Source organism: Lepidochelys olivacea (assembly GCF_965140295.1).
Source record: "Lepidochelys olivacea isolate rLepOli2 genome assembly, chromosome: 8".
NCBI lineage: Eukaryota > Metazoa > Chordata > Testudines > Cheloniidae > Lepidochelys > Lepidochelys olivacea.
This window is the reverse complement of record NC_140418.1, coordinates 43,953,853-44,197,645: the sequence shown is the minus strand read 5'-3', so window position 1 is coordinate 44,197,645 and position 243,793 is coordinate 43,953,853. Positions and strand designations below refer to the sequence as shown.

General features: G+C 44.7%; 1 protein-coding gene and 2 long non-coding RNA genes across 6 annotated transcripts; 2 read left to right on the top strand and 1 right to left on the bottom strand.

Annotated features, from left to right (window-relative positions):
* Positions 1–1,014: 1,014 nt before the first annotated feature.
* Positions 1,015–19,696, bottom strand: LOC311525534. Of its 2 annotated transcripts, XR_014712802.1 has the most exons (5): positions 19,594–19,696; positions 18,082–18,263; positions 17,658–17,754; positions 4,597–4,810; positions 1,015–2,598 (listed from the first exon to the last, which is right to left on the bottom strand). It is a non-coding gene; the product is annotated as an uncharacterized lncRNA (long non-coding RNA). The 2 variants fall into 2 exon arrangements; XR_014712803.1 differs by lacking the exon at positions 17,658–17,754.
* MTA1 (metastasis associated 1) lies at positions 19,525–165,788 on the top strand. Of its 3 annotated transcripts, XM_084637748.1 has the most exons (20): positions 19,525–19,667; positions 55,729–55,796; positions 63,834–63,927; positions 75,198–75,324; positions 75,495–75,558; positions 82,103–82,220; positions 84,479–84,581; positions 88,093–88,192; positions 93,880–94,068; positions 94,437–94,511; positions 97,321–97,379; positions 123,076–123,191; positions 124,239–124,390; positions 125,418–125,607; positions 126,022–126,111; positions 129,976–130,128; positions 131,294–131,329; positions 158,309–158,340; positions 161,535–161,686; positions 164,110–165,788. In XM_084637748.1, exons 1-20 carry the CDS (start codon positions 19,640–19,642, stop codon positions 164,246–164,248), a joined length of 2,085 nt encoding a protein of 694 aa, XP_084493874.1. In that variant the 5' UTR covers positions 19,525–19,639; the 3' UTR covers positions 164,249–165,788. The 3 variants fall into 3 exon arrangements, with proteins under 3 accessions (XP_084493874.1, XP_084493875.1, XP_084493876.1); XM_084637749.1 differs by lacking the exon at positions 158,309–158,340 and having other exon boundaries at positions 164,110–164,244; XM_084637750.1 differs by lacking the exons at positions 126,022–126,111; positions 129,976–130,128; positions 131,294–131,329; ... (1 more) ...; positions 161,535–161,686; positions 164,110–165,788 and having other exon boundaries at positions 19,549–19,667; positions 124,286–124,390; positions 125,418–125,557.
* On the top strand, positions 55,956–59,165 carry LOC311525535. Its single transcript, XR_014712804.1, has 2 exons — positions 55,956–57,572; positions 58,508–59,165. It is a non-coding gene; the product is annotated as an uncharacterized lncRNA (long non-coding RNA).
* Positions 165,789–243,793: the final 78,005 nt, after the last annotated feature.

Below are 243,793 nucleotides of genomic sequence, written 5' to 3'. Positions count from 1 at the left end.
ACTGGAGTGCTCCCTTGGCTCATGGTACTGAGTCTGGAGGCTACAGCCGGTCAGTTCTGGTCCCACTCCAGTGAACTGGGAAGCCATAATCACTTTTGTTGTTGGGGTGGGGAAGAGTAGCAGCTGTAACCTACACCAGGGAAGGGCAATGCAGAACTGGCAGCTTCCCCCTCTCAGCTGTGTTTATTGAGTGCAGCTGAGAATCGCACCCCCTTGTGAAATGGACAGTGTGTGTGCCCAATCCCAACAAAATGCAGAACCCGCAGTCAGAGACCCATATTGGAAATGTTGGCTCCAGAATTCCCATTGACCACGGGGTATGCTGAGTAGGTTGTAAGATGGAGGAGGGGAGAAAGAAGAAACAACCGGGAGAGCAAACACCCCAGAACATAACAGGAAATGTTGTATGTAAATGAGAAACAGGAAGCCATGAGTCACTGGAATCAGCGGGCTCCCAGGCAATAACATAAGCAAGTAAGGGAGATGAGGACTCTGCTAAGATGTTAATGGACTTCTCTGCATCAACCTTTGCTACAGAGGCTGTTGGGGAGATGCTCGGCCTAGAGCTCCTGTTTTCAGGTGTCTGACTGAGGTGTCAGAATAAGAGGTGATGGACTAAATACAGGGCCTGAGCCTCAGCTGCTGTTTATTGGCATAGTTCTGCGTCAGGCAATGTACTATTCTGATTTGTACCAGCGGAGGTTCTGGCCCCGGATCGAAAAAACAATGTGAATGGTGTTCGGCAAGAGCTAGTTTCAACTGTGCAATGAATAGCCAATCAGACTGGTTTAGTCTATTTCTCTGTGTGCAAGGTACCCACAAAATGTGTCTGTAATAATTATGACTTGTGGCTATGAACAAATACTTGCCTATGGATTCCTCTGCAATGTCTGCTGGTGTTTGCCCTCCATAATTCTGGCTAAGTGATTGGTCTTCTAAGTCACATGGTATTGTTTCTGTTACCTGAAATTGGGCCAGCTAGTAAGCTTAGGGAGGACTAATGACCCACCAGAGTTTGGCAGAAAGCGGCACATTTATTATACTGATAGCTAAGCTCAGAAGAAGGGGGTGGGGGTCACACTCACATACTCACGCTCCCAGGTCAGGTACAGCACTGGAGATGTCAGGATTCTTCAAGGCAAGTGTCCCACAGCGCAATGATGGATGGTGTGATGAAGGTAAGTCTTCCTGAGGCACGATGGAATGCAACGCCGTGAACCATTGGCCAGGCGGTCCAGGTGAAGGGCCTTCATGGGAGGTACAAGCTTGTGAGCACACTCCTGAGCGCATGGCCCCTTCCCCTTTAAAGGACCTGCTCCTCGTGGCCTGCAACTAGAGATGACTTGGCTGCGTCTGGTTGGTCACATTCCACCTTGGCCAGTGCCCGTGCAGTGTCCGTGCATTAGGTGTGAGAGTACTGCCTAATTAGAGTCCAGACACCTTGTGTACCTGGGAGCTCTTCTGATCTTCCTGCTGTTCAAGCAGCCCATTCATCCCACAAGCATTCCAGGGGGGAGGGGGAAAGCCACTTCACAGATATTCAAAGAGGGAGAGGAGACAAAAGGGCGGGGGAAGGTGTAACAGACCTTTTGAACATACAGGTTATACATAGCATACAGATAGCTGCTGCTGCTGCTACAACAGTTTCTTTTGTCTGATTGGAAGAACTAGAGTTCCTGGATGGGAATGGTGACTAAACAAAGCTCAGACAGTGTGATGTTGCTCAGGGAGAGGTGGTGGCTCATGCCGCACGTACATTGGACAGTGCGTGTTGAATGAGGCAGCTGGTCAATATTGATGTGACCGGGATCCTAGTGGGGGGCCAGATATGGTCACTCAATTAGGGTGAACTGCAAAGAATGGGGCAGACAATCCCCATAAAGCTGGTGGATATTCCAGTACTTAGATTTACCAAGCCAGCATAAAACAGCTTCTTTACTACCTTACTGGTTACTCAGAAGTCCAAACAACACTGTTCCCTTAAAGTGATCCAGCCTCAGGCCTCCATCCAGGTACCCACATCAAATATGATGAAAATTTCTGTAAATTTTGTTTCATCATATAGAAGAGAAGGTTCTACTAATCCCAAAGGATTGGACACGTTCTCCCCCCCAAGTTATTGAATATTCCAGATATTACCCAAATTCACGTTAAAGCCAATTCTTATTACATAAACTAAACTTTTTCCAAACCCTCTCACTTTTCTTTTTTAATAAAGATCAATATACATACGGACATGAGTTCAATTCATTGAAGTTCAGATTCATAGCAGAGAGGGTGAGCTTTGTAGTTGCAATGAGTTCTTTCAGAAATAGTTCACAGGTTATAGTCCAATGTCCAAATATCTTATTCAGGGTGTACCAGTATAACTGGGACCTCAGTTTTGTGACTCAAACTCCCCCTGATGAAGCCGAAGCAGATCTGAGATGACAGAATCAGGACCCAAGGATCTTTTATACAATTTCATGTCTTTTGACAAGTTGAGAGTTCAAAAGGTAATTAGCATGACTTTGAAGGGGGTCTGTCACCGGTACTTAGCTGTAGAATTAACATAAGGCAATTTGCTTGTTCTTCCACCATTCAGGTTATTTGCCATACCTTTCAAAGAGATGAATACAGAGATATCCTGTGTTTACAATTCATTCAAATGATAGGATGTTCTTTTGACCTTTGAATTATCAGAATATATAGAATCCTAGCATATCAGGGTTGGAAGGGACCTCAGGAGGTCATCTAGTCCAACCCCCTGCTCAAAGCAGGACCAATCCCCAGCTAAATCATCCCAGCCAGAGCTTTGTCAAGCCTGACCTTAAAAACTTCTTAGGAAGGAGATTCCTCCACCTCCCTAGGTAACCCATTGAAGTGTTTCACCACCCTCCTAGTGAAAAACTTTCCTAATATCCAACCTAAACCACCCCCACTGCAACTTGAGACCATGACTCCTCGTTCTGTCATCTGCTGCCACTGAGAACAGTTTAGATCCATCCTCTTTGGAACCCCCTTTCAGGTAGTTCAAAGCAGCTATCCAATCCCCCCTTGGTCTTCTCTTCCGCAGACTAAACAATCCCAGTTCCCTCAGCCTCTCCTCATAAGTCATGTGTTCTAGTCCCCTAATCCATTTTTATTGCCCTCTGCTGGACGCTTTCCAATTTTTCCCCATCCTTCTTGTAGTGTGGGGCCCAAAACTGGACACAGTACTCCAGATGAGGCCTCACCAGTGTCGAATAGAGGGGAACAATCACATCCCTCGATCTGCTGGCAATGCCCCTACTTATACATCCCAAAATGCCATTGGCCTTCTTGGCAACAAGAGCACACTGTTGACTCATATCCAGCTTCTCGTCCACTGTAGCCCCTAGGTCCTTTTCTGCAGAACTGCTGCCTAGCCATTTGGTCCCTAGTCTGTAGCGGTGCATAGACGGGGATTGTTAATTACATTGTTGACCCTCCTCATACATATGTAAATACACAAAAACACAAACATCATCTCCCCACGTCTTTTGAGGGTTATTTATTTTGCAGGATGTTTAGCCATTTCTAGCCATGTGTCAATTGGTGGTTTTTTTTTTTTTTTTTTTGATCCTCATTGTTTAGTAAGTTATTCTGTATCATCCAATTTGCATATTGAGTGAATCGGGGACAGGAGCTGCATGGGTCACCTTAACACTAGCGATTTGACTATGAGTACTTCACTCTGCAGCCTTAATGTCCCTCTATAATGGGTTGTTTTTGTGATGGAATAAAACACATTAAATACCATGGAGTATTTGTGTTGCAATAAAGCCCATCTAGTCTGGATGCTTAAGGCACTGCACCTGCTGTTCTCATTGTGCTGGACTAGAGAGCCATGTCTGACAAAGTTTGACATTTACTGGGGATGGAGGAGGATGCTTGACCCTCCCTGTCCAGGCAGAGGAGGATGCACGTTTTAGGCCAGGTTCCTTGGCACCCAGAATTACCTGAAAGGGTTTTTCCCTTCCCTTCTGTTAGGACTTTGTCTCCTCTAGGAGGAGTAGGCTACTTTATGTTGACTCAGGTGTCAAAGGGAGGATATGACATACTGGGGTAAAATTCAGACCACGGAGGGCTGCATCACCCCTGTCCTGCAACCTTGGGCGCCTTACAATGGCTTGCTGAAGTAGTTCCCACCTGGGCCACTCACAAACAGCCTTCCCATATGCAAGCCACACACTGTCTGTGTGTAACTGCAGCCTGCCAGCTACACCCTGGCTCTCACCAGCCTTGGTTATACTACAGGGTGACCCCAACGCAGCCCCAGTCCTGGATCTTCTGTCAGAAATGTATGTCCTATACTGCCCAGCCATCTCCTAGAGAGGACAAATATTTTAAGTTCATTATTCCTTTAAGGGAATAATATATCTGCTTATTACTTTAAATGGAGTTACCCAGACACTTCAACTTAAGCACACTGAATTAGATAAGACAGTAAAACAAAGTTGTTAACTACAAAGAGAGAGAGATTGTGAGTACAAGTAAAAGAGGCATAGAAGACAGAAATGGTTACAAGAAAAATAGATAAAACACTTTCTAGTGCTAACTTAGCAAACTATATGAGATTCAAGAAAAATTTCTCACCATATGCTTCCAGCAAGGTTACTGACCAAACTCTTCAGGTCAAGATCCCTCCGCCCCAGAATCCAATGGTGGTTCTCCTTCGTCATCTTCGGTGCAATGCCAAAGGCAGACAGGGAGAGAGAGAGAGGTGCCTTGGAGTGGTGGTCCTCCGTTTTATAGTTTCAGTTACCTTCTTGTAAAATATTTCCATCAGAGCACCAGGAGACAAACCATCCTGATGTGTAGAAAGAATAGTAAATATGGCAGGTGACCAGCTTGGCTCAACAGTGAAATCCTTGCTGATCTTAAACACGAAAAAGAAGCTTACAAGAAGTGGAAGATTGGACAAATGACCAGGGAGGAGTATAGAAGTATTGCTCAGGCATGCAGGAGTGAAATCAGGAAGGCTAAATCACACTTGGACTTGCAGCAAGCAAGGGATGTTAAGAGTAACAAGAAGGGTTTCTACAGGTATGTTAGCAACAAGAAGAAGGTCAAGGAAAGTGTGGGCCCCTTAGTGAATGAGGGAGGCAACCTAGTGACAGAGGATGTGGAAAAAGCTAATGTACTCAATGCTTTTTTTGCCTCTGTCTTCACGAACAAGGTCAGCTGCCAGACTGCTGCAGTGGGAAGCACAGTATGGGGAGGAGGTGACCAGCCCTCTGTGGAGAAAGAAGTGGTTCGGGATTATTTAGAAAAGCTGGATGAGCACAAGTCCATGGGGCCAGATGCACTGCATCCGAGGGTGCTAAAGGAGTTGGCAGATGTGATTGCAGAGCCATTGGCTATTATCTTTGAAAATTCATGGCGATCTGGGGAGGTCCCGGATATCTGGGGAGGTCCCGGATGACTGGGAAACAGGCTAATGTGGTGCTCATCTTTAAAAAAAGGGAAGGAGGAGCATCTGGGGAACTACAGGCCAGTCAGCCTCACCTCAGTCCCTGGAAAAATCATGGAGCAGGTCCTCAAGGAATCAATTCTGAAGCACTTAGAGGAAAGTGATCAGGAACAGTCAGCATGGATTCACCAAGGACAAGTCATGCCTGACTAATCTAATTGACTTCTATGATGAGATAACTGGCTCTGTGGATGAGGGGAAAGAAGAGGATGTGTTATTCCTTGACTTTAGCAAAGCTTTTGATACAATCTCCCCCAGTATTCTTGCCAGCAAGTTAAAGTATGGGCTGGATGAATGGACTATAAGATGGATAGAAAGTTGGCTAGATTGTCGGGCTCAACGGGTAGTGATCAATGGCTCCATGTCTAGTTGGCAGCTGGTATCAAGTGGAGTGCCCCAAGGGTCGGTCCTGGGGCCAGTTTTGTTCAATATCTTCATTAATGATCTGGAGGCTGGCGTGGATTGCACCCTCTGCAAGTTTGCAGATGACAGTAAACTGGGAGGAGAGGTAGATACGCTGGAGGGTAGGGATAGTATACAGAGGGCCCTAGACAAATTAGAGGATTGGGCCAAAAGAAATCTGAAGAGGTTCAACAAGGACAAGTGCAGAGTCCTGCACTTAGGATGGAAGAATCCCATGCACCGCTACAGACTAGGGACCGAGTGGCTAGGCAGCAGTTCTGCAGAAAAGGACCTGGGGTTACAGTGGATGAGAAGCCGGATATGAGTCAACAGTGTGCCCTTGTTGCCAAGAATGCCAATGGCATTTTGGGCTATTTAAGTAGGAGCATTGCCAGCAGACCGAGGGACATGATCGTTCCCCTTTATTCGCCACTGGTGAGGCCTCATCTGAAGTACTGTGTCCAGTTTTGGGCCCCGCACTACAAGGAGGATGGGGAAAAATTGGAAAGCGTCCAGCGGAGGGCAACAAAAATAATTAGGGGGCTGGAGCACATGACTTATGAGGATAGGCTGAGGGAATTGGGATTGTTTAGTCTGCGGAAGAGAAGAATGAGGGGGCATTGGATAGCTACTTTCAACTACCTGAAAGGGGGTTCCAAAGAGGATGGATCTAGACTGTTCTCAGTGGTAGCAGATGACAGAACGAGGAGTCCTGGTCTCAAGTTGCAGTGGGGGTGGTTTAGGTTGGATATTAGGAAAAAGTTTTTCACTAGGAGGATGGTGAAACACTGCAATGGGTTACCTAGGGAGGTGATGGAATCTGCTTCCTTAAAGGTTTTTAAGGTCAGGCTTGACAAAGCCCTGGCTGGGATGATTTAGTTGGGGTTGGTCCTGCTTTGAGCAGAGGGTTGGACTAGATGACCACCTGAGGTCCCTTCCAACCATGATATTCTACAATTCTATGTTCCGTGCTGACTTTTTTCACCTGTTAGAGCTTTCTTTGTTTTTCTTTACTGCTCGATGACTCTGTTTACTACCCAAATGCAAATTAAGGCAAGCACATAATCCTTCCTTTGTTTAGGACAGACCTGACTTCTGCCTGGGCAGGGCTGTAGGGTTTGGAACATGGGTTAATAACATCATACAGGGGAATCTTTTAATTTAACATATAGTGTTGCTACACACATTTTATCAGGACAATACCAACCAGCAAATTGAGTTTTCAGATGATACCTTACAAAGTCTACCTTGTACAAAGAGTATTACACTACTATGCAAGGTGTGAATACAGAGGTGTATTCAGTCACAGAAGGGGTCATGGCCGTTTTCTGAATGGTGCTGCTGACAGAGCCAATGATATCGGCTGTAGAAAACTCACTCACCTTTGCTTCCTGGCATGAGGTGAGAGGAAGGAGAAATTGCTAGCTACAAGGTATAGGAAATGAATATGGAGGTCTGTCAAGCATTGACTGACATGGAGGGGAGCAAAAGTACAGCTAGGTGTGTGTGTGTGATGGGGGAAATCCTGGATTTTCTGAATGAAAAATGAACTGAAGTCCTCTTGGCAGTCTGCATTGAAGATTCTTCACAAGGAAATGGTCTAGATTGCTTGCTTTGTTTTTTAGGGTTTCACCTGGACAGCTTCTAAAGTCTCCAGGATGCTCATGGAGTGCTGAGAATTGGGGAAAATATATAAACCCCTTCGAAGAGTAATTCCCGAAACACTGCAAAACATTGTAAAAGACACCAGACCTCATGGAGGACACCACTTTCCAAGCTGTTTCCAAGGTACAATATTCCCATGACAACAAAAAATGAAGAAGTTTTCAAAATGTTGAAATCACTTGGCTTTCTCAGATGTACAAATCAAGAATATGTTGTCCAACAAGCCTCACACTTGCAAAAGCAAATTTTAAAACTTCTCCAGCAGAGGTGTATGACCAAAATTTCAGGTGGATGGAGTTAGTTCTGGTACTGTTCAAGTGGAATCAAAATAGGACTTATAACAAAGGAACCTCCACCTTGGCTACTCACAGGTGAAAGTGATGTTCGTTTTCTCTAATTATCTCCAGTTTACTTACAAGATTGTAGGCAGTGTGTAATTCACTGAAGCTACACAAGGCCAAAGGTTGCTGCTGCCGAAGCTAACTGAGGAGCACACATAGCCAGTATTGAACGTATGCAGTTGAAAAACGGGTCTCATTCTTTTGAGAGGGAGCAACTTGTGTCAGGGGTCCTTGGTTGCCAGGGGTCCTGAGATTAAATCTTGGGCAAACCATCTGAGATGGAGAAGGTGGTACCTTTTAAATCATATAAAATATTTCTTCAGACTAACTTATAAAATCCTTCACATGGGGGTCATAGGCTCCAACACAATGTCTTGTTGATAAAGCAGTCTGTCTAAACATTTAAGTTAAAACTATGCAACTTTCCCAGGTTTTAAAACAGATTTAGTTAAATTTGTATAAACCCCTGTGTGACCTAGGAAATAGAGCACTGGACTGGGATTCAGGAGACCTGATTCTATTCCCTGCTGTCACTGGACTGTTGGGTGATCTTTGGCAAGCCACTTAACTGCTCTGTGCCTCAGTTTCGCCATCTGTAAAATGAGGATGATGATATTGATCTCCTTTGTAAAGTGTGTTGAGACCTACTGATCAAAAATGCTAGACAACAGCTATCTAGGCTACTATTTTTTCAGTATAAGAATGTTGTTGTTTTTTTTTTCCAGTTTAGCTTAAGTCATACGGAACAAACTATGGCACAGCAGATTTAGATTAAATCTCAGGATAAACTTCCTAACTGTAAGAACAGTAGGACAATGGAAGAGACTACCTAGGGAGGTTGTGAAAACTCCTTCATGGGAGGTTTTCAAAAGGAGGCTGGATCACCATCTGTCTAGGATAGTTTAGATACAAGTCCTGCATCTTGGCAGGGGATTAGACCCTTGCGGTCCCTTCTAACCCTATGGTTCTATGAAATTTCAGCTTAACTGCAACAAGACTTTCTAAAACCAAAATAAGTATCCATACACACAGGGTTTCCACCAACTTAACTAAATCAGGTTAAATTCACACCTTATGTTAAACTGGGGCATCTTCCTCAAGTAGACAAGACCTTAAATTCAGGTCTGGGGTTCAAATTCTCAACATTGCCTGTAAGAGTGTGAAAGCTGTAGTCCCTTGAAATTTGATGACTGGCTCAAGCCTAAATCATGTGAGCAGAGATTTTCAAAGGAGCATAAGGGATTTAGGCACCAAAACACATTAAAATTCAGTGGGAGTTGGGTTTCCTGAAAATGCCAGCCATGATTCTTCCCTGGATGTACACCATATATGGAGTCCAAATCAGAGTTCTGGCTTTTTGGTCCAGTTCTCTGTCTCACTTTGGATATAGTGTAAGTGATGAAGAGTTCAGTGCCTATTGGCTTAGACATTTAAAAATATCCTGAACTGAAGTGTGCCTGGTCCTCTCCCTTCTGGTGGCCAGGCCTTTCATAGAATCATAGAAGATAAGAGTTGGAAGAGATCTCAGGAAGTCATCCAGTCCAAACTCCCACCCAAAGCAGGACCAACACCAATTAAAGCCTTAACTGGGATGATTTCTCAAGCCGGGCCTTAAAAACCTCTAAGGGTGGAGATTCCACCACCTCCCTAGGTAACTCATTCACCACCCTCCTAGTGAAGTAGTGTTTTCTAATATCCAACATAGATGTCCCCCACTGCAACTTGAGATCATTGCTCTTTGTTCTGTCATCTGCCACCACTGAGAACTGCCGAGCGCCAACCTCTTGGGAACCCCCCATTCAGGTAGTTGAAGGCTGCTATCAAATCCCCCCCCCCACTCTTCTCTTCTGCAGACTAAACAAACCCAATTCCCTCAGCCTCTCCTCGTAAGTCATGTGCCCAGCCCCTGATCAATTTTGTTGCCCTCCGTTTTCCATCCAAAAGTCAGTACACACTCGCTCTCTGCTGCTGTAGTCCAGACATTCAGCATGAAATGATATGTGCCTTAGAACAATGAATGGACAACTGTCGTGGGGGTAGTGAGAAGGAACAGGGATGGGGTCAGGAGGGAGGGCATGTACTGCAGAGACCATAAGCTTGGTTCTGCCTGAGGGGTGGGATGGAAGGAGGGATATGGAGGCCAATGCAGAACAAAGGTGCTGCCGTTAATTGGCCAGAGTCAATGTATCTGAAAGCTTTCTCCACACAAAACACCTTGTTGTGCATGCACGGTTTTCCCTGTGGAAAGGTTTCAGGTCTAGAGTTCACTCTGGAAAGGGCTCTCAGAGAGAAGGTATTTTTTTGTCTAATGCTTATCCACAAAGTAGTCCTTCCCCAGGAGGTGCAGATGTTCATTTTCTCTATGAAAGAGGCCAGATGCAAAGGTTTTTTCCTTTCAAAAGATTCACACACATGAGACTCCATATGCAAGGTCTCAACAGAATGTTTTCTGTCAACAGAGCTTTAATGACAAATACTGGGCCAGGCCCTTTGCCCTGTCCCACAGCCGAGCAGGGGAATCCTCTAGCCCAAGAACAGCCTTCCCTTCCATTGATAAGCACAGGGACCAGCTCCTCTCATTTGCAATTGTATAACATCCTTGTGATAACTGCACTTATTGTTTTACATGGAAAATATCAGGAAAGTATTTCATGCTTTTTTTGGGAGGGTGGGGTGCCCTGTATTTTAAAGCAATTCAGCATCTGGAAAGGAGGAGGAGCCAGCACCATGTGACCTGCTACCTCTTCATTTCCTGCTAGCAAGTGCCCAGTGACCACTGTTTTGAGAATCTTTGGGAGGATTTTTCTGTGTCCTATGGAAACAAACGATCAGTTCCACCAGCAGCCTGAGAGAAGCAACCTAACCGCCTGATGCATGTTCAGATACAATATGAATTGTGATGTCATTTAATGAGACAAGGTTTTGTTAGCAAAAACAAAACGATCCTGAAGATGGACATTGAGCATGCGCCGAAGTGATTTTTTTCGATCACATGTAACTTACTATCTAACCATTTTTTTTCTGTGTTCTTTACAGGTCAGATTTAATTTAGAAATGGCTGAGCAGTGGCACTTTATCTAGATGGAACACAAGGTAGTCAGATTTTAAGACAGCCCCTTCTCCCCCAATAATCAATCACCTTTGGGCACATATCAAGTATGGAAAACATGAGCACCATAGCTAATTGTATTAGAAAACTATGCAAACAGGTATTTAGACTGCATGCTATTATGCAGCCTTATCTACTGGTATGACAAGTGATCATGTGCTTGCTAAAAAGTATTAACCACTTCTTGTCATGCCAGCTAGGAGTTTTATTGCAGAATTTTAACAAATAGCTGACATAAAACTGCCCAAAATGAACACTGCTCTCACCCACTGCTACTGCTTACAGGAGTTGTACTAGGTGTACAGTACCAGCAGTAGGTTAAGTGGATATTAGCAACAATACTATTACTTTTCCAGGAGCAAATGTCCAATGCAGGGGTAGGCAACCTATCACATGTGTGCCAAAGGTGGCACGCAAGGAAGGCCGGTGCAACCACTAGGCAAACTAGGCAGTCGCCTAGGGTGCCAAGTGGTTGGGGGTGCCAAAAAGCAGTGCCCTGGCTCGGCAGGGAGGAGCCGCCTTCCGGAGGCACCAGAGAGCCACAGCGTTGGCTTGCGGGGGCGGCGAGCCCCAACCATAGAGGAGCCGCCACAGTTCAGGGGGGCAGCAGCCCTGCAAAGACAGTGGTGCTGCCAGGGGGGCGCACCCCTCGGGGGCTCCTGCAGGCCGCAGCAGATGCATGCGGGCGGCGGCCCCTGTGTGTCCCCTGGCTCCACCCTCGCCACGCTCGGGCTCTGCAGCTCCCGGGCATGTGAGCCGCTGATGAGGCACGGGGCCCTGAGCCCGCTCCTGGAGGGGCAGCGGCGGCTCACACGCCCGGGAGCTGCAGAGCCCGAGCACGGCCAGGGGGGAGCTGGGAGGTGCATGGGGGCTGCAGCCTGAGCAGGCGCACCCCTTGGTCTGACAGGCATGGGTATAGTAAGGGAAATCCTGGCCGGGGGGCAGTCAGGGAGCAGGGGGAGGGTTGGATGGGTCAGGAGTTCTGGGGGGGCTGTCAGGGGGTAGGGAGTGGTTGGATGGGGCGTGGGAGTAACGGGGGTCTGTCTGGAGGCGGGGGTGTAGATAAGGATTGGGGCAGTCAGGGGACAGATAGCGGGGGGAAGTTAGGGTGGGGGGGGCTCAGGAGGGGGCAGTTAGGGGACAAGGAACAGGGAGGCTTAGGTAGGGGGTGGGGTTCTGGGTGGCAGTTAGGGGAAAAGAGGCAGGGTTGAGGGTACTGAGGGGGGCAGTCAGGGGGTGGGAAGTGGGAGGGAGTGGATGGGGGCAGGGCTAGGGTGGGGCTCTCCCCGTCCTCTTTTTTGCTTGTTGAAATATGGTAATCCTAGGCAAGAGGGAAGCTGGGGGGCGCATGGGGGCCGTCGCCCGCATGCATCGGCTGTAGCCTGCAGGAGCCCCTGGGGGGGTTGCCGGGTCGCAGCCTGGGCAGGAGGGGCACGGCTGCCCCCTCTAGCAGCGCCACCACCTTTGGAGGGTTTCTGCCCCCCTGCTCTGCGCTGGCTCCTCCATGGCTGGGGCTCGCTGCTGCCGCAAGCAGGACGCTCTGGCTCTCTGGTGCCTCCGGAAGACGGCTCCTCCCTGCCAAGCTGCTGCAGTGGCCCAAGCTTGGCAAAGCCAGTGAGTGGACTCGGGGTGGGGGCTGCCGGGGTGGGGTGGGGAGGGAGGGTTCATGGGGGAGGGGGATGGGGGGCTGTGCAGCCTCCACAGGAGTCAGGGGGTGGGGAGGGTGGAACCTGGTCTGGGGACCAGCCCCTGGGCACAGCTGGCCCCTGGGGTCTCTAAAGCCTCATTGGGATTTGCCCCTCAATGAACCAGTGTGCGGCGTGGGCTACAAGGTGGAAGTTTCGCCTAGGGCGCAAAATATCCTTGCACCGGCCCGTGGCAAGCTGATTTTCAGTGGCACTCACACTGCCCGGGTCCTGGCCACCGGTCTAGGGGGCTCTGCATTTTAATTTAATTTTAAATGAAGCTTCTTAAACATTTTAAAAACCTTATTTACTTTTACCTACAACAATAGTTTAGTTATATATTATATACTTCTAGAAAGAGAACTTTTAAAAACAGTAAAATGTATTACTGACACTCGAAACCTTAAATTAGAGTGAGTGAATAAATGAAGACTCACCACACCACTTCTGAAAGGTTGCCGACCCCTGGTCCAATGTATGGTAACAAAACTCATATAAAAACTAAACCAAATAACTTTATCTTGCATTTTACTGAAAGCTCAGGTTCTTTCAGATAAGCAAGTTCAGCTCTGGGAACTTATGGTGACAACATCTCCACTGATTTTAACTGCCATGGTGGAGTGTGGAGTATGGAGTGAGAGGCACCTCTCAGATAACAAGACCCCCCCCACTGAGCTGCAGCTGGAAGCAAGAAAGCCAGGGCAGAGACTTGAGTATAGGTGTTATCTATCCATGTTGCCTGTGACTCTCTGGAGATGGGCAGCTGTGTCCTCTATTCGAAGGAACTCCCAAGTGGACTTTAGAAGTAGTCACAAGTAGAGCACACTGCAGCAGTCCAAGATGGAGCTGACATGATGTAGATGAGAGTTGTTCTATCTTCACTGGAGGGGAATGGATGTAGGGCTCTGTCCAGAGCCCGATAGTGAAAGGGAATATGATCCACAGATGGTGTTTGTCAAGGATTAGAAATCAGCCAGGAAGTAGGAATCGAAGAGTAGTAACAAAAATCATTTGCAACTTGAAAAGAGGTTAATGGGTGCCCACAAGCATCTGTACCAGGAGGACTGGTGGTGTTAAATAGCTTAATGATTGGGGAAAGGGGAGGAACAGTGAAGTATCAGTTTGTGATGGACATGCAATTATTGGGTAGATTGCCCAAGCACTGTGATTGGTGATGCTGATTTCCTGGGATCTGTATCCAAATACAGCACTTATAAACAGAGTGGTGCTGTTAAAGTCGAGAGCTGCACTAGTGTTAAATTAAAAACTAATTCAGGGGTGGAGATGAGTTGTAAGGATTTATAAGATCGTTACAGTTAAGTTAGAGCAACTCAGGGTCCTGTTCGTTAGTGCGGGGAGACATAAGTTGTCTGGGCAATTTAAAGCCAATACTAGCTACAACAGCAAGGTGTCTGTGTGAGTGTGTGTAGGGGGACCACTTTTGTTATAGGGCCCATTGCCCATACCCACCTAGACTAAGCCACATCTGTTCAGAAAGGCCCAACACAAATGCACAGAAGAAATCCCACTGTTTCTCAGAATGAGCAATAGGAGAGAATACTGTGATCGTGCATTACTGAGACAACAGAGTGCTGTGCAGCTAGAGTGCCTATTATGAAAAGATAGGGGCATACCTTTATTTGTACAGACGAAGCTAAATAAAACTGGGGATGAGGGGAGAGGTATATTCTTCTCATTTGATACAGGACCAGGGAGGGTGAGAAGTTGGGGAGAAAGGTGGCTTAAGTTTTCATCACCTTTGCAGCCTCTTTCTTGTGGAGTTGGCTCAGGGCCACTTTAGTTCCTGGTGCAACATACAGCAGTCTAAGTTGGTGTCAACGACACCCTGCTGCTTATAACCCCAAGAAGTTGTTCCAACATCTGGGGATTGCCCAAATGCGCCTACACTGGAACGTTGGGTAGGAGGGAAATGGGGGAGTCTGTGTAGAGTCATTGCCCTAGCGCTGTGTCACCTGGGGGATTCCCAGGTAGATGGTTAAGCCTGCTTTCTGGCTGTGTTGTGCCACCAGAGCAACACAAAATAGCTGTACTGAAGAGGAGAATTAGGGGCTTCCTTTCTAAATGATCAGATGCAATACTATTCTTCTCACTAGATACAGCTAGAGGAGTCTGGCAAGTACGGCTCTTTCCTGGCAGTGACAAGCCGACAATTGTATCGCTGCTTGGCAGATATGGCTTTCACTGCCTCCTGTTCAGCATTCCAAATATCTCAGAAATCATCCAAAGAGAAACGAGATTCGATGCAGCCAGCAGGGAATGAAGATTTATGTGGATGACATCATAGGTAAGGGAAGTCTGTGGAACAACTTAACCTAAGGCTAAAGCAAGTTCTGAAGGCTACGGAGAATGTGGGAATAAAATTATAAAGATATATGTGACGACAAACCGGCTATGGTTCTGAGGACATAGGATTGATAAAGAAGGGATGAGGTTAGCAATCGAAACAAAGCCATAGCTGAAAAGTCGCCTCCTACAACGTATCAGAACTGGGGCAGTTCCTCTATATGGCTGAATGCTGGAGAATCTTCATACTTAATCATTCTCAAAAGGCCAAGTCCTTTATGAATTGCTTAAAACTGTGTGTGTGAATCTGGAATAAAGCACAGAGGCACACTTGTGGGGTTTTAAAATATCTGCTGACCACATTCCCAATATTGGTATTTTATGATCTACAGTTCTTTCTGCAGATGCTGGTAGCTATGGTATTGATGGGTTGTTACTCTAGTTACAGAGATCGGTGGAAATTGAGCAATTAGAATATGATTTAGAAAAATACTGGTTTGAAATTTTCCAAGTCAACTAGAAGACTTAGTCCCAGAGCATTTGTAGGGCTAAATAACCTAGAGGGCTTTGCAAATCTTGACCTATTATGCATTCAGATTCCAAGAGCAGGTGTGCTCAAAGAGAGAGAATGTTTAGCAGGCATGTGGCCATGTAAGAGAGTCACAGGCCACTTGCGTGAACTTAATAATGTCATGTTGGTGACAGACCACAAAGTGCTTGTATTTTTAATAAACAGTATAGACCTAAACAAGATACATATTAAATACCAGAGATTGCTCATGTGTTTTGAGATATAAATGTATTGCAGAATAGGCACATAGGTGACTGTCCACCTTGTTAGAAAGACGAGAGAGGTGACTGAGACTGCACTGAGGAGCCCTAGTAATCACCCAGCTTCTCCAGAGGTGTGGGATGATGTAGACGCCCACATATGTGCTACTTAGCATATCCAGTCACTCTCACTACAGAACTAATTCAAATAGCTGCTTGCGCTGATGCACCACCAGAAACCACGGTTATGGTTGGCTTAGTTACTTATCAGAGGTTTAGCATCCAGTCTATGATTTTTACATAATGAGAGGTGAACTTTCTGAAGACGAAGGTCTGATTACGTACAGCATTTGTAGTGTGTTCTTACAGTCTTTGTAAAGGATACATAAGGAATATTAGGCCCTCAGAAATGCTGGAAGGAGCCCTAATGTCCGTGTGATGGCCCACTGTAGGGTGAAAACATGAATCTTGCAGAATGACCCGACAAAGACAACTCAAAGAACTTCCCATTGCTACAGGGCTACCTGATAGGCTTTGGAAAAGAAAACTAGATGTGTGTGAAGAGGAGACATGCCTGTTTGGTAACCACTGTTTTTCTAGATTTGTAAGAAGTCTACTTCTTGATAGACTGGGGGTGGGCAAACTTTTTGGCCTGAGGACCACATCTGGATGGGGAAATTGCATGCACGACCATGAACTAGGGTTGGGGTGCAGGAAGGGGTGTGGGAGGGGGTGCAATGTGCAGGAAGGGGCTCAGGGTAAGGGGTTGAAGTGCAGGAGGGGTGTGGCAGGGGGCTCAGGGCAGAGATTGGGGTGCAGGCTGGGTTCAGGGTGCAGGCTCTGGCCCGGCAGCCGGGCTAAGGTAGACTCCCTACCTGCCCTGGCCCTGCACTGCTCCTGGAAGTGGCTGGCACCATGTGTGGTGCTCCATGGGTGGAGGGCAGAGGGCTCCGTGTGCTGCCCTTGCCTGCAGGCAGCACCCCCTGCAGCTCCCAGCCCCAGGGAACAGCGGCCAATGGGAGGTTCGGGGGAGGTATCCTCAGGATTCAGCCCGCAGGTTGCTCATCCCTGTGCTAGACCCACTGGTCAACAGGGCTTAGCAAAGTTAAAAAGATCTTTTCTCAATTTGACATCTGGAAATAGTTTCTGACAATGGACCATAAATTGCCAGTTCTGAATTCCAACTTTGGGGGATATAGTGCATCAAGGACATTAACTCCAGACTTCACCACCCACAAAGGAATGCAGTGGCAGAGAAAACAGTACATATTAGCGAATTCTACAACAAAAAGACCCCATACTCGCTCTGTTGAGCTGTAGGGCAAACCTCCATGTTAGTCATCAGAGTTAACTCAGGGCAGCTGTTCGTGGGTTGACAGCTAAGAACAACATTGCTATTCTCAGAGGTAAATTTTAGGTCTGAGTGGCCCTGGTCAAAGGATGTGAAGCTGAGAGGTGCCAAATCTAAAAGGTGTTTTGGCTTTCTTCTTTAACTGTCAGAATGCTGACTGGAGCTTACTCAAAAGTAAACTAGGAAACTCAGTCCTGAAAAAAATTCGATGAGAAGTACTGAACACCACCAGCTCCTAACAGTGAAACAAGCCGCACACAGCGATTCTATGTGGTCAAAACTAATTAAGGAATTCGGTACAGAGGAAGTATATTCAGCTGGTTCCAAGCCCAGCAGGACTGACATGACCCTATCTGCAATGGTACTATCACCACTGCCGTAGTGAAAGCAGGTAATCCTGTTGAATCCTACTGAACAGCACTTTCCCTTTCTCGTATTTGAAAATTCAAGTGACTCAACTGGACAAAACCCTCCTCAAGGTCAGAAGACAAGACCTAACTGTAGGTGAAGCTGGGGTCTTTAATTTTTTTTTTTTTTTTTTTACATTTTTTGTTACCTTGTTTACACTGTGGGGAAAATGTGAGGATATGTTTCCTTAAATCTGTAGCAGAAAGCCAGGCAGGGGGAGGCTGAGGACAGTTGTAGGAGAAGCACTATAGGGAAACGGAGAGAGAACAACTTTAGGAATAATTCTGTTTTCTTTAGTTTAATACAGTTCTGTGTTAGAAGAAAGTAACTTTTTCTGTGGGGGCATGATGCTAACTGCTTGGGTTTAGGAACTTTTTCATGGTCACATGACACTAACTGCTTGAGTTTAGGAAGGAACTCTACTTGCATGGTCATAATATTCCTTAATTGGTTCATTGGAGTTTTACTCTATTTCAAGCACCTAGTCCGGTACCCAGCTGGTGGCAAGACAGATACAGAGATATAGATTATATAGAAAATAAATAAAAAATCTAATAATAGGCTAGGATCACCTGTCGACCCAGTAGGCCCATGAAGCAGCAGTACATTTTGGCAAAGGTCAGGCATACTCCTTCAATTGATGGTTCAGCTCAAGCCTCCATTCATACATCTTGATGTTTTCCTTTTGCTTCCATCTCATCTGGATCGTGATGTAGTCAGTTCTCCTTCAGCTAGAGGCTTATCTTGGTCAGGCCTTGGGAAAATAATGATGTTGTATAATACAACTGCATGGACAAAAGCCTTAGTGCTTAGTATCATCACCATATTGTTTCTACTGCAGCCCTTGCCCCCTTCAGGGATCTCTTGGGTGCCTCTCCTCATTGCCAACTCTGTGCTCCCTCATGCAGGGGTTCCCTTTCCCCAGCCCAGCTGACCAGAATTGCTGCCTCCCTCAGGAGGAACGTCCTCACACAGGGGCAGAGACCTGTTCTTGCTTTAACTCTGAGCACTGCTCACTGTCTGCTGCAGGGCGTGGAGCAGGTGTGATCTGACCGACAGCAGCGGATGGCAGCTGGTGCCCTTTGAGTGGATGAGTAGGCCTAAGGCTACCACTATTGCCTCTACTCCTTTGCTCCATTCTCCTGCCTCCTTTTCCTTGCTCTTCTTACCCCATCCCCCAATTCCCTCTGATATCCCACTCTGCCCCCCGCTGCCTCTTCCCCTCAACTCCTTCTCCCCACTCTGGCTCCCACATACTCCCACTTAGCTCCTACCTTCTCTCCCCCACATTCTGGCCCTTGCCCTCCCAATTCTGCCCACTACCCCCCATAGCTCTAATCTGCCCCCCACTCCTCGCATTGCCCCCCCATTCCCCCCTCGGCTCTAATCCGCCCCCACTCCTCGCATTGCCCCCCCATTCTGCCCCTTGGCTCTAATCTGCCCCCCCACTCCTCGCATTGCCCCCCCATTCCGCCCCTCGGCTCTAATCTGCCCCCCTACTCCTCGCATTGCCCCCCCATTGCCCTCTCGGCTCTAATCTGCCCCCCCACTCCTCGCATTGCCCCCCCATTGCCCTCTCGGCTCTAATCTGCCCCCCCACTCCTCGCATTGCCCCCCCATTGCCCTCTCGGCTCTAATCTGCCCCCCCCACTCCTCGCATTGCCCCCCCATTGCCCTCTCGGCTCTAATCTGCCCCCCCACTCCTCGCATTGCCCCCCCATTGCCCTCTCGGCTCTAATCTGCCCCCCCACTCCTCGCATTGCCCCCCCATTGCCCTCTCGGCTCTAGTCCGCCCCCCACCCCTCGCATTGCCCCCCCTTCCGCCCCTCGGCTCTAATCCGCCCCCCACTCCTCGCATTCCGCCCCTCGGCTCTTATCTGCCCCCGTTTCCCCCCTCGGCCCGAATCTGCTCCTCACGCTCCGCCCGCACAGTCCCCGCCCCCCCGGCTCTGATCTGCCCCTGACCCGCACCGCCTCAGTCCAGCCGCCCGCTCCCTGGCCGGCGCGGCCCCTTTAATTCCCTCGCTCCCTTCCCCCTCCCCCTCCCAGCCGCTCCAGCCTCCATTTTCCAGCGGATCCGGCACCTGGAGGCAGCGGCGGCGGGAGCGGCCCAGACCCCTCTGCCCGGGCATGGCTGCCAACATGTACCGGGTCGGAGGTAAGAGCCCCCCCACTCCAGGGGCCCGGGTCCCCCTCCCGCCGGCCGCTCCTCCCCGTGGGCGAGCGGCGCGTCACGGGCCCCCCCACCCCGCCGGGAGCAGGGGGAGCCCGGGCAGGGGGCCGGCGGGGGCAGAGTTGGGGGCTGGCAGGGGACGGGTGCTGTGGGGTCAGGGGGCTGTAGGGGTGCGAGTAGAATCTGGGGTGGATGTGGGGCGGGGCTGGGTGGGTTTGGGGGTTGTAGAGCTGGGGGTAGAGTTGGCGGCTGGCAGGGGACGGGGGGTGGTGGGGGTGGGACTGGGTGGGTTTGGGGATTGTAGGGCTGGGGGTAGAGATGGGGGGTGGTGGGGGTAGATTCTGGGGTGGGACTGGGTGGGTTTGGGAGTTGTAGGGCTGGGGGTAGAGATGGGGGGTGGTGGGGGTAGATTCTGGGGTGGGACTGGGTGGGTTTGGGAGTTGTAGGGCTGGGGGTAGAGATGGGGGGTGGTGGGGGTAGATTCTGGGGTGGGACTGGGTGGGTTTGGGAGTTGTAGGGCTGGGGGCGGAGTTGTAGGGCTGGCCGGGGATGGGTGCTGTGGGGTCGGGAGGGTTGTAGAGGTGGGAGTAGAATGTGGGGGGGCAGAGTTGGGGTAGATTTGGGGCTACAATTGAGGGGGGGGGCTGAGTGTTTGGGTGCGGTGGGGGTGGAGCTGGGGGGATGGCAGAGGATGGGTTCTCTGGGGCCAGGGATTGTAGGTGTGGAGGTAGAATTTGGGGCTGGGGTTAAGGGGACTGTGGGGGCTGGGTATGTTTAGTGATTGTAGAATGGTGGCTGGCATGGGATGGGAAGAGGGTTGTAGGGATGATGTGGGGAGGGTTAGTGTGTGTGGAGTTGGGGGAGAGGGGGTGGGTGGGGTTTGGGGATCTGGTGCTGGTAGGGGGTGGGTGTCATGGGGCTGGGAGGGTATTAGGGCTGGGGAGTTGGAGGGGGAAGGTTGGCTGGGGTGTGTGTGTGGGATGAGGGCTTGGGAGGGGGTAGGGTTGGATGTGGTTCAGTGCTGGGGGTTGTGGAACTGGGGAGATGTGTGGGGGCAGAGTTGGGGGTGGGGGAGCATGTGGAGCAGAGTTGCAGGCTGAGTGTTGGGAATGAGCTTTCAGAGTAGAGTTGTGGGTTGATAGGTATGTAGGGGATGTAGGAGTGAGGAGGTGCTTGTGTGTCTTTGCATGGGCTGAGGTGGAGGACAAGGAGAGGCCTTCTCAGTAGCTGGTACAGTGCGGGTGGGGCGTTGTGGGTACATGGAGAATGGAAGTTTGTGGAAATAGTTCTGCTGGTTTCTGTCTTCCTCTCTCTCCACCATTGTTTTATGGTGGCTTTTGCTTGACTCCTACCTCTTCCCTTCTAGGCATCCTGCTCAGAGTCCCACACTTCTGTCTGACCAATGTTTAACTCATGTGAGGAGAAAGAAGAGGATACAGGAGTATGGGGTTGAATTTTAGGGAATTTAAACTTTGAAAGGGTGGCCTGGTGTGGATTCATCCTTAACTGGTTTCCTGGATGAAAGCTGTGCTGTGGAGCTTTCTTATTCCTGGGAGTGAGGTGGGGAGGAATAGTACAAGGGGCTTTTGTTCTGTATCAGTCCCCTGCATCTAAGAATGCCCCATTTCTTTTGGCGTCCAGAGGCCATTATGGTTCTACCAATTCCAGGAAAAATGGATTAATGAAGAAGATATGGCAGGAGTGACAGGCAAAGCAGAGAGTGGCAGGAGACCAAGTCCCAGTCCTGGCTTCCAACTACTGTCCTTTTTGCTTATCTCGCTCCACTCACCTTGGCCTACCTTTTACTATTCCCTTGCTTTTGGCTTCCCATTAGGTACCTGTTACTTTGTCATATCTACCCACTCCTCTGATTATATTTGGCTTGGTGAGGGGGTATGATGTGGCTCCCCTCTGTTGTAACTTTGCCTCTTTGGCTTCAGAGAGTGCTGAGCATAACTGCTATGGATTGGGTTTACTGAGGGCAGGATTGTGAAGGAGATAAATTGTAGGGGTTTGTGACTCTTCATTCCTGTTGTGATTTATAAAACAGATTATTTCGCAGGGATTGACCATTTGTTTGGCATTTAATGTCAGTCTCACAGGTCTTGCTGGAAGCTCATCTCTGGAGCATTGAATGCCAGGAACCCTGTTGTATGGGTCATATTGTTTAGGGAAAGGCTGTTAACTAAAGCTACCACTCTCCATTATTTTACATATGGATGGGGCCTTGACTTGACACACATTACAAGCCCTATATGGATGATCCAGCAGTCACTAGATGACTATTACAAGACATTAGTTCAGTCTGAGCTAATGAAGTAGGTTGTGTTGCTTGTATCACCTTGAAAGGAGAGAACCTCCCATTTCATAATTGGCTATGTGTGCACATCTTGAAAGGGCCATCTTCATACATTTCTGATTCCCTGCTGAATACTTGTTTTTGGTCGTCCAGGCTTATTGTCAGGAGTTACTTTAGCATCCATGGGAATTACTCCTGGGGGAATTCTGCGCCACTGCGCGTATGCAGAAGTCATGTGCCACACAGAATTTTTTCCTCTGCAGAAAATATATTCTGCTGGAAAGGTGCTGCAGTTGTCTTTCACTCACTGGGAACTGCTGTGGCACGAGAACAGAGCGGCCGCTCTTGGGTGGGAACAGTCCCAGCTCAGATAGGTAGCCTCTTTCTCTTCCCTTTCTCACAGCGCCTAGTCCATGGGGCCAGGTCAGGAGGAACGAGATATGGGTGGGGGGATGGACAGTGTGGGGCACATGGGGCTTCTGGGGGGGGGTCACCGATGGGGGGGATAGATGGGTGGGGTGCAGGGCCACATGGGGATGGGAGGAGGGTAGCTGAGTGGGGGTGCAAGGACACATGGGGGTGAGGGAGTGCAAGGACACATGGGGCAAGTGTACCTGACTGAGTGAGAGACTAGGGGTCAGCCAGGGTCTCATGGTGGAGGCTCCCTAACAATCCCTACTCACCCCCCCCCAAAAAAAAAAACAAACAAAAACAACAACCCTGTTCCATACTCCTCCAACCCACACCCAACAACCCTCCCAAGTTCACACCCAGGCTCCTTCCCAGTAATGACTTCCTTTTCCCTCAGCTCCTCCATTACCCCTGACTCCCCCAAGCCTCTGCGCTGCTTCTGTAGGATGCGGTAAATACATTTCTGTATTGTAGTTTAAATGAATTATTATTCCGAGTTGTGTATTAATGTGCCTAGTAAGGAATCTGTTTGTCAAAAAACATTTCCTGAATCTTTTTTGTTGTCTGTAACAATACAGGCATTGTTGCTGAAAGGTATTTTGAAATAAATTAGCAAAATAATTGAGACTTGCATGATTATATTATTATTTTGACAAATAAAATATGCAGAATTTTAAAATATTGTGTGCAGAATTTTTTGGTGCGGAATTCCCCCTGGTGTAGGGAATGATGACCCTGGTATATTGACTCACGATCCAATGGCTGCCATAATCATAATGGGTCTGTACTAGATAGATGGCAATACTTTCTAAACTTACTTTGATGATGGGATTGGCAGAAGTCATAGTGAAGATTACTTTATTATGGTCTTGTCATAAACTTGTGCAAACTGTTTTCAGGGCTCACCTTTGCTGCAGCAGATGTGTGGAACCTATTTTATTTCTGTCCTTGGAAACTAACAGCATTTTCTAATATAGACTACAATGCACCTAGTGGACCACTCTGTCATCCGATGAAGTGAGCTGTAGCTCACGAAAGCTTATGCTCAAATAAATTGGTTAGTCTCTAAGGTGCCACTAGTACTCCTTTTCTTTTTGTCTTTATGTGAAGCTTTCCATGGTGTTCTAGGATTTTGTACTCTCCAGATTGGATTACTGCAATGTGCTTTAGTTTTAGGTCACACCTGAAGGCTTCTAGAAACTTCTGCTGGTTCTGGATATGTTGCCATCTTAGTGGTGTTTGTTGGATTGGCCATATTAGTACACTTGTGTCAATACATTCCACAGACTTTAAATATCTTCCTGTGTATCACTTAAAATATTAATTTTCTTTGAATCCTTTATGGTTTGGTCCTGATCACTTTGTAGATATGTCCTTTTACACCAGGGGTGGGCAAACTTTTTGGCCTGAGGGACACAGCGGGGTTCCAAAACTGTATGGAGGGCCGGGCAGGGAAGGCTGCGCCTCCCCAGTCAGCCTGGCCCCTGCCCCCTATCTTCCCCTCTCCCCCACTTCCCACCCCCTGACTGCCCCCCTCAGAACCCATGACCCATCCAACCCCCCCTGTTCCTTGTCCCCGGACAGCCCCTTCCTGGGATGCCCCCCCCAACCGCCTGCCTGGGACCCCACCCCCTATCCAACCCCCCCGCTCCCTGTCTCCTGACTGCCTCGTCCCCTGACAGGCCCCCTGGGACTCCCATGCTTATGCAACCCCCCTGTCCCCTGACCGCCCTCTGCCCCATCCAGCTTGATTGCCCCCCGGAACCCCCTGCCCCTTATCCAACTCCCCACCCCCCCACTCCCTTACCATGCTGCTCAGAGCAGTAGGACTGACAGCTGTGCTGCCTGGCAGGAGCTCGCAGCCCCGCCATCCAGAGTGCTGGCGCCAAGGTGAGCTGAGGCTGCGGGGGAGGAGGGATGGCAGGGGAAGGGCTGGGGGCTAGCCTCCCCAGCTGGAGCTCAAGGACCAGACAGGATGGTCCCGCAGGCCGGATGTGGCCCACGGGCTGTAGTTTGCCCACCTCTGTTTTACACTATCATGAGAGTTGAGATCAGTTAGGAAGCAATTTACTGATAGCTCCAGACTTGTATGTGAATGGGGCTGGGTACAGAGCATTCAAGGTGGGGCACTTTAAATCTAGACTTCACTTCTTTTGTTCTACAGAGCCTGAGTTACTGGCCTTCAAGGTATATTGCAACACCTCTTGATTCGGGCTCTTTTGTTCGTGGTCGTCGGCGGGGGGCTGGGGAGGAGGTGTAAGGTGGCTAGGATGTTTTTTTTTTAATGGCTTAGGTGACATGTCTAAAGTTTTCTGGAACTGACATTGCAAATATAACTTGTTCATCTGCCTGAGGGGTGGGCGGTGTCACAAATAGGGTTTATGCATTTATAGCCATCCTCAGAAGGGGACACCATCAACTTAGTCACTTATTTCTGAAAATGTTGAACCTGTTACTGATGTTGATATCACATAAGATTATTATAACTGAAAGAGGTTAGATAACTTTTCTCTTTCACCAGTTTGATTAGTTGTGTACACTTGGCAGCACTTTGAGTCCAGTCAGTTCCACAAGAAGTAAGAACATAAGAATGGCCATATTGGGTCAGACCAGTGGATATCTAGCTAGTGCCAGATGCCTCAGAGGGAATGAACAGCGCAGGTCAATGTATTGAGTGATCTATCCCCCGTTGCCAGTCTCTACTTCTGGCAGTCAGAGGTTTAGGGACTTCCAGACTATGGGGTTGCATCCCTGATCATCTTGGTTAATAGCCTTTGATGGACCTATCCTCCATGAAACTCTCTAATTCTTTTTCGAACACGGTTATAGTTTTGGCGTTCACAACATCCCCTGGCAATGAGTTCCCCTGATTGACTGTGTGAAGAAGTACTTCCGCATGTTTGTTTTAAATTAAGTAATTTCAGATGAGTCTCTGGGTCTTGTTTAATATTAAGGAGTAAATAATAGTTCCCTATTGACTTTCTCCATACCATTCAGGATTTTATAGACTTCTATCAAATCTCCCCTAAGTCACCTCTTTTCTAAGATGAACAGTCCCAGTCTTTTTAGTCTCTCCTCATATAGAAGCTGTTCCATACGCCTAATCATTTTTATTGCCCTTTTCTATACATTTTCCAGTTCTAATGTATCTTTTTTGAGATGGGGCAACCAGAACTTCAAGCAATAGGTGTGGTTGTACCATCAATTTATACAGTGGCATTGATATTTTCATCTTAATAGCTATCCCTTTGCTAATGGTTCATAACGTTTTGTTAGCTTTTTTTTTTACTGCTGCTGCACATTGAGCAGATGTTTTCAGAGAACTATCCACAACGACTCCAAGACCTTTCTTGAGTGGTGACAGTTAATTTAGACCATATCATTTTGTATGTATAGTCGGGATTATGTTTTCCAGTGTGCTTTACTTTGCATTTATCAACATGGAATTTCATCTGCCATTTTGTTGCCCAGTCACCTAGTTTTCTAAGATCCCTTTCAAAAAAGAAAAGGAATACTTGTGGTACCTTAGAGACTAACAAATTTATATGCTCAAATAAATCTTAGTCTCTAAGGTGCCACAAGTACTCCTTTTCTTTTTTGCGAATACAGACTAACACGGCTGCTACTCTGAAACCTAAGATCCCTTTATAACTCTTCACAGTCAGCTTTGGGACTTAACTAAATTACTCAAGATAGTTTTTTCTGCAAACTTTGCCACCTTACCATTTACCTCTTTTTCCAGTTCATTTATGAATATGTTGAACAGCACTAGTCCCAGTACAGATCCTCAGGGGAACCTGCTATTTATCTCTCTCCATAGTGAAAACTGACAATGTATTCTTACCCTTTGTTTCCTGTCTTTTACCCAGTTACTGATCCATGATAGGACCTTCCCTCTTACCCATTACAGCTTACTTTTCTTAAGAGCTGTTGGTGTGGGACTTTGTCAGGGACTTTCTGAAAGTCCAAGTACACTGGATCACCCTTCTCCACATGTTTGTTGACATCCTCAAAGAATTCTAACAGTGTGAGGTGTGATTTCCCTGTACTAAAGCTGTATTGACTTTCCCCCAAAACATTGTGTTCATTTATGTGTCTGATAATTCTGTTCTTAGTTTCAACCAATTTTCTTTATACTGAAGTTAGGCTTATTGGACTGTAATTGCCAGGATCACCTCTGGATCCTTTTTTAAAAATCGGTGTTATGTTAACTATTCTCCAGTCATCGGGTACTAAGGCTGATTTGAGTGATAGGTCACATACCACAGCTGGTAGTTCTGTGGTTTCATATTTGAGTTCCTTCAGAACTCTTGGATGAATACCATCTTGTCCTGGTGACTTATTACTGTTTGTTTAATCAGTTTGTTCCAAAAACTTCCTTAACTGACACCTTAATGTGGGACAGTTCCTCGGATTTGTCACCTAAAAAGAATTATTCAGGTGTGGGAATCTCCTTCAGATCCTCTGCAGTGAAGACCAATGCAAATAATTTGTTTAGCTTTTCTGCAATGGCCTTATCTTCCTTGAGTGTTCCTTTTAGCATCTTGATCTTTCATCCTTTCACAGCTTGTAGGCCTGTATTGTATATCAAAAAGGGTGAAAGAAAAACACTTAATTACCGTGGGTTTACAATTTTTATTATAGTACCTGATAAAACTTTTAAGGCTTTGTCTACACTAGCACTTTTGTTGGTAAAACTTTTGTCGGTCTGGGTGTGAAAAAAAACACTCTGACCGACATAAGTTTAACCAACAAAAGTGCTGACGTAGATAGCACTGCGTCAGCAGGAGAGGCTCTCCTGCTGACACAGGTAATGCCGCTTGTTGGTTTTTTTAAATTATGCTGGCAGGAGAGCTGTAGCGGTACAGCTGCTGCTGTAAGGTCCGTAGTGTAGACGTAGCCTAACTCTCTCTCCTGTTTTTTAAATTGACTAGATATTAAGTTGAGTATCCCTCTTTGTAAGGTTGCCTAAGCATTTCCATTCCAATTGGTCCTTTTCAGTTGTGTACATTTGTCATTCTTTTTTCAGCCAGAAATTTTCCATTTGTGTCCTCTTACAAAGTGGGGGTGTCTGTGTGTGTGTGTGTGAGAGTGAGAGAGAGAGAAATTTCAAAACCGATTTTTAGATGACAAAAGCAGCGTAAAATACGTTTACAATTATTAATCAAAAGAAAAATAAAGCATATTTTAAACACTTCAGTAGTTTAGGGTAGGAATTTGAAATTTGATACTGTGTATTCCTGGGTAGGACTTCAGCCTTTTTTTAAAATAGTTTAGTGTCTGCTTTTATTTGCAGAGATCTAATAATCTTTTGACAATAATGTGGTTGTGATGTCATAAAAGATAAAAGATTAGTTAACACCGTGTCAAATGGGGGAGGGGGTTTGATACATTGGACTCTCACTATTTTATTCTTCTCTAACTTACAAACTTGATTCTTAAAAAATTCAGCCTTTTCTGTTTTTCTAGTGAAGTTTTAGTAAGAGTCTTGAGTATCATGAGGTCTCATAGTACTAAGGCTCCATTACTTTACAAAATTAACTACAGTAGATCTCGAATACCATGAAGTATTTTTGAAACATCATTGCCTTGTAAAACTTTGTGTTCTCACTAATCCGTAATTGGCCTGTTGGACTGTCCATCATTACAGTAGAACCTCCTTAATTCTTACTAATTACCAAACAATTAGGAAAATCGTGTGAGAAGTTTAACGCTGAAACCCTTTTTTCAGTAAGAAAGTCCCTTTTTGAAGTAATTTTGATTACTCTAATTAAAGTTTCATACTTTAAAATCGTGCTTAGATGAGTGATTTCCATTAGCAGATAGCAAGTTTCTCTTGCTGGAAGTAGAAAGAAAGCTTTTTAACAAATACCCAGTAGTTGTGATAGAAGCTAATGATAAATTGGTGTTCAGTATTCAAATCTGAGCAAATGTAAGCCTTGAATATTTCTAATAAACCTTTTCTCATCTACTTTTAGTAACATCATAATTTTGTGGTAAAGCCTAAATTGAACTTAATATGAAGAAAAAGTGTTGCTCACCCTTTCTCAAAAGCTACAAGAAATGTATCTCTCTTTTTTCAGGAGAATTATTAGAGCAGACTAGGATTATTTAAGATGCATTTTTTGACTATTTTTCTTTCTTGAAATTTAAAATACAACCTACAAAGAAATTCGCCCACTGTTCTGTTTATATATACTTTCCTAGTTGCAAAAGTTAAAGTTGCAACTTTCACTCACTCACTCATAAACTTCTCAAACTAGACTTAGTCCCAGTTGGTTGAAAATATTCCTCTATTCAGAGCTTTTGAATCTTTCCACATATTGCTCTTTTTGACTTTCATCTTGGGCAGATCTTTTCTAACACAGGGACTTTGCAAGGCCCCCAGTAGCCTGTTTGCTGTTAGAATGAGCAGTCATATTTGAAACAGACTATGGAAACCACATGATCAAAAAATTCAATCCTGCAAAACAAAATAAGTCTCTTATAGAGTCTGGAGCATCTTCAGGGCATTGAGCAAAAGTATATACCTGACTATTTTTGGGGTATGTCTATACTTTGTCTATAACTGTGCCAGCATAGCCCCATAGTGTAGATGGAGGCTGTGCTGACAGAAAGGGTTTTTCTGTTGGTATAAGAACACCATCTTGATGAAAACCCTCTCTTGTCAAAATAACTTCAGGATAGATATAGCTATGTCAGCATAGCTGCGTGAATTGGGGCGTGGTATTTTCATACCCTTGGCTGACGTAGCTATGCTGATATAACTTTTCAGTGTAGACTGTAGACCTTGTTAGAGCCTAGGCATGGCAAAGAGCGTGAACCAAAGGAGGCCTTGTCAGAATAGTAACATCTCGGTATCAACTAACCAAGTAAGCACTTCCTGACTAGAGAGGATGGTCAAGATTACACCGACCCCTGCTAAAGATAAGGAGGGGTTGACAGGATAATGGTTGAGGATGTTTTGTTTCAACTAGCAGGTACAAGGTGTAAGGATGGTAACAATATCAGACGTGTAATAGGTAACATGTTTGTTTCAGTGTATGAAAAGCAGAAATCATAGGAGGGGCAACTTTGTATTGGCCTATAAGACAGCATTTTGTTATGTTGATTGCACTGATACCTTGTTGCAGGCAGGCATACATGTTGGTGTAACTGTAGAGCCAGGGCACTAGGACTGTGTCCTGTTGCTAAACCTGGCCAGAAACCTTGGTCATTGAACCGAGCCTGTGGTCTTGTCTTTATAAGTGACAGAGGTCCGCTGAATCAGCAAGCTGCACTCTCTGCTGGTGCAGCTAGCATCTGAGCTCCACAAACAGTATAAATGCACCAGCACACCCAACAGCGTTAACAGTGGTGACCCTAACTGTTGATGTGGTGAGCTGACCACTCTGAGGGTCACAACCTGAGATGGCAGAAAACTTGAAGCTAGAAAATCCCCACAGACAGCATAGGAGCAATGCACCAGCACACCCAATAGCACTAACAATATGGGTAGAGGTTTGAGCTCTGTCACTTATGGCAAAATAATTTACTTTGTGTGCACTTCCCTGGATGTCGTCAGGCACTTCAGTTTAGCAGAGAAGCTGGAACATAGGGTCCAGTCTCTTATACTCTTTGGCCTTGTCTTCACTATGAAAAAGAATGCGTCCTTACCTTGAGTTAAATAACAGGAGGTAAAAGACAAGTGAAGACAAGGCAGTTTGTAACTCACACATGAGTTAACAGGCTGCAATAAACTCAAGGCTTCTCCATAGTCTTTAACTCAATCTGATACCTTGTGTGAAAACTACAAACTGCCTTCTCTTCACTTAAGACATTAGTTAACTTGAGTCAAGAAACACCTTTTTGGTGCTTTAATATGGTACTAAATAACCTCAGGGGCTCTCCTTCTGTAGCCTTTGGAAAAAAACCTTTTTCTTAATGGCCATCTTAGTTATCTAGAGGGTCCTGTATTTTAGGCTCTTTAGAAAGGAAGCTCATGCTCAGAAATGAATTCTTCTCTTTGTCCTTAACAGCTGGTGTTAAGGTTCCTTCCCCACTCTGAACTCTAGGGTACAAATGTGGGGACCTGCATTAAAGACCCCTAAGCTTATTCTTACCAGCTTAGGTTAAAAACTTCTCCAAGGTACAAACATTGTCTTGTCCTTGAACCATATGCTGCCACCACCAAGCGTTTTAAACAAAGAACAGAGAAAGAGCCCACTTGGAGACGTCTTCCCCCAAGCCGTACACCCCCTTTCCTGGGGAAGGCTTGATAAGAATCCTCACCAATTGGTACAGGTGAACACAGACCCAAACCCTTAGATCTTAAGAAAAATGAAAAAGCAATCAGGTTCTTAAAAGAAGAATTTTAATTAAAGAAAAGGTAAAAGAATCACCTCTGAAAAATCAGGATAGTAAATACCTTACAGGGTAATCAGATTCAAAACATAGAGAATTCCTCTATGCAAAACCTTAAGTTACAAAAAGACACAAAAACAGGAATATACATTCCATCCAGCACAGCTTATTTTACCAGCCATTAAACAAAAGGAAATCTAACACATTTCTAGCTAGATTACTTCCTAACTTTACAGGAGTTGGAAGGCTGCATTCCTGACCTGTTCCTGGCAAAAGCCATCACACAGACAGATGAACCCTTTGTTCTCCCCGCCCCCTCCAGATTTGAAAGCGTCTTGTCCCCTCATTGGTCATTTTGGGTCAGGTGCCAGTGAGGTTATCTTAGCTTTGTAACTCTTTACAGGTGAAAGGGTTTTGCTTCTGGCCAGGAGGGATTTTACAGCACTGTATACAAAAGGTGGTTACCCTTCCCTTTATATTTATGACAGTTGGCCCACCATAAAAAAGGGAAAACTTGATAAGAATAGCAAGGGTCACAAAAAAGCAGGCACTCAACACACTTTTCAGGCAACAAGGATATTTGCCTTGGAGGCTGAGGTAGCTGAAGAGGGAACTTAGGAAAGGTTGTTGTCCAAATAGTTTCAAAATGGCTGTTGTGAATCTTAGATATACCACGAAAGCTTATGCCCAAATAAATTTGTTAGTCTCTAAGGTGCCACAAGGACTCCTTGTTGTTTTTACTGGGAACAGCACATTCTCAAGAGAGCAAAGCTTAGCAGAAGGGCACTAAATCCAATATAAAGGGTTTTATATCTGCCTCCAAAAAGAAATTAAGTATATCCGTCCTCTTGTTGCCAGACAGTAATCAAGTATTAATGGAAAAGCCACTGCAAGCATAAGACATTAATTAAATAAGCTCCAAAGTTTGATGAAAGACCAAGGCCCACTAAGAAGCTCTATTGTGTGTCAACATGTCTTGGTTCTAAAACCTGATTATGATGGCATCCTATTCACCTTTGCATCTTCTCCTCTGAGATACTAGATGGATATTTCCTGGGTAACTTGGACATTGAAGGGAGGTCATTGAAAAGGATAGTTTTCTGTCATCATACCTCTTGTTTTCAAGAAAAACTTTTCAGTTTGAAAAATATATGAGCATGTAATACAAACTGAATACCTGGTATAAAACAAAGGACATAATAAAAACCCAATCTGCCAATATACCTGATATATTAGGTTCCCTACAGGGTGTTGTGTCTTAGCGAGCCTGAAGTTAAAATGCCTTATACAAACATGCTTCAGCTGTCTCTAGGACACTGGGAATGGGTTAACGGGGATTGATTTCCTGACCACAGCATATGAATGATTTTGGAGAGCAAAAGTGCTTCTTAATTCTCCAGGTAGTGCTTAATCTTGTTGTTAGTGTCCTTATAGAGTCCTCTTTCAAAACCCTACTAACACTCAGTGTCTCTATCTTACCTTCAAGTTAGAATTCCTAGTAGCAATTATACCATTTCACAGCTAAGAACCTTACTTATGGAATCTCACTAATATACCTGTCTACCACGCAGGGTGGACCAATGTTATTGTAACTGCTATTTGTCATCAGTATGGAGAGGATGTGCTTGTTTCCTTATTTCCCCTGCCTGGTGCACCCAGCGGGGGTGGGTGGGGGAAATGAGATTGACTGGATGGAAGAAGGGCATTTAGAGCACTGCTAGGATAGGAAAAGGTTTTTGCAAAAATACACAGATCTGCTCGTTCTCTATTATCTGGCAGTCAAAGAGGGGTGGGGGGAACCCTTCAAATTCTTCCAGTGCTACATTGTTAAAGCTGTGTATTAAAAAGCTTATAAATTCAAAGCTATTAAACCTCCTGGAAAAACTGTGGTCTAGATTAGTGTGTCTATTTTTGCAGCAGAAAGTTCTGATTTTTCCAATGAGGAGATTTAAAAGGTGGCTGTGGGTTTCTGGTCATACATTTTTCTAGACATTTATAAACTAGATATACAGTCTTTGCTGAATGCTACCTTTTCAAGGGAGGTACGGATTTCAGCAATCCCACTTAAGACAAAATAAAGTTGTTGGGTTTTTTTTGTTTTCCTCTCTCTTCAGCTGTGTACTACTTTTGAGTAAAAGACATTGTCACAGAGTGCCTCTGCTGTTTAAAATCCTAGTTTAGGGAGTGGTGACCTAGGCTATTGCTAGACAGATTTAAAACTGACTCACCTTGTTTTCCTTCTCTCAATGGTCAGATTAATTAGGCCATTCCACCCTAGGTGTAAATTTTCCTCATTCTGAAGAAAGTGGAATGGGGATATGTGATGATTAATTTGGAATTTAGATGCACAATCTTAGATTCATTAAGGGGAGAAGCTAGACTGATAGTGGCATCTCCCTGGTTATTGATGTGGCCCTGCCTCCAGCTCTGCAGAGCAGAGGGGAAATCCCTTATTGGAAATAGTGAGCCTAACCACTGAGAGAATAAATTGCTCTTTCAGGAACCAACCATGTATGCATAAATATGCTGACTTTAAATCTGTCCTCATGTTTCAAAGATGGTCATGTCTTTGCAAATTTCTACTCAGTTTTCCTCCACGCACCCCTTATGGAGATCTGGCCTTCTCAAATGCATGGGTCCTTCCCTCGTGCACGTACATACTCCAGTTTTTGTCGTCTGATTTAACTATTTTTCCCCTCTCCTGGGTATGTGTCTCATATCAAATGTCATCATGTGGGTTTACGCTATTGTAATTGCGAATAGAATTTGGCCTAAGATAATGCACATCTCCGCTACACTCCTGCCATGTTTAGTGTGCATAGGGAGCCACTACTCTTGCAGTACATAGTCTCTAACCGGGTGTTCTCTGCGTGTGTGTGATTATGTTTATAAAGACTGTATTTTAGGGTATTTGTATAAGGAAAGAGCCAAAACTAGGGGTATTCCTGTAGTCCATGACACTTCTTGACTTGTGAATGTTTGTTTGCATATTTAGCTTTCTTTTAAAGTAATGGAGGTTTTACGGGGTGGAGATATTGAATTTATTGTATATAATTATATATACACACTCATCCTAGTTTTACAGGTTTCAGAGATACTTCCTATACTTAAAATGGGGACTACTGCTACCTGCTGAAGTGAAGAAACAGATTGACAGAGCCAGAAGAGTACCCAGAAGTCACCTACTACAGGACAGGCCCAACAAAGAAAATAACAGAACGCCAGTAGCCGTCACCCTCAGCCCCAAACTAAAACCTCTCCAGCGCATCATCAAGGATCTACAACCTATCCTGAAGGACGACCCATCACTCTCACAGATCTTGGGAGACAGGCCAGTCCTTGCTTACAGACAGCCCCCAACCTGAAGCAAATACTCACCAGCAACCACACAACAGAACCACTAACCCAGGAACCTATCCTTGCAACAAAGCCCGTTGCGAACTGTGCCCACATATCTATTCAGGGGACACCATGATAGGGCCTAATCACATCAGCCACACTATCAGAGGCTCGTTCACCTGCACATCCACCAATGTGATATATGCCATCATGTGCCAGCAATGCCTCTCTGCCATGTACATTGGGCAAACTGGACAGTTTCTACATAAAAGAATAAATGGACACAAATCAGACATCAAGAATTATAACATTCAAAAACCAGTCGGAGAACACTTCAGTCTCTTTGGTCACTCGATTACAGACCTAAAAGTTACAATTCTTCAAAAAAAACCTTCAAAAACTGACTCCGAGAGACTGCTGCATTGGAATTAATTTGCAAACTGGATACAATTAACTTAGGCTTGAATAGAGAGTGGGAGTGGGTGGGTCATCACACAAAGTAAAACTATTCCCTCCACCCTCCCACCCCCACTGTTCCTCAGATGTTCTTGTCAACTGCTGGAAATGGCCCACCTTGATCATCACTACAAAAGGTCCCGTTCCTCCTCTCCCCCCCCCCCCCCCCCCGGCTGGGAATAGCTCATCTTAAGTGATCTTGAGATCTTAAGTGATCTCATTAGAGTGTGTATGGTAACACCCATTGTTTCATGTTCTCTATGTATATGAATCTCCCCACTGTATTTTCCACTGAATGCATCCAATGAAGTGAGCTGTAGCTCACGAAAGCTCATGCTCAAATAAATTGGTTAGTCTCTAAGGTGCCACAAGTACTCCTTTTCTTTTTGCGGATACAGACTAACACGGCTGCTACTCTGAAAACTGCTAGAACTGATATTATTGCAGAACCAAAACTTATTCTAACTCTCTTTGTGTGCGTGCATGCACATAGAAGTCCTTAGCATCTAGGTGGTATGATAATGTTGCCTTACCTGGATTCCAGCAAGCAGAGTGTTGGCTTCCTGCATAGTCCTGTATGCTTGTGTAAGGTCTAAAGGTTGAAGGCTCATTGGGCTCTTCGAAGAAGTATGAGAAACTAAAAATGCCGATTCATTAATTGGAAGAAAAGGTATTTGTGAAAGTGTTGCATGTGCTGCATTTTGTTTATGTAAAATGGCTGCTGTTTCTCTTATAACTACTTGTCTATTCATGAAATTATATCTGAATTATTCTGTGTGGACACACACATTCTCGAGTAAGGCTATTCTAAGCTAAAAACTTTGATGCAATTTACACTGGCTTAAAGCTTGCTGCAGTTAGTATATCGCGTGTGCATGCTCAGTAGGCGTGCTTGTGTTGTTGCACAGTGCAGAGCACCATGAGTAGGTATCCGTGTGCAACTTGCCATCCAGCACACTGTCCTTTGGGAAGTTTTGACAGTTCAAGGTGGGGCAGAAATGAGCCAGGAAGGGGTGACTGGGAGCAAGGGTTCAAATTCCCAGAGTGCAGCTGTTTACATCACATAATGTCACCTATATTCCAAAATTTCTGGGCCTTTTTAAAAAAAAAAAAATCCCACAAACCTGCTCAGCCTTCGTTGCTGTTCACCATCTCTGACACAAAGCATGGCGCCTGCATGGCTCTGCACTAATTGTCGTAAGTGTTCCAAGCACAGGATGCACGATCCTCTGGTATTTGCAGAACTGTAAGAAGAATCGAATCAGCAAGGAACATGGTGATTTCTTTGAGGAGAGATTGCTGCGGGACATAGCGAGAACCAGTTCAAGGTTATTGGTGGGATTCACAGAGCAGCTGCAGATGGTGAAGTGCTGCTTCTGGGAAATGAGCACTCACTGGTGGGATTGCATCATAATGCAGGCTTGGTATGATGAGCAATGGCTGCAGAATCTTCCCCACCTCCTCTTCCTTTTTGTTCATGCTAGGGGTCTGTGATTCGGGCTTCTCGGCAGTATCCATGGTGGTCTTCAAGTTGGTAGCAGGGTTTCTAAAAAGTATGTCATGCAGTTCTTTGTGAAAGTGGCAGGTCTGAGGCTTGGCACCAGATTGACTGTTGGCATCCCTGGCCTTCTGATATGCCTTGAGCAGTTCCTTTGCTTTCACGTGGCACTACTACTGGTCCCTGTCATACCCCTTCTCCTGCATTCCCCGTGCAACCTGCTCTTACATGCCCACATTACTATGGGTGGTCCGTTGCTGTGTGTGCACAGCCTGTCCTCCGCACAAGCCCAGGAGATCCAACATCATCTGTCTACTTTAAGCAGGAGTGCGTTTGGAGTGTGTAGTCAGCATGGTCAGCTGGTCGGCTGCATGTAACAGTGGAGAGTTGCTAGGTGTGCTTGCCAAGCTGAAAAATTAGGAAAAGACCTTTCAAAAGTTCTCAAGGCTTAAAAGTGGGGATGGGCTTCTGGTCTCCATGATCTCTGGGCAGTGAAGTTCATAATTTTGACCAGAACCGTCTGTGTGGAGCTTTGTGGTACAGTGGCAGGAGGACTGTTAGGGTTGACACAAGTATGTTCACTCATGCTGCGTTGGCCTCAGTACATTGATTGTGGCTCAACACCCCATGGGGAAGTGGTGTTACTGCATCGCTGTAATGGGGCACTTACATTGGTGGAAGACAAATTTAGGTGTAGACACATGCACGGCTAAGTCAATGCAAGGTGGCTCATGTTGACCTAACTTTGTAATGTAGACCAGGGCCTCAGAATGTCCACACACACAGTTAAGCCCTTACGTATTCCAAAACCTGGAGGTAGAAAACCGAGATTTCCTCCAGCAGCTTACAGCTGGTCTCTGGATTCTGAGGCTTCAGAACTCCAAGTGGAGTCTCTGTAAATTAACACAGTGGAGTGTGGGATGTTAGTCATTGGCAGAGGTGCTGCAACTTACGCAGCAGTAATAACATGCTGTGACTGAGTAGCAGCAACCCATACTGGAGCTAAGATATTGGATGGGGCAGACTGTACTAGTAATAGGGAATTTGTTAATGACCCAGAGGCATTCCCTGAGATGTTTGAATGACTGTCAGGAGACCACTGTTGTTTGTTGGCCTGATGGCAGCACCAGCAGGCATGTGGCACACATTTGACAACATCAGTGGAACCTGAGGTATCTGGTGATTAGTCGTACTACTTGTACCTGGTACTCATGGACCTCATCATTTGTGAGGTATTCATATACTACATACACTAATGAAAATATCTTCAACTGTCCTGTGAGGCAGGAAAATATTATTTAATTTCCATCTTCACAGCTGGATATCAGGCATAGAGAGGTTAAATGACTTGTCTAAGGTACCACCTGAAGTCTGGCAGAACTGGAACTGAACCCAGGTGTCAGGAGTCATGTTCCTGTGCCTTACCCACAAAACCCACCTCTGTGTGGCATGAGGATATCTTTGGTTGCTAAGCCAGTTCCATCACAATCCACAGTTGGAAAAAGACTTCTAAATTTGTCCAATACAGTTGTAGTAGGCACACCTAGTGTTCTTGTTTTTCACTCCTCAACATCCTTTAGAGCAGGGTTCGGCAACCTATGGCATGTGTGCCAAAGACGGCACGCGAGCCAATTTTTAATGCCATTAAAAATTCTGCCTGGCCCGCTGTTCTCCGCCCCCCGCTCTCTCTCTTTGCAGGGCAGACAAGCTTCCCTCTCCCCCCACCTCTTCCCCCAGCGTGCTGGGTTCCTGCTCCTCCTTCTCTCCCTCCCTCCCTGCAGCCGATCAGCTGACGGCCCTTGCTACAGAAGGGGAGAGGGAAAAGTGGAGCCGCAGTGCGCTCTCTGCTCCGGGGACCTTGGGGAAGGAGGTGGAATTGGCATATCCCCTCCAGCCCCCTGCTGTGAGCCACTCAGGGCAGGGGGATGGGAGCACCCCCACGACTCCAGCCCTCTGCCCTGAACCCTCCCACAACCCCAGCCCTGACTCCTGCACCCTCCTTACACATCCCCACCCCTACCCAGAGCACCAAATGTGAGCTCCTGCACGTGCGCACGCACATAGACAGACAGACACACACACACACACACACACACACTCCCACCTGCACCCCTCACACCAAATGGGAGCTGCCCAGGTAAGCGCTCCACACTCAAACCTCCTGCCCCAACCCTGAGCCCCCTCCCTCATTCTAGCTCCTGGCCAGACCCTGCACCCGAACCTTCAGCCTGCTCCTTCATCTCCAGCCCTGTGCTCAGCTCACTCCCACCCTCATTTCAGTGCAGAGAGAGAGGAAGAGAGTGGCTAGAACCAAGGAGAAGGTAGGTATCTACTCTATGTGGGCAGGGCTGGGACCCCAGACCGGCAGCAGGCTGAGCGGGGCCAGCAGCCAGGACCTTGGCTGGTAGGAGTTGGCGGACGGAACCCTGAGCGGTAGTGGGCTCAACCACTCAGCCCACTGCTGGTCTGGGGTCCCAGCCACCGGCCCCGCTCAGCCCGCTGCTGGCCTGGGGTGAACGGCCCAGGCTGGCAGTGGGCTGAGCGGGCCGGCGGTGTAAGATCAGCATTTTAATTTAATTTTAAATGAAGCTTCTTAAACATTTTGAAAACAATAGTTATATAATATATAGACTTATAGAGAGAGACCTTCTAAAAAACGTTAAAATGTATTACTGGCATGCAAAACCTTAAATTAAAGTGAATAAATGAAGACTCGGCACACCACTTCTAAAAGGTTGCCAACCCCTGCTTTAGAGAGAGAAACCCATAAGCTTTGTGTGAATGTTCTGGAAATAAAATGTGAGTCTGAATACTCTTTAAGACCTTCAGAGCACTTCTCGTCCAAGCTAAGGCAGACACTGAAGTATCTACACTTCGTATACAAGCAGAGAGGAATAGAATCGCACCACTTTGTGTGGGGAGCCCTATGGAGTGGGACCCGGCAGTATCCCAGAGGACATTTCTTTTTTTGTTGTGTAGGCAGAAAACATAACCTGAGCTGGACTGTTAGGATGTGATACCTTTTACTAGCCTCATGAAAAGTCTTTGGTTTAGGAGATGGTCGACCCAACCTTTTTTGAGTTGGGCATTCTGGAGATAGTTGCACTCATAATGTCTGGGTATTCGTAGTATTTTATAGCACCCCCCAAGGTGTGCTAGGTAGTTCACAGAAGACTTTGTAAATAGTGGTCCCTGGCCTGAAGTGTTTCTCATCTAAAATTCTGAAGTGACTGAAAGTGATGGTGAGGCAGTAGGGAGAGAGGGACAAGGGTTGGAGCAGTAGGCCCACATGGATATTGGCCATCTTAGCTGTGTAGTGTGCGTGAGGGTATATAGGTGAGTCAATAATTATGGCAATTGTAGAAGTATTTTCTGTGGACACTGAGCTTACTGGCATTCTGCTTACAGTACGAATAGACTACTCTGTCAGGGACAATTACTCTATCCCCTAGGGAAATTGATATATGCCTTCCCACAGTTACCTTCTGGCTACAAAAGTCTTGATCCAGCTTGTGGCCCAGATGTCAAAGTGAACAAACATTTTCTGTGTTCAGTTTTGTAAATGCGACTCACAATTAGCATCTTCAGGAGGGAGGGTGTTTTCTCTTGCTCTTTCTTTGTTGACAGTAGATTATTGGTTAGGATTCAGGTGCAGAGTGTGGGTAGTGAAGAGGAAAATCACATAGAAATCTCCAGCTGTGGTCCGATTGTTTTACCCCGGGGCAGCTATAAAGGTGGAGGGATGTAGAAGGTCCAGCTTACTTCTTTTGAAAATCGTTATCCACAGATTCTATAGTCAATGGAATATCTAGCAGAGATACCGCTAATTGCATTATGTATGCCTGTTAATTAGGTAGAAGAGGTACTTTCCAGAGAGAGACTTTTTACAGTAGACCTCTAATTAAAATAGAAACTAGACTTCAGTCATCTGGTTACAAATAGCTGTACAAATCAGCATGTAATATGCTTCATGCTTCTACTTACTTTTATAGAATATATTCTAAATAATGGAAACTAGAATAACTACAGAGAAATGTGAGAAGGAGGAGGTTTTGAGAAGATGACTGAGATGTTTAAGTTGGATATTGATTAACATCAGAAGAAAATGAGAACTTAAATTCTTAAGATACTGTGGGCCTTTTATGTCTTGACTGTAGATTAAATGACCCATTGAGCCAATGTCAGGATGTTCTCTTCACCATCTTTTGCTGATGACTTCATTTCTAGTGTAGTCTTCCTAGAGTTCTGACATCCATGAACTAAAGGCTGGCCCACCTTACACAGTATCCATAAAAAGAAGGTGGTGTTACATCCAGTACCCCAAATTTTTATCAAAGATGGTCTTTGGGGTGAAAAGTCAATCAATCCATCAGCCTGCCTTATTCTTCAATGCCTTATTCCCAGAGAAGAGCAGGCTGTGGTACTTATATCGGTATATAAGCATCTGTAATTGTTACTTTTCCGCAGAGTAATACAGTTTATCTCAGCAGTTAACACAATTTCTCTCCCAAAAGATTTCAGTTATTGGGCAGACTGCATTATATAGACCAGAAATTTATTTATATTAGACAGACAGAATTCCAGAGTCTTGTGTGCTTAACTGAAACACTCATCCTTCTGTGGTCTCCAGACTGCAATGTTCCAGCCCAAACTATTCTATGTAGACTCATCACTCAGTATCTGAGTACCTTCCACTAGTGCATTAAGTGACCTGATAACAGCTGTCACGTGGTATTTGTTCTTTCATCCTCCCTCAGGGGGAAAGGTGTGGGCAGTGGAGTGGTTTTTGTTTTACTTTTTTTTAATATATGCACACACATGCTGTCCTCCATTTGCTGCTCTGTTTACCCATACTGTAGAAAGCTACATTGTGCCTGAGGAGGGAAGTTATCAATCAGTCTTCATCAGTCATTAGGTGCTCTCTTAGGTAACTTAAGACCAGGTCATTGAACATCTTGAAGACTGAATCCTTGAACTCTGACACAGAATTCTGCGAGAAGCCAGTGTAGAGAGTGGAGGACAGGTTTGATGTGTGTGAATCTGAGGAACTGTTGCAGATTGAGGTGTCTTTAGAGGAGGCTGTGACGTTGCACTCCATACGTTTTATGAAAATATGCTTATGAATGTGAATATAATGTAACTGGAATATGCTTTATGCAAAAGATCTCTTATAAGGTATCATAACAAATGTTATAACCTACTGAATATATTCCTCCTCTTTGTATGTATGTATGATTCTTGTCTGAAGCTAGAAATATGAAGTATAACTCTGAGGTCCAATTGTAATTATGCAAAGTGTGGGCCATTAATGGTGGCTTAGAATCTTGATGGCTTCCATTGACTAGGACAATTGATTGTGCAAGCCTTCCTGTGTACCTGTGGGCCAGCCCATGGATAATGAAGAATGAGATCTCACAGGACATGTGACCATTTCACATGATACTGGAATCCATCTTAAATCTGGTACTTTTCCATTTAGAAGGGGGGGGTGGGAACCCAGAGAGACACAAAATTCCTGCCTTGTGCCAAAGCAGGGGGTTGGACTAGATGACCTCGTGAAGTCCCTTCCAACCTTTTTTTTTTTTGGGGGGGGGGGGGAGAGGGGGAAGATAGCTCAGTGATTTGAGCATTGGTCTGCTAAACCCAGGGTTGTGAGTTCAGTCCTTGAGGGGGGCCATTTAGGGATCTGGGACCAAAAAAAAAATTGGGCATTGGTTCTGCTTTGAGCAGGGAGTTGGAATAGATCTCCTGAGGTCCCTTCCAACTCTGATATTCTATGATTCTATAAAAGGGAATGGAACAGAACAAAGGAAAGCCAGTGATGAGAGAGCCCCTGTTTTCCACCTAAGATGTCTGCTGGAACTAACAAGGACTGTACCAGGGGAAAGGGGGGGAAAGGAGTCCAGGAGAGCTGGCTGTATTTCAAAGAATCCCTATTGAGGTTACAGGGATAAACCATCCCAATGTGTCGAAAGAATAGTAAATATGGCAGGCGACCAGCTTGGCTTAACAGTGAAATCCTTGCGGATCTTAAACATAAAAAAGAAGCTTACAAGAAGTGGAAGATTGGACAAATGACCAGGGAAGAGTATACAAATGCTGCTCGGGCATGTAGGAATGAAATCAGGAGGGCCAAATCGCACCTGGAGCTGCAGCTAGCAAGAGATGTTAAGAGTAACAAGAAGGGTTTCTTCAGGTATGTTGGCAACAAGAAGAAAGCCAAGGAAAGTGTGGGCCCCTTACTGAATAAGGGAGGCAACCTAATGACAGAGGATGTAGAAAAAGCTAATGTACTCAATGCTTTTTTTGCCTCTGTCTTCACGATCAAGGTCAGCTCCCCGACTGCTGCGCTGGGCAACACAGCATGGGGAGGAGGTGGCCAGCCCTCTGTGAAGAAAGAAGTGGTTCGGGACTATTTAGAAAAGCTGGACGTGCACAAATCCATGGGGCCGGATGCGTTGCATTTGAGAGTGCTAAAGGAGTTGGCGGCTGTGATTGCAGAGCCATTGGCCATTATCTTTGAAAACTCATGGCGATTGGGGGAAGTCCCGGATGACTGGAAAAAGGCTAATGTAGTGCCAATCTTTAAAAAAGGGAAGAAGGAGGATCCTGAGAACTAGGGGCCAGTCAGTCTCACCTCCGTCCCCGGAAAAATCATGGAGCAGGTCCTCAAGGAATCTATCCTGAAGCACTTACACGAGAGGAAAGTGGTCGGGAACAGTCAGCATGGATTCACCAAGGGAAGGCCATGCCTGACTAATCTAATTGCCTTCTATGATTACTGGCTCTGTGGATGAAGGGAAAGCAGTGGATGTATTGTTTCTTGACTTTAACAAAGCTTTTGACACTGTCTCTCACAGTATTCTTGTCAGTAAGTTAAAGAAGTATGGGCTGGATGAATGCACTACAAGGTGGGTAGAAAGTTGGCTAGATTGTCGGGCTCAACGGGTAGTGATCAATGGCTCCATATCTAGTTGGCAGCCGGTATCAAGTGGAGTGCCCCAAGGGTCGGTCCTGGGGCCGGTTTTGTTCAATATCTTCATAAATGATCTGGAGGATGGTGTGGATTGCACTCTCAGGAAATTTACCGATGATACTAAGCTAGGAGGAGTGGTAGATACAGTGGCAGGTAGGGATAGGATACAGAGGGACCTAGACAAATTGGAGGATTGAGCCAAAAGAAATCTGATGAAGTTCAATAAGGATAAGTGCAGGGTCCTGCACTTAGGACGGAAGAATCCAATGCACCACTACAGACTAGGGACCGAAGGGCTAGGCAGCAGTTCTGTGGAAACGGACCTAGGGGTGACAGTGGACGAGAAGCTGGATATGAGTCAACGGTGTGCCCTTGTTGCCAAGAAGGCCAATGGCCTTTTTGGGATGTATAGGGGCATAGCCAGCAGATCGAGGGACGTGATCGTTCCCCTCTATTCAACATTGGTGAGGCCTCATCTGGAGTACTGTGTCCAGTTTTGGGCCCCACACCACAAGAAGGATGTGGAAAAATTGGAGAGAGTCCAGCGAAGGGCAACAAAAATGATTAGGGGTCTGGAACACATGACTTATGAGGAGAGGCTGAGGGAACTGGGATTATTTAGTCTGCAGAAGAAAAGAATGAGGGGGATTTGATAGCTGCTTTTAACTACCTGAGAGGTGGATCCAAAGAGGATGGTTCTAGACTATTCTCAGTGGTAGAAGATGACAGGACAAGGAGTAATGGTCTCAAGTTGCAGTGGGGGAGATTTAGGTTGGATATTAGGAAAAACTTTTTCACTAGGAGAGTGGTGAAACACTGGAATGTGTTTCCGAGGGAGGTGGTAGAATCTCCTTCCTTAGAAGTTTTTAAGGTCAGGCTTGACAAAGCCCTGGCTGGGATGATTTAATTGGGGATTGGTCCTGCTTTGAGCAGGGGGTTGGACTAGATGACCTCTTGAGGTCCCTTCCAACCCTGATATTCTATGATTCTTTGAAAGGATTGGGCCCAGACTGGGAAGGAGTCTAGTCTGTGAAAGAAGCTTATTGGAACATCTCTGAGGGTGAGATTTTACCTGTAATCACTTTCTTAATGTATTAGGTTTAGACTTGTGTTATTTTGCTTGGTGACTTACTTTGTTCTATCTGTTATCACTTGAAACCACTTAAATCCTTATACTTAATAACATCACTTTTGTTTATTAATTAGCCCAGAATAAGTGATTAATACCTCGGTCAGCAAACAGCTGTGCATATCTCTATCAGTGTTATAGAGGGTGGACAATTTGAGTTTACCCTGTATAAGCTTTATACAGAGTAAGATGGATTTATTTGGGGTTTGGATCCCATCGGGAACTGGGTGTCTGGGTGCTGGAATTAGGTGACCTTCTGAGCCGTTTTTGGTTAAAGTCTGCACTTTGGGTGTGTGTGGTAGGGGGCTTATTCCTTCACCCACTTACTTCCCTGGTCCTTCTCTCATGAACAGAGAGCAACAATACCCGAAGTCCAAAGGTGCAAACAATTCAAAGTTTATTGGGGTGAACTTCGAGCAAGCGTGATTCCAGTTTCCTTCTTTAGTGTCCCCCTTCCCAGCTCTGACACCACAGAGGCTTACCTGTGTCCCTGTTCCCATTTCCCCCTTTAGTTAAACATGGTTCCCATTTCCCCCACCCACTTCCTGATTGACTGCAGACCATATAGTAAAACTTGAGTTCTGCTTAGCTATACCTTAACCAATCATTTTACTGAAATTTAACTAACCAATCCAAACATATTGTAACATGATTATTTAACCAATTATATCCCACCACCTTAAGTAGCTTACACCCAGCAAAATTAATTGTACAGCAGACAGAAACAATCACAGAACCAGACAGAGGTTATACAGACAAACAATAACAAAGTGGGAACTATAATTACAAAACAATACAGAAGTGAGGATTTCACATCCCAGCTATTGATAAGTGAGTTCTTGCCAGACAGGATGCTATCAAACTAAGTTTCCTTTTATGTTTTCTAGGCACTTCCCTTTCTCTGGAGGCGATAGGCACTATCAGGACAGGATTGTGTTCCTAACAGTCCAGTAGCACCATGTTTCAATGTGACTAGTTTGGAATGTGAGGATGTGACCGGTCGCTTCCCAGCTTATGGCTGCCTCTGTTGCTTAGCCTAAGAACAGGGCCTCAGACTGTCACAGTAAGAGAAGGCCCTTACACCGGCAGACAGTGGTTTTGATTCTTTCTTTTATACCTCTATAATTAGCCAAGTGATAAGAATACACCTAAATTCTTAGAGCATAGGCCTTTACAGACAGTCCTGAATATCTATATCCTAACAATGTGGACCAGACCTGGATCTGTGTTGCAGCAGGCTAGCATGTCTGGCTCAACAAGGCAGGGTTCTGGAGTCCCAAGCTGGCAGGGAAAACGGGTTCAGAGGTAACTTCAGCATGTCAGGTGACAGTCCCAAGGGGGTCTCTGTGACCGAATTCATCACAGAGGTTTTGGAACAAATGGATAAACTAAACAGTAATAAGTCACCAAGACCAGATGATGTTCACCCAAGAGTTCTGAAGGCACTCAAATGTAAAATTGCAGAACTACTAACTGTAGTTTGTAACCTATTATTTAAATCAGCTTCTGTACCAAATAACTGGAGGATAGCTAATGTGACACCAATTTTTAAAAAGGGCTCTGGAGGTGATCCTGGCAGTTACAGGCCAATAAGCCTGAGTTCCGTACCGGGCAAACTGGTTGAAACTATAGTAAAAAAACAAATTTGTCAGACAGATAGATGAACATAATTTGTTGGGGAAGAGTCAACATGTTTTTTTAAAGGGAAATCATGCCTCACCAGTCTACTAGAATTCTCTGAGGGGGTCAACAAGCATGTGGACAAGGGGGATCCAGTGGATATAGTGTACTTAGATTTTCAGAAAGGCTTTGACAAGGTCCCTCACCAAAGGCCCTTAAGCAAAGTAAGCTGTCATTGGATGAAGAGGGAAGGTCCTCTCGTGGATTGGTAACTGGTTAGAAGATAGGAAACAAAGGGTAGGAATAAATGGTAAGTTTTCAGAATGGAGAGCGGTAAATAGTGGTGTCCCCCAGGGGTCTGTACTGGGACCAGTCCTATTCAACATATTCATAAATGATCTGGAAAAAGGGGTAAACAGTGAGGCGACAAAATTTGCAGATGATACAAAACTACTTAAGATAGTTAAGTCTCAAGCAGACTGCAAAGAGCTACAAAAGGATTTCACAAAACTAGGCGACTGGGCAACAAAATGGCAGATGAAATTCAATGTTGATGAATGCAAAGTAATGCACATTGAAAAACATAATCCCAGCTATACGTATAAAATGATGGGATCCTTTTTAAACTCAGGTGCCCTGATTAGCCAGCCTGCCCTAACTGATTCTAGCAACTCCTTAATTGGCTCCAGGTGTCCTAATTAGCCTGCCTGCCTGAATTTGTTCCAGCAAGTTCCTTCTTGTTCTGGAACTGCCCCTGTTACCTTGCCCAGGGAAAATGGACCTGCTTAATCTGGGACTTCTAACACTCTCCTGTAGCTATCTGGCCTGACCCTGTCACGGCTCAAAATATTTAATAATGGACTCTTCAATCCAGGAGAGACTGATATAACATGCTCCCATGGCTGGAAGTTGAAGCCAGACAAAATTCAGACTGGAAAGAAGGTGTACCTATTTAACAGTGAGAGTATTATCCACTGGAAAAATTTACCAAGGGTCGTGGTGGATTCTCCATCTCTGGCCATTTTAAAATCCTGATTGGCTGCCTTCTAAAAAATCTGCTCTAGGAGTTATTGTGGGGCAGTTCCCTGGCTTGTGTTGTACAGGAGGTCAGACTAGAAGGGGCTGAGAAACAAGCTCTGTACTAGTGCTTCGTCCCCTCAATCCCCCTTTGTCAGACCAACTGATATTTTCCCAACTGTATCAGAACCTTTAGGCTCCCCATGTTCCATTGTCCATTTGTGAGCTTTAGCCCCTAGCTACAGATACAATTTTCTGAAAATGATGACAGTTGGGCAGGTGGTGGTAAGGAAATATTGCACCCCTTTGTGCAAATTTTGGTGAGGAAACCTACAATAGTCTTAGTAATCCTATAGCATTAAAGTTGTGGGAGATGAGTTATTGATGTGACCAGTTTAGTTTAGTTTTCAAACTTTTCTTTTTCTTTGTCAACCCCCTTTTCCTCCCAGTGTTCTGGAAGATGCATATAATTGATGGATAATGTGGTAAAGGAACTTTGTTTCCTAATCTCTCTCAATTCCTGAGAGAGGCTATGGGAACTAATCACATTATGTATGGGTAGTTTCTGATTCACCAGTGAGGGTAACTCATCTTTACAAGAGTCCCCCACCCTCTAAAGCACCATTTTAAGAGAGAACTCACTGAATTTTATGAGTTCACTGAAGTGTCTCTTTGTCAGAATATTTGTACTCTAGTTGGAATCTTAAGAGCTATTGAGAGAATGCGAATGCTGTTCCACCCTCTGCTCTTTGGACTTTTTTTTACTTGATTTGTAGTGCACATTCTAATAATTAATAAAAAAAAAGGCTAAAATAATATAAATATTTCCAACTAGCTTCAGTAATGTGAACTGGATAACAATTATCTTCACCTATTTAACCTGTGGTGGGCCGCTTAATGTGTGTGAGGCTGATTTGAAACATGTATGGTAAGTGTTCGGTGTGTATATAAATTAAAGTTGAAGTATAAGACCTATTGGCAAATAAAAGCTTTATGGTATCACTAATGTTTTGGTGCAATGGTTTAAACATACCCCCAGTGAGTATTTCATTGCAGAGAGTTTGCTACTGTTGATGCTTGGTGGCTGTCCACCACCTACCTTTCTGTAGCCACTCAAAAGGTCACACCTACCTATCTGTAGTCTGTTAGTGTGGGTGATGCTGAGATTTGGTTACAGATACTTATAATGGACTTGTAAATTGTGCTGTACTGTTCACTTCAAATCTAGTTTGTTGGGGTTAAAAAAGAAACAAACTAGAAATCCTGCATCTGGTATATTTGCAACCATAAATTGTAAGTGGCTGCTTTACGCTAGCTTTTGACAAGCCTATAATCTCTAATGATAAAACTGTTTTATTTACCCATGCCAGATTTTGTAATAAGATCTTGTATTAGATGCACATTATTAAAATTTTTCAACTAAGGTTGTCATTTTATTTTACATTCTATTGTTTGAGAAATAGTATGCAAAATGTAATTGAAGGTTTGTAATACCTACTTATACAGGGGTGGAGTTAAGGTTGTGTGTTCAGATGAAAACTTTGACGTTTATTTACTTTTGGGTTCTCAGATTTTCAATCTTACAGTTCATGAATGTAATTTCTTTGCACTTAGACCCAAATCCTCAGCCTCAAACTGAAAGTCTAACGTGTACCATATTAATTCTCTAAAGCCCTTTTAATCCAGAGAATTAAAGGTTTGTCAGTTTACAGCCCAGGGAGGAGATGATGCTGAGTGGCCTGAAGGTGTCCACTACGAAGGGAAAAGTGATGATGGCGTGGAAGAGGTGAACCTCTCCATGACCCTTGGGCATATGCAGCGACAGCAGATCAAGGAGCTGTGCGCTAGCTACGCGCCAACATTCTCAGCCACCCCAGGACTGACTCAACAGGCATACCACTCCATTGACGCAGGTAATGCTCGCCCAATTAGAGCCCAACCTTACCGGGTGTCTCCTCAAGCTAAAACTGCTATAGAATGGGAGATCCAGGATATGCTACAGATGGGTGTAATCCGCCCCTCTGGCAGTGCATGGGCATCTCCAGTGGTTCTAGTTCCCAAACCAGATGGGGTGATACGTTTTTGTGTGGACTGCTGTAAGCTAAATGCTGTAACTCACCCAAACAACTATCCAATGCCACGCACAGATGAACTATTAGAGAAACTGGGACGGGCCCAGTTCATCTCTACCTTGGACTTAACCAAGGGGTACTGGCAGGTACCGCTAGATGAATCCACCAAGGAAAGGTCAGCCTTCACCACACATGTCGGGCTGTATGAATTTAATGTGCTTTTGGGCTGCGGAACGCATCCACCACCTTCCAAAAACTTATAGATGGTCTCCTAGCGGGATTGGGAGAATATGCGGTTGCCTACCTTGACGATGTGGCCATATTTTTGGATTCCTGGGCAGAACACCTGGAACATCTACAAAAAGTCTTCGAGCGCATAAGAGAGGCAGGACTAACTGTTAAGGCTAAGAAATGTCAAATAGGCCTAAACAGAGTGACTTATCTTGGACACCAGGTGGGTGAAGGAATTATCAGCCCCCTACAGGCCAAAGTGGATGCTATCCAAAAGTGGCCTGTCCCAAAGTCAAAGAAACAGGTCCAATCCTTCTTACGCTTGGCCGGATATTACAGGCGATTTGTACTGCAATACAGCCAAATCGCCGCCCCACTGACAGACCTAACCAAAAAGAAACAGCCAAATGCCATTCAGTGGACCGAAGAGTGTCAGAAGGCCTTTAACCAGCTTAAAGCGACACTCATGTCTGACCCTGTGCTGAGGGCCCCAGACTTTGACAAACCATTCCTAGTAACCACAGGTGCGTCCGAGCGTGGTGTGGGAGCAGTTTTAATGCAGGAAGGACCGGATCAAGAATTCCATCCTGTCATGTTTCTTAGCAAGAAGCTGTCTGAGAGGGAAAGCAACTGGTCAATCAGTGAAAAGGAATGTTACGCCATTGTTTACACTTTGGAAAAGCTACACCCATATGTTTGGGGACGGCGTTTCCACCTGCAAATTGACCATGCTGCGCTACAGTGGCTTCATATCGCCAAGGGAAATAACAAAAAACTTCTTCAGTGGCGTTTAGCTCTCCAAGATTTTGATTTCGACATACAACACATTTCAGGAGCTTCTAACAAAGTGGCCGATGCATTCTCCTGTGAAAGTTTCCCAGAATCAACTGGTTAAAATCGTCCTTGAGATGTGGAAAATATTGTTAGTCTTTATACAGTTAGTAGTATATTTAGAGGTGCATGTCATAGAATCATAGAATATCAGGGTTGGAAGGGACCCCAGAAGGTCATCTAGTCCAACCCCCTGCTCAAAGCAGGACCAATTCCCAGTTAAATCATCCCAGCCAGGGCTTTGTCAAGCCTGACCTTAAAAACCTCTAAGGAAGGAGATTCTACCACCTCCCTAGGTAACGCATTCCAGTGTTTCACCACCCTCTTAGTGAAAAAGTTTTTCCTAATATCCAATCTAAACCTCCCCCACTGCAACTTGAGACCATTACTCCTTGTTCTGTCATCTGCTACCATTGAGAACAGCCTAGAGCCATCCTCTTTGGAACCCCCTTTCAGGTAGTTGAAAGCAGCTATCAAATCCCCCCTCATTCTTCTCTTCTGCAGGCTAAACAATCCCAGCTCCCTCAGCCTCTCCTCATAACTCATGTGTTCCAGTCCCCTAATCATTTTTGTTGCCCTTCGCTGGACTCTCTCCAATTTATCCACATCCTTCTTGAAGTGTGGGGCCCAAAACTGGACACAGTACTCCAGATGAGGCCTCACCAATGTTGAATAGAGGGGAATGATCACGTCCCTCGATCTGCTCGCTATGCCCCTACTTATACATCCCAAAATGCCATTGGCCTTCTTGGCAACAAGGGCACACTGCTGACTCATATCCAGCTTCTCGTCCACTGTCACCCCTAGGTCCTTTTCCGCAGAACTGCTGCCTAGCCATTCGGTCCCTAGTCTGTAGCTGTGCATTGGGTTCTTCCGTCCTAAGTGCAGGACCCTGCACTTATCCTTATTGAACCTCATCAGATTTCTTTTGGCCCAATCCTCCAATTTGTCTAGGTCTTTCTGTATCCTATCCCTCCCCTCCAGCGTATCTACCACTCCTCCCAGTTTAGTATCATCCGCAAATTTGCTGAGAGTGCAATCCACACCATCCTCCAGATCATTTATGAAGATATTGAACAAAACCGGCCCCAGGACCGACCCTTGGGGTACTCCACTTGATACCGGCTGCCAACTAGATATGGAGCCATTGATCACTACCCGTTGAGCCCGACAGTCTAGCCAGCTTTCTACCCACCTTGTAGTGCATTCATCCAGCCCATACTTCCTTAACTTGCTGACAAGAATACTGTGGGAGACCGTGTCAAAAGCTTTGCTAAAGTCAAGAAACAATACATCCACTGCTTTCCCTTCATCCACAGAACCAGTAATCTCATCATAAAAGGCGATTAGATTAGTCAGGCATGACCTTCCCTTGGTGAATCCATGCTGGCTGTTCCTGATCACTTTCCTCTCATGCAAGTGCTTCAGGATTGATTCTTTGAGGACCTGCTCCATGATTTTTCCAGGGACTGAAGTGAGGCTGACTGGCCTGTAGTTCCCAGGATCCTCCTTCTTCCCTTTTTTAAAGATTGGCACTACATTAGCCTTTTTCCAGTCATCCGGGACTTCCCCGGTTCGCTACGAGTTTTCAAAGATAATGGCCAATGGCTCTTATCTTATCAATGTGTCTTATTAACTGTTTTTTCCTGGAGCTCCAGGAAGAAATCACAGCCAGTGTTCCACCCTGTCTGTGATTTGGGGGGTCGTGTCATAAATAGAAAGGGGAGGGTAACCACCTTTTTGTATACAGTGCTATAAAATTCTTCCTGGCAGAGGCAAAACCCTTTCACCTGTAAAGGGTTAAGAAGCTAAGATAACTTCGCTTGCACCTGACCCAAAATGACCAATAAGGGAACAAAATACTTTCAAATGTGGAGGGCTGGGGGAACAAAGGGTTCATCTGTCTGTGTGATGCTTTTGCTGGGAACAGATCAGGAATGCAGCCTTCCAACTTCTGTAAAGTTAGTAAGTAATCTAGCTAGAAAATACGTTAGATTGTCTTCTGTTTTTTTGGCTTCTGAAATTTGCTGTCCTGGAGGCAATATGTATTTCTGTTTTGTGTCTTTTTGTAACTTAAGGTTTTGCATAGAGGGATTCTCTATGTCTTGAATCTGATTACCCTGTAAAGTATTTACCATCCTGATTTTACAGAGCTGATTCTTTTACCTTTTCTTTAAATAAAATTATTCTTTTAAGAACCTGATTGCTTTTTCATTGTTCTTAAGATCCAAGGGTTTTGGTCTGTGTTCACCTGTACTAATTGGTGAGGATATTATTATCAAGCCTTCCCCAGGAAAGGGGGTATAGGGCTTGGGGGGATATTTTGGGGGAAGATGTCTCCAAGTGGGCTCTTTCCCTGTTCTTTGTTTAAATCGCTTGTTGGTGGCAGCGTACCAGGTTTTTAACCTAAGCTGGTTCCCAAGGCAAGAAAGAAATCTGTGCCTTGGGGAAGTTTTAACCTAAGCTGGTAAGAATAAGCTTCAGGAGTCTTTCATGCAGGTCCCCACATCTGTACCCTAGAGTTCAGAGTGGGGAAGGAACCCTGACACATGATTTGAGTATTTTAGTAACTCAGCCAGAGATTAGGGGTTTAGGAGTGGATGAGGTTCTGTGGCCTGCAATGTGCAGGAGGTCAGACTAGATGATCACGATGGTCCGTTCTGACTTTCAAGTCTGAATCTATGAGAGCTGTGTGGCAGATACACACTCAGGTACATCGCCCACCACCACTCAGTGCATGCCCCCTCATAAGAAAATTCACTAGTTCTGCTGTGGGGGTGGTTTCCTCTAATTTAGTTATTGTTCCATTAATTCTTAATGTTTGTAAAGTGCTAAATATTGTTACTCCTTCAGACTGCCTGTTCTAGAATTTGTCACAGTGATTTTAACCCTTCGCTCCTACTTCATGTAATGTACCGGGCTGGTGTTTTCTTGTGATTAAAAAATGACACTTTGGGGTTCAGATAATACAGATAAGATTCAAACATTGGATCCTTTTCCAAACCAAATACAAATTCCAGACCTTTGAGGTTTGTCCATTGCTAACTCTTTAAATTTTGCATCTATTCAGAGTTTAAGAGGAAGTGGCTGTTGCAGAGTTAGGAAGAGGGTTCAGTCCTTGGTCCTTCATGCCAAGATAATGGTAGCCAACCTAAGGAGCTGGAGATACTCTTTCTGATTTCATGGAGTGCTGTTAGTGTAGTGTCCTTACACTTTATGATTTTTAATCATTTATGCAACACGAAGTATGTGTGTGTTGTGATAGTTGAGCCTTCCCACGCAACATTGTAACTCTTGTCATCACATAAATGCAACTCTGCATTGTCAAGGTGTCCTGCCCACATTTTGTATCTCTGTAACTTTACGTGAAAGATTAGACCCTGTTTTTTATTCTTAGTACTCTGGTGCATGCTTGCTGACTTCATTGGGGATGCACTGGTACACCGACTACAGAATACCACACTCTTGTCTAGCTGTTGAGAGGGGGTCCAGTCAACTCTGATTTATTAGCTCTGCACTCCCTACTGTTCTCCAGCACCTGTTGGTTGACAAGTGAATTGTTGCACTTATCAGTGCTCCATTCGCTCAGTTACACAACTTGCAGACCTGTGGACTCCAACATGCAGTGCCCTAAAAAGGCCGTATAATCAGCGGTTGAGTATCATTACTATGGGCAGTTAGACAGGAATGTTGTGGGACCAGGGTTCAGTTCAGTGAAGCCTGAGCATACTCTCCTATTCTTTTCTACCCTTGCTCCCATTGAATTCAGCCTGGATTACTCTTGCAGCAGGGAATTTCATCATATCATGGGTGTCTCACTCCAGAGGCAGAGAACCTCTGTTCTGTTCCCGTCCCCTTGAACAAGAGGGAAAAGAGAAGAATCTCTGGTATTACAGACCATTTTTATGAGAATTTAATATGGGGGCCAAAGTCGGGCTTATAATTGAAAACACTTCTCACCTCTAACTATGAAAGTGCCTTTGCCTCAACAAACATATAACCATGGCAGGTCCTGCCAGTGTGCTCAGGGCTGATTAAGACATGATTCCTGCCCTGAGGGGTTGTTGAGCTTAAAATCTAAATACAAGTGAGACACAACTTCCTTTTGGATCGCCCCCCCCATCTTCAATTTAGTAGATTATGATATCAAGAGCTACTTTAGTTGGACCTGGACAAGAAATCCATTAATGTTCAATAGACAGGGGGCCAGTATCACAGGATGGCTGGCCCTTTAAGGGGAGTTTGGCCCAACCCCATCTCTGACTAAGCACTGTCTCCCACAGAGGCTAGGGATCGTAATAGGTGGAAGATTACCTAGTCCTCATAAAAATGAGCAAGAGCTCAGTTGCTAAGGAAAAATGCAGGGAGGTAGTCTCTAGGTGGAGGAAAAGAACCCAATTTATAGGAGACTCTCTAAGGCAGAGGGCCTGAGTAGTGTAATCCTGTGGGGAGCAGACTCTGAAGGAGAAGGGAGCAGACAGTCTCACCTTGAGTCCAAGGCAGACAGCTTGTGGAGTGTAATGCTGTAGGAATTAGATAGGTCCGTGAGGAGACCAAGTCAGGGAAAAGAGCATGACTGAGATGAACATGTGCTGTGTGGTTTTATTTTGAAGAAATAAAATCAACACCCTGAAAAAATGGGGACTAGAATCCTAAAGCTGGTGAGTGTTCTTTGGTGTGTGGGCTGATGAGAGAGCTCACTGTCTTACAGGCCCTTAAAGTATATTTAAACTTAAAGTAGGAGCATATAACAATTAAGTATATTTGATTGTATCCCATTCCCCCACCTTTTATATATTTTGTCTTAAATTACAAGGTCTTCGAGACAGTCCGTGTCTTGAACTCTCTAAATGTACAGTGTCGAGAAGTTTTGCCTCAGGGACAGATCACTGGACTGGGACAAAGGAGACCTGTGCTCTGTTCCCAGCTCTGCCACTGGCCCACTGTCTGACCTTGGTCAGGTCACGGTCTCATTACGTGCCTCAGTTTCCCTATCTGTAAAATGGAGATAATACTAACCTCCTTTATTCAGTGATTTGAATCTACTGAGGAAAAGTGCTTTATAAGAGCTGGATATTATTACTCGATCTCAGAGTTAGGCGTTCCCATGCCGCCCTCCCATGGGGGATTAATATTAAGTCATATGCATGGTGATAGCACTTTTACTGACCTGGCTTACATTTATGGGGTTTACAGAAGAAACAAATTTTGGTGAGAGATTAGGAAGGGAGAGGGTGTCTGTGGATAAAGAGGCAGTTTCAGGCATAGAAATAAAGGTAAATAAGAATCAGATAAAGAGAACAAGAGAGAAATGAGGCATTATTCATAGGTGGAGCAAATGGGAGAGAAGACAGGCTGGGGGACAGAATTAAACCAAGTCTTGAAGACAAGGACAAGAAGCTAGAACTTGATATGGAAGGAGAGAGGAGGCAAGTAAAGGGACTTGTAGGTGGGGACATGGTCTATCACAGGGAGATATCTTAAACATTGCTTTCTGAATGCACAGGTGGCAAGAGAATTTCTTATGTAACTTACCCCATTTTGAGGGTGGGATTTTACAGCCTTCAAATGTCATCATTGCTGGTTTCTTATATTAAATGTTATGTGAAGTTAGACTGGATTATGATTATGCATCTCTTCACATCCTGTATAATCTTCAGTTACTGGATTTAGATGGGTCACTGGAATTGTGCTTGCTGCTAAAATGAAAGTAGTGCAGTGTCATTTTGTCATTTGGGGTTTTTTAAGCAATGCCATTTCAAGTGTTTATACTTTGAAGCAAAACATACTTCTTAACTTTTGTTTTCCTTCTGTATTTTTTCAGATTATGTCTACTTCGAAAATTCTTCAAGTAACCCTTACTTGATACGAAGAATAGAAGAACTCAATAAGGTAATGCAGTGCTAATGTTTTTTCCCAGGTGTCTGAAACTGTTGACTGTATTTTCTGATGTTGTTTGATTTGAAAATAACTTAATCTACTTTTACCTCCCTTTTTATCCGTTTGAAATAATTTGCAGTATTTTTTTTTAAGCTGCTAGCAACTACAAAATATTATACCACCTGATCATTGCCTGGAGTATCTGGGGGCAGTCACTCATTCAAGAAGTGCTTGTCATGTGCTGTCTGCAAAGGCCAGAGAACACCAACTAAAAGTTATCCTGATGGTGACCCTACCCTCCCACCTTGGCCTATCAGACAAGGTTTAGTCTGCAGTTCTTAAACTCTTGGTGCTGTGATTGTTTGATCCAAAGATGAAATATTAGTTGGCCTGGAGAGAGGATGAAGAGCCTTATGGTTTGAACTCCCTAGGAGCCTCTCTTATGAGGAAGAAGTAGACCAGATCCTCAAGTCAACCAGCTGAAATCTTTCTCTTCTCATGGTCCCTGGAGCTGGTGTATTGTTTTAGTGTTCTTAGTCCTCAGAACACTCTTCTTGCTTGGAGATGAAAAAGTAGCATGATAGGCACTGCCATTCCAGTAGAACAGATGAAAGGTTGTAAGGGGGCCGGGGAAAGGAATCTGAATCCTTTGGTACTGAGGATGAATTTCAGCACAGAGATCCTATTCTGAAGCCCTCGACTGCTGTCCGTACTATACAGTGTCATTTTAGATTTAACTCCGAGTAAAGTCTCCTGTGGAGGAAGTTTGTGTCCCCTCCATGGTGGACACAGTGATAACCTCCTCAGTATGTGCTAAATGTGGTTATCAAAGGCCTTGTCTACACTGTCAAATTTCTGCACAGTAAAGCAGCTTTCTGCATTGTAACTCCCGAGGTGTATGCACCGCCGAGCCACTTAGAGCACAGAAACTGTACAGTTGCAGCGCTGTAAAAAACCACCCTGATGAGAGACGTAGAGCTTTCTGCGCTGGGGCTACAGCGCTGCGGTGCCAGTGTAGACACCCTGATTGATTACAGCGCTGCAATTGGCCTCTGGGAGGTGTCCCACAATGCCTCTTCTTGCCTCTCTGGTCATCAGTTTGAACTCTACTGCCCTGCTCTCAGGTGACCAACTGTGAGCCCCATGCCTTAAATTCCTTGGGAATTTTGAAAGTCCCCTTCCTGTTTGCTTGGTGATGCATGCAGTGGTCTCAGCATATCTTTCCCGATGATCATGCCTGCTCCACGCACCAGGCTTGGAGCAAAGCTGAGCTGCTATACCTCATCAGCATTTGGGGAGAGGAGCCTGTCCAGTCGCAGCTGCTCTCCAACCCCAGCCACGCTCCAGCCATGGGAATTATGACACCTATGGACAGATTTCACCATGTATGACAGAAAGGGACCATGACCAGGACACACTGCAGTGCAGGGTCAAAGTGAAGGAGCTGCGGAATGACTACCATGAGGCGCGGGAGGCAAATCACCACTCCAGTGCTGCGCCCATGAGCTGCCAGTTCTACAAAGAGCTTGATGCGATACTCTGTGACCCCCACCTCTGCTGCGAAGGCCACTATGGATGCTTTGGTGGCTTGTGTGCTAGTCGAGAGTGGACTGAGCCAGGAGAAGGAAATCTTGGATGAAGATGTGGAGCAGGAGGGGGACCCAGAGGCAGAGAGAAACTCTGAGGTCAGATATGCATGCAGTCAGAAGCTCTTCTCTACCCCAGGGGAGGCTAGCCAGTCACAGCGGTCAGAGCTTGGTGAAGCGCAAACAGGAGAGGAGGCCCCTGGTAAGTTGCTTTGATTTTTAGGAATCGCTGAAGCAAGGAGTGGGGCAGGAGGGTTGCAGAAAGCAGGCTTGTCTGTATGATGCGTGTACCACCACATGCCTAGTCTGAGCAGCAGAACAGGGTATTGATTGACTTCCTCACTTCACGGGAATCTGCCTCAGATCTCCATGAAACTCTCATGGAGATAGTAGCAATCCACTGCTGCAGGTTCTTTGGCAGAGCTGCTTTGTTTCTTGCCCCATTAAAGTTAACTTTCCCAAACCATTCTGCTGTCATAGAATCATAGAATATCAGGGTTGGAAGGGACCTCAGGAAGTCATCTAGTCCAACCCCCTGCTCAAAGCAGGACCAATCTCCAACTAAATCATCCCAGCCAGGGCTTTGTCAAGCCTGACCTTAAAAATTCCTAAGGAAGGAGATTCCACCACCTCCCTAGGTAACGCATTCCAGTGTTTCACCGCCCTCCTAGTGAAAAAGTTTTTCCTAATATCCAACCTAAACCTCCCCCACTGTCACGGGAGGGTGCAGAGTTGGGGACCATTGCTGCACAAAGGAAAGCCACATAAGGGCCAGGGTGGAAGCCGTAGTCTTGGAGAAGACCCTCCCTTGATGCCCTGCTCACACTCAGCAGCAAGATTTCCTCCATAATGATCACAGCCTGTGGAAAATGTGGGGCAGTAATGATTATAAGGCCCCCCATACAGTGCTCACTCTCCCTAAGAGCCACATGCCCAGTGTACAGCAGGGTCCTGGAATACTGATTTGCCCCTGCGGTTACTCACCATTTTGGGGGTCTTGTGGCTCATGTATGCTTGCCTGGGGTGAGCCAATTAGTGACAGGTATGTGAATAGTGGCTGTGTTTTAAATCACTGAATCAGTGGTCTGTGTGTTGCAAACAATACTCCTGTAAAATGCTGCATTTTTGGCTTCACAGATATGACCTTAGGAGCCCAGCCTCCCTCCTTGTTGTTGCCGGCTGAATGGCTGTGCAGAATTAGAAAGTGGCCACGAAGAACTAAAGAGGACTTTCTGCGTGATGTCATGATACACTCCGTGGCCAAAAAATATAAATTGAAGGAGTGGCGGGACAGTGAGAAGAGGGACTGAATGGAGAACATGGTGTGTCAGAATGAAGCCCTGGAGTGGCTCCAGGTGCTACTAGCACTGCAAACCCAGCAGCTCTGCACCCGCCCTCCCCTGCAGCTGCTGTCACGAAACTCTTTCCATACGTCCCGCAGACACCGCCAACACGCTCTTATCAACCTCCTGGCTCCAGTCTGTACCTATGGCATTCCAGTCTTCCCCCATTACAGTCCAGCACTGCGGACTCCCAGTACCCACTGCACTCGACACCCATCCCTCTGCAGTTTAGCCCTGCTGAAGTACAATACCTGCCGTACTGTCCTCCAAAGGAGAAGGCTAGATATAATACCTGGACATATACAAATCTTTAACTGTCCTGGGACCCCACCTCCTCCTGGGACCCTCCCTTCCCCCATCCCCCTCAGTGCTGATGGTTTTTTTGTTCCTTTTTGTTTTATTGTGTCTCTTCTCCACTTGTTTTTCAATAAAAGAATTGTTTTGGTTTGAAAGCAATCTTTATTCCGTTAATTGAAAACAAACAGAGCCCTGTAAAGCAACAGGCAATTTTCTTAAACCTTCATAGTGCATCGTCTGCACCAATCACAATCCCGTCCTAGCATTACAAGCACTTCACTCCTGAGCATAGCAACAAATAATAGTGACTTTCAGCTTCAAATTGCTGCCTCAAAGCATCCCTGATTCTTGTGGCCCCATGCTGTGCCCCTCTAATTGCCTTGGTCTCTGGCTGTTCAAATTCAGCCTCCAGATGCTAAGCCCCTCCAGATGCTAAGCCCCACCAGTCCAGCCCTGAGTGAAACTTTCACCCTTCCCTTCATAAGTATTATGGAGCGTAAAGCACGAGGCTATAAGCATAGGAATATTGTCATCGGCCAGGTCCAGCCTCCCATATAGGCAGCACCAGCGGGCCTTTAAACGGCCAAAAGCACACTCAACAGTCATTCTGCACTTGCTCAGTCTGTTGTTGAACTGCTTCTTGCATGTCAAGGTGTCCTGTATATGGCTTCATAAGCCACGTCATTATGGGGTAGGCAAGGTCTCCCAGGATCACAGTGGGCATTTCTACTTCCCCTACAGTGATCTTCTGGTCTGGAAAGAAAGTCCCTGCTTGCAGCTTCTGAACAGGCCAGAAACACTCCTATGAACACTTCTAGTTCTTAGGAAAGTAAATGGTTCCAGACCAAGTGTGGTATTTGGACCTATTGGCAGTTTCATGGGAACCTTTCTCCCAGTCTTACAAAGAGGGTCAAATACTCAACCCAGATCTAGAAATCTGCCATTTTGTGTCTTGGTTTATGGGTCCTCACATTTTCAGAATAATCCAGAACTGTTAAATATTTGAGATAAACTTGGTCAAAGTCTTCAAGCCTTGCACCTGAGACCACTGTGCCTCTGATTGGAAACGTTTGTATGTGTGCACATAAGTGTTGCCTGATGTTTCTAATTCTAGATCATTTGATAAAATTAAAGATCTTGATCGTTGTCCTTCCACCATTGAGGTTTTAATAGCGACCTTATATATTGGACTTTTATTTCCTTGTGCATGGAATGTCACTCCTCATTCATCTTTGGTTTTCTGGGTGGGCTTTTACATCTCTGTTCCCCAAACTGCCAGTCTAAGCAACGTTGAGATTTAAATCTAGATCTTGCAGAACTCATCAGTGCACTGCTCTGGGATGCTGTAATTTTTTTGTTTTCATCATTCAGGCATTTTGGGGAGAAAAGTCTACAAGAGAATTCAGATCTGCTCAGAGTTCATGCAAATAGATAAAACTATGCGAGCAAGCCTATTTATTACGAACAGAAATACACAGTCCGCTCAAAAATTGTTAGGTTTATTACCTTATTTTAAGAAAAATGAGTCAAAAAATACAAAAGCTCACCCTTTTTCATATAGTTGTCATTGACAAAAATCTTGCTGTCTGTCACATTTTTATTGTTGCTCTTTTTGGAATTTCCCTTGAGCTACTTACTCTTCAGTTGGGAGAATCTTGCACATGTGGTATCAACTTGGCGGGTTCTTTCTAACCCTTCAAACTCTGAAGGGACAGAGGAGGGGAACCTTTTGGAATTGTTAGTTATCTTGCAACTTAAATATTTTTTATTATACTTTTTTGAGGCATTAACTTCTCAATAAGAAGAAAGGAGAGCAGCAGAATACAGACCCTGGACTTCAGAAAAGCAGACTTTGACTCCCTCAGGGAACTGATGGGCAGGATCCCCTGGGAGAATAACATGAGGGGGAAAGGAGTCCAGGAGAGCTGGCTGTATTTTAAAGAATCCTTATTGAGGTTACAGGGACAAACCATCCCGATGTGTAGAAAGAATAGTAAATATGGCAGGCGACCAGCTTGGCTTAACAGTGAAATTTTTGCTGATCTTAAACACAAAAAAGAAGCTCACACAAGAAGTGGAAGATTGGACAAATGACCAGGGAAGAGTATAAAAATATTGCACGGGCATGCAGGAGTGAAATCAGGAAGGCCAAATCACACCTGGAGTTGCAGCTAGCAAGAGATGTTAGGAGCAACAAGAAGGGTTTCTTCAGGTATGTTAGCAACAAGAAGAAAGTCAAGGTAAGTGTGGGCCCCTTGCTGAATGAGGGAGGCAACCTAGTGACAGAGGAGTGAAAAAGCTAATGTACTCAATGCTTTTTTTACCTCTGTCTTCACGAACAAGGTCAGCTCCCAGACTACTGCACTGGGCAGCACAGCATGGGGAGGAGGTGACCAGCTCTCTGTGAAGAAAGAAGTGGTTCGGGACTATTTAGAAAAGCTGGACGTGCACAAATCCATGGGGCCGGATGCGTTGCATGCGAGAGTGCTAAAGGAGTTGGCGGATGTGATTGCAGAGCCATTTGCCATTATCTTTGAAAACTCATGGCGATCGGGGGAAGTCCCGGACGGCTGGAAAAACGCTAATGTAGTGCCCATCTTTAAAAAAGGGAAGGAGGAGGATCCTGGGAACTTCAGGCCAGTCAGCCTCACCTCAGTCCCCGGAAAAATCATGGAGCAGGTCCTCAAGGAATCAATTCTGAAGCACTTAGAGGAGAAGAAAGTGATCAGGAACAGTCAGCATGGATTCACCAAGGGCAAGTCATGCCTGACTAATCTAATTTTCTTCTATGACGAGATAACTGGCTTTGTGGATGAGGGGAAAGTGGTGGAAGTGTTGTTCCTTGACTTTAGCAAAGCTTTTGACACGGTCTCCCACAGTATTCTTGCCAGCAAGTTAAAGAAGTATGGGCTGGATGAATGGACTATAAGGTGGATAGAAAGTTGGCTAGATTGTCGGGCTCAGCGGGTAGTGATCAATGGCTCCATGTCTAGTTGGCAGCCGGTATCAAGTGGCGTGTCCCAAGGGTCGGTCCTGGGGCCGGTTTTGTTCAATATCTTCATTAATGATCTGGAGGATGGTGTGGATTGCAGCCTCAACAAGTTTGCAGATGACAGTAAACTGGGAGGAGAGGTAGATACGCTGGAGGGTAGGGATAGGATACAGAGGGCCCTAGACAAATTAGAGGATTGGGCCAAAAGAAATCTGATGAGGTTCAACAAGGACAAGTGCAGAGTCCTGCACTTAGTACGGAAGAATCCCATGCACCACTACAGACTAGGGACCGAATGGCTAGGCAGCAGTTCTGCAGAAAAGGACGTAGGGGTTACAGTGGACGCAAAGCTGGATATGAGTCAACAGTGTGACGATGTTGCCAAGAAGGCCAATGGCATTTTGGGATGTGTAAGTAGGGGCATTGCCAGCAGATCGAGGGACGTGATCATTCCCCTCTATTCGACATTGGTGAGGCCTCATCTGGAGTACTGTGTCCAGTTTTGGGCCCCACACCACAAGAAGGATGTGGAAAAATTGGAAAGAGTCCAGCGGAGAGCAACAAAGATGATTAGGGGACTGGAACACATGACTTATGAGGAGAGGCTGAGGGAACTGGGATTGTTTGGTCTGCGGAAGAGAAGAATGAGGGGGATTTGATAGCTGTTTTCAGCTACCTGAAAGGGGGTTCCAAAGAGGATGGCTCTAGACTGTTCTCAGTGGTAGCAGATGACAGAACAAGGAGTCATGGTCTCAAGTTGCAGTGGGGGAGGTTTAGGTTGGATATTAGGAAAAACTTTTTCACTAGGAGGGTAGTGAAACACTGGAATGCGTTACCTCGGGAGGTGGTGGAATGTTCTTCCTTTGAGGTTTTTAAGGTCAGGCTTGACAAAGCCCTGGCTGGGATGATTTAGTTGGGGATTGGTCCTGCTCTGGGCAGGGGGTTGGACTAGATGACCTCCTGAGGTCCCTTCCAACCCTGATATTCTATGATTCTGTGAATTACTTGGATTCGCTAACTTTTTTTTGGGAAGGTTTTGGTCCCAACTAGATTACAAACGGACTGGAAAGTTGTAAGAGTGGTAAATTATTCTCTGAGGCAGTATGCAGTCCCCAGTGTGAGGCTGGTTTGCTCTCCTACTGAAACTGCTGCCCTGAGACCTAGGCATGACAATTCTGCGGGAGAAGCAGAATTACAAAGAAAAGACCAGATTCTGATCTCCTTACTCCTATTGAATAGTACCTGACAGCACCACTTGGATCAGTGTTTAGAGTAAATGGGACACTTGTGGAATAAGGTTCTACTATGTTCGAGATAGGATCAGAATCTGATCCTGTGTAGGTTTTTTTCTTCATTTCTGTATAAGGTCATCTGGTCCATTTGGTTAAATCCTTGCTTAATCTACAGATAAGGTTAATTAAAATTGCCTGCCTCAGGCAATCAAGATAAGTGGGTGTGAGGTCAGGAAGGTGTTTCCTGGTGACATCCTTTGTGTACAGCCCAGTCTAATTTCTCAGAAGCCTTGTGAGATCTTGTTTTTCTTCCTCTGTACCATCCAGTATAGACCATGACTGAGAACAAGAAATGGGATTTAGAACAATTGTCTGTTCTGGTATGATAACTTCTATTTTTCAGTATTGTAGATCTGCAGAACACTTGCTTAGTGTTTCATTTTCTATAGAAATGCATTCTATTCGTAGCAAGGTTCATGTGTTTGATTGGAGTACTTATGGCTAAAATTTCTAAATACTTCAATGGATTTCTAGTGTAGTAGTTTGAGATCCAGTTTTTTATTTATGCCCAAGAATAATTTTTCTACTCACTGTTACAGACGGCCAATGGAAATGTGGAAGCAAAGGTGGTGTGTTTCTACAGAAGAAGGGACATATCGAGTACGCTTATTGTACTGGCTGACAAACATGCAAGTAAGCTTGTTTATTTTAAAACATTGATTTTAATTTCTACATTTGGATGAAGTGGTGATACATGCATCTTTAAAATAGCATCTTGGAGCTAGGTTATTTTAAATTTATGATCCCCATCCTAAGCAACTAAGTAGCATCTCCAACAATTAGTTGTATCACTTGATTGACTGAGTTCTGACCTTTTCATTTAAGAAACAAAGGCCTGTTGAAAAGTCAATTGACTGGTGTGTCATTTGGTTGTCACAAGGGGGGTGTGTGTGTGTGTATAATATATATGTGAGAGAGCGCAACATCTATTATTAAACGTAACTGTCTCTCACTCTCCCATTGGGCTGAATAAAAGTGCCTGGCTCTGTCTATGTGAAGGTGAATTTCATAAAAACATTTGAGGAAAATTACACGAATTATTAAGTTGCTTGGGAAAGGAAAATATACGCCTTACATTTAAACAACAAAAACTGGTCATACTCTGTTTGCCAGTAACTCAAATCTTAGATCATTAAAACATGGCCTGTTAGTTTTCTATCAGAAATTGTTTCTTTGACAGGTTTAAAAATTAGTTAAAATTGTGAATATTGTCAAATTTGCCTTTGAGCATGTTTAGTAGAACTTCTAAAAGTTAGTGATCTGGGGACATCCCACCATTATGCGATGTCTTGAATTTATGGCCTCTGTTAGGAGGTTGTTAATTTCCCAGCTGGATGGAGGTCTGAAGAGAGCTAGTTGCTGCTTAGTGGTTTGAACACTGTAATAATTCTGTTTAAAAATAAATGAGAATTTTTAGTTTCATGATTAAGCATTGAAATGTTAGGAATGTAGCAAAGTTTTTTGTTCATGCAACCTTCACTTGGCCTCCCTTTTGTGTATGCCTTATGAAAATCTTTACTTGCATGCTCACAAACTATTCCTCAGTATGCTATGCCATAGTTTTTCTCTTTAGCCTTCTAACTACATGTATGTATCATCTTGTGGGACTGTATGCTCGTCTGTTTATAACAGAGTTTCATAGGAAGAATGCATGGCATATCTACTTACGTAGAGCGCAGTTAATTTAAAAAGAAAATAAGATACCCAGCGCAGCAATGGAGCTTAGTTAAATGTGTAGCTTCTTCTAGTATCATGTTACTCTGCATATTCCAGAGAGATGCTTCTTGTCATTTTTTATTTTAAAAAAAAAAGTAGTTAAACTGTTGCTGAAGTATTTAGAGTAATTGGGAGAAGCTTATACATAAGTTTTCCTTAAATTACAACTTAAAACCTTTAATATCTATGCCGGTTGTCACTATTATCTGTCTTTAAATATGCTACAACTGTTTTATACCATCAGATACTAAGTACTTTGAAATGTGCGTACATTTCAATGTCATTTTAGTGAGAAATTTTCACTTGTGCATATATTAACTATCAGATCAATAGAGTGCAAATTCGGTACACTTGTTAGCGAAACAGTTTAACAATATTTTAACATGCTTTTTTCCCAGTATATGATGTCTCATTTGAATTTCCCTAAAATAGAATAAATATAGATATGGAAATGACAGATTAGCTAGCCATCTACTTAAGTCCTCAGTCAAACAAGAAATAACAAAAATGTTCACTAGTAATAAGTCTGACTTCCTTCCAAAGCAGCTGAGATCATAGAATCATAGAATATCAGGATTGGAAGGGACCTCAGGAGGTCATCTAGTCCAACCCCTGTTCAAAGCAGGGCCAATCCCCAATTTTTCCCCCCGATCCCTAAATGGCCCCCTCAAGGATTGAACTCACAACTCTGGGTTTAGCAGGCCAATGCTCAAACCACTGAGCTATCCCTCCTCCCGATACTATAAAGATGTGGGTGCTTTTTAGGTCAATTTAAATTTTAGGACTATGACACAATACATTACTGTGAAGGGGTGCCTCTATCTATAAAGGAGGAAAAATAACCTGTTAAATGACATGAGTACTGATATCAAAGTATTAAAATACGTACCTTACAAATCCATCTTCTTCCTCGTAATGATGAAGCCAAAAATCTGAGTACTACACTTCTGAATACTGCCATCATGCCATTGGAAAGGCCCAGTAAAATTAGACCTGGGCATGCTCTCGGCCTTCCAAATAGCTTTTTTTCATATTGTTTGTAATAGGTTTGAACGTAATAGAATCTGTGGGCTGTACTCATGCAATTATATCTTGGTCTATGAATTCATATGGTACTGGTATGAGATTTGGTCACGTTTTAGGTGATTTTTTTGTGGTCACAATCCATAGTTTTACTGATTCTCTCTCTCGTGCCATAGCTGTTCCATTGCTTAGGAATGCTGAAGTTTAATACAAACCTCCCTGCAAACAAAGTAAATATGGTGACTTGTTAATGTGTGTCTCCGTTCAATAAGTTGGTAAAGGAAGTGAGAAGGAATTGTTGAAACTTTGAGGATGAAGATGAGAAATCTTGCTGTTAGCCACTGTTAGCCATTCTTTGAACCTGCAAGTACATATTTTTTTTTTTCTTTTTGAAATGAAATGAACAATTTTGATCCAAATGGAAACTAGATCATTGTTTCACTTTCATAGCTATTTGGAAGATTGTCAGGAAGATCCAACTATAGAGCAGTGCTATTAATGGAAACATCACAGAAACACAGACAATGTATGTCAGTTTAGATTTCCTTTTCTGCAGTTGTTCTGTGTTGTGTTATTTTGGTACAGGTACCAGTTCATTCCCCAAAAATAGATTTTTATTTTATTTTATTTTATTTTGAATGGTCCTTTTTGTGTGGCTTCAGTTGTTGCTTTTTAAAAGTAAAAACATGCATGTGGTTAGCAATCAATACTTTCTAAATATAATTTATAATCAAAATATTATGTTAAAAAGACTATAAATAGTCTGCATGTTGCAATTAAATTACTCCTAATTTCCTACAAAAATTCTAATACAAATACTTGATCAGAGAGAATTAACATTCTTACTGATTTCTGAGTTGATTGCATAATCCCTTTTCATAAAGTGTACTGCTGCTTCATTTTGTTGCATTTGCAGTAGACGTACGTATCTGCATCACTGATCTTTTAACTGCCTTTGTTCAGCTGATTAATGAAGCTGTGTGACTGCAGACCCTTCTGGATTAAATCAGTCTTGTAATTTCTAAGTGTTAGTCTGCTACTGATGCCTTTATAATTTTAGACCTACCAATGATAAAACTATGAAAAAGAAACTAATAATGGGCAAATATGTCCTACTCAAATGTTGTGCAATTTAGCAAAACTTTTATCTATTTCTCACTTTAAATAGAGGTATGGAGAGAAAAATGACACTGATATTCAAGTAAATAAAAGTAAAATAAATAGGAATAAAATAAAATTTTCAGTATAATCCATCAGATACTTGAAAATTAAAGAAAGATTCAGGGGTTTTATTTTGCAGCCATTTTCCAAGAGGAGAAGTGACTTGCCTTCTGCAGGGATGTTTATAAGTTTATACCTAACGTATGGAATATGATTCATATGTCTGAACTGCAAACTTAAGTTTTTTTTACCACCTGATGTGAAACTTGTCTGGGGTTATGGTTGAATAATGATGGTTGCTATACCTTTTCTCGCAATTTCCATTCTTTAGATTCCATAATCACTTAATAAATTATTCAAAGGAAATGCAGCTATCTCAGTGGTAGAACACAATTCCTATTTAACAGGTCTACAGCAAAACTGCACAACAGTTTGGGCAGAAGGTGGGGGCCCACAAGGACTCTAAAAATTGCCACTCAGATGTTGCCACTAGCTAATTAAACAACACGTGCACAAACCTCTTAAGACAGAAAAATCCAATTCTGTTCTTAAAGGTAAATTTTATTAATAAAAAATAAAGAAAATACATCTGGGAACTTAAGCATTTGCTAAATTAAAAAAAAATACCCAACAACCAAGGATTAAGCATCAAGAATAACTTTCTTGAGGTCCAGCTTCAAGGTTACAAGCAAAACAAAAGCACCTGGGGTTAGCACAGAGGAGTCCACAAGCCATAAAGAAATAAAGAGAGATAAACCTAATCACATCTTCTGAGACACTTCCTGATCTGCTTACATATCTGGGGTTTCAAATGAGTAGTTTCTAGGTATGATACCAATGATTTTTCATACCTGGCCCCAAGCTTTACAAGCATGGTTGTAGCCCTCTCTGCATGTCCCCAAAGAACAACCACAGGCAGAGAAAAGGGGATTTGTTTCAATTTTTAAAAGTTCCAGCCTTCCCATTGACTTTTGGGCAGGTGTCCACTCACTTCCTTTTTCCTATGCATAGTAGTGAGACTTTTTAACCTTTTACAGGTGAGCAATTAAAGAACAGCTACTAAGAGGGATTTTATAGCTACTGGCTGGCTGGGTGCCCATTAAAGGGAGCTACCCACTGTAACAAAGCGGCCTTTGGCAGGACACCACTGAGAGTATCAATTCAGGACAAATTGCTTAGAGCAGGGCATTTACAGCCCAAGGCTGGTGTTCCTTCACTACTGAGGCACACCAAACCAGCCAAACAGAGAGGACTTAAGTTTTACCCCACTGGCTAACCAAGAGTCATACAAGCAATTCCGTTAGACACCTCCAGTTGCCCAGTATCACCACCAGCGCCACTCCTTATGGGGATGAATGGTTATGAAAACCAATACTCCAGTAAAAGAAAAAGGGTTCTCCCCATCCCAATGGACCAAGCTCCAGACCCAGGTCAATATACAAGTCAGATCTTACCCACAAATCATGCTGTTGCCAATCCTTTAGAATCTAAAATCTAAAGGTTTATTCATAAAAAGAAAGAAATATAGATGAGAGCTAAAATTGGTTTAAATGGAATCAATTACATATGGTAATGGCAAAGTTCTTGGTTCAGGCTTGTAGCAGTGGTGGAATAAACTTCAGGTTCAAATCAAGTCTGTGGAGTACATCCACAGCTTGGATGGTCGGTCATTCAGTCCTTTGTTCAGAGCTTCAGTTTGTAGCAAAGTTCCCCTAGCGGTAAGAAGCAGGTTTGAAGACAAAATGGAGACGATGCAGCTGCCTTTTATAGTCTCTTGCCATGCGGCCTGTGCTGCTTTTATTCCAAACACAAGCTGCCCATCACATGGCTTGAAAGCCTTAGAGTCTTCTCCGTAGGCATGCCCCTGCATGCCTTGAGAGTCATAAGGTGTATCTGCCTTCTCTCAATAGATCATTTGTGTAGTTGGTGGTCCTTAATGGGCCATCAAGCAGGCCAGCCAGTGCTGATGCCAAAGTGTCTGGGGTGTTACCCAGAAGCATAGCACAAGTTTGAAATACAGACAGTATAGAGCCAATACTTATAACTTTAAATATAAAAATGATACCTGCATACAGATATCATAATCATAACCAGCAAATCATAACCTTTTTATAGGTTTCAGAGTAGCAGCCGTGTTAGTCTGTATCCATAAAAAGAAAAGGAGGACTTGTGGCACCTTAGAGACTAACAAATTTATTAGAGCATAAGCTTTCCTGAGCTACATCTCACTTCATCAGATGCATTCAGTGGAAAATACAGTGGGGAGATTTATATACACAGAGAACATGAAACAATGGGTGTTACCATACACACTGTAATGAGAGTGATCAGGTAAGGTGAGCTATTACCAGCAGGAGAACGGGGGCTGGAGGGACACCTTTTGTAGTGATGATCAAGGTGGGCCATTCCCAACAGTTGACAAGAACGTCTGAGGAACGGGGGGGATAAACATGGGGAAATAGTTTTACTTTGTGTAATGACCCATCCACTCCCAGTCTTTATTCAAACCTAAGTTAATTGTATCCAGTTTGCAAATTAATTCCAATTCAGCAGTCTTGACCTCCTTTGTACAAGATTTGGTGCCACTATAGGACCTTGGTTGCAACAATGATCTATACGGTCACAGTTCATGTCAATAACGTCACCCCCCGTTCATTTATCACATCATACCATGTCAGATCAGTAGTCCATCTGTTCCAATATCCGGTCTGTGATAGTGGCCAATACCAACTGCTTAAGAGGAGGTGCAAGAAACCCCATTATAGACCATTCTAAAATAACACGTTACCTGCCTGTAGGGGAAACGTCTTCCTAACCTTTGATGTACTGGGGCGTGTGTGTATGTATGTATCTATCGCTATATATAAATAAAAAGAATATACTACTTTTTTTTTCTTTTTCCTGGTGAGGGTTGTGTGGAGAGTAGGGAGGACCCAGACCTCCTTTTCCTCCACAACAGGTTCCAGCTCATCCTGGGGGATTCCCCAGCGTTCCCAGGACAGTCGGGAGATATTATCCCTCCAGCATGTCCTGGGTTGGTCTTTGCCCTGTGGGATGTGCTCACTGTAGTTCCAACGGAAGCCTGCCACGGGCATTCTTATCAGGTGCCCAAACCACCGCAGCTGGCTCCTCTCGATCCGGAGAAGTAGCGGTTCTACTCCCAAGGCTCTCCCGAATAGCTGAGCTCTTCGCCCTGTCTCAAAGAGTAAGCCCAGCCACCCTGTGTAGAAACCTCATTTCCGCTGCTTGTACCCACGATCTCGTCCTTTCGGTCATTACCCAAAGTTCATGATCCTAGATCAGGATCATGTAAATGTAAATCTTCCTGTAAATCGAGAGCTTCGTCTGAGTAGTCATAGAATCATAGAATATCAGGGTTGGAAGGGACCTCAGGAGGTCATCTAGTCCAACCCCCTGCTCGAAGCAGGACCAATTCCCAGTTAAATCATCCCAGCCAGGGCTTTGTCAAGCCTGACCTTAAAAACCTCTAAGGAAGGAGATTCTACCACCTCCCTAGGTAACGCATTCCAGTGTTTCACCACCCTCTTAGTGAAAAAGTTTTTCCTAATATCCAATCTAAACCTCCCCCACTGCAACTTGAGACCATTCTGTCATCTGCTACCATTGAGAACAGTCTAGAGCCATCCTCTTTGAAACGCCCTTTCAGGTAGTTGAAAGCAGCTATCAAATCCCCCCTCATTCTTCTCTTCTGCAGGCTAAACAATCCCAGCTCCCTCAGCCTCTCCTCATAACTCATGTGTTCCAGTCCCCTAATCATTTTTGTTGCCCTTCGCTGGACTCTCTCCAATTTATCCACATCCTTCTTGAAGTGTGGGGCCCAAAACTGGACACAGTACTCCAGATGAGGCCTCACCAATGTCGAATAGAGGGGAACGATCACGTCCCTCGATCTGCTCGCTATGCCCCTACTTATACATCCCAAAGTGCCATTGGCCTTCTTGGCAACAAGGGCACACTGCTGACTCATATCCAGCTTCTCGTCCACTGTCACCCCTAGGTCCTTTTCCGCAGAACTGCTGCCTAGCCATTCGGTCCCTACTCTGTAGCTGTGCATTGGGTTCTTCCGTCCTAAGTGCAGGACCCTGCACTTATCCTTATTGAACCTCATCAGATTTCTTTTGGCCCAATCCTCCAATTTGTCTAGGTCCTTCTGTATCCTATCCCTCCCCTCCAGCGTATCTACCACTCCTCCCAATTTAGTCAGCTCCTGCTTTACCACCGCGGATTGGTGCTGCCGCACATGTTGATCTCATGCTCCCACTTGTCATCACTCGTGAACAAGACCCCTAGATACTTGAACTCATCAACTAAGGGCTGCTGCTCTCTCTTCCTTCCTCCCCCCGCCCCCTCCCCACACACCTGGAGAGAGCAGTCCACTTTCTTCTGGGAGTGGACCTTGACATCTGATCTGGAGGTGCTGATTCTCATCCCAGCAGCTTCACATTTAGCAGCAAAACGTTCGAGTGCACATCAGACACTGCAGTCAGAAGAAGCAAAAAGGACAGCATCATCTGGAAACAGCAGAGATGTCACGTCTGAGTCACCATACCGGTTGCACTCCACAGCTCGGCTGCGCCTTGATATCCTATCCGTGAAAATCAGGAACAGAAGTGGGGACAGGACACACCCTTGGTGGAGTCCAACGCCCACCTTGAACGAACTCTGCTTAATGCCAAGAATACAAACACCATTCTATTCCAGAGAATAGAGGGACTGGATAGCATGCAAAAGCGCCACTGGCACCTCATGCTCCCACAGCGCTTCCCACAAGACATCTCAGGGAACATGGTCATATGCTTTCTCCAGATCTACAAACAAAGGTAGACCAGATTAGGAAACTCCCACGACCCCTTGAGTATCTGTGAGAGAGCAAAGAGCTGGTCCATTGTTCCATGGCCAGGATGGAATCCACATTGTTCCTCCTTGAATCTGAGGTTCAACTAATGGGCATAAGCTCCTTTCCAGTCTTCGGCCCAAAGTCCTCTGGTACCAAGTTCTTTTATGAGCAACTTTGTGTTCAAACATGGTATTCGTTATGGAGACTCCATGACTAGCACAGAAGTCCAATAACAACTCACCTCTTGGGTCCAGACCAGGGAGGCTGTTCCTCCCGGTATCTCCATCGTTCCCCACATGAACTTTGAAGTCCCCCAGTAGAATTATGCCTTTAAAAAAAAATCCTATGTAGTATAACTGTGGTGGTGATCTCAGTAGAGATTAAAAAACAAAACAACCACCTGCTTACATACCACTCAGGGTCCCGTGTGATTTTTTTAATAGGCTTATTAGACATGGAAAAGACCTATTGGATTATCTAGTCAATCGATGCACATGAAGCATTCTTCAGTATGTCATCTTAAGTTTTTGTACAGTCTTGTTATAAAAGTCACAAGTGATGGTGCTTCCACAACTACTTAGATGATTTTGTAGGTTAATAGCACTGATTTAAATAGCTTTTTCCAGATATTCAGCCTAAATATTTTTTCCTGTTTCATTGTTTTCTCATCCTATCGTTCTTACTTAAACTAAGAATATTATGCTAAATTCCTCTTCTCCAAATATTGTAGTCTCTCCTCCCTTTTTCTTATTGCTTAGCCAAGATGTATATATTAGCTCTTTTACTCTTCGAGTCCATTTTATGCTTGCTTTTGTATTTTTTCTGAGCTTTTTTCCAGTTGCTAATATTTTATAGTAATGTGATGCCTAGAATATAAAGGCACTTAGCCCTTCCTCCCTCTCTGATTACATATACTCCACCACGCATTGATCCGTATCGCATTGCAAGCTTGTCTCTCTCTCTCCTTTATAGTGACTATTACTATGTACATATGAAGATGGTTGATTACCTACTACCTCTAGGTCTCTCATAATTAGAATTGTTGCTTCTCGACTTTCTCCCTCCAATTGTATATCTGCATTTTCTAATTAATTTTCCCTACGTTTATTAGCTTTCACTCTTCCAAATTGATTGAGAACTTGGATAGAAGAAGTGACAATCTGCCTGTATCTCACCTTATTATTTCTTTGTTTTTACTAGTGTTCAAGTTTCCTTCCAACATAGTAACCACACACTTTTTTAATGCACTAGTAATGGTCCTTTTTCCAATTCATTAATACAGACGTTAAATAAAACTAGACCTAACACAGATCCCTGCAGAACCCCTTTTGGGCACCTCCCTACACTCGATATATTGCATGTTCCTGTTTGTGTAAAGCGTTTGTTTTTAGTTTTCAGTCTGAGTGTTCCAATCCTAGATAAAATCTTACTTGAAAATTAATTTCTTACGTAACGATGTATCAAATGCTTGTTAAAATCCAAGTATATTGTATCTACTGTGTTCTATAGTCACTTATTCTGTAACCACCATAAAAGCAGTCAAATTTGTCTGAGAAGATTTGTTCTTTAAAAGGCTATAATAGTGCCTTTTTCTCATTTGGTCACTCTGTAGGGTGGTAATCCACTGCATTTATGTAACATCTGAGTAATTGAGCTGTGTGAGGATGAAGCACACATAGGCTTCAAAGGTGAACTCTGCTTCCCAATCTGTGGCCAGGGACAGCCCCTAGTGCAGATGCTGAGTCTTTCTGCATGTGCAGGGTGTGCAAAGGTACCTTTGTGTGGTCACTGCACCATGGCCAACCCTGCACAACTTCAGTGTGGTGCTGAGGGCTTTGTGTTGGCCATTTGCTTATACTAGTACTAAATTCATCCTATGTTCTCTACACTTTTATTATGTATAAATTCATCAGATTCATGCTTTTCAGTATTAAAGGAGTCTCAGCAAGAGGGGCAAATATATTTGCATACAGCTTTTTTTATTCTTCAGAGTTCCTACCCACTTCTATTATCAAATGCTTTAGCAATTTTGTGTTGGGTTTTTCTTCACTGTTACCGTATAGGAAGTCTTTCTTTCAAGTGTACTGTATTGTGCCTTTTTATTTTGAAAGGTTGTGCACACCAGGGCGAGCGCAAAAGGAAATGTGTTGCTTCACAGCCTCCATGTTACATTTACAAAAATGAGCCAAACAAATAAAAGACTACTTGGATTAAGTTCTTGGTTGAAGATGAAAAAAATTGCAGTTTGAGATTAAATTTGTTTTTGCTAGGCTTCATTTTTGTGTGTTGTAGATTTAATTGACAAATAGTGATTAATACACATTTTTTTTAAAAAAAAGCGTGAGGTTTTCAAATACACTAGAGCAGTGGTTTTCAAACTTTTTTTTCTGGTGATCCAGCTGAATAAAATTGTTGATGCCCATAACCCAACGGAGCTGGGGACAAGGGTTGGGAGGGGCTTGGGACTGGGGCAGAGGGTTCAGATGTGGGGGTGAGGGCTGCGGGGTGGGGCTGAGAATGAGGTGTTCAGGGTGTGGGTGGGGGCTCTGGGCTGGGGCAAGGGGTTGGGGTGTGGGAGGGGGTCAGGGCTCTATCCTGCCAGTGCAGGCTCTGGGGTGGGGCTGGGGATGGGGGGGGGGAGCTCAAGTCTGGGTCAGGGGATCAGGGTGCAGGATTTGGGCATGGTCTTACCTCCGGTGGCTCCCGGTAGCGGTGCAGCTGGGGTGCAGAGGCAGGCTTCTGTCCTGGCACTGTGGACCGTGCTGTGCCCTGGAAGCGACCAGCAGCAGGTCTGGCTCCTAGGCAGAGGTGCGCAAATGGTTTTGCGTGGGGTAGCACTGCCTGCTGTTGGATATTAGTAGTGCCATTACAGTAGCTGGCAAGGTTGGCCCTAGGCATTTAGTTGGCATCACCAAACTTGTTCTGTGACTCTACTTAATGCTGTGGTTGGTGTGAGCTGCCTATTTCAATGGGCTGCAACTCTTGGCTACAGCAGTAAGAGACATAAAGGAAAATGACTTAGGTACCATGTATTGTGGTTATTTATGGTTTAATTATGGTCTTGTGAGAATGCATTCCAATTGGCCAAGCGGTACCATTTGCAATGTGTGTGATATTAAACTTTTTTTCCCCCTTGTGTAACTAGGGGAAATGGAAGAAGAGATGGAAAACCCAGAAATGGTTGATTTACCAGAGAAACAGAAACATCAACTAAGGCATAGAGAACTGTTTCTCTCACGACAGCTGGAATCTTTACCTGCCACACACATAAGGTAATGACTTAATTCTTCTAGCACTGTTTAGTCAAGAAGCAAACAGTGCAATGTTAGTCCAGTATTCTTCCTGTGTAAGAATAAACTTTATGCAAAAGTTAATAATACCATTGTATATATCCTAAGTGTAACGTATTTTTTTCATAAAATGTGATTTCTTTCTTTTTTAGAGGCAAATGCAGCGTTACTCTGTTAAATGAGACAGAATCCCTTAAATCATATCTGGAACGGGAGGTATGAATCCATTTTGCAAATTGCAAAGTTTCACCAGGTTATTTTGCCACAGTTTAGTATTGGTGGCTCTCTGCAAGTAGCCCAATTATGAGGTTTTCTTCTTTTCTCATTTCTGGGGTTTATTGGGTGTTGTCAGGGCCACTAAAAAACATTAAGGTCAATAAAATTGTCTGGTTCTGCAATTTTCATTTTGCTGTAAAAATTTTTGTGGCTCTAGCAGGCAAAAGCCCATTGTTTAAATATATATTTGTGACAACACTAAACCATTCCTCCTCTTATAAAAGAAACCATACTTATTTTGCCAGCCCAGTAGTCTGAAAGTTCAAAGATTAAGATTCACCTGTTGACAGGAATAAACTGAAATACATAATAAAAGTTGCTGTTAGCAACCATTATAGTTGAGACTGCAAAACAGTTTGCCCTATTTTTGCAAGGTCATTTTCTGAAACTACCTACTGAGGCTGAAATTTTGGTTGGTATCTCTTCAAAGTTAAATTATTTCTGGAAGGTTCAATCAAATCTATTCTTGAGTTATAGGAAAGTGTGTGTGTGGGGGAAATACCCCCTCTTTTTTTTGGGGGGGTATCTATTCATAAATTAATTTTTCTAACCAATCTATTTTTAATGCAACAACATAACTGCTAAAGCGTCAAACTTGAAGCTAGGATTAGACTTTCAGTGGTAGTGAGAGTCCTTCAGAATTTTTATTCATTCTTCTTAATGAGGAGCATGTGCTCTAGTAAGCCTGCGAAAGAGAAAACAAAGGTTTTAGACAATTACAATATTACTTGTGAACAAACTCAGTGGACATCTGCTGAAGTTTTAACAGAGGTCATTGAAGCCTCATCTCTTCTATGACGTTAGTGCACATACTCTCACTTTCTAGGCTGATGGATGCAAAGACAGTTTGTCATATTGTGCACACTGGAAAATTTTATATTATTTTTCTGATTAAATGCACCGCATACTATATTATTTGATGCTGTAGAATATATACATCATAGGATATAGAAGCTATTTAAATTGGCTGAATTAACATTATATTGGAACCCTAGGGCTACATTTTTGCTAGTGACTCAATTTTTGGTTATCCAGATTGCTTTTTAGGAAATGTCAAGCACCCACCCTCTGGATGTCGGGCCTATTAAAGTAGCTCTAGCTGAACACCTAAAAATTGGGGCATTCCAAACCACTAGTATCTGCTTAAGATTTAGGCCTTGGACCTTACTTTCTGATATTTTTGTGAATTTAAACTGTGCAGCCTTAATCTTATATTAACACATTTATGTGTGTTTAATTTTAGTTACAATTGACATCTCTGAGCTGCCCGCTGGTGTCAGCAATCTTATTGGAATTTGACCTGACTGTCTGGGAGCTTCGTTTCAGAGATTAGCAAGTTTTTTTTTTTTAATTTTATTTATATGGTGAGGTAAAAGGGAATTTTAGTATGAAAGTAGCATTACAAACATCTGCAAGGGTGTTGTCCTTTGAGCAGACTTAAATGTTACATAAGTATGAGAGACAGGAAAAATCTATTGATTGAAAACATTATGCCAACAGCTGTTAACTTGTTTAAAAAATGAAAACAGGTCTTGCACATTGTAAACTGGAATCTGTTCCTTGATCAAGCTTTCTTATAAACACATTTCTAACCTACTTTAATACTTGTTTAATAGTCAGAAAATTAATTGAATCTATTATTCATGTTTAAGATTTTTTTAAAGAAGTTACTTAATTGCTGAATATTCAGTTTTCTTTTCAGAATGTTAAACTAGAAACATGGCGAGTCTCGCCTAAGGCTGCCAAATGGACAGGTTGTTAAACAAGGCCCATTGAATTCAGAAAATGGTCACCAGCAGCAGGTAGCTGAGAAAATGCCAATTGAAAGCGCAAGTTTAGAAAGCCTAGTTAGTTTCATAATTCGATAATACTTAGTTGCTTAGTGCTCTTCATCCTACAGATCTTGAGATGCTTTTCAAAGGAAAGAAGTATATTTATCCCCACTGTAGAGATGGATAAACTGAGGCAGAGGGGAACTGACGTGCCCACGGTCATGCAGCAGTTTAGGTGCAGATCTGGGATGAGAACCCTGGTAACTTTCCCTTTGAACTGTCAGAATTCTGGGCTGAGTGATGTTGGCTATTTTTAAAACTGAGCAGGCACTTTGGGAAGAAACTTCACACAATAAGAGAGGTTTCATAAAGGTGTTCTGTTACCACAGCAAGGACCTGTTTCAGTGCTAACAAACTTAGTAGACATAGAAGATAGAGAGAAATGAAGAGTTTTAGAAAACATGTGGGTGTGGACAATGGAGAGAGCAATGAAAAGAAAGGGCTGAAGAGAGTGAGGAGAATAGGAGACAATTGCCCTCCCATAAATTCATAATAGGTGGTAAAAAGAAAAGGAGTACTTGTGGCACCTTAGAGACTAACCAATTTATTTGAGCATAAGCTTTCGTGAGCTACAGCTCACTTCATCGGATCCTTATGAAGTAAGCTGTAGCTCACGAAAGCTTATGCTCAAATAAATTGGTTAGTCTCTAAGGTGCCACAAGTACTCCTTTTCTTTTTGCGAATACAGACTAACACGGCTGCTACTCTGAAACCTGTCATTATAATAGGTGGTGTAATACCTGCCTATCCCTTTCAACCTCCTTACCTTTTCTCCCCCATCCCTGAAAACCTCACTTTCAATTTCAAATGTGGCTGCCACTGAAAAAGGAAAAACAGTGTCCTAGAGATCTGGAATCTGGCCCCCACATATGGTGTCCGCTCCCAGGGGAGAGGGAGTCAGACCTGGCACTGTGTATCCAGTAGTAAGTGAGACAAACAGGCTGAACTTCTGGGGGAGGTCATGGACAAAACAAAAGTGATCTTCATCTGGGTAGTGGAGATTTGCTTAGATACCCCTTCCAATGGAAGGTTTTGTTAAACTCCTTGGGACAGGCTAGCACTGATACCACTGCTGGTTCAGATTGCATTTGGAAGAGGGGAAGAATAAGGAGGAAGAGAAGCGTGGGGAGAATCTGAATTTACTGTCGTCGTTGATCGCAAAGAGGCTTGGGATGAGAACACAGAACCACTTACAAGGGTGGCAGAAGCACTTAAGCTAGTCTTTCCTCCTCCACTCCAGGCAATGTTTTATGTCCCCAAACTATTTCATTGCCTTGCAAGCATGCATCCAGCAGCCTGGGAGAACTTTGCGCCATGGGTGGTTGCCCAGGCTGCTCACTAGTCTGTGAATGGCCCTGAAAAGGAAAAATAAACTGTAGTATGTTTCAAATGTGTTTTAATTGAGCTGGCAAAATCTAATTAGCAAGACAGTTAACTAATTAGTGTTTCTGACCTTAGATTAGTTGTGTACGACCAACATCTCTTGATTTCTGTATCTTCCTTAAAGAGATGTGGGGGGGAAGGGGGAGAATATCTTTTTATTGGACCAACTTTTGCTACTGAAAGAGACATTCCTTCATGCTCTGTGCAAACTTGTGTCTTTCACCAGCTGGAGTTGGTCCAGTAAAAGATCCTCAGTCCAATACAGCCACAATAACACTGCAAACAACAAAATATTTTCCTGTCCATTTCAGCCATATTTTTTTCTGGCCATTTCCCTTTCCCTACTTTTCTGTAATTTCCTTTGGCTTTGGTCTTTGGCTAACATTACTGACAAACTAGGGAGGGGCCAGGGTCAGAAAGGGACATTCAGAACACATCTGCCACACCTCATTTTCTTCATAGTTCAATTCTAATTCCAGCAATCCATTTTGATTTTTTCTAAACATGTTGAGCATAAATGATATTTTATATATTTTTAATTTTCTCTTCTCTTCCTTTCAAGAATTGCTGTGAAAGAGGTATATACAGTTTTTACGGCTAAAATGAGCACAGACTTTGTGAAAGGACTGTACCATTTCTTGTGTAGGTTTGAATGTAACTTTTTCCAGCATTTTGACTCTTCTGAAAATGGTCTAATGTGACTTCCACTACCATGTGGTATAGAAGAGTCCATCTGGCCTTTTGAGATGACGGAACTCTCAGCTCCCCTGGAGTATGCTTTGCATTTGGATTCCAGTAGGAGTGAGACTACATTGGTACAAACTTAATTCCACAGGAGTAGGTTTTTGAAAAGCCTGTTAAACGAGCAGCATGCAGCTTGTGAGAAGAACTTGTGTTCTTCCCAGTGGTGTCTTGGAGGAAGATGGCAGGGGCTTTGTTCCATAGCTTGGGGCAACAGGCTCCCTTGCTCAGGGATCCCAGGTGTCCATCTTCCTTCTAATGGGTGAGAGGAGGACTGTAAGTCAAGGCAATTTTCAGTATTTTAGATCTTTATGTTGATGAATCTGCTACCAAACTTAAGAAAAACAGAACTTGGCATATTTCTTTTGGGAACAAGGATGAGAACAGTAGAGAGGGTTGGGTTTTTCTTCCTAAACAGAAATGGAAAATGTTAGTTTTGTTTTGTTTTTTTTTTAAATAGAAATGTGTTTGGGAGTTTCAGTAAGTAAATATCTACCTTCTCTAGCCAATGAAACGTACAGTAGCCAACTTACTGGCAGAGGGAAAGAAATGTAAAAGAGTTACAACAGGACACTAAAAATGCAAATCCCACATGACACACCATTTTTTCCAAGGCTAAAGTTTTTAAAAATGGATGCTAGGAGTTGGCTCCTGGATCAGATCTGATTTTCCAAAGTGTGGTGAGCACCCAAATGCTGCCAATAGAGGTCATGGGAGGCGATGGTTACAAGGCACTTTAGAAAATCTGTCTGTTTACTTAGGTGCTGAAATATACAGCTAGAAGCCTTTAGAATCCAATTTTTGAAAATCTTGACTGGAGAGACGTTACAAATCAGAACTGGGGTCTGTGTTGTAATAGCATGCTGCACGTACATTCTGCCTATGCCCTACTGCTGACATGTCCCTTCTTTCCCATATTGGCAGGGGTGGAGGGTAGATGTCAGAACTGGTGGCAGAACCATCTCACTGCTAGCAGAAAGTTCATCTTCACAAGCAGTATTCTTCTCTGGCCATTTTACTGCTTTAAGGAGTGGACTGGAGTATCTGGCCTCCTGAGCCTATAGCATGACATGCTACATTGCTTTGCTTGAGAATTTTCTGGGCAATCTGCCTGAAAATGATGACTGTTACACTAGAGATGGATACTTTTGGGGCTGAAACACAAATAAAACACTCACATTTGTAATACTGAGACATGCAGAACAAAAACTCCCTTTACTCTTGTTTGTGACAATACTGACTTAAATGTTTTATAACGGACAAGATGATGAGCCTAATCCTGATCAGCACTAAAGCTGCCTTGCACTGCTCTTGCATCAATTACATTTACACCCTCACTGAGGCCCCTTTGTACTGTCAGAGTGATGTAAAGCACCATTAGTGTGCATGAGTATTAGACCCAATATTCTCATTTAGATTCATATAGGCCCTGCTCCAATGACTATTCAAGTCCAAACGAATGCTCCCATTTTCATGAATGGGCTTAGGATCAGGGCTTTGTTAAGCACCAGCGTCATGCTCCATACTGTGCAAGACACAAAATAAGACTCTTAACAGGCTTGGAGAGTTCAGTCTAAAGTGGAAATAGGATGGGTGTTCCGTCTGCTGCTGGAGATCAGGATTGACTCTTTCCTTGCTATCGAGACTATTCAAAAGTTTAAAGTTCTTGGATTTGGTAACTGGATACCATGATTATTGGTGTAATAGAAATACAGCGAGATGGGGGAAACTTCATAGATCCTTTCTTATCAACCCTGGATGTGCGTGTGGTATGTGTTTGTGCATGCAAGTGGGGCTCAGGAAGCAGAAGTGACTTGCAGTTGTAAGCCTTCAGGCTACAGTAGTCTACCAAGTGTATGAATGTGCGTTGTGACCTAGCAACGGCTTCTTCCGTTCCTTGGGCTTGTACAACTTATTGTCCCCATTGAGGCTCAAAGTGAGCTGGAGTGCACAATACCGCCATTCTGCAGCACTGCTTTATTTTCTCTGCCCTCTACAGCTCCATGTATGGGCAGCAGGGAAAGTATGTTGTGAGAGGAGTCCACATACCGTCGCAGTGTAGGTAGTTGCCAAAGGGCTTATTGGTTGCTCTCTGGAATATTGCAAGGCACGGTCGCATTTTTAATTGCCTCAGCAGTGCCATATCGTGTAGTCTTCTGCGAGAGGAGGAGAATTCACTACCATCGCGTATTGATTTTAATGGTTTTGTTTCGATCCTTATACCGTGTATGTGTCACATTTTTCCGGGATGTTATTCATTGTGGTGCCAGACCCCCATTTGCATCACACAAGAGGAAATTGTGCTCATGTTAGCTGTAACAACTGTATATGTGTTCCTAAGTAAATGAAGCCATTTTGGAGGAGTATTGTTTTATTTTCACAAGAAAGTCATAGCATTTCATTTTGTTTTTTAAGACTGGTGTTTGGTTTATAGTTCATCCACCTGATTAAAAAAATATAGATTAAAAACTGACCACTAGCTACCAATAATGTTGCTTGCCTTTTGTCTTTTTTTGTTTTGTTTTTAGGATTTCTTCTTTTATTCACTAGTGTATGATCCACAACAAAAGACTCTCCTAGCTGATAAAGGAGAGATTCGAGTTGGAAACAGATACCAGGCAGATATAACAGACTTATTAAAAGAAGGTAATTTCCATGATTTTGTTAGAATTGTCAAGATACCTTGTTGAAAATGGCCTTGTTTTGTTTTATTTTTGGAATGGTCTGTTGGCTCATGGGTTATGGAATCTTTCACCTCAAGGTAACATGGTGGGTACTATGTCGTGGTTTCTTAGAGGCTAATGTGGTGTTACCAGCTGAAGGCAATTAGTTGGGTTTCAGTCCAAGCTCAAGTGGGCAGCTGTCCAGGTCATAAAAGCTGTTGAAACAAATTGGATTAATTGGTTCCCTCTGAGCCTATTCTTTTTTTTTTCTTTTTTTTTTAAATAAGATGTCTGAGAATTGCCAAATTTTCACCACGCCCATGAAAGGTGTTTTTGTGTTCTGAATCAACCCTCTCCTCACACCAATGGTCCTTTTCAACCCGTCGCCCATAAAATACTGTCTGCTCATTACTCCTGGGTGCCAACAGCCATCTAGCCACCCATCACTTTTGGCTGTGATGCTGGAACTCTCACTTATAGAGCAGGAGCGATTAAGGATTTGCTGGCATTCCAGGACAAAGGAAATTGTGGGGATTTACTGCCGTCTCCTGATGTATGTAAGGGAGAAGAACTGTAGGATTCATTGTCCCTTTTCTTGCATGCCCAAGGAAAGGGAGCTGGAGCTCTGGGGATGTTTGCTTTCAAACACTCCCAGGCCCTGAAGGAGGGGAAGCAAACAGATATTCCCTCTTATCCCCTCCGGTTTTCTGTCTCTCTCCTGGGGTGGGGGTGGGGGTGTTCTTTCCTTCCCTTCTCTGGGGGGGGGGGGGGCAGCTGTGAACCACAGTACAAGGATCTCCATCATATCTTCTGAATGTGCCATTCTTCTGGCCTGAGGTGTGAGGTAACATTGGTGCTTTGATCTGTGCTTGCTGACATTGTTTAGCTTAGTTTTAGACCAGGCAGAAGGGGTGGATCACAGATCAGCATTTGTTTGCTCTGCTTGGGAAACTGGTATGTTTCAGCTACAACTGGGCTAGCCTCCCAGCATGAGAGGAGGAAGAGTTAACCTTTATGAACAGTCCTCTCCACACATTGGGAAGACAGGGCTGAGGGAAGAAGGATCTTCTAGAGAACAAAAGGGAGGCCCATGTTTGCTGGGCTGGGAAGAGAAGAAACTATAGTGAGGGAAGATGGTCCAGGAAAAGATTTACCAAACTGTGTGCTGATGTCCTTCATACAGCTCCACTCCCCCACACAGCGCTGCTACCACCCCCCGCCCCCTCCCCCATCAGTTGATGAATGTGTATTGCGGGGACTGGAGAGAGTTTTTGTGATGAAGGGAGAGAAAAAGAATGGGAGGAAGAAAGGTAAAAAATGTAGGGGAACAATGGAGCAAATGACACAGGGAAGGTGAAAGTAAAAGGTTTGATAGAGGAAAAAGAGGTACACTAATATAGAGACTGTAAAATGTGGCAAGCCTTAAAGTGGAGGAGAAGTGAAGGAATAATAGCAATGAAAGTGTGCATTAAAAATTTATTTAATGGATAAATGAGTGTGATATGCATACTGTGTGGAAAGATCCCAAATTGTCAGCATTCTGTTATCATTGTCAATCACATGGTGTGTTTGAACTTTATGCTCCAGCATGAACTTCCTAGTATTTCTAGGGGTTGCTTGGGTCATTTTTAGAATGGAAAATACAGTGATATGTAAGAATACATTTTTGTTTAAAAAACATTAAAGTATGCAACATCTTTCTATAGACATAACACACCAAACATATAGGCCAACTTTTTCTGCATGACATGGTGAAAAAGTTGTCCAGACTGTCATTGTATTGCACTTTTGGCCCACATCCCATTATCACTGATCAGGTGACCATATTGTCTGGGCAGCAGTTACAAGTCCACTTCTCCATGTGCCACAAGACTTGAAAATGGACATTATTATGGGATAGCGTGGATATGAACAGACTTAAAAAAGTTTACCAGATATCCTGACTACTAGCGAAAGCTGATCCAGTGTAATCTAGGGACACAGCTATGGTGGGAACATAGCCTATATCTTGCAATAACCGTGGCAGAGCAGATAGCTGTGTAGCTGGGTTGCAGTTGCCACAGGCAAATGCGTGAAAGGCTTTCCAGCCATGGCGACACAAACAGCAAGATAAAGTGCTTTAATAGACCAAGGGCCTGGCAGTTGCATAATTTTGGGGTGAGATGAAATACGAAGAGAAAAAGCTTTTATTCTTTCTGAAAGCTGCTATGCCAAAACATTTCTAACTTGCATTTCAACCAGGTGAAGAAGATGGAAGAGATCAATCAAAACTTGAAACAAAGGTTTGGGAAGCATTTAATCCGCTAATAGACAAACAGATAGACCAGTTCTTGGTGGTAGCACGGTAAGAAAATTTGGCCTTTCCTTCGGGAAAAAAACTAAAGAATTTTTTTTTTTTTTTTTAATTTTGGTGGTGATTTCTTGTTTCACCTTCTCCTATCCCAAACCCAGTGTTCATGTTTGTTTCTCTGTCTTCTGGTATGAACTTTTTTGGTTGTTGGTTCACTTCTCCTTTCTGAAAAAGGTGTGTTTCGCTTGCCTAAATGGGGTATGAGACTGAATAGTTGTTCCCAATCTGAGACACAAAATGCAGATGAAATACAGGCATTATGGACAACCATATCCTGGGAGTTTACTGAAATACCTATTTTTAACATTTTGATGGGAGTGTGGTAAGTGTTTTCAAATAGCATTGCTAGATTATGTAGATACAATTTATTTTGGGGCAAAATCTTCAAAATCTGTACAGTTAATAGATGTTGAAAATGTACATTTTTCCAGCTCAAAACCCCACCCCAATCCATGATGATTTTATTTAAAAAAAAAAAAAATCTTGATCTCATTACTCTGAAATGTTTTCATGAACATAGCATGTATTTGAAAGTTTTTCACAGTAGACCCATTAGGCTCCAATTTAATTCTGTGAATGAAAACTTAATTCTAAAACATTAAATGAAATTGGTGAGACTATCAAATTTCTTCTTGTGCCTATCAGGTAAGTTTACAGAACTGTCTGAAAGCCTGGAAGGAAAGGGGAATGGGTGAAGTAATTGGAGAGAGGGGTGTGGTTAGTGAATGGAGTCAAATGTCATTGGATGTTGAAGGGAGGAGAATGGGTGGAGTTACGAATTGTTAGCGGAACTTGGGGTTTGTGAGAATCTAGGAACTTCTGCAAGTTATGCAGGGCATCTGATAACGTGGACCCTGATTCAGAAAACTGTCAGTTCTGTTGCTGATGTACATTGCTGTATAGGAATGATAAACTAAACATGTCCCTTTTAAGTGTTTTGCTGAATTGGGGTCATGGTTTTAAAAGATATTTAGCTTTCCTATTTTTCACTTGTAAGTGTTCGTTGTGTTGAATTCACGAGATGGTGGTACCCATTCTAGCACTGGTTCAGGAGAGCATTCCTAATTGAAGGCTAGCACTTAAGCATGTGCTCAAACTTTTCTGAAGGCTGTTGATGAATATTGCAAAAAAGTATTTAGCATTTACCAAACATCAGGGAACATCTTGTTTATCCTCGTCCTGGTACCCTCACAAGGAACGTACAGGTGGAGATACCTTGATGCATGTTGTTTGCAGATGATATCCTTCTATGCAGTGAGGGGAAATATAGTTTAGAAGAGGATCTTGATAAATGGAGAGATGTGTTGGAGAGACATGGATGCAAAATAAGCAGAGGAGGAAAAGAAAAGTATGTGGCATGTAATGTGAACGCTGAAGAATAATGGTTGAAACTAGGTGGGCAGACAATACCGAAAACGCAAAGTTTCAAGTATCTGGACTCCAGACTCTGGGGAAAGGGACGGTGAAATCAGAGCTTAGATAATAAATGCATGGCTCAAATGGAGAGAGATAGTGGTGTAATGTGTGACAGGAAGATACCAATAAGATTAAAAGGGAAAATCTATAGAATTGTGGTCTATCCAGTTTGAAAGTATGGCTGGGAGTATTGGGCAATAAAGAAGAAACATGAGCAAATGATCACTTCCACAGAAATGCGAATGTTGAGATGGATGAGCACTGTAAACAAGAGAGTCCACATGAGGAAGGAGTATGTTGGCAGCAAGATCAAAGTAACACTCAGAAATAGAAAAAGTGAGGGAGTGCAGGTTCACATGGTTTGGTTATGTAAAATGCAGTACTGACAACTATGTGGATAAGCATCTAACAGATCAAGATGGAAGGAAAAAGAGGCCAACCCAAGAAGAAATAGTGGAATGTCATAAAGGAACACGTTAGCATGTAGTGTGATAGAGGATACGGGACTGGAGGACTTGTAGAGTGAACACATTTGATGCAGTTAGCACAAGCGAGAAGAAAAAACCATCAGTGTAGGAGTTTAGCATGTTGAGTAAGATGCTGTTGAAGGGCATAGTAGGGAACAAACGAGTGAGTGAAGTGAAATAGTAAAGGGAAATAATTCTTCAAAATAAAATGCCAAATATTGTTAAGAAGCAAGATGGAAAGGGCTCATACTCATCTCAGTGTACACAAAATGGTTTATTTTCCTGATTCTCGAATGTGCTATTGAAGGGAACGTTCATCAATATTTTAAAAAATGACTAGCGATTTTTGCTTGTCCAGTTTGGGACAGCTTAAGGTGCTAGACTGAGTGCTCGGACCAACTGGGGAGCCAAGGGTTGACCTCGGTTGGCTAAATTGAAGTAAAAATATTAGCTTGTATCTATACTACAGAAAATGTCAGAGTTCGCTCGGGGTTAGCTAATGCTTGTTTGTCGTTTGCTAACACGTTTTTCCTTATCTAGATATACCCTTTCTTGTCCTGCATTGTGGCTGAGCTAAGATGAATTCACTGTGGAATTCATTGGCTTTAGTAAGTTTTGTGTTGATGCTCCCACAGCATTTCTGCTTTCTGTGAAGAGTGTGAGTAGAGAAGCAAAACTTACTAAAGCTAACCTCAGACACACCACAGTGGATTCTAGTGGAACAGTGAGAGGGAGGAAAATGGAGAACAGATAATTGGGGAGCAACAGCCAGTGGGAAATAAGGGGAAGCAAATGAGGGAAAAGGGGAGAACACACTTTTTTTTTTTTATTTATATAAATAATAGTATGCTTCTTGCCAAGACTCCCACCCGCTGATATATCTGAGAAATTTGGAAAGACCTGACAAGCTGGGTGTGACAAGTGGTGAATGTGGATATGGTAAAGGCTGGGAATGAGGAAGGTCATGTGAGTTTGGGGGCGTAATGAGTTTATATAATGGGCATTCCTGGAAAGGCTGGAAAGAAGAGTTGGATTGCTATCTCCCTCCCCCTCCACCGCCAACTATAAATGTAGGACATAGGTTGCAGAATGTGAAACTGTTTAAATGTGAATAGACTGTCTTCTGAAACTTTCTTAGAGGGATGATGATTGGATCACTGCTGTTCCTCCTTCCACCTGTTATCTTGGCAGCTATCTCTTCTCCTTCGTGCCTTCAGTTAATTAAAAACTGCTCTTATCTTCATGGAAAGGGTTTTGATGTGCCTGAAACTTGATGTAGATCAGGTTTCCAAGTTCCAGGCTGACCTAGCCATATCTCTTGCGGGGTGGGGAGACAAGGATACACTCCAATGTGATCCCCGAGAGTTTGTCTCTCTCCTTGTGCCTCCTGCTATGCATGAACGTAACTTAAGGCCTTGTGAGCTAAGCAGAATGAAGCATATGTAATAGCAAGCCACATGATGAAAAGGATCTCCGGCTCAGAGCCAGAACATAACTGTAAGTCCTGATACGACGAATGACAGCGCTGTTCACTGTGAGCCTGCTAGCCTCAGAAATTGTGTGTGTGGATTTTCCTGTATTCACTTTGCATGCAAGATTAATATTCTCTTAATCCTTTTCAGCTCCGTTGGTACATTTGCCCGGGCCCTAGACTGCAGTAGTTCTGTCAGACAGCCAAGTTTGCACATGAGTGCTGCTGCAGCTTCCAGGGACATCACACTGGTAAGATTAAGAGGATTTTGAGAGAAATGTAAAATATGCACCTCTGCTACAGCAATAGGCACATGTAAGGATGGACAGGTGGATTGTGATCGAGATTCAGCTACTGCTTTTGTAAAGGTACAGTTAGGTAAATGCTGCAATTAGATTACTGCCAACCATTTTTGAATTTTATTGCGATGTTTCCTGCCCAGTGCTTAGTCATCTCCTGTGGTACACATACTAAGAATCAAATGAAGTAAAAATCTTAAATGAATCCACATGTTCCATAGAATCTCTATGGGTAGTAATTCCATGCTCTAATAAGAATATAACAGTAGGGATCTATTATCGACCACCTGACCAGGACAGTGATAGTGACTATGAAATGCTAAGGGAGATTAGAGAGGCTATCAAAATAAAGAACTCCATAATAATGGGGGATTTCAATTATCCCCATATTGACTGGGTACATGTCACCTCCGGACGAAATGTAGAGACAAAATTTCTTGATACTTTAAATGACTGCGTCTTGGAGCAGCTGGTACAGGAACCCACAAGGGGAGAGGCAATTCTCGATTTAGTCCTGAATGGAGCACAGGATCTGGTCCAAGAGGTAACTGTAACAGGACCGCTTGGAAATAGTGACCATCATAATATAACATTTAACATTCCTGTGGTGGGAAGAACACCTCAGCAGCCCAACACTGTGGCATTTAATTTCAGAAAGGGGAACTGTGCAAAAATGAGGAGGTCAGTTAAACAGAAATGAAAAGGTACAGTGACGAGTAAAATCCCTGCAAGCTGCATGGACACTTTTCAAAGACACCATAATAGAGGCTCAACTTAAATGTATATCCCAAATTAAAAAACACAGTAAAAGAACTAAAGAAGAGCCACTGTGGCTTAACAACCATGTAAAAGAAGCAGTGAGAGATAAAAAGGCATCTTTCAAAAAATGGAAGTCAAATCCTAGTGAGATAAATAGAAAGGAGCATAAAAACTGCCAAATTAAGTGTAAAAATGTAAAAAGAGAAGCCAAAAAGGAGTTTGAAGAACAGCTAGTCAAAACCTCAAAAGGTAATAACAAAATGTTTAAGTACATCAGAAGTAGCAAGCCTGCCAAACAACCAATGGGGCCCCTAGACAATCGAGATACAAAAGGAGCACTTAAAGACAATAAAGTAATTGCAGAGAAACTAAATTAATTCTGTGCTTCAGTCTTCATGGCTGAGGATGTTAGGGAGATTCGCAAACCTGAGCTGTCCTTTTTAGGTAACAAATCTGAGGAATTGTCACAGATTGAAGTGTCATTAGAGGAGGTTTTGGAATTAATTGAGAAACTTAACAGTAACAAGTCACCAGGACCAGATGGCATTCACCCAAGAGTTCTGAAAGAACTCAAATGTGAAATTGTGGAACTATTAACTGTGGTTTGTAACCTGTCCTTTAAATCAGCTTCTGTACCCAGTGACTGGAAGATAGCTAATGTAACGCCAATATTTAAGAAGGGCTCTAGAGGTGATCCTAGCAATTAGACCGGTAAGTCTAACGTCAGTACTGGGCAAATTAGTTGAAACAATAGTTAAGAATAAAATTGTCAGACACATAGAAGAACATAAATTGTTGGGCAAAAGTCAACATGGTTTCTGTAAAGGGAAATCATGTCTTATTAATCTATTAGAGGTTTCAGAGTAACAGCTGTGTTAGTCTGTATTCGCAAAAAGAAAAGGAGTACTTGTGGCACCTTAGAGACTAACACATTTATTTGAGCATAAGCTTTCATGAGCTACAGCTCACTTCATTGGATGCATTCAGTGGAAAATACAGTGTGGAGATTTATATACATAGGGAACATGAAACAATGGGTGTTACCATAGACACTGAGACGAGAGTGATCACTTAAAGGTGAGCTATTACCAGCAAAAGAGCGGGGGGGGGGAGCATTTTGTAGTGATAATCAAGGTGGGCCGTTTCTAGCAGTTGACAAGAACTTCTGAGGAACAGTGGCGGGGGGGAGGGGAGGAATAAACAAGGGGAAATAGTTTTACTTTGTGTAATGACCCATCCACTCCTAGTCTCTATTCAAGCCTAAGTTAATTGTATCCAGTTTGCAACTTAATTCCAGTTCAGCAGTCTCTTGTTGGAGTTTTTTTGTTGAAGAATTTCAACAAAAAAACTTCAAAAAAAGACTTGTCAACTGGTAGAAATGGCCCACCTTGATTATCACTACTCTCCTGCTGCTTAAGTGATCACTCTCGTTACAGTGTGTATGGTAACACCCATTGTTTCATGTTCCCTATGTATATAAATCTCCACACTGTATTTTCCACTGAATGCATCCAATGAAGTGAGCTGTAGCTCACGAAAGCTTATGCTCAAATAAATGTGTTAGTCTCTAAGGTGCCACAAGTACTCCTTTTCTTTTTAATCTATTAGAGTTCATTGAAGGGGTCAACAAACATGTGGACAAGGGGGATCCAGTGGACATAGTGTACTTAGATTTCCAGAAAGCCTTTGACAAGGTCCCTCGCCAAAGGCTCCTATGTACATTAAGTTGTCATGGGATAAGAGGGAAGATCCTTTCATGGATTGAAAACTGGTTAAAAGATAGGGAACAAAGGGTAGGAGTAAAAGGTAAATTTTCAGAATGGAGAGGGTAACTAGTGGTGTTTCCCAAGGGTCAGTCCTAGGACCAATCCTATTCAATTTATGCATAAATAATCTGGAGAAAGGGGTAAACAGTGAGGTGGCAAAGTTTGCAGATGATACTAAACTGCTCAAGATAATTAAGTCCAAAGCAGACCGTGAAGAGCTTCAAAAAGATCTCACAAAATGAAGTTTTTGGGCAACAAAATGGCAAATGGAATTTAATGTGGATAAATGTAAAGTAATGCACATTAGAAAAAATAACCACAACTATACATACAATATGATGGGGATTAATTTAGCTACAACTAATCAGGAAAGAGATCTTGGAGTCATTGTGGATAGTTCTCTGACGACGTCCACGCAGTGTACAGCGGCAGTCAAAAAAGCAAACAGGATGTTAGGCATCATTTAAAAAGGGATGGCGAATATCTTATTGCCCTTATATAAATCCATGGTACGCCCACATCTTGAATACTGCATACAGATGTGGTCTCATCTCAAAAGAGAGATACTGGCATTAGGAAAGGTTCAGAGAAGGACAACTAAAATGATTAGGGGTTTGGAACGGGTCCCATATGAGGAGAGATTAGAGGCTAGGACTTTTCAGCTTGGAAAAGAGGAGACAAAGCGGGGATATGGTAGAGGTATATAAAATCGTGACTGGTGTGGAGAAGTGAATAAGGAAAAGTTATTTATTTGTTCCCATAATATAAGAACTAGGGGCCACCAAATGAAATTAATGGGCCGCAGGTTTAAAACAAATAAAAGGAAGTTCTTCACACAGTCAATCAGTGGAACTCCTTGCCTGAGGAAGTTGTGAAGGCTAGGACTATAACCAGGTTTAAAAGAGAACTAGATAAATTCATGGAGGTTAAGTCCATTAATGGCTATTAGTCAGGATGGGTAAGGAATGGAGTCCCTAGCCTCTGTTTGTCAGAGAGTTGAGCTGGATGGCAGGAGAGAGATCACTTGATCATTACCTGTTAGGTTCTCTCCCTCTGGGGCACCTGGTATTGGCCATTGTCAGCAGACAGGATACTGGGCTGGATGGACCTTTGGTCTGACCCAATATGGCCATCCTTATGTTCTTAAGTAACTGTCTTGAAAACAACAGATTAGTTGGCTGTGTGAAACACGATAACTTTGGAACACCTGCATCTGATCAATTCCAAAAAATCAGGGAATATTCTAGCTATCTATGGGTGAAAAAGATCAGAACAGAAAACTTGGCTATCAAATGTATTGTTCCCTAGTAGTATTTGCTCAATTTCAGTACAGACTGTTCCTTCTCTATTCTGAGTTATTTATAACTAGAGACCTACCAAATTTATGGCCGTAAAAAACACGTCACAGACAGTGAAATCTGGTCTTTTGTATACTTTTTCCCTATATTATACAGATTTCACAGGGGAGGCCAGCATTTCTCAAATTGGGGGTCCTGACCCAAAAGGGAGTTGCAGGGGGCTGGCAAGGTTATTTTAGGGGGGTCACAGTATTGCCACCCTTATTTCTGCGCTGCCTTCAGAGCTGGGCAACCGGAGAGCAGCGGCTGATGGCCAGATGCCCAGCTCTGAAACCCTTCCCCGTCAGCCGCAGCACAGAAGTAAGGGTGGCAATACCATACCATGCCACTCTTACTTCTGCGCTGCCGCCTTCAGAGCTGGGTGGCTGGAGAGTGCCGGCTGCTGACTGAGAGTCCAGCTCTGCAGGCAGCAGCGCGGAAGTAAAGGTGGCAATACCACACCAGGCCATCCTTTCTTCTGCGGTGCTGCTGGTGGCAGCTCTGCCTTCAGAGCTGGGCTCCCAGCTAGCAGCCACTGTTCTCCAGCTGACCAGCTCTGAAGGCAGCACCATTGCCAGCAGCAGCACAGAAGTAAAGGTAGCAGTACCACAACCCCTCCTTTGATAATCTTGAGACTTCTTTTTGGGGTTCTTTTTGGGTCAGGACACATACAATTATAACACCTGACATTTCAGATTTAAATGGCTGAAATCATGAAATTTATGATTTTTAAAATCCTGTGACCATGAAATTGACTAAAATGGGCTGTGAATTTAGTAGGGCTCTATTTATAATAAAGTTCACCAAGTGGTAGTATTGTGATATAAAGTAATGTTTTACAATCATTTGAATTTAATGAGACAAAAAGGAAAATTCAAGCTGTGTATCAACTTCCTGACAATGAGATGCATGAATTTGTTGAAGAGTCTCCAAAGGAAAGTATTGGAAGCCCCAGTGCTTGGGTCATTTCAACTGAACAGGACAAAGCACTGTAGAATAAATCCATAATGCACAAAACTGTAAGAACAGTCAAGGTTCCTAAGGGCGAATAACCTGTACCTTAAAACCACCAAAATTAGGAAATAGAGTAAGGCCTTCACCCTGTATCATCTCTCTCTCACTCATCACATCCCTACTCCAAGCAAATTATCCATTATCAACCACAGACAAGGTTAACTCTGCCCTAGTTGGTGTGGTTTTGATTGAGGTGTGTTTGCACTTTGGAACTTAAACTGTTTTTAAGGGATTTTTGGTTCTATATTAGGTTGTAGTTAGTAAGATGCATTGATACGGGTTTTTTTGTTTGTAATGTAATTGCTATTGATTATGAGTAAAAGAAGATGCACGATAAATTTGAGTTTGTGTGGCTTGCCCTCAAAGGCGCCCTCACCTCTGCTCCATCCATGGATGGAATCTAACAGGGCTTTCCCATTAGAGGTTTCTACGATTGTACCATTTCATTAGGTTTTTATATCTAGTGACTGAATCAGATTAGTGCTGGAGTAGATGAGTAGAAATTATGGATATGTGGGATCAACTTTTCCAAAAAAATGCCATTACTAGACGATCATTTCACCCATTTACTAGTAGTGAATGGTCAGTCTAGGACTGGGGAAGTTCTTACTAATGTATAGTAGTAGAATATTTTACCCCCCTAATTACAGCATGTGGGATATGTATAACACATCTGATTCTTGTCGCTAGCTTCATGTCTAAGCATTTTACTATTTGTATGCCCATCTTTTGTTAATTTTGTTTTTTTTAAACTTCTGTTTAGTTCCACGCTATGGATACTTTGCACAGAAATGTCTATGACATTTCCAAGGCGATCTCTGCCCTCGTGCCACAGGGTGGGCCAGTCCTGTGTAGGGATGAAATGGAAGAGTGGTCTGCTTCTGAGGCAAATCTCTTTGAGGAAGCATTGGAAAAATATGGAAAAGACTTCACTGACATTCAACAAGATTTTGTAAGTATAGATGGAGGCTGTGCAATTAAATTGTGCTCTGCTCTGGGACTTCATCTCAAACAGAGTCTGAGCTAGAGTGGCACTTGGCCTTTTGTTCCTTGAATGACCTGAAGTGGAACCAGCACAGCATGATTTTACCTACCCTCTGCCCCACTTCTGAAGTGAAGGCACTGTACTTGAATGGCATTTATTTTATATGGCCACCAAGAATGGTTGGTTCACCTAATAGGCACTGACTGGCTTCTCTGGTAGGAGGAATTATAGTCTATAAAACACTTAACTGAAAGGCTTCTGTCAAAAGATTCTTGTGAATTTCAGTGAGGCACTAGTTTCTTGTGATGACTGTGGCTTTTTCTTCATGTCCCTAGCTTCCATGGAAGTCCTTAACCAGCATAATAGAATATTACTACATGTGGAAAACTACAGATAGATATGTTCAGCAGGTAAGAGAAATTCAGCACAGTCCATTGAATTTTAAAAGGAGCTGCCTTTGTCTTTAAAGGAGGAGTATTGCTGCTTTGAACTTCCCCTTGGGAATCAGTCCAGCAGGTGGATTTCACAGTGCTCCAAAGCACTAGAAATACCTCCCTTGCCACAGAAGTCTTCAGCCATCCTATAGAAGTCTGAGAAATATGTGGGTTTGCCATGTGTGTTCCTATCACATATGCCCCTTAATTTCCTGTCTGTTAGAGAAGCTTTCAAATGACTGATTTGGAATTTGTCTCACAAGTGTGGGAAGGGGAACAAAACTAAAATCTTTTTATGTTTTTGTATTTAAGGTCAGCATTAATTTTAGCAGGAAGTTACCCAGGAATTTCTGTGTGAGAGGAGGATGCTGTGTAAAACAGCCCTCCCTTGGCTGTTCCTTACTTCTGCCTCCTCATGGCTCCCAGACTGGAGAACCAAGTGCATGCTGTTCATATGGAGTTGCTTCCCTGCAGTTGGAGTATTGTGGGAGGAGGTTGATGCCTGGCATTCCTTAACCCGCACACTTACCAGCCAGTTTTGGCCACTATTTGCACTCATTTCCTCCATGTTTGTCTAACTGTGAAGATAAGGTGATCCCTTAAATAGTCAGAATACAATACAGAAACATAAAAATGGGTTCTGTAGAAATCTGGTTACTGAAAACTAGCTGTAAGTGTTGGGTAAAGTGGCAGAAAGGTTAGTTGCAAAGGAAGATAAAATGTGGATCAGTGTAGGTATTTCTGATATACCCATCACCATAATATTTAGAAATACAATGAGGAGTCCGGTGGCACCTTAAAGACTAACAGATTTATTTGGGCATAAGCTTTCGTGGGTAAAAAACCCACTTAAGATGCATCTGAAGAAGTGGGTTTTTTACCCCTAAAATCTTATGCCCAAATAAATCGGTTAGTCTTTAAGGTGCTGCCGGACTCCTCGTTGTGTTTGTGGATACAGACTAACACAGCTACCCCTCTGATACTTGATGTAATATTCAGATCTAATACACTTACAACTGGATTGTAAAATGGAGTGCTTGAGAGAGAGAAAGTGTACGACAGTCATATTCTGCTAACTCCCTCCAATGGAGACTTTGCCTGAGGGTAAGGATATATGGCTGGGCCATGTGTATTTGGCCTGGATCAGACAGATTACATAATTCACTCACTCACTCACACACATTACACCCCCCCTCCCAAATGCTTTTCACATTGACATCCTCAGCTCGCCACTGACTGTCTAACTCTTTCTGTGAGGCAGACGTAGACTGATTCCCCCTCCCCTTCCAGCAAGATAAAGAGTTAAGCACTAGGAACATGGGACAATGAAAGAAGTTGGTGTGATGGGGATATGTTGACAGGAACCTATCCCTTTTCTTTCTCTCTCTCCACTGTGGGCACCTCTGACACAGTATCATAGAATCATAGAATATCAAGGTTGGAAGGGACCTCAGGAGGTCATCTAGTCCAACCCCTGCTCAAAGCAGGACCAATCCCCAATTTTTGCCCCAGATCCCTAAATGGCCCCCTCAAGGATTGAACTCACAACCCTGGGTTTAGCAGGCCAATGCTCAAACCACTGAGCTATCCCTCCCCCCCCAGTAGTTAGCTGCTTCTTCACTGCTATGTGTGGCTATCATTATGGGGTTAGATACTGGATAGGCACACTTTCCCAGTACTGCTGATAAGGAATCTGCTTGTCTCCCTCCTTTTGTAAGGTACTCCTTGATTATTCAATGAAAACTCAGCCCCCTTGAAGTGGGGGCAAGGTGGCTGTTCTCTGTGAGAAGTCTGTCAACCAATCAAAACTGTGCTGCTCACTGCCTAGTTTATTAGGGTCAAAATTGTATATCTGTCTGCTCTCTTGTGTATCCCTGGCCACTGACACTGCCCTGCACCACACACTGAACCAAACAGCTGAAATTAGATCAAAGTATCACAGCCCACAGCAGATTAGACTGTTATGTGCCACAGTCAGAGAATAGAAGGCACCAAGGTGCACCAGTGCCTGAGGTCCCCACAGTGTTGGGGAAATTCTTGTGAGATACAGCCAGACAATCCTGGCAACTGACCTGCAGCCATGTGTTGCAGGGCAAGGTGAAGAACCCCCAAGATCACTGCAAACCCTTGGGTCTAGCCCTTGACCTTAAAATCTCCAATATGTGTGTTTCTGCTTGATTTACAAACTGCAGACCTTTTGTTTACTAGATAAATGGTGTGATAACCCTATGCTACTAACTTATTTTGGGAAGGTCTCAAACACAATTTGTATATGTTATGGAAACAATGCATAGGATAGGTATAGCATCTCCTTTTTGAACAAAAATCTCTTCACATTCTCTGAAATGATGCAGCTGGTCAGGAGAGTGAGTGAATAAGATGTTGTACCAGTTCAGGTATATTCTGGTTGGGTATGAGCTAACAAGGAGGACAAGCCCAGAACACTTGAGATCTTTCTTTGAGCACACGCATTCCTGTTGGACTAAAAGAGGATGCAATGAGTGTCCTTTATGAGAAGTTGTCTGACTGTAGTTTTGGAAATGGATTGGTTGAATTCACAGAAGATGCTTTGGTTGACTCTTAATGCCAATGATTTTCAATGGATATTTCTGTGTCAGAAAGGGAATACATGACAGCCGCTAATGCCAGGAAGTGAATTTCATTACTGTTCATTAACAGACCTGTAGGTGCTAGGGGTTGAATCGCCAGACTCCCAGCTAAAATGGTGTGAACATTCGTCTTTTATTTTTTGTTTTTCACTTTAACTTTCTCTTTTGTATTTAAGAAACGATTGAAAGCAGCGGAAGCAGAAAGCAAGCTAAAACAAGTGTATATACCCAACTAGTAAGTATCTTTCCTTATTGATGAATTTCCCATTTCATTATGGATGTTTTATATAGTAGCATTCTCCTTTGCCTGGCAGTATGATGCACTGATTTTATTTGTAAAACTGAAATAGAGTAGCCATCAAATGTCCATGCCAGAACAATTAACAAACTGGATTATTAAATAGGTGAGTAAGGAGGAGTTCTGGTTTTGAAGAATAAATTAGCCATCAGTCTAATTTGGATATATGTTCATCACCTGGAATATGTACTCAATAACTCTACCATCTGTTGAGTCCAATGGAAGGCATTGTATTGTAACAGACTGACCAGAAAATGAGCATCTGTAGCTATTTTTATAGCCTACTGGCCAGAGGATTGAATGCACATGTAAATGTCGTCTCTGGCCTTTTAAGTGTCTCAGTTGTGTTTTTCTTACCAGACACACTGGGCAAAATGATGGCTGTTATTAGCCAGGGGAATGCATGGAGCTTAATGCCTCTTGTGCTCTGGGTGGAGCTGGCTAGGAGTGCGCAGCCACTGCTCTTCCTAGTGCCATTATACTGCTGCTTGCACATGCATGGAAGGCAAGGCCATGTTCCTGTCTTGCCAGACAACTTGGGCAAGGACTGCTTTAGACAATGCTGGTGGGCTTCCTCCTTGGACTCCCAAGGTTAAGATTGCCTCGTGCATGGGTGCACTGTGGGTGGAGGGACTCTTTGTGGTCTCTTCACCCCCATATAGCACAGTGACACAGGGCTGGCTATAACTTGGCCCTTAGAATTTTTGAGCCGTTTTAATAAATACAAAATCTTTCTTAGTCTTATTTTTCACATAAAATATGGATTGGTGATTTTGGTAGATCAGGAGTGTAATGGCCAAAAAGGGGTAGCTAATAGTTGCTGAATAATAATAGTTCTCTTCCTCCTCTAGATTTTGTTGGCTGGGAGATGACTCCTAGAAATGGTGTTTTCTGGTGCTTTGTTTGATTCAATTCTTAAAATCCAATGCAGTGGGACTTCTGCCACTTCCCTTTGGAGTCTGTTTCACAGCATAGTATAAATTACTCTTAGGAAGCTGCTTTTGGATGAGGAACTCAAATTAAGAAAGGGAAAATTTCTTCCCTTTACTCCTAGACATACTTCTATGTGTGCTACCCTAAATAATTCCTCTCCCTCCTACCCTTCAAATATTTAAGAACTCTTTTTTCATGTGTCCTTTCAGCCATAGCTAAATCAAAATTTATATATTGAGCTTGCAACTCGATCTCCAAATCCCTGATCATTTTTGTTACTCTCTTCTGAATTCCTTGCAACATGCCAATATCTATCTGGTAACAATGTCCAAAATGGAATGTAATATTCAGAATGAAGTTGAATACAATTTTTCTCCCATTATTATTCAGTGGTAATGTCCTTTATGGAAGCTGATACTATTCACGGTGACACAGGATATCAAATTAGACATAAATGCGTAATATGATAAGACAGCAAAACAAATGCCATTTTAGACTGAAGATACAAAGGATATTAACAAAAAAGACACATTATTCCCCCTCTCAGTTGCTTTGGTCACATAATAAATGAAATTGTTCATAGTTTTCTGTACGGGTTGGTTAATTTCCTCTATTTGTGTGAACGGTTTGCCTTTTTCCCCTTTTTCCCAACCTCAAACATACATGTGAAAGTATTCTGTTATTTGCAATGACACTGTCATACCGTGCAGGATACATCTGTAGGCTCCTTACTTATATGCTCTTCTTCTGATGTGCTAAGAATTTTAAATACCATGAGCCTCATTCATTAAAATCTGATTCTCTTGGTAAGGGCTGTAACCTCAGTGTGCAGGTGATGGGACTGCACACTTGAAGCCTGCCATCACAATTCTGCTTGCCCGAGTGGGGAGAAGCCTATTCTGCCCCATGCTGCTTGATGCATTGTTGAGGATAGTGGAGTTCATTGGGTAATCAGAGCTGGCTGAAAATTTTCCAACAGAATGCTTATCTGTTGGAAAATGCTGCTTAGGTGGAAGAAATGTTCCATGCAAATTGTGTCTTCCCACAGAAATGTAGCAGGTAAGCTGGTGAGAGCGTGACTGTCTACCTGTTTCCTGCCAGCCTGGGCTCCCTCAGCCCCTGGGCAGTCTGACTCCCAGGGAGCTGGGCAGCACAGAGAGCTGAGCTACCTGGAGAAAGCCAAAAAATTCTTCCAGTTCTCCTGAAATGGAACTTTTCAGAATGTTTCCTCCTGTAAAAGAATTCAAATTTTTTACTCTTTATCCCAATTTGTGGTAATGAATTTTCTCCCACAATCAAAATTTTTCATGAAATTTTACAGTCAGGTCTACCAGTTGGCTAATCTGGGGAAGGCTTTCACACCCCATTCCCTACTCTGCTTGTTACCCTCAGCACAAGCACTCATGCAGCATTCTGGTGAAGGGACAGACGATGGATGGAAGAGTCCAGTCTGCAAAGCAGGGACCTTCAGCTCTGCTTCGCAGATGCCTTTCACCTTCTCCCCTGCACACAATACTAAGGCATGAATGTACAGGTGACTTGAATGGTAGTGTACTATAATTTACATAGTAAGCCTTTAAGCAAGTGTAGCATACACTGTCCTCCACTTCTGACCTTCTCAGCATGTATCAGGAAAAGCTGCAATTCTGTGCACAGCCCTCTTCTCTCCCCCAAGGGCTATTACTGCCTGCCTGTCAAATTTCAGATCAAGACATGGAACTGAGACCACTCATGACATTGATGGATGGGTAGAGGTCATGTGCTTGTTCTGATGGATTTTTACTACATTTGGACACTGGTTCATTAGGTTATGGCAGGTGTGGGAGGAGTTGCATGGCTCCACTCATGCTGTAGTGATAAACATACTACAAGTACCTAAATGCATAGAAACACAACCTGGTGTGGCATTGGCTGGTTAAACTACTGTGCTCATTTGTGTTTGAAGATTTAACAATAATGATCCATGTTTGTCCTCTTAGGAATAAACGATTGTCACTTGCTCCAATGCTGACAAAGACCCACCTACAAGCAAGTAAAGCTGCTCAGTGTTTGCCCTAGAATTTGACTGCAAGGAGTGATCTAGAAAGCCCTTAGGGAATGTGTGCACTGCAAAACAACAAACACACACATACAAAAAACCGCTACAGCAATGAGTCTCAGACCCTGGTCAACTGACTTGGGCTCATGCTTCAGGGCTAAAAACAGTGTAGATCTTCCTGCTTGGGCTGGAGCCTGAGGTCTGAGACCTTCCCTTCCACCCCCTTGCTGGGTTTCAGAGCCTGGGCTTTGACCTGAGCAGGAACATCTGCAGTGCTACTTTTTAGCCCTGTAGTTCAAGCCCGAGTCAGCTGATCTGCGTTCTGAAACTTGCTGCCAGGGGTTTGTTTGTTTGCTTGTTTGCACTGAGTGCATGTACCCTAAGTTAATTCAGGACACTTTTCTCTCGGTCTCTGGGCACTTCATCTGATGGAACCCTAGTTTTCTCTTGTGCTGATAGAGGGAAAGGCACTTGAGAGTTGGTAGGAAGAGAAAATAGCGCCAAAGGTGTGGTGTGGTGTTAACTGTCTGTGGTTCTTGTATGGCCCCCATTACCAAAGTAATAGGCAGAGGTGCCTCTTAGTCTTTAATGTATTTATCCCCACAATGCCCTGTGGGGAAGGGCAGTGCTATTAACCCCATTGTACAGATGGGGAATTAAGTCACAGAGAGACTAAGTGACTTGCCTAAGGCTACCCAGAGACACTATGTGGAGCATCAAGTTGAACCTAGATCTTGAGTCCCAGAAAAAATGCCCCCTACCATTGGACCAGCCTTCCTCTCCTCTCAGACATGATTATGGGACAGACACCTACAGTAGATAAAGGTGAACCACCGTTTGTAATGCACAATAGTGCCTTTCACCCTGAAGGAATCAATGTTGTGTATCTAATATGTCTGTCTACTGCACTGCTACAGACTAGGGATCGAATGGCTAGGCAGCAATTCCACAGAAAAGGACCTGGTGGACGAGAAGCTGGATATGAGTCAACAGTATGCCCTTGTTGCCAAGAAGGCTAACGGCATTTTGGGCTGTATAAGTAGGAGCATTGCCAGCAGATCGAGGGACATGATCGTTCCCCTCTATTCGGCATTGGTGAGGCCTCATCTGGAGTAGTGTCCAGTTTTGGGCCCCCCACTACAAGAAGGATGTGGAAAAATTGGAGAGAGTTCAGCAGAGGGCAACAAAAATGACTAGGGGGCTGGAGCACATGACTTATGAGGAGAGGCTGAGGGAACTGGACTTGTTTAGTCTGCAGAAGAGAAGAATGAGTGGGGATTGGATAGCTGCTTTCAACTACCTGAAGCGGGAGAACAAGGAGTAATGGTCTCAAGTTGCAGTGGGGGAGGTTTAGGTTGGATATTAGGAAAAACTTTCACTAGGAGGGTAGTGAAGCACTGGAATTGGTTACCTAGGGAGGTGGTGGAGTCTCCTTCCTTTGAGGTTTTTAAGGTCAGGCTTGACAAAGCCCTCGCTGGAATGATTTAGTTGGGGATTAGGTCCTGCTTTGAGCAGGGGGTTGGACTAGATGACCTACTGAGGTCCCTTCCAACCCTGATATTCTATGATCCTATGATTCTAAGGAATACAAAAATAAATGGCAAAAGCAACAGCATTGAAAGAATATTTGAAAATGAAACTTGTATTTCACTGAGTTTGAGTCACGTGTGCTATAGAGTAATTCCTCCAGGAAATTTAGTAATGCCACGCTTCTTGTACTTTCATTATGCAAAAAGAAAAGGAGTACTTGTGGCACCTTAGAGACTAACCAATTTATTTGAGCATGAGTTTTCGTGAGCTACAGCTCACTTCATCGGATGCATATCGTGGAAACTGCAGTAGACATTATATACACACAGAGACCATGAAACAATACCCCCTCCCACCCCACTGTCCTGCTGGTAATAGCTTATCTAAAGTGATCATCAAGTTGGGCCATTTCCAGCACAAATCCAGGTTTTCTCACCCTCCGCCCCCCCCCAAACTTACTCTCCTGCTGGTAATAGCCCATCCAAAGTGACCACTCTCTAGATAAGCTATTACCAGCAGGACAGTGGGGTGGGAGGGGGTATTGTTTCATGGTCTCTGTGTGTATATAATGTCTACTGCAGTTTCCACGGTATGCATCCGATGAAGTGAGCTGTAGCTCACGAAAGCTCATGCTCAAATAAATTGGTTAGTCTCTAAGGTGCCACAAGTACTCCTTTTCTTTTTGCAAAGACAGACTAACACCTCTGAAACCTTTCATTATGCAGTCTGTTTTCCTGTGAGGTGCTGCATACTGGGACAGAGAAAACAAAAAGACAAGGCAGTTGTAGGCAACAGCTAGCAAATAATAGGAAGTTTTGATCCCTTATTTCTGTACATAATAAAGAGTTGTCTTGAAACTGGTCTTGCTCATCAGTAAGATACAACATCAGCAAGAACTATTCCCATTGGTATATGTATTCAATACATTTTGAAGAGATTCCATGTAGAGCTCTGCAATGGGACTAGGATCCTGCAGGTCACAGAGGAAATGCTGCCATAATAACAGGAGTGAGTAAAATGTACTTTGTTGCAGGTAGGGTTGGGTGGGCAAAAAAACCACTGCAGGACAACACTAAATGTCTCGCATGTTTGTCATAAATAACATTTCAGCAATGTAAAGCAAGTTTTTCCTTTCTCTCTCTCCTTTTTTTTTTTTTTTTGAATAAAGGTTTTAATACTTAACTTTAAGTGAGGGATAGAAAGAGATTTGTCGTCTATTCTAACAGGAGTTGAAGTATGTTTTTTACATAGTTTAAGCAAGATTTGTTCTTTTAGTAGTAAAAATTGTCTGAATTCAGTTTTTTTACTTTATATACCAACCTTTTTTGTGGGATTTAAGGTTTTTGCAGGTGGGAGCAAAATAGAAATGCAAGAAGCAATGCAGGAGCAGGTGGGAGTGCGTATTGCAGGACGGGAGTGGGATTAAAAGAATAGTCCCATGCAGAGCTCTAATTCCATCTTCCTATCCATTCCAATCTACCACCACCACTATCCATTAATAATCCTGTTGTAGAGAGAGATTTTGCAGAGATTGTGCTTAAGGTGAGATTGGAAGACTTAGGAAATCAACCAGGCATGAAGAAGTAGTGTGCTTGTTTCAGAGACTGCTGCTAACCATGAAGACACGGAAGGCAGTCTAATATTCAGATGCAGGGAATGAACCGGATAATAGAAAAACTGAGGGACGGGGGAAAGTCTATGGAGGAACTGAAAAGCAGGAATGACCTTTTTGTGCCAGATTTTTCAATAGAAAGGAAACCATTGTAGCTTCCTGTATCTTCAGTTGTGGGAGAAGAGATATGTAGTGAATATACAGAAAGTAAAAAATTAATATGCAAAATACAGAAAAGGGGAGATGTTTGTAACTCATAATAGTATTTAAATGCATAAATTCACTTTAAAAGTTACTTCCTTTGCAATTTCACTAAACTGGCAGTGCTTGTGGATCAGTATGGTAGCCGGATGCATATGACCTTATTGTTGCCACTTATATACAATGAGAGAAGACAATATTTGGTTTGCAAGCAGTGACTTAATTTAGTCTATATACTTGGACACTAATTGAACTTTGTTGTAACAGCCTTATTCTCAAGAATGACAACAAAGGTGCTACTATCAACTCATGCCATGTAGTTAATATTTCAAATATAATTGGATGGCTTTATTAATGTGAATTTGGTGTCTCTCCTTTCCTGGTTGGTCAGTATCTCTAGTGCAGATGTAGCATCTCTTTATTACAGAATTTAACCAAGCAGACTCTCCAGGATGCTGTGGAAGTCGTATCTCAGTCCTATTTGCTTTCTCCTGGGAGGGCATCACTTGCTCTAGCTTATGGTACCGATCTGGTGGTATTCTGGATATTTAGCAAGTTGTATCTGGGGGCAGGACTTCTGGAAATAGCACCATCAGGATAGGAAAATGGAATCTGGCATGGCTCCTCTGGTTCTTGCTTAAAGATCTGTATTACTTTATATTACAAAGGAAGGGCATGGAGAAAATCTAGTAAATGTCCCATGTAGTCCACAGTTTCCAAGAAGGATTTCAACCAATACTTTCTTTTCATTGATATTCTCAGATAGAAGGCGCTAAGTTCATTTACAAACACAACAAATTTTGGTTTACAAAACCTCCGTGAAAGAGGAAATTTCTCCTTGTCAGCATTCTAACAAGGGTAGTCGGGGCCAAGGGATTCAATGGGGGCAGCTGAGGCTGGGGGTAGTGGAGGTATTCGTAGTCAGGGTCCAGGCCAGGGTCGGTACTAAGGGTCAGAGTCCAAGTCACGTTTCAGGATTGCATCAGGAGGCAAAGTCCAAATGAAGTTGAGGTCAAAGCCAGGAATTTAGGAGCAGGAACAGTTGTGGCAGCCACAGGAGATCTGTACTGTTGCCAGGACACTTCCTGGAATGCCCTTGGGTTTATATGGGGCAGGGAGCCAATCAGGAGCCATGGGGCTGCTGTCTGTCAAACTCTTGAGGTGGAACTTGCCATGGTCTGGATCCGCAGTAGGTCACAGGAAGTGGAACGCAAGCTGGTTACTGCTACTGCTGGGTGGCAGCATGGAGATGTCAGCTGCCTGGATTCTAGATTCACAGGGTCTTACATTACCCAATCCAGGGGTGTCCCCTGCCAGCCCGGGTTTGTCAGGATGGGCCGCATGGAAAGCTGCCGTGAGGTTGCTAGGTGATGGGCACTCCAAGTGTGTCTGTTATCCGGGGGAGTTCCACATTTCCCAGAAATGTTCCTTCTGTTTGGCCCTTAAGTCCAGGGCTAGGAACAACATAGAGATAAAGCTCAGACTGTTAGCCATGGAATGCTCCTCCTTCCCCTGTACATCTCACCCCGGACAGATCCAGCACCATGTTGAGGCTTTGATCCCTAAGCCCTTTAGTACCCATCAACCCTTAACCTGGGGGCAAGGCTACTCAGGAAGACCAGGTCTTTAAAAAGCCCACTCTTAAGTGACCAGAGGAGCTAGCGAACAGGGGAGTTTGTGAGGGAGTTCAGTGGGGGAGTGGGAGGAGGGGCTAGATGCACTTAAAGCCAGAAACACCCCCAATAAAGACAAAACATCAACAAAGGAACAAGCTGCAGAGTTTAAAAAAAAAAAAGAATGCAGGCAGAAGTTCAGCGACAGAGTGGGGGCTAGTCCAGCAACAGGCTATCCAGTTTATTGCACCCAATGCAGCATGTATGGTTGCCTGTGTGTGCATTCGGTACAGGAAGCTCCTGGCCCTCAGAGACCATGTACAGGCTTTGGAGACCAGAGTTGCTGAACTGGAGGAGCTAAGGGAGACAAAGAGGTACGTAGACGAGACTTTCCGGGACATAGTAGAATGGTCCAACTCCCGGTCTGATAGTCTCTGTGCTGTTGAGAAGGATGAAAGTCTCAGGGATGGAGAACATCCAACTGGAGCAGAGGAGGACGATCCCATAGTTGAGACCCTCCTTCCAGATGATGATGTAGTATCCTCTTGCACTGAGGATACCTCTCCGGGGGTGGGGGGGGAACGGACTCCAGTTATTAGGAAGAGGCAGGTAATAGTTATGCGGGATTTGATCATTAGAAACATAGATAGCTGGTTTCAGAGTGGTAGCCATGTTCGTCTGTATCAGCAAAAACAATGAGGAGTACTTGTGGCACCTTAGAAACTAACAAATTTATTTGGGCATAAGCTCATGAAAGCTTATGCCCAAATAAATAAATAGCTGGGTTTGCGAGGACCGGGAGAACTGCATGATGACTTGCTTGCCTGATGTGAAGGTTGTGGATCTCTCGAGACATCTAGATAGACTTGTGTAGTGCTGGGGAGGAGCCGGTGGTCTAATACACATAGGTACCCATAAGCGCTGACTTTTATTTTTCCCAGTGGGTGCTCCACCCCCACTCTGCCCCAAGGCCCTGCCCCACTCCACCCCCTCCCTTGATGCCCTGCCCTCACCCTGCCTCTTTCTGTCCCTGCTCCACCCCCTCCCTCAAGGCCCCACCCTCACTCCTTCTCTTCCTGCCCCTGCTCCGCCCTCTCCCCTGAGGCCCCATGCCAGCTGCCAAACAGCTGAATGGCAGCGGCTGGTGGGTGTTGATCACCCCAGCTATTTTTTTTTCTATGGGTTCTTGAGCCCTGGAGCGCACATGGAGTTGTTGCCTATACCTGATTCTCTCCTCACTTGTAGCAGTTTAAATCAGGAGCAACCTCAGTGAAACCAGTGGAATTACACTGGTATAAAAGTAATGAACCACAGGTGGTTCACCGGCCTGGGAAGCAGTCTGAGTGGTGCTGTGGTTCGCCAGCAGATATAAACCAATCTGACAAGCCAGAGAAGGCACATCAGACTGGCAGTGCCAGCAGGAATCTGAAACACACTACTTGAGTTGAGGAAGGTACTAAGCAGGGGGCGTAGCTGGCATAGCTATACTGGCAAAGGCACTGTAGTGTAAAAAAGACCTGCATTAACCATGTTTTGGGGCTGTTAATTTCCCTTGTTCCTTGAGGAAGAGGTTTTCATGAGGGGGGCATGATTGGAGGGCATCAGTGGGAGGGGAATGATCTGCCACTTTAGCTACCAGTTCTGCCCTCCTCCTGGCCCCACCATACTCCTAGTAGGGCTGGAAGAGCCATGGGAAGAAATGAGGATGGTAATTGGTGGGCTGTGAGGAGGCTGGAGGCAGCAAGAGGAATAGCAGGTAGTCCCAGACTTTGTGTCTACTTGAGGAAGGAAGTGGCTCTGCACAGCCCTCTGCAGTACAGGAGTACTGTTCATGTGTGGAATGGGCCATTCACCTCAGTGGGGTGTGCTCAGATGAATTAGGATGCTCCAAAGAGATGAACAGTCTAACACAATAGCTCTGGGTGGTGTGAAATGACCCATTCATCTCAATGGGAGTTCCCCTCTATCTCAGTTTCAGTTGTGGAATTCCATTGTTCAAGGTAATCTCACTATGCATGTCAGTTTTATAGCAATTGGACTATTAACATTTTCTTCTTCTTGCGGGGAGACAGTGTCTGAGAAACACCTGAAGCAAACTCTGTGGCTATTTTCAAGACAAGATTATTTTGAGGGCCTCTTCCCCTAATCAGCTTTCTCTTACCCTAACCTATTTTGTTGTGCTCCCAGCAAACTATTCTGTATGTTTCAGAGTGGTAGCCTTGTTAGTCTGTATCAGTAAAAACAATGAGGAGCCCTTGTGGCACCTTAGGGCATGGCTACACTTGCAGATGTAGAGTGCTGTGAGTTTAAACCAGCCCTCAGAGAGCGCAGTAGGGAAAGTGTTGCAATGTGTTCACACTGTCAGCTGTAAGCGCACTGGCATGGCCACATGTGTGGCACTTGCAGTGGTGTTGGGAGTGGTGCATTATGTGCAGCTATCCCACAGAGCACCTCTTCCCATTCTGGCCCTGTGGCTTGTGGGAAGGGGGTGGAGGGGGGCGGGGCATTCTGGGCCCTGTCCCAACTTCCCTTGATGCATCGCTTCGCATAGCAGTCCCTGTGCTTCCGTCCACATTTGGTGCCACTTTCAACGTTTTTTGTATTGCACGCTCTGTCTTCCCTTTCAGTCTGCGGGAATGGATCCCGAAGTGCTGAGGAATATGCTGATGGGTCTTGCCAGCATATCACATTTGGCAGTCTACTTACTCCTTAAGATACAAACTGACAGTGAGGAGTATGATGATGTCGACCCGCATAACTCGTATGACACAAGATTGCTTGTGGCATTCATGGACATGCTCACCCCCATGGAACACCGCTTTTGGGCTCAGGGAAACAAGCATTGAGTGGTGGGATCACGTCGTCACACAAGTCTGGGATGAGGAGCAGTGGCTGCAGAACTTTTGGATGAGAAAAGCCACTTTCATGGGACTGTGTGATGAGTTCGCCCCCACCCTGCGACGCAAGGGCACGAGACTGAGAGCTGCCCTGCCGGTGGAGAAGCGTGTGGCTATTGCAGTCTGGAAGCTGGCAACTCCAGTCAGCTACCGATCGGTCGCTAACCAGTTTGGAGTGGGAAAGTCGACAGTTGTAATCGTGTTGATGCAAGTTTGCAGGGCCATTAATCAAATCCTGCTCAGAAGAACCGTGACTTTTGGTAACGTGCATGACATTGTGGCTGGCTTTGCACAAATTGGTTTCCCTAACTGCAGAGGGGCGATAGACGGCATGCATATTCCAATTCTGGCACCAGCCCACCTAGCCTCCAAGTACGTTAATTGGAAGGGGTGTTTCTCTATGGCTCTCCAGGCGCTTGTGGATCACCGTGGGCATTTCATTGACAGTAATGCAGGCTGGCCCAGAAAGATGCATGACACATGCATCTTTTGGAACACTGGCCTGTTCAGGAAGCTGCAAGCTGGGACTTTCTTCCCAGACTAGAAGATCACCGTAGGGGAAGTCGAAATGCCCCCTGTGATCCTTGGAGACCCCACTTACCCTTTAATGCTGTGTCTCATGAAAACCTACACAGGGAGTCTTGACAGCAGCAAGGAGTGGTTCAACAACAGGCTGAGTTGGTGCAGAATGACCGTGGAGTGTGCTTTTGGCTGTTTAAAGGGCTGCTGGCGCTGTCTGTATGGGAAGTTGGACCTGGCCGATGACAACATCCCCATGGTTATAGCCACGTGCTGTATTCTCCATAACATTTGTGAAGGGAAGGGTGAAAGATTCACTGAGGCATGGAACTCGGAGGTTCAACACCTGGAGGCTGAATTTGAACAGCCAGAGAGCAGGGCTATTAGAGGGGCCCAGTGCGGGGCTGCAAGGATTAGGGATGCCTTGAGGGAGCAATTTGAGACTGAAAGCCAACAGTAATGTTAGTTGCCCTGCATGGGACGGCAGAATGTTAGTAGGAATCTGTGTTAGCTACACTGACTTGCAGGGCCTGTTGCTTTCCTGGGCTAAGGTAACTTTTACTTAATACAATAATAAAGAATGTTTTCAAAGCCAAAAAATCCATGTATTGAAAAGAAACACAACTGCTTGGGAAACAGAAAGGGCAAGGGGATGGGGAGGGGAACGGTTCAATCACAGATTTGCGTATGTCCTGCTATCATACTCTGCCTTCCTGTCTGGAGTGCTGCATTTCAGGCTGGATAAAATGCATGGTGATGGGGGTTGAGTGCAGTGGGTAAGGGTCATAGTTTGCAGGGCTGGGTGGTGAAGCTACAGGTGTTAGAGGCTGCTGGTGGCAATAAGAAACCGGATGTGGGAGAAAGTGGGTTGGAGGTGACATGGGGGCACAAGGGAAAGAGTTTTGGGACAAGGGCTGCAGGGGAGATAGACGCGGTAGTGCTGCGCCTGCATGGCTACGAGTGCCTGTATCGAGTCTGCTTGGCGCTCCATGATGCGTAGCAGCCACTCCGTGCTTTGGTGCCGGTGATCCGCGTTCTGCTGGCGGGCCCTTCTTTCACTCTCCTGCCACTCCTGCACTTTTTGATTTTCATTAAGGGACTGCTGCCTTACTTCATGCAGCATGTCCTCTTTGCTTCTATGTGGCGTCTTCCTAATTCTTTGGAGTCTTTTGGCCGGTGATAACAAGGACGGCTGAGATCTCAGGTTTGCATCTGTAAAACCAAAATGCAACACTTGAAATGCAGCATTGTTCACACAAGACAGAGCAATGATTCGCCTATACTTAAAGACAAGCAGAGTCTACACAATATCAGAATTTGCCCATCCCAAAGCGAGCACACACAACCCACAGGAGCCCCAAAATGGTGAGTAAGTACAGGGGCGTGGGGGACTGATTGTTTCATGGCCGTACTGTCCTCTGGGGTTCTGTGCCTTGAGGAGAGCTAACAGCTGCAGGGGGCCCCTATACTGAACACTGTCACCACACTTTCCTCAGGAGTTCGTCCTGGAAGATACCTTGCTTCTGAGGGTGACCTGGGAAGCAAAGCAAGGGAGGGTCTTCTACTGGTCTTCGCATTATTCAATGCGGCTTCTGCCCTGGCCCATATGCAGCTTGCCTATGTGCAGCAATGGTCCCCCGCCCATCACGGCACGGTGGCGCGGACGTGTTAGCCTGACTGGGACAAGGAGCACAGTAGCTCTGCCAAGGAAACTGCGCAAGCGGATTGCCCAGCTTCTTCATGAGACTTTCGAAGAGAGCACTGAGGCCGATTGCCGCGATATGAGAGAGCACATCAACGCCCTATTCTGCATCGAGGCATTCGTTCAGCCCTGACCGTCCTCGGCCCAAGAGCTTGCACTGAACAACTTCCTTTCCAAAATAAAAGCCGCCTACCAGGCATCACCTCTGGTGTTTGTCCTTCCCCAAGCACCAGCCGCCGCAACTGGCTACCTTTCTCCTCACTTGAGAACAGCTCCTGGCTGCATGCATCTGGGGATGCTGGGGTGTCTTCCTCCTCCTCAGCATCCTCGCTCCCGCTTTCTTCCTCCTCCTCCTCCTCCTGCCTTGTTGAACTGGGCTCTGAAGTGTCCATGGTGGTCCTCGGAGTGGAGGTGGGGTCGCCCCCAAGTATTGTGTCCAGCTCTTTGTAGAAACGGCAGGTCGCAGAGGCAGCACCAGAGCAGCTGTTTGCCTCATGGGCTTTGTGGTAGACATTCTGCAGCTCTGTTACTTTAATCCTGCACTGCAGTGCGTCCCAGTCATGGCCCCTTTCCATCATGTCCCTTGATATCTGCCTTAAGGTATCATAATTCCTACGGATGGAGCGCACCTGGGACTGGACAGCTTCCTCCCCCCAACCACTGATGAGGTCCAGCACCTCGTCATTGCTCCATACTAGGGATCGCCTGGTGTGTGGAGGAATGGTCACCTGGAAAGATGCACTGAGAGCACCCAAAGCCTTGCTGAGCAAATAGGAAGGGGATTTTCAAAATTCCCAGAGAATGTAAAGGGTGGGTCTGACGGTTGGTCACCTGAGGGCAGGGCCGTAGAGTTCAAAGTGATGACCAGAGTGGCTAGAGCAGGACACTCCTGGAGGCCAATCAGAGCGCATGAATAGACCAGAGCATCCACACTGGCGCCATGGCGCTCCAGCCGGGGCACATCAAGTGTTATGCTTCTTATCGAGGTGGATTACCAGGAGCGCTCCAGCTGCAGAGTACGGGCGCTCTACGTGCTTTGCCAGTGTGGATGCGTCATGAGTTAGGGCACCCGGGGCTGCTTTAATGTGCTCTAACTCGCAAGTATAGCCATGCCCTTAGAGACTAACACATTTATTTGGGCATAGCCCACGAAAGCTTATGCCCAAATAAATGTGTTAGTCTCTAGGTGCCACAAGGACTCCTCATTGTTTTTTCTGTTCTATGTGTACATGCAGCGGTGGAAAGGAACAAATTTTCATACCCAGATCCAGTGTTTCAGCCGCACAAAGTCAGCAGTTACCCTGACTTTGGGAAACTAGGAACGTAAAGGATAATTTTATTTTTAAAGGTGATCTGTAAAGGGGCAATAACTTGAGACTGTGCCTTTGTTTGATTTTCTTCTGATGTATAAAGAAGGCATGAAGATTCGGGGTCTAGGTTTTTGTTTTGTCTGTATGTTTGTTTTTTGTTTTGGCAAGGGAAGACAGGTTTATGTTGCCTCCTTTTATATTAAAAATCCAGATCCTGTCTAGCCTGGGGGACTCATGCTTTGGCTTTGCTTAGACTAGAGTTGGTGGTCCTGTTACAATTTGAGCTAATTGGTCGTACATGCTAATTGTGTTGATAACTGAGGCTCTCCACAAATGTTTGTTCTGGTGCACATTATTTTGTGGTTTGCCTGAAGCTGAGCCACCACATCCTGATACTTTGTCAATTGCTTGTTAAGTGACTGTAAATGCTAATCTAGATGCAAACATTTGCAGTCAATTACAACAGGAGGACAAATGCTAGTCCAGACAAAGCCTATGATAACAGGAGAACTAGTGAAATGATAACATCACAAGAGTCAAGAGACAGTAAATTGAGCAATGGAGAGGGGAAGGGATTTTAAATCATATTTTGAAAATCTTGGTTTTGTCTGATTTTGTTAACACCTATTTAACTTCAGTGCCAAATGAGTATTTTGGATAAAGGATGCATGGGTACAAGGGAGGGATGAGACACAAATTTTCTCCCACATTTGTACTATCCTGGGGAGCCAGGACAGGCCCCCCCTTCTTCTTTCCCTTAATTTGCACCCCTGAGGGCAGATGCTTCCCCACCTACGCAGAGACGCTCGGTAGAAATGGGGGAAGGCAGTGGCAGTGACTCTGCATGTCCCACACCCCCAAACTGCACCCATGGTGGACTTCCCTCTCCATCTTCTGACATGGCAGCGCAGCCCCCCGCCCCACTCCTGCCAGGCTCCCTCTGCCTGAAACAGGACTTATCTAGTGCTGCCTGCAGTTGGAGCCCGCTGGGAGCTGGATCTTGCCCAGGAGATTTAGGTGGGAGGCGGGGTGACCCAGGTGAGCAGGGTCTTATTGCTGCTGACCAGGCTGGTCTTCTACAGAGCAGAGGGAGCCCTGCGCTCTCCCCCGTCACCCACCTCTAACCCTGGCTGGAGCAGTGGAGCAGTTACCTGAGGCTGCTGGAGGAGGGGCCAGAGGTCAGTCTCTGCCGCAGCAAGCCCAGAGGCTACAAAAGTTGAACAGCTCATAGGCAATTAACACAGCCCTCTACCAGCTGTTTGGTGTGGGTGTGGCTGCAGCACTATTGGCGGTGGGTGCTAAGCACCCACTAATTTTTTTCCCCTGGGTGCTTCAGCCCTGTAGCACCCACAGAGTAAGCACCTATAGGTACCAATGACATAGGGGGGATAGGAGACAGGTCCTGGAGGCCAAATTTAGGCTGCTAGGTAAGAGACTGAAGTCCAGGACCTCCATAGTAGCATTCTCTGAAATACTTCCAGTTCCACTTGCAGGGCCAGTTAGATAGCCAGAACCTCAATGTGGGAATGAGACGATGGTGTAGGGAGGAGGGGTTTAGGTTTATTAGGAACTGGGGACACTTTTGGGAAAGGGGGAGCCTATATAGGAAGGATGGGCTCCAGTGAAACCAAAGTGGAACCAGATTGCTAGCACTTAAAATTAATGAGGTCATGGAGCAGTTTTTAAACTAAGGGCTGGGGGAAAGCTGACTGGTGCAGGGGAGCACGTGGTTTGGACAGAGGCATCGTTTAGGGGAGATCCCTTAGGATCTGATGAAAAATAGTGAAATGAAAAAAAGTCCCATTCAATTACATCATGTAATGGCAGACAGCTAAAAAGTGGCAAGTTTTTAAGTGCTTATATACAAATGCTAGAAGTTTAAATAATATGGGTGAACTAGAGTGCCTCATATTAAATGAGGATATTGATATAATAGGCATCACAGAAACTTGGTGGAATGAGAATAAACAATGGGACACAGTAATACCAGGGTACAAAATATATTGGAAGGACAGAACAGGTCGTGCTGATGGGAGAGTGGGACTATGTGTGAAAAAAAGTGTAGAATCAAATGAAGTAAAGATCTTAAATGAACCAAACTATATCATGGAATCTCTATGGATTGTAATTCTGTGCTCTAATCATAAGAATATAGAAATAGGGATATATTACCGACCTCCTGACCAGGGTGGTGATAGTGACTGAAATGGTCAGGGAGATTAGAGAGGTTATAAAAAATAAAAAGTTCAGTAATAATAATGGGAGATGTCAACTTCCCCATATTGGCTGGGAACATGTCACCTCAGGATGGGATGCAGAAGTCAAGTTTCTTGATGCCTTTAAATGACTTCTTCTTGGAGCAGCTAGTCCTGGAACCCACAAGAGGAGAGGCAATTCTTGATTTAGTCCTTAATTTAGCACAGGCTCTGGTCCAAGAGATGAATATAGTTGGACCCCTTGGTAATAGTGACTGTGATGTAATTAAATGTAACATCCCTATGGCAGGGAAGACACCACAGCAGCCCAACGCTGTAGCATTTAATTTCAGAAAGGGGGGACGACACAAAAATGAGGAAGTTTAGTTAAACAGAAATTAAGAGTTACAGTGCCAAAAGTGAAATCTCTGCAAGCTGCACAGAAACTTATTAAAGACGCCATAATAGAAGCTCAACTTAAATGTATAACCCAAATTAAAATACATAGTAAGAGAACCAAAAAGGTGCCACTGTGGCTAAACAACGAAGTAAAAGAAGCAGTGAAAAGCAAAAAGGCATCCTTTAAAAAGTGAAAGTTAAATCCTAGTGAGGAAAATAGAAAGGAGCATAAACTCCGGCAAATTATATGTAAAAATATAATTAGGAGGGCCAAAAAAGAATTTGAAGAACAACTAACCAAGTCTAAATAAAATGGGTGAACTAAAGTGCTTCATATTAAATGAGGATATTGATATAGTAATAGCAAAAAAAATAACAAAAAACTGTTTAAAGTTCAGCAGAAGCAGGAAGCCTGCTAAACAACCAGCGGGGCCACTGGACGATCAAGGTGCTAAAGGAGCACTCAAGGATAATAAGGCCATTATGGAGAAATTAAATGAATTATTTGCATCAGTCTTCACAGCTGAGGATGTGAGGGAGATTCCCAAACCTGAGCCATTCTTTTTAGGTGGCAAATCTGAGGAACTGTCTCAGATTGAGATGTCATTAGAGGAGGTTTTGGAACAAATTTATAAACCCAACAGTAATAAGTCACCAGGACCAGATGGTATTCACCCAAGAGTTCTGAAGGAACTCAAATGTGAAATTGCAGAACTACTAACTGTAGTCTTTAACCTATCATTTAAATCAGCTTCTGTACTAAATGACTGGAGGACAGCTAATGTGACACCAATTTTTAAAAAGGGCTCTGGAGGTGATTATGGCAATTACAGGCCGGTAGGCCTGAGTTCAGTACTGAGCAAACTGGTTGAAACTATAGTAAAGAACAAAATTGTCAGATAGATGAACATAATTTGTTGGGGAAGAGTCAACATGGTTTTTTAAAGGGAAATCATGCCTCACCAATCTACTACAATTCTTTGAGGGCGTCAACAGGCATGTGGACAAGGGGGATCTAGTGGTTATAGTGTACTTAGATTTTCAGAAAGCCTTTGACAAGGTCCCTCATCAAAGGCTCTTAAGCAAAGTAAGCTGTCATGGGATCAAGAGGGAAGGTCCTCTCATGGATACGAAACAAAAGGTAGGTATAAGTGGTCAGTTTTCAGAATGGAGAGTGGTAAATAGTGGGGTCCCCCAGGAGTCTACACTGGGACCCGTCCTATTCAACATATTCATAAATTATCTGGAAAAAGGAGTAAATAGTAAAGTGGCAAAATTTGCAGATGATACAAAACTACTCAAGATAGTTAAGTTCCAAGCATGCTGCAAGGAGTTACTAAAGCAGGGGTAGGCAAACTTTTTGGCCCAAGGGCCACATCTGGGTATGAAAATTTTATGGCGGGCCATGAATGCTCACGAAATTGGGGGTTAGGGTGCGGGAGGGGGTGAGGGCTCTGGGTTGGAGCCAGAAATGAGGAGTTCAGGGTGTGGGAGGGGCCTCTGGACTAGGGCTGGAGGGTGGGGTCAGGGGTGCAGGCTCTGGGCGGTGCTCACTTCAAGCAGCTCCCAGAAGCAGCGGTATGTCTCCCCCTCTGGCTCCAATGGAGAGGCGTAGCCAGGCGGCTCTGCATGCTGCCCCGTCCGCAAGCGCCACCCCCACAGCTCCTGTTGGCCGCAGTTCCTGGTCAATGGGAGCTGCGGGGGTGGTGCTTGGGATGGGGGCAGCATGCAGAATCCCCTGGCTTCCCGTATGCGTAGGGCCGGGGGGGCGGGGCATGTCGCTGCTTCCAGGAGCTGCACGGAGCCACAGCATGCGCGGAGCAGGGCAAGCCCCAGACCCCACTCCCTGGCAAGAGCTCGAGGGCTGGATTACAATGTCTGAAGGGCTGGATGTGTCCCCCGGGCTATAGTTTGCCCACCCTTGTACTAAAGGATCTCTCAAAACTGGGTAACTGGGCAACAAAGTGGCAGATGAAATTCAATGTTGATAAATGCAAAGTAATGCACATTGGAAAACACAATCCCAATTATACATGTAAAACGATGGAGTCTAAATGTGCTGTTACCACTCAAGAAAGAGGTATTGGGGATATAGCTCTCTGAAAACATCCACTCAATGTGCAGTGGCAGCCAAAAACGGTGAACAGCATGTTGGGAATTGTTAAGAAAAGGGATAGATAATAAGACAGATAATATCATATTGCCTCTCTATAAATCCCTGGTATGCCCACATCTTGAATACTGCGTGCAGATGTGGTCGTCCCATCTCAAAAAAGATATATTGGAATTAGAAAAGGTTCAGAAAAGGGTGAGAAAAATGATTAGGGGTATCCATTTGAGGAGCGATTAAGAAGACTGGGAATTTTCATCTTGGAAAAGAAACGACTAATGGGGGGATATGATAGAGGGCTATAAAATCATGACTGGTATGGAGAAAGTAAATAAGGAAGTGTTATTTACTTCTCATAACACAAGGACTATGGCTCACCAAGTGAAATTAATAGGCAGCAGGAAGTACAAAATACAAAAGGAAGTATTTTTTCTCACAATGCACAGTCAACCTGTGGAACTCCCTGCCAGAGGATGTTTTGAAGGACAAGACCCTAACAGCGTTCAAAAATAATTAGATACATTCATGGAAGATAGGTCCATCAATGTTTATTAGTCAGGATGGGCAGGGATGGTGTCCCTAGCCTCTGCTTGCTAGGAGCCTCCACCACATTCTATGGCTGTCGACTTTAGGCAGTCTCAGGATTTCCTTAGAATGGAAGTAGACACCTTGCAGATCCCTGTGGAGGAGGCCAAAGATCAACAACATGAGCTGCTAGATATTTTGCACTCTGCAACACTCTCCAGAGTGATGCTACCTATTAATGAGGCTCTTCTGGATCTGGCGAAGACAATCTGGCAAATGCCTGCCACTATTCCATTAAGGTGTAAAAGGATTGTTAAGTATGATGTGCCCCTTAAGGATTCTAACTTTTTATTTTCCCATCCCCACCTAACTTCCTAGTAGTGGATGTGGTGAATGAAAGGGGTAGGCAGCAATTTTTGAGACCTACCCCATCTAACAAGGATCGAAGGTGGCTGGATTTCTTTGGACAAAAGTCTTACTCGGCAGGGTTGCAGAAGTTCTGGATTGCAAGATACCATACCAAGTATGGCCAGCATACAACTTTTACTAATTACAACAAGCACAGGGCTTTTATTGAGCAGCTGCCACATATCTGCAGGGAGCAGTTCCAGTCTGTCGTTGCCGAGGGTCAGCTGTTGGCCAGAACAGCTCTCTGAGCGTCTCTAGTTGCTGCAGATAGTGCTGCCACATCCATCTCTGTAGCAGTAGTTATGCATCGGGTATCATGGCTCCAACTTTTGGAGTTTCTAAAGAGGTTCAGAACACAGTAGAGGACCTCCTTTTGATGGTCATAAGCTTTTCTTGGAGACACAAATGATTCCCTGCACATGTTGAAGGGCTCTGGGGCTACCGTACATTCCTTGGGCATTTACACACCTACAAGCAAGAAAAGTTTTAGTAGGTCTCAGGCTGCCCAGAGGTCATGCCCTTCTCAGTTCTTGGGAGTACCATAAACCCCCAGAACCTCCCAGAAAGAGAGACAAGTTTCAGAGCAAGAGGGCTGCTCAGCCGCCCTCCAAGATCACCCAGGCGTCCTCTAAACAACAGTTTTGATGGATTGGTCTAGGGTTGGATGACGACAACTCTGGATTTACAGTTTGTGCGCTCTAGACCACCTCCCTGCCTTTGGGGACTGTCTTGTCCATTCTGACCAGGTTTGGGAGTGAATCACCATGGACTGATGGTTCTTGAAGGTCATAATATTGGGATATACTATCCAGTGTGTCACTCCTCCCTTTCACCCGCCTTCTTCACCCCTCTTCAGGGACCCCCCTCACAAGTTTATACTGAGGAAAGAAGTAGACTTTCTCCTACGACTAGGAATGATGGAACCAATCCCTTCCCCTCACAGGGTCAGGGGCTTCTACTCAAAATATTTCCTAGGGCCAAAGGAGGACAGAGGTTGGAGGTTGACCTTGGATCTGAGACTGATAACCAAATTTGTAAAGCCTCAAAAGTTCAGGATGGTGACTCTAGCAACTTTAATTCCTTTACTAGAGAATGGGGTTTGGCTTTTGTCCCTCAACCTACAAGATGCCTACTTTCAAATAACTATACACCCATCACACAGGAAATGCCAACGATTCATCATAGACTAAGATCATTTCAGTTTTGAGTGCTCCACTTCGGCCTATCCTCAGCTCCAAGAGTGTGTTCAAAGGTTCTAGTAGTAGTGGCAGCTTACCTTAGGCAGGAAGTGATACTGGTCTTCCTGTACTTCCACGACTGGCTACTCAAGAGCAACACCTTTGAGGCAGTGTTATCGCCACCCAGATGACCCTTGCTCTGTTCCAAGAGTTGGGCCTACAGTTGAATGTAAAGAAATCCATGCTGGTACATGTACAAAGTATACAGTTTATAGGGGTATACTCGTACCTCCCTTTGGACAGATTTGTGATCTTGTCTGGTCTGGTAGGGACAATTCAGGGAAGCCCTCTGATCACAATAAAGTACTGTCTTCAACTCTTGGGCTGTGTGGCAGCTTTTATCTTTGTGACCAGTCACACAAGGCTACACCTCTGCTGCTTCCAAGGTTGGCTAAAAGCTATCTATTCTCTGAACAGGATCACTTTGGACAGGGACACTTTGGATAGGCAGGTGACAGTCCCCTTGCACTTACAGAACTCCCTAGACTGGTGGAAGAAGCAACACAGCGTTTGTGCGAATATCCCTTACTGTCCCCCAACCCTAACAGTGACTAACCCTGATGCTTCGCTGTTAGCATGCGGGTCCCACCTCAACACCCTCGTGGTTCAAGGCAGATGGACAGCCCTCAAAACCAATCTCCACATCAAACTGCTGGAGCTAGAAATCTCTGATCAAGGGCTCAAGAGGTACATGCACACTTGAAGTAGAGCACCCATAAGGGGACACCTCTTGAAGAGCCATAGTCACAGCACAGGAAAAGTAACATTTATTTGTGGCATAGTTGAAAATAGACCCTCTGCCTCTTGACTCATCATTTTATGGCCTTAGCCCCAAGACCATTCTTCCTCCCATTTAGGTAGGACTATTTGGAGACTCCGTATAGACTAGAAAAATTTCCATGCATGATTATATTCTATCCCTCTTTTGTAGCTGTGTTTAAACGATAGTGATCTGTACTTTTAATGCTGGTGGAGAAGGATCTTACCAATACCTAAGGATACTTTAACAAACATTGGACTTTTTTTTTTTCTTTTTCCACAAGTGGGCACATGTTTTCAGATACACAAATTAATGGCCTGACAAATCTTTACATGCAGTAAGGGGAGAAGTGCCATTCTCTTTTAGCACGATGTTATATTCCAAAGTGCGTTTCTCATGACAGGACCAGAACATCTGGTTGTACGTACCTGGATGACTGAAACCATTCCAGTGGTGGTATTATACTCAGTCTTCTAAACAATAAAACCAGTTTAATCTTTAGCTACCACATGTCTTGGGCACACAAGTTTCTCCTTTCCAAAAAGTAAGACTTCAGTTCCTGCTCCCATGTTAATTTAGTGCTATCAACCAAGTGCATAAGGTCGATCACACATTGGAAAAATGTCAATGTTTTGTGAGCTGTTTGTCAATTCATGATCTAAGGGAAGCTGGGAGCCAACACTTCTTACAAGGATCTTGTCACTTTAATAGATTAAAATGTCAGAAGCGGCTATATTATGATCACCTGGTCTGATTTCCTGCATAACAGAGGCCAGAGAATTTCACCCAAGGATTCTTGCATCTAGTACACATACTCCAATTCAACCACAGATCTTTTAGAAAGGCATCCAGTTATGATTTAAAGACTCCTCCAAGTGTTGGGAAAGCTTACCATACTTGTTGGTAATCTGTGTAAAATGTGCATCTTATTTGCGGTTTGAACTTTGCTGACTTCATCTTCATTAAGTAACAAATAAATTGATTAACAAGTTAACTTAATTAGACTGTACCAGCCTTTGAAGAAATATAAGGGTTAAGTGCTTAAGGTAGAGTACTTAAGTCACAATTGATTTCATTATTCAGATGCCTGAGGTAGCATGCTTATGAAGAAAAAGTTATGTTATTTACCGTAAGTGGAGTTCAGAGAGAGACATTCAGATCATCCCCAGGTTTTTTCAGTATGTCAGTTTCACAAGACAACCAGGAGTGAAGGAGTTTGGCCATCGTTTCCCTTTCTAAATGTGATCTTAGCACTGTGGGACGCATATATCAAGGTGTGTCATCCTAGTTAATTGTATGTGGTTTCTGGAACTGTGCAGCATAGCATTCAACAATAGTAATAGTGATATAATATCACCAAGCTCTTATAGTGCTTTTCATCAGAAGATCTAAAAAGGCTTTAGAAAGGATCATATCATTTTATAGAGGGGGAAACCGAGGCACAGAGGTGAATGACTTGTCCAAGGTCACTCAGCAGGCCAGGTGGCAGAGCTGGGAATAGAAACCCAGGTTTCTTTGCCCTAGTCCAGTACTCTATCCACTAGGCAATACTGCCTGCCAGTAGTGTGACTCTGTAGAGATAATACTTTTCGAGAACCCCAGCTACCTTTAAATCTAGTTATATTTGCACAAAATGAATTTTTGGTGAAGCAGAAGCTACTTGGAGGTAATTTTTAATATGGCAGCAATCAACAAAATGCAGACTCATGCGAAGGTACCATATTCCATTCTTCTCCTTCACAAAATTGCCTTTGCGGGTCTCCCAGGGTTGGAGCGTCAAGCCGTGACTTACAAATCCCAGAACCATTTCAAATCCATTAATAATCAATCATTAGAGACATGAAAGTGCATCAGCTGAAGAAAAGAACAATTGAACCAAGATTTGAAGAAGGTCCCTGTTGTTAATTCTTCTTTTTCTGCCTTGCCTGGGGAGCCCTGCAGACCAGAAAAGTCCAGAATGTCTGTAGAACTCAGCAATACACAGACCTTCCCCCTCGCCCACACTTCTTCCTCTCAGTAAGCCCACTATGTTGTACAAAAGAGAATGTAACAGGTCAGTCTGAAGCTTCTCCTGCTCTTGGAAAAGGCTCCCCTGGTCACTTGTGGAGCCTTTATGGCCCTTGTGTGCCACTGTAGCAGAATCTGCATGTAACTGTTTATAAAAAAAAACAAAACCATTGTGTGTAGGCATTGTCTCTCAGTGACTCCCAATCACATGTAATTAGTTCCAAGTAAAAAGATTCTTTTTTCTAACAACCCTGGAAACACAGCGATTGGGGAGTTTTCTCTTTCCCTCGTATCACCACTTGTCTTATAATTTGGCCTAGAGAATCTTTCTTATTTATGCCTGCCCAACCCCATTGTCTCAAGAATAATTCCATATGCAATCTCATTGCCTTTGATTGGTTTATACAGGTATAACTGATTGGAATTTACTAACTCTTTATGTTGATGCTTCATCAGAAGGAATAGACTCTGGCTTTCTGCTGTGTTGGCTTTCACTTAGTGAAAAGTAGTAAACTGTGTCACTGAAGTCAGCAGATGAGATGCTGAATACACATACAGAGCAGTACTGCTTTGTAAAAAGGTATGCAGCCCAATGGTCTACACAGGCACATTAATGCACAGCACATGAGTGTGCTTTAGAAATCGCATCCCAGTAGAGTGTCTTCTACTATTTATGAAAGCCCTAAATGACTAGCCAAAAGTCACACAGGAAGTCTTGGAATTGAACCCAGATCCCCTGTGTTCCAGTCTGGTACCCGAACAAGTCTAATTCTGTTGTGGTTTTGTTGAAGGGAGTGGTAAAATAAGGTCTGTAAATGAATCTGATTCTACATGTTGGCTTGGAGCTCCATAATCTCTGTGCTAAATGGGATGGTATGGAGCTCTTGACCTTTTAAGATGCTTCCTTTCACATTTCTCTTAGGAAATTGCACAGGAAATACCTATGAATCAGATGGAGAAAACTGCTGTTTGTACAAGGTATTCCCATTTGGGTTATCTGAGGATTCAGTTTACACCTTTTACTCTGCAGTTCTTTTTAATACTGTAGTGGCAGTAGGTGCTTGTTTCAGGAGGGCAAACTTTGAGTCTGAATTAGTACTTCTGAGCTCTTGCCTGCAAGCTTGCCCGTCTACTACAGAGAGACAGGATTTGAAGAGGCAATTTTCTGAAGGAGAAAGAGAGGCTACTTTACCATGGAATTCTCTGAATCTATTGCCCTTGCAGATCCACCTTGACTTTCCCTCCTTCCTCACTTCTTTAGAGGCTTAAGCAGAATATTGTTCAGGCAGAGAGGAACAGAGGGATGTGTGTCGATATGGCCCTTTTGTCACCTAGATCAGAATGTTTTTGGATCAGTAATCAAGGTGTACTCATGACCAGAATGGTTAACTGTTTTTAAGTGGTTCTGAGACTCCTGAGAAATGGCATGAGACTTCTACAGTATGATCTGCAGAGGAAATGTATTCAGAGAACTCTAATTACTGGTAAGTAACGTTTGTTGTTTTGGAATTCATAAACATGTGAGAAATGCAAGTCTTCAGTTTTAAGCGTCTGGGCCATATTTTTTTGTCACATAGGAAAGTTACTTGTCACAATCAATTAATTTCCCCCCTTTTTTTTTGCTTTGTGTTTTAAGTAACAAGCCAAACCCCAACCAGATCAATGTAAATAATGTCAAACCAGGAGTGGTAAATGGTACAGGAGGACAGGCACAGAACACGGGAGCAGGACGGGCCTGTGAAAGCTGCTATAGTAAGTGATCTACAAATGTAGCAATTGTGCAAGAGCAGCAGAAGTACTCTAGCACTAAGACTAAAGTAAAGCTTTAATAAGTTAGCATGCAGGGTGGGGTGTGGGTGAAATAGGCAGGGTTTTTCTTCATGTGAATGTTTCTAAGTTTTTAGAGTGGGTAGATTTTTTTTGTAAATAACTGTAAGAGCTGATGTTTCCTGTGAAATAATAGATGGCTCCTGAGTGAAGACGAGTCTTTAATTCACTGGAGAGCCCTTGGTGATGTTTTCACAGCTTTATAATGGTAGTGGAAAGTCCAAAGAGCATGGTTCCATCCTTATATTCACTATGGTCTCATCTGCTAATATGTCTTATCCTAATAGGCTTCCCTGTCTTTTATGGAGAGCCTTTTAGATGTGCTAAAACGTAGGACTGTATGGAGAGTCAAAATGACTGACTCTTTCTCTTCCCTAAGTAAAGTTGGGGAGGGGATTTCTAAAATAGAGGGGGAAAAGTTACAGTGCCCCCTTCGGAGTTACAGCATAAAATATCTCAAAGGCATTACCAGGAAATTTCCACATCGTAATGACTTACTCATTTTACTGTTTCAAATGATATACTGAAGAGTATAACTACTTGAGCTAACGTAATTATAAGAGACAAGGTGGGGGAGGTAATATCTTTTATTGGACCAACTTCTGTTGCTGAGAGAGACAAGCTTCTGAATTTATACAGAGCTTTTCTTCTGTGTAGCTTGAAAGCTTCTCTCTCTCTCTCTCACCAACAGAAGTCGGTCCAGTAAAAAAAAATTACCTTGCTACCTTGTCTTTCTAATATTCTGGGATCACCATGGCTATAACAACACTGCAGAATGCCATTATAAAACATTTAATGATGATGAAATTTGCCTCATTTCTGATACAGCAAGCTTATGATCTAGTTTTGTTACCTTGTGAAGCTGAAAGGTCTTTTTCTCCTTTGAGATTTTAAAGATGGTTGTAAAGGCTATAAACTTTGAAAATCAATTCTGTTTAAGAATATATATATTTCCACCTTTATTATCCCTAGCCACACAGTCTTACCAGTGGTATTCTTGGGGTCCCCCTAACATGCAGTGTCGTCTCTGTGCATCCTGTTGGACTTACTGGAAGAAATATGGTGGCTTGAAAATGCCAACGCGATTAGATGGAGAGAGACCAGGACCAAACCGCAATAATATGGTATGTGTATCCAGTGTAAAATATTATGGTATGTACATCCATTGCAGGCGGCTCAGTACTTCAGGTTAGGGAACCAATGCTCATTCCAATCAACAGTAATGGAAAAAGTATCCCTTATTCCTGCCACACACAACCACATCAAATAATATACAGTAGAATCTCAGAGTTATGAACACCAGTTACAAACTGACTGGTCAGCCACATGCTTCATTTGGAACCGGAAGTATGCAATCAGGTAGCAGCAGAGACCAAAAAAAAGCAAATACAGTACTGTGTTAAATATAAACTACTAAAAAAGGGAATGTTTAAAAAAAAACAGACAAGGTAAGGAAACTGTTTCTGTGCTTGTTTCATTTAAATTAAGATGGTTAAAAGCAGCGTTTTATTTTCTGCATAGTAAAGTTTCAAAGTTGTATTAGGTCAATGTTCAGTTGTAAACTTTTGAAAACAACCATAATGTTTTGTTCAGAGTTACAAACAGCCTCCATTCTTGAGGTGTCCGTAGCTCTGAGGTTCTACTGTACAACTGTTTAAAGTCTAAACCAACAGAATTATTAGTCAGAACTTGGCTTTTATATGACATGGTAAGGATCTGGCCTGTGCAATAATTGGTACATCATCTTTGTCCATGTGTAGTTAAGTATGTACACCTTAGCCCAATGCCAACTTTCTAAGATATTGAATGCTTAAATTGGTCCACGTTAAAGTATAGGGCCAACGTTTTCAAAAATGAATAGTGGCTAGCGAAGAGCCACAGCAGTGAAGATGGGAGAAGGAGTGGAGGGTTGTGTTATGTTCTTAGCTTGTTGAGTCTTCCCTCCTAATCTCTGCCTCCCACTCTTGTCTTTAGCTCTATCTCTGTGGCTTTCCTTCAGTGTGTATCAACTCCAAGGGTGTAGGTGGAAATGACTTGTAGAATGGACTATGTATGTGGTGTTTACTGATGCTGGTTTCTGGTTTTCTGCAAATTTCTAATAAAAATCAGTTATGAACAATAAAAGTGCTTGTGCTTTTTCCCTTTTCCCAGAGTCTTCATGGTGTGCCAGTGCGAAACAGTGGGAGCCCCAAATTTGCCATGAAGACACGACAAGCCTTCTATCTGCATACAACAAAACTGACAAGGATTGCCAGACGCTTGTGTAGAGAGATCTTGCGTCCTTGGCATGCAGCAAGACATCCCCACCTGCCTATCAACAGTGCAGCAATCAAAGCAGAATGTGAGTATTTATCCAGACATCCAGCTACTTACTATGAAATTGGGAAACCAGAATTTGAGATTAATTCCTTTGGGAAAGCCTTGAGTTGGATCTTTCAAGGGTACTGTGGCTAAGCACAGATGACCTGCTGTTACTTATTTCCTTTACAGAAATAGCCTAACTCGTCACACTATTATCAAATAACACATTTGAAATTGCTCAGCTTTTTTTTACATGTCACTTGTTTGCCAGTATGTAGCACATTCCTTTGCCTGTGTGTACACTTGCCAAAACATGCACCTACTCTGTAAACATCCTTTTTTACTAAAAAGCGCTCCAAAGAAAAGTTGTTTTAGACTAAGTTAATGTCTAAGACTCCATTCATTTTTAATAAGAAAATAAATGTTTTCCCCAATCCCAATATTGTCTTCACAGGCACAGCACGCTTACCAGAAGCATCAGAAAATCCATTGTTGTTAAAGCAAGTTGTTCGAAAGCCTTTAGAAGCAGTACTCCGGTATTTAGGTAAATATGCTACAGGCTAATTCGCCTAACTGTTTGCATATTTTCATTGTTCTGGATCTAGAAACCAGGGCTGGGTAAACTGATCTGGAAAAATAGGATTCCCTTCCCACCCACCCCCAATTTTGCCCATCTCAGGAAATAAGGCAATAAACTTTGGTAAGGTCCTGAAATGTTCAGTTTATAGACTATTGTTTCCTCCTCTGGAACAGAGGAAAGTTCAAAATGGCCCCTACAGCCTTTCTCCTCTTCACACTACGTAGAGGTGTGATGGCTCAGCAGCCTACTATCCACCCTACCATATGTGAAACTCCTCTTTAGCAGTCATGAGGCAGCCTCTGGTGTCTGAGTGAGAGGCCTTCTGCTTACAATCCATAAATGTGATCGGCAGGATGCAGTTGGCTGGTCCACAATCCCACTCTGGTGCAGTCTTAATGTAACTCCTACAATGGGATCCACTGTGCAGCTTCTTCTCAAGTCTAAAAGGCCAAAGGGTACAGAACTTTTTCTATGAAGTTCTGATAATAAGTGCTATGCAGGAGTTATAGAAGGAGACTGCAGCTCTGCTGTGGGCCTCTCCTTAGCATCATAATCACTACACAGTAGGCAAACGTCTGATAAGGATGTCATCAGAGTTTAACAGAAAATGAGTTGGTATTTGCTTGCTTGACCTTTCATGCCTTTGAGGGTAAAGTTTCTGTAGTGGAAGAGGTTTAACTCGAGAAATTATGGTCAGTGAAAGATTAATAGATTTCAAGGCCAGCAGGGACCATTGTGATCATCTAGTCAGACCTCGTGCATAACACAGGCCACAGAACTTCCCCAAAATAATTACTAGATTGTTAGTTCTTGCATCCAACTACTGATCTCAACAAAACATGTAGGTGCCAGAGGTGGTTCAGTAGGTAGTCCTATTCCTCCCAAGTGAGTTTGAATCATGACCCCAGGGTGAAGTTAGTATCTATTGTGCTGCTGGAGGTTCTGTCTTTCAGACTGCACAAAAAAGGAAGGTCTGGATCACTTATGACCATTTTAAAGCAGTCAAACAAAACCCCAGACTGCTTTCCTCTTTTACAAAAGTAGGGGAATTAATTCGTGTCCTGTCCAAAAATTCCTTCTGCGGTTTTGTTTGGATACAGCATTCTTCTCCTCCTGTCCTAAATAGTTTAGCATTGTTTTGTGCTGTTAAACATCCATCACAGTCTTCCTTAAGAGTGGATGGCATGATTTCAGGTGTGTATAGTTTGCAATGTGAAAAGTGCTTTGGGATCTTTGAAACAAATGGCTATTTTATTAGCAACTTTTATCCAAGTAAAAAGAAAAGGAGTACTTGTGGCACCTTAGAGACTAACAAATTTATTTGAGCATAAGCTTTCGTGAGCTATAGCTCACTTCATCGGATGCATTCAGTGGGTAATACAGTGGGGAGATTTATATACACAGAGAACATGAAACAATGGGTGTTACCATACACACTATAACGAGAGTGATCAGGTAAGGTGAGCTATTACCAGCAGGAGAGCCGGGGGTAAAAAATCACTTTTGTAGTGATAATCAAGGTGGGCCATTTCCTGCAGTTGACAAGAACGTCTGAACAGGGCGGGGGTGAAATAAACATGGGGAAATAGTTTTACTTTATGTAATGACCCATCCATCCAAGTTTTTCAGTAAATAGAAGTGAAATTGTGCTTAATTTGATCTGTTGCTGTTTCGTATAAATATATTGCTCTCTGCAAATTATCATATAATCACACCTGAACCATACATTGCCTTAAAGAAAGATCCCATATCTGGGAATGCTGTCAAATTAATATTGCAGTAAGCCATGATATTTTGTTCATTAATTGGCTGTTGGTGCATGCATTGAGTGTGTTGTGGGGCAGAAGGGTGAAGGCCCTATGCTTTACCACAGCCCGTACTGGCATCAGAGTGGCTTATTAACTGTTTCTTTTGTATTTAAAAAAATTATGGTACTTAATGTATTGCACCCTTCTACTATTCAAAATATAAGGATAAGAGAAATAATAGGGGAAAAGGCTACAGAAGCCCTGCTTGTAATATTTTTGATGTAGATATTTTTAAATTAGTTGTTTTAACTTCCTTCTCTTCTCTCATTACTTAATGTTTGTTTTTGTAGGTAACTGAACTCCTTGGCCCCGCTACCCTCTCTAGTGTCCTATGACCTAGCTCTCTCTCCACTGCAGTTTGTGGCCAGACAGCCACTCTCAACTCACTTTCTGTTGAAGTTGAAATTTAAGACTCCCAATTTTTTAATTAAATAACCATTGAGTTTAAAGGGACCAGAGGCCACAAACTGCTCCTGAGGGCCTGGCAGGTGGCGCGGGTGGGGTCCCGGGGCAGTTGTAAAACTGTCATGCTTGTTCCTGGCCTCCTCCTCCTCCAACAGACGCTGCACAGCCTTTTTCCAACTAGCCTGGTTAGTTTAAATACTGAATTTGGGAGCCTTAAATGAGCACCCAGAACAGCGCTCTAACATGAAAAGCATCCTCTAGCCACTTGTCTAGTCTTCCTGAGTGGTATGGATGGGGAAGTGGCATTTTCCCTGTGGAGACTAGCTTTGGTATCTAGAGCACTGTTCAACTGTTTCTAAATTCCATAGAGTTGATTTGGGAGTTACTTTAAGGCTCCCATTTCAACAATTAAACTAATTATCTGTTAACTTTGATAGGAGGTTGTGAAGTCAGTTTTGTTTCTTTGAGTATTTTTATTTATAAAACATAAGCTTCTGTGCGTATATTGCGTTAATATTCATTAAATATGGTTTGTCTGCTTTTGTTCTAGATACAGAACTTAACAATGAAAATATTCTGTAATAATAAATATCCCAAAAAACTCCCCAAACTGTATACATGCAGCACAACCAAAATGTAGCCACTAAAGGGAGAGGAAATTTTGCTATGGAATCCTAGGAAAAAAGCCCACTCTTTATGAAGAGTACCATAGGATCTTTAATGCTCGCACAGGATAGGACCTTGGTTTTTAACGTTTCATCTGAAAGCAAATGCTTCAGTGGTGTGATAGATTTCAGTGTGGCTCTTAGACAGGAAGACAGAGCCATTCTCCTTTTGATGTAACTATCTTCAGGAGTGTTGTGCTGCTACTTGCTATTACAGAGTCAAAGCTGTGAATCCATAGTTAGGACTGAGAAAGAGCAACTCATTTTAAACCCCTGTTTTCAGTTGCTTGTAACTTTCTCAACATCTTTTCCTTTGGCATGCCATGCCTGATCTCTGCCTCAGCCAAAAGGTTAGATTTAAATTCTGTGCATGTTCTTGATAGTTTTGTTTTAAGTCGTCAATGGCTTGGCCAGTTTAGGAACTGCATTTATAGAATACTGATGAAATTGGCAAAGTTATAACTTCCGGGTAGCCTGTGGGTGTTGCATGACTTCTTGAAGATGGCTTCTAATATAGAGCAGCCTAGAAATTATCCAGAATTAGTGGAAAACATAGTTTTAGAAAAGGATACAAAACAGCCTTTTAGCACCTATTTTAGGATTATATTGCAGTGAATATTACAGCACAAGTTAAGCATCCTTAATGAAGTTTGAATTCATCAGTATATTTACAGTGCTTTATATAAGTAGCAATCTTCTGTTAGACTTGGGGCCAAATTCAGAAGTGATATATGTGGCAATTTGTGTTCAGACCTCTTTTCACTAATATAGATTCCTCTGCATATCAATAGAGTAGGCGTAAGTCAGTATAAGGCAGTTTGAATGTAAGGCTTTCTGTTAGCATAAGAGGGGTGTGCCTTACATTATCTCTGAACTTTTCCCTTTGTGTTTGGGTTTATAGTCTCCGTATATCTACTGATAAAAATAACACATTGCTGTTTTTATAACAGAATCTCATCCATGTCCTCCGAAACCAGACCCTGTAAAGAGTTTGTCCAGTTCTCTTAACAATCTGACTCCTGCCAAGTTCACACCTGTCATAAACAATGGATCCCCAACTATCCTGGGAAAAAGAAGCTATGAGCAACACAATGGGATGGATGGTAAATATTTTCTAGTACATGTACATTGTCATCTGTCGGATGTTTCTTGTGTCTTCAAGCAAAGTATTCCTGTTAATTATTTCCATTTCAGTATTTTGTAAAGAGTATGGCCAGATGGACAGCATCAGTCCTTATTCCATGGGAGATTGCTTTTTTTTTTTTTTTTTTTTAAATTTTAGGGGCCTTCATAGTTTTGAACGAGAAATGTTATGATTTATTTTTCTCTTCTTGCAAAGACTGATTTGATTTTGCTTGTGCAGGCATGGATGTGTATGATCTGAGTAGTACATTTATACAGAGCTGCTAGGCTAGTGGAACTCTGCCTACTTTGACCATGTCTTGATGTCAGGCTGATCTCAGCCTGGCAAACATGAGAGAATAAGACAGACCTCTTTTTTTATTACTATTACTACCATGGGAATTACTACAGAAAATTTCCCAGATAGTTTTTCCTCTTTCATTAAGAATTTACTCCTCCTTTCCTTGTTGGCCCTCTCATTGAGAGTCTCCTCTCATTATTGATGGGACTCACCCCTTCCTTCGCCCCAGTAAATAGCATGGGTTAAGGCAGCATGTGCTTGCAGCAGGAGATGGAGGTATGGTTCTCCTGGCATGGAGTCCAGGGCTCTGTCCTGAAGAGCTAGCCATCAGCTGAGGATCGCAAAGCAGGGAAAGTGCCACTGGCTCCTCAGTCAAGAATGAGAGGGCCTATTCAAATGGCCTTAACAGGAATAGGAAGGTGGGGAACGGCTCAATTAAAAGAAGGAGCAGCTGCAGTGTGGGACATAACAGTGATTGTGACAGGGTGAGAAGAAAAACGTAGTAGCTTCCAGCTTTCTCAGAAGTGAGCAAAACTGGCTGTCATGCCTTCAAAGACCTCCTTTGGGAGTGAGACCAGATTCTCTCCCATTCTGCTCCATCCCCAGAGCTTTCAAACAGCACAGTAAATTTATCTTGCCATTGCATTTCAATGCAGCCACACTGGGTTTTTTCCCCGTTCAAATTTATTCTTAGATTAAATTAGCATTTATATTGAAGGCAAATTACACAAGCAGCAATGGACATCTTACTGTTTGTTTTTAATATTTAACTTTTAAAAAAATGCTACTGTTCAGATTGCTGATTTGGTGTTTTTTCTCTTTTTTGTTCACTTGTGCTCTGTCAGGGAACGTGAAGAAGCGCCTATTGATGCCTAGCAGGGGTAAGACCTCAAAGCTGCGCTCAGCTTATGCTAGGAGAGTGTGATTTTTAGTTTCATCTGTTGGCTTCTCTAGTTTGCTTGTTCTGCTTTGTGGCTACTAATGCTCTGTGTAAATTGTGTGTTGGTGTCTAAGTGTTCTGTGAATAATCTCTGTACCCATGGTCTGCTAATTATTTTTCAGCCTTTTTTCACATGTGGGGCGAGTAATGGTACAACCATAGTTGTTGCATGGAAGTGGTAATGAAATCAAATACTCACTTTATGCTACTAAAAATCCCCAAATTATCCGACATTGTTCTAGCAGTTTTGTAAAAGCTATTGAAAGTTTAGGAATGTAACAACAGCTTGGGTGGGTTTTTGGTTTCACTATATAACCTTAGAAAATGTAGGCGTCAAATATTCTATATGAATTTAAATATCAAACACATACAGATCAAAAAAGAGGCAAAATCTAGTAGGATATACTCTGCGTTTTAGTCATGACCCTTCATAATGTCAGCGACACTGCTAGCTGTTTGATTGGCCAGTGCTGCTGTGTATCTCTATCTTTAGCAACCAAGTACCTGTAAGTATAATACTTTGCTTGTACGTAGCGCTTTTAATTCATAGATCTTCAAGTACTTACCAGGTTAGTAAGAATTATTCTTCTTCCAGTGCTGGTCCTATGCATATTCCATTCTGGATATGCATGAACTCCATGCACCTGGAGTCAGAATTCTTGCAAGCAGCATCCATTTATATTTGTGTGTACCCTTTTCCGCCTTGTGTTTCCAACTGTGGGCATAAAAGGGTGAAACGGACTGGCTGCCTCTCCAATTCCTTCTTACTGCTGCATGGCCTGGGTCCAAACCTCAGTGTCCAGAGATCTCCTTTGATTTCTTCGATCTGTAAATATTTCAAAGATTGCCTTTAGTGCATTTTGTATATAGTTATTTGTAATTAACTTATTTTAATTGTTTTTAGCAAAGATTTCTAGTTAGATATAGTCCCTGGCTTGGGGAAACCTCTTCCCCTGTACCTGTATCCTACCCCTGTTCCTCCTCTGTCAGTGACGACGATCAGCACTGCTCGTTCTGTTTCAGGGAGGCACACGATGCTCTTTCACTAGCCATATCCGGGAGGAGTGGGAACTTCGACTTAAAAAGCATCTCATGGAGTAGGTCGTGAGGCCACAGTTGGACCCAGGCTGAGGGATCTTGCCATACATTGGCCTGAATCGATACACAGTGCACCTCCCACCATGAGGTTCACGGGTACTTCTTCAGCACCAGGAAATGTACTTTCTAGTCCCCAAAAAAGAAGAGAAGCTGGAGACCTGTCCTCAATCTCCACAATCTCAACCACTTCATGTGAAATTTTAGCTTGCGAATAGTCACTCTGACATCAATAATCCCATCCCTGGAAAAGGATATTTAGTTTACAGCTCTTGATATGAAGGATGCTTACCTTCACTTGAATATTCACCCTGCCCACAAGTGTTTTCTCAGATTCATGGTGGGCACTGACGACTTCCAACACAGGGTGCTCCCATTTGACTGTGCCACTGTCCCCCTTGTCTTTAGCAAGGTCTTTCTGGTAGTAGCAGCTCTTTTCAGATGGAACAGCTACACCATCTTCTCCTATCTCAATGACTGGCTTCTTCTTGCCAGGATGTGTCAAGAAGCCTATAAGTTGACCTCATAGAATCACAGAATATCAGGGTTGGAAGGGACCTCAGGAGGTCATCTAGTCCAATCCCCAACTAAATCATCCCAGCCAGGGCTTTGTCAAGCCTGACCTTAAAAACCTCAAAGGAAGGAGACTCCACCACCTCCCTAGGTAACCCATTTCAGTGCTTCACCACCCTCCTAGTTAAAAAGTTTTTCCTAATATCCAACCTAAACCTCCTGCACTGCAACTTGAGACCATTACTCCTTGTTCTGTCATCTGCTACCACTGAGAACAGTCTAGAGCCATCCTCTTTGGAACCCCCTTTCAGGTAGTTGAAAGCAGCTATCAAATCCCCCCCTCATTCTTCTCTTCTGCAGACTAAACAATCCCAGTTCCCTCAGCCTCTCCTCATAAATCATGTGTTCCAGTCCCCTAATCATTTTTGTTGCCCTCTGCTGGATGCTTTCCAATTTTTTCCACATCCTTCTTGTAGTTTGAGGCCCAAAACTGGACACAGTATTCCACATGAGGCCTCACCAATGTCAAATAGAGGGGAACGATCACATCCCTCGGTCTGCTGGCAATGCCCCATTTTATGCAGCCCAAAATGCCGTTAGCCTTCTTGGCAACAAGGGCACATTGTTGACTCATATCGAGTTTCTCGTCCACTGTAACCCCTACGTCCTTTTCTGCAGAACTGCTGCCTAGCCATTTGGTCCCTAGTCTGTAGCGGTGCATGGGATTCTTCCGTCGTAAGTGCAGGACTCTGCGCTCATCCTTGTTGAACCTCATGAGATTTATTTTGGCCCAATCCTCCAATTTGTCTAGGTCCCTCAGTATCCTATCCCTACCTTCCAGCATATCTACCTCTCCTCCCAGTTTAGTGTCATCTGTAAACTTTTTGAGGGTGCAATCCACACCATCCTCCAGATCATTAATGAAGATATTGAACAAAACCGGCCCCAGGACCGACCCTTGGGGCACTCCACTTGATACTGGCTGCCAACTAGACATGGAGCCATTGATCACTACCCGTTGAGCCCGACGATCTAGCCAGCTTTCTATCCGCCTTGTAGTGCATCCATCCAGCCCATACTTCTTTAACTTGCTGGCAACAATACTGTGGGAGACTGTGTCAAAAGCCTTGCTAAAGTCAAGGAATAACACGTCCACTGCTTTCCCTTCATCCACAGAGCCAGTTATCTTGTCATAGAAGGCAATTAGATTAGTCAGGCATGACTTGCCCTTGGTGAATCCATGCTGACTGTTCCTGATCACTTTCCTCTCGTCTAAGTGCTTCAGGATTGATTCCTTGAGGACCTGCTCCATGATTTTTCCAGGGACTGAGGTGAGGCTGACTGGCCTGTAGTTCCCTGGATCCTCCTCCTTCCCTTCTTTAAAGATGGGCGGTACATTAGCCTTTTTCCAGTCATCCGGGACCTCCCCCGATCGCCATGAGTTTTCAAAGATAGTGGCCAACGGCTCTGCAATCACATCCACCAACTCCTTTATGACTTATGAGGAGAGGCTGAGGGAGCTGGGATTGTTTAGCCTGCAGAAGAGAAGAATGAGGGGGGATTTGATAGCTGCTTTCAACTACCTGAAAGGGGGTTCCAAAGAGGATGGCTCTAGACTGTTCTCAATGGTAGCAGATGACAGAACGAGGAGTAATGGTCTCAAGTTGCAGTGGGGGAGGTTTAGATTGGATATTAGGAAAAACTTTTTCACTAAGAGGGTGGTGAAACACTGGAATGCGTTACCTAGGGAGGTGGTAGAATCTCCTTCCTTAGAGGTTTTTAAGGTCAGGCTTGACAAAGCCCTGGCTGGGATGATTTAACTGGGAATTGGTCCTGCTTCGAGCAGGGGGTTGGACTAGATGACCTGGGGTCCCTTCCAACCCTGATATTCTATGATTCTTTAGCACTCTCAGATGCAGCGCATCTGGCCCCATGACCTTGTGCTCTTCCAGCTTTTCTAAATAGTCCCTAACCACTTCTTTCTCCACAGAGGGCTGGCCACCTCCTCCCCATGCTGTGCTGCCCAGTGCAGTAGTCTGGGAGCTGACCTTGTTCGTGAAGACAGAGGCAAAAAAAGCTTTGAGTACTTCAACTTTTTCCACATCCTCTGTCACTAGGTTGTCTCCCTCATTCGGTAAGGGGCCCACACTTTCCTTGACTTTCTTCTTGTTGCTAACATACCTGAAGAAACCGTTCTTGTTACTCTTAACATCTCATGCTAGCTGCAACTCCAAGTATGAATTGGCCTTCCTGATTTCACTCCTGCATGCCTGAGCAATATTTTTATATTCCTCCCTGGTCATTTGTCCAATCTTCCACTTCTTGTGTGAGCTTCTTTTTTGTGTTTAAGATCAGCAAGGATTTCACTGTTAAGCCAAGCTGGTCGCCTGCCATATTTACTATTCTTTCTACACATCGGGATTGTTTGTCCCTTTAACCTCAATAACGATTCTGTAAAATACAGCCAGCTCTTCTCCTTAATGCTTCAGCCACTTTTCTCTCTAGGAGTCACACTTTTCCAAGTTCAGAGAATCCTTGCTCCAATGCAGACTATAGACTTCATGGGGACCACTTCTAGATTCACTCACAGTGAGATATTATCTACCAAGGGACCGGTTTTGCACTATGAACAACTTGATAGACCAGGTTATGCGCAAATCTCAAGCTCCAGTGAGAACTTTTCTTTCCCTCTTGGGGCACATGGCTTCATGCACTTACATTACCCCATTCGCCAGAATCCACCTATGTTTCCTTCAGATGTGGCTCCATACAGTGTATTCACCAACCAAATGCAGCATAATTACACTGGTAACAATTCCTTCGAGTAACATGGTGGAAGATCCTCATCAGCAATGTGTGGGCATCCCCTTCCTACCATCCTTACCAGACAAGATGATCATTACACGCATCTCTCTCTTAGGCTGGGAAGCCCACATGGAAAGTCATATGGCACAGGGCACTTGTACACCAGGATGCACACCAACCGTCTGGAACTTTGAGCAGTCAGAGAAGCTTCGAAGGTTTTTCTGCAATTTATCCGGTCCCACCATGTCCTCGTAATGTCAGACAACATGACAACCACCTCTTACATCAATAAGCAGGGAAGGGTGAGATCCATCTCCCTGTGTTGAAGCAGTCACCTTAGGGAATTGGTGCATCAGGAATCGAATCACCCTGTCGGCAGCTTACCTTCCAGGAACTCAGAATGTGTTGGTAGACACTCTCAGTAGGCCTTTTGTGGTCAATCGTGTGGAGATTGCATAATTCAGTGGTTAACGGAATCTTTGCTCAATGGGGGACCCCAACCTAGGATCTCTTCTCTTCCCAAACAAACAGGGAATGCAACATCTGTTGTTCCAGAGGAGTTCTGGGTCTACACTTCTGGGGAAATGCTCTCCTTCCCTGGTCAGGACATCTGACCTATGTCTTTGCTCCCTTAGTACTCCTGCCTCAAGTCTTAAGGAAGATTTGACAGGACAGGGTACATGTCATCCTCATCAACTGCTATTGGCCGAGACAGTTTTGTTTCCCAAATCTCCTTCTAATGTCAACTCATCCTCTGATTAGCTTGCAGTCCTTTCCCAGTCTTTTGACCCATGAGAAGGGCAGAATCAAGCATTCTAGCCCTGAAGCACTCCATCTCATGGCTTGGTTTTCGGAAGGACATCAATACTAGAACATTCCTGCTGTGAAGACTTACAAATTAGCCTTAACAGCAGAAAAGATCATAGAATCATAGAATAGAATCATAGAATATTAGGGTTGGAAGAGACCTTAGCAGGTCATCTAGTCCAATCCCCTGCTCAAAACAGGACCAACACCCACTAAATCACCCCAGCCAGGCTTTGTCAAACTGGGCCTTAAAAACCTCTAAAGATGAAAATTCTACCACCTCCCTAGATAACCCATTCCAGTGCTTTGCCACCCTCTGAGTGAAATAGTGTTTCCTAGTATCCAAGCTAGACCTCCCCCACTGCAACTTGAGACCATTGCTTCTTGTTCTCTCATCTGCCACCACTGAGAACAACTTAGCTCCATCCTCTTTGGAACCCCCCTTCAGGTAGTTAAAGGCTGGTATCAAATCTCCCCCCACTCTTCTCTTCTGTAGACTAAATAACCCCAGTTTCCTCAGCCTCTCCTCGTAAGGCATGTGGCCCAGCCCCCTAATCATTTTGGTTGCCCTCCGCTGGACTCTCTCCAATTTGTCCACATCCCTTCTGTAGTGGGGGGACCAAAACTGGATGCAGTACTCCCGGTGTGGCCTCACCAGTGTCGAATAGAGGAGAATAATCACTTCCCTCGATCTGCTGGCAGTGCTCCTGCGAATACAGCCCAATATGCCATTGGCCGTCTTGGCAACAATGGCACACTGTTGACTCATATCCAGCTTCTCGTCCTCTGTAATCCACAGGTCTTTTTCTGCAGAATTGCTGCTTAGCCCGTCGGTCCCGAGCATATAGCGGTACATGGAATTCTTCCTTCCTAAGTGCAGGATTCTGCACTTGTCCTTGTTGAACCTCATCAGATTTCTTTTGGACCGACCCCTGGGGCACTCAGGTTGATACCGGCTGCCAACTAGACATTGAGCCATTGATCACTACACATTGAGCCTGACAATCTAGCCAGCTTTCTATCCACCTTATAGTCCATTCATCCAACCCATACTTTTTTAACTTGCTGGCAAGAAATGCTGTTTCACCAAGTGGAAGCATTTTCCCACCGGGACACAGCAGAAACACACATTTCCTGAGTCAGCAGATAGTCCCAAATAAGGGGACTGTCTTCTTTCCCTCAGTTCTGTATGAGTTCACATGGCAGCAATTGGTGCGTGGCATCCACCATTGGATGGTTTTTCAATAACCGATTGACTGGCAGATTCTTGAAGGGCCTAATCAGAACCTTCCCACTAGTAGAGAAACCTACTCCTCATTGAGGCTTAAACCTTGTACTTTTGGCCCTCTCAAAGCCTTCCTTCAAACCATAAGGTGAGACATGGAACGTGTAGGTATGAATGAAAGTTGCATTTGTTGTGGCCATCGCCACAGCCAGTAGGGTAGGTAAGCTGGGAGCTCTAATGACAGATTTGCCATACACTGTACTCTGAAAAGATAAAATCTCATTACATTTATATTGGAAATTCCTCTCCTCCAAAGTAGTTTAGAGTTTCACATAAACCAGTCAATCCACTTTTCTGGGTTTTTTCAAAAATGCACACATCTGAGGAGGAGAGGAAACTTCATTTCCCCCAGCTCTTACTTTCTACCCGCAAAAGACAAAACCAATCAGAAAATCACCTAGAGTGGTTCTCTCTATATCAGAACTAGTCCAAGGTCAAGCTATCCCAGAGATTCTCTAAATGGATCTTGGGCTGTATCCTGCTTGGTTACCAGTTGTTGCATCTTCCTCCCACTCATGGGGTGAGGGCTCATTCTGCAAGACTACAAGCAACTTCAGTGGCATCACTTCAGGAGGTACCATTACTTGACGTTTGCAGGGCAACTACATGGAGTTCCATCCACACGTTCGCAAGGCATTATGGTCTAGTGCAGAATATCTCCACTGACACATCTATTGGGACAGCAGTCCTCATGTTTGCACCCTCCTCCTACTTAAGTACTGCCAGTCAGTCATCCACACTGGAGTACACATAGGGATCAGCACTCGAAGGAGATGAAGTTACTTACCTTATACCACATGGAAGTTCTTCGTGATGTGTGGTCCATATCTGTATTCTATAACCCACCCTCCTTCCTCTCTGCTTTGAATCTTTACTGGATTCACAATAGAGCAGGAACTGGAGAGGCAATCAGTCCATTTGGCTGTTTATGCTCTCGGTTGGAAACATGAGGAGGGCAAGGATGCATGCATGGACCAACACATACTGCTTGCAAGAATACGCTGGTTCTGGGTGTGTGGAGAGCATGCGAATCCACAATGGAATACTGATAGGTACCATAAATCTCAAAGAACCTTCAGTTACTATAAGGTAAGTAACTTCTTGTCACAATTTTGCAAATGGAGAAACTGAGCCAAATTGGTCTTAAGTGATGTCCCTACACACCAAGAAAATGAAAGAGCTGGGAATAGAACCCAGGTATCCTGACTCCCAGGCCGTTGTCAATGCCATGACACCGCATTGCTCATGTAGACAACAAAATGTTCTACTGTGCATGTACAGAACATAATTTTCAAAGGATCTTGGCTATTAAATCATTTTTCCTACTAAGCAAAGATGCTTCTGTTCTAAAGACTGTCTGTGTCAAGTTTCACACTTCCATTTCTTACTGAAGCTGTTTTTTAAAAAGCATGGCAAGATTCTCATTTCCTCCCTGGTCATAGCAGATGGAAAATGTTTTCCCCCCATTAAAAATTGAGAAAAAACTCATCTCCTTTGGTGAGAAACCAACCATGGAGAGTTTTTTGTTCTGGAATAATTTGGAAAACTATATTTAGTAAGAGTGACTGGCATCTGCTGTCGACGGTGCAGTGAAACCAGGCTATTAATGCAAGTTTAGGTTGTGTTCAACACAAATCAGGCAATGTAAAAGTGACGGTTTGCACAATAAATATTAACTCAGCTGCACTGTACATCTCTTGAATATTAAGGTTACATTAGCAGCCTAGTTAGTAATTGAAAATATATACATGCAGTATGAGTACATTAGAGTTAGCATAAGAAGAATCTATTTTCTGATTCTTAACTGTGCATTAACATAGCTCTCAACGTCATTTTTAGTGTTCTTGTTTTTGAGGGTGAATTTCAGTAAAGTAATAAAGAAAACTCTCCCTGTTCACCCATTAAGTCTCCTCCTCCTGGGCCGCCGCCACTCACCATGCCAGAACAAAGGGATGTTCAGGGGAGCTCCAGCGTGCTGAATAGCTTGCTGACTTTCTGCAGCTCCTGTTGATAAGATGGTTGTGGTCATGATTTCCGCTTCCTGCTAAACAGCTGATCATCAGTGAGGGAACTGCTGAGTCACTCAGCAGCTGAAAATCTTCAGAAACCCTGACCAAGGTTGTCTGGCCTCAGGGTGGGAAGTGGAAGAAGAGAAAATCAATTCCTCCTCCTATAAGGTGCAGCCTCTGATAATGTTTTGCTATTAGAGGTGGAGAATCCCTGAGGTAGGGTTCCAAAGTGTCCACTTGTTGGTTTGAAGATTTTACTATGTGTATTTCAATGACACCTAAAATCTCTCTTTTGAAAATTACCCCAGACACAAAGTCCCTGGTCAGACTGGATCAAAAGAGTGTTGTGTGGTTCGTTCTTCCCCCCCTTGTGATGTCCACTGGGCTGTGTTGACATTAGATGCTATTAAAATTTTAGTAGATGTGCACCTTCCATACCCACAAGCCATCATTTAATTTCTTATCATTTTTTATCTGCAGCTTCTAAGTAGCTCAGTGGTTCGTTCCAGGAACCTGCCTGCTCCCTTTCTGCATTGTGTTAGCTTAGATATCTTGTGTCTAGTTTAAAAGTAGTATAGAGTTGTTGGTTTAGACTTAGTTTTTATAGGGAAAATATTTTGGAAACTTTCCAATTTATAAATTTTGAGTATTTTCTGATTTTTAGGACAATGGAAGCCTCAACCCCAGTAAGAAAACAGGGTCTAAATAATGTGGACCTGATCTGCTTGGCATAGGAGAGTGAGGGCTGGTGGCATCATGGAGCCATCTCTGGTTCCCTGATTCTGTGAGCTGGTCTGCGCTGGTCCCCGTGTAATTTAGAGCAGCCGGGGACTGGGATGGGCCCAAAGTTCAAAATGCAATCACTTTTACACTGAGACCACTCCCAAAAAGAAAACATTGGAAAAGGTTTTAGGAAAGTGAAGATAGGGTTACTGCAAATCCTGTGTTACCAGAAACAGACAGGCAGGATATCCCTTGTAAATAAAAAAAAATGCTGGAACTGTGAACATCTACTTACTATTGGGAATCCTTTTTTTTCTAATGGTCCATTATATAGATTGCTGGGCTGGCTCAGACGTTTTTGTCTTGGGTCTGTGCTAGAAAGAGGCACAAAAAGAAACAGTTGGCATTTTCAGATGCTGTTACACCAGTACTGAGGAGTAATGGGGCTAACATAAATAATATTTGCTTCCAAATTACCTATGGTATGTTGGTCTCTGGGTTAGGTGTATAGAGCCACCTACATTAGTGAAATCACCTATCTCTCCCCATCTAACATACTCTTTAAGGGGCCATTTGTGAAATGTATTTCCAGCCACTGTGGACAGGCAAAGCTGCTTCAGTTGGCTTGCTACATTGTAGCCCCTGGAAATGAATTTGCTCCCCCTGAAGGAGGGTGATATAACTAATGTCAATCAGTCCTGTTTTGAGCAGGGGGTTGGACTAGATGACCTCCTGAGGTCCCTTCCAACCCTGATATTCTATGATTCTATGAATGTGGGAATAGAAAAAATAGATCTTGTCAAACTAACTTGATTTATTTTAATGAGATTACGGGTTTGCTCGTTAAAGGTAACAGTGTAGATGTAATGTACTTAGGCTTCTATAAGGTATTTGACTTGGTACCACATGACTAAAGCTAAGATTACGTCATAGAGGTCATGTAAGTTATGGATTTTGTGACTTCCAGAGACCTCTGTGACATTTTCCACTTCAGTCTTGGAGCTGAATTTATTTAGCTTAACAAAGAGAAGTTTATGGGGTGACTTGATTCGTCTATAAGTACCTATGTGAGGAACAAATATTTGACACATAGCTTTTCAATCGAGCAGAGAACTGGTATAACACCAGTCAGGGCCCTCACTGGGGGTGTGTGGGCCTGGGACAGCCCAAGCCCCCACCGCACCTCTTCCTGCCCCCAGCCCAGCCCATCCCTTCCCACAAGTCCCAGCCTCACTTCTTTTTGGCTTCCACCCCCTCCCTTGAGCAATGCCAGGAGCTGGTGGAGTGGGGCGGGCTGGGGCTGGATCACTCACTACTGCCCACGCTAGGCCCCCCGCTAACCTCCCAGGCTACCCTGGACCCCGTGTCCTGAAGCGCGGGGCCCTCCAAAACATGGCACCCGCGATGGTTGCCCCATTCTGTCCTAAGGATGGCATGGCTCTGACTCCAGTGGCTGGAAGATGAATCTAGATAAATTCAGACTGGAAATATGGCATAACAGTGAGTAATTAATCACTGGAACAAGTGTCATGGTTGTTTCTCCATCACTAGTCATTTTAAAATCAAGATGGGATGTTTTTCTAAAAGATCTGCTCTAGGAATTATTGTGGGATAGTTCTCTGGCCTGTGTTATGTAGGAGGTCAGACTAATTGATCACAATGATACTTTTGGCCTTGGAATATATAAACCTGACAGTGGACAGCACCAAGGTGCCTTTGCTGAGTTTCTGTGCTAAGGCTCTTTGGTACTTGTGACGGGTGAGATCACAGAAACCCCTTTGAGACTCCCACCTGATGTGCCTAGACTGCCTCTGAGCCCATTTTCCCAGCTTGGGACTTTCCCATCAGCTTGCCTTGTTTGAGCCAGACATGCTGGCCTGCTGCAAACAAAGATCCAAGTCTGAACCACATCCTCCACAAGCTGCAGGCTTAACTGAAAGCAGCTTAAGAAGTGCTCCTGTCTCCAGCACTCAAATACCCAGCTCCCAATGGGTCCAAACCTCAAATAAATCTGTTTTACCCTGTATAAAGCTTGTACAGTCTAAACTCATAAATTGTCCACCCTCTAGAACATTGATAGAGAGATATGCACAGCTGTCCCCCTCCCCCCGGTATTAATATTTACTCTGGGTTAATTAATAAGTAAAAAGTGATTTTATTAAATACAAAAAGTAGGATTTAAGTGGTTCCAAGTAATAGACAGAACAAAATAAATTACCAAATAAAATAAAACACGCAAGTCTAAGCCTAATACAATAGGAAAGTAAATGCAGGTAAATCTCACCCTCAGAGATGCTTCAGTAAGCTTCTTTGACAGACTAGCCTCCTTCTAGTCTGGGTCCAGCAATCACTCACACCCCTGTAGTTATCGGCCTTTGTTCCAGTTTCTTTCAGGCATCTTTTGGGGTGAAGAGCTGGTGGCATCATGGAGCTATCTCTGGTTCCCTGATTCTGTGAGCTGGTCTGTGCTGGTCCCCTTGTAATTTAGAGCAGCCGGGGACTGGGATGGGCCCAAAGCTCGAAAAGCAATCACTTTTACACTGAGACCACTCCCAAAAAGGAAACATTGGAAAAGGTTTTAGGAAAGTTTTTGGGGGTCCAGGTTCTGGGGTTTTAGGTTTTAGGAAAGTTTAGGTTTTGGGGGTCCAGGTGCTGGGGGGATAGGCTAAAGCAGTCAGCTGAGAAACTATCAGCTGGACAGGTGTGCATGTGGCCAGGAAGTAATGCCACAGGTAGCCCTTTAATACAGTTAGGATGAAAGAGAGGATATCTTGTGGGAATTGGGGCCAGGATTTTCAAACATGGGTGCTTGAAGTCAGACACTTAAAATCATTATATAGGCACATACGTAAGTGACTTGCTTTTTAGAAGGTTCTAACACTTTTCGCTCCCTTTTACTTCATCTGGAATTGAGGCTGTTCAGCACCTCTGCAAATCAGGGCACATATTTAGGTGCCTAAAATATGGATTTAAATGCCTTACTTTATGCACCCTGATTAGAAGATTTTGGCCTCAGATTTCTCTCACCTTTAATGTCGGTAGTCAGAGGTCAGAAATGTAGGACTTGCTTGCAGTATCATAATTTGTAATACAGAAATGGAACACCCTAAATGCAATCTGATGCTTCTACACCAGGTAACACCTCTCTCAGAAAAATACAAGTTTAGAATGTTGTCTGTTCTTTGTGGTATGGATTTTAGGTCTTTATAATGATAAATGTTATGTTCCTTTATCTCTTCTGTTTATATTTTAATACTGTGAAAGATGTGGACAAAAATGCTACTGCCTTGTTATAACTCATAGTAACAAAATAACTGAGCCAAAATAATTCCAGCCCTATGGAAAAAGTAACATGAAGTAGCTGGTTTTATCCCTTCACGTAAATCTATATTAACCTCAACTAATAAATCCCTCATAGCATGAGGTGGTAGTAACACTTGGGATTTTTCAGGACCAGAATCCTTTCGATACGTTTATTGAAGGGTTAGGTCTACATTTAATAATATGATTGGTGGTAGCAACATCATTTCCACATCAGCAAATCCAATGTTGGGTTTACTTGCAATTAATTTAAATTGATATTCTTTTACTTTTATCTCAGCTCTGCCCCTCAAACCTGATGGGAGAATTTAACTCTAGACATTTAAGAATTAGAGATTCAACCTCGTAATACTGAAATTTCATCTGAGTTTTTAAATGGGGGGGAAAATGACATTTTTCTCTGCACCATTGCAGTCTAGCAATCTAGCCAGCATCTCTGTCTTCGTTACAGCCAAACTTTGTAAAGTTTGGAATATGGATTCATCTGGTTAAGCATCAAAAACTAGTTGCCGCTCAAATTATAGGAAACCTTCCAGAAGCACTACAAAGCAGTTCACTCCCCTTTCCCGCACAACACTCCCACTCTTCACCCACAGGCCCTGGCTAACCTGTTCTATTGCCACCTTCAATACTCTCAGCTTGTGGGAGAAGCTTAGTGGTTCTATTTCCAGGAGTGGTTTCTGAGAAACCTGTTCTCCCTCAGAAGCTAGTGGAGGCAATTTCTGAGCATAGGAGACCTTCCCAGCTCCCTGTTTGTCAGGAGAGTAAAACTCCCCACTGGGAAAGATGAGGGCCCCCTAACTACAGGCTGTTAGGGTACCTTAGACATATGTCCCTGATCATTATCTAGTGGGTCTACACGGAATTTGCTCTTACTGATACCCAAAAAGATGGAGGCCTTCTGCCCAGCCTGGATCTACGAGACTTTAGTATTTCGGGGTGGGGATCCTACCTCCCTTACAGGAAGAAAACTGACTTTGGGCTCTGTACCTTGCAGATGTTTGCTTCGCAGATTTCTAATAACGGAACAATACTGACAGTTCCCTAGATGGGGACTCTATTCCCCATGACCCCCAACTGTTTTTCAGAGTCATTGCTTCCTAGGATAATCAACTGAATGTGAGCTCCCAGTGCAGTGCTATGGCCAAAAGGGCTAATGTAATCCTGAGAGAGATAAATGGGAATATCAAGTAGGAGTAAGAAGTTATATTTCCTCTGTATTTGGTACTGGTGTGACTAATATGGGAATACTGTGTCCGTTTCTGGTGTCTACAATTCAAGAAGAATGTTGTTGAAAAATTGGAGAAAATTGAGAAAAAGTTGTGATAATTTAAAAATAGGAAAACATGTCTTAAAGTGAAAGACCCAAGAAGCTCAATCTGTTCGTTAAGCTAAAGAGAAGGTTGGTGAGGGACTTGCTTAGTCTATAAGTACCTACATGGGGAACAGAAATTTGATAATATAGGGGTGTTTGATCGGTCAAACAAAGGTATAACTAGATCCAATGGCTGGAAGTTGAAACAAAACAAATCAAGACTAGAAATAAGGCATAATTTTTTCACAGTGATAGTAATTAACCATTGGAACGATTTACCAAGGGTTACATCGGTTCTCCATCTCAGGATATCTTTCCATCGATGGATAATGGATATGCCATAGTTCAACATCAGCTGTGGGACTTGAAGCAGGAATTAATTCAGGGAAGTCCTTTGGCCTTTGTTATGCAGGAGGTCAGTGTAGATCTTAATCTTAGAGAAGAGTGAGGGGGGGATTTGATAGCAGTCTTCAACTACCTGAAGGTGGGGTTCCAAAGTCGATGGAGTTAGGCTGTTCTCAGTGGTGGCAGATAACAGAACAAAGAGCAATGGTCTCGAGTTGCAGTGGGGAAGGTCTAGGTTGGATATTAGAAAAAACTATTTCATCAAGAAGGTGGTGAAGCACTGGAATGGGTCACCTAGGGAGGTGGTGGAATCTATATCCTTAGAGGTTTTTAAGGCCCAGCTTGACAAAGCCCTGGCTGGGATGATTTAGTTGGTGTCAGTCCTGCTTTGAGCTGGGGGTTGGACTAGATGACCTCCTGAGGTCTCTTCCAACCCTGTTCTTCTATGATTAATGGTCCTTTCTGCTTCCCCCCCCCCCCCAAATCGGTGAACTCTATGTATTGCCTTTTGGGTTGGCTTTTGTGCCGCATATATCTTACAGAAAGTATAGTTGTGGCTATGTACTTATCTGGATCAAAGAGAGAAGTTTGGATGGGCAGTCAGCCGTCACCGGGCTGCCAAAATCACAATCATTTAAAATGAACTAGCAAAGTCTCAATTTGTCCACCCAGAAACAATTTAAATAAACCAGAGCCCTGATCTCCGCCACTTCATTCAAAACCTTCCTGCGGCCGGACAGGAGCCTGGTTGCAGTGGTCCTCCAAAGTTAGCAGATATCTTAGTGCAGATGTTGACCCAGATGGCCACAACAGCATTTGTGGTACACGATGGCATGCCTACATGAGAGAACCCTTAGTTGAAGCTGTCAGTGGTGTCAAACCACACAGAGAAGTAGAAAAAGATTCAGACCCCGAACAAAAGGAGGAAATGGCAGGTCTTGGAGACATACCTATATGCTAAGAATTAATTATTAAACAGATCTGACTCTGGTCAAGGACCTGGATTCAAAAATTCCTGCAGCAGTGGCTTATGGCCATGGACCCTAAAATCTCTGCAGTGTCCATAATGGTGAATATAGTTGCTGGCAAGCAAAATAAGTGCATGGAAAGGGTTGGTGGGGGACTGAATGGGGGGAAGGATAGCTCAGTGGTTTGAGCATTGGCCTGCTAAACCCAGGGTTGTGAGTTCAATCCTTGAGGGGGCCATTTAGGGATCTGGGGAAAAAATTGGGGATTGGTCCTGCTTCAAGCAGGGGGTTGGACTAGATGACCTCCTGAGGTCCCTTCCAACCCTAACCTTCTATGATTCTAAGACTTCTTTCTTTGAAGATGAATGTCTGTGAGCTCACAAGAGATTGCAGGAACTGGAAAGAAGATCAGAAGAAATAGGGAAAAGGCATTCAGATGCACGGAAGAGAAATGGAAGAAGTCCCCTCCGCACAGTGAGGCCTCCAAAAGACAAAGAAGGAAACTCCCTATTTTTTTTTAAACTGATAAGCTTGGCCTGATCTGTAGACACTGGGGGGCTGAATCTGGACTGGGTTCACTGTGTGCTAGTAATGAGCAGCCGTGGGCAGTCATTCTGCAGCTCAGTAATTCTGCAGATAAACTACAGATCTTGGAAACCCCACAAATATGCAATACTGTGGAAAGACTGAAAGGTAAGATTTAATTAGGATGGAAAATTAGTCGGGGGAAGGGATCAGTTGTATGGATGCGAGCGTTGAATCCTGTGAAAAGCTCACACGGTCAGTTAGAGAGATAATGGCTTGGTAAAAAGTCTGTTCAACTGCACAGAGCACAGTTTGAAATGAAGGTCAGGCAGATTCAAAAACATAAAGGAAGTCAGCATGCTGGGCTCCCCTCCCTCCACATAATGTTCTGCTCAGTGGAGATTCGTGAGCTGCCGTTGCACAGCAGGGCTGAGTCTGTGCAAGGGGAAATAGAAGGAAACATTTTCAACTATAGAAAAGAGCATGTTCTTTTTGGCCAAGTAGAAATAAAGCAAACATTGACGAGAGCAGAACAGTGTTTCAGGGCAAATTTCCCCAGCCTTGAAAATAAACTACTCAGCAAGTCTTGGTATTTAGATAGCAATGGAATACAAGTGTTCTCTGATTCTGGATTCCACTGGCATTCTCTCTTACTGAAATGCAGTTCTGAACTGTAGGAAATCTTTCAAAATGTAACTTCAGTATTATTGAGGAGATAGATTTACTTTTATCTATACATATGCTAACCAGACACAGCCAATATTGCTATAGTTACTTAAAATCATCTAAAAAGAAAAGGAGGACTTGTGGCACCTTAGAGACTAACAAATTTATTTGAGCATAAGCTTTCATGAGCTAATCATCTAATTATTCCCAAATAAGTATGAGGAATAGAGTTCATGACTGCTCTTAAGAATATTGGTAGATCTCATTTATTCGTTCTAGATCTGGTTTTTGAATGAACCCTGAAGACTATTATGCCCGAAGCAGAACTCTTACTCACTGACAGCTAGCTTGGGCTGTGCCCTTATATAGCCATTCTGGGGCATACGAGAAAGTAAGGGTCTAGCCACAATAGCAGCCTGTGTGCTCATGGGAGCACAAGGACTGCATCCAAGATGCTTCTCCCCAAGGAGCTACTGTGGGGAGAATGGGTGGAGCCATAGCTTCACCTGCTTGCATGTGGGTTAGTGGAACTGGCTGGATTCATGAGGACAAGTATTCTATACCCTTCTAAAGGGATGTAGTGAATCATTGCCACCAGCATGACTGGAGCGATCCAGGCAGCATTGTTCATGTTGCCTCCCAGTGCTTCCTGCTGGGATGGTGAGCCTATGCAACACCCCTGGCTGTGAATTGCATGCTAAAATCACTCTGTCCTTTAGAAGGCTCTTCTCCCCTCTGCACGCATGCACTTAGGAGATAAACCACTTTGTGAGAAGCATGTTGAACTGCATGTCCTCAAGGTACAATATTTATATTACAGTAGTGCACAGAGGCCCTGTGCTGGACTCTGCACAAAGTTAAGCCTGAGCCTTGTCCTGGAGAGCTTAGTCTAAAAAGATCAGGGGCAATGGAGACAAGTATATCATTTTTATATTTATAGCAAATGCTGAGATACATAGATAAATTTTTCCACCTGCCCTCAGCCTAACCATTGTACGCTGATTAGGTTTTTATTGGTAGTGTGGAAAATGTAGGTCTGGAGAGAGACTGCCACCTTCGCCTCCAAATTTCATGGATCTATTCCGGAAGGGCACTCCATCCATATAAGGGACAGCATGGAGAAAGGCACAGAGAGGTTTGTTTAGAGTGACCAGATAGCAAGTGTGAAAAATTGCGGGGGGGGGGGGGGGGGAAGGGTATAGTTGTCTATATAAAACAAAGTCTCTGTCAGGACGGTCCCGATAACATTGGGATGTCTGCTCACCGTAGGTTTGTTTGAAGAGAATCATAGGACTGGAAGGGACCTCGAGGTCATCTAGTCCAGTCCCCTCCACTCATGGCAGGACTAAGTATTCTCTACCATATCTAGAAGACCAGGGGCTGGCATCATTGACTCAATTAAGGAACAGGGTAGTGACAGTATAAGAGATGCGTGAATCTGTAGGGAAGGGACAAAGTTGTGAATTGCCTTGAAGATGACAACTGGTAGCTAGGACTCATATTTGTTATATAGGGTTCAATTTGTTTGTCCCAGGTTGGAGAGTAGCATGTAATTGAGCTGCTTTCAGTTTCTGTCATCCAGATTTGACAGCTCCTAAAGAAACAAGATTTTAAAGTGAACTTCTCTCTTCCTCCAGGACCTCACATCTAGGTAGAGTACAGTAACTCCTCTCTTAACGTTGTAATGTTCCTGAAAAATGCGACTTTAAGCGAAACGATGTTAAGCAAATCCAATTTCCCCATAAGAATTAATGTAAATGGGAGGGGGGGGGGTTTAGGTTCCAGGGAAATTTTTTTTTGCCAGACAAAAGACTACACACACAGTATAAGCTTTAAACAAACAATTTAATACTGTACACCGTGATGATGATTGTGAAGCTTGGTTGAGGTGGTGGAATCAGAGGGTGGGATATTTCCCAGGGAATGTCTGAGTGCTAAATGATGAACTAGCAATTGGCTGAGCCCTCAAGGGTTAACTCATTGTTCTTAATGTAGCCTCACACGCTACAGGGCAGCACGAATGGAGGGAGGGGGAGACAGCATGGCAGACAGAGACAGAGAGACACCCTGTGTGTGAGAGAGAGATGCACATTTCCCCTTTAAGTATGCTGACACCACTCTTAAGTACACTACCCTGTTAAGTTAATTAGCAAGCTGGGACAGCAGCAGCTGCTGGCAGAAAGTTCCCTCCGTCCTGAGCCCTGTTGTGTATGCCCCCCCCCATGGAGATGGGGTATGTGGGGTGCAGGAGCAGGGGGGAGGGGGACACCCTGACATTAGCCCCCTTCTCCTCTCCCCCCACTCCCCCCAGCAAGCAGGAGGCTTTGGAGAGCAGCTCCAAGGCAGAGGCCAGGAGCAGCACATGGCAGTGGGGGGAGGGACAGCTGAACTGCTGGCAATTGATAGCCTGCTGGGCAGCTGCCCTGCGGGGAGCTGATGGGGGGGCTGCCAGTCTACCCTCTTTCCAAGCCCCCACCAGCTAGCTCCAACGGGATGCTCTTCCTGCAAGCAGTGGACAAAGCAGGTGGCTGCCAAGACGTTATAAGGGAGCATTGCACAACTTTAAATGAGCATGTTCCCTAATTGATCAGCAACAAAACAAGGTTAACCAGGATGACTTTAAGTGAGGAGTTACTGTATAAGAATAGGTTTCAGAGTAGCAGCTATGTTAGTCTGTATCTGCAAAAAGAAAAGGAGGACTTGTGGCACCTTAGAGACTAACCAATTTATTTGAGCATAAGCTTTCGTGAGCTACAGCTCACTTCATCGGATGCTATTTTAGGGATGAAGCTGACTACTGCTGACCCATTATGGACTAAGCTCATCTAATCATTAGTGGCCTTTCTCATGTGGAATAGGACCTTACTTCACAAAGAGTTCCATCTGATTCAGTGGGACTACTTGTGAAGCAGGGTGCTACCCAGTCCGAGCGAGGGCATCGGAACATGACCATGTAGTGTGTTGGTAACAAACTGATTCAGTATAAACAGCTGTAGTACTGAGCATTTCAGGATCTACTGTACAAGACCAATAAATACATAATATGCAAGGATAGTGGATGGATGTGGGCAAAGAACAACTTTTTTTTATGTCCAGAGAATCCAATCTGGCCTTTGTTTTATCTCGTATTTGGAGAAAATTAATTTCTATTTTAATCTTGCCTCATTTTGTGTAATATCAAACATTCTAGAAACTCGGTCACTCTTGCTCTCCATTACCATCAAAATAGTTATTTTGTTTTTCTGCTTTTAGTTCATATAATCTTTCCTTTTTTAACTTTAAATCTTTTTTTTCCTTCTCCTTTGCCAATCTTGGTAGGAACTTATTTAGGTAAGTAACTTATAATTTTAACTTTGTACGCACAACAGATTTTTATAAGAAACCATTAGTCTAGCCTACATGCCATTCAGTATAGTCTACATACTGTTCTGCTAGTTGCATTTCTGTACTTACACTCCTGCAGGTTCACCCACTGCACTTTTAAGGTGATGGGCATATGACAATTTGTTCACAGCTCCAACAATGTACAATACTGGCACTATTTTCTCAGCAATTAAAGGAGTGGTCTATATAATTTCCATTATTTATTTATACACACCCCTTCTCTCCCCCCCCTTCACTATTTAAAGTTAAGCTTGAAACTCGTTTTGCAACTTGAAAATGAAGTCTGTTTCCTTATCAGAAAATGCTGACTCTGTCATGTGCACACACTGGTTTGTTATGGTTTGCTCAGGAATGTGGGACTGCTGCTGATTTTGTTGTTCTTGAGAAGAACAAGATCCCGGAAAAGGCATTGGTTTTTTTGGGTTTGGTTCTGTTTTTGGAGAGGGGCAGGAAGATGGAGAAAATGTGTGTAAAAATATTACATGGACTTTGAAAACAAATCTGTGTATTTTAAAAGGTAGCTTAGATTTTAAACTAACTAGTTTTGACAGTGTACCTTTCCGTTTTCTATGTACATGGCAGTTTATCACAGCTGCATTTCTGAATGAGTTTTCACACTGCATGTATTACATGACAGCTCTCTTCGCAAAGAGAAATAAATACGAAGATTAACTTCTTGCTGTGCTGATTGACAAAAAGAGGACTTGGGCCTATGCGAAGTGGATGTGCATTTTGGGGGAGCAAACTTTAGTGCATTGTGTACTTGGCCATGCCAAAGTGTATGGGAGTGAGTTAAAAGTTCTGTGTTATAAATTAGGCCATTCCAAGGCATGCCCTAAATGGTTTGGTGTTAGACTGTGGTTTTCCTTGGGACTAGGTCTGTGCTTCAGAGGTTGCTTGTGGGGAGCTGCATGCTATCTGCTGGTGGAGGAGAGGGATTTAGGCAAAGATTTTTGTGGTGCTGAGGTAAAGTTGATCTAAAATGAGGGTAAGAAAAGAGGAACAGAAAGGAGCTTAGAGATTTCTAGTTACATGAAATAGTGACTAGCAGAAGGAGAGGTGCTCACTTTCTATTCTGACAGGTTTCAGAGTAGCAGCCGTGTTAGTCTGTATTCGCAAAAAGAAAAGGAGGACTTGTGGCACCTTAGAGACTAACCAATTTATTAGAGCATAAGCTTTCGTGAGCTACAGCTCACTTCCTCAGATGCATATCGTGGAAACTGCAGCAGGCTTTATATATACACAGAGAATATGAAACAATACCTATTCCCACCCCACTGTCCTGCTGGTAATAGCTTATCTAAAGTGATTTCCAGCACAAATCCAGGTTTTCTCACCCTCCACCCCCCCACACAAATTCACTCTCCTGCTGGTGATAGCCCATCCAAAGTGACAACTTTGTGTAAAGAGTTGTCACTTTGGATGGGCTATCACCAGCAGGAGAGTGAATTTGTGTGGGGGGGTGGAGGGTGAGAAAACCTGGATTTGTGCTGGAAATCACTTTAGATAAGCTATTACCAGCAGGACAGTGGGGTGGGAATAGGTATTGTTTCATATTCTCTGTGTATATATAAAGCCTGCTGCAGTTTCCACGATATGCATCTGAGGAAGTGAGCTGTAGCTCACGAAAGCTTATGCTCTAATAAATTGGTTAGTCTCTAAGGTGCCACAAGTCCTCCTTTTCTTTTTACTTTCTATTCTGCCACTTCCTGACTTTTGCCTTAGTGATATGTTGGAAGGTTCTCCATTTGCTAGACGCCCAGGTGTGAATGAATACTTCACAGGTTAGATTCGGGGATTTGGCTCTCCCACCTTTTGGCAGTGACAGGAGTGCATTTTGTAGAGGTGCTGCGGAAGGAGTTTGCACTTCTGTAACTGGTAGGCAATTTGGGGGAGTGATGCCACCACTGTGGCACAGCGACGACTTGCTGGACTCCGTACAAATATGGATCGTGTCAAATAGAGCATGCACTTGTGTGCTCTTGCAGATTTCCTCAGGAAATCAGCTATGCTAGCAAGTTTCCTCTGTAGTATGACAGAAGCTAGACATCTCACTCTGATGCTGTGCAGTCAGGTGGGTGCAGTGGTGAGTGCTAACTGTTCCTTGGCCCCAGCAGCACTGCAGGAGATTCAGAGTTGACTGCTCCCAGGAGTATTGAACTCCCTCAGGTCAGGTATCTATTAGATTCATTAAAAAAGGAGGGGTAGGATTGGTGTACAGGGGGCAATGTTTCAGTATGATGGCTTTTTTTTTAAATTGAGATCTAATCTAGGCTTTAAATTTGCCTTTATCTCATTGGAGTAAATTAAATAGAAATGGAATTGAGCTGCAGTGAAATAGAAATTCATTGACTCCTGGATCATCTTGGGAGGAAATATATCCCCTTGCAACTCTGACACTCTAAGAAAGGCCAGTCATAAGATCATTATAACCTATTTTGTGACTACTCCCTGTGAAGCAAGCTGCCCTGCAGAATAGGTCTTATGCCAGAGAGCAAAGGTTTTGATGCCTGTGCACTATTCAAGAGCTGAGACATGCTTTGAGGGCTTCATGCACTGTCTGTAATATGGCTGCTAGTTCTATAGCCATTTCATATAACATTCCAGAATCATTTGTGGCTAAGGAGCTCTAGGTTACCTGCAGAGGTGCAGGCAAGTTCTTAACTTAATTTGACCTCTTGAAGTTCCTGTGGTGGTCATATTTATCTCACTCTGAGGCTTTAGGAAAATTGAAAGGCAGCAGACCACTCTCCAGGGCGATGAGTTTTTTTCTTATTGTTCTGTGGAAATAAATCCTAATCTTCGAGATTTCTGAAAGCATCTTAGTTTCTGTAGCCATCTACCTTGTAGCTTTCATCTCTAAAAAGAGGGAAAATCTGGTTAGTCAGGGGAAAACGTATGGTCATCAACAGCCTTCCTCCTCCGTTTTGGATTGTCACTGAATATCCCTTAGAAGCACACAGCTTGACAGTACGCCAGAGGAACTTGAAATAAATCCTGTGTTTTCCTAGGTTTCTCTGCTTTTGCGGGCAGTCAATGCCGTATTTTCAGGTTTCAGAGTAGCAGCCGTGTTAGTCTGTATCCACAAAAAGAAAAGGAGTACTTGTGGCACCTTAGAGACTAAAAATTTATTTGAGCATAAGCTTTCATGAGCTACAGCTCACTTCATGGAAGTCTATACCTTCAGACAGTTGGGTTTTAGAAAAGGGTTATCCCAGAGCCCCTTCCCAGGGATCCCTATAATGAGACACTGTTAAGAGAAAAAGTCTCCTTTTAAATATAGAGGGCTGTAGAAGGGGTGCCAGAGCCGTCTTCATTTTTGTCCCTAATATATATACTTAGGTCTAAGACTTCAGTTTGTGTGTCTCCCCCTCACTGCCTCATTGTGTGTGTTTGGGGGAGAAGGATGTCTGTGTTCCATTCTCAACCCCTGAAAAGTTGAACAGCAGCTCTGAGATTATATTTGGAATATGTTATAGCTATGGTACTGTATCTCTGCTACTGTGAAGCAATAACTATTGATAAAGGGTGCATTTTAAATGGCCAGCCATTATTTCTAATGTAATTTTCTGTCATAACACAATTAGTTTTTTAAATGGCTATTGCTGTATTTTTTCTTGTCTTCTACATTCCAGGTATATATAGATTTGTTGAAAGGGAGTTAAGTATTGGTGTGTTGCCTATAGATATCTTAACATCAAACATAGTGTAATAGCAAGGCTATAAAAATTGCTTTGAAAAATGTATCTATTTTATGTTGCTGATTACTGGATCAGCGAAATGATCAACTGTATAACATGGCTCACTTTTTCCTGGAAGGAACAGCTTACTTTTGAGGTTGTCCATAGGTTGGATGCTTAACAGGTTTTTTGGTTGTTGTTGTGTATGGACTTGAAGCACAAACTCTTGGAACCAGCAATGATTTCTGCCCGGCTTTCACCTCTGAGTCTTGCTTTTGTCACTCTCAACATGTGACATCTGTGTCTTCTCACCGTGGAGGATCTGAGTTACTACTGATCTTGGAACTTGGGAATAGACGTGCTACTGACTACTGCTTGTACACCAGCATCCTCCTTTGCCCCAGTAGCTACCTCTCCTCTCTGAATGGAAATCCTTTGACATAGCTGCCCCTATTGCCCTGTCTTCCTTGGCATCAAGTGTATTCAGCCCTGTGCCTTCCATCCACAGAGCTCAAAGGTATTCACAAACGTCAGCTGGTTAACCCTTTCAAATACCCCTGTGAGCAAGGACAGTATTCGCCTCTTTTTGTAGAAAGGGAAACTGAATTACGGGGTGACGACGTGACTTGCCCAAAATCACACAATGGATAAAATTGCGGAGCAGTCACTAGAACTCAATCTCCTGACTTCCGGTCCCACGTTGCAACCTAATGACTGTGCTCTTCCCAACAGCTCTGTCAAGCTCTTTGTCTACATCAGGGGCCTCAAACATGCAGAGGCCTGCGGGGTTATTTCTGGCAGCCTGCCGAGCTCCCTGTGCCCTCCCCTGCCCCTCTGGAGTTATTTGCTGTGGGCTGCCAAGGTCCCCTCCCCCCAGCACACTGTGTCCCCGCTCCTCTGCCTACCTCCAGGTGCTTCCCGTTTGGTGACGCTTAGCACTTTCCAGGGGGGAGGGGCGGGGAGGGGAGCCACACACTCAGGGGAGGAGGCAGAGAAGAGGTGGGGCAGGGGTGGGGATTTGGGGAAGGGGTTGGAATAGGGGAAGGGAGGGGGCAGAGTTGGGGTGGGGACTTTGGGGAAGGGGTTGGAATGGAGGTGGGGAAGGGGTGGAGAGGGGGCGGGGGGGTGTCAATGATGTGGCCCTCGGGCCAATGTACTAGTCCTCATATGGCCCTCCTGGTGATTGGAGTTTGAGATCCCTGGTCTACATCAACTGGCCATTCCTGCTACTGCCCTTTGAATGTGACTGCTGCTTATGTGGAGACTTACATTCCCTTCACCAACAGAACTCCTTCCTCATACTGGATGTATCACTGGTTTCAGAGTAGCAGCTGTGTTAGTCTGTGTTCGCAAAAAGAAAAGGAGGACTTGTGGCACCTTAGAGACTAACCAATTTATTTGAGCATAAGCTTTCATGAGCTACAGCTCACTTCAGCATCCGATGTAGTGAGCTGTAGCTCACGAAAGCTCATGCTCAAATAAATTGGTTAGTCTTTAAGGTGCCACAAGTCCTCCTTTTCTTTTTGTGGATGTATCATTGGTTGACATCTCCTTCATTAGAGAGACAAGGTGGATGAGGTAATATCTTTTATTAGACCAACTTCTGTTGGTGGAAGGTACACTCTTTCGAGCTAAACAGAGCTCTTTCAGGTTTGGGGTCATCTATCTTGTGTCTCTAATACCATGGGACCAACACAGCTGCAACAATGCTACAAACAATCATTAGGTGATCTCAAGCTCTGAAAGTGGATGCTTAAGCACTGAAGTGCCAGAAAATGAAGACGTGTGCATAGGTGCTGGAACTGGGAGTACTGCCCCACCTCCTGGTTTGAAGTGGGTTCCATCATCTACAGGGTTTATAGTTTGGGTTCAGTGGCTCTCAGCATCCCCTGATACAAATTGTTCCAGCACCCCTGCATGTGTGTGTTTGTCTTCATACGTTGGTAGTTACTTATATCTGCCCTTTTGCAGGAAGGTGCACTGTTACCATAAATGATGCAAACTACAGATTTTACTGCAATATTACAGTTAAGACCACCCAAGCACTCAAAAAAAGGAAGTCCAACAGTTGTATTTTTTTCCTGAAACATTAACTTGGCCTCGTTGTATATCCTATATGTTTTACTGGTGTTCTTACTAAGTATGTTAGGGTTTATGTTATATAAAGGAATCTTCAGATGTAGCTGGTTTTGACGTAGGCATCTATCTGAGGATTATGGTTAGAATCTTTTAAAACAGGAGCTGTGTGGTATGTGTGTGAGAGAGAATTGTTGCCGAATTCTCAAATAGCAGCAGGGACTTTGCTCAACCATATATTTTGAAATAAAAGTTCACTTTTGGTCAAAGACCAAACAAGGAAAATTTCAGGCTAAAGTCTGTGTGTAAGCAAGGTTATAATGGAAATCCATTTTTCAGCTAGTGCAGGCACTAGTAACTGCCACTTATAATACACATTCTCTTTGTGTCTAGAACAGTTCCTTTCTGAGCCAAAAAGGGGCCCAGTGATGCTCATGTGCATTGCAGTTGATGAAATGTGATTAAAGTTTTGGGAACGTGCATGCTGGCACAAATTAACTGGACATAGGTAATAATAAAAAAATCATTTGAACTGACCATAAAGTAGTAAAAATGTGGCATGGAAAAGATGCATTAGGTTACCTAGGCCATTCCCTGCCATACCTTTGCTACAGCTCTGTACCAGGACTTCATTCTCTTACATACTGATACTTGTGTGTGTCCAGTAATATTCCTGTTTGTTTAGAGCCCTGGTTCAGTTTACACACTTGCTCTGCACTTAAAACATGGACCTTTCGCAATGCGATGGAATATCTAATACTGTTACTAGACTACCATTTACTATATCAGATCATTGTGCCTGTAATATTTGTGTTGTTGGAGTATCACCTTGTGTGATGGAGAGATTGCTGAGTTCTATGACTGTCAGAACTAAGATATTGGAAGTCTTTACTTGTGACAGGTTCTTATGGACTGAGCAGTTCAGTAGATGAAATCTGATTGTACATCCAGGAGATAAAATAGCTCCTCGGATTTTCCCAGATGATGATAAAGATTTTGCTTTTTGCTCCCTTGATAGTGCAATACCATCCTTTTATCTTTAAATCGTAAAATCAGAAAACTGGAGATGTTCTCAAGCTATTAAGAAGGGGCTTCCAGATCTGAAAGAGGGGATTTGATTTTGGTGGTAGTTTCCCATGTATTGTCTAGTAAGGCATGAGTGAATGGAGAATAAAGTAGGTAGCATATTTAAACTTTTTGGCCTTGTTTTTTAGATTGCGTTGTTAGGGATGCTGTCTTCTCAGTTATCCCTCAAGGAGGGAAAAGATTAGGGTGGTAGAAAACGGCTACATCATAAAATCAACCCAAATGCAAACATAGTTGTGTTTGTTTGATTTTGTATTTTTTCTGTCTTGGAAAATCATTGCTGTCTTACGAGCTCTATTCTCTTTCCTGTTTGTTAGGTCTGCCTAACCACGGACAAACCAGACAAATGGTAAGAGAATGTTCATTTAAACCAAAAAGGGGGGTGGGGGAGGGGAAAGAAAAACCCAAACCATAACTCTCTAGATAGGCTTTAAAAGGGTGATCTAGTTTTTTCTGCTTTTACTATTCACAGTTATTCATACGTTATCCCTTTTTTTTTCTTCCAATTAGCCAGGATAGTTTTCTGTCTGAAAAACAGATCTGGGTGTTTAAATGAAAAAAGACACAGTGCAATCTGTATCAGTGAAATTCTGTTTTGAATGGAACGCTGTGTGTGTCCACTCATACAGCAGTCAAGAGAGTGGCTGTTTACAGCAAAGCCCTGAAATGTGTTTTAGGTGGAGTGTGTTTCATTGATGGAAGAAGGGATGACATGACGGAAGGGTTTTTGTTTGGCAAATGGTTTCTTATTTTTTAGACAGTTGGTGTGCAAGTTGTCTGCTGAGCATGTGTGTGTTTTTAAAAGTAAAAAATCATTTTAGCCTTTCATCCATTATGCTGAGAGCTTTATCAGGCGACGGAAGCAAATAGCCAGTCTAATTTATGGGTTTCTGGCAAAGTGCTTTTCATGGAGTGGTCCTGGGGTCCAATTCACCCCCTTTCAGAGGGCCAGCACAAGGGTGAAGTGCCACTTTAAGCCATCAAAATGGAATTTAATGGCACATAGTCCTTGTTCTAGGCCTCTTCAGTGGGAAGAATTTTGCACCCTGGAATTTTTGCCACAAAGCACCCTTTCATGGTATTACTATATTGGAATTTGCCCTGTTTGGTAAATTGCCACAATGTACTAGTGTGAATGGAGGCACTCAGAAATTAGTAAATCTGCAGCAGGTCTGAATGACAGTTATTGAATAATGATTGAGTATTATCAAATCTAATGCTTCTGTCTTGGGTAGAGTATAATATCTTATGGCCAGGATTTAATTTTGTCATGCTATTTTAGTTGTAATAAGGAAGCAGATCATTTTGTTTGTCACATTAGCATTTGATAAGTAGTGGTGAATTGTATTTTTAATTGAATTCAGTTTCACCTCTTACTGCAGAGGAGACTGGCTACTTGTTTGTGTCTGCTGTGTAAACAAACTCGCAGTGTAGTGGGAGAAAAATAAGAAATGGCCAAATCCCCGTCACCCGCAGGGATAAAAATGCTGCAATTTCTCACTGCTCTGCTTGTGTGATAAAATGTTCTACTGAAAATGAAAGGTCCGTGTTTCAGGATGTAACAGTTGAAGTGATTGCTCTGTTTGGGGAGAGAAAAGGTAGATTTCAAGCACAGTTCCTACTCTTGCCCAAGCATTTCCGAGAACTTTCACTGCCATCATTCTCCTGACACTTAACACAATGGAGAAAATAGTCTTCACACAGAAATGAAAAGGACTCTCCTTCAGAAATCTGGAAACACGATATTTCAAACATTGTTCCCCACAGCACAAAAGTAAAAGCTGAATTTCTGAAAGTATTTTGATGGCTTGTTTTGGTGCTGAAATTGTCTGAAATACAAAGGAGGCAGAAAAACGTTGAGAAAAAATAAATTGTCTATGCCATTTATGTAATATAAGTGTGGCAACTGCCTCCAGTTTTCAAGGAGTTAAGAAAGAAAAGGATTTAGCTCTTTTATAGACTTGTATTGTCTGAGGGAGAATAGGAAAATGCATCCAACTCTAAAGCAGCCAATGGCATTTATACTAGGGCTGCTACACTATATTGTCAAACTTTTTTGAGAGAGAAAATTGGGTTTTTGACTAAATGAAATTTTCACAAAGTATCTGATTTCTGCAGAAATTTTTAATTGTCAAAAAAAACCCTTAGATTCCTTCCCCTCACCCAATATTTCAACTTGGGTATGCTAGCAGAGTACCTCTCGGGAGTTGTAATTTAGGTGCTTCATGTTTTCATTCTGCTGTTACAGGGTGGGCTTCCCAGTCACACTGCATCTCCTATGGTGCACCATGGCCAGGAACTCCCATGATACACCACCTCCCCTCTCCAAGAGGGGTGATCATAATGCCTTATGGGAGATGTACTCTTCCATGAGGCACTGGGGCTGAATTTCCTAATCAGAATTTTTGGTTTTTGGCTACAATTTTTCAGGATTCCAATTTTTCCCCCCAAATCAAAATTTTCCATGGACATCTTAGTTTTCACAAACTTATTTTCACTTTCATCAAAATTTTCTTTACCACTATAAAAAAACTTTCTGGACAATTCTAATTTGCGCACCTCAAACTTTCAGTGCCTGATTCTGCAACTTCAGTCCGTTATGAGCGCTGTTAATTTCTGTGGGATTATTCTAAATAGTACTTACCGTGAGTACAGGTGGCACAACTGGATCCCAAGTGATTCAGGACAACTATACTTGAGTAGTTTAATTCCTTGCATGCCCACACCTGCATCTTTATAAAGCTAGAACTATAATTTTCAAAGGAGTGGCAAGGGCTAACTTCATAAAGTGAGTTCAGTATATGTGGGGGCATCAGAATAAGACCTATCACAGTGAGACCTTCTAATGATCACCTTAAGGTTTCAAGTATCGGGGTAGCTGTGTTAGTCTGTATCCACAAAAACAACAAGGAGTCCGGTGGCACCTTAAAGACTAACAGATTTATTTGTGCATAAGCTTTTGTGGGTAAAAAACCTCACTTCTTCAGATGCATGGAGTCATCTTAAGGTTTGTTGTTTTAGGTTTCCTAAAAGAATTTTTAACTATATGTTGCCCTACTTAAAAAGGAACATCCTTAAAGCAAAAGGGATGCAGGTGAGTGTGAGAGTTTGTCAGATTTTTAACCTTAGAGTCAGATTTTTAAATTTTACTAGGTGTAAATCCAGATTTCCTTCTGAAATTCAATGGAATTATTCCACATTTACAGTAGTGTGACTGAGAGCTGCATCTTGACTCAGTCTTCCAAACTCGATGTGATCCGTTTGTGTACAAATGTAGGTTAACTGGCCATACAGTTTTTCTCCTTTTTTTACCACAATCCTGTCCTATTGTAATTTTAAGAGGACCTCAATCTTTAGTACTAGTGGCCAGTTGCTTTTTCATGAAATTTACATTCACTCATGGGAAGGAGGGGGAGAACTTGCAATTAACTTTAATATCTGATTTGGCAGCTTTAAGTCCTTCTCTCCTCTTGTTTGATTGTTTATCACATGACACCATGGATTAGCTACAGTCCATAATTTTACTTCTTTATATATTGTTAGGGACCAAGCCGAAACTTGCTGCTCAATGGGAAATCATACCCAACAAAAGTCCGATTAATTCGTGGTGGATCCATGCCTCCAGTGAAAAGGAGGAGGATGAATTGGATTGATGCTCCGGATGATGTGTTTTATATGGCCACTGAGGAAACCAGGTAGGGAATATATGCCAATCAATTGATTCTCACTGGGGAGCCTGACAAACTCCTTTTGGTTTCTACTTTGCATTTATCATCCCTAGCACTATTCATGCACACTGATAACATGTGTATGACTGCTCAGAAAGTCTCTTCACCAGGCCTGGTGTTGCATTTTTAAAAACCCAAGCAGCTGCCTACGGTGTTTCAATAGAATGGATCCCTGGCCAACTGTGTGCCACCGCAGCACTCGACAGAAAGTGGATTCATAGGGACCTAGGACTGGAAGAGACCTCCTGGGTCATCAAGTCCAGTCCCTTGCTGTCACAGGCAACTCATTATATAATCCCGGTCATAAATTTATCAAGCTCCATCTCAAAACTAGTTGGGCTGTTTGCTGCTCCTACTGTTGGGAAGCTTTTTCAGAAGCTAACTCCTCTGATTGTTAGAAACCTTCTTCTCCCTGGAACTGAACACTGCTCCTATGAATGCTGTTGATTTGAATCGGAGCAGGTGTGGATTTCTCTGTTGACTTTGAGGCCCAATGAAGTGAAGAGTGTTATCGTTACTTGGATTGACTTGGTCACCTGCTGAGGTGATCTTCCCTGAATCAGCCAGTAGTTGAGGCAAGGGTTTACCTGGGTTCTCTGCCTCCTTTAAGGAACTGCTATGATCGCCAAGCTTTTGGTGAATATTCTTGGTGCTGTGGATAGAGCAAAGGGTGTAGGAGCCTGTACTGGGAGTGACATGTTCCTACCAGGAATCTGAGGAGTTTCCTGTGGACTGGCTAAATGGATACTTGTAAATAGGCATTTTGCAGGTAGAAAGCCACAAATCAGTCTTGAGGGTCTAGGGCAGGGGTTCTCAAACTGGGGGTTGGGACCCCTCAGGGGGTCGTGAGGTTATTAAATGGGAGGTCACGAGCAGTCAGCCTCCACCCCAAACCCCGCTTCGCCTCCGGGATTTATAATGGTGTTAAATGTATTAAAAAATCTTTTTAATTTATAAGAGGAGGTTGCACTCAGAGGCTTGCTATGTGAAAGGGGTCACCAGTACAAAAGTTTGAGAACCACTGGTCTAGGGGAATTGTGGAAGCTAGAATTACCATCCTGAGTTTGAAACAGTGGATGAATCTAAGATGTTGAAGACAGCCTTCTTTCTTCATTGGAATGAGAAAATAACTGGAATAAAATCCCCTGACCCTGAACTCTCTGGGCATCTCCTCCTCTGCTCTCAGGTGTTGAAGGTGTCACGGAGTGTGGGGGAGTCCGGGCCCTGCACCCCTCTTCCTGGGATTCACCGTGACTCTAAGCCAGCCAGTAAAACAGAAGGTTTATTGGACAATAGGAACACAGTCTAAAACAGAGCTTGTGGGTACAACCAGGACCACTCAGTCAAGTCCTTCTGGGGGGCAGGGAGCTTAGACCCCAGCCTTGGGGTTCCCTGCATTCGACCAGCCAGCACAAAACTGAAACAAAAAACTCCTCCAGCAGGCTCTCTCCTTTAACCTTCGTCCAGTTTCCCCGGCAGAGGTGTTACCTTCACCATCCCCCTCCTGGCTCAGGTTACAGGCTCTCAGGTATCCCATCCCCAGTGAAACTCCCCTGCCACATTCCCAGGTCAACACTCCCCCCTCCCTGCTGCATCACAGAAGGCAGTCCATTTCTTGCTTTAACAGTATCTTGTGAGGGTCCCTGAGAGAGAACAGGGAAGGTAGGAGGAGAAGGGGTACGAAGGGACTGGAACTGAATAGAATACTGCTTCTTCACAAGCACCAGGACCCAGTGGTCCAAGGTGATTACAGTTCAGGCTTCCTGAAAACATGAGGGTTTACCAAAGGGGAGGAGAGGTGGAAAGGAAAATATCCTTGGGTGGTTCTGTCAGGCTCTCCACATGGGCATCAAATCTGCTGCCTTGTGGAAGCACCTGATTGTGGGGGCAGCTGAGGCAGGGGGTCATCTTCAATGGAAGCTCTTTCTGTAAAATTCATGCAGAAGGGGAGAATGTGGAGAAAAACAAAAGTGAAACTTCAGAAATACAAGATTTTGAATACTAAATAAAAAATACTGATTTGGAATGAAAACTTCAATTTGAATATTTTAGGAAGAAAATGAGTGTTTGTGACCAACTTTATAAAAACATTTCTGTATGTAAAAATGTGGGAATCTCCTTTTTCCAATGGAATAAATTCCTTGGCTCCATAGCAGTCAATGGCAAAGCTTCTGTTGGAGTTGATCAGGTTTTCACCTCTTCTTTCTAGCTCTAGAAGAGCACAAGATACCAAATATCCAGGTAATGACATTTTTGCACATAGGAAAGCTGTTGCAAACACGGGATTGAATATTACCCATTCTTGGGCTTGGGCCTGTGTAATTTTGGCAAAGAAATGCCAGGATTTTCTACTTTTGTGACAAACTCCTTTTTATTTTCACTGTCTGTAGGAAAATTCGCAAGCTGCTTTCATCCTCTGAAGCGAAGCGAGCCGCCAGACGCCCTTACAAGCCCATTATCCTCCAGCCAGTCCAGGCAGTCCAGTTACGACAGCCCATGAATGATGAACCCATAATCATTGAGGATTAAAACAAACTGAGCAGCCCTCACAATGCCAGTGGGTCTGCCTGAAAGAATCTCTCTCCCGATACACACTTGAGGTTTTTATGGCTACTGTGTTGAATGAACTGCTGAAGACTGGAAAACTTTAAGGAACTGTTCTGCATCTTTTAAATCCCTAAAAGGAACTCAGCCCCATCTGAGCCCTGATGACCACAGACTGTGCGCTCAATCTCTTGCGCATGCTCTTTCCTCTCCTCTCCTCTCCTCTCCTCTCCTCTCCTCTCCCTTTTTTATTTTTGGTAGCCTATTTTCCCCTCTTGCTTGTAGATTACTCTGCCTTTTTGTAGACATGTGGGAAGGAAGGTCAGTTTAACTTATTAAGAGAACGTGGAATAGTAATTTTTAGCTTTGTTTCCTCTGACCTTTGAAGAGCTAGACTTCTTTGTTTTGTGACTGAGCTCTCATTGCTAACCATTTTTACAAGGCTGTGTTGTAAGATTTTTGTGTGTGTGTGTGTGGACGGTGCCATTTTTTTCTTTTTTGTTATTTCTTTTGTAGATAAAGTTCTGATCTGTAACTCAGATATTTGGAAATAGAGGATTTGAAAGCCAGCTACAGGTTCAGCTAGTTTTCTTGGTCCTGTCCCTTGTGTTTTTTGGATAATTTGGCATGGCCAATTTTGCTTGTCCTCAGGCACAAGACAGAAACAACTCAGGCTGAAAAAGGAGTGAGCTAAGAACTGAAGAATCTTGCAGAACATTACACTAACGCTGAAGAACTGAGGCCAGGTTACTGTAACTAGCTGTTTTATTCCAGTCAGTCCCAGGGAGATCTGGCCTGTGGCGTTTTTCACAGTAACCAGAATTTTGTGTGCTGCCTTCTGTCTGCTTCTGGAATCCTACGTGCTATTATAACAACAAGGACCAGCAGTAGGCCCTCTAGTGTAATGAATTGCTTTTCTCTGGCTCCAAGAGTCAAGTCCACTGATGCCCAGGGACATTTTGCTTTGAATTCTGAACCTATTTGTGCATCAGTGTTTTTTGAACACACCTCTCCACAGGAAGCCTGGTTTCTGTTAAATTACATTACTGTACATTTCCCATTTTGAAGGGAATTTCAAATTAAATTACAACTGGGTTTTAATTAGAACAGACTGTGTCTGAAATTGTTTTCCTCTTGACATTTTTGTGTTTGAGGTTTTTCTTTTTTTGCATCTCCTGAACTTATTGTGTATTAGCAAGTCTGTAATTTTTTTCGTATGTCTTCTCATGGCAGTGCATTTGCTTAATGCCCTGCTTTGTTTTGACAGGTTGTAAACTATCATTTGCAACTTGTGTTGATCTGTATATGTACCTGCCTCAAACAGACACAGCATGTAATAATGCCCAAGTCATTCCACATGTGTCAGCAGTGAGATGAGCCAAAGTTGTATTTGGGTTATCACAGTCCAGCCGTGATTCTGTGCAACACTGCTACCCCTTTGGGTGAGGTCAAAAGGAATCTCCGCAGAACAAAAACAGTTCAGTTAACTTTGCTTAATAAACCTGGAACCCGAGCTTTTGTGAAACTGCTGGTTTTTTGTCTATGTTCTGAAATGTTAACTGAAACTTGACCTTTGCCAAGGCACCATCTGCCTGTGGAATGTGGAGCTGCACCTGCTTCCTAGAAATTGCTTTGATTGAAAAGTGCTTGGATAACTCTGCTGCTGTGAACTAGAACTTCTTCACGTGATTGCTCTGTCAGTCTGTTATTTTGGGCAAGCCTAATTCATAGTTTGATCCCACCAATATACTTAGTGTATGTCTGTCTACGTTTTAAAATCTGCGGCAGCAACTCAGAGTCCAGCTCTTCAGACTTAGGGTTGCACTTCGGCACTAAAAACAGGTATGTAGACATTCTGGCCTCGGTTCTGAAACTCATCCCGCTCCCCAAGCTTCAGAGCCCGAGCCTGAATGTCTACATAGCTGTTTTTAGCGCTGTAGCATTAACCCAGGCTCTGAGACTCACTGCCAGGGATTTTAAAATGCAGCGTAAGCATAGTCTGAGATACTGCTAACCTTTTTGAGTCTGGAAGATTAAATTATTTTTAACTCCTGTACCATGGCTCTTTTAGGGTTGAGGGGACAGGACTCTGAAAACTGCCCTTCATGAAAACAATAGATTCGACAGTGAAGCTTTTGAATGATCCTATTGCATGTGTGACCTATATCCTCAAACTGAGCAGGGGTGTAAGTGTGACATGGCAGGATAGAATCCCAGTGGGTTAACTTCTGAATATGTGGCCATTTAAATATTTCTCTTCTGCATTAACTCACTACCAGGATGAGCAAAGTTAGTTCAGCTGCAGTGCTTTCGAGTGGGGACAACCTGATTCTTGTAGTTTGTACTATTTTTGCTGCCGCCACATACTTTATATTTTCCCTTCACTGCTGACCCCCAACTTCAAAAACCAGAGAGGACAGCCAGGGGTTGAAAGAAATGTCAGATGTGCAAGGCAGCCATGTCCAGTAGCATGGTGTGTCCTAGGCCATGGTGGAGTGTTGGTGTAGTAATACCGATTTGTGCCCGCAATACCACTTCCTGCACTAACAGTTTTAATTTGTTTGTCACGCACATGTGGCATAACTCTACCCTTTGCATGTGAGGTCTGATGAGCGACACTGCCTCAGGCTGTTCGCTATAGGAAGGCCTCAAGTCCAGTGGCATGTGACTTTCCTCTAGGAGGAGGAGAACAACCTGAAGTGACTACTCTGGAAATTGCAAAATTAAGTCCTTGTAGGCCACTCTGAAAAGACTCTTTATTTTTAACTTATCACTTCAAGATGGGATGCAGAGATAAAGTTTCTTGACACCTTAAATAACGGCTTCTTGGAGCAGCTAGTCCTGGAACCCACAAGGGGAGAGGCAGTTTTTGATTTAGTCCTAAGTAGAGCACAGGCTCTGGTTCAAGAGATTATATAGTTGGGCACCTTGGTAATAGTGACCATGATGTAATTAAATTTAACATCCTTGTGGCAGGGAAAACACCACAGCAGCCCAATACTGTAGCATTTAATTTCAGAAAGGGAGACTACACAAAAATGAGGAAGTTAGTTAAACAGAAATTTAAAAGGTACAACCCCAAAAGTGAAATCTCTGCAAGCTGCATGGAAACTTTTTGAAGACACCATAACAGAGGCTCAACTTACATGTATAACCCAAATTAAAAAACCTAGTAAGAGACCCAAAATAGTGCCACTGTGGCTTAACAATGAAGTAAAAGAAGCAATGAGAGGCAAAAAGGCATCCTTTAAAAAATCCTAGTGAGGAAAATAGAAAGGAGCATAAACTCTGGTAAATGAAGTGTAAAAATATAATTAGGAGGGTCAAAAAAGAATTTGAAGAATAGCTAGCCAAAGACTCAAAAATTAATATCAAATTTTTTTTTTACGAACGTCAGAAGCAGGAAGCCTGCTAAAAAAACAGTGGGGACGATTGAGATGTTAAAGGAGTACTCAAGGATGATAACTAAATGAATTCTTTGCATTGGCTTCACGCCTGAGGGTGTGAGGGAGATTTCCAAACCTGAGCCCTTCGTTTTAGGTGACAAATCTGAGGAACTGTCACAGACTGAGGTATCATTCAAGGAGGTTTTGGAACAAATTGATAAACTAAACAGCAATAAGTCACCAGGACTACATGGTATTCACCCAAGAGTACTGAAGGAACTCAAATGTGAAATTGCAGAACTACTAACTGTAGTTTGTAACCTATCATTTAAATCAGCTTCTGTACCAAATGACGAGCGTAGCTAATGTGACACCAATTTTTAAAAAGGGGCTCTAGAGGTGATCCTGGCAGTTACAGGCCAGTAAGCCTGAGTTCAGTACCGGGCAAACTGGTTGAAACTATAGTAAAGAACAAAACTGTCAGACAGATAGATGAACATAATTTGTTGGGGAAGAGTCAACATGTTTTTTTAAAGGGAAATCATGCCTCACCAATGTACTAGAATTCTTTGAAGGGGTGTACAAGCATGTGGACAAGAGGATCCAGTGGATATAGTGTTCCTAGATTTTCAGAAAGCCTCTGACAAGGTTCCTCACCAAAGGCTCTTAAGCAAAGTAAGCTGTCATGGGATAAGAGGGAAGGTCCCCTCATGGATGGGTAACTGGTTAAAAGACAGGAAACAAAAGGTAGGAATAAATAGTCAGTTTTCAGAATGGAAAGCGGTAAATAGTGGTGTCCCCCAGGGGTCTGTACTGGGATCAGTCCTTTTCAACATATTCATAAATGATCTGGAAAAAGGAGTAATAGTGAAGTGGCAAAATTTGCAGATGATACAAAACTACTCAAGATAGCTAAGTCCCAAGCAAACTGTAAGGAGCTACTAAAGGATCTCTCAAAACTGTGTGACTGGGCAACAAAATGGCAGACGAAATTCAGTGTTGATAAATGCAAAGTAATGCACATTGGAAAACATAATCCCAACTATACATATAAAATGATGGGGTCTAAATTAGCTGTTACAACTCAGAGATATTGGTGATATAGTTCTGTGAAAACATCCACTCAGTGTGCAGCGGCAGTCAAAAAGCAAACAAAATGTTGGGAATCGTTAAAAAGGGATAGATAATAAGACAGACAATATCATATTGCCCCTATATCAATCCATGGTTCACCCACATCTTGAATACTATGTGCAGATGTGGTCACCCTATCTCAAAAAAGATACATTGGAATTGGAAAAGGTTCAGAAAAGGGCAACAAAAATTATAAGGAGTATGGAACAGCTTCCATATGAGGAGAGATTAATAAGACTGGGAGTTTTCAGCTTGGAAAAGAGACTAAGGGGGGATATGACAGAGGTCTATAAAATCATGACTGGTGTGGAGAAAGTAAACAAGGAAGTGTTTACTCCTCATAACACAAGAACTAGGGGTCACCAAATGAAATTAATAAGCAGCAGGTTTAAAACAAAGACAAGGAAGTGTTTTTTTCATACAATGTGCAGTCAACCCATAGAACTCTTGGCTAGAGGATGTTGTGAAGGCCAAGACCACAACAAGTTTCAAAAAAGAGCTTGATAAATTCATGGAGGATAGGTCCATCAATGGCTATTAGCCAAGATGAGCAGGGATGGCATTCTTAGCTTCTGTTTGCCAGAAGCAGGGAAGGGGCAACAGGGGATGGATCACTCGATGATAGATTACCTGTTATGTTCATTCCCTCTGGAGCACCTGGTATTGACCACTGTCAGAAGACAGGATACTGGGCCAGATGGACCTTTGGTTTTACCCAGTATGACTGCCAAGCCCTCTCAGAGGTCTAGAGAGGCCTGGGCCACTTCCAGCTTTTGAGGCCCCAATCTATAATAAAAATAAAAAATGACGACACATGAAAACAAAATAAGGCACTAAAAAAAGTGAGACATAATTTGAATATTTTTTTATTTAACAAATACTTTTCTAGCCTTTTTCTGTGCAAATGCACTAATTATTCAGGAAAAAATCTAGCTTCCATGCAATATCACAGTTGATATTAAGCATGGTGAGCCCATTCAAATGCTCTTGTCCCATAGTTCAACAGTGATAGTTCTTTACCTTTTTCAACACGTTGAAGGTGCGTACAGCTGAAGTCACTGATACAGGCAAACTGACAAATGCGCAATGCAATTGTGATATTAAGAAACCCCAGAAAGTCCAAGTTCGAGTATTTCTTGAAGCAATTCCTTTGGCTTGCAATCCAATTTAAATTCCAATTCATGGAATATATTCGTTTGAGGAAGATGACCTCATTACTGAGATCTTTTGAGATTTCTTTGTGGTACTCTTTGCTGAAATTGTTCAGCTGCGGAAAGTAGATCTTCATTTCTCAGTCTGTTGAACTACCAAAGAAACCCCAAAAGGGTACAAATTAGTCACAGTGACTCAAATGACCTGTAAGACCTGAATGAATAGAGTCAATGATGACAAGGAAGACCTTGATCCTATAATGCTGCTTGGTATCAGATTCAGTAGGTCAGTTGCGATTGGAGAACTCAGATGAAATGTCAATTTCTGTGCTACTAATTTGGACTCAGGATCGCATTCCATTGTTCACGAATCTGTTGAATGTCATTGATAAGACTTTCAATGTTATCCCTCTCAACATCAGGTGTAGCATTGCGTGCTTCAATTACCAGATTAGTAGCTTCATCCACAAAGATGACATCAGAATGCATTCAAATTTGAACATGTGCTTCTGAATAGACTGAAGTTCAGTTCGAGCCTGTGCAGTGAGATTGAGAGATTCCAGCTCACTTAAAGCCTTTCTCATTGAATTTAAATGCTGTGCAACTGGTTGAACACCATCAATCTGTGCAGGCCATCTAGTTTTGGCCATCCCATGCAGTGAAACAGGAAGATATTGTTTCAGAATTTCCCACCTTTGTGGACTGCTACTGAAGGATTGAACATTTGCTAAACAGTTCCAAAGCAAGTAATTGCCTCCTTGACTGTGCTGAATCATGCAACACCTACAAGGTTTAGTGTGTGGTTTCTACAGTTGGAGAAAATAGTTCAAATTATGCTCAAGCAGAACTGCTTGTACACCTTTGTACTTCCCAGCCATATTAGATCCATTGTCATAGGCTTGACCAATGCAGACTTGAAAATCTATCTTAAAACCTTCTAGAATTGCTATACTCAAGCAGCAATTTCTTTTCCAGTTTTTCTCGTGAAATTATCAAACAAACCTTTCTTCAACTGAAAACTGAAAATTTTGAGCTGTCTACAATCTTAACATATCGAATAACCATAGTAGTCTGTTCCTTGTGAGAACAATCTGGAGTTGCGTCAACAATGTTTGAAAAATACTTGGCATTTTGAATTTCATCAAGAATTGTTGTTTGTATGAATGACCCACATAGCTCAATAAACTCATTTTGTATGCGTGTGGAGAGATAATGGATTTGTATACTCTTTTGACTCTCTTGCGATTCTTGAACACGTTTAACATGCTCTGATAAAAGTGGGTCATATTTTTCTGAGGAGCTCAACTATGTCTAGAAAGTTTCTATTTGCATGATCACCAGTACGTTGACTGGAACCAAAGAAAGCCAATCCCCACTCAGAAAGAAAAAGGATGATATTCAGGATGCACTCAAGAAGTTTTTTCCAGTTATTCGTTTCTGTAGAGTTCAGTCAAGAGTAAATTCTCAACTGAACTTTCAGCTGATGCTGCCCTACTGGCTGATTTCCATGCAACATAGATTTTTGTGTGACGAACTCTCATGTGATGGTATTCGGTCTTTCAACTTCCTCCAATCTCTGTTGATGCTCCATCCTGATTGATCAGAGAGAACTGATGCATTTGAAGCACTTTTGTTCAAAATGAAGCAGGGTGCACAGTACAGAGATTGTTTTTCCGTACTCTAGCATAACCAGTCTCTTGTACAGGTCTCACATTTGGAAGAGTTTTTGTCAGCAGACGAGTAGGGAAAGCATGATTATCAGCATCTTGTAGAATGTTACTTGGAATTGCAATCTTTTCTTAAAATTAGTTGTTTTGAATTTGGGCAGCATTGCTCTTTTCAATAATTCCAATGTCAGTCACAGTCAAACCTGTAATACTCATGGATTGCTCTTGCTGCGTAAGATCTACATCTTCCTGTTGCTGTTGAGTTTCTTGATTGTACATAGGATCTTCTGCTGCTGTTGGCACATCTCCTTCTTGAGGTATTGGCATTGAAATATCACCTGTTGCAGTTGCGGCGTTTTCATTATCTGTAGCATTGTTGGGTAAGGTGTTTTCCAGTGGTTTGAGAAATGAAGTTATTGGCTTTGAGCTCTTAGTTGCTGCTTCACTCAATTGTTTTCTACATCTCTTGCTTGCATCACTTTCAAATCTCCTCTTCATAGTGATCTATCTGGTCAATATGTAGCCTATCCACACTTGAAATATTCTGCTGTAAATAAGTAGCTTATCTACACTTGAAATCTTCTACTGTAAACATGTACACAAATACTGAACGGTACCCAAATGCTGAAAAAACTTAAAACGAAGGAATACTAATTAAGAACACAAAATGAAAGCGTCAGACAGGATATTATCCTTATCACTGAATCAAAACTCAAGCACGCAAGGTAGAATAGGCTGAGCTGAAGACAAAGGGATGGCATATATATAGTAAACACAGATACAGACATGGGGCTAATGTTCAAAAATTTCAAAAGTGTGTCCTCACGAAACTCACTGTACAAGATTGTCCTCACAACTTTTCACCTTGAATCTGGGCCTATAGACTACGAAAGCCTATGGTTGATGGCCAAGCTACCAAAGTAGGGCTCAACCAACCAACCAGCCACACCTTTTAGCTACCATATGAAGATAATAATGAGGAATTCTCACACACACAAATAATTCCTTAGTCAACTAGACGTAAAACTATAAAGACACTAAAATGTAACAATTCTCTACCTTTCAACACGCACTTGATCCAGCACCAGCCACTAGTAGTGGTTTGTTTATATAATCTGAGAGGACACTTTCATCATGGTCTAATCTTGTGCATCAGAACAGATACATTTTTAATTAATATTTATGAACATTTTAAACTTTTATATGACAAAATCTATCAGTTAACAAAAATATTGTCTTTTACCAAATCACATCTCTTATTTGCTTAAATTTGCAGCTCTAAGCGAGTGTGTGTGTCGCATTTTGGTCCAATAGCGATGCACATAAAAACAAGTTGCGAAACATATCAAATGCCAAAAACTTAAGTGTCTAAATTTGAGGCCCCCTTTAAGTTTGAGGCTCAGGCCAAATGGCCCTCCTGGCCCTCCCTCTGACTGGCCCTGATGGCCACTCTTACGTTCTTTAGTGTCTGATTTAATGCCACTACCAGCTGGCAGTGAGGGTTATTGCTGATACTCCTGTTGTACTGTATTATGTCATGTCCACTCGAACATACACCTGTGTTCAGGGATCTCAGCCTGGAGAGATGCATTTTGGTTTTCAATTGAGAAATTACAGATAAAGTCTAATTTCATACTATATATGCAACGAGGAGTCCAGTGGCACCTTAAAGACTAACAGATTTATTTGGGCATAAGCTTTCATGGGTAAAAACCCCACTTCTTCAGATGCATGGAGTGAAAATTACAGATACATGCATAAATATACTGGCACATGAAGAGACAGGAGTTACCTTACAAGTGGAGAATGAGTGTTGACAAGGCCAATTCAGTCAGGGTGAATGTGGTCCACTCCCAGTAATTGATGAGGAGGTGTCAATACCAAGAGAGGGAAAATTGCTTTTGTAGTGAGCCAGCCACTCCTAGTCCCTATTCAAGCCCAAATTAATGGTGTTAAGTTTGCAAATGATTTGTAGCTCTGCAGTTCCTCTTTGAAGTCTGTTTTTGAAGTTTTTTTTTTTTTTGTTGAAGGATGGCTACTTTTAAATCTGTTATTGAATGTCCAGGGAGACTGAAATGTTCTCCTACTGGCTTTTGTATTTTACCATTCCTGATGTCTGATTTATGCCCATTTATTCTTTTACAGAGAGACTGTCCAGTTTGGCCAATGTACATGGCAGAGGGGCATTGCTGGCATGTTATGGCATATATCACATTAATAGATGCACAGCTGAATGAGCCCCTGATGGTGTGGCTGATGTGTTTGTGTCCTCTGATGGTGTCGTTAGAGTAGATATGGGGACAGAGTGGGCAACGGGGTTTGTTACAGGGATTGGTTCCTGGGTTAGTGTTTCTGTGGTGTGATGTTTAGTTGCTGGTGAGTATTTGCTTCAAGTTGGGGGGCTGTCTGTAAGTGAAGACTGGTCTGTCTCCCAAGGTCTGAGAGAGTGAGGGATTGTTTTCCAGGATAGGTTGTAGATCGTTGATGATGTGCTGAAGAGGTTTTAGCTGGGGGCTGTAAATGATGGCCTGTGGTGTTCTGTTGTTTTCCTTGTTGGCCTGTCCTGTAGTAGGTGACTTCTGAGTACCCATCTCGCTCTGTCAATCTGTTTCCTCACTTCCCCAGGTGGGTATTGTAGTTTTAAGAATGCTTGATAAAGATCTTGTAGGTGTTTGTCTCTGTCTGAGGGATTGGAGCAAATGCGGTTGTATCTTAAGGCTTGGCTGTAGACGATGGATCTTGTGATGTGTCCTGGATGGAAGCTGGAGGCATGTAGGTAAGTATAGTGGTCAGTAGGTTTCCAGTATAGGGTGGTGTTTATGTGACCATCGCTTATTTGCACTGTAGTGTCCAGGAAGTGATCTCTTGTGTGGATGGGTCCAGGCTGAGGTTGATGGTGGGGTGGAAATTGTTGAAATCCAGGTAGAATCCTTCAAGGGCCTTCTTCCCGTGGGTCCAAATGATGACATCATCAGTGTAGCACAAGTAGAGGAGGGGCTCTAGGGGACGAGAGCTGAGGAAGCGTTGTTCTAAATCAGCCATAAAAACGTTGGCATAGTGTGGAGCCATGTGGGTACCCGTAGTAGTGCCACTGACTTGAAGGCATAAAGTTGTCCCCAAAAGTTCTTCTACATCCATGGATGCAAGGATGGTGTTTTCAGGAAGATTACCAATGCATTGGTAGGTAGACTCAGGAAGTCGGTGGTGTGTCAAAGCTAGCTAGGAGTGCTGGTAACGTAGGGTCTGAGGAGGGAGTCCAAATAGTCAGATAATCCTGCTGTAAGATAATAAAATGTAAGACAATCCTGCTACCAATGCCTGAGTTGATGGGGCATCTAGGTTTCCAGGTTTATGGATCTTGGATAGCAGATAGAATACCCCTGGTCAGGGCTCTAGGTGTATATCTGTAGATTTGTTCCTGTGCTATAGCAGGGAGTTTCTTGAGCAGATGGTGTAGTTTCTTTTGGTACTTCTCAGTGGAATCGGAGGATAGTGGCCTGCAGAAGGTTGTGTTGGAGAGTTGCCTGGCAGCCTCCTGTTCATAATCCGACCTGTTCATGATGACCACAGCACCTCCTTTGATTATAATGTCAGAGTTGTTTCTGAGTAACAGCCGTGTTAGTCTGTATTCGCAAAAAGAAAAGGAGTACTTGTGGCATCTTAGAGACTAACCAATTTATTTGAGCATAAGGTTCGTGAGCTACAGCTCACTTCATCAGATGCGTACTGTGGAAAATACAGAAGATGTTTTTATACACACAGACCATGAAAAAATGGGTGTTTATCACTACAAAAGGTTTTCTTTCCCCCCACCCCACTCTCCTGCTGGTAATAGCTTATCTAAAGTGATCACTCTCCTTACAATGTGTATGATAATCAAGGTGGGCCATTTCCAGCACAAATCCAGGGTTTAACAAGAACGTATGAGGAACAGTGGGGGGGAAAGGAATAAACAAGGGGAAATAGGTTACTTTTTATAATGAATCAACCATTCCCAGTCTCTATTCAAGCCTAAGTTAATTGTATCCAATTTGCAAATGAATTCCAATTCAGCAGTCTCTCGTTGGAGTCTGTTTTCAAAGTTTTTTTGTTGAAGGATAGTCACTTTGAGATCAGAAATTGAGTGACCAGAGAGATTGAAGTGTTCTCTGACTGGTTTATGAATGTTATAATTCTTGACATCTGATTTGTGTCCATTTATTCTTTTACGTAGAGACTGTCCAGTTTGACCAATGTACATGGCAGAGGGGCATTGCTGGCACATGATGGCATATATCACATTGGTAGATGTGCAGGTGAACGAGCCTCTGATAGTGTGGCTGATGTTATTAGGCCCTGTGATGGTGTCCCCTGAATAGATATGTGGGCACAGTTGGCAACGGGCTTTGTTGCAAGGATAGGTTCCTGGGTTAGTGGTTCTGTTGTGTGGTATGTGGTTGCTGGTGAGTATTCGCTTCAGGTTGGGGGGCTGTCTGTAGGCAAGGACTGGCCTGTCTCCCAAGATTTGTGAGAGTGTTGGGTTGTCCTTCAGGATAGGTTGTAGATCCTTGATAATGTGTTGGAGGGGTTTTAGTTGGGGGCTGAAGGTGACGGCTAGTGACTTTCTGTTATTTTCTCTGTTAGGCCTGTCCTGTAGTAGGTGACTTCTGGGAACTCTTCTGGCTCTGTCAATCTGTTTCTTCACTTCAGCAGGTGGGTATTGTAGTTGTAAGAATGCTTGATAGAGATCTTGTAGGTGTTTGTCTCTGTCTGAGGGGTTGGAGCAAATGCGGTTGTATCGCAGAGCTTGGCTGTAGACAATGGATCGTGTGGTGTGGTCAGGGTGAAAGTTGGAGGCATGTAGGTAGGAATAGTGGTCAGTAGGTTTCCGGTATAGGGTGGTGTTTATGTGACCATCGTTTATTAGCACTGTAGTGTCCAGGAAGTGGATCTCTTGTGTGGACTGAACCAGGCTGAGGTTGATGGTGGGATGGAAATTGTTGAAATCATGGTGGAATTCCTCAAGGGTTTCTTTTCCATAGGTCCAGATGATGAAGATGTCGTCATCAATATAGTGCAAGTAGAGTAGGGGCGTTAGGGGACGAGAACTGAGGAAGCGTTGTTCTAAGTCAGCCATAAAAAAGTTGGCATACTGTGGGGCCATGCGGGTACCCATAGCAGTGCCGCTGATTTGAAGGTAAGACTGGGAATGGTTGATTCATTATGAAAAGTAACCTATTTCCCCTTGTTTATTCCCCTCCCCCCCCCCCCACTGTTCCTCAGACGTTCTTGTTAAACCCTGGATTTGTGCTGGAAATGGCCCACCTTGATTATCATACACATTGTAAGGAGAGTGGTCACTTTAGATAAGCTATTACCAACAGGAGAGTGGGTTTGTGTGCGTGTGTGTGTGTGGGGTGGTCTATATGGCTGAGGTTATGGGGCAAGTGATGCTGTTTGGGAGTAGACCACATCTACCTTGACTGAATTGGCCCTGTCAACACTCGTTCTCCACTTGTAATTCCCTTCTCTTCATGTGCCAGTATATTTATGCCTATATGTGTAACTTTCACTCCATGCATCTGAAGAAGTGGGGTTTTTTACCCACGAAAGTTTATGCCCCAATAAATCTGTTAGTCTTTAAGGTGCCACTGGACTCTTTATTGTTTTTGTGGATACAGACAAACACGGCTACCCCTTTGATACTACATATGAAGTAGCTTAAAGTGACCACTTGAGGGCGCCAAGCCTGCAGTTTCAGTGACTGGAACAATGTGAACACATTAATATGAACTACTAGAATGTTACTCTGATTATTTAAAATCAGACTAGGCAATCTCTAGAGGATATCCCATAGTGCGCTGGCCTCCAGGGATCACATGGCGGCTGCTGCTTAATAGGGCTTTCCTAATCTATGCTCTCCTGTGGCAGACTGCACTTAGCCTGGCCTTGGGAGAGGGCAGAATAAGATTTTTTTTTTTTTTTTTTTAAAGCACCTGCTGGGTCATGCTCTATCCCAGGAAGTGAACTATGCTGAGATTCATGAGGGGCAGATCTCACAGCCTGCATCCTCAGCTCTAGCACTCCTTAACAGCCTGATTCCCCTTACCAAAACCCTGTCAGGCCATCTCCCACTGCGATCCACTTCCTGCATCTCGCCAATGGCACTCTCTCTCCTTCAAATGGGACTTTGAAAACCATTCTCCCCCAGCAGTAGTTATGCAGGGCAGTGGTTCTTGTCGGGACCTTGTAAGCAGGGGAAGTAATTAATCACCGGAGTCCTGTCTGTACCCTACCCCAGTCAGCTGCTGGACTTTGGCCACTTCCCTAATCAGCTGTTGGGACTACTGTCCAGATGCCTTCCTGAGCTAAGGAGTAACAGTCGTGTTAGTCTGTATTCGCAAAAAGAAAAGGAGTACTTGTGGCACCTTAGAGACTAACCAATTTATTTGAGCATAAGCTTTCGTGAGCTACAGCTCACTTCATCGGATGCGTACTTTCCACAGTATGCATCCGATGAAGTGAGCTGTAGCTCACGAAAGCTTATGCTCAAATAAATTGGTTAGTTTCTAAGGTGCCACAAGTACTCTTCTTTTTTCCTGAGCTAAGTTCTTAAGGCCAAGTTCTAAAGAGACTTTTAAGGGAGTTAGCTGTAAATTACATCACATGACCTAATTAGACTCAGCCACTTAGAGATGATGTCATATCTCTGTGATTGGCACCCTCTAAGTCAGTGGTTCTCAACCAGGGGTACGTGTGCCCCTGGGAGTACTCAAGTCTTCCAGGGGGTACATGAATTCATCTGGATATTTACCTAGTTTTACAATAGGCTACATAAAAAAGCACTAATGAAATCAGTACAAACTAAAATTTCATACAAACAATGACTTGTTTCTACTGCTTTATATACTATACACTGAAATGTAAGTACAATATTTATATTCCAGTTGATTTATTTTATAATTGTATGGTAAAAATGAGACCGTAAGCAATTGTTCAGTAACAGCATGCTGACACGCTTTTGTATTTTTGTCTGATTTCGTAAGCAAATAGTTTTTAAGTGAGGTGAAACTTGGGGGTATTCAAGACAAATCAGACTCCTGAAAGGGGTACAGTAGTCTGGAAAGGTTGAGAACCACTGCTCTAAATTTTATTTTGCTGCCCATTACCACAGTATCTGAGCACCTTCCATGTAAATCAATGGCAAAGTCCCTAGCGGAGTTTATGGAGTCTCTGGCATTTCTCCCTTGATGAGGTCAGCAACATTCTGGTTGGGGGTAGGTTGTTTTTAGGGTTGGGAGGGGTTTGGAAATAAAAAGGATGTTTGACTTGTGAGTGTCACTCAGGATGGAAAGGCTGTCTCAAAGAGGAAGGCTTGGCAGCATTTCCTGAAGCTGGTCAGACTCTGGATTAACCTGATCTCCTTTGGAAATTGTCCCATTGTTGTGTCCCCTTGATTGAGAAAGCTTTGGTCCCAGCTCTCAGATGCTTTGTGTGATGCGTTGCCCCAGGGGAACAGACAGATAATAGGTCTAAATTCTGTCTTTGATGTAGCCGGGGCTTGATCCATCCATTGCTTTGAAGCTCCGAACCAAGGCTTGAACCAGCACCGGAAGCTGATTCGGAACCCATGGAGGGACTTGAACACAGGCCTGATGCTCTCAGCAGCCTCAGCCATGGAGAAGGCGGGCAGCTACATTCTGTACCGGCTGGAGTCTGTGCATCGGCTTCAGCTTCAGCAACAAGAAGTTACAGTGACCCAGCCTGGAGGTGACAAACGCTGGATCGCTGTGGCCAGGGCCCCATCTGAGAGGAAGGGGGAAGTTTCCTAGCAAGCTGGAGGTGAAAGGTGGCATTTATGGAAACTGCTGCTACCTGGTCTTCCAAGCATAGTGAGGAGTCAAACAGGAGCCTGAGGCTTTTCATCACGCTGAGAAATGGGGGCTGTCTTTGGTGGAAAGTGCAGACAGCAACTCGGCCAGCCCTTCAAAGCATTTTCTCTTTCCAACCAGCATCACAATAATCTGGCCTGGGTTCAGCTTCAGCCAACTGCTCTTTACCCAAGAGCTAATTTCCTGTAGGCACTCGGTGGTGATGGTTACATCAGTTGAGTGATATGTAGCTGAGTGCCATCAACATACTGTTGGCAGCTAAGGCCATGGTACCTCTCTCTGCCCCAGTGGCCTCAAGTAGATAGTGTGGGGATAGTGCAGATCCCAGTGGAACCCTGGAGGTGAGGGCCTTCTGAGAGCAGGTGCGGTTACCCGTCACCACTGTGAGTGCTGCTGGAGAGAAAATGAATGGAGCTGCTGTTGAGCTGGGCCATGCACTCGCTGTGTCTTGAGGTGGGTGTCCATTGTGTCAAGCCTGCAGAGAGGCCCAGCAGCATGAGCAAAGGGATCTTACCTGTGTCCATGGCCCTGAGCAGACTCTTAGTGCCACTACAGCTGTGTCTGTGCAGTGCCTGGTCTGGGCCCTGATTGTGAAGCATCCAGGATGTTGGCTAATGTCACGTTGTTGTAGGAGCTTGGTGGTTACTTGCAGTCTAACTCACATGCCGAGGAACTGGCATTGGGGGATGAAGTGGGAACAAACCATTAACATGTGAGGTTAATTAGTTTCTTTCCCTGCTACAATCCTCTATAGGCCCCTCTGCACAAGTAGCACCAACTTACGCTCAGACTGATGGTGTGTGTTCATGCACACACATCTACAATGTGACTCCGTCCTGCCCTGAGTGCTGCTGTGCAGCCATCAGGTCACTGCTAGCTTTTGGCAGAGTGCCCTTTCTTTGCCCGTACTCCGCCTGTTTCACCTTGTGCTCCTGAGAGCAAGGAGGTAGGCATGCGGTGGGCTTGAAACTTCAGCCAAAGTGTGGGAGGCTCAGACCCTCTTAACCTGCTTCACTTAACCGTCAATGGAGCATGTCAGGCTCAAAACTTGCTGCACGCTGTAATAGGACAGGCAGCCTCAAGGCCTTTGTTTAGCCAGTGCAGAGATGTTGTGTAGGTCAAACATCAATAAGCTGGTGAGTCAGTTTTACATGGTGACCAGCCCAGCTTCAGCAGCTCGGACTCCTCTCTGAGCTAGAGTGCTGGAGGAGGAGCATTGGATTCGTCTACTGACCAGGGAGCACAAGAAAATGCTCTGGGTACTCTGCGTCTACACTTAGACCAGGAACAGTCGACATGTGTTTAGACCATGGCATTTAAGAACATCTGGATCAATACGGTCCCTTGCAGCAAATCCTCGGATTGAGGAAAACCTCTTTTGGGTGCCTGTTGTGACCGGTGGGGCCCAGACGGTCTATGCTGTTTTCCTGAGAGTTCGATCAGTGAGTGAGTGCAAGGGAAACATGCTATCACTAACTCTTACAACGAGATAGCAGCATACACAATGAGAAGGAAAGATGTTTCCACTATTTAGGCAAGCTCGGATCTGGCACAAACACAGAATTTTACCTTGTTAATTGTTTTTGGTTTTTTTTTTAACATGGGGCCTTCCAAGCAAATCCAAATTTTCTAGCTCCCAACTCACCTGTGGGAAACCTATCAGAGCCTGCAGTGATAGGGATCACCCTGGATTTCTGCCCCCTGGGAAGGGAAGGCTCACTTGCTCATTTATGCCACAGCAACATCTAAGGCAAATGTATCGTACGAGCCAGTTGTCTCCGCCGCTGCGCCAGTGGAATGAGATTGGAACAGCAAGGCATTCCCATGGGATTCTTCAGATGGGTGCTGCCCCAGTCAGCCTGTTCACTTCCCACAGAATCTAAAAAAATTAGTTTGTTTTTTTTTTTTGCTCCAGGCACAGGGAGAATCCATGCCCTGAATGACATCTTGCGGCATTGGAAGCATTCCGGTTCAGACAGGAAGAATCAGGCTTCTAGGTGTCCTGCCTCCTCATTCAGCTGCTCAGACTGTCTGATGGTCCCCTACCTCTCCACAGTCATCAGGAAGATCAAGCCATAGAGGGCAATTCTGAGCGCCTTTACTGGCCCTGGTTCTTTGGCTCAAAAAGTCCCTCCACTGTTACAAGAAGACACAGTAAGTTCAGATCTCAGAGTAGCAGCCGTGTTAGTCTGTATCAGCAAAAAGAAAAGGAGTACTTGTGACACCTTAGAGACTAACAACTTTCTTTGAGCATAAGCTTTTGATGAAGTGAGCTGTAGCTCACGAAAGCTTATGCTCAAATAAATTTGTTTGTCTCTAAGGTGCCACAAGTACTCCTTTTCTTTAAGTTCAGATCATCTCTTTTCTTCTACCCTTAGCTACACAGTATGAAACCCTTTCTCCTATTGCACATGCTCATGCAATGGAGGTGGTTTTAAATGCACCCACATACGTGCTACTCCCAGCCATAGATTAATTGATTCCAAGGCCAGAAGGGATCACTGTGATCATCTAGTCTGACTTTCTGCATAGCACAGGCCAGCAGGTCTTTTAGAAAAGCAACACTCTTGTTTTAAAAATCATCAGAGATGGAGAATCTGCCACGACTGTTGGTAAGTTGTTCCAATGGTTAATTACTCTGACTGTTAAAAGATTAAACCTTGTTTCCAGTCTAAATGTCTAGCTTCAATTTCTAGCCACTGGATGGTGTTAGACTGGAGAGCCCATTATTAAATACTTGCTCCCTGTGTAGGTATCTATAGACTTGTGTAATCAAAGTCCCCCTCAACCTTCTCTTTGTTCATATAAATTGATTGAGCTCCTTGCGTCTATCACTATAAGGCAGGCTTTCTGATTCTTTAATCATTCTTGTGGCTCTTCTCTGAACCCTCTCCAATTTATCAACACACTGGTGCCAAATATAGAAGTAAAATAACACCTTTACACCTACTCAAGTTTCCCCTATTGATGCATCCCAGGATTGCATTAGTTCTTTTGGCCACAGCATCACAGTGGGAACTCACTTTCAGCTCATTATCTACCACAACCCCCAAGATGCTTTTTGGTCCTAATAAATTTAAAGACTACAGTTCAAAGTGTGTTCTCTTTGTATTATACTGTGCTGAGGGGCACCAGCTGCTTTTAAAGGGGATGGGGATAAAAGTTGATGAAAGGAAAATACTGAAATATTCATTAGTTTATAGAGAGAGATTGGATAGTCTGGCAAATCCAGACAATGGAAAACAGGAAGGGAAGAAAACTAAAAGGACAAAACTAGAGACAATCTGAAAAAATAGAAATAAGAGAAAAACATGGGGAGGAGGCTAAAATAAGCAAGAGTAAAGAGAGACTGAACACACTATGGGAAAAGAAAGAGACAACAATATGGTAGGCATGTGTGTGAGTTGGCAGAGTGGGACAGAAAGCAGAAGGAAAACTCCATTATGTGGCCCAGGCAACTGGAAATGGTCAAGATCATCCCTATAGGAAAATGGCCCCTCTCACCCAACGTAGGCCCTCAGAAAGAGAACATGGCAGTTGGATGAGGACCCTGCTTGCTTGCTGTTCTGCCCTGAAAAATGGCAGCAAAGACCTACCAGCTTGGATCTAGAGCAATGGTTTTCAACCATTTGTGGACCCCTAAAAATTTTTTTAATGGAGGTGCGGACCCCTTTCGAAACCTGAGAAACAGTCTTTGGACCCCAGTGGTCCGCGGACCACAGGTTGGAAATCACTGCACTAGATACACTGAGACACAACAGGCTCAGTCTGCAAATAAAACCTGGTTTCTTCTAACTTCCGGCCCTGAAGTCTCAAACTGGAATCTGAGGGACAAGCCACGATTCTTTTGCTGCTTATGGAACCCCTGAATTCTGCCTTCTGCCCCACCCCTGCAAATCTATTTCTTCCTTTATTGGCACCTTTTCTCAGTGGTTCTTCACAGGTGCGTTTGACTCCAAATCAAATTCAGTAAGCTGATGCACAAGAGGAAATAAATTCCAGGTGCCTCTTCCGTAGCCAGTGCTGAGGGAGTATTAGGAAACATGAATAAGGGTATGTCTGCCCAGCAAACAAAGGCCTGTGCAGTAAGTCAGAGCCCAGGTCAACTGACTCGGGGCCTCAGCTCTTGCGCAGCAGAGCTAAAAATAGCAGTGTAGCTGTCCAGGCTGGTGCTGGAGCCTAGGCTCTGAGACCTGGGGGGAAAGGGGGGGAGTGTCTCTGAGCCTGAGTATCTGCATTTGCTCACACAAAGTACAATTGCATGAGTAACTACCTATCTGCATGCACAATTAACCAGTTTGGATACACACCTGTGGATTTGTGCCTGCACACGTTTAGAGACTGGCAAGAAGTTTGGCACAGTGTATACAATCTGTTCCCCCCCTTCCCCAAAATCACTGTTATCACTGTCTGATACGGGGACAGTTTCCAGCCTCCCTGTCCTCCCACCCCAAGTTATTCAGAGTTTTATTTATCCTTTCTGGGTGGTTAAGACTCATTTTATACCCTAAAGCAGAAAGTGCATCTGTCTGCATTTCATTTTTCTCCAGTCATGACTGCTGTGCTGCCCTTCCTGGGATCCCCCTGTGCCTCCCAGTATAGCCTCACTCATTCTGCATTTGGTAACAGACTGCTGCTTGTTTTGTATATTTGATTGCAACAGGAGATTTACTAGCAAGACGCTTCTATGTAGCAATTGCTGCATTCTTCAGCGTGTAGGCAGAATGAAGTCTTTCTAGGGTTAAGTCCAGTGTCTTGAGCACTGCTTTTGAATAGGGTTATTTGTACTAATTTCAAGTTTTGACTTCTGGGAAATGTGGCCCTGTGGGAGTGGAGTATGTGATTAAATCAGACTTTTGTTTTACTGTACCAGATCATTTGGTGCTTTGTGGGGGAAAGAGTCTCTATTACTTTGATCAAGGTGCTGTCCTAGTAACTGGTTTCTTTTTCTGTATGTTGCTTTGCAGGGAGTCTGATCTTGTTTTTGGGTTTGCAGCCGGTGCAGAGAGCTTGTGATTACATAGTACCAGAGCAGGGCGAACAGTGAGGGGTGGTGTTCATAAAAGCTGCTGTGATTTCTAAATAGATTTTCCACTCCGGCTGTGTTTGCATATGTATAAAAAACGTAGCATGGGAACCGCAGTTCTCAGGGAGATTCAGTTGCACAACTCAAATGCACTTGATGATGAAACTCAGTTTAATTTGGGAGGAAGGGCTTTCTGAAGGTGAGGTTGCGCAGTCAGGGAAGAGGCGCGAGGAGAATTCTGGTGACTATTCACACGGCTCCACTAGTGGAACTGTGAATACTGAACACTTGAAGAAGCACTCGCAGCAGGCTGTTTGCCAGCAATCCATTGCTGTAAATTTGTTCGCACAAGACATTTGTTGTGAAATGTAGAGCAGGTCAAATAATTGGAGTCAGATTCGTTTTGTGAGTAGATGGTTCAGACCCAGGGTAAAGACACAATGCCCAAGACAGCTGGTAGAAGTCAGCCTCTCAGCTGACTTTAATTGAGCTGAATTGATTCACACCATTTAAAGATCTGGCCCTACGTTCTCTGCAGAGTGTTGAGAGTTATTTGTCCAACAGTGCATTGCACTAGTTCTCAGGCTCGTCCACCTGCTGAGTTCTGAACGCTGGCCTCATTCAGCATTGCCTCAGGAAAGGCCAGATTAGAGATGCTGTGCTAGGTCTTTGAGTATAAATTAGCCTAGTTCAGATCATCCTCCCTTCTTCAAGCACAGGTTGGTTGGACGCTTGCATGAGCCTTAACAAGTGGTATCCCCTTCAAAGGGCAAATAAAATGCTGCTGCTCTGTTGCAGCCGCTGCAAGGCTACCGGTGTTAGGAGACCAATTTACAGCAACACTTGCTGGTAGCTAGCCCACATAGCGGCAGCAGCAGCAGTCTCCACTGCCCACATAGCAGCAGCAGTCTCTGAAATCGGAGAGTGCGAGCAGCCTTGCCCTTTCATGGGAGCTTTGACCATCTAGCTTGGAGGAAAAGCGGAAATCTTGGCACCGGTCAGTTGAAGTGCACAGGAGCCTATACTGGCTGGACATGTCCTCAGGAATGCAGATGAGGGGGCGTGGAAGCTAACTCCGGTTCCAGAGTGCCCTTCTCTTTTATTGCTCACCAGCTGCATGTCTGCAGAGGCAGTTGGTGTTTTCTCTGAACAAATGTTTTTCTGGGCCTTGGAGCCCGGGCTTGCATTGCTCAGAAAGATTCAGTTTTCCCCTACTTTTGAAGAGCTCTCCAGGTTGAACAGAGCTGGACCTACAGATGAGGTTTATTCATTTTCCTCATGACAATGATTTTGTCCTGTCTGCTCTCGCTGAATCCAGAGAGGTTTCTGGCTAGGGTTGTGCAGGTTCTGGATTCTGTCATAACTAGCATCTTCTGATGGCGGTGATTTTCATTCTTGGGCATAGCTTTCCAGCCCTCAGGACTTAACTTTAAACACCAGGGTTGAAAGTCTTGGCCTGAATTCAGGTCCTTAAAGAAGTGTCCACTTCTGCTAGGTTGATAGGTAGCAAGCACCCAGCAGCTCACATTGGCCTACGTGTGGCTTCATCCATTCAACTCCCCCGTGGAAAACAGAGAGTTTGAGCTGCTTGTGCTCGGTTTGTGCTCTTCTCAAGTGTGGGGCTCCTGTGTCCACATTGCGTGTCTCACCTCTGTAGTCTTTCCCATCACATTGGATGAGTGGGGTCATGGCTCCAGTCACCCTCCAACTCCACCTGATGGTTGGCGTGCAGCGAGCTAGCATTGCATTTAGTATGCTGAGCCACAGAAAAGCACCGAAGGCCTCTGCTCTCGGTGGGTTCAGCAGTGAAGAAGCTGCTACTGGTGCTGGACAGGGGCTGGAAGGTCTTGGCATACCCTCAGATTCTGTTGATCTACAAAGTCAGGGAAAGACAGAGCCAAGATGCAGCTGATAGCCATGGCTCAGACTTTACAGTTTCCAAACTCCTGAAGCGAATGTCAGAACCAGGAGTTCTGCTTCCCATCCATACCCGCTCTCCCCTCTTTGGGTTGGAGTGAGATTCTTCACCCAGACCCAAAGCGCCTCAGGCTGACCATGTTCTCCTAGTGTGCAGAGAGCATTAGGCTGGGGGTGTTCTACTGACAGCCCGCAGATCCTACTGGGGAAAAGAGAGGGTTTCAGCCACACCTACCTGTTCAGTACATTGGCAGACTTTGCATCTAGGCAGTACTAAAGGAAGCAGATCTGAGATATTCTGCTTTTGCCTTTGCCTTAGACTGTTAAAACCATTTATTAGAGTCCAATAGGTACTCTTCCATTTTGCTGCACAGGCCGATGGGCTCTACTCACCTTACAGCAGCCATGTTTTTGAAAGGCTTGTTTCATGATTCCTTCTCGTGAGAGCCATCTCTAAGGGACTGGCCCCTTGTTCTGGATAAGCTTGTAGAGCTACCATATGAACCTCTGTTCCACTGTTCTCTACAGCTTGTCTGTGAAAACAGATACAATAGCTGCCACCAGAGAGTTGGAGAGAAACAGGCCCAATGGCTGATCCTCGCCACACCGTGTTCCAAAAGGAAAACATGGTCCTACGTCTTTACCCCAACTTTTTGACTAGGTTGTCTCCAGTTTACATCAGAAATCAGTCCAGTCCACTAGCTGCCTCTTAGCCTCATTTGCCTCCAAGGATCCCCGTACTTCACAGAATGCACAGGGCCTTATGACGTTGTTGATATAGGACCACACCTATCCACAATTACCCCAAACCTCAGTCAGGGTAAGAGCAGGAATTGTCCCAACTCAGCTCAAAGGCTGTCCAAATGGATTAGACTAAGTCTACACAGTTTTCATGGTCTAGCGGGTTTACAGCCCACTCAGCTAGGTCTATGTCTGCCTCCACAGTATGCTGTTACACTGTGCACATTACTAGTATGTGTAAGGCCACTACATAGAGCTCTGGCCCTTTTTACACAGCTTGGTCTCTAGGACAGATGTCCATCGGAATCAGCTATCTTGAATCCCTTCCAGTATTCCTCAGACCTCTTTCCATGGCTCACTGCTTACTTCCCCAAGAATGAGGATCCATATGGACAATTACAGAGGAAAATAATTACTGTAGTAAGTGTGTAGCCTGGAGACTATCGTGCTGCAGGTGTAGCATAGAAACTACATGCTATAGACTCTTGGGCATGGTGGCGAAGAAAGAGCCAGTAGTTCATTGTAGCTATCAAAGATAAAGGACTTTCAAATTTAAGTCAAACGTACCTTTTAGGGGATCTTAAATTTCAGTCTTAGGAAAGTCACCCCCTTCTAAACTCTGCCCGTAAGGGCAAGATGGCACCAGCCTGAAACCCTTGAGCTGAGGTCTAACCACCCTGCATCCTGACTTAGACTGGGACCTTGGCCTGGAGATGTGGGTCTCTAATGTAACAGAGCCGAGTATCAGCCACTTTGCCATAGTCTTTGAGAAGGACCACGGGTTCTGTAGCCCCTGCTAGCAGTATGGTTCTGCATTCCCTCCAACAGCTAGCCTGCATAGAGGTCTATGGCTGCTGCCGTTTCTGTGTCAGGAGATTTGGCTGTTTAGCTCAAGTGGAAGAGGCTCATGCTTTGCTTAGATCCAGAACTTATTGGTTCAGTCCCTGCTGACTACCAGAATGAGGGTGGTGGCAAATGGGACTAGGTTGTCTGTAACCATTAGCCTGCACTCTGCTTCCAGCAGCAAGAAGAGAAACCAAGAATCCTAGTGTGTCTCAGGCAGTGGTGAGCCCACTGGCAAGGCAGGGTTCTCTCTCCCTCTGTGTGAGACAATGCATAGGGGATAATAGCACACTCTCACCTCAACATTTACTTCACTAGCTGATGTGGGAAAAGTCTACGCTGTGAATTTCAAGGGTGTGGGTTCAGACCCTGCAGATAGCCCATGGGGGGTGAAAACCAAACCGCGTATTAATGTTACTGTAAGAACCCTGGTGTGATTATTGGAATGATGTATGTCACTAACCACTTTAATTAGACTGAATCTGGGTGTTGGGCTAATATTTCTTTGTTGCACTTTTATTATTTGTAGGTGGTTAATGGGAGCTGCCCCTTTAAGACCAGGGTGTGGCTGGCCATGTGACTGAGACAGAGCAGTGAGTGAGCCTGCCTAGGTCCGCTCCACAAAGGTCAGAATTGGATTTCATAAACTTATCGTGGAGCAGCCTCATTCCCTAAGAAGTCAGATGGGTGCTGGGGGTCGGGGGCTGGGTGCCTCAGGGCATGGCCATTCAGCTATAGGGCACCACTTGGAATGCTGACCTGCTCAGCAGAGATTACCTGCAGTTCCCATCTCATGGACGACTGGTAGCTCCTTCACAATCAGAACTTGTGTTGCTGCACACACCATTCAAACCTTGCACTGGATACACAGGTTTTAGTTTCCTGGTGCTTTCAAAACATCTGAGTGCTCTACAGCTACTGATTTATCTTCACCACACCCTTGTGTGATGATGGGCCCCTCTTGGACAGCTGGGGAACTGAGGCGGGAAGATTGAAGCCAAAATTGTCAAGTGTTTGCTAATTTTGGGTGAGACACCTAGGCCCTGATTTTTTTTTTTAGAGTACTTAGCATTTTTATAGTATTGTGTGAGTTCAAAGCGCAGCTCCCATTGACTTCAGCGGCCGCTGTGAGTACCCAGAACTCTGGCAGATCTGGCATTCTCAAGCGAGGCTCCCAGAAAACGAGGAACACGATTAGTGTGAAAAGTCTGGTTTAAATGACTTCCTCAGCATCACACAGGAACTCTGTGGCAGAGGCAGGGAGAGAATCCAATTCTCCAGGGCAACATTCGACTGCCCTAGCTCCAAGACTATCCTTTCTCTTCCAGAAACCCTCTGCCTTGTTTTAGATTCATAGATACTAAGATCAGAAGGGACCATTATGATCATCTAGTCCGACCTGCACAATGCAGGCCACAGAATCTCACCCACCCACTCCTGCGAAAAACCTCTCACCTATGTCTGAGCTATTGAAGTCCTCAAATTTTAAAGACTTTAAAGTGGTTTAAAGACTTCAAGGAGCAGAGAATCCTCCAGCAAGTGACCCGTGCCCCATGCTACAGAGGAAGGCGAAAAACCTCCAGGGCCTCTTCCAATCTGCCCTGGAGGGAAATTCCTTCCCGACCCCAAATATGGCGATCAGCTAAACCCTGAGCATATGGGCAAGATTCACCAGCCAGATACCCAGGAAAGAATTTTCTGTAGTAACTCAGATCCCACCCCATCTAACATCCCATCACAGGCCATTGGGCCTATTTATCATAAATATTTAAAGATCAATTAATTGCCAAAATCAAATGAGGGAGGAATCTTACAGTCTCCTTCTCTGCCTAACCCTGATCCAGCCTCTGTACACGGTTGACCCTGTGCAGTGAATGAGGCAGTGGTCTGCGGTTGTCTAGAAATGCTACATGATCATTTAATTAGAGACTATTGCAATGCATATTCTGCAGCTTCTCCCATGTTTGACTGCTTCACTTGCAACCTAAACAAGCAAACATTCTTTTAGCATAGCTTTTTGTGTGTAATTCCTTAGGTTTTAAAGAGGAAAAAAGATAAAACCAGATTCTGTTAAGTACAGCCCCCGTATGATCATGTAATTAAAAACTACCATAATGCATATGCACAAAGGGGTATAATGAATGTTACTTGGGTGTGCTTAATTCCAGTATTTCCTAACTTCTGAGTGCTCGATTTTGCAGTCTTAATGATTTAACAGTTATTTATGTCATTTCCTAAGCTTCTAGAAAAGCAAACTTTAATTAAAAAAATCCATCATGTGGAATCATATTGATCCCTCATAGGTAATCGGCAGGATTGGAATGTTTAGATCAACAGCACAAACATCTACTCCTTGAGTTAACAGTAATTGGAAGCAGTAGTAGGCTGTTATCCACTGCTAGTTATTGGTTCACAGAGGTTAAGACACCCAAACTTTGCCAGTGGGTTTCACAGCTGTTTGCGGACCAGCAGAGGGATGTTGGAGTCTGAAATCCTGGATTATTTTCTAGGTTCTAGAGGGGAGAGTCCTCTAGTGGTTATAAAAACTTCTCCGCAGCATCGCTTCCGTTCTTCCTCAGCTATGTCCCTCAGTTTCCCTGCCAAATTGAGTCCCTGCACCAAAACACGAACAGTTCTAGTGCCTCCAATGGATCACCTGAGAAAATTTAACAAAGCAAAATATTTTTCCCTAATCTCATTCTTGGAAAGGGCGGTACCAGTTTGCTCTATTAGCAGAAACCCAGCATGGGTTAAATTCCAGCAAATGCTTATAGTTAGGCCAAGTTATAAGCAACTGAAAACAGTCATAGAATAAAAAGTAGTAGGCAACCTTAACTGTAGGGGCCACTGTCAGCTCGACCTATATTTGTTCAAGTAATCAAGTAAGTTCAGAATTTAGAATCGTAGAAATGTAGAGCTGGAAGCGACCTCAAGAAATTGTGTTAAATTAAATTAACATTTCTAGATTGAAAGTAGCTTAATACAATAAGTCACATGCAAAAAATCCCCCTTGATACAATATGGAGGTTGCCCAGAGAAGCATTCCAAAAGTAAAGAAGTGCCAATCTTAAGGATGAACCCACAACCTGAAGTTTGCCTATGTCTCATTACTCAGTCTTTACATGCTATACTGTAAGTAGTAGTCTCTTCTATGTACATGTAGGATCTACTAATATTTGTGTCATCCTTATGCACAATGGTAATCTTTAATAACTTAAAGCCCAGTTTAGTGACTTCTATGGACTTATATACATAATAGACAACAAGACCTTGTCATATTCAGTGTATTTACATTTTGTGCAGTGCAACTTACACACCTCATCATAATTTCCCCTTCCCCTCTTTGGGTGCAGCTACTCTTCTGAGCAATATTTTACTAATTGGTGTAATGGTTTACTAAGGGTGAAATTCATGCCTGTGCTCCGGTGGAGGGTGGGGGGGGTGGGGGTGCAGTTTCACTCTAAATGTTGCTCAGAGAAATACTCCCGGAGCTTGTTTTTCCTCTAACTCACACTGAATTTACAAAAGAACTCCACTGAAGTTTCATGGTTGAAGTTTGGTTAAATGAGGCACACCAGACCTATAGAGTTGCATTAGCAGGATGGGTATTCTAATGCTGTTTGTTTTACAGTGGGCAAGGTGTAAGTCAGCGTTGACTTCAGTGGCAGCTGTTCCAGTTTACACTGTGGGGATCTGGCCTTACGTCTTATATCTAGATATGTATGTTGTTCTGTGAGTATTGGATGTAGTTAGAATATGGTAAAACGAATTGTTTCATACAGTTCGTTGTGCCCTTGTTTATCCCTCCCATAATTCATAGAATCATAGAATATCAGAGTTGGAAGGGACCTCTGGAGGTCATCTAGTCCAACCCCCTGCCCAGAGCAGGACCAATCCCCAACTAAATCATCCCAGCCAGGGCTTTGTCAAGCCTGACCTTAAAAACTTCTAAGGAAGGGGATTCCACCACCTCCCTAGGTAACGCATTCCAGTGTTTCACCACCCTCCTAGTGAAAAAGTTTTTTCTAATATCCAACCTAAATCTCCCCCACTGCAACTTGAGACCATTACTCCTTGTCCTGTCATCTGCTATCATTCAGAATAGTCTAGATCCATCCTCTTTGGATCCACCTTTCAGGTAGTTAAAAGCAGCTATCAAATCCCCCCTCATTCTTCTCTTCCATAGACTAAACAATCCCAGTTCCCTCAGCCTCTCCTCATAAGTCATGTGTTCCAGACCCCTAATCATTTTTCTTGCCCTTCGCTGCACTCTCTCCAATTTTTCCACATCCTTCTTGTAGTGTGGGGCCCAAAACTGGACACAGTACTCCAGATGAGGCCTCACCAATGTTGAATAGAGGGGAACGGTCACGTCCCTTGATCTGCTGGCAATGCCCCTACTTATACAGCCCAACATACCATTGGCCTTCTTGGCAACAAGGGCACACTGTTGACTCATATCCAGCTTCTCGTCCACTGTCACCCCTAGGTCCTTCTCTGCCAAACTGCTGCCTAGCCATTCGGTCCCTAGTCTGTAGCGGTGCATTGGATTCTTCCGTCCTAAATGCAGGACTCTGCACTCATCCTTGTTGAACCTCATGAGATTTCTTTTGGCCCAATCCTCCAATTTGTCTAGGTCCCTCTGTATCCTATCCCTACCCTCCAGCGTATCTACCACTCCTCCCAGTTTAGTATCATCCGCAAACTTGCTGAGGGTGCAATCCACACCATCCTCCAGATCATTAATGAAGATATTGAACAAAACCGGCCCCAGGACCGACCCTTGGGGCACTCCACTTGGTACTGGCTGCCAACTAGACATGGAGCCATTGATCACTACCCGTTGAGCCCGACGATCTAGCCAGCTTTCTATCCACCTTATAGTCCATCCATCCAGCCCATACTTCTTTAACTTGCTGGTAAGAATACTGTGGGAGACCGTGTCAAAAGCTTTGCTAAAGTCGAGGAATAACACGTCCACTGCTTTCCCTTCATCCTCAGAACCAGTTATCTCATTGTAGAAGGCAATTAGATTAGTCAGGCATGACTTGCCCTTGGTGAATCCATGCTGACTGTTCCTGATCACTTTCCTCTCCTCTAAGTGCTTCAGAATTGATTCCTTGAGGACCTGCTCCATGATTTTTCCGGGGACGGAGGTGAGGCTGACTGGCCTGTAGTTCCCCGGATCCTCCTCCTTCCCTTTTTTAAAGATGGGCACTACATTAGCCTTTTTCCAGTCTTCCAGGACTTCCCCCGATCGCCATGAGTTTTCAAAGATAATGGCCAATGGCTCTGCAATCACATCCGCCAATTCCTTTAGCACTCTCGGATGCAACGCATCCGGCCCCATGGACTTGTGCACGTCCAGCTTTTCTAAATAGTCCCGAACCACTTCTTTCTTCACAGAGGGCTGGCCACCTCCTCCCCATGCTGTGCTGCCCTGTGCAGTAGTCTGGGAGCTGACCTTGTTCGTGAAGACAGAGGCAAAAAAAGCATTGAGTACATTAGCTTTTTCCACATCCTCTCTCACTAGATTGCCTCCCTCATTCAGTAAGGGGCCCACACTTTCCTTGGTTTTCTTCTTGTTGCCAACATACCTGAAGAAACTCTTCTTGTTACTCTTATCATCTCTCGATAGCTGCAACTCCAGGTGTGATTGAGCCTTCCTGATTTCACTCCTACATGCCCGAACAATATTTTTATACTCATTCCTGGTCATTTGTCCAGTCTTCCACTTCTTGTAAGCCTCTTTTTTGTGTTTAAGATCAGCAAAGATTTCACTATTAAGCCAAGCTGGTTGCCTGCCATATTTACTATTCTTTCTACACATCGGAATGGTTTGTCCCTGTAACCACAATAAGGATTCTTTAAAATACAGCCAGCTCTCCTGGACTCCTTTCCCCCTCATGTTATTCTCCCAGGGGATCCTGCCCATCAGTTCCCGGAGGGAGTCAAAGTCTGCTTTTCTGAAGTCCAGGGTCCGTATTCTGCTGTTTTCCTTTCTTCCTTGTGTCAGGATCCTGAACTCGACCATCTCATGGTCACTGCCTCCCAGGTTCCCATCCACTTTTGCTTCCCCTCCTAATTCTTCCCTGTTTGTGAGCAGCAGGTCAAGAAGAGCTCTGCCCCTAGTTGGTTCCTCCAGCACTTGCACCAGAAAATTGTCCCCTACATTTTCCAATTGATTCTAGTTAAATCTATTTCTGCGTTTAACAGTTAAACTAAAGTGAAAACTGGCTTTTTTCTGATTAAGGACAGAAGTTGTATGTGTTTTAAAATGTTTTTCTTTGTCTTGAACAGTACATTAATGGTAGTTGAATCATGCAGTTCTTTGAAGTCAGATGGGAGTTTGGACTGGATAAGCACTGACAGAGTGGAACCAGAAAGATTTTTATATTGCTCTCTTCATGAAAACAACATGATGTGGCTACTGAAAGAGCTCTAGCTGCTGGTTTAATTGTCAGCACCTAACACTACTCACTGTTACTGCATTTTGCTACAGTGCAGCAGTAGTCGGTTGCTTAAAATTAATGAGTTTTGTTTAGGAAATGTCTTTATTACAGGAAAATAATTAGTAAATTGTCAATATTTTGCATCTTAAAAAAAGCTACTCAACTGCTCAAATGTATGAAAGATCTTGGCTATGATGATTGGCTAGGCTTGGGTTAAAGACTGCACAATTTGGGAAAGAGGAGGCTATAAGGTATTTTAATTCATAGATATTAAGGCCAGAAGGAACCAGTATAATCATCTCTTCTGACCTCCTGAATAACACAGAGCAGAGAATTTAATCTAGCAAATCCTGGATCAAGTCCAGATCTTTTGGATGAGCTCCAGCATCTGTATTAGAAAGAAGACATCCAATCCTAATTTAAAGACTTCAAGTGATTGAGAATTCACCACATTCTTGTGCAAATTGTTGCAACAGTTACTTACATTCCTTGTTTTCAGCCAGAATTTGTCTGCCTTTTGTTCCAGCAACTGGGTCTGGTTATGCCTTTGTCTGCTAGATTAGAGAGCTCTCGCAGAAAGTTTTCCCAGGTAAATATTTCTAGACTGATCAAGACCCTTCTTAGGGAGCTCAGTCTATTTAGTTTATCCAAGGAAGGCTAAAGTCTTTCACTGTAAGGCAGGTTTTCCAGAACACAAGTAATTCCTGTAGCTCTTTCTGGAACTTTTTCCCCAATTTGTCAACATCCTTTTTGAAATTTTGACATCAAAACCAGACACAGTTTTCCCAATAATAGTCTCACCAATGCCATAGACGGAGGTAATATGTCATCCCAAATTCTACTGGACATTCCCCTGCTCACACATCCCAGGATCGCATCACCCTGGGAGCTCATATTCAGCTGGTTACACACCATGACACTTCTGTTCAGAGTCACAACTTTCCAGGATACAGTTACACATCCTGCAAATATGACTTAAATTTTTCATTCCTAGATGCATGACCTTGCATTTGGCTGTATTAAAATGTATCTTGTTCAGATGAGCCCAATTTCCCAAGTGATTCAGATCACTCTGTAAAACTGACCTCCTGTTTGCCACTCCACCAATCTTTATCAAGGATTTGGAAGGAAATGTAAAATAGTTACTGGTAAAGAGATTGACTAGCATGCCAACAACAGATTCCTGGGGGACCCCACTAAGGCCAGCTCCTTTGAGGGAGAATTCCCAGTTTACAGTAATGTTTTAAGATATAGTTTTAGTTTTGAATATTCAACATTGATTACAAATTAGCACTGTGCAAAATCAGAATGTCCTGCAATACGAAGTCCAAGTATGTTACGTTAGTTCCTTTATCAACCATACTTCTAATCTTATCCAAAAGGGTAACAAGTTTGAAAAGACCGGTTTTCCATAAACCCATGCTGCTCAACATTAACTGTGTTAGCCTTTAGTTACAGCCTTTTAGTAACTCATATGCAACAAGAAGCCAATGGGGTCATGGAGGAGGCCCCCATTTGAACTATACAGGGAGGGCACTTCTGGAAATTAAAAACGTTAGATGCATCATATGCTCCGCTCCTCCCCTCCCCCGGTAATGGTGTCTGTGTGAGGGGGTGTTCACCCCACATTAACCTCAAACTGGTTAATGGAGGACAGATGGGCCAATTAACCGATCAGGTTGCAAGATGAGGGAATTAATCATAGAATATCAGGGTTGGAAGGGATCTCAGGAGGTCATCTAATCCAACCCCCTGCTCAAAGCAGGACCAATCCCCAATTTTTGCCCCAGATCCATAAACGGCCCCCTCAGAGATTGAACTCCCAACCCTGGGTTTAGCAGGCCAATGCTCAAACCACTGAGCTATCCCTCCCCCCCTGAGGCTGAGAGGAAGGGGAAGCTCACCTGTGCCAGAACAAGCAGGGGGCTTCTCTGAAGCCAGGGAACTGATAGCAGAGAGGGGCTGCAGGGAAGGAGTCTGCAGTACCTCCTGGGGGAAGGGAGGTGTGTTTGGGGCTATAAAGGCAAGTAACCTACAGTTAATCTCTGGGAGGATGGAGCTGTGGGGCTGTCGAACCCAGAGGAGGGAGAGCCGGAAGGAGTAGGTAGGAAGGGCTGGGAAAAGGTTTGAGATGGAAAAGACCCTGGTTGCTGACTAGAGGGTCCATGAGCTGGAACCTGGAGTAGAGGGTGGGTCCAGGTTCCTCTACCAGCCCCCGGGGAAGTGGCACCATAGGGGCAGTGAATGGGAAGACTGCTGGTAAGGAAAGGCTTTGATACCCCAGAAGGGGTAAACACACAGTGACTAGCTGGAAGGCTGAGTCTCAAAGAGTGAGCAGCAGAAGGGCGGGCCTTGTACCTGGAAAGAGCTAATCCCCAGAGCAGCCTGGAGGCTGCACCACCTGTGGGGAGTGGGTGCCGTGCCAGTCCGGTTCTTTGGACCTTGGATGTGCTGACGATCCATGTTACTGACACAAGGAAAAGGAATATTGACACCAGCCTCCTCTCTGGTCTGCTGGGCAATCTTGTAAGCACCCCCGAGCAGAGCAGTACGCCTTCCCCCCAGGCTCCATGTAGTTAGGGGATGAGCAGTACCATGCAGAATTGGGTCCCTAATGCTTAATTGTAGCAGTTGCTCTGGGTCATGGTGATCAGACTGGGGGCAGGAAGGAAATTCTTTCATTTTTTTTTGTAGGCATTTTTAACCCCCCCAAAAAAAGGGTAACGAGCAAAAACTTGTTACCCTTTTTCCTCCTCCTTGCCTCTGCAGTATTGAATTGTATATAACGTAGTTCCTGTGCAATGCAGCTGCAGAACAGTAGTTATTGGTGCTCTTGTTGTTTTAGAGCTGTTTCCCCAGCCTTCCCCTGGCCAGGATGTAGGGGGTACGCCTGGCCGAGGCTGCTCTTCCTTTCTCCAGTCCAGCTTCTAAACTGGCGTAGCAGAAGTGACTGGCTGCCAGAGGCTGTCATACTCCCACAGAGGAGACTGGCTGCCAAAGGGCTGATCTCTCAGACACAAAGCATGCTTGTGTGCCCTGCCTGGAAAGTTCCCTGCCTTTATACAGCTTCCAGAGCCACGTGTGTTCTCAGTGCTACTTTTCCCCTTGCCTCTCTATTTATGGCACTTATACACTCTCCATTATTGTATTATCTAAGCACCTCTGAACTGGCAATGGATTTATCCTCCCCACCCCCTGGGAGACAGGACAGCGCTGTTATCCCCATTGTAAAAATGGCAACAGCGGCAGGGTGCAACAGAGGGTTTGTCTACACTGCAAAGTTAAACCCGTGGCAGGGAGACTCGTGCTAAAAGTAGCATCATAGATGTTCCTGCTTGGACTGGAGCCTGGGCTCTGAACCCTGGCAAAGGGGTGAATCTAAGAGCCCAAGGTGGAATGTCGACAGCGCTATGGGGCTAAAATTAGCAGGAGCCTGGGTCAGGTGGCCTGGACTCTGAGACGTGTCCCCCTTCAGGTTTTTTGGCAGAGTAGCTGTACCCTAAGTGACTTGCCCAAGATCTCATGAAGTCTGGGGCAGTTCAGGTCCCTCCTTCCTCTAATATGTTACCATCCCTGTCTAGAGAAGTAGCCGCTCCATCCCTGTCTCTCAGGGAGTGCATGGGTTAGCCTTCAGCCTCAGAAAGGAAGTGGAATTCTTCCTCGCAGCGCTTCAGCCCGGCCCAGGACTACCACCAGCGTGTCAGCAGCAGCAGCAACCCATGATACCTAAAAGGTCACTTCTTCAGTATTGCTTGGCCCCATGCTGCTGAGCACATGCCGAAGTGGATGCAATAGCAGGTCTGTGTTCATGTCATGCCACAGGTTCACCCAAGGCTCTGCCACTGCAGATAATGATGGTGACAGCTGCTCAGAGGTTCTTGGTTCCCTCGCAGGAACCGGGAGGAGGCACTTGCTCAGCACCATGAGGAAGCACTGGGTTAGCCTTCCTGACAGGAGGGCTAACGAGGGGGGTTGGCTCCATGCCGCTGTGCCCAGCTCAGGGTAGTGAGGGGGGATGGTGAAAGGGTTAACCCGAGTACCAGAAGGTGTTTGGGGAATGCATGCAGAGAATGTGCACTTTGTGCCAACCACTTAGCCATCTGAAGAGAGGGCTGTGCAAGCATCTGTCCTGCCCAGAATGATCAGCCCTGCCCTTCTCCATAAGCCTTATCTAATATTTTTAGATTCTAATCCCCATAGCGGGGCCAGATTATTCCCCACCCTGGGTTGTGTAATTCATACAGCTAAGGGGTATTGTGAGAGCCAAGGCACGGGGGAGCACAGACTTTTGGCAGGATTGCTGAAGTGCAATGTTTTTCTCCAAGCATACCCCTTGATACAGTGTTTCAGGGACCAGTCCAACTTCCTCTGCCCTTGTACCATCCACCAAAGCCAGCTGCATGCCTCCTTCAAACACATGACCGTAAGCATTGGGACCAAAGACACCAGCAGTGCTTTCTAGCATAGGCTTGCTGCAGGGATGGGATTTAACCATTCAGAGGAACCGTCCATTCTTCTTCGAATGATTGTTCCCATCCATTACAATGAGGTGTGTGCACACCGCGTGCACAGAAATCGGAAACTTTTTCCCTTAGCAGCTCCAGTCGGGATGACAAGGGAGCCCTCTAGAGTGGCGTCCTTATGGTGATGTATATAGTACCCTGCCAACCCAACCGCCCTTCAGTTCCTTCTTACTGTCCGTGGCGGCGTTGGAACGTTCTCTCTCTTGCTTGCGAGTGATCCATTAGCCTTTGTCTTCTAGTTGGAATTGTTCTTAGATAGTTATCAGTTAGTTAAATACCATTGTATTCAGGTGTCTGAAAACTAGTTCCAGCACCAGCCCTGGGCTGTGGGGCATGCCGCAAGCCCAGGGTTTCAAATCTTGTGCCATGTGCCGCAAGTCTATGCCTAACAGTGACCCCCACGACTCCTCTCTCCGGTGTCTGGGAGAGGCTCATCAGGCAGAGCACTGCAAAATCTGCAAAGCTTTCAAACTGCGCATTAAGAAATAAAGAGACTTTCGCCTTAAGCAGTTGCTCATGGAGGCTGCATTACAACCACCAGCCCCAGACCAACCAGCACTGGGCCCGGCTTCCTCAGAGCAAAGTGCCCCAGCATTGGTGCATGATCCGGCACCGCCCAGGCACCATAAATCGCCGGCACCGAGGCGGGACGACCAACCTCGGCACCAGTCGACCTCTCTGGCACTGACTAAGCATCACAAGAAAGGGGAAAGAGCGCTCTCCTCAAAGAGCTGCCAAGATGCTCAGAGAGGCTCCCACCACGCAAAGACAGGTTGCGGGCCCGAGCCAAGAACTGACACCTTCGACTCTGATACCACAGGCCCCGTTGAGTCCGGTACCCAGCGAGTTCAGTGCCGATTAATATCTGAAGGAGGTCCTGGAACACCCCTCCACGCCTGACATGTTTGAGGCAGTGAAAAACCTCATTGACCTGTTGCCGCCAAATCCCCTCCCGTGCAGGGAAAAGCCTCCAGCACCGCCTAGGAAGGTGCCATCCAGAGAGAAGCCAGCAATAGTGCACTGCTCGAGGTCACCGTCTCTGCACCGCTCACGGCACCATTCCCGTTCGAGCTTGGTGTCCCGCTGCTCCCCAGCACCCGTGACCCAGCGCAAGGTTACGGCACCGGAGGCGAACCTACCAGCTGTACCCGCGTCAACTACATGCCAGTCCATGATGCCATTGGTTGCCTGGTGCCGGAGCACAGCACCAGCAACCTTACCGCCACCGAGTGAGAGGCTCCGGTCCCGGTCCCGAGACTCTCGGTACCATTCGTGGTCCCAGTCAGCCAGGCACCGCTCCCTGACACGCACCTCGCAGCACCCTACAGCTGCTCGTTTGGCACCGCCCTGGTCCTCTCCGTCTGCATCCTCTGGCTCCAAGGCCGACTCTGGCCACTCCAGATATAGCAGGCATCAAACTGTGGCCAGCAGAGAGTCCCACTCAGCATGGCAGCCACCCTGGCCCTTCTGGACCCATGGGCCTACCATCAGCAATAGGTCACCATCTCCAGAGCCTCCAGGTCTGGGCATTCCATGTGAAGCCATTCCAGGTCTCCACACAGGCACACAGAAATGGCAAGGGAGGCCACCCTCGGATACCCAAGAGCAACTGGCGATGGCAGACCCAGTGCCCACGGCGGTACCAAGCACTACAACACCTCGAGAGGTGTCAGCCCCGTTGGGCCCTGAGGTGACCCAGGCCTATGGGGACCCACAGGAGGGTCTAGACAAGGGCACCCAGCAGCAACTCACATCCTCCTCTTCCCCAGACAAGGCAGCGGCGGGTACATCAGTCTCAGGACCGCTACCAATCGACCACAGGGCTCACCAGGAGCTGCTCTGCAGGGTGGCCCTCAATATGGGCCTCCAAGCAGAAGAAATGGTTGAGCAGGAGGATCCGATGGTGGACATCTTGGTTCCTGAGGGTCTCTCCAGAGTAGCGTTCCCTCTCATAAAGATCATACTGACAAATTACAACACTATATGGCAAACCCCGGCCTCCATCACGCCGATGGTCAGGGGAATAGAAAGGAAATACTTCACCCCATCCAAGGGCTACGAGTTCCTGTTCTGCCATCTGACTCCCTGCTCCCAAGTCATTTCAGCAGTCAACGAGACGGAATGGTAGGGCCAACAAGCCTCAGCCCCAAAGGCCAAGCGTCTGGACCTCTTCAGTAGAAAGGCCTACTCATCCAGGTGCCTCCAACTATGTATAGCCAACCAGCAGGCGATCCTTAATAGACCTAACTTCAACTCTTGGATGGCCATGTCCAAGTTTAAGGATTGCCTGCCCCAGGACTCGCGATCGGAGTTGGCTGCGTTAATCGAGGAAGGAAAGGCAGTGGCTAAGACTTCGCTACAAGCCTCCCTCTATTCAGCTGTCCCTGCGACCAGAACCACTGCCTCGGGGGTAGTCATGAGATGCTCAGCATGCTCCAGGCATCAGGCCTCCCTCTGGAGGTCCAGAACACCCTCCAAGACCTCCCTTTTGAGGGCGCAGACCTTTTCTCGAAGCAAACCGACTCCAGGCTGCACGGCCTTAAGGACTCTAGGGCCACTCTGAAGTCACTAGGGATGCATATGCTGGCAACCCAGAGAAAGCCCTTCAGGCCTCTGCAGCAGAGGCAGTATCAATTCCGCCCCAGACAGGAGCCATATCACAGGTGGGGCAGAAACAACAGGCGTAGCAGCAGAATAATGGACCTAATCAAGGCCAGAATAAACCCCAGCCCGGAAACAAGCAAGGGTTTTGAAGGCACGCTCGAGGACAGTGTACTAACACAGTCCTCTGTTTTTAAACCAGCTATCCCACTTCTACTGTGCGTTGTCCTGTATAACATCGGACCATTGGATCCTACGCACGGTACAGGTGGGATACTCCCTCCAGTTCTCCTCTTTCCCTCCCTCCCACTCACTTTCCCCGTCCCTCTTCAGGGACCCCTCTCACGAGCAATTCCTTCTGCAGGAGGCCCGTTCACTGCTCGAGATACGGGTGGTGGAGGAGGTTCTGCAGGAGCTAAGGGGAAAGGGGTTTTACTCCCGTTACTTTCTAATCCCCAAGGTAAAAGGGGGTCTCCGACCCATTTTAGACCTTCGCGGACTCAACAAATTTATGGTCAAACTCCGGTTCCGCATGGTCTCCCTAACCACTATTCTCCCATCACTGGATCCGGGGGATTGGTACGCTGCCCTCGACATGAAGGATGCCTATTTCCACATTCACCATCCATCCGGCACACCACCGCTTTCTCTGCTTTGTCATAAATCAACATCACTATCAGTTCACGGATCTCCTGTTCGGCCTGTCCACAGCCCCCCGAGTGTTCACAAAATGCATGGCGGTGGTGGCGACCTTCCTACAGAAAAGGCAGATTCAAGTGTACCTGTACCTCAACGACTGGCTACTGACAGGTCATTCCAAGGACAAGGTCCAGTCCCATGTGATGATGGTTATGGACACCTGTCATACATATAAAGAGAAGGGTAAACACCTTTAAAATCCCTCCTGGCCAGAGGAACAACCCTTTCACCTGTAAAGGGTTAAGAAGCTAGGATAACCTCGCTGGCACCTGACCAAAATGACCAATGAGGAGACAAGATACTTTCAAAGCTGGAGGGGGGGAGAAACAAAGGCTCGCTCTGTCTGTGTGATGTTTTTGCCAGGAACAGAAAAGGAATGGAGTCTTAGAACTTAGTAAGTAATTCTGTATAGCCCAATCCATTCAGCTGGAAGCTTCCTACCTTCCAGGGGTACAGAACAAGCTGGTGGATCGCCTCAGCAGGTCATACCACGTGCACGAGTGGTCAATCAGATTGGACATCATACTGTCAGTCTCCTAAAGGTGGGGTTATTCCCAAGTAGACCTCTTTGCCACCAAGAGCAACACACAGTGCCCTCAGTTCTGCTCATTCCAAAACCACAGTCTGGGCTTGATTGCCAACACGTTCCTAATCCCGTGGGGCAAGGGGCTGAAGTACGCCTTCCCTCCTATCCCGCTGGTCCTTCTCAAAATTTGCAGGACAGGGTGCAGTAATCATGATTGCCCAGTCCTGGCCATGGCAGTATTGGTACACGACCCTCCTAGAGCTGTCCGTAGACGCCCTGATAGCCCTGCCCCTCCACCTAGATCTGATCACGCAGGACCATGGGCGCTTTCTCCACCCGAACCTGCAGTCTCTACATCTCATGGCTTGGAAACTCTGTGGCTAAATCCCATGGAGAGCCAGTGCTCTCAATCAGTGAGAGATTCTCCTCGGTAGTAGGAAACCTTCCATTAGGGCTACCTACCTGGCAAAGTGGAAAAGGTTTTCCTGCTGGTGTGAACCCAAGTGCCTTCAACCGCTCCAGGTTCCTATCCTGGTTATTTTGGACTACCTCCTACACCTTAAGCAACAGGGTCTGTCCCTTTCATCCATCCATCAGGGTGCAGCTGGCAGCCATTTCAGCTTTCCATCCAGGAGAGTCTGGGCCCTAGGTGTTTTCAAATCCCATGGTGGGGAGATTTCACAGAGGGCTGGAGAGTGTGTTCCCATATTCTTGCCCGCCAGTCCCAATCTGGAACCTGAACCTGGTCCTCTCCAAACTCATGAGCCCTCTGTTTGAGCCCCTGGCCACTGGTTCCCTCCTCTACCTTTCTTGGAAGGTGGCATTCCTGGTGGCCATTACAATCGGCAAGGAGGGTGTCCAAACTGAGAGCTCTCGCCTCCGAACCCCCTTACATAGTGTTGTGATGAAGTCGGTATGTTGTTAATGTTTTCTCTGAATACTGTGTGAGTGCCTCAGTTTCCCCTATGCAGTTCTTAAGTATCTAGGTGGTGGGATAAGCTGGGTGATTGTTGCAGAGCCTCAGAGGGCCAGTGTGATGCTGTCTGCACAGAGAATGGCCAATACCCTGTCTCCTGACAACTGATGGCCTGGCCCCCTCCTCTGCAAAGGTGCCAACTGAAGGTGTTGGAGAACAAAGATCAGGTGGCCTCCTGGCCTGGGAAAGAGACAAAGGCGAGAGGAGAGGCTGGAGAGTTTTTTTGGAGCTGGCTGAGGAAATGGAGGGAGGCCCAGATGGGGCTCTGGCCTCCCTGCCCCAAAAGACGGACCTGACTGAGGGGTCCTGTTCTCTGTACCTACAAGCTCTGTTTTAGACCATGTTCCTGTCATCTAATAAACCTTCTGTTTTACTGGCTGGCTGAGAGTCACATCTGACTGCAGAATTGGGGTGTGGGCCCACTGGCTTCCCCAGGAGCCCGCCTGTGCGGACTCGCTGTGCAGAAGCGCACGGTGTGAGAAGGGGATGCTGAATGCTCAGAGGTCAACCCCGGGAAGGTCGAAGCTGTGGAAGCTTCTTGCCCTGGAGACAGACTGCTCAGAGGGAGGAGGCTCCCCCAGAGTCCTGACTGGCTTTGTATGGAGTAGTTCCAGAGCATCGCCGGTGACTGTGACAGGTGTTTCATAAGGACAAGGTGCAGCTTAGACCGCATCCCAAATTCCTCCCCAAGGTGGTCTCCCAATTCCACATAGGACAGGACATTTGCTTGCTGGTGTTCTTTCCAAAACCCCACATGAGCCCGCAACAGCGCCGCCTACATACGCTGGATGTTCAAAGGGCCTTAGTGTTCTACATAGAGCGCACTAAACTTTTCCACAGATCAACCCAATTGTTTGTTGCCATAGCTGATACAATGAAGGACCTTCCGGTCTCTGCGCAAAGCATATTGTCCTGGATCACAGACTGCATTTACATGTGCTACGAGCTGGCCAAGGTCCCAGCCCCAGCGATTATGGCCCATTCGACCAGAGCGCAGGCATCTTCGACTGCCTTTCTGGCTCAGGCCCCCCATCCAGGAGATCTGCAAGGCAGCCGCCTGATCTTCAGTGCACACATTTACAGCTCACTAGGCTGTCACCCAACAGGCCAGAGATGATGCGGCGGTTGGCAGAGCTGTTCTTCAATCAGTTGTTCCATGACTCCTCCTCTCCTCCAATGTTAAGCTTGGAAGCCACTTAATTGGAATGGTCGTGAACAATCACTCGAAGAAGAAAAGACTGTTACTTATCTCTTGTAACTGTTGTTCTTCGAGATGTGGTGTTCATGTCCATTACCATACCCACCCCCCTTCCCCTCTGTCAAAGTCAACGGCAAGAAGGAACCGAAGGGGGGCCGGGCTGGCAGGGTACGATATACACCACCATAAGGGTGCCACTCTAGGGGGCTCCCCTGCCATCCCAACGGGAGCTGCTAAGGGGAAAAGTTTCCGATGTCCGTGCACGTGGCGTGCGCACACCTAATTGGAATGGACGTGTACAACACATCTGGAAGAACAACAGTTACGAGAGGTAAGTAACAGTCTTTTCCATTACTGTCTTGCAGCAACACTTTAACTCCAACCGAGTCCTATTCCTCTCTCCTCGTTGAGGCTAAGAGATCCTCCTCCTACAGGTCACCCACCAGAACTTTTCCAAGCCATGGCCTGTTTTGTCAACATGAACACACCATGCTCCAGGCATGAGAGGAGCCACTTACATTCACCCACCTCCAGGAGGTGCTGTCTGGACAGCAACCGCCGTACATGGAGCCCACAATGGAATCCACACCAGCTCATTGTCTTACATGGGCAGAGGAACATGTACGAGTTCTTGCCAGTTGCACCTTTGCTGCTCTTCTTGCATGTGGGACTGAGCAGCCCTGGAGCAGACAGTCAAAAATTATGCTAATGTGCTATACTCAGAGACCTGCCATGATTATTCAATATTTATACCGTAGTGGTGCCTGGAACCCAGGAAGACCAGGGCCCCAGTGAACTAGGCTCTCACAAACCTAGAAAATGATTGCCACTGCCCCAAAGGAACTGCTGCATGTCTGAGCTAAACAAGCCCAGACTGTGCAATGCAGGTACGGCAGTTGGCAAACTTGCTGAGCGCCAGAAGAGAAGATGCATTTGCTCTTGACTGAGAACTCTTGAGGCAGTCATAGATTTTTCTCCTGTATTTACCTTCAGGGCAGCCGCTCCTCAGCTTGTGTGGGATCAGAGTCAAAATTCAGCCTTCAACACGTGCACCAGTGCGCTCCTTGGTCACTGCTCAGAGGGGCCTGCGCTAGGGTCAGGGGAGTTGTCCTCCTATTTATTGCCCTCCCCACCAGGCAGGACAGGCAGCTGCCTCATACAGCCTCCTTCCATACTCCCCATCCACCACCATCCCCCTACCTTCATTTACCCCGCATATTTCCCCTCAGTCTCCTGTCCATCATGTTCTCCCTGCCACACCCTCCCATCAGTCTGTCCACCCTCCCTTCCCCTAACTCCTCAGTTGCCCATCCTGTGCCCCAGCCCTTCCTCTCTTCTGCTGCCCCCACCATCCCATTCTAGCACCTCCACCTTCCCTTGTGACCTGCCTGGCCCCACATAATGAGTAAAAGGCTGCCATCTTCCCTCAGAGCAGCTGGCCTAAGCCCCCCTGGGAACAATGGATAATGGCATCCATCTTTGGTAGTGCAACCTCAATTTCATCTACCAAGGACCATGGCAGCTATCTTCCTGAGGGTAGCCTGTGCCTCCAGGCCTACTGCCAGCAAAGGGAGGTGGTGGCCATTGGCAAAACTTCCACAGACCAGGGAAGAAATGGGAAACACCTAAGAAGTTTAACAATGCCTCCAAATCACAAGACTCCCATTAAACACAGGAGTTAGCAATGCTGTGACTCTGCCCCGCCCCTCCCCCATCTAGGACCAGGCCCCAGCCTGGGGCTGTTTGCATCCTCAGACAAGGCCCTTGTCCTGTTTAGAAAACAGAAAGGAGGTGCTGATCATCGGAGCCCTCTCCTTACTGTGCCAAGCACATGCCCACGCACCCACCCACAGTCTGTGTATCAGCTGTCACTCCAATGGGGCTCTCCTTGGCCATCTTCCTCAGTCTAACCCTTGAACTCCAGATGCTGATTGACTAGGATGTTCTTGCAAGACCCAGTGATGCTCCAAGACCTGCCCTCCCCCACCCTGCTGCTCATGTATCCGATCCCCAGTATGTGGCCAAATCTGAATATCACTGACGCTTGAGCTGTGCACTAGCTTCAGCTCCTGCTCCCACAGCTTTCAGGTGGCTTTCTGGAACTCAGCTTCAATAGATGGCCAGGACACCTGGAAGCAGCCCCACTATTTAAGATATGGCACTTGCCCAGGGATCAATAGCTTCCCCACTGCCTTCCCAGGCACAGCGCACAGCTCTGTTTGCAGCAGTAAATCCTCAATGTTCTAGACTCCTGGCAGATCTGTTACCTCAGGCCTTTTCTTCCCTCCTTATCGCTGTTCCTGGTTCTCCTCTTTCATCATCATCCCTGTGACCTCAGAGCTGAAGGGGAGATTACGGTGGTGACCGGAGCTGTAAATCTCACTCACGAGGCAGCGATAATATGAGCACAGGCATCCGGCTATAAGTGCGCTCTTATCAAATACATTCCGCACAGCCAGGAGTGGCGCTGGGCCCAGCCGAGAGCACATTTCCACCCTCCCCATCCCAATATGGACGTGCTGTAGGGAGCCCAGCGGGTGGGTGGGGGTATTGTCTCCCTCACCAAGCAGGTTAGAGATCAGAGGAGTGCAAGCTCATACCTGGATGTGCTCTGTGGCACCTCTGACAGTCTGTTGTACCAAACTGGCTCTGGGTTTAGCTGAAGCTCCTCTGTGCTTGGATAGCAAGTAAATTAGAAGCAGGACACCTTAGAGCTGTGCATTCAGAAGCTAATCCAGCCCTCCATGGCTGCCAGTAATTGGACCAGAGCACAATTTCTTGGTTTGCCAGACCCAGAAAATTTATTCAAACAACTTAGGAGGCATTTGTCATAGGCCTCTAACTCAGATCTATTTATTCCATCCTATTGGCCATTTCCCCCTCCATTTCTCCCCACCTCCCCCAAGCTGTTGCCACATTACCCACCTCTGTCCAGAGGGTGATGGGCTTGCTGTCCCTGCCTACTTTGATAACAACTCGGACACAGATGCCTTTAAAGGAAACAAGCTACAAGCAGATTTCTGTAACTCTGAATATAAGTAGTGAAGTGATAAATCAATGACATATTCTCCCCCCTCTCCCCGCCCCACACACCACCTTCCAGGGCCTGGAGACAGCTGACAAACTGTGGCATGTGCTTCTTGACAGATTCCAGCTGGGAATGACTCCACTCTGTCCCATCTACCCCCACTCAGCCTGCAGCCTCTTCAGGGGGTGGCTGGGGTGGCTGCAGCTGCAAGCAGTAGTTACTAATTTTTACTCTCCATCTATGCAAGGCAGAGAACTAAACCCTTTCCTTCAGCAACAGTCCTGGACCCCTCTAAGTCCTCCTAGGCCCAAAGAAACAGTAGCCTTGTGTACATACATGGTATCCCTCTCCTTGGCTCGGCTGTCTGCTGTATTCATGTGAGGCTTCTCAAAAAGGCCTTAAGGGGAGATTTTTATTTTTAATGCAGTCAGGTCATACAGATTCCCTAGGCAGGCCTGCAAGTGGGTGTCAGGTAGGAGGGGGAAGAGTTTGAGCACAGATTGTGTGGGTTGCAGGGAGGTGGAGTTCTTCCAAGCCAGGCGGTGTAGGTTGGGAAAGGGTCCAGAGCAAAGGCAGTGGGTCTGAGCTTCGGAAAGTTTAGCTCTGAAGAGAAGCCTGAGTGGATAGAGATGTGTGTTTGTGGGAGTCTGGAGTTGCTGGAGGTGAAGTCAGAAGGGTCTTGAACATTCTGAGTCAGGAGGGGATGGAAGCAATTAGTGACTGACCATATGAGTGAATTCATGGGAGGGGGGGCAGAAGAGAAGGAAAGACCTAGATGGAAGAAGGAAAAAGTTGGGAGAGCACACTGAAGAGTTTGGAGAGATTATAGGCAGCACTTATCTAAAGTTAAGATTGTCTGACACTTATAAGACCCTGTTTTCAGTTGCCTATAAACTTTGCCATGCTTTAACCAGTTGGGTTGAAGTTGTATAGAGCAGGTTTCTGTCTCAGGCTGAACGGTTTTGGAAGGTTTCAGATTAAATGGTTCAGTCATTTCTGAGAATAAGGTTAAGGAAAACGTTTGTTTACCCTGTGCTAAATTCTTATAGCCATTCAACTGAAAAGTTCTAGAGCAATGGTTCTCAAGCAGGGGTCTCGGGGGCTGTGAACAAGTTTCAGGGGGTCCTCCAAGCATGGTCAGTGTTAGACTCACTGTGGGCCCAGGGCAGAAAGCCGAAGCCTCACCGCATGGGGCTGAAGCCCCAGGCCCTGAGCCCTGTCACCTGGGGCCAAAGCCTGAGCAATGTAGCTTCGTGGGGGCCCTTGTGGCATGGGGCCCCAGGCAATTGCCCTGCTTGCTATCCCCTAACGCCAGCCCTGGTTTTTATATGCAGAAAACCAGTTGTTGTGGCACATGTGGGCCAGGGAGTTTTTATAGTGCGTTGGAGGGACATCAGAAAGAAAAAGATTGATAACTCCTGCTCTAGAGGCTCCATGCTCTGGAAGTGGGACATAGAAACATAATGGCCATACTGGGTCAGACCAATGGTCCATCTAGCCCAGTGTTCTGGCTTCTGACAGTTGCCAATGTCACGTGCTTCGCAGAGACTGAATAGAACAGAGCAATTACCGAGTGATCCATCCACTATTGACATGAAAGTTAATTTGGGGGTGCGGTATTGTCTTGATATCAAGCTGTGCCTTCTCCTTCCCCTCTGAAAATCCATCCAAATTTGACCAAGTTATAAGATTCTGACATTCACAGCTCACATATGCGCAGTTAGAGGCCAGAAGCACTGTTATTTGAAGGTTTCAATCTGCACCGAGCATGCTCAGTCCCTGCACAACTTCTATGTGCCGCCCAGGCTATGTGTCTTCTACACCGAGGATGAGAGCGTTCATCCTTCACAAAGCTGCAGGGCTGGAGTAGGACTTCTCCTGCAATTCCTCCTATGCACAACTGGTGGGCCACCATGGTGCCAGGCACAAGATCTGAGACCAGGGGAGACTCTCTCCCTGCCTTGTTCACTACACACCTTCCAACGCCTGCAACAAATGAGGCAGGGGTCCTACAGACAATAGTGCCCCCCGATTCATCCCCAGAATGCCCCCCATCCCATGCATGCACTGAATGAGGCAGGGGTCCTGTGGAAAAATTAGCATGCACTCATGTAATGAGTGACTGACATTGCAACCTAAACACTTAACTTTTTATGTGATTTCCCCTTTTTAAAATTAAGATAAAAGGCAAAAATGAGTTCCATTCTGTACAACCAGCCCTCCCCTTGCATCAACATTAACATTTGAACCCTGGGCTTTCAGCACTGCACTTCAGCCTGCTTCCACTTAAGGTACAGGATTAACCAAGTTGGTGGCAGTGGGAGATGGCCACTGGGTCTCTGTGCTGGGTCAAGGAAGCTTAAGGGGGCATCCAGCCCCTCCCTATCTTGTCCCTGCTTCCACACACATCCCCACTCAGGAGTTGCAGGAGCTCCTGCCTCACAGGGATGCCCCCTTAAGGTGGATGAGTACAGGTTGCTGAGGTCATGTGCCCCTCCCACCCCCAAGTCCTGAGGCATTCCCAGTGCCGGCCGCACTGGTCCTTCGCTGGCAGCATGGGCCCGGCTCTTTACAATGTTTGTTTTCAGCTATTCAGTTAAAGTTAGGGTAGTTTTGAGTTATCAAAATAGCCATAACAGGTCAGACCAATGGTCCATCTGGCCCAGTATCCTGTCTGACCGTGGCCAAAGCCAGGTGCTTCAGAGGGAGTGAACAGAACAGGGCAATTATGTGATCCATCCCCAGTCATCCACTCCCAGTTTGTGGCAGTCAGAGGTTTAGGGACATCTAGAGCATAGGATTGTGTCCCTGACCATCTTGCCTAATAGCTAGGGGCCTACCAAATTCATGGCCATGAAAAATGCATCATGGACCATGAAATCTGGTCTTATATGTGCTTTTAGTCCATGCTATACATATTTCACGGGAGGGAGACCAGCATTTCAGAAAAAATTGCAGGGGGGGGCACAGTTATTTTAGGGGAGTCAGTCTTACTAACCTTGCTCCTGTGCTGGGTGGCTGTAGAGTGGCAGCTGTTGACCAGGCACCCAGCTCTGAAGGCAGCACCCGGCCAACAGCAGCGCAGAAGTAAGGGTGACAATACTACACCATGCCACCCTTACTTCTGCGCTGCTGCCTTCAGAACTGGGCAACTGGAATGTGGCAGCTGCTGATCCAGCTCTGCAGGCAGCAGTAAGGGTGGCACAGAATATCAGGGTTGGAAGGGACCTCAGGAGTCCAACCCCCTGCTCAAAGCTGGACCAAACCCCAACTAAATTATCTCAGCCAGGGCTTTGTCAAGCCTGACCTTAAAAATCTCTAAGGAAGGAGATTCCACCACCTCCCTAGGTAACCCATTCCAGTGCTTCACCACCCTCCTAGTGAAAAAGTTTTTCCTAATATCCAACCTAAACCTCCCCCACTGCACTTGAGACCATTGCTCCTCGTTCTGTCATCTGCTACCACTGAGAACAGTCAAGCTCCATCCTCTTTGGAACCCCCTTTCAGGTAGTTGAAAGCAGCTATCACCCCCGCCCCTGCATTCTTCTGCAGACTAAACAATCCCAGTTCCCTCAGCCTCTCCTCAGAAGTCACGTGCTCCAGCCCCCTAATCATTTTTGTTGCCCTCCGCTGGATGCTTTCCAATTTTTCTGCATCCTTCTTGTAGTGTGGGGCCCAAAACTGGACACAGTACTCCAGATGAGGCCTCACCAATGCTGAATAGAGGACACAGTACTCCAGATGAGGCCTCACCAATGCTGAATAGAGGGGAATGATCATGTCCCTTGATCTGCTGGCAAAGCTCCTACTTATATAGCCCAAAATGCCGTTAGCCTTCTTGGCAACAAGGGCACACTGTTGACCCATATCCAGCTTCTCGTCCACTGTACCCCAGATCCTTTTCTGTAGAACTGCAGCCTAGCCCTTCGGTCCCTAGTCTGTAGCAGTGCATGGTATTCTTCCATCCGAAGTGCAGGACTCTGCACTTGTCCTTGTTGAACCTCATCAGATTTCTTTTGATCCAATCCTCTAATTTGTCTAGGTCCCTCTGTATCCTATCCCTACCCTCCAGCGTATCTACCACTCCTCCCAGTTTAGTGTCATCTGAAAACTTGTTGAGGGTGCAATCCACGCCATCCTCCAGATCATTAATGAAGATATTGAAGAAAACCGGCCCCAGGACCGACCCTTGGGGCAGTCCACTGATACCGGCTGCCAACTAGACATGGAGCCATTGATCACTACCCGTTGAGCCCGATGATCTAGCCAGCTTTCTATCCACCTTATAGTCCATTCATCCAGCCCATACTGCTTTAACTTGCTGGCAAGAATACCGTAGGAGACCGTATCAAAAGCTTTGCTAAAGTCAAGGAATAACACGTCCACTGCTTTCCCCTCATTGACCATACCATGCCAATATGACAATGCCATACCATGCCATCCTTACTTCTGTGCTAATCCTGACAGGGTGCTGCCTTCAGAGCTGGACTCCCGGCCAGCAGCCGACGCTCTCCAGCTGCCCAGCTCTGAAGGCAGCGCTGCCACCAGCAGCAGCGCAGAAGTAAGGGAAGCACTACAATAACCTTGTGACCACCCCACAACTCCTTTTTGGGTCAGGACCCCTACAATTGAAACACCATGCAATTTCAGATTTAAATAGCTGAAATAATTAAATTTATGGTTTTTTAAATCCTATGACTGTGAAATTAACCAAAATGGACCATGAATTTGGTAGGGCCCTACTAATAGCCTTTGATGGACCTATCCTCCAGGAACTTACCTGATTCTCTTTTGAACCCAGTTATACTTTTGCCTTCATGACATCCCCGGCAATGTTGTATGTGGTTGTATGAAGAAGTACTTCCCTTTGTTTTAAACCTGCTACCTATTAATTTCATTGGGTGATCCCTGGTTTTTGTGTTATCAGAAGGAGTAAATAACACTTCCCTATTCACTTTCTCTACACTAGTCTTGATTTTGTAGATCTCACGCCATCCCTTAGAAAGTTGTTCCCGGGGTTATTTACCCTCACTGTTAAAAACTGCCACCTTATTTGTGGTTTGAGTTTGTCTAGATTCAGGTTCCAAATATTGGAACTTATGCCTTTGTCTCCTAGGTTTAAAGAGCCTACATCTCGTGTGGACTGCTCAGGTCACCTCTTAACCTTCTCTTGGGTTGCTACCAGCTCCCCCCCATAATGTAAGTGCATGTGTGTCGCTGGAGATTTTTGTTTTACTGGAGTTTTGATTCTTCCGTGGATCAGTTTGAAAAGTGTCTCCTCACTAAGGGAGCTGCCAACGAAGAAATACGTGCGGCAGCATTTTTTGTTTTAAGGGGGAGAAAACCTCAGAAGGTATTTTTGACAAACTTAGCACCACCACAAACCAGAGTAAAAAGGCTTAAAAGCTTGATTGGGGGGGGGGGGGGGGAGAAAGAGAGGGGGAGAGAGAGAGAGGTTTCCAGCACAAAGTTAGTTCTGGAATGTCTTAAAGCTGTACTTGCAGATCCAGCTTTGATTAGATCCAAGATCCTCAAAGTTCAAAGGGGTTAAAATATTGTGTTCTGGTTCTGATCCATCTCTCTAGGGCAGGACCTAGCTGTGAAATTAAGGGACGAGCTCGGACAGCCTATGAAAGTATTGTATTTAAGTCCCTGAAGACAGCTTTAGACAGGTGTCATGTTATAAACCATCATAATCCATTGCTTGTGGGATGATGTGCCACAAAATGTACATTCCACCTTTCAGCCCAGACCTGGGGGGTAAGGGAGGAGGGTGAATCGATACAGAGGCTTCATAGATTCCAAGGCCAGAAGGAACCATTATGATCATCTATAACACAGGCCAGAGAACTTCCCCAAAATAATTCCTGGAGAAGATCGGTTAGAAAAACCATCCATTCTTCATTTAAAAATTGCCAGTGATGGAGAATCCATCATGATCATTGTTAAACTGTTTCAATGGTTAATTACCTTCACTGTTAAAAATTTACACCTTGTTCCCAGTCTGAATTTGTCTAGCTTCAACACCCAGCCATTGGCTAGTGGTCTACCTTTCTCTGCTAGATTGAAGATCCCCTTATTAAATATTTAGTTCCCACGGAGGTACTAATAGACTTTGATCAAGTCACCCCTTAACCTTCACTTTGTTCAACTAAATAGACTCAAGGAGCTCAGTCTATCATTATAAGGCATGTTTTCTAACCTTTAACAATTCTTGTGGCTCTTCTCTGAACCCCCTCCAATTTATTCATATCTTTCTGAAATTGTGAGCACCTGCACTGGACACAGTACTCCAGAAATGGTCGCACCAGTGCCAAATATAGAGGTAAAATAAGCTCTCTACTCCTACTCAAGATTCCCCTCTTATGCATTCCAAGGTCATATTAGCCCTTTAGGGCAGAGTGTCACCCTGGGAGCTCATGTTCAGTTGATTATTCCCCATAACCTACAAATCTTTTTCAGAGCCGCTGCTTCCCAGGGTAGAGGTTCCCATCCTGTTAGTATGGCCTACATGCTTTGTTCCTCGATGTACACATCTAGTATTAAAAGTGCATATTGTTTGCTTGCACCCAGATCACTCTGAATCAGTAATCTGTCCTCTTCTTTATTTACCACTCCAATTTTTGGGTCATCTGCAAAATTTATCAGTAATGATTTTGTTTTCTTCCAGGTCATTAATAAAAATGTTAAATAGCATAGGCCAGGAATGGATCTCTGAGCAACTCCACTAGAAACACACCTGATCAGTGATTATTCCCCCTTCACAATTATATTTTGAGACCTACTATTTAGCCAACTTTGAATCCTTTTAATGTATTCATGTCATTTATATAGTTCTAGTTTTTAAATAAAATTGTCATGTGGTACCAAGTCAAATTCCTAACAGCCATCTAAGCATATGATGTCAACACTATTAGCTTGGTCAACCAAACCTGTGATCTCATAAAAAAAAAATCAAGTTAGTTTGGCAAGGATATATATTCCATAAATTCATGTTGATTTGCATTAATTACATTACCCTTCTTTAGTATTTTATTGAGTCCTGTATCAGCTACTCCATTATCTTGCCCAGGATTGATGTCAGACCAACAGGTCATCTCATTTACCGTTTTAAAATATTGGCACAACATTAGCTTTTTTCCAGGCTTTTGGAACTTCCTCAGTGTCCCAAGACTTGTTGAAATCAACATTATGAGTTCAGCAAGTTCCACAGCCCCCTCTTTTAAAACTCTTGGATGCAGGTTATCCAGGCCTGCTGATTTTAAAATGTCTGACCTCTAGTAGCAGCTGTTTAATGTTCTCCTAAGATACTAGCGGAATGTGAAGTGTGTTATCATAGGGTATGACTACATCACCTGTTCCCCCCCCCCCGTACAGAACAGAAATATGTATTGAACGTCTGCTTTTTCTGCATTATCAATAATATACCATTTCCATGTAATAATGGACCAACATTATTGTTAGGATTCTTTTTGTTTCTAATATACTTTAAAAACTTATTGTATTTAACTCTGCTGGCCATAGAATTCTTCTTGAGTCCCTTTTCTTTCCTTATCAATTTTCTACAGTTTCTAGCTTCTGATTTATATTAATCATCATCAACTTTTCTTCTTTTTCCCCCCCTTTTAAAAAAAAAAAGGACCCTTCACTTTCCCTCTAAACCAGCTTTGTTTAACTAACATGGGCATTGATTAACATTTTGCTTAAGAACAGTTAATAATTGGGAATATTTGTTTATTAAATTCTCCCTCCTGGCTGTTTTGGCTCAGTTGTTTTCAGCTTTGTGAAATTGGCCCTTTTAAAGTACCAAGTACATATTACTGATCTGGACTTTATTCTGCTTGCACATGATAAATGTGGTCAAGTCATTATCATTTGTGCCTAAGCTATCCATTAATATTTAGTTTGGTGATCAGTTCCTCTTTGTCTGTGAAGACAAAGTCTAATACAGAATCCCCCATGTTGGATGCAACACTTCAGTTAAGAAATTGTTATCTATAATGTTTAAAGAAAAGGAGGACTTGTGGCCCCTTAGAGACTAACCAATTTATCTGAGCATAAGCTTTCGTGAGCTACAGCTCACTTCATCGGATGCTCACGAAAGCTTATGCTCAGATAAACTGGTTAGTCTCTAAGGTGCCAAAAGTACTCCTTTTCTTTTTGTGAACAGAGACTAACATGGCTGCTACTCTGAAACCTATAATGTTTAGGAATTCCAAGGATGTTTTAGTCCTGACAGCATGAAGCCTTCCACATATGTCACTCGTATGAAGTCCCCTATGATCAAATAGGTTTTTCTCCTATGGATTACAGATATCTGTCCTCTTCCTAGTGTGATTTGGTGGTCTGTTGCAGACATCAACTATTACCCCATCTTGCGCTCTCTCTGTTAGGACATTGATCTATAAAGCATTCAAGATCATCTTTTTCAGAGGTATCAGTGACTCAGAAACAGGTAACATCTTTTAACAGAGTGCTAATTCCCCTCCCCTTTGCCCACTTGATCCTTCCTGATAATTGATTTTAACATTCTAGTCTGGGAGGGGGGTTTCCTTCCTTGCTTTGCAAGGGGCCTCAGAGTGGGAGAGGTCTCTCCAGGCTGCCCACCAATTAGTTCCCCCCGGCCCACACACACACACTTAATGCAGGGTACACCAGGCCCCCAATGCAGGCTGACACCCCATCCCCACCCCAGTACATAGAGGGGAGAACCACATTCACAAACTGTGGCACTGCTGTAGCTTCTCAGGGGGAGAAGCCAAGTTGCACCCCAGAGCGAGGAGCTCTGCTAGGCTGACATGTCATAGGGAGAGGTGAAGTAGGAAGAGCCTGGCATAGCAGCTCTGGTCACCCCCCACTTCTGCTGAGATTGGAGCCATCCTTAGGTACACACAGCTGTGTAGGGCACCTGAAAATTTGGGGCATCCTTGGGTCTTCATGTCCACCTTCCCACCTCTTCCGACCCTTCCTGCAGGCTCCCACCACAACCGGCTGCTGCAAGCTGGTGAGTCTTCCTCCAGAGGGGATCTAGTACTTAAAAGTGAAGAAGTCTTCCAGACCTATTAGTACAACAATTAGGTATTGGTTCATGGTCTCTGTGTGTATATAATGTCTACTGCAGTTTCCACAGTATGCAGCCGATGAAGTGAGCTGTAGCTCACGAAAACTCATGCTCAAATAAATGTGTTAGTCTCTAAGGTGCCACACGTCCTCCTTTTCTTATTGCGAATACAGACTAACACGGCTGTTACTCTGAAACTAGTACAACACTGAAACTGTTAAAGAGCCATTCAAGGGGTAATGAAGCCATTCAACAGGCATTTGCCAACCCCAGGTATATACTGTCAGTTTCTGAGTTTACTGACAAAAACAGTTGTTCTAAGTAAATATTACAGTAACGCACATGTTAGTCTGCAGGACCGTAGCTTAAAATTTGCTTTAAATTTATTTCATTAGTGTGTTGCTGAAGATTATAAAAAAAAGTCACATTTCTAAAAAATCCTTGCATAGATTTTTAGATGCACAATCTGTATATTCATCTTTAGCCTTAAATGCTTGGATCTTCAGACATGGATTTATTTTAAAAAAACTTTCAAAAGACCACCCTTACCTAAAATATACATGCCGTCGGGCATAAAGGCACCAGTTTAGTAATACTGCATAGGGCCCCATAAATCCTAAGGATGGCCCTGCCTGGGATAATGCCTTAATGCAGCAGCTCCTCTCCATCTTTATTCCTGCCCTCCTGAACAGGTCCTGTCAACACAGCTGCTCCGCCAGCCTCCCTGTTCCTGGGAGCATGAGGCTCCGTGGCTACAGCAGGACATGATGCAGGGCAGGGGGACAGAGCTGCTGCTGGCTGCCATGGGGGTGGGCATACCACACTGTGCCGTGCAGCAGATAGCTGTCAGTTTGCTCCTTCCATTGCAAGTTCTTCAGGGCAGGGACTGTCTCTTGCTCCACATACAGCAGGCCCTGATCTCAATTGATATCTCTAGGCACTGACTGGAATTCCAGTAATAAACTCCATGTTCCCAGCAAAATCCCAGCCAGGTGAAGGGAATGCAGCCAGCTTCACCATGCAAACATGTCTGCTGGTGTGGCACAAACCTTTCCCCAGCCAGCAGCCCCCTACCTGTTTCTTGTATCTACCCCAGGCTGGATTACTGAAAGGTTACTGAGCCTCCACTGCTTCTGGGTTCAGTTAGCTATTTCCTTCCTGGCTTGGAGCCCCCGGCATCCTTCCGTGGGCCCACCCCTAACCATTCTGGGCCCTAGAGGAACAATATATCCAGTCAGATACTTTGAAAAGGGCAGATTTGGAGTCTACCAATTAGAAAAAGAGGACTTAACAGGAGCCTAGATATTTAGGAGTCAGGGCTGCAGGAGGAGGAGAGAACAGAGTGTCAAAGATTACTCAGGGTTTGTGACTGGAGGCCAGACTGATAGTGAAAGTGTCAATGAAGCCAGGGAGACAAGAAGCAGTGTTCTGATGAGGCTGAAATGGTGTCCAGACACTGCAAGAACAGGCAGTGAATAGAACTGGGTGAATTTGCCCCCTAAAATGTATTTTCAGGGCACTGAAACTATCTGCAATTTCAGGTCAAACTCGTGATTTGCTTCAGCCAAAAAATTAAGTTGGCATATTTTGTTTCACACCCATGGAGTCAGCGCCTAAGGTGCCACTTTTGGCCAGTTAAATTTAGAAGCCCTTTTAGAACCAGTTGTCCCTCATTGAGCAACCGGTTCTAAAATGACTTCTAAATTTAACAGGTTCTAGCGAACCGGTGCAAATTGGCTCCAGCTCACCACTGATGCTGCCCCTTGGCAGTCCCCCACAGTTCTGGGTCTCCCCCTTCCAGGGGAACCCCCCACCCACAATCCCTACCTCACCTCAGTCGTAGGCTCTTGCCAGTCACCAGCTAGCCCCTGCGCCCTAGGACGGACTGCAGTATGAGCCACTCATCACAGGCAAGGCTGCCTCTGCAACTCCTGTACCTAATAGGCCTGCGACCTGGGGCTTTCCTAGGCCAGAGCTCCCCAGCTCCCTTGGCCTTTCCCCAGCCCTGCTCCAAACTGGGTCCTCTATTCAGCTCTCTGCAGCCAGGTCCCTCCCTCTCAGAGCTAGAGAGACAGTATGCTCTTCTGCTCCAGACTTCCCTGGCTTTTATAAGGCCCACTGGGTCTGTTTGGGGCGTGGCCCCCAGCTGTGGCTGCTCTGCTAATCAGCCCAGCTCTTCCCCTGCCCCAAAAATATGAAAGCCCAAGATGCTGTTTTTTACAGTCACTTTTCAGAGAAGTTCCAGCTTCTGCTCTAGGTGTTGTACACAGTGAAATACTAGCCACAAGTACCCCAATGGCCAAGACTCAAAGAGTAACTCTGAGATGGTCGCATGACTGACTGGTAAGGGTGGTGTATTGAAAACTGTTAAAATTGTAAGCTGTCACTTGAAATTCTCAGGGGGTTTCCTGGTCCTGCTTTGTAGGGAAGTGTGTGACCTGTGTCTCTTTCAGCAGACAGCCTGCAAAGAATCAGTTGAGAATGAGGTGGGCTGAGTTGTGCCTCACTCCTTAGGGAACAGCCTGTTTTCTCTCTCTGTATTAAGGTTCTGGATTTTAATGCAACTTTCCAGAAAGATTAAAAACAAACTATTCTAACTTCTCTGTGTGCTGCAGTGTAACAGCTGCAATGCTCTTAAGGAGACTTGGAAAGCTCTCCTGCTTTGTCATTTGTGCTCCCAAATATAGGAAAGCTGACTAGTGGCTGATTATGATTTGGCTGGCTGAGTAGGGCTGGCTGGTTTGTTGTTTAATTTGCAATCGTTAATAGTAATACTCTATTTATAGATCCTCTTTATCCAAGGATTTCAAGGTGCCTTGGAAAAATTAACCTTTGCACATGAAACTGGTAAATATAACAGGTGGGGAAACTGAGGCAGATAGAGGCTGGGTAACTTGCCCAAAGTCTGATAGTAAATCAGGAGCTGCCCAAGATTAGAACCCAGGACTCTGCTCCAACCCTGACTGCCATTTCCGCTTCTACCCTGCCTGATGTCTTTTATATTTCAGTATTTAAAATATTAAAATTAACATGTGAAAATCCTTGTGCAGCCATTTATGTTGTTGAACACACAGTCTGAGAAACCATACAAACTCACCCACTCTGCTGCTTTGTGCAGAAGTTATGCAGGGGGGGTTGGATAGAGGGCAGGAGAGTTTGGGTGGTGGTCAGGGGCATGGATGGGGTTGGGGGGTCAAAGGGCAGGGAACAGGGGGGTTGAATGGGAGCAGGGGTTCCGGGGGGGGGGGCAGTCAGGAAGGAGAGGATGGGTTGGATGCGGTATCAGGGGGTGGTCAGGGGACAGGGAGCGGGGAGGGGGTGTGGATGGGGCAGGAGTCTCAGGGGGGCAGTCAGGAAGGGGGGGTTGAATGGGGTGGTGGGGGCAGTTAGGGGCAGGGGGCAACTAGGGGCGAGAGGTCTGGGAGCGGTCAGGGAGAAGGAGTGGTTGGATGGGGCAGGGGTCCTGGGGGGGGCAGTCAGGAAGGGAGGAGGTTGGATGGAGCAGCGGGGGGCAGGTAGGGGCAGGGGCTCCGGGGGCAGTCAGGGGACCAAGAGCAGGGGGGGTGGATGGAGCAGGGGTCCCCAGGGGGCCATCAGGGAACAGGGGAGGTTGGATTGGGCAGGAGTCCCAGGGGGGCTGTCAGGGGACAAGAAGCGGGGGGGTTGGATAGGGAGCGGGGACCAGGCCATGCCTGGCTGTTTGGGGAGGCACAGCCTTCCTTAACAGGCCCTCCATACAATTTCAGAAACCCGATGCAGCCCTGAGGCCAAAAAGTTTGCCCGCCCCTGTCATAAAGAATACCCCCTTGTTTTGGTGCGCATGTGTAATTGGGTAATTCTGGCAATACAGAAATCAATAAATATCAAATATTAATGCCTCACGCTGTCATATTTATTCAGCCAACAAAGCCGGAAAGTGGAAGCTGCTCAGAAAATCTGGCTGCTGTTCATGGTGGATCTTTGAATGAGAAGAGGCTGAACTGACAGGCTGTCTTGCTGTGTGATTGGTGGAAAATGGGTCACTTAGCTATCAGGGGAATAATTCACTTCCCCACTGCGTCGCATTAGACTTCCAGGATACATGTGCTAGGAAAGCTCATGCTAGGCCTGGTAGACTGGAGAGCCATCAGGAGGGTGTGTTAGATCAGGGGGCTCACAAGAAAATTTTTGTCGGCCTCAGAGTGTGGCCACCAACCCTTGCTGGTGGCCACTCTGACAATTTTTTCTAAAATAGTTAATTAACTTTAGGAAAAACAAATACATATGCACAGATCCATGTCCAAATCATTGTCATTTATTTATGTAGGGTATTATTACAGACTCAATAATAAAAGTAATGAGCAGTTGTCTCTATGCTTTACTGGACCTAAACAGAACAGAAACAAATAAGGTGCTTTGCATGTTCTTATTTTTTGTTATTTCTTTTGGGAAGTTTTTTGGTTGCTTTTTTTTAATGTCTTGCTAGCTAGTAAGTCTGTTTCTGTGAAAAGTGATATTTGTATGTTTAGCACTGATCCCCTGGCCCCATCATCACCCAGGAGGCTGTGATGGCACGAAAAGCCCCTAGTGGCTGCATCTGAGAAATGCTAAGCTAGATCCATGTCCCTTCAACAGTGTTGTACTTTCCTTCCCAGTCCTGTGAGCAGGGGTGGTGGGCTGAGGTGTTGCTGAAGACGCCTCTTCTGTTCTTTACTTTGTGGCCTAGGATGCCAGTTTTGGAATTTGCTCTGCATTTGAAGGGAAAAAAGGCCAAAAAGAGCAGTTGTGATGTAACATCAATTGCTATTGCTAGGGAAACCCAGACTCCTCACTCAGGTCTTGGCAGGTAAGAGAAGGCAGAATCAATTGCCCAACTGTTGATTTTAATATGCAGCTGTACCTGTCACTTGTTCAAGGATGCTGAAAGGTTTTTCTACCTGATCTAGGGTCTTGGAGTGGATGGTTCTTCCGAGCGGTTCTAGTGCATCTATAGACAATGCCCTGGTCTACACTACAGGGTTAGGTCGAATTTAGCCACGTTAAGTAAATTTTAAAATGAATGCGTCCGCACAACCAACCCCGTTGCGTTGACCTAAAGGGCTCTTAAAATCGACTTCTGTACTCCTCCCCGGCGAGGGGAGGAGCACTAAAATCGACCTTGCTGGGTCGAATTTGGGGTAGGGCAGACGCAATTCAATGGTATTGGCCTCTGGGAGCTATCCCAAAGTGGTCCAATGTGACCGCTCTGGACAGCACTCTCAACTCCGACGCACTAGCCAGGTACACAGTAAAAGCCCCGGGAAATTTTGAATTTCATTTCCTGTTTGGTCAGCATGGCGCGCTCAGCAGCACAGGTGACTATGCAGTCCCCCCAGAATCGCAAACGAGCTCCAGCATGGAGCGAACAGGAGACACTGGATCTGATTGCTGAAGAATCTGTGCAGGCTGAACTCTGATCAAAAAGGAGAAATGCTAATATATATGCCAAAATTGCACAGGGCATGGCGGAGAGAGGCTACACCAGGGACACACAGCAGTGCCGCATGAAAGTTAAGGAGCTCAGGCAAGCCTACCAAAAGACAAAGGAGGCAAATGGTCACTCCGGGTCAGAGCCCCATACATGCCACTTCTATGATCAGCTGCATGGCATTCTAGAGGGGGACCCTACCACTACCCCTCCACTGTTCATGGACACCTGCAAGGGGGGAGTCTCATGCAACAGGGAGGAGGATTTTATGGATGAGGAGTAGGAGGAGAATGCACAGCAGGAAAGCGGTGAATCTGTTCTCCCCGGCAGCCAGGACCTTTTCATCACCCTGGAACCAATACCCTCCCAAGGCGGGATCCCCAACCCTAAAGCCGGAGAAGGCAGCTCTGGGGAGAGCACATTTGTAACTACAGTACAGAGTTTAAAAGCAATAGTGTTTAATGTTTGATTTGCCCTGAAGAATTGGGATGCATTCGCGGCCAGTACAGCTACTGGAAAAGTCTGTTAACATGTCTGGGGATAGAGTGGGAATCCTCCAGAGACATCTCCATGAAGCTCTCCTGGAGATATTCTGAAAGCCTTTGCAGAAGGTTTCTGGGGAGGGCTTCCTTATTTTGTCCTCCACGGTAGGACACTTTATCACATCAAGCCAGTAGCAAGTAGTCTGGAATCATTGCAGCACAAAGCATGGCAGCGAATGGTCCTGGATTTTGGTCACATTCAAGCAACATTCAGTCTTTATCTTTCTGTGTTAGCCTCAGGAGAGTGATATAATTCATGGTCACCTGGTTGAAATAGGGGAATTTGTGTAAGGGAACAGTAAAAGGACCACGTTCATGCTGGGTCATTTGCGCTTGGCTAAAAGGGATCATCCTGGAGCATAGCCACGCGGCGGGGTGAGGAGTGAAGGGATCATCCCAGAGAATAGGCATGCAATGGGGTGGGGAGAGGTGTGTGCTGCACATCCACCCGAAAACCGCACATCCACCCGAAAACCACCCTCCTTTGTTAAACCCAACCGGCATTACTTGCTATGGGAAAGGATGGCGCTGCAGTTTGAAACCATTCCCTCATGTTATGAAGGCGTAAGATGCCAACCCCGCAAACCAAAAGGCTTACCATGGCTGCCTGGAAACCGAATTCTGTTGCCCAGCCTTGTGTGATGTGTCACCCTACTGGCAGGCACTCAATATAAAAGGCAAAATGTGACCTTGTACCTAAAGCACATGTGCTCTCTGCTGTGAATTGCTTGATTCACTGTAAAAGAGTCTCCCTTTTGTTCTCAGAAATGTATCATCTTAAATTTTACTCTCCCTTTTTATCTCCCCCCAGGTGCAAATGTGTCTATGCTCCCCCTATCATCTGCATCCCTGAGGTTATCGCAGATTAGAAGGCCAAAAAAACGCACTCACAGTGACATGTTTTCTGAGCTCATGCAGTCCTCCCGCACTGATAGGGCACAGTTTAATGCATGGAGGTATTCAGTGGCAGAGGCCAGGAAAGCATTAAGTGAGTGCGAAGAGCAGAGACAGGAGGCAATGCTGAGGCTAATGGGGGAGCAAACAGACATGATGAAGCATCTGTCGGAGCTGCAGGAAAGCCAACAAGAGCACAGACCCCCGCTTCATCCATTGTATAACTGCTTGCCCTCCTCCCCAGGTTCCATATCCTCCTCACCCAGATGCCCAAGAATGTGGGGAGGCTCCGGGCACCCAACCACTCCACTCCAGAGGATGGCCCAAGCAACAGAAGGCTGTCATTCAAACAGTTTTGATTTGTGGTGTGGCTACAATAAGCAATGTGTCCTTGTCCTTCCCTCCTCCTGCACCTCACCCCACCTGGGCTATCTTGTCAGTTATCTCACTTTTTTTTTAATTAATAAAAAAAGAATGCATGGTTTCAAAACAATAGTTACTTTATTTCCTTTGCCAGCTGTGATCGAAGGGGGGAGGGTGGTTGGCTTTCAGGGAATTAAAATCAACAAAGGGGGCGGGTTTGCAGCAAGGAGAAACACACAGAGCTGTCACACTGTAGCCTGGCCAGTCATGAAACTGGTTTTCAAAGCCTCTGATGTGCAGCGCGCCTATCTGTGCTCTTCTAATTGCCCTGATGTCTGGCTGCTCAAAATCGGCCGCCAGGCAATTTGCCTCAGCCTCCCACCCCGCCATAAACGTCTTCTCCCTTACTCTCACAGATATTATGGAGCACACAGCAAGCAGCAATAACAATGGGAATGTTGGTTGCGCTGAGGTCTGACCTAGTCAGCAAACAGCACCAGAGAGCTTTTAAACGTCCAAAGGCACATTCTACCACCATTCTGCACTTGCTCAGCCTACAGTTGAACTTCTCCTTACTACTGTCCAGGCTGCCTGTGTACGGCTTCATGAGCAATGGGAGCAAGGGGTAGGCTGGGTCCCCAAGGGTAACTATTGGCATTTCAACATCCCCAAAGGTACTTTTCTGGTCTGGGAAGTAAGTCCCTTCTTGCAACTGCTCAAACAGCCCTGAGTTCCTAAAGATGCAAGCGTCATGCACCTTTCCCGGCCATCCCACGTTGATGTCGGTGAAACGTCCCTTGTGATCCACCAGTGCTTGAGCAGTACCCCTTGCAGTTTATATACTGGTTGGCAAGGTGGTCTGGTGCCAAGATAGGGATATGTGTTCCATCTATTGCCCCACCACAGTTAGGGAACCCCACTGCACATTTCCCAGAGTCACTACCCTTGATAGCAGAATGTCAGTGATCACAGCAGTCCCCACAGTAGACTTGCCCACTCCAAATTGATTCCCGACTGACCAGTAGCAGTCAGGCATTGCAAGCTTCCACAGGGCTATCACCACTCGCTTCTCAACTGTCAGCTCTCATCTTGGTATTCCTGTGCTTCAGGGCAGGGGAAAGCAACTCACAAAGTTCAAGAAAAGTGGCTTTACGGATGCAAAAGTTTCGCAGCCACTGTGAATCCTCCCATACCCGCAACACTATGCAGTCCCACCAGTCTATGCTTGTTTGTTGGGCCCAGAATCGGCCTATTTCAACCAGCACCACTGCCACCATGATGTCCCAATTGCCACAGCCCTTGCTTTCAGGAACATCTGTGTCCATGTCCTCATCACAATCGTCCTCGTGCTGGCGTCTCTTAGCCCAGTTCTGCACATACTCCAGGATAATGCGTGAGATGTTTACAATGCTCACAACAGCAGCAGTGGGCTGAGCAGGCTCCATGCTTGCTGTGGTATGGCGTCTGCATGGGTAACCCAGGAAAAAAAAGGCGCGAAACGATTGTCTGCAGTTCCTTTCACAGAGGGAGAGAGGGAGGGAGCTACAATTGACGACATCTACCAAAACCATCCTCGACAATGTTTTTGCCCCTTCAGGCATTGGAGCTTAACCCAGAATTCCAATGGGCAGCGGAGACTGAAAGACCTGTGGGATAGCTACTCATAGTGCACCACTCCATAAGTCGATGCTAGCCACGGTATTGGGGACACACTCCACCGACTTAATGCGTTTAGTGGGGACATACACAATCGACTGTATAAAATCGATTTCTAAAAATCAACTTCTATAAAATCGACCTTATTTAGTAGTGTAGACATACTCACTGAGATGCATTGCTGTCCAGTTACCAAGTGGTGGCAGATTTGGGGGCCTGGCAGGAGGTGAGTTTCTGTTGGAGAAGAAATGGGTTGCACAGTCAGGATGTTTTCATATTTACTTACCCGATAGATACATGCTCTGTTTACCTGAACCAGAAGTGGTCACAAATGTTGTCAGGTCCCTTTTGCAGACCTCAGGCTGTCACCACTCTCTTGATCCTGTCTGCTTAAAAACACTGTTCATTCTGTGTGGCTAGTGCCCCTCACCTGGGAAAGCCCTAGTCCAAAGCTGTTCTCCCAGGACACCAGAGGAGCCTGGGCATTAACTTTCATGCAGCTGTTCTGCATCAAAAAGAAGCCACAGAAAGGTCTAAGGCATCCACAGACAATCCCCTTAATGACTGTTCGGCAGTAGCTACTGTACAAGGTCCCTTTGCTTCTTACCAGAGAGGGTTTCACACTGCATGTGTATATTTCAGTGGCTCATAACACGCATGATTTTGGCACCATTTGCTGTGTGTGTCTGTGTTAGCCCCAAACTCCACAAGGGATGTATATCTTGATCTCACTTTAGGAAATTATATACAGCCTCAACCCACATTTCCTTGTGCCCTCTTCTCCCATAACAATCTAGCAGTCCCTCTTTTCCACACAGTCTGGATGTCTCACTCAGAATCGGTGGCCCTTTACCTTACAATTAAACTAATAGTAAAAGGAGAGGGTAAAAAGAGGGAAGATATGAGCACTCAGCATAAAATTGAGATATTGAGAACAAACTTGACGGAGAAATCAAAGGATATGGAGAAGCAATTATTGAATTGCCTGTACACCAATGCTCGGAGCCTGGGTAACAAATGAGAGGAATTGGAATTGCTAATTAATGAGCATAAATTCGCTCTAGTTGGTATTAGTGAAACCTGATGGGATGATTTGCATGACTGGAACATTAAAATCAATGGTTATAACCTATTTAGGAAGGATTGAGTGGGTAAAAGGGGAGGGGCAGTGGCACGCTGTCAAAAATGGCATTACCTGTTTCTGAGTCTCTGATAGTTTTCTTCCAAGTTATCTTGAATGCTTATGGATCCGTGTCCTCACAGATAAAGCACAAGATGGGGCATTAATTGGTATCTGTTACAGACTACCAAATCATGCTAAGGCAATGGTTTTCAACCTGTTATCCGCTGACCCCTGGGGTCGTCCCAGACTATGTCTAAGGGGTCCGCAAAAGGTTGCCATTACCATAGAACAGTGGTTTTCAACCTGTGGTTCTATTGACCCTTGGGGGTCCTCAGACTATGCCTAAGATTTCCAAAGGGGTCTGCACTTCCATCAAAATATTTTAGGTGTCCGCAAATGAAAAAAGTTTGAAAACCACTGTGCTAGGGAACAGTATGACCATCTCCTTGTGCACCTATCTACAGTGTGTAGGGAGAAAAACTGTGTGATCGTGGGAGACTGTGAACTGAGCGACATGTACTGGAGGAGTAAACACCCTTGGAATTTCTAACCATTATCAATGACAGTTCCCTAACTCAGAAAGTGTTCCATCCAACATGGGGGAATTCTGCCCATCTGGCAGTGACACCAGAAGCACCTGCTCTCTTGGGCATTTCAGCCCTGCCCTGCCCTGCCTGGGATGGGAGCCCAGAGGAATTTTTGGGTCAGGGAGGGGGAGGCAGAAGCAGATACCATTCTCACAGGATGGGAGGGGAAAGGAGAGAGCAGAAAGAGCCCGCTCCCTCTTCCCCACCCCCATGAGCAATGCATCAGTCTGCCCTGTGCTCCCTGCTGCCCCTCCCTCTCGGAAGCAATGGGTCACTCTGCTCTGTGCCTCCGCCCTCCCTACAACACCAGGCCTGGAGGAAAGGAGAGGACCTGTAGGGACCGGGGCATGGGTGGTCATGTCTCTGGAAACGGAGCTGGATCAGAGGCAGATTGCCAAGCCAAAGTTCAGAGCCGAGAGAGTCGGGCACCAAGCCAGGGTCAGAGATAGAGTCAACATCGGAGGCAGGACGTAGGAGCAGGAACTTGGAGTGAGGCAGGAACTGGGAACAAATTAGAGTCTGGGATAAGGAGGACAGAAGCCAGGGACAGGCTGGGAGCCAGGGGTCTGGAGCCAGGCAAATAGGCAGAGGCCAATGTAACAGCCTACCAGGGGTTGTTCAGACAACTTCCTGTGCCTCTTTCTGGCTTAAGTAGCGCTTCCCAGTTAGGAGGTTCATAGGCAGGGCCCTTTGTGAGCTAGAGCTTTGTTGGCCCTCTCCGTCAATTGTTCAGGTGGGCTTCTGGGTGGTGGCCATGATCTGAGTACTGCCTTCGGCCCCATCCTCCCGCACATTGCACCCTGAGGTGGTAGTTGGCCAGGTTTCTGAGGCTGGGATAACCTCAGATATCAGCGGGAGATAGTATTAACCCTAGGAGTTCTAGGGAGGACTTATCAAAGGCACAATTTTCTACCTTCACATAGAGGCCATGTTGGTGCAGCCTCTTCGGGAAGGAATGGACATGCATCCTGTGGTGTCTGGTGTTGGCCAAAAGAAATAAAGCATGTCACCCAGGTATGCTACCATATACTGATCCAGGATGTCCCTAAGTACATCATTAATAGACTTCTGGAACATTGCGGGTGCAGTTGTTAAACCGAAGGGCATCATGGGATAGTCAAAGTGACCATAACATGTTCAAAAGGCAGCCTGCCATTTGTCCTTAGTTCTAATACGTACCAGGTTGTATGACCTCGGAGGGCTAGCTTTGTGTATAGCAGGGCAGTGCTCACATGGTCCATTAGCTCAGGGATTAGTGGTAACGGATATCGGTTTCTAATTGTGACATGACTTGGGTCCTGATAGTCCACACGTAATCAGAAGCTTCCATCTTTTTTTAAACAAAGAGGACTGATGCTCCCACAGGCAAAGTGGATTTACTTATAAAGCCCTTGGTTAGGTCCTCCTGAAGGTATGTGCGCAGTGTGGCTAGTATTCAGGCTCCGACATAGCATGTATACACCTGGCCAGAATGTCTGCTCCTGGGTGTAGCTTGATTGGCCAATCACAGCCTTGGGTGGCAGCAAGGTGTCTACTTTCTGTTTATTAGAAAACATCTTTGTAGTCGCTGTATTTGGATGGAGGTCAAAGACCAGAGTCAGCAGGCAGCTTTGCAGAGCCAGCTACCCTGGCATGCGACCCCTGGGGAACTACTGCACACTGCACACTTCCTGGGGTCAAGCAGTGCTGCTGGCAGAATTCTGAGAGAAGTTCAACTCCAGGATCAGAGGGAAATGTGGGGAACGGATGAGCCTTGGATGTCCTTGGATAGTGACTTTGAGAGGAATGGTTTCTGTGGCTACGGAGCCAGAGGATAAGAGGGAACTGTTGATCATCTCTATCAGATCCAGAGAGATCTGGCTTGGGCCACAGGGGAATCTGTAGTGGCTGGGCTGCCTCTGAATTGATACAGTTGTCTGCTGTGCCTGAGCTGATAAAGACTTGTGGTGGAGGAAGTGGTTGGGGATGACCCAGGATTTGTACTCGTAGATGTGGTGCCACTTGACGGGAGATGGTGTATGTTCCTGTCAGAAGCTCAGGTCAGGTTTCAGGGAGCATTTTTTCAGGACACTCAGGCTAGCCCCTTTCACTGAACCTGGGCTGGCTCATTTTCTGGATTCCTTTGGACTGGTTTCCTCGTGGGGCAATTGGAGGTAGCCTGACCCACCTCACCACAATGATAACACAGGTTCAGGTGTCACTGGGGCATTCTCTTCAGAGGGGAGTTGTTGGTGGCTCAGGTCTATCTGCATTGGTTCAATTGGTGGGGCAGAATCCGATAGTGGGGGGTGCAGTTGTGATGCTCCTCTTCTTTCTTCCAGTCACTCTCACAGGTACTTTTCAGTACAGATACAAGATCTATGACAGTGTCCAGACCTATTGGGGTCTTGACTTGCCAGTTTGTCCTTAAAATTGTCCCACAAGCCCGGAGCCAGATTAAGACCTTTAGAGGCCCTAAACACTGAAAAGATTATGGTGCCCCCACCATGTAATTCAAAATAAAAACAATACTATACCATAAAATAAAATTTAATTTTTTGAAATGACACAAAACTTATATGAATGTTGAAATTAGAATAACTTCTTTCTAGATTTTCTGATTGCAAAATTCTGGATACGTTCATCGAAGCATGTCCGCTTCCATACACAATAGGGAAAGTGATTCAAGTCTGTCCTGACACATTGTAGTTCTCTGAGGGTTTTTTATTCTTTTCAGCTGAGAAAAAGAGTGTTCTGTGGAGCAGTTAATAATCATCAATGATAGAAAAATATGTAGTGCGAGCTCTACATTTGGAAACACACATTGTATTCCGTCTTTCAATATTGTGTCATGAAGATCAGTGTGACTGAATTTCATTTTACCTGTTTCATTAAACTTTGCATGCATATAACAGTGGAACTGCCTTACTTCTCCACAGAGATTCATGTTCAAGTCAACAGGGTATGAGTCAACTAGCTTTTGGGAACCTTGTGACTATTGTTCGTCAGATAAGTCCATGTCATTTAGAAAAGAAAATCTACTTGATACTTTTGCTCATGCTGTAAATAATAGGAGAAAAGATCCTGGTATTTAGGTTGATTTCAGTACCGATGACATAGCTTACTGGATGGATCATGGACCAAATGACTGTCAACACCACACTTGGCCATTTGAGAAATCACGTTGGACTTTTATCAATGGCAAACAAACAAGTTATTGACTACAAAAAATATTTTTCGGCATGAAAGCGAATGGTGAGAAATATACTTGAGAATGGCTACTGTGTTCACCATCAACAGGGTCTGTGTACCGTTTTGTTTGCAAACTTTTTGCATATAAAGCTTTAACATCCCGGTTTGCTGCAGATGGATGTAGTGACTGGTGGAATACTGTTTTAATTGAACAACATGAAAATAGCACTACTCACAGAGATTCAATGTTGACATATTTAAATCAAAGACAGGGCTTTGGATTGACACAAAAATTGAAAGAACATATTAAAAGGGAGCGTGAATACTGGCAACGTCTTGCAGCGTGTTGTAGTTGTTCTTCAAACATTAGCTGAACGTGGTCTGGGGATCAAATGACACATTTGGATCATTGCAGAATGGAAATTTCTTGGTATTGTTGGAGCTTGTGGCTCAGTTTGACCCATTTTTAGCAGGCCATATCTCAAAATATGGGAATGCTGGCAAAGGTAACCCATCATACTTATCCAAGACAATATATGATGAACTCATTGTTTCTAATGAGTGACAAAGTTTGTTCAGCTATTGTGGATGAAATAAGTACTGCTGGGTATTTCAGTTTATCTGTCAACTCTACACCTGATCTTTCACATATTGATCAATTGAGTATTGTACTAAGATATGTGTCTCCCACAGATGTAAAACCAGTTCAACGATTTATAACATTCCTCAATCTGAAAAGCCACACTGGTGAAGAAATGATTGATTGTTGTCGGGTGGCAGTAAGTTTTTTCTCAACAGTCCAGTTACTTTATACATTTTTCTCTGCCTCAACACACCGATGGGCAGTTCTTAAAACATATTTGGGCAATGATCGTGTATTGAAATCTCTTTCTAATACTCGCTGGGAGACACATACTGTGGCAACAAGTCCGATTCTGGAGTCCTACTCAAAGATTGTGGATGCATTAGAAAGTATAGCTGAAGACCAATCACAAAAGGGAAAAACTATACATGAGGCAGAAAACATTGCAAACAAGATGCAAGAACTAGAGGTTGTATTCATGTTGACCATGTGGAATGAAATTTTACAACACTTTTACCACACAAGTCAAGCTCTCCAAGAAAAAGAACTGGATTTGAAAACATGTGCAGACCTCTGTCAACCATTAGCAGACCACTTACACACCTTGAGGAATGATTTTGAAAGATCTGAAGACATATCAAAAGATATATCTTGGCTGATATTAACTACAAAGAAGCCCAGTCCTGCAAGCGAATCAGGAAAAAACAAGCAAATGATAGCAGTGCAACAGAAACAGCATTGAATCCTAGTGACAAATTTTGTGTATCTACTTACTATGCTATAATTGATACACTTGAAGCTCATATGAAGAGGAGAGGTGAAGTGTACAAAGAAGTATCAAGTAGATTTTCTTTTCTAAACGACATGGACTTATCTGACGAACAATAGTCACAAGCTTCCCAAAAGCTAGTTGACTCATACTCTGTTGACTTGAACATGAATCTCTGTGGAGAAGTAAGGCAGTTCCACTGTTATATGCGTGCAAAGTTTAATGAAACAGGAAAAATGAAATTCAGTCACATTGATCTTCATGACACAATACTGAAAGACAGAATGCAATGCGTATTTCCAAATGTAGAACTCGCACTATGCATTTTTCTAACATTGATGATTACTAACTGCTCCACAGAACGCTCTTTTTCTCTGCTGAGAAGAGTAAAAAACCCTCAGAGAACAACAATGTGTCAGGACAGACTTGAATCACTTTCCCTATTGTGTATGGAAGCAGACATGCTTCGTCGAGTCAGCTTTGATGAACGTATCCAGAATTTTGCAATCAGAAAATCTAGAAAGAAGCTATTTTAATTTCAGCATACATGTAAGTTTTGTGTCATTTCAAAAAATAAAATTTTATTTTATGGTATAGTATTGTTTTTATTTTGAATTACATGGTGGGGGCACCATAATCTTTTCAGTGCTTAGGGCCTCTAAAGCTCTTAATCCGGCCCTGCCTGGATGGCATTGTTTAATGACCCAAGTGGTTTCAACAGCAGACTTACAAGAGAGAGAATGGCAATAGTCTTCTCTGAACATAGAAGCAAAAGTAATCCTCCAGCCTCACTACTTAGATATATCCCATCTTGGTAGATACTTTCCAAATCCAGTAATAATGGCTGGAGTAATTTTAAGACAACAGCCAAGGATCGCTCATGAGAAAGCCAGAGGGTTTTCCCAGGTTGGACTAATTTGAACTTCAGTCCCAGTGTAATCTTCTATATTTTCCAAGAAATTCAGTCTTTTTGGACTCTTGCTGTAAAAAGAATATAATGAAGACATTAAATGTATAGCTTTTTAAATGTCTTTTGAAGAGTCTGCAGCTCGTACTAGCGCTAGTTGGAGTAGATGGCCTCTGCAGTGCGTATAGGAGAGATTAGGGTTACACTTTTCTCTGAGCAAAGCTTATGCTCCACCATGTCTTCCAAAGATGTTTGCAGCTCCATCAAAAGCACAAGCAGCTATCTGTTTAGGGTCCCGTTGTCAAGCATTTAACTCTTCTAAGATGTGGGTTGTCACAGATGCAGCCAATCTGTCTTCTATAACTTGAACATCTAGAAATACATCTACTGTCCTACAACTGACATCAAGATAACATACACAGTGACTTAATACTTGATGACCATTTGCATTGGTGCATTCATCAGCCATGTATGCAAATTTTTGAATGTGGTGAGAGAGTTCTTCACTTTTCCAACTGTTGAGTCTTTCACTGTTGCACCACATGTGTCTAGCCAGTCAGTTGAGTTTCTTGCAGAAAGATAGTGAGCATTTGCTGGTCTTGTTCGGAACCAGTGTTCAACTTCAGGATGAACAAGTGACAATTCACTTAACATTGGCCTCTAGTTTGTAGTGTGTGGTATCTCTTGCTTAAATAGAAAGTATGATGCCACGGCCATGTTTGTTCGCGTGAACTGTGTTGTGTCTCCAGCATTCTTAACAGCCTCATTAACATTCACCGGTGTTGTCCTTGGTCAGTGGAAACTCAGAGTTCAGAAGTGCTTTCACATGAGTTCACCTCCCTGGTGGGGGCAAGAAGGCACCTTGCTCGTTTCTCCAGTTGCTCACTGTTCGCTCTGGCCACTGTTGTTCGCTGTGCCACCATTCACTCCATCAATCTGTTGCCAATGGCCCTGCACTGTCACCTTCTCCTGCCACTTGCCACTGTGACCTCTGTGAGTTGGTCTCTTGAGGTTCCACCCACCTCTCAGTGATTTCAGCTGCGCTCTCAGTGGGAAAACCTCGCTGCTAGTGCAGACTGGGCAGTCACTTCCACAGAAACACTGTCCCACAGCAGGTCTAAGCACTTAGATCTGATTATCAGTGATTTCAGCTGTAGTGGTCACTTAACACAACAAAAGACTATCTATGGAGCCTAATCAGCTCTGTCTTTAAACAGTGGAGAGGGGCAGGTCAAATAGTACTTGTGACTCAGGCAGACCATCAAGAAAACACCTGTCCCCACCCTCTCTTTTGATGCCCTCAATCAGCAAAGGCTAAGTACAGTTCTACTTCCCTTTACTCAGATAATAAGAATAACAACATTTCATTATTCCTCCCACCCTCTGTATCCTATCCCTACCCTCCAGCGTATCTACCTCTCCTCGCAGTTTAGTGTCATCTGCAAACTTGCTGAGGGTGTGATCCACGCCATCCTCCAGATCATTAATGAAGATACTGAACAAAACTGGCCCCAGGACCGACCCTTGGGGCACTCCACTTGATACCAGCTGCCAACTAGACATGGAGCCATTGATCACTACCCACTGAGCCCGATGATCTAGCCAGCTTTCTATCTACCTTATAGTCCATTCATCCAGCCCATACTTCTTTAACTTGCTGGTAAGAATACTGTGGGAGACTGTGTCAAAAACTTTGCTAAAGTCAAGGAATAACATGTCCACTGCTTTTCCCTCATCCACAAAGCCAGTTATCTCATCATAGAAGGCAATTAAATTAGTCAGGCATGATTTGCCCTTGGTGAATCCATGCTGACTGTTCCTGATCACATTCCTCTCCTCTAAGTGCTTCAGAATTGATTCCTTGAGGACCTACTGCATGATTTTTCCAGGGACTGAGGTGAGGCTGACTGGCCTGTAGTTCCCTGGATCCTCCTCCTTCCCTTTTTTAAAGATGGGCACTACATTAGCCTTTTTCCAGTCGTCCAGGACCTTCCCCGATCGCCATGAGTTTTCAAAGATAATGGCAAATGGCTCTGCAATCACATCCGCCAACTCCTTTAGCACTCTTGGATGCAGGCCATCTGGCCCCATGGACTTGTGCTTGTCCAGCTTTTCTAAATAGTCCCGAACCACTTCTTTCTCCACAGAGGGCTGGTCACCTTCTTCCCATGCTGTGCTGCCCAGTGCAGCAGTCTGGGAGCTGACCTTGTTTGTGAAGACAGAGACAAAAAAAGCATTGAGTACATTAGCTTTTTCCACATCCTCTGTCACTAGGTTGCCTCCCTCATTCAGTAAGGGGCCCACACTTTCCTTGACTTTCTTCTTGTTGCTAACATACCTGAAGAAACCCTTCTTGTTACTCTTAACATCTCTTGCTAGCTGCAACTCCAGTTGTGATTTGGCCTTCCTGATTTCACTCCTGCATTCCTGAGCAATATTTTTATACTCCTCCCCAGGGCCGGTGCAAGGTTGTTTCGCACCCGAGGCGAAACGTCCACCTTGCACCCGCCCCCCGGGAGTCCTTTGGCAGCTTCCCCCCCCAAGGCTGCCCCCGCAGCAGCACCCCACCCCGCCCTGAGGCACCCCCCCACGGCAGCTCCTCTTGGCGACCCCCTGCGGCAGCTCCCCTTGGCCCGGGGAGCTGTGTGCGGCAACTCCCTGCAGTACGGCAGCTCCCCGCCCCAGCTCACCTCTGGTCCGCCTCCTCCCCAAGCACGCTGCTGCCGCTTCTTCCACCTCCCAGGCTTGTGGTGCCAATCAGCTGTTTGGCGTGCAAGCCTGGGAGGGAGAGAAGCAGAGCGGGGCAGCATGCTCAAGGGAGGAGGCGGAACAGAGGTGAGCTGGGGCGGGGAGTGGTTCCCCTGCGCACTGCCCCCCTCATACTTGCTGCAGGTGGCCTGCCCCGCGCCCCCCTGCCCCAGCTCACCTCCGCTCCACCGCCTCCCCAGAGCACGCTTTTGGCTGGCCCCAACCACTTGGCGCCCTAGGCGACCATCTAGTTCGCCTAGTGGTTGCACCGGCCCTGCTCCTCCCTGGTCATTTGTCCAATCTTCCACTTCTTGTAAGCTTCTTTTTTGTGTTTAAGATCAGCAAGGATTCCAGTGATTTGTAACCCAACCCCAACCAAAATCTATCACTTGGGCAACACAGCTGTATTTACTAGATACCTAGGTAGATTAGGTGTGAATGTAAATCCAATCTGGTCCTGAAGCCTTTCCCCGCAGCCCCCAGCTCATCACTAGCTGTCAGGGAGACCTTATTTAGACTTTGCTTACAAATCATAATTTGAAATTATTAGGTTGGTCAACATCACTGAAATGAATGCACTGACATGGTCATAAAAAACAACAGCTGTATAAGGAAACTGTTCATACTTTTCAAATCTATTATACTTTTTCAGATACACGTATTTTATGATACACATTATATGCTTCTAAAGTGTGTATTAATGTTTCGATTTCAATTCAAATTTCCAAACAATCACTAAATTGGCAACACTGCATGTAACTAGTTCAGAAAACTGGGGGGCGGGGGTGTTGGGGAAATTCGGGGGGTAAACACGCCCATAGGGGGCATGTAGGGAAATCCCTGGACCAGGGCATGGGTGTTCAGGCCTAATGGTTATAGAGTCAGGAGCTTGGAACGAAGCCAGGGTCAGAGTTGGGTACCAAACCAAAGGTCAGAGCCAGAGATGGAGTCAGGAGTCAAGCTAGAGGTTAAAGCTGGAGTTAGTATCAGGGGTAGGACATAAGACCAGGGACCTGGAGTGAGGAAGGAGAGCAGGAACTGGGACTAGAAGAGGGTCTGAGAGAAGGAGGGCATGAACCAGGAACAGGCTGGGAGTCAGGAACAGGTAGGAAGGCAGGGCTCAGGCATCAGGCAGGAACATAGGGCCCACTGTAGCAGCCAGCCAGCCAGAGTCCTCTAGTTGGCTGGACAACTTCCTGTGCCTCTTTCTGGCTTAAGTACAGCTTCCTAACCAATCGGTGAGGCTGGATGTCTTCTCCAATCAGGAGTTTCACGGGCCGGGTCCTTTGTGACCTAGACATTTGCGGCCCCGCCAGCCCCCTTCTCCAGTCATTGAGGTGAGTCGCTGGGTGATGGCTGTCACCTGAACACTGCCTGGGGCCACTCGGGCTCAGGTTTGAAGCCTGAAATCTCTCACAGGACCCTGCTGCAGCTGCCTCCAAGGCCTAGGATGGGGGGTGAAGAGCCCCTAGGGCTCCAGGAGGAACTCATGTGGGATCTGGGGGCTGGGCAGATGTGGGGGGACACCCAGGAGAATGCTGGGATTGGGGAGAAGCTGAAAGCTCTGTCAGGCCACAGCGTGAGCTGCTGCAGCAGAGCCAGAATCACCTTGCTCAATACCTGGGGTGACACCAATTGTCTGTCTCACACACACACATACTGAGGCAAGCACCTGCATGCACACACTGAGATGGATGCACACACTGAGACAGGCGTGCACTCACACACACAGTGAGGTGGGGTAGGGAATCAAATCAAAAGACAGACTAAAGATGGACAATATAATATTTAAAAAAAGCCTGTGATTTTGCTGGGGGGAGCCTGAGTTCGGAGTTTTTGAAGTTTGGGTGATGGCCATAATGTAACTGCTTAACTATGAAACCTCTTTCTGACAGGTACTCTTTCTCACTCTGTACATTAAAATCTTTTTTTTTTAATGGGGAAGAAGAAAATCCACTCTGTATAAGCTATGAGCTCCAGCATGGGTTGCCAGCAGGGTTTGATCTCCTGCTCCATCCATATTCACACCGGGAAACTGCACTGAAAACTCATCCAGTTTCATTCTTGTTAGATTTCAGAAAAAACATTTTCCCTTCTCACTTGTCTGATTATTGCTGGGATTTGCAACACCGCCTAATGGCTTTAGCTACCTAGCTCACATTGAAAGTCATCAGTGCCCAGCTCCCTCAGGCCGCCTTTAAAGAGCCAGCCTATAACTCCAAGAAACTGTGAGTAGGTTAGGGAAGGAAGAATTCTAATGTTAATGTATCCCAGCAAGATCAGGGAGACTGATATTAGCCCTGAGAAATTACACAAGCCAAAGAGATTGTTTGATGACATCAAAATTCATTGATGGCTGTGCAGGCCATGATGAGAAAAAAAAACCGTTTTGCAACAATAGAAATACCACAGATCAACAGCCAGAGAGAAGCTTGACTACAACATGCACTCCCAGGCATACTAGAATAGCCAAATTAAATCGAAACACAAATGCAGCAGGAATGTCATGGTTCCAAACATAATTGCGGTGCTGTAGTATTGAAACAGGTAGTGTTCCAGGAGCTGCTGAGGTTGCTGTGCTTGCATTGTGTGGTTTCTATCTATTGCCACTTGAAGGTTTTTAAATGCATTGCAGGCATTCCGGAAACTGCAAGGGGACCTCAAGGTCTCAGGTGAGTGATGCCTGGAGTCTTGGAGCTGAACTAATGGAGGTGGTAAATTTCAAATCCAGTAGCTCAATGAATACCTGGAGCCTCCCCAAAATCCTTGAATATATTATGTAAGATCAGGCTACTGTTGGCAGGCAGCATGGTTGAATGGACTGTGCATGGGCTGTCAGTGAGAAACTCAGGAGTTCTAGTCTCATTTGCTATGGAGCCTGCTGTGTGGCCTTTGGCACATCTCTTAACTTCCCTGTCTAAGCTGCCTCATTTGTATAATCAGGGTAATTATGATTTATGGAGTGCTTAGTACTTCGCAGGTAATTCAGAATGATAGATCCTGTGCAGGGGAGCTTTTATTGTGCCTCAAAGTGTCATTATGAGCGTGATGTTTATACAGGCCTAGCCTAATGCACCACGGAAGTACTAAATATTGCTGCTAGGTAGAGGGTCATTTTAGAGTGAGCAGTTCCTTGTTGGAAGAGAAATCACTGACACAGACTTGAGACTCTTTTCTCTTAATTACCATGTGGACCTAAATCCTGGTCACCTGGAACAAAGATGGCAAAAATGATTGTAAGACAGTTCCCCTCGAGAAAGCCAGCTAATGCACACAGTTCTCAACATCTCTTACCAGCAACTTCTCCCTCTGACTCTGTGCTGCTTCCAGTATTCCAGCTGCTAAAACTGGGCTGGATGGAGGTTTCCAGGCCACAAAGCCACAAGCAGCAGCAGTGGCATTTGTGGCTAGCGGCACCAGTCAGGGATCGCAGTGCCAACATGTAGGGTGCTGGGGGGCGGGCATGCAATAGAAAGTTTGCAGTCTCTTTGGGGGTCAGCTTACCTATGTTGTGACAAGAAGCAACAGCTGGGGGAGCTGGACAAGCAGGGTGTGTGGTGGGGGAAGAAGGTAACAGTAAAGAGAACAAGGCGTAATACAATGAGTAGGGGGTCTTGGTGCAGCACCTGCCTAGCCAGTGCCACTGGGCTGCTCTGTAGGCAACAAGGCAGAAGTAAGTTTAACGGACTCTCCCTGAGCACATGGACTCACTCATTCTCACTGTTGAACTGGCTAGTCTATCTGGGTCTGGCTGTTAACGCCCTGCATCCAACTGCCCTGCAACACAACAGCCCTCCTTAGCTAGGTTCAACCAGCAGCCCCATCCACTGCAACATTCTTCATCCACACGGAAGTCTCACAGTCACCCATGGACCCTTTAGTGACCATGCTTGTGCCAGATCTTTTGACCAGGCCTCAGAAGAAAATATCAAGTGTTCCTAAAATGCTAACTCCATACCATATGTTTCATTCACAGTATCAGGTAGTAGTTTGTTCCAATAGATGTGGCACTAGCCTGAGGCCCTGCTGACCTGGCTGCTCTTCCCAGCTCCGCCTGCTGTGTGACCTGAGGCCAGTTGCTTTGCCGGAGCTGCTGGTTCAGAAATCCAGAGCTTATATAAAAATGGACTAATATGGGCGACAGCTGAATATGCAAGTACGTTATTAACAAACATAAATGACCAATGTCCTGGTTACCAAGCTGCTGGGTGGAACACTGTGCATTGTGCCCAAGTAACTCTGGCAGCTCCTGGGGTGGGGAGGGCTGTTGCTGTGTGATTGCCCTGGGCTGGAAAGGTGATCTGGCAGCTCCAGGGATCAGCTGAGGGATATTGTGGCTGGGTGTCCATTTGCTCCCTGGCTGGGGTGAGAAGGTGGGGAATCTTTGGCTACAGTTCACCCTAGCTGTCGTTCCAAGCCTATGGCCGTGGGTGGATTGGAAGGCACTAGGCTTACAGCTCTCTGGTCAGAATCCTCCGGCTGGTGCTCTGTGTGGTTAGACTCCTGGAGGGCTCTAAGCATAATGCAGAGCAGCTAAACCAGGAGCCTTCTGGCCAGAGCAGGTGACTAACCAGGCCTGCAGCAGCTTTCAGGTTAATACCCTCCCTGGCAGAGGTACCGCCCTGGGTCTGTTTTGTCTATCTAGATTGTAAGCTTTTGGGGGCAGGGAGTTTCTCTGTTGACATGTCTGCACACTGCCTGGCACAATGGGGCCCTGGGCCCTAACCATGCTATTGTAATACAAATAATAATTTAGCCAGGACTAACGCTTACTACAGGGGTGAAAGTAACTTAAAGGATTTACCAGTATGCTGGAGTCCTGAGCAGGGGCGTGGCCTCAACTGGAAAAGGTGGGGACTTCAAAGATTTAAGGGCCCCAGGGCTCCAGCTGCGGCTGGGAGCCCTGGAGCCTTTAAATCACCCTCGGAACTCCCAGCTGCAGAGGCGGCTGGGAACCCCGGGGCTCAGGGGTGATTTAAAGGTCCCGGGGCTCCAGCTACTGCTACCACAGCGGAGCTCCGGGTCCTTTAAATCACTGCCCAAGCCCGGCTGCCTGAGCCCCAGGGTAGCAGCAGCAGCAGGGCTCAGATGGCACTTTAAAGGGCCTGGGGCTCCTGCCGCTGCAGGGAGCCCTGGCCCCTTTAAATCAACAGCCTAGGGAAGCCGGTCTAGTCTGGCACGGTGTATCAGCTCTCGCCGATAGGCCATACCAGACCGGCTTACTTTCACCTCTGGCTTACTATAAAACTGTGTGGGCATCTCAGCCCCAGCTGCTGCTCCCGCAGCACTCCTGCCTGACCGCTTTCATACCTGGAGCAAAGAGGCATGAAGGGTCTTGGCTCTCGCTGAAGACATTGCGCCCCCCTTGCTAGAGTGCCTGTGGGATGAAAGGTTTGATTCCTGCTGTCATCCTCTCCTGCGTATGCCCTCTTTATCCTCCACAGCTTGTCCAGTTAGCTCTGAACCACACAGCCCACCATGGCAGGATGAGCCACCCTACCAGCCCTGTCCAAGTGTGCAAAGGGATAGGCCAGAGACCAGCCAGATGTCAGCCCAGACTGGGGAGATGGGCATAGAGCTACATCTGTTTGGGGATGTTTTGCATATATAGCTTCCTGGGACCTCCTTGGACTGACAGCCACATCTTCCTGCATATGTGAATCTCTGTTTTAGGAGCAGGATTAACTGATGACAACTGTTGAGTAGAGCTGAGCGAATAATTGATTTTTTCCGTACAGTGGCTAAACTAAAAAAGAAAAAAAAATTGGTTTGTTTTGAACCCAAACTGATTTTTTTCACCGTTTAGTCTCACCAAAGCGAAAAGCTGAAACCATTTGGTTTGGGTCAAAAACATGGATTTGAAACAAACTGCCGAAATGCTTTGTGGTGACATTTTCAAGAGGAGACGTTTTGTTTTGTAAAGGGGGGTAATGTAATTAATGCCAATGAGCATGGGTTTATGGAAAAACTGATTGTCAGACTGACTTGATTGCTTTTTTTGGATGGGATTACAAGTTTGTTGATAAAAGTAATAGTGTTGCTATAATATACCGAGACTTTTGTAAGGCGTTTGGCTTGGTACCGCACAAGATTTTGATTAAAAAACTGGAATGATATAAAATTAACACGGCATTACAATGGGATACATAAACCCTGCAGTGGCATGGAAGGGGTTAAGGAGCTGCTTTGAGCTGCACCTGCAAATCACTCCAGGACTGGAGGAGGTGTTAAAAAGAGGGACGTCCATGCAGATGGGGGCTGCTCTAGGAAGGGAAAAGGCTGAGGTTCTCTGGCCCTGGAGAGAGGGCTGACAGCCTGCGGAGCCCCTGCCCTTGCAGAAGGAGGTGCAGATCCCCTGAGTTGAAGAGGAGAAGAGCTGAGACTTGTACTGGAGCCCAGTGACCTCTGATGTGGACAATGACATTGCTTCTGAAATCAGAGGGGCCCATAGCCCTGAGGAAGCTGCCTACAGGTTTTTCTTTTCCGTTCCGTTGGTGTAACCCCTTTTGTTGAATACAGGCTGTTTGGTGGCATTGCCAGGGACACAGAGTGGGGAGGAGACAGTTGAGAGGTCCCGGACCGAAGCTGAGTGCCAGACAGCTAGAAAGATGCCCCACAGCATCCGCTGGGGTGGGGCTGGAGTAATTGGACTCATGTGCATGCACTCCCCATATAGCCTAAAGATGGTGCCCTACCACAGATTCATGACAGGTACACATTAAATGGATTAAAAACTGGCTAACTGATAGGTCTCAAAATGTAACTAAACAGGGAATTGTCCTTGAGTGGGTGCATTTCCTGGGGGTCCTGCAGGGATCAATTCTTGGCCCTCCACTATTTAACTGTTTTATTGATGACCTGGAAGAAAACAAAATCATCACTGATAAAGTTTGCAGATGACACACAAATTGGTGGAGTGGTAAATAATGAAGAGGACAGGTCGCTGATTCAGAGTGATCTAGATCACTTGGTAAACTAGGTGCAAGCACACAACCAGTGTTTTAATACTGCTAAATATAAATGTATACATCTAGGAACAATGAATGTAGCCATACTTACAGGATGGGGGACTCTAGCCTTGGAAGCAGCGACTCTGAAAAAGATTTGGGCGTCTTGGTGGACAATCAGCTGAACATGAGCTCCCAGGGTGGCATCGTGGCAAAAAGAGCTAATGCGATCCTGGGACATGTAAATGGGAATCTTGTGTAGGAGTAGAGAGGTTATTTTACCTCTATATTTGGCTCTGGTTCGACCATTACTGGAATATTGTTTCCAGTTCTGGTGCCCACAATTCAAGAAGGATGGTGATAAAATGGAGCGGGTTCAGAGAAGAGCCACAAGAATGGTTAAAGGATTAGAAAAAAAGGCCTTACAGTGATAACCACAAAGAACTCAATCTATTTAGTTTAACAAAGTGAAGGTTAATGGGTGGCTTGATCCCAGTCTGCAGGTACCTACATGGGGAACACATTTAATAATGGGTTCTTCAATCTAGCAGAGAAAGGTATTGCATGGGCCAATGGCTGGAAGTTGAAGCTAGACAAATTCAGACTAGAAATAAGGCATACGTTTTTAACAGTGAGCGTAATTAACCATTGGAACAACTTACCAAGGATTGTGATGGATTCTCCATCACTGACAATTTTTACATCAAGATTGGATGTTTTTCTGAAAGTTCTGCTCTAGGAATTATTTGGGGGCAGGTCTCTGATCTGTGCTATGCAGGAGGTCAGACTAGATGTCCACAATGGTCCATTCTGGCCTTAGAATCTAGGAATCTATTTCAACATAGATGGAATTTTGGTTTTCAGGGTTTTTTGACTGAAACTGTTCACTGAATTAGACTCAAATTCACAAATAGTTTTGATGCCCTGAAAAATGCATTTATCTTAAAATTTACTATTTGCTAAAATAAATCAGCCAGATGAACTGTTGGACTGA

Coding starts and splice junctions, on each gene's coding strand:
- MTA1 (XM_084637748.1), top strand. CDS start 19,640: ATGGCTGCCAACATGTACCGGGTCGGAG. Junction 75,325..75,494: donor TTACCTGCCACACACATAAG/GTAATGACTTAA, acceptor TTTCTTTTTTAG/AGGCAAATGCAGCGTTACTC. Junction 84,582..88,092: donor CAGTTCTTGGTGGTAGCACG/GTAAGAAAATTT, acceptor AATCCTTTTCAG/CTCCGTTGGTACATTTGCCC.